The sequence below is a fragment of the Lampris incognitus genome, chromosome 13 (genome assembly GCF_029633865.1).
Source record: "Lampris incognitus isolate fLamInc1 chromosome 13, fLamInc1.hap2, whole genome shotgun sequence".
In the NCBI taxonomy this organism is placed as follows: domain Eukaryota; kingdom Metazoa; phylum Chordata; class Actinopteri; order Lampriformes; family Lampridae; genus Lampris; species Lampris incognitus.
In genome coordinates, this window is record NC_079223.1 from 32,510,861 (window position 1) to 32,799,218 (window position 288,358).

Below are 288,358 nucleotides of genomic sequence, written 5' to 3' on the forward strand. Positions count from 1 at the left end.
GCTTTGACCTGCTTTGTTTCCGACCTGGGCCGGTTCACTCCTCCTTAGACGATCTGGTGGTTTCAGACTCCCCCAAGATCACCATATTGATACCAAACTTAGAAAGGACACCTGCTCAACATAGTCCATTACAGCACAGAGCTCCCTAGCTCATTCGAGCCACCAACCTCAACCTCCCTGTAACTTGGATTACAGGCACGCACCACAGTGCCCGACAACAGTTACAACAGACAGCCGAGCATATCACTATGCTTTTATCTCATTGTTAAACTATGTGAAGCCTAGTAAATACTATATTCTAAGAGTAAGGTCAATACTCCTAGTGGAAATTATGAATGAATTGTATAATTTTGCCTTTTAATAGATGGAAACTAATCCATGTCTCACTGATAACATGAGGAACTTTATCAATCCATTCTGGGTTTTGATGGGGGGGCATTTGTGGTTCCTGCTCTATTGAAGCTGACAGTAGACTGCTCAAAATCCATGGTTTGTCTCTGTGCCAGCAAACCATCATTAGCAGAGATAACCACAGTCTCCCTACCATGGTTAACCTTCATGAGAGAGGTACAAGTGCTCCACCTCCAGTAGGAGTCACCGGTTCCATCAGTGAGACAGGTTTTCCATGTTAACACCAAGCAGACTAAAATTCACAGTTACTTGTATTTTTTTTCCTAATAGTCGTACTCCAGATATTTTGTCCCAACCTGACAGTGTTGTTGGTCTCACTCCCTACGATAACTGACTAAGACAACATCAGGATTCAAACTATCAACATCAGCATTGAAACATGAAGTGTTTTAGTCCACTGTACAACCTGAGCATCTATTTTTGTTGCAAGTTGGCAGATACAGATAGCATTCAGGATTTACACCACAGAAGGTGCAATTCACATCAGTATACCATTTATATTTTCTCATACATAGCTTGACAGGATAAATCTTGTGAATCATTTTAAATATACTTCTCTAATAGCATTGCTCACGAGATATTCATGAGGCAGCAATTATACTTATACTTATAATATTACCAATATTGAAGTGAGACAGTGTAACATTGAAACAAGGCTCTAATAGCTCCGTTGTTGTACTTTAAATTATTAGAAAAAACATGTATGTCCAACAAAAGTATACACAAGTTTAGGTACTTAAAACAGGGCACCTACTCACCATAGTCCATTACAACATAGAGCTCCAAAGCTCATTCAAACCATCAACCTGTGACTTGGATTACAGGCACACGCCACAGTGCCCGGCAAGAGTTACAATGGTCATGTGAGATTATCACAATATTTTTGTTTTATAGTAAAACTGTGTAACAAATGCTTTGTTTCAAAGTGCTTGCTTTTATTTTTTTCCTCATAGTCATATTCCCGACATTATTTTCTCCCACCTGACAGTTTTGCCAGTCACACTCCCTATGATGACTGACTGAGAGAAATCCAGGATTTAAACTATGAAATTCAGCATTGAAACACAAGCATTTAAGTCCATTGTACCACCCGAGTGTCCATTTCCTCTATAAGTTGACAAATACAGATGTCATTCTTTAATTTGATACACTATATGTACAAAAATATTGGGACACACCTTTTAATCATTGCATTCAGGTGTTTCTTTCAGACCCATTGCCACGGGTGTATAAATCAGGCAGCTAGCCATGCAGTCTGCATTTACAAACACTTGTGAAAGAATGGGTTTTTCTGAAGAGCTCAGTGAATTCAAGTGTGGTACTGTCATAGGATGCCACCTTTGCAATAAGTCAGTTCGCTTTTATCTCATTCTCAAATTATGTGAAGCCTAGTAGATACTATATTCTAAGAGTAAGTTCAATACTTCTAGTGGAAATAATGAATAAATTGTATAATTCTGTCTTTTGACGGATGGAAACTAATCCATGTCTCACTGATACCATGAGGAACTTTATCAGCCCATTCTGGGTTTTGTTGGGTTGCCATTTGTGGTTCCTGCTCTATTGAAGCCGAAAATAGTCTGCTCAAAATCCATGGTTTGTCTCTCTGCCAGCAAACCATCATCAGCAGAGATAACCATAGTCTCCCTACCATGGTTAACTTTCATTAGAGAAGTACAAGTGCTCCACCCCAGTGGGAGTAACTGTTTCCATCAGTGAGACAGGTTTTCTATGTTAACACCAAGCAGACTAAAATTCACAGTTATTTACACCTTTTTTTTTTCTAATAGTCGTATTCCAGATATTTTGTCCCCAGCTGACGGTGTTGCTGGTCTCATTCCCTATGATAACTGACTGAGACAAAATCAGGACTCAAACTATCAACAGCAGCATTGAAACACAAGTGTTTTAATCCACTATACCACCTGAATATCTGTTTTGGCTGTGAGTTGGCAGATACAGATAGCATTCAGGAATCTACCCCACAGACAGTGCAATTCACATCAGTATACTATTTATATTTTCTCATACATAGCTTGACAGGATAAATCTTGTGAATAATTTTAAATATTCTTCTCTAATAGTGTTGCTCAAAAGATATTCATGAGGCAATATTTTTTTCAGCAAATAACATCAATCAAACAATTCCAATATGGAAGTGAGACAGTGTGACATGAAACAAGGATTAAAAAGCTCCCTTGTTTTTCTTTAAATTATTAGAATAACATGTATGACCAACAAAAGTATACCGAAGTTTGGGTACTTAAAACAGGTCACCTGTTCAACATAGAGCTCCACAGCGCATTCGAACCATCAACCTTTGCCTCCCTGTGACTTGGATTACAGGCGCGCACCACAACGCCCAGCACGGGTAACAATGGTCAAGTGAGATTATCACAATTTTTGTTTTATAGTCAAAATAAGTAAAAAAAAAAAAACAAACAAAAAAACAACTCTGGGAGTTCCGGTGTCATGGCGGGGTAAAGACGCAAACGCAAGTGCTCCTCACGTATTGCTAATTTAACAACTTACATCGTCAACTTACTTTAACCGAACTCTCACGCTTTTTTTCTTTATATAAATTAGGTGTAAAATTTGGCTAACACTTAAAACCGCACGATGAGTGGCAAACCCAGTACGAGAGCAACAAACCCTAGCAAACACGCGGCCTCGGCTAACTTTAACCATACCACACGGCCAGCCACAGGCAAAACTACACAAGCTAATGCTAGCCTGAAAGCTATCGACGCTAATGTCGTAGAGGCTAACCCTCAGCAACGTACCCGTGGCGATCTGAAGGGAATGCTCGACACTATGAGGGACGAAATCCTTTCTGAGCTCCGAAGCACAGTCGCCACCACAGAACAGAGATCCTACGGAAGTACTAATGAGCTGTTCAACGTCACAAAAGACGTATCGACGTATACGACGCGCCGCCATTGCTGTTTACCTGGAGTGGCCGGTGGTCGCGCGCCACGACGAAGATTGACTCGTTTCAATCAATTGATTCAAATCTGTGTTCATTTATCACAAATGCAAAGCTTGGGAGAGTTAATTCGGCCTAATCGAGATAATATTTTGCACTGTGATGCAATAAAAAGACGCAAAATTCCCCGTCAGAGTCATGTGTCATTGCCACATATACAATTATTTCAGTGAAAAATGAGAGAACGTCACACTCAAATTGATGGAAAATTGTGTGCTTTTGAACAACACACAGGTGTCAACGATATAACACTTGCTCGACATTCCACATATCCGACATCCCATTGTCCCAGATCCAGATGATCCAGCGATTGTGTACTATGTGGGGCTCTATAGCACTTAGTTTGGGTAAGTTCGCGTCGGCCGAACTGGCAGGCTGCTCTTCATCAAGACACCATTTCGACTTATATGTAGTCCCCTTCTTTATTAATGGTAAAGCAGATATCACTCTCCACGTTCAAAGGTATTTGAAAGTAAACTGATGACAATTGATCTGTTGACCATAGTGGATTGATCATATTCATTGTAGAGCCAAGATTTTTTATTTATGACTCCCGGATGTAACTTTCCACAAATAGGCCTAGCATATAGTATGTAGCCTATCTAGCTAAATGAAAATCTTTGTGTTGTGTTGCCATCTAGTGATTACACGTGGTATTGCTATGTGAGTTGACCAGAAAAAAAAATTGTGATAATTGTCTAGCTATCTATTAATTTAACCATTGCACAGGTCATCTTAGTCATCATCGCAACAATTGCCTCCCCAGAGAAATTTGTTAGGACCCGCCACTGCATTTCTGGACGGCGGTTCCTGTGCGACACGGGTGCGCAGAGGAGCGTCCTGCCCGCATCGAGAGCAGACATCCTGTCCTGCGGATATGCGCCCCCCCCATGGAAGCCGCTAACGGCAGCCCCATCCGCACTTATGACACTAGGTAGATGGAGCTGTGTTTCGGAGAAAAGCGGTTCGGTTGGGACTTTGTCACAGCAAAAGTAGCCGTCCCCCTCCTCGGCACGGATTTCCTGTGCGCCTCTGCTGGTGGATGTCAAAAATCGCCGCTTGATCGACGCTGTCACTTTCTGCTCTGTTGTGTGTGTGAGTCAATGATCGCACTGACTTGGACATAAACCGTTGGTTTATTAACACCAAATAGCGTGTTCACATGAGACCGGTAATCTTGCTTAGTCTGCCTGGTAAGGACGAACTAATAGATCACAGAGCGCACCAACAAACACACACACACACACAAAAACACTTAGAGGTACTGTGGCTCGTGGTGGACAAACAGTATAATCATTTAGTCAAATGATATACACCCCTTTCCTGTCGTTCATATCCCTTATATAAAACACAATAACACTGGGTAAGTGTAAACATTACAAAACATTTCTATATGGTTTTTTTACGATTTCAGTAAACAACCCAATGAGGATACTCCTGGATGAACTTAAAACGATCCAACTGTAAATCAAGGTGGACGAATATATCACTTTAAGAAGTAGGCATATTCATAAAACATGAAATCAAGTGCATAAGTGCATAAGTGAAACGACTTAATGTAAATATTCAGTTAACAGTACATAACATACTGCACATTGGTAACTATCACATGAACCATGTTATACACAGGAAAGTTTTTTTTCTTTTCATAGCTTCCTTTTCATTGCATATATTTCGGGTTTGGTCTGCAGATGCGGCCTGGACAAGTTGCGTAGTGCGCATTACTGTTCTCAGTGGGTAAGTGTGCGGTGTGTGTTGGCTGGGGAGGGGATGTGTGTTGTGATTGCCTGGTGTTTGGCTCTGGTGTATGTGGTGTGGGAGGTACACTGTTAACTGTAGAGGGGCTGATGTTCTCAGAGTCTGGGTTCTCTGCATGGAACTGTGGCGGTGGTGGCTCTGCAACAGGAAGGATGTGGCAGCGATTCCTCCTGTATGTCTTCCCGTTGGACTGAATGACGTAAGAGTGTGGCTCCTTGCTCCTCTCCTTTACAATCCCAAGTTGGTCCTATCCTTTGGGGGTTTGCATACGAACCACCTGTCCCTCTTTTAAAGACGGTAGTCGATCGTCAATCCATCCAAGTGCCAGATCGGGCTGACCACCATCGACTTCCTCGGACACCGAGACACAAAAGACGGGACGGTACCCCTCCCGTCAAAGGTGGACGCCGTCGTGAACTTCCCGCGACCGCTCACTGTCAAGTCCCTACATGAGTTCCTCGGCATGGTGAACTTTTACCACCGCTTTATCCCCCGAGTTGCTCAACCATGCAACCACTGTATGAGGCCCTGAATGGCAAGGCCACCAAACACACTGTGGACTGGTCCACGGAGAGGGACAAGGCGTTTGTGGACGGCAAGACTGCTCTGGCTGACTCAACAATGCTGGCACACCCATCACCCAAGGCTCCAATCGCCATTACCACAGACGCTTCGGACTACGCAGTCGGAGCGGTGCACGAGCAGTGGGTGAACGGCACTTGGCAGCCGCTCGCTTTCTTCAGCGGACAGCTACGCCCCAGCGAACAGACGTATAGCACCTTCGATCGGGAACCCGCTCTCTACCTCGCCATTCGACACTTCCGCTCCCTGCTGGAGGCCCGCCAGTTCACGGCGTTTGTGGACCACAAACCACTGACGTTCGCCATGGCCAAGGTGGCTGAGCCGTCAATGACAGTGTTGACGTTGTCATCTCTAAGGGCAGAAAAATCACGCGTGCTCTTCATCGGTGTTGCTCATTCTTCATTTTGCACATGCTCTTTTATAGACCACAGGTCAACACAACAGTGCCCTATAGTGGTGACATCAGTATACGAGCACATACCTTGGTTTAGCCAATATTGTAACACCCCCACTTGCTCTATACTGTACACATCAGTCACAAAACATAGACTGTAGTCACAACACAATATGTCTGGTAGTTACATACAGTAGGTTACTTTACACTTTTTTCTCTTTTTTGGCCTTGTAGGTTTCAGAGCTGTCTGCATTGCCTTTGATTGCATAAACCCAATGACCCCCCACTGCAAAACCAACCTCGCCGCTGACTGCCTCTCTTGAGCCATTGCGGGGCCGTCCACTTGAGTCTTGACTATGCCCGCATGGCAGCTGATCAGGCCAACGATCCGGATGTGCAGGCTTTCAGGACGGCTGTCACAGGGCTGCAGTCAGAGGGCGTGGCTTTTGACGACGCTGGCACCATGCCCCTGTGTGGCGTCTCCACGGGTCAGACTCGGCCCGTCATTCCCACTGGCTGGAGGGGGCATGTTTTCGACGCTGTCCATGGCCTCTCCCACCCTGGCAAAAAGCCGTTTCAAAGATGAGTGGCGGCCAAGTTCATCTGGCATGGGCTCAAAAAAGTCGTGAGAGACTGGGCTGACACCTGCGTGGGGTGTCACCGCTCTAAAGTGCACCGCCACACCAGAGCCCCCCTGGCACAGTTCCTGGTGCCTGAAAGGAGGTTCGACCATGTAAACGTGGACCTAGTGAGCCCCTGCCCCTTCCCATGGTTTTACTTAACCTCCTCACCATGGTGGACAGGACCACTCGATGGCCAGAAGCCGTCCCACTGTCATCGACGACGTCCACCGATGTATCCGGGTGTTCATCGGGACCTGGGTAACCCGGTTAGGCACCCCATCTGACCTCTCCTTGGACCGGGGATCACAGTTTACGTCTGAGATCTGGAACGCAGTCGCAGAGAGTATAGGGGTGAAGCTCCACCGCACCACCTGCAGGCCAACTGGTTGTGTAAGCGGTTTCATCGCTCTATGAAGGCCGCTCTTCGGGCCAGCCTCAAGGATAGCAGCTGGGTCGACAGGCTCCCATGGGTCATGCTGGGCATTAGGACCGCCCCTAAGGAGGATCTCCAGTCCTCATCCGCTGAACTGATTTACAGACAGCCACTGCGGGTCCCAGGGGATTTCATCCCCAACACCACAGTTCCCTGATCTGCAACCCATCAACAGACCACGCTCCTGGGTAACACCAGAGCTTTCGCACCAGTCCCCACTTCGCAACACGGCCTCCCAGTCTCACATCCCCGGAAGTCTGCCGGTGGCCGGAATATGTTTTCATCCGCCACGACCCCCACCGTGAACCCTGCAGCTTCCCTACGACGGGCCATTCTGCATCCTGGAGACCGGGAACAAGCACTTTGTCATGGAAGTCGGCAACAAGCCAGAGTATATTTCAGTGGATTGTCTCAAGCTGGCTCACCTGGACTTGGCCCGACCTGTTGGGATTTGCCCTGCCCCCATGGCGGGGGCGCCCTCCTACCCTCCCCCCACCCTCCAACAAGGCCCCTAAAGTTCCTCGACCCCCCACCCTATCCCCACGCCGCCACAGGGTGCCTAAGGCCTCTTCTGTGGGCCCCCCTCAGTGAAGCCATTGCGGCCGGGCCATCTGCTCCCTCCACATTGACTTTTTCTATTATGGTGAATTCTGGGGGGACGAATGTAGCGGACTCTATGGACATAATTCACCATAATAGTTCTGGTCGCTTTAAACAAAAAGTGTTTGTTGACACGATGAGCTATGGCGATGATTGGTTGGAGCAGCACCATGTTGCTCGGGCTGTTGGTTTGTGAATAAAATAAAAGACGTGTTCGTGTAGTCTATGAGAAATTGTCCATCTCTACTTCCCTGCAATTTCTACAATACACATTGTGATTGTTCTCCTTTAATAAATAAGAGCCCAGAAGTCACATTTACCATTCTTTTGATTATACACCATGATTCTGTCAGAACCAAGACATTTAGTTCAGTTTCACGTTCAGATTGAAACTGTGAACACAGATGTACTTTTCACCAAACAGTTTGATTCAAGACTTTGACTAACATCAGATGTCCTTATCTTACATGTCCGCTCACACTCCTACTTTCGTAAGGCATTTTTCTTTTTACATTCAACATTTTTCAGAAATACTATATAACATATTAAATGGTCAAAAAATGTAGGACTGCTGGCCTTAAAAGAGATTTTGGGTTTATTTTGGCAACGGTGTTGTTGGTTGGCAGGCTGGAATTTAAAATTCAACCAAAACTCATTTAGAGAAGTACTTCCGTTTTGATGGATTAGAGATTTTATTACTGTGTAAACTTCCCCAAGCATGTTGTTAGACGTCTCCCTTTTAATTGTCAAAAAAATATAATTCATCATACAAGAAAAGAGTCCTTGCACATTTCTCACACCTGCAGTTTCCAAAGACAACCTTCTCTTTTATAATGGCACACAAAAAGAGAAGGGTGAAATACAGCGTCACAAACGTAACCTCACCATATAAAACATAGTAAACATATGAAGGGTTTTAATGGTTAGATGCACTTTGATAGCATTTATTTACTGCAGGAGCACCGCAGGTTTTCAGTTAAAAACAGGTTTATAAAGTCATTCAGTCAATTCTGATGTGTTCTTCATGACAAGTCATCCTGTCAGAAGTCTGGCTGTTGTGAATAAGACCTTAATTCTCAGAAAGCCTCTTTTTCCTGGTTGATGAACCGGTTAGAAGAAGTTAGGCTGTGATTCATCTTAATATGTGCTGGTGTTTTTGTTGTGCCAACGCCACATGACGCTGCCACATCCATTTCACATTTGTGATCCGATCAGGACCAGCTTCTCTCTCTCTCATTCATTCTCAGTTCATTTTCATTTTCAGTCTCACACCCAGGGCCGCATAGGTGTATTTGATATATATCCCTCACACACAAAGCAAGGTTTTAAGGCAACACAGGCAAAAAAGTTGCCCAAAATTGGCTGTTGTTGAGTTTCATCATGTCTCGTTATCGATGCTCATCTGTACAGACTTGCTCCCATGCTTTATTTCTCCAAACCATTTTCTAAGAGATGAGATGGGTTTGAACTGTGGAGAGCGAATGTTTTAATAACAGAAAAAAAATACTTAACGTGTTAGAAGCTCATATGTCAGTTGTTAAATGTCTCTCATATCTTAATATTGTAGGTCAGATAAGATGTATATTAAAGGCAGACTAAGATTTTCCCCATAATGGTTTGGTCACACCAGCATTTGTAACGGCAATATTTTATAGCGAAAGTAATTAATTCAAATGAAATTGGCATGATTGGAGGATTTGATTCAGCTAGAAGTAAATTCGCTCAATGCCTTCACATAGAGTTCAGCTTTGGTGGACTTTGACGTATGACTTTGTGCTGCCAACCAACAGCAAAACTGCTTTGACTGTATTGACTTCTGATTGGGTGGTTGCTAGGTAGAGTTCAAAATGGAGGAAGCCAACATTTTAGCAGTGTCACTTCATCCAGTTTTATACAATTGTGCTCTGCCAGATTATGAACTAATACACAAAACATATGCAGCATGATTAGCAGTCAGGCTTGAAGCAGGAGTAAATTAAATAATTACGTTTCATTAATTGTGTTTAGTCTTTTTGGTCACCAAGCTTCTTGCAACTCAAGGTCATGAATAAACTTTGCTCAAATGCTGGTTTGAACGGGGAATCAAAGAGGCCATCTATGTGAAGAGGGAACGACCATCCCTGAACCGAGGGGGGGTTAAGAGTACATCTGTCACCATCTTGCAATGCTGTGATTGTAAACATTCCCCAGTCCTCTGTGAATAGTACACATGGCCACTGAAACTCTAGTTAATGTTGTTAATGGTCATGCCTATTTGCATATGAATCTGATCATTGTTTTTGGTCGACGTTATGCCACAGCATTGTTTACAAGGGTGGGGATACCTGCAGTCAGTTTAGACTGAAGAGGTCACTTAGATGAGTGATGAAACGTTTCCGTCAATAAACGTTGTGTCCAGATGAACTAATTCACATTTCTGTGGTTCACACGAGCAATTTCTGGTGTGACCGAGGCCTTACACTGACAATATATGAACATGTAAACATTTGTTTTAGAGGTAACTGTGAATTTCAGGTCAACGTTTGACACCTTACACCGTTTTAATCTCATTCTGTTTTTATGAACTTGGTGACACAGGGAAATGTATGTCCAAAGGAAGCGAAAGGGGGAAAAAAAAGAAACGCTAGAACAAAATAAATAAATAAGAAGCAAAGATGAGGACAGGGGCCTCAACCCAGCAAACAACATTGGCTGAAGAAGATTTTGACAAGCAGTCGACTAAACTTTCCTTTAGTTTCATGAAGCACCGGCCTGCCGACCAGCTGTCTTTCCACATGTAGAAAACTCACAAGACTGACATGGGCCAACACAAGCTGTGTCTAGTCTGGTTTTACTGAACGTTGACAAATTTCACCAACATCTTGAAAATTTAACTAGTGCCATAGTTGTTGGTGCAATGTGGAGATGTTTGTCTACTGGACAAACTAAAATCCTTTTTTCCCAAAATATGCTGTGACTGAAAGCTATTCACCCAACCTTTAATTAGGTTAACCATATATTCAATTTGTGCCTTTTCTGTCCTATTAGTGTCTAATTCTGCTTAAAAACCATTTTTCTAGATCTTTGTGTAAGTCTAGATACTCATCTATTAAAAAGGTCCTTTGACTGAATCCCGAGGTGAAACGCTAATGAATTCCTCTGATATTAAAAATAGACTCACATTGAACAAATGTGATCTGAGCTCAGAATAACAAACCCAGGGTCCAAACTGAGCGAATGGATGTTTTGAATATTTGTCTTAGTGTCTGTGTATGTCCTCTTCATATCTGTGGATACCAGTGAGGACTGATTTCAGGACCCTCTTCAGGTTTCTCATCCCTGAATGTTTATTCTGTAGTAATCCATTCAAGATGCCAATGTTCCTTATAGCAACACAACACGTTCTGGTCTGTGTCAGTGTCTCTCTTGGTCTCGGTTGTGAATGTCTCTCGTCCATTTGATCATTGTCTCTGGCGAGCGGTAGAGGAAGATCAGCTTCGAATAAAGTTCCTCCTCCAACTCCAGCTCTCCTGTCTCACGAACCTGCAACACATGCAAACACAGTTTTTGTCTCCATCTGTGAATATTAGGGTTGCCCCAAATATCTGAATATTCAGATACTCATTTGATAGATTGGCATTCAAACATAATTTCAGTATTAGGATGCTTTATTTTTTTCCTGCACAGCCATGTGAGGAATTTTTATATACAGTATCTTGACTAACTATCCTGCAACATAGTCTAAGATGACATTCTAATGAGCCGAGTCCTTCTGAAAACAGTTTTTATTTCATTGAAATAGAGAGTTTTGAACAGACTATTCAAAGAAAGAAAACTGCAGTTACACAGTGGTGGAGATTCTTAATGTGCGTTCACGCAAAGGGAAAAGGAATTCTAACGGGTAGTGAAATAGACCACCAACCCAAATAATGGATTAGATAGACATTTAGATATAAATAGAAATTTACTTTGTTGTCGCCATGGGGAAATTTGAGTTTGACTCTACAAAGCTAGACCCATCAACACATATGGGCACACAACACCAGCAAACAGAAGACATAGAGACTATACATATAAGGGGTGAAAAAAATACAGAACCTGGGGCATCAATCAGTTTGTGTTTTTGTCCTACAATAAAGCCCCTGTACCCTCTGCTTATTTAGGCTACTGTTTAAAATTCTGAAACAGACACAAAGAAGTTCTTAATTCAATTTGCGCCACTGAGCTGTGTATCATCTGCCTGACACTAAAAGCTCATACTGAGAATACAGAATATGGGATGGCTCAACGAGGATTCTCTTTATCTGTTTAAGTATGCACTGGCCAAAGACAGATTGAAGATTTTAATTATCTTTCTGACTGACGATTTTCATCGCAGTCTAAACTAAATGTGGTAACTTTTATTTTGATGACACAGGAGGGTCCCAAACCATGGAATCATTCCATACCTGATTACACTTTCTAAAATAACCTGAAAAAACTAAAAAATAGTTTTTTGTTCAACTCCATACAGATGCAATCTACGTAAAAAAAAAAAAAAATTCTCTGGAGGAGTCAACATGAATATTTAACAAATGACAGCTGTAACTGCATTAATTTTCCCCCCTTTTCTCCCCAGTTGTATCCGGCCAATTACCCTATTTTCCGAGCCGTCCCGGTTGCTGCTGCACACCTCCTGCTGATCTGAGGAGGGCTGCAGACCACCACATGCCTCCTCTGATACATGTGGAGTCGCCAGCCGCTTCTTTTCACCTGACAGTGAAGAGTTTCACCAGGGGGACGTACTGCATGGGAGGATCACGCTATTCCCCCCAGTTCCCCCTCGCCCCCGAACAGGCAGCCAGACTGACCAGAGGAGGCGCTAGCGCAGCGACCAGGACACATACCCACATCCGGCTTCTCACCTGCAGACACAGCCAATTGTGCCTTTAGGGATGACCGACCAAGCCAAAGGTAACAATAAACGGCAATCCCCGTGTTGATAGGCAATGGAATCGACCGCTACACTACCTGGACGCCTAGTGGGTTGCAACTTTGACAGATACCAAGGATGATTCCTCTACAACAACACCACCACAAGAAACAAGGATATAAAACGGATGAAGAAAACACATCTACAACATCAGTATCAACATCAACACCACAGGACAAGACTATGGAATTACAACAGGCCAGAGAATGTGAGCCAACATTTTTTTGCAGAACCTCAGTACTGCAATTAAAAGTCATTTTGTTTGTTTACCAAATATCAAAATGTGCATGTAGGGGGGCCTGAAAAATACAGCCTAGTGCAATCTATCTATTTTACCTGGCTCTGAGCATCATTGTCAAAATATATGAACAAAGGTAAAGCTATCCACTCAAATAGGATTGTGTCTCAGTGTCGAGTGTGTGCGTCATATCATTTGAAATGTGATGTCTGAAAAACAAAAATAACCGTGTGAACCTTTCCTGTCAATAGTGAGCTGATCTGTAGCCATAGCATTAGCTACTCAGAACTGTAAAGGGAACAAATGACGGCTATAGCTGCATTCATTATCCATGACCTGTCTTAGGCCTTGATTTATTTTTAATTGTCTATATAATTTAAAATGAATATTTGTTCATTTGTTTGAAAAATGTGCTGAAAATCCATAGCTTGAAAAAAAAGTATTCTGCACGGCCCCTAGTGTATAGCATACATGTACAGAATTACAGTATATCTATGTATGACTGTGTGTGTGTGTGTGTGTGTGTGTATGTGTGTGTATGTGTGTGCACTAACCAGGAAAATATCAGTACAGAGCTTTAGGATGCGGTCCACACAGGGAAGCTCCTCAAACATGATGGAGTGGGAGATCTCACTGAAGAATCCTCGCACAAACTTACCGATCACCAACACCACCGACACGTACAGACCCATGATCCTGTTTGGAGTACAGATTCAGAATAAACCAGAACCAGACTAGGAAAAAACTGAACAGAACTGAGTACCATCTGTCACCCTGAATGAACTGAAGATTATGTGAGGGAATATTTTGATTCGCTTAAATTATTGCGGGTCGTCCTTACCCGTATCCAGCCAGGAAGCCCAGGCTCGGCGGGCTTACTTTATCATTGAATATGACCATGGGTAAAACGCCGCATCTCCCCGTGGAGGTGGGGCAGTCCGCTATTGCGATGTCCCACCATTCCTGGTTTCCACTGCCATTCAACGACCTGTCGCTCTTCAAGGCCAACGTCACATCCTGGTACCCCTCCTCATTACCTGGGATAGACAGATGGATGGTGGAAATGACTGTCTGAGTCTGGTCAACACATTGAACAGCCAGTCCTAAAAGGCGTTAGCGCCTCTTAAACCTGCTGTGGTAGTTATGGTTATGAACATACCATAGTTGTCATTAATACTGGTCAGTAAAGACAACAAAGTCTCAATTTAATGATTTAAAAATGGACACTTTTTGTATTTGATGTATATTTTCATCCTCTTCTCTGATTAGGCAGGTGGTATTTGGCTCAAAGGTACTTGGATCGGCATGGTTTTTGCATTTTTCATATGCATTTTTTAAAATCCGTCACTGTGGTCGAAACAAGTCTAGAAAATATCTGCAAGTGTATCGACAAATGTGGAGAAACAGAAAATTGAAACTGTTTGAACTGTTCACTATTTGTGATGGCTGACTTTGTTGGAGTTGGTATGTTAACATAATGGACGATTTTTGTCGTCATATTTATTTTTTTCAACATGCAAAATTATTGGACAAAAAAATTGGGACTTGGTTTGTAAAGGTATTAAAAGCTGTCCAACAACATGAAAATAACATTCATCAACAACAGTTAAAATGAAAGTGTCACAATAAAAACCATTTACTCCGTGCCAGGTCCTTATTTTTTTTTAAATTTCAGCAAAATACTTGATAAACTTTATTTCGTCACAAATTGTTACAAATCCCAGTTTTCCATGTTTTTTCCGTGTGCTTTTCCTTCTGTTTTCCACTTCACTGTGGTGCCATGCCACCTTAAAAACTGAATAGCATAATTTCTAGCCAATTAAATCCTATTTCCAAATCCCCATTAACTTGTCAAGCTTCAGGAAGTTGTTTCAACTGAACTTAAAGCTCTTAAGATAAAAGATGGACTGCATTTCTTATCTTTGGGGTCACTTTCTAATAAGAGGATGTAAATAATGATTAATAAATTAGTAATAGGATACTTATAACCTTCAAACCCTGAAAGTGTTTGTGTTATTCCTCTGGTCTGTGAGGGCAAATACATTATAGGAATGTTCATTTGAAAACAATGAGGTGAACTCTGACCTTCATACAGCTGACTAACTGGTTTGGCTTCCGCTCCATTAGGGGCTCGGATGTAGTTGGGAAACATGTTGGTAACACGCCTAAAGAGGAGATGACACACAACGTTAAGACACATCTCCATTCAACATGAATGAAACACTAATCCACACACACACGCACACACACACATATGCCCCAGAGTGTGTGTGTACCTACACAGGTTTGGTGCGGTTGCCAACCAGAAGCGAGGCCAGGTCGGCTCTGACAGTGTTTCCTGGTTCCAGATCAATAGAGTGTCTGTCAAAGGTGTGTTCAACAGTCCCTCCTTTACCCAAATCCCTGATGGACAGATGGAGAAAAGAGAGAGAGGGAACAATGGAAAAGAGAAAGATAAGAGAAAACATGGACAGGGAGAAAGAGAATGACAGAGAGAAGGATGAGCGAAAACGGAGAAATAATACCACAGAAAAGAGAATGAGACAAAGAACAGAGAAAACAATGACAGATAAAAAGAGAGACAAATGGCAGAGAAATCAGGCAGAGTAGTAGTTAGGTCTGAATGTGTTTTCTATAATATTGTTTACATGCAGACTCATAATGAGATCCTAACTGACATTATTCTAATATCAAAACTGGATTTTAATTGTATCCAGATTAAGGAATAGTGTGAATATTTACTTTAGTGTAATAAAACTTTCACTTTTCAAGGCATAATTCCCATCATCAATAAGTTATGACTTCTAGAAAATTATTTTGGTGCATTCTCGGAAAAAAGCGAAAAAGGACAGAACTCGCTGTGCATACATACAACTGACAGTAAAAACTGACAGAATTAAAAGGACAGATTAAGACTTTGGCATACGACAACTGGGACACCAGTTTTACTATTCTATAATAAACTAGACTGATGATGTGAAATGACGCCATCTTGGTTTTCCCCACATCGGTGTTGTGGTAGTGGACACAGATCAGATCAGGTCTCAAAACAAGGAGCTAACAATTATTAACATTAAAAATAGCATTACAACCACAAACATGATAAATTACTATTAGCCTGAGCATTACTGGCACCTGTGCATAGTTTTACCACATTCCTTTTTTTAAAAATGTAGTTTAATGTAGTATGCCGCAAATCCAGTCACAGTGACAAGAAAACAGAAACAACAGACAGTGTTCACTCCTTAAGGCTTCGTAGCGGGCGTTTCTATCTTTACATCACCAATGCAGAGTTAGCTGGTATTAGTTAGTCGGTTAGTTAGCATTATCAAAACAGGATATCAGAAAGCATGCTCATATTCATTGTTTTCATTTATTTACCGCCAGTGCTTAATAGTCTCACACTGGAACATCGTTATGTTGTGCCGGCAAAACAAAAAGTTGGATCAGCTGCCTCCCACACTGACTTAGACAAAAGCAGTTGGTTTACATGATTATGATATGACCGCAATGCTATCAATGACTTTATCATACTTTCTCACGCCTCCTCTGGTCAGCCGGGGCGCCTGTTCAGGGGGGAGGGGGAACTGGGCGGAATAGTGTGATCCTCCGACATGCTACGTTACCCCTGGCAAAACCCCTCACTGTCAGGTGAAAAGAAGTGGCTGGTGACTGCTCATGTATCGGAAGAAGCATGTGGTAGTCCGCAGCCCTCCCCTGATTGGCAGAGGGGGTGGAGCAGAGACCGGGACAGTGGGAAGAGTGGGGTAATTGGCCAAATACAATTGGGGGGGAAAAATCCCCCCCCTCCAAAAAAAAGCCAGTGAATTGTGTTTCGTGGGTTAATTCATGTGTGGCTCTGAGACTGTCTCAATTAAAATTCAATTGACTTAAACAGTGGGAGTCAGGAGTCGGAGTCGACTTCAGAAGAGTAGAACACCACTACATACTTACCTGTGTGTGAGATGATTTCAGTAGTATACGTGAGAGCTTTTCAGTAGTATGTGTAAGAGATTTACAGTAAAGTATGTGAAAGGTTTTCAGTTGTTAATATGAGAGGATTTGATTTTCAGTTGTACTTGTGAGAAGTTTGATTTATGTCCCGTACAACCCCTCATGAGGTCAAAGGTCACAGTCATCAGTTTACCTCTGGAAGTTCCATGCCAATCTCAGGGTCAGGTCCACTGGACTTCCCAGTAGTTCCTTTATGAGTTCTTGTCGGCTCGGTGGGCTGATTCTCCACACCGACCCCGAGCTGCCCTCGATCTGAGCCGTCACGATGTCCTCACAACTGTACAGCGTTATGAATTGCATGGCCACCTACACAACCCCCCCCACACACACACACACACACACACAACCACAGACCAACATTTAGTAGGAAGGAAGTTTGAGTTTAACTGCACAGGTGAAATAAACTGCAGGGCAGGTTAGAGAGGGACAGTTGGACAGAAAAACCACACTCACAAACAAACACACACACTCTGAAGTAAAAGATTGCTGTCACCTTGTTAAGGTGACATGAGGCAAATAACGCCATGTTGACAGGAGAAGGATGGACGGACAGACAGACAGACACAGGTTGACAGACAGTACATCTGTATGACAGACTGCATACCTTTCAGACAGAAAGTCCTACACAGTGATATCATTAAGTAGGAGGAGTAACAGACTAAGTGGCAACACAAAGACACACAATGACCAGACTAAAACCAGTACGTACTGCATTTTCTCCAAACTGGGTGGTGAGTTTGTCATAGTCCTCTTCTGTGAAGGGCTGAATGGACTGCTGCTGAACACTCATCGTGAACAGGGGCTGGAAATGCAAGCAGACACACGCATGCACATACGCACGCACGCACAAACACACGCACAAACACACACACACACACACAAAGTAAGACTGTTCATTTCAGATACATTTATGACTCAGAGAATCAGACTTCTGTCATGTCCATCTTTGTGAGGTCACTTCCTGTTGATTACCTCATATCCTCCCAGCTTGACAGTTACTGTGACATCAACAGGGTGGTTGACCACACCCACCACCGATCTGACCAATGAAATGAAGAGTAGCGGGAACCAGATGATGCAGATCAGGAAGAAGATGATCAATCCACCCATCCCATATTTTACTATCTTTTTCTTCTTCTGTCCTTTAGGCTGCGGGTATTTCTAGAAACGGAAGATGTTATTTGTAAAGACATTTACTGGTCCACTGTGAATCTCGGAAGAGAGATGGTTCCACAGATCTGTTACCTTCTCTGTTTCACGGCTACACTTAATAATGAAGATGTTGGCGTAGATGTCCTCCACACACATCCAATTGGATAGAGACAGAGTGGTGTCAGTCCAAACCCAGTCCATCACTGCACGCAGCTCCACCAGGAATGGTACCAGACGGAACCTGGACACACACACACACACACACACACACACACACACACACACATCTGAAAACTCATGAACTTATATCAATAGTTACACGTAATAAGATATACTTTCCACATACTTTTAATGCACTTTTTAAAGATCTCAGGGCTAAGAGAGAAATCTTAAACCTGGGGAAGACAACGCATTTCAATGTGTAAGTAGCACAATTTCTTTTCCATCCAACCATCATCCATCCATACTTACACCATCCATCCATAAATACTCCTTCCATTATCCATCCATCTGTCCATCCATACATATACACATACATAAATACTCCATCCATCATCCATATATTCACCATCCATCCATCTATCCATTTGTATGTACATATTATGTCCATCATCCATACATACGAGAGTCGGCGTGGTGCTAGTATGACGAAGATGTGGATGCAGCCCTTGAAGCAACAGCCAAGGGTGGTGCAGACCAGAGGCTACAGACAATGAGCACCTTAATAATGAGCATTGCTTCAGAGAGGTTCGGCGTCAACGAAAAACGGGCCATCAAGACTACTGCAAATCCAAACCAAAAGGAAGTTAAGATCGCCCAACTTAGACAAGAGCTGAGGACACTCAAGAACCAGTACAGGAAGGCAAATGAGGAAAAGAAGGCAGCCTTGTCAGAACTTCGAGGCATGGTAAGGGAAAGGCTAATCACCCTTCGGCATGCTGAGTGGCACAGGAAGAGGAGCAAGGAAAAGGCCCACAAGCACAGTGCCTTTATTGCACATCTATTTTGATTTACGAAGAAGCTGTTGGGGCAGAAACACAGTGGTCACCTGTCATGCCCTAAGGAAGAGATCAACTGCCACATAGCAACACCTACAGTGACAGCATGAGGGAGCAAGACCTTGGTCACTGCACAGCCCTTATATCCCCACCCAAACCCAGCAACCTGTTCAACATCAACAAACCTACAATGAAAGAGATCGAGGAGGTCATCAAGTCGGCCAGAACATCTTTAGCCCCAGGCCCAAGTGGAGTGCCGTACAAGGTCTTGAAAAGGTCCCCCAGGCTTCTGCAATGCCATTGGAAGGTGTACAAGGTGATCTGGAGGAGGGGAAAGGTGCTGCAGCAGTGGAAATATGCAGAAGGCGTGTGGATTCCTAAGGAGGAGAACGCAAGCAACACCGAGCAATTTAGGACGATCTCACTCCTCAGTGTGGAATGTAAGATCTTTTTCAAGATTGTTGCCAATCGCCTCACAGGGTTTCTCCTGAAGAACTCCTACATAGACACATCAGTGCAGAAGGGAGGAGTCCCTGGTGTTTCAGGATGCATATAGCACACAGGTGTGATAACCAAACTGATCAGAGTCGCGAGAAAGCAGGGGACACCTGGCAGTGCTGTGGCTGGCCTACGGATCAATCCTACACAAGCTGGTAGAACTGGCCCTGATCAGATACCTAGTCCCAGAGAAGATCCAAAAACTCATCCTTGACTAATACAACAACTTTAGCCTGAGGTCATCCTCTGGGACCTCGACATCAGCATGTCATTGGCTAGAAAAGGGTATCATCACTGACTGCACAATTTCTGTGTCCCTGTTTGTGGTGGCCATGAATATGCTTGTGAAGTCTGTGGAAGTGGAGTGCAGAGGTCCTCGGTCCAAATATGGCACCTGACAACCCCCAATCAGAGCATTCATGGATGAATTGTTACCGAATGGTAACAATTACATCAGTGTCCAGAAGCAGGTGGCTCCTTCATGGACTTGAACGGCTCATTACATGGGCAAGAATGAGCTTCAAGCCCACAAAATCCAGGTCTCTGGTCCTCAGGAAAGGAAGAGTAACTGATAAGTTCAGCTTCTCTTTGGGACTCACCCAAATTCCATCTGTGACTGAAAAGCCAGTCAAGAGCCTGGGTAAGATCTTCACCAACAATCTGAAGGACACAGCGGCACGCCAGGCAAGCAGTGATGACCTCAACATTTGGCTCTCCACAGTGGACAAGTCAGGGCTTCCTGGAAAATTCAAGGCCTGGATATATAAACATGGAATCCTGCCTCAACTCCTCTGGCCACTGCTAATCTATGAAGTCTCAATCACAATCATGAAGGGCTTCGAAAGGAAGATCAGCCAGTTCCTGCGCAGATGGATGGGCCTGCTGCGGAGCCTAAGCATCATCGCCCTTTATGGGCATAACACAAAGCTACAGCTCCCTTTCTACAGTCTGGCAGAGAAGTCCAAGATCATCTGAGCCAGAGAAGTCCTGCTCTACCAAGATTCCGCTGAGACCATGGTCTCCTCTGCAGGTATTGAGGTCAGAACAGGAGGTGGTTGAGGTAGCTGAGGCAAGGTTGGCAGCACAGCATCCTCATGGGCACTGTGGCAACTGGTTGGAACGGGCTCGGGAGCAACTCAAGACCTTGTTGCTATGGTAAAGCCCGAGGACAGGAGAGGTAAAAACTGATCCAGGAGGAGGTACGCGCAGTGGTGAAGGAAGCTCGCTACAGCAGAATTGTGGGTATGTATAAGCAGGGGGCCTGCTTATACATACCGCCGGCCTAAGGATCACCTGGGCAGAACTCTGGAGGGCGAAATCACACCGGTTCAAGTTTTTGGTCACGTCAGTGTATGATATCTTCCTGAGCCCTTCCAATCTGTTCAGCTGGGGTCTGGTGGACTCACCTGCTTGCCAACTCTGCAAGAAAAGGGGAACCTTGGAGCACATCCTGCTGCTATCCAAAGGCCTTGAGAGAGGGGCAGTATCATTGGCGCCATATCCAAGTTCTGCAGGTAGCAGCAGACACCATCTGCACTGGGATCAGCTACAGCAAGCAGCAACACCCAAAAAACCGCACTATCGCCTTTGTTCGAGCAGGGGAGAAGCCCCAGCCAAAGTCCCAGGACAGGCTGTCTGCAACAGCAAGGGACTGGCAGTTCCTGGCCGACCTAGGGAGACAATTGAGGTTCATGGACACCATCGCAGCTGCCACACTCAGGCCAGACATGGTCCTAATGTCTGTGACAACCAAGTAAATGGTTTTGCTAGAGCTAACTGTCCCCTGGGAAGATTGGATGGAGGAGGCGCAAGAAAGGAAGAGAGCCGGGTATGTAGATCTGGAATGTCGGATGAATGGGTGGAAGGCCCACTCTGAGCCGGTTGAAGTGGGCTGTCGGGACTTTGCAGGCCAGTCTCTACACCGGGTCCTGAGACTCTTGGGGATTTGTGGGCTGCAAAGAAGAGGCACCATTAGGAACATCTTGGAAGCCGTGGAAAAGGCTTCCCGTTGGCCCTGGGTGAAGAGGGGTGACGCATGGCATAATGCGCTACCTGGACACAAGTCGGGGCTTGATCACTCGGCTGATGTTAAAATCCAAAACACCTGTTCATTGCTGACGATGTGTCCAGGTTGCACCATATGGTGTATCAAAGAACTAACATATATATCTATATACACTACCGTTCAAAAGTTTGGGATCACCCAAACAATTTTGTGTTTTCCATGAAAAGTCACACTTATTCACCACCATATGTTGTGAAATGAATAGAAAATAGAGTCAAGACATTGACAAGGTTAGAAATAATGATTTGTATGTGAAATAAGATTTTTTTTACATCAAACTTTGCTTTCGTCAAAGAATCCTCCATTTGCAGCAATTACAGCATTGCAGACCTTTGGCATTCTAGCTGTTAATTTGTTGAGGTAATCTGGAGAAATTGCACCCCACGCTTCCAGAAGCAGCTCCCACAAGTTGGATTGGTTGGATGGGCACTTCTTTGAGCAGATTGAGTTTCTGGAGCATCACATTTGTGGGGTCAATTAAACGCTCAAAATGGCCAGAAAAAGAGAACTTTCATCTGAAACTCGACAGTCTATTCTTGTTCTTAGAAATGAAGGCTATTCCATGCGAGAAATTGCTAAGAAATTGAAGATTTCCTACACCGGTGTGTACTACTCCCTTCAGAGGACAGCACAAACAGGCTCTAACCAGAGTAGAAAAAGAAGTGGGAGGCCGCGTTGCACAACTGAACAAGAAGATAAGTACATTAGAGTCTCTAGTTTGAGAAACAGACGCCTCACAGGTCCCCAACTGGCATCTTCATTAAATAGTACCTGTTAAAGCCTGTTTGTGCTGTCCTCTGAAGGGAGTAGTACACACCGGTGTAGGAAATCTTCAATTTCTTAGCAATTTCTCGCATGGAATAGCCTTCATTTCTAAGAACAAGAATAGACTGTCGAGTTTCAGATGAAAGTTCTCTTTTTCTGGCCATTTTGAGCGTTTAATTGACCCCACAAATGTGATGCTCCAGAAACTCAATCTGCTCAAAGAAGTGCCCATCCAACCAATCCAACTTGTGGGAGCTGCTTCTGGAAGCGTGGGGTGCAATTTCTCCAGATTACCTCAACAAATTAACAGCTAGAATGCCAAAGGTCTGCAATGCTGTAATTGCTGCAAATGGAGGATTCTTTGACGAAAGCAAAGTTTGATGTAAAAAAAATCTTATTTCAAATACAAATCATTATTTCTAACCTTGTCAATGTCTTGACTCTATTTTCTATTCATTTCACAACATATGGTGGTGAATAAGTGTGACTTTTCATGGAAAACACGAAATTGTTTGGGTGATCCCAAACTTTTGAACGGTAGTGTATATATATAGATATATATCTATATCTATATATATATCTATATATATAGATATATATATACATCACACACACATATATACATATACACACACACACACATACTCCATCCTCTCCATCCTTTGTCTATACATACATACATTTTTACTACATCCACCATCCATCCATCCATCTTCCATCCATTCTTTATCCCTCCATCCCTACCCTTGGAAGAGGAACAGGTTGAGGTGGTTGTATTTCTTGGTGAGGAAGTTGCCCAGGATGCGGGTTGGGTATCCACATCTGATCTGATAGGCTGACAAGCCAAAGTAGATACACTTGACAAAGTACCAGAGTTGTGCCACAAAGTTCTGATTGAACATCCTGAGAGACAGACAGGGAAACAGAGACAGAGAGACATAGAGACAGAAAGAGACAGAGAGAGAGAGAGACACACAGACAGAGCAAAAGAGAGAGACAAACAGAGAAAAGAAAGCAAATCTGTATTAGACTATACAGTGTTACTACAAACAGAATGCTCATTATCATTATGCTCATTATCAGATATGATGGTTCATTGTGTCTCTGAATTGAAAGGTTAATCTCAAAACCTTCACCTCTCTGTGACAGCAGGCAGGATGAAGAACATCCACAGATGGATCCCAAACACCAGGATAACCTGGATAGACAGAAGGAAGGAAGGATAGATGAACAAAAGAAGGAGAAGGAATTATATAAATACTTCTAGCTTTTAATTCCCAAAGTACTTTTCAATGTTTTGGATTTTTTTGGGATCCCCCCCCCTTTTTTTCTCCCAGTTGTATCCAGCCAATTACCCTACTCTTCCAAGCTGTCCCGATCTCTGCCCCACCCCCTCTGCCAATCTGGGGAGGGCTGCAGACTACAATGTGCCTCCTCTGATACATGTGGAGTCACCAGCCGCTTCTTTTCACCTGACGGTGAGGAGTTTTGCCTGGGGGACGTAGCGCATGGAAGGATCACACTATTCCCCCCAGTTCCCCCTTCCCCCCGAACAGGCGTCCCGACCGACCAGAGGAGGCACTAGTAAACCGACCAGGACACATACCCACATTTGGCTTCCCACCCGCAGACACGACCAATGGCATCTGTAGGGACGCCCGACCAAGCCGGAGGTAACACAGGGATTCGAACCGGCGATTGGTGGGCAACGGTATAGACTGCCATGCTACCTGGATGCTCCCTTTTGATTTTTTTTGTTTTTTCTTTACTTATTTTACCTTTATTCTTCATATTTTTCTTAAGTCTAATGGTCACACTGAACAATGCACTCAGTCAAATTCCTGATATTTTAAAGTCTCACTGCAAATAAAACAGAATCCAGATTCTGATTCTTTACATTATCACCTGTTTATTACGTTTATCCAGCCTTGACAAGATTCTGTAACTGGCAACTGTAAAGTGTTATCCTAGTGGATGTATTACTGTAAGTATTAAAAGGAAATACATCACATTTCCTATTGGCATTTATCAGGCAAGGCAGGTAATCATATCATATTAGTATTATATGAAGTAGTACACGTACATTTTCTACACAGTAAACATGTTATAAATGTACTATGTGAAATAGTATTAGAAATTGTAATCATATCATTCATGTCATGTTGAGTACATTTAGTGTAAGAGTGTCTTAGATCATCTATAGGAGGTGAATAGGAGAATTAAAGTACCAAATACATTTAGATTGACACAAGTCAGAAAACAGACAAATGAACATGTTAAGTGCAAGTATAAAAAAGTTTCAATAGTAGACACCAATAGTAACAGTGTTTAAGAAAGGAAGGGTACAATGGTAACACCAACTAGTGCCATTTCAAATTAATAGCATAATGTCAAAAGGGACCACTAAAAGGATTTGACTCACACTCGCCCCCTTAAAGACTTGATCTGGACTTGGGGGGTCTTAATTTCAAGGTTAACCTTAACATACATCTAGAATTTGAGAGTTTGTGAGTTATGGTAACCAAGTCAACACAGAGGAAATAGAATCCCCCAAAAAAGAAAAGCTCATATGAAGCCATGTGTTTTGTCTCTAAAGAATGATGGAAATGTTAAAAAGATTCATGGCCGGGTCGATGAGTCCGTACCTGGAAGATGAGTTTTCCTAACACAGTCTTGCGGAGGTAGAGTGCTCTGTCGATGATCATAGTACTGAACTGGATCAGAAGCATCACCAAGAAAGCTTCAGGAACTTGATCCTCTGACAGGGACGACGCGATGTCTGCCGCGGCACTGTGTTTCTGAAGACAAAACATAGAGATTTAAAGGATAATTCTGGGGTTTTTAGAACCCAGCTTTTTTGTTTTTTTTTTGTAGTTTTTGCTGTTGTGTAAATTGGTTATATAATTTTACTCACTAGCTTCATTTAGTAGATTTAGGACATGGGACAACTGCTGGACTCAGTTTTACAGTGTCTTAGATAATATCGTAGATAAAGTCATAAAGTCATAAATAATGATTTGAGAGACTGGTTCTGGCTTACATCAAAAACACTATCCCCACCTCCCACACATTTGACCCACATCAGTTCGCCTACCATCCGAAAAGGTCTACGGAGGATGCCATTGCCACTAGCCTGTACTTTGCTCTGACCCACCTTGAACTTAACAACACATACATACATCTGGATGCTGTTCATAAATTACAGCTCTGCCTTCAACACTATCATCCCCGCCAAACTAACCAAAAAACTCCTCTCCCTCAACCCCTCCCTCTGTAACTAGACCCTGGACTTCCTGCCCAACAGACCTCCATCTGTTAGGTTAGGTAACCACACCTCCTCCACCCTGACCCTCCGCATCGGTGTCCCTCAAGGCTGTGTTCTGAGCTCCCTCCTTTTCTCCCTCTTTACCCACAACTGCCTGCCAACTCATCCTTCAAATGTAGTAGTTAAGTTTGCAGATGACACCACAGTCATTGACCGTATCACCAACAATGACAAGACGGCCTACAGGGACGAGATTCAGCACCACACATCATGGTGCACTACCAACAATTTTGCTCTCAATGTGCAAAAGACGAAGGAGCTGATTGTGATATGTTGCTGAGAGATTAACCGGGCAGGATACGGACCATGGAAAAGACTGAGTTGGTGCTTGCTGACAGGGGTGGACTGAAACAATTCAAGCAGGAACTTGACTCCATCCCAGGCCATGCTGTTCATGTGAACCACCAGACCCCTAATTTTGTAGGCTAACCCTATTTGTTGGTGTTATGGGTATCAGACTAGTTATAAGTTTGGCTACTATGTCATCTGGGAGGAAAGTTATCCAGATTACAAAATACAAATTTTTGGGACTGACCAACAGGTAGACTATCTGAACACTGAGTTTTCAAGGTATGCTATGGCTATGGGTGCATCCTCAAACTCACTAAGAATACACCAATCATAGTACATACAAATGTACAAGGCTAGACAAGCAAAACAATTAGCCTACACTTTTTTTAAAAAGAGAATGATATAGAGTTAGCTCAAATGTTCAAATGATTATCTTGATGGTCAAGCATCAGCAAATCAGAGTATCAAAAAAAAGCCGTGTGTGCATTTTAGCTAGTTTTTTGACTGGTCCCTTACTGGTGAACATGTTGCTATTTTGCAGTATTTAGCTTCATCTGTGACAAGGCTTCTCTCTTTTTTAATCCCTGCCTCTGCTTCATTTCGCCAGGTGACTTGTCTAAAATGTTTTTGGTAGAGAAGCAACTAGACGGTTGCTATGTGCCGAGAGACATGATGACCTAATTTTTTGGCATGCGCACCCTCACAGCAGGGATACTGCTGCAAGAGAGAGACACACCGCCTGATGGGTGGACTCTGAGAGGTCCGTCAACTCATTTCTGCTTGCAATATTATCGCTAGTCAAGTTGACTGTTGACGACAGGCCAAGACGACCCTCAGGCTACTGGGAAATGTCCCAGTGCTCCTGACGGGCTATCCGCGGGTAGTTTCTAGACTCACTCTCTTCCTGGACAGCTTTTGGACTACAGAAAGCAGGGTCTCAGGCACAGAGGCAGCAGAGAAGTTTTCCGCTTCTGTTGCTGTCTGTTGGCATGGGCCGGGGGGAACTTTTGTATGTGACTGTCCTGAATTCATCCAGATAGATTATTGTCCAATGGGGATAGTGACACGAAGTCCATACTCAAGATGAGGTGAGTAGATGGATGATGTTGCTCGTATGATGAAGTAGTAGCTCAATTGGCTTGAGTGTGATTGAGGTGATGTTGCATGATCTTGGTTCTGGAGCAGAATACGGGGTTGGAAGAGGAGGAGAGGGTTAGGTGGGTATTTATAGGGACGCCGGAAGTAGTGCGGTTGAGGTGTGTTCCCACTCTTGAAATTTCGCTCGATAAGCTTCAATTCTCTATTGTGCCAGCTGGGTAGTTTATGGATGGTTACTACTACCTATGGTAAGTATAGGCTGTTCATTCCTGCAAGTTGAACCAGGAAGTAGATCTGTAATTTCAACCACCATCGACAATATTAGACATTTCAGATAATAACTTAACTTTCACTTTGATTTTCACTTCCAAATACGTGGTTTAGATAATTGGGTTAAATTGGACTTGTTGAAACGTGTGACACTCCTGTTAAGTTCTCCCATAAGACACCACTGTAAAACTGAATCCAGCAGTGGTCCCATGTCCAAAATCTACAAAGCCGGTGAATAAAATTATATCAAAACTGATACGAATGATGGTAAAAACTGTGAAAATAAGACCCAGGTTGTGCAAAACTCTCTTTTGCATGTATTTATCTCTATGTATGAGCTATATATGACAGCTTAAACAAGGAGACAGTATTTGTATTACTTAAATATCCTATCCAAACCACCTATCCTTACTCAGGGTTGCGGGGATGCTGGAACCTATCCCAGCAGTCACTGGGCGGCAGGTGGGGAGACACCCTGGACAGCCCACCAGACCATCACAAAAACTATTGTAACTGAGCATTTTTTTGCCCACTGCGGGATTTGATCCAGGGTTGTACTGCACCACGAGGTGACATCGCTAACTGCTTGACTAAAGGGTGGCAACCCCCTTTACTTTAATTTGTTTTGACTTATTTGTTTTACAATATTTCGTATCTTTTTGATTAAAGAAAGCCCTTAATGTAAATTCTGTACTATTGCAATCTGTGGTTCATGTGTTAGAATTGATCATTAATGAACGTTGACCTTATTTAACCAAGCATGTTAAATAAGAACAGAACACAGTTTACACACTGGACTTCTGAAAAGGGAGGAAGGAAAGAGGAGAGAAAGTTTTCTAGTACTATATCTCTGAAAAAGAGGAGATAAGTCTTTCCCTTCATCCATCCATGCCTTTATCCATTCATACTGTCATGCCTTTATCAATTCGTCCATTCACCTCTTCATCCCTTTCTTACCCCAAAGGCCCAGAAGCCAAAGATGATGATGATGAAGTCAACGACATCTGTCAGGAACATGAGAGCATAGACGTCTGTAGCAGCGCGATACTCTGGACTGAGAATATTACTGAAGAACCTATGGGCTGGTCTGTAAAAACTCTGAATACTAGAGAGAGAGAAAGAGAGAGAGAGAGAGAGAGAGAGAGAGAGAGAGAGAGAGAGAGAGAGAGAGAGAGAGAGAGAGAGAGAGAGAGAGAGAGAGAGAGAGAGAGAGAGAAACGTAACATTTGGGTTTCATTCAGTAATAGTAATATATATTACTATATTATTATACATAACAGTGATGCTATTTCACTCAGAGTAAGTCCACACAAACTTGGATTAATTCGAAAACGCATCTTTTTCTCTTCATTTTGATCTTCCATCCAGACTAAGCCAACATGTTCAACCATCGAAAACAGAGCTCTATGAAAATGCTCCCTAAAGAGGATCAAAACGTCATTTGGCATTGTGTGAATGGCAAAAATGGACCTGACGCATGATTGTGGTGTGATCAGCTAGATGCTGGCAGCTCAAGCTGTGTGCGAATGCCCAATAGAAGAGACTTCATCGTTTCGATGTGGATGGCGAACTTTTCAAAAATGATCGGAAAACACTTGTGTGGGTGGAAAACTTTCTACCCATTTTCAACATGAAATCAGCACTTTCAAATCGATCTGGATTGATATGGACATAGTCTGAGTCACTGACATACAGCTCATATCAAGCTGCAGTTTAATCAGAGTGAATGGTACCAGAACAACAGACAGCAAAACAGAGAGTGAAGGAAAGTTCCTCACCCAGAAATAAAGGTGTGTTTTATTTTTCTTCCCATGTTGAGTAGTCTGTTTTTGGCTGCTTCTCGTTTCCTTCCTTTCTTTTTCATTTTCAAAGGGTCTTTACTGGATTTAGCCTCAGCCAGAGACTCTGTCAGACATGACACAATGACAAACAGGACCAGAACTACTGTCAGAATTAGGATATCACAAATATATCAAAATGAACATTAAAGTACAAACTTGGACAATTTCACCTGGCCTGATTTAAAAATGTTTGTTAGGTTCTGTTATGGTGAGATCTGTGGACCCAAATGCCAGACTCAGACACAGAAATATGGTAAATAAAAAGGACGGGGAATTTATTGAGGCAGGCCAGACAAGTGGTGGAGAGGGAACGGTGAAGGCAAAGCCAGACCGGCCGGACTAACGGACAAGGGAGGGGCGGGGCCAGATGAAGACAAGCATGTGGATGCGCCGGAGAGACAGCGAGGCAGGCAGGCTGGCAGGTCAGCGAGCCAGCAAATAGGTGAGGCAGGCTAGCAGGCAAGTTGCCAGATGAGGTGGGCAGGAGGGCAAGTGAGCCAGGAAGTAGGCAAGGCAGCCAGACAGCTGGAGGAGACAGAGGGATGGTGGAGACAGGCTTGAGCTTGAGCTGGGAGACAGAACATTGGGGTGATCTCTGGGGGACATAGGCAGTTTGAGTTTGACTACAGATGGATTGATGATGTTCTCAATTTTGTATGGGCCAATTTAACAGGGTGATCACTTTCTTGATTCAGTCTGGAGTGGGAGATCTTTTGAGGAAAGCCAAACCCTTTGACCGGGCTGGTAGTCTGGAGCAGGGGCCCGACAGTGGTCAGCAAGGCGGCAATTGCAATCAGTGGAGCAGAGCAGGGTGAGACAAGCATCCTTCCACACTCGGCGGGAGTGACAGAGATTGGCCTTGACAGAGGAAACGGCGATGTCCCCTTCCTGGGCAGGGAACAGAAGAAGTTAGTGGCAAAGGGAACATTCGAATGGAGACACAGCTGTGGCTGAGTTGGAGAGGGAGTTGTGTGCATATTTGATCCAGTGAAGTTGAGCACTCCGAGCGGTGGGGTTTCTGGACATGATACAGCGGAGGGCAGGCTCCAGGTCCTGTTTGTCCCATTCTGTTTGTTCATTAGTTTGAGGTTGATAGCCTGAGGAGAGACTGATGGTAGCATTGAGGGCCTAGCAGAAAGCCTTCCAAACTTGGGAGGGAAATCGGGGCCCCTGGTCGAAGACGATATCCAGAGGGGTGCAATGCAGTCAAAACACCCGTTGAAAGGGCATCCGGGTAGCGTAGCAGTCTATTCCGTTGTCTACCAACACAGGGATTGCCGGTTTGAATCCAAGTGTTACCTCTGGCTTGGTCGAGCATCCCTATAGACACAATTGGCCATGTCTGCGGGTGGGAGGCCAGATGTGGGTGTGTGTCCTGGTCGCTGGAGTGGCACCTCCTCTGGTTGGTCAGGGCGCCTGTTCAGGGCGGAGGGGGAACTGGGGGGAATAGCATGATCCTCCCACACACTACGTCCCCCTAGCAAATATCCTCACTGTCGGGTGGGGGGAGGCAGCTGGCAACTCCACATGTATCAGAGGAGGCATGTGGTGGTCTGCAGCCCTCCCCACATCAGCGAAGGGGGTGGAACAGCGACCAGGATTGTTCGGAAGAGTAGGATAATTGGCCGGGTACAACTGGGGATAAAAAGGAAAAAAAACCCAAAAAAAACAACAAAAAAACACATGTTGAATGAGGTGGTATTCTGACTCTGAGGAAGAAGGTAATTTGAGGAGAGCCACAAAATCAGAATCAGAATCTTGTTTACTGGCCATGTGGGTTTGCACATAATGGAATTTGACTCTGGTTTCGTGGCTCTCTCAGTGTAATCAACATAGAATAACAGCACTACAACACAACAATTCTTCAGATTTAAACACAAGGACTGACTGATATAGGCAAAATAAGCAGTGATAAAGTGCGATAGTGCAGAGAATATATCAGAGATGCTGAAATAGATGTTAGCAGGTTACTTACATACATGCCTGAGGTAGATGGACATGACAGAGCATACCAGTATACGTACAATGTACAGTACAGTATATACAAAATGGTTGGATTATTTGACAGTGTTAAGCATTCATTTGAATGACAGCCGGCATAAATAAACTGTTTTTATATCTGGTTGTTTTGGGGTACAATGTTCTGTAGCGCCTTCCAGAGGGGAGGAGTTGGAACAGGATGTGATGAGTCTGCAGTGATGTTGCCTGCCTGTTTCCTGAGTCTGGAGGTGTATAAGTCCTGAATGGAGGGCGGGTTGGCACCAATGGTTTTCTCTGCAGACCTAACTGTCCATTGTAGTCTGTCCCTGTCCTGTTTGGTTGCCGAACCAAACTAGACGGTGATGGATGTGTATAGGAAAGGCTGGATTATTACAGTGTAGAACTGAATCAACAGCTCCTGAGGCAGGTTGAACTTCTTGAGCTGGTGGAGAAAGTACATCCTCTGCTAGGCCTTTTTGATGATTGTGTCTATGTTGGATGCCCACCTTAGGTCCTGGGAGATTGTGGAACCCGGAAATCTGTAGGTTTTCACCGTAGACACCGTTCTGTTGAGTATGGTGAGGTGGGGCAGTGTTGGGGAACTCCTCCCGAAGTCCACCGTCATCTCCACTGTTTTGAGCATGTTCAGCTCCAGGTTGTTTTGGCTGCACCAGAGGGCCAGCTGATCAACCTCTTGTCCACATGCAGACTCGTCACCATCCTTGATAAGGCTCATGATGGTTGTGTCATCCGCAAACTTCAGGAGTTTAACAGACGGGTCACCTGAGGAGCAGTCATTTGTGTAGAGGGAGAAGAGTAGAGGGGAGAGCACACATCGCTGGGGCGGGGAGCTCCAGTGCTGATTGTCCGGGTGTTGGATGTGATTTTCCCCAGCCTCACCAGCTGCCTCCTGTCTGTCAGAAAGTTTTTTTTCCCTTTTTCTCCCAATTTTACTTGGCCAGTTACCCCACTCTTCCAACAAGTTCCCCTCTGCCAAGCAGGGGAGGGCTACAGACATGCCTCTTCCGATACATGTGGAGTCGTCAACTGCTTTTCTTTCAGCTGACAGTGAGGCGTTTCACCAGGGGGACATTCCCCCCAGTTCCCCCTCCCCCCGAACAGGTGCCCCGACCGACCAGAGCAGGCACTAGTGCAGCGACCAGGACACATACCCACATCCGGCTTCCCATCCGCAGACACGGCCAATTGTGTCTGTAGGGACACCCGACCAAGCCGGAAGTAACACGGGGATTCAAACCAGCGATCCACATGTTGGTAGTCAACAGAATAGACCACCACGCCACCCAGATGCCCTGTCAGGAAGTTTTTAATTCACTGGCAGATGGGAGCTCGTGCAGTGAGCTGGGTTAGTTTGGATTGGAGGATATCTGGGACGATGGTGTTGGACGCTGAGCTCTATTCCACAAACAGGACACTTGCATATCTCCCTGGGGAGTCGAGGTGTTGGAAGATATAGGGCAATCCCATGTTGACTGCATCATCCACTGACCTGTTTGCTCGGTAGGCAAACTGCAGGGGGTCAAGCAGGGGGCCTGTGATTTCCTTCAAGTGGGCCAACACCAGTCTCTCAAAGGATTACATGACCACAGACGTCAGGGCAATGGGCCTGTAGTTATTTTATCCTTTGATATGGGGTTTCTCGAAGGCCGGGATGATAGTGGAGCTCTTGAAGCAGGAGGGGACGTCCCACAGCTCCAGTCATCTGTTGAAGATCAGTGTGAAAATGGGGGCCAGCTGGTCAGCACAGACTTTTAAGACAGGAGTGTAACATGCCATCCGGGCCTAGTGCCTTCCTGGTCTTCTGTCTCTGGAAGAGTTGGTGATGTCTTCAACACAAAATTTAGGTCATCAGCCAGTTGATAGTTCCCTGCAGTGTGTGGGGATGGTCTCCTGTGTTTGGTAAAATGCACCACCTTGCAAAACCTGTCCACTATGGTAAGTATAATTGTGTTGCCCTGGGCTTCTCCTGGATCACCACCTTTCTGTGGTGGAGAAACTTACATGTACAAACGTTTCTACTAATGAGCCCCATGAGTTATGCCATCCGGAGCTTGGCTCGTGGTAGGGTCACCCAAGGCGGATAGGTCAAGGGGGAGGTTCCAGACAAAGGGTGATCCAACCAAGACCTCAGTGGTGGAAGATGTCTCCAGGTCACAATGGCAGTGAAGGCAGATGAAGGCTGCAACAGAGAGTGGTCCCCAATCATCTTGATTCTCCATGCCATTGGACTCCGGCCACCCCCTGCCAAGAATTGTGTGGTGGTTGCAGGCACATCAGCCACTCCATGTAAGAAGCTGTCCTGCGCAGGCGACCTCTCATTATGCAGCTCCAGGTTCAGCCTCTATGCCCACCTGAAGACCCAGAAGGACCCAGAGGAAGGACAGTCATACTCGACCCCAAGTGACCACCGATGATGATGATAATTACCCTGGGAAGGTGGGAGGCAGGTAACAAAATCCAAGGTGATGTCGGACCATGGACGACAGGGAACTGTGAGCAGACAGCGCAGACCAGTTGGGGGCTGGTGGGAAGCCTTGCTGCGGGCACACACTGTGCAGGCTGTGATGAAGGCATGGGTATCAGTTTCCAAGGAGGGCCACCTGAAGTGACGATGGAGGAAGGATATGGTGTGGTTGATTCCTGGGTGGCTGGTAAGTTGAGAGGCGTGGGCCCACTGGAGGACCTGGGACCCTGAAGAATCTGACATGAAGAGACAGTTAGGTGGCTCATTACCTGGGTCAGATTGAGTGCGTAGTGCCTCTTTAATCACGGACTCGATTTCTCAGGTAACGGCTCCTACCACATTAGACGAACAGAGAATGGTGTCAGGGGTTCCAGGGGCTTCTTTGGAGGTGTGCTGGCGGGAAAGCATATCCAGCTTCATGTTGCAAGATCCAGGGTGGTAAGTGAGGGGGTAGTTGAACCTGCTGAAGAACACACCCCACTGGGCCTGGCAGATTAAGACATTTGGCAGACTGAATTTAAGAAAGGTTTTTGTGGTCAGTCCATATCACAAATGGCTGCTCAGCACCTTCTAACTAATGCCTCCTTTCATCGAAGGCCACTTTAACAACTAGTAACTCACAGTTGCTGATGTCATAGTTGCACTCAGCTGGGGAGAGCTTGAGGGCAAAGAAGGTGCAGGAATGAAGTTTCTGGTCGCTGGCTGAGCATTGAAAGAGGATGGCTCCAACTACAGGGTCTGAGGCATCAACCTCCACAATGAACTGCCTCAAGGGGTCAGGATAGACCAGGACAGGGGCTGAGGTGAATCACATCTTCAGTTCTGTAAAGGCGATTTCAGCTTTGGGAGTCCAGGTAAAGGGTGAGGCTGTGGAGGTGAACTTGATGAGCGGGGCAGCTACACACATGGCTGAAGTCCCTGATGAAACGCCAGTAAAAATTTGCAAAACCCAGGAAATGTTGGAGCTGCTTGAGGATTGTGAGTTTGGGCCATTTTGCTACTGCCTAGATAAACAGGATCCGTCTTCACCTGCTCACCTTCAATGATGTAGCCAAGGAAGCCAACTGAGGATGCATGGAATTCGCACTTCTTCACTTTCCTAAATAGTCTGTTTTCCAGCAGCCTTTTTAAGATGAGGTGGCCCTGCTGCACCTGCTCCTCGGGGTTTCTGGAGAATATGAAGATGTCATCCAAGTAGACCAACACAAGCTGGTTGAGCATATCATGGAGGATATCGCTGATGAGAGCTTGGAATGATCCAAGCTCTCATCAATGATGTTTTGATGGGGCATTGGTGAGACTGAAGGGCATCACAAGGTATTCAAAATTACCAAGGGGGATGATGAAGGCAGTCTTCCACTTGTCTCCCTCACGGATTCTGACCAGGTGGTAAGCATTTCTAAGGTCTAACTTGAAGAAGATGGTGGCACCATGGAAAGGCTCGAAGGCTGAACTGATGACTGGGAGTGGATACTTTTTCTTCATGGTGATGTTGTTCAGACCCTGATGCAGTCGATGCAGGGACGAAGAGAGTGGTCCTTCTTTTCAACAAAAAGAAACCCACTTTGAAGGGGGAAGAGCCTTATGGCCTGATGATGCCAGCAACAAGAGACTCATTTATGTACTTCTCCATGGACTCCCTTTTGGGCCAGGATAGGTTATACAAATGACGGGAGGGCAGTGGCCCTCCAGGGAAGAGGTCAATAGCGCAGCTGTAGGGGCGATGTGGCAGCAAGGACAGGGCCTGGTGTTTACTAAAGACCTCACCCAAGTCATGGTAAACAGATGGGACTGAAGACAGGTCAAGTGGTTCAGGGGTTGGTGTGGGAGGAGCGGCCCCAACAGGCACCCAAACAGACTGCAGACAGAATGACAAAACACACTCCAATTGATGACACAATCAGCCACTCAGTCGCTGTGAAGGTTATGGAGCTCTAGCCAAGGCCGACTCAAGAGGGAGCATTGGAAGTCTGAATGACATAGAACTGAACAGTTTCATGATAGTTGCCGGAGAGGATGAGTGATGAGTCATGCGAGCAGAGAATCGAGGGCCTCTGTGGGAATTTCGGCCGGAGAGACAAGATTGGAGTTGATGAAGCTTTCATCAGCCCCAGAGTCCACGAGAACACACACAGGGACAGGTTGACTGTTCCAAAGCAGGAAGGTGTCGAGTTGTTTACTAGGGTGTAAGGAGGATGAGATGGCGGTTCATCTCATCAGGACCGCCACATCTACTGATGAGCCAGCTCTTTTGACCGAAGGGGGCAAGAGGAGATGAAGTGCTCAGCTTGGCCATAGTATAAACATGCTCCAGCCCTCATCCAACACTGGCACTCGGAAGGAAGACAGGCAAGCCCGACCCAACTGCATGGGCTCATTCTCTGCAGCAGGTGGAGAATGACGGGTGGCTAAATGAGGGGCTTCCCGCTGGAGGGGAGGCTCTCGTGGCCAAGACGGAGGGATAGCACAGCAGGAAGAGACTAAAGGGGCAGGTAGCCTTCTCTCTGTGATGCTCACGTAGGCGGTAATCTAGCTTGGTTGCCAGGCTAATAAGACTAGCAAGGTTGGAGGTCTCATCTCTCACAGCTAACTTGTCCTTAACTGTCTCATTGAGCCCTCTCTGAAAAGCACACTGCAACAAATCATCATTTCACCCACTGCCTGCTGCTAGGGTTCTGAACTCTATGGCGTACTCTGCTATGCTACAAGAGTCCTGTTGGGGAGTTAAAAGCCATCTAGTGGTGTCTTTGCCTCAAACTGGGGGATCAAACAACTTACTCATTTCTTGAGTAGCATAGGATGAGAAAATGGCTGACTGCTTTTCCCAATTAGCTCAAGCCCACGCTAAAGCATTTTCCTTTAACAAGCCCATAACAAATGCTATCCTAGCTCACATAAAAATCCAAGTGTAAACAAACCCAAGACAATTGATGAAGGATTTATATGAGATTGCTCAAACCAAATCCTCTCTTCAATGCCAAGTGTGCATTTTTACGCTAAGTGTAAACAGGGGTTAGAGAGTACAGTATGGGAAATGGGTCAAAATACACAAATTAGCAGTGTAACTTTGGCATAAGAAACACAGGTAAACAGGAAACTCACATTAGTAACAGCATAATTTTACAGTTAAATCTCCGAAACAGTCATGTACTCCAGTCTTAAAGCCCACCATTGAAATGTATGGACCAGTAGGATAGCTCTCTCACCCTTGCTGGTTTGTTTCTTTTTGCGGAAACGAATGATGCCGCTTTTCTTTTTCACTCCCACTGTCTCCTTCTCTCTTTCTCCCACCTCGCTCGCCCCGGACACTGTCGGTTGTTCGGGCATGTCACTTGGTCCAATTGACTGCCGTTCAGCTGCAGAGCTGTCACCAGGCCCAGCAGAGTCCTGGTCAACCTGGGTGGATGAACAACAAATGGTTTAATAAAGTTGATAAAAACGGGATTTAATGAAGTGATTAATTTTTCTTGATTTCCACGTCTTCTGTGTGTCTGCATGTCGGTATTTTGGGTTTGTACTTAGTTACCAATACACCATCACTAGGTACATTTATCTCTACTTAGCTTGATAAATACGTATCATATATGTTGACATATATCAATAACTCCTTGACTTAATGAAGTGATTGATTTTTCTTGCTTTTTCTCATTTTTTTATATTCATTTCAATGTGTCTTATGCCTGCATGAACCCATATGTTGGGTTTGTGCTTATATAGTTACAAATAAACTATCATTAGGTACAACATATTTTTGTATTTGTATTTCATTTAGATAAACAGATACATAGACAGATTGAAAGAGGGACAGATATATACACTACTACTACTACTACTACTACTATTACTACTTTCAACTGTTCCCGTTAGGGGTCGCCACAGCGGATCATCCGTTTCCATTTCTTCCTGTCTTCTGCATCTTCCTCTGTCACACCAGCCACCTGCATGTCTTCGCTCACCACATCGCACTGATGATAATATATTTAGTGATATTTGTGTATTTTCTTATTCTTATATTTTCGAATCCTGTATTTTTTTTACATTTCTGACAGCACCACTTGTTCTTTCACTACCTGTTACCGTCACATGCATGCTGTATATTTAATGAGTAAAGCTTCCAGTATATTTAACCATGATGAAGAGCTTCTTTGCTGAAACATGTTAAGTGCCTGCCAGTAAATTATTAGAATAAAGTATTTTATTTAAGCAAGTTTTTTCTTTAACTTTTGGTTTGGTGTAGTTTTATTTTGTTTGTACTGGTGGTTGCTTTCCTCGGTCCTGGAGTGCCCTACTTAGCTTGCTACCACTGCAGCCCAACCCCACAGAAGCGGCTGGTGATGAGATGAGATGCGATGAGATGAGATAGTGGTTGCTTCCCTCAGTCTATCAGAACCTGCATATGTTCTGTTTCTTATAATCTCCACTTTTTTAGAATCTGATTTCTAGTTTTTTCCTGGTTTGATAAAGTTTGTTTGGAATTTAGCCATCCATTATCCAAGCCGCTTATTCAAATTCGGGTCGTGGGATGCTGGAGCCTATCCCAGCAGTCATTGAGCAGCAGGTGGGGGGACACCCTGGACTATCCAATTAAATAACTGAAATAACCGTGTACAGTGTAAATAACTACCAGTATGTCTCATTATCCATAGCTGTTAACCAGGATAAAAACCAAAGAACCTTTTTAAAAATATTTCTAGTTCTTTCTCCAGATGTCACAGCTGGGTTGTTATATCATTTTGTAAGGAAAATATGTGAAGCGATATTTGTACAAACCTTTTCCAAATGAACCAGTTCTGGATCGTCCATGTTCACTAGGCTGGAGGACGGACTGGTTCTGCTTTCCTCTTTTTGCCCGACCTCCTCCTCCTCCTCCTCCTCCTCTTCCCCTTTCTTCCTCCTCTTCCCCTCCTTCTCCTTGCTCTTCTTTTCTTCCAACTTTAAGCTCTCTAGTGTGGAGCTTTTTTCCTCTATCGGGCTTTCATGGTCCCATAGACCATAACGCTGCATGTACGCATGCGCACGGACACACACACACACACACACACACACACACACACACACACACACACACACACACACACACACACAGAATATAGTTGTCCAGCTGCAGTTATTTATCTATACTATTCATTGATTTATTCGACTATGTTTTCTTATGCGTCCAGCACACTTCATGTTTTTGGAGAAATGTCTTGAGTGGCTGGAGTTGACAAAAGTTCAACCCTAAGCAGAAAAAAGTCTTATGTCCACACCCTTTTTCCTCTGCTGTCCAATCAGAGGAGTGCAGGGATGGACCTTCTCAACTGAACTGTTCACAACAAAGTTTGAGGAGAAAGCTAAAGATAGTGCTCATTACCTCCCACGTTTTAGAAAAATAAATAGTAGTCAAGGTAATAAAAAGAGAGGTTGTTTAACAATAAAAAGTAAGTAATGACACGTCGGATGGGTAGTGTCATGTAAACTAATTCACTTCGCTAACGTCGGCACACAGGTTATTGACAGGTGACTGTGGCTGCCTAGCAACAGCAAATGTCTCACTGCCGAAAACACCTCCAATGTGATCATAGCCTTTAAGTTCTTCGTCTAATGCAGGGTTGCCAACTCTCATGCATCTGGCATGAGTCTCACTCTTTCAGGCTCTGTCTGTCTCACACTCTCACGCCACCAAGGCAGATCTCACGCCAAAACACTGCGACAGCAACAGAGATGAACATGAGAACATAAAAGTATTTCTAGTATAGAAATGGTCTCAAAATCTTTCTGGTATTATATGGTTAATGGTTAATTGGGTCTTTTATGGTGGTGTTTCCATGGAGACGCATCTTAAATTATACTCTGATAGGTGTGAGATGCTTGTCTCAGCAGCCAGCTAGCTTACATTAGCTATCTAACATTAAGTGCACGACAGAGAGAAGAATGAAACCAATGAAGGAAAATCTCTCTCTGGCCAGTTTACCAAAGTGGGCAACTCTGGTCTAACATACCATCAGCAGCGACCGGTGGAAGAAGAGAGCCAGCAGTTGCAGCAGATCGTATCTGATATAGTTGTCGGTCTTCTCCACGCCCAAGATCCGTGGCGGGAAGTAAGGCTTGTCCTCATTCAGAGCAGTCTCGTAACTGCTGTTCCATGGAAAAAAGCCAAACTGGAACAGGTACTTCACCATAACCATCACCTATGGAACGACAGCAGAGTCAAATCAGTTAAAAAGAGAAAATAAAACAAAACTGAAGTGTTTCATCAGACATTTAGAGAAGCTGAATGTAAAATGGAGCACTCCATCTGCGGATTTGAGGTCATCCAAGTTTCAGATCAAAAGGGAAATCCTTTTTATTTAGATTTACTTTAGCAGTTTTATGAATGTTTGTCTTAGATCTGTTGTTAATCTGTATATCTGAGTGTTACAGTTGTACCTGCTGGATCGTTGTTATTTATTTTGTAAACAAATTAACATGAATGTGGTATGTAATGGGCTTTGTGAAAGATAAAGGACAGTGCTCCTCTCAACTACAGTTTAGAAACAACCATCCAAACCATGATGAGAGTCCTGCAACGCATATCACAAGAAACTTTTAGATAAAAACACAATCTAATGTAGAAATACAACAGCAATAGAACATAGTCAACACTTTTCATTGCTGTTATTTTCATAATATAGAGGTCTGCTGTTAAACTGAGCAGATCACAGCGGGGAAAAGGTTCAACAATTCAGATTTTCTGCTCGTTGGGGAAAATCAAGGTAGTAGTCTGTGTGTCATCCATTCATTCAATTATCAAATTCTGTGTAGATGCTGGAAATGAAGGAGAAAAAAAATCAGATAACTGTGTCTTTTTTAAGTTTTAGCCTGGTATTAAAAAAATTGAATATGCTGTTTTTTTTTGTTTTTTTTTTTGTTTTTTTTTAGATCAACAAGAAAATCAAAACAAGAAAAATACTTGTTACTGTTTTTCACCATAAGTCTTTGGGATTTTTTTTCCAAGTCTTAAGGATTTGTTGTTCCTCATGGGCAGTACAGGTAATGCACCATTGGCTGTAAGAGAACATCCCAATCTGGCAGGAGGAAGGAGTGCCAGCAACAAAAATGCACTGGACGTCTAATTTGTGTTGTTCAACTCAGAGTCATATTAAGAGAGGATGAAATGACAGTGGGGTAGATTTCAAAGATATTTCAGGTCATTCATAGGTTATATACCTTTGCTAAAGTTAGCTAGCTAATGCTAGTGTCTTTATGCATGCTCAATAATGCAGATAAGAAAATCAAAGAAGGTTGAATCAGTTCATCTGGACACAACGTTTATTGACAGAAACGTTTCATCACTCATCTAAGTGACCTCGTCATTCTCAACTGACTGCAGGTATCCCCACCCTTATAAACATAAACAATGGCATAACGACCGAAACCAATGATCAGTATCATATGCAAATAGGTGTGACCATTAACTAGAGGCAATGGCCATGTGGACTATTCACAGAGGATTTGGGAATAGCTGCAATCACAGCATTGTAAGATGGCGACAGATGTACTCTTAGCCCCCCTCCCTCGCCCCCCCCCCCTCGGTTCAGGGATGGTCTTTCCCTCTTAGCATAGATGGCCTCTTTGACTCCTGTTCAAACCAGCATTCCTCCCTATCAAGGATGTGCACACCCTCATCCTTGAAAGTGTGGCCACTGGCCTGTAGATGGCCAGGTCATGGTCAGGCCAGGACTCCGCAGTCTACACCCATGGTTGTGGTGATTCAAAGCCTTCGAAAAACATTTGTTTTCGCTATTACCACTCCCTCTCTCCATTCACTCTAGCTTGCTCGACCAATGCTGCTTTCTTTTTTTTGGGGGGGGGGTATTTCCCTCTTTTTCTCCCGGCTTTTGTACCCGGCCAATTCTTCCGTCATCCTGATCGCTGCTCCACCCCATCTGCCAATCCGGGAAGGGCTGCAAACTACCACATGCCTCCTCCAATACATGTGGAGTCACCAGCCGCTTCTTTTCACCTGACAGTGAGGCGTTTTGCCAGGGGAACGTAGCGCATGAGAGGATCAGGATGGATCGAGATCATCGATCGAGATGGCGGCGTGGACTCACGTTTACAGCAGCCTCACCCAGTACCAGAGTGGGAAGATGGCAGCATGAACTTAATGTTTGCGGCAGCCTCACTCAGTGCCATCCATGCAGTGTCTTTGGCCGCGTCTGGGTTTGCGTCTTCGTCTGATCACTGGGAGAGCTGGTGCTGGATTGGCTGGTGGAGCTTGGTCTGCGGCGTCCTGTGGGCCTGGGGACCGCTGCCCTGCCCGATGAGGAAACAACGAGCACAGTCTGACAGGATGCGGAAGTGGGGCAGGCTAAGCTAACTGCTAGCCCATGCAGACCAGCAGTTCCGATAACACCAAGGGCGGTCTGGCAGCGGTCCCGCCTGGCGTTAACTGTGTTTTTGGTGACAGCGTGTGGAGTGCAAGGTGTGTTGAAGGTGTCTGGCTGGGAGAGCTGGCATTGGATCAGCTGGGGGAGCCTGGTCTGCTGTCTCCAGTGGGCCCAAGGACCACGGCCCTGCCTGGAGTTACACCCAAAGAGGAAATACTGAGGGCAGTCTGACAGCACGTGGAAGCGGGGCAGGCTAAGCTGGCATTCGCTCTCTTGGTAAGTGATTTTTTTTTTTTTTTTGGTTGACATTTTGGATATATGTATTTTTGTAGTTTTTTGTTTTTTGTAGTTTGGATATATATGTGTTCTTGTAGGTTTTGGATATGTCTTCGCATTTGTGTTACACTGCTGTGGGCTGGGGAAACGATATTTCATTTCATTTCAATGTTCCTGATCCTGTTCCTGTTCCCCCTCCACCTCACCTGACAGTGAGGAGTTTTGCCAGGGGGATGTAGCATGTGGGAGGATCGCACTATTCCCCCCAGTTCCCCCTCCCCCTGAACAGGTACCCCGACCGACCAGAGCAGGCACTAGTGCAGCGACCAGGACACATACCCACATCCGGCGTCCCACCCGCAGACATGGCCAATTGTGTCTGTAGGGATGCCCGACCAAGCCGGAGGCAACACGGGGCTTTGAACCGGTGATCCCCGTGTTGGTAGGCAACGGAATAGACCACCACGGTACCCAGATGACCCTTCACCGTTGTTTTATGAATGAAAGTCAATCAGCAGAGCAGCCATTCGCCTTCATTCATTTTATATCATGAAAACTGCAATGGTTAAACACATTTGATGTCTTTTAATAAGGACTTTGAAATTATGATAGCCGGATCTCTGTCATTAAATGTCAGACTTGGTCACTTTCGTGTGAGTGTCCACCTAGGGGGCTTCACATCCACAGACTGACAGGCAAAACGTTTTTATTAGGTAGATTTTTTTAGCTTGATTATTAGGTATTATTTTTAGCCTGAGTGCTGCATACTAAAAATGTTATATTTTTCGGATAAATTTTTTTCCCATATTTCCCATTCAATCAACATAGGCACTACACAGAAGTCTTATGATGGCAGGAAAAACACAGTTTTTCTGTCTATGTGTGTGTGTGTATGGAGAAGGGAGGTACGTACACTTGGAGGAGATCTCCAGTCATGGTAGTTTTATTTATTTTTTGTTTTCCAGCTTGAATTGAATGAATGAATGATACACGGACCACAGGAGAGCCACCCATTGTAAAAGAAATGAGATTTATTAGACCAAGTAAGGTTAATAAGGGTTAGAGTGTGTTATATTGTGTTAGTGTACATATGCATTCATGTACTGAGTCTGTTCACATACCTCTGTGTAGACTATGGCTGTCATCCAAAACATCTTAGTGGGTCTAGGAGTCGCCAACATCGCCCATAAGAAGACCAGGATGGGCAGGACCAGCGATATGACAGAGGCGGTGACAACGTTATTTAAAACGATGATGAAATAGCAAACCAGCTCTGAGTTGGCAGCCAGCAGACTGTACATGGCAAACAGCAGCTTCAGCAGCCGGTTCTGAGATGAATAAAATTCACAGCTCTGTTCCAACTCCTCTATGGAGAACTGTCTGCAAAAAGAGGAGAGGACAACATCAGGACAAATCCCCCTTTCAATATTTCTGAACTTATTTATTTATCACTTCATGATGTTCAATCGTGTGCAATTTTTTTTTTGTCATGTATAACTTTTATCTTATTCCTTTTTTAAACACACAACTACACAAAGCTCAGTACAAGGAAATGGCAGAAAAGGAAAATCAATGTGCTAATAACACTCACGTGGTAGTTAACTCAGAAAAAAATCTCCTTATCTAACCATCCATCCATCAATTCATCAGACAATATTCCCATTAGGGCTGAGTGATAATCAAGTGTAAAATCAATAAAAATCAAATCAAAACCAAATATCACAATATTTTTGCCTGAATGCTTCCATATATATATATGATATGATGATATTTAATGATGACTTGGTGCTTTCATAAGACATTTACACACCAGAAAATGTTGATAAATGATCATTAGTAATGCGGATATGATGAACAAGCAGGTAGACACTCATTGCTCATTTCACTAAAACAGTGGAATAAGTTCAGAAAACTGTTACTACTGTAATGCAGCCTTTAAGACCAGCGAATGACAACATTCAAGCTATAGCACCATATTACCAGGACGACAATCCCACAACACATCTAGTCTCACATCACATTATACACACATCATATCCAAATATTGGACCAGAGTTAATTTCCATGCAGTCTATTATATCCTTTTATTCATTCATCACATCACTGAGGCGTTCACTCGTCCATCCCATCATAAAATCGTATCTACCCGTCTGTCAGCATCTCGCTGGCCGTCCTGGAGTGTCTCTGATTTTGTTTCGGTGTCTCCGGCGTCGGTTGGACAGTGACCCTGAGGAGCGACTGTGGACTCTGAGCAGCTCCATCAGCGCCGCCCTTCAGCAGGAGGGAGGACTGATCCACCACCGCCTCCCATTCAACCTCGTTATAACTGACCAAGACACAAACAACCCAACACACACACACACACACACACACACCTCAGAATGTATCATGAAAAGTAGAGTTGGTTTTTAACTAACACAGGTGTAAGCTAACATTTTGTGCACCATTTATGTACATTATTGTGTTTAAAGAATATCTTTGGATAGGAGTGACACTCACTATTGTCCAAAAACAGTTTAAAGGACATTTTCTCAGTTAACATCTGATGGATTCTTATCGGATATTATGCATGGAATCATTTACCACTTACCAGGCTGAATCAAAACCACTCAGTAGTTTTAATCATTTTCCATCCAACTTTCAAAGAAATGTCAAGGAATAATTTAAAAGTTGTTAAAAAACCATGTGAATTAGGTGCATTTCTACCAGAGCTGTTAAAGTGAACAAAACTCTTTAAGTAGGCCACACAGGGGGCATCCGGGTGGTGTAGCGGTTTATTCCATTGCAAACCAACACAGGGGTCGCCTGTTCAAATCCCTGTGTTACCTCCAGCTTGGTCAGCTGTCCCTACAGACACAATTAGCCATGTCTGCGGGTGGGAAGCCGGATGTGGGTATGTGTCCTGGTCGCTGCACTAGCACCTCCTCTGGTCAGTCAGGGCGCCTGTTCGGGGGGGAGGGGGAATTGGGGGGGAATAGCATGATCGTTCCACGCACTATGTCCCCCCTGGTGAAACTCTTCACTGTCAGGTGAAAAGAAGTGGCTGGTGACTCCACATGTATCAGAGGAGACATGTGGTAGTCTGCAGCCCTCCCCGGATCGGCAAAGGGGGTGGAGCAGTGACCGGGACGGCTCGGAAAATAGGGTAATTGGCCAAGTACAATTAGGGGGAAAAAGAGGGGAGTAGGCCACAGTGTCCTACGTCATTTGTTTCCATCCACCATTGCCAATGTGAAGTAAAGATGAGCTTTTTATCAAAGAAAAAGTTCACCCACCTCAAGCTGGTGTAAAACTTTTGGTAACAGTTTACATTAAATACATCACACGACACACTCATTACACAGCTGTAGACAGTCTGCAGATATGCCATACCTGATCCAGTAGGAGTCCTGATAACTCCTGTGTTAGGCCTACTTCTCATCATGTATGAGTATGCAGCCGTCCAGAAGTGGTATGGTATAATCATGACACACACAGCAACAGACACATTAGTGGAGTAAAGAACCAGTCAGTAGGCCTAACGCAGGAGTTATCAGCCTGCCAGCCGGACTCATAACATGAATAAAACCTCTAGGACTCATACTGGATCAGTTATGGCATATCTACAGACCGTCTATAGCTGTGTAATGACTGTGTCGTGTGATGTAGTTAATGCAAATTGTTACCAAAGTTTTGGGGAGTTTATTTGATATTTGTCATTTCCGTTCAGTTTTTTTTTTTTTTTTTATTCAAAATGACAAAATTCACATAAAACACTGGCTGTAAAGGTAGTTAATGTTGAAATCGATCTTTGGTGCAAAGACTCATTGTTAGCTAGACAGACACACACACACACACACACACGCACACACACACGCACACACACACACACACACACACACACACACACACACACACACACACACACACTAACCTGTATCCATTACTGTTTTCTCTGTCTGTCTCTTCCAAACAGGTTTCCACTGTGGGACCCTCACTGCCTTGGGACAGACGGTCCTCCATGGACTCTGTTAACGTGTAATGCTGCTAGGACACACACACACACACACACGCGCGCGCGCACACACGCGCGCGCACACACATATACAATGTTACACAATGTTAGAATTTCATTTAGCAGATGCTTTTATCCAAAGTGACATACATCTGAGAGTTAAACGTACACACACACACACACACAAAGAGAAACAGAAAGAAAAACGGAAAGAAAAACAGTGTGTGCGAAGTCTAAGATGCTCTGAAGACTGGATCAATACACTCAGGTTGTGTGTGTGTGTGTGTGTGTGTGTGTGTGTGTGTGTGTGTGTGTGTGTGTGTGTGTGTTACCTGTCCTATCTTGTGTACGTGCAGGTAGCGTTCATTGCAGAGAACAGTGGAAGTGTCTCTGTACTGTTTGGTCACCAAATTGAGCCACTGAGTCAGTCCATCCACCATGGCTATGACTATGGTCCATAAGAACTGCAGTATATCCAGAATCCTCTGAACCATCTCTCCATGACCTAGAGAGAGAGAGAGAGACAGAGAGAGACAGATTATTTCTATTAAATCCATAAGTCTGGTATTTAGTTCAGCCATGTCTTAATGCGGTGTATTGAGAATTCTGAGGCTATCAATCAGTCATTCAAAATGAGAATGCTGCAGTGAAAATGTCTGCTGCTTTTCCAGGACTATTTAGGAAGTTATTTCAGTCTTTCCAACACAGCCATGGATCAACACCTTCCTCAGAAGACATTTATGATGATATAGATTGTTTGATTGAGAAAACGTAAAGCATACCAGACTCCTCCTCTTCATCATTGTCTTCATCCTTCCCCTGGGTCAGAGGCTCGCACACATCATCATCTCCACAGTCACAATAGCCCCACCAATACACACACACACACACACACACACACACACACACACACACACACACACACACACACACACACACACACACACACACACACACACACACACACACAATTAGTCTGTATGCCAATATGATCTGTGCTTTAAGAATCATCTAAAGTTCAAAGTGACCCCAAAAGACCAGTAAACCTGGAATATTGTGTGTGTGTGTGTGTGTGTGTGTGTGTGTGTGCGTGCACGTGCAATACAGGTATTCCCATCTCAGAATATTTCCTCCGGATTTAGTATTTTGGCATTTTATCGACTGCAGATAAAGAGAACTTGAAATTATAACTCACGTCTTTATTTTATTTAGTATTTTTATTTTCTACCTATCTATTTTTTTTCTTTTGTTTCCTTTTTCGTGTTTATATTTAACCTACTGTAATGTGGTTTAATTCTGTTCTGAGAAGGGAACTGCGGGACGGGTAGGAGTAGACAGAGGGGAGCAGGATGTGGGTAAATGGGATTTGGGGATGTTACAATTTTAAAAGACATCATAGAGTCGTTCAACTGTAATTGTTCAGTTTGATTTGTTTTCCTTGGAAAAAATCTAATAAAAAAAGAACAAGAACAAAATAAAAAGAAATTATAAGTCCTATACAAGATGACCTATCACATTATAATGATATTGTGAGCTGTTAAATCGTTGATCTGAAAGATAAAGTTTGTCTGACTGGGATGATATTCACACAAGTTGGACGAAATAACTTAAACACCACATGAAAAAAATGACTAACATCATCTGCATTTACACAACTACAATGACAAGTCACACTGAAGGTTCAGTGTGTAATATTTCTGCCTTTCTATAGCACAGCCTGACTAGTAAATATCATTAGATGACTAATAAATATAAAATGGCAAGTAAATATCATAATATGCCAAATAAATATCCATCCATCCATTATCCAAACGGCTTATCCTGCTCTCAGGGTCGCGGGGATGCTGGAGCCTATCCCAGCAATCATTGGGCGGCAGGCGGGGAGACACCCTGGACAGGCCGCCAGGCCATCACAGGGCCCAGGCCATCACAGGGTGATATGACATAATATGCCTATGAAATATATTCATACTAATATAAAATACCTGATAAATATCATATAACTAGTTATTAAAATCAAGTCACCAGTAAATAATGTAATAAGATGACTAAATATATTTTCTGGCACATATAATCATAGTATAGTATAATAATATCATTGCAAACATAATAATTTGCCTAATGTATAATAACTTGACCAGTAAATATTAGCTGAGGTGACCTAATGGTACTAAGGGAAAAAAAAGGGAAAAAAAAAAAGGCAAAAGACCTGACCTGCTCATCAAATCAGATCAGAATCAGAATCATGTTTATTGGCCATGTAGGTTTGCACTACATGGAATATGACTCCGGTTTCGTGACTCTCTCGGTGTACTTAACATAGACTAACAACACTACAACACAACAATCTTCAGATACTATATACACAAGGATTGACTTATACAGGCGAAGTAAGAGGTGAGATGGTCATATTTGTATACAAGAACACTACAGACTGGTACCTACCTGGTCTGGCACAAGGCTGCTCTTGTCTGATGGATGTCCTCTCTCCCTCTGTCACCTCCGTCACCTCCTCCTCTCCTCCCTCCAGCCAGTTCAGCTCATCTCTCTTCTTCCTTCCCGCCTCCTCTCGCTGACGTCTCTGACGCTCTTTCAACGCCGCCTTCACACTGGTCACCCATGCCTGGTAAACTAGCTGAAAGGTTTGTTTCACTTTATACATGTAGTCACATATCATCCATAATCTAAATGTTGTTATCCACATATGAGGACTGATATCTTAAATATCTATTAACTTAATTGACGTTATATACATTTCATATATACTATACACACACACACACACACACACACACACACACACACACACACACACACACACACACACACACACACACACACACACACACACACACACACACACACAACGTCTTCTTCTTTCGGCTTGCTCTCTGTTTCTCAGGGGTCGCCACAGCGGATTTTACAGTTTCCATCGGTACCCCGTGGGGGCACAGTGCCAATGGCAGCTGTTGTTAACCCAGGCCTCAACCAATCCAGTATGGTCTTGTCAATCCACATAATGATTTGGCAAAATTTTACATCAGATGCCCTTCCTGACACAACCACTAACCCTATGGATGGGGGCACAGGTAAACCGCTGGATGCCATCCCAGTATTCATGGACTTGCATCCATGCCTGTTGCCAAAAAAAAAAAAATGGAATGTACCATCGACAGATAGAGGACATGGCTGATAGAGAAACCTTACCATTGGCTAGATTAGGCTGGACTGAAGGACAGCGCTGGTCATAGCAGCACAAGAACATTCACTCAGGACCAGATCAATTGAGGCAGCGGTCTACCACACCAGACAAGACCCAAGATGCAGACTGGGCAAAGATACCCCTGAGTCAGTCCAGCACTTAGTAGCAGGGTGTAAGATGGTAGGTAGCTGGGGAAGCGTACACTGAAAGGCATAACCAAGTGGCTGGGACAGTGTACAGGAATATCTGTACTGAAAACAGACTGAAATTCCCCAAATCCAAATGGGAGACACCCCCAAAGGTGGTTGAGAATGGCAGAGCTAAGATCCTATGTGTTACGGACTAATTGGGTCTAGGGGCTAAGGGTTAAGCATGCAATACTAGTCTTAACCTGGAGTGCGTAGAAAAGATGAAAAACAAGGGAAGAAACAGAAAGGAGGACTGATTTCCAACACTAGAGAAATAGCTGGGAGGTGCTTACTGAGGTAGCAGGCCAGCAGTTAGCAGGTCCCTCTGACAAGGCCTCGGCCATATGGGTCTCAGCTCCCATAAGTGGCGGACTCTGTCTTGGTAGGTTAGTTCAGTTTTGGTTGATGGTGTTGAGCTGGAAAGGTCTTAACTTGTAGTGTCCTGGACAGCGTGTTCAAAATGGCATATCCTGAGGCATATATATGCAAACTGCCGGCATTAATTTACTCCAGGGAATGCGTGCTGGCACCTCACAGTGACGTCCTCTTATAAACATTGCTTAACTATGCCTTCAGTCATTTCTCAATGAATACCAGTCCAAGTATGTAAGAAAAGGAAGAAGGGAAAAAGGCAAATATAACCCCCATATCACTTCTAACACTATGGGATTTCAAGTTCCAGACTAACAAGCAGGTGCTGGCTAACCCACCAGACATTGCGGTGGTCCACAAGGAACAGAAGACAGCAGTAGTGATTGATGTAGCAATCCCGAGCAACGGCAACATCAGGAAGAAAGCGAATGAGAAACTAGAGAGATACCAAAGGCTGAGGGAAGACCTCGATCAGATGAGGAAGGTGAAATCCACAGTAGTCCCAGTGGTAGAAGGAGCATTAGGGGCTGTGATCCCCCCCCCCCCCAAACTGAGAGAGTGGCTCCAGCAGATTCCAGAAACAACATCTGAGGTCTCTGTCCAGAAGAGTGCGGTCCTAGGAACAGCTAAGATACTACGCAGAACCCTCAAACTCCAAGGCCTCTGGTAGAGGACCTGAGCTTGAGGAAGACACATACCACCCCGAAAAAAAAGTGAGAGGGAGAGTTTCTCTTTTATCAATAACACTTTCATCCACAACATTTTTAATATATTGCACACATGCATAGACCTTCATGTCTTACTGACCTGGGAGGCATTTTGTTTGAGCGGTCTCTGATCTTCTGACTGTAGCTCCTCTTCATCTTCACTGTCTGATTCAAACAGGTAATATTCACCTGAATGAAGTACTGTGGGAACAAAACATGACAGAAAACCTTAGCAAGCCTATATCTATAAAATGTGTCGTTATAGCACACTATAAACATGTTTATAATGTGTTATGACACTATTGTTGTATTTTCAAATAAAATATATGCACATGAAACAAACTGTGAGCTAAATATGGAACTTTATTAACTTCCGCTCTGCCGGCACACATTGACTCCTCCCGCCCAGCCTCATTCCTCTTGGTCCAATAACAATAATACCACATCTCCCCTTTCTAGAGAACAAAGGGTAAACTACCTTTGTCTCACCAGACCTTAGAAGATTATTCTGCCTCTTTTGTAGAAAGGTCTGTTCCTATCTAATTCCTGTGAAGAACAATGTTAACACGGTTACTTAAAGTGCTCAAAACTACTCCCCTTAACAACTAACATTGGCTCTGTTTAACTTAACATAAAAGGGCTTTTTTCCCACATGTTCTTATTTCAGTTGTCGTGTTCTCTCTTTTTTTTCCCAGTTCACAGGTTACTATGGCTCTACAACTATGGCTCTCCCAAATCTGGTTCTGAGTGTGGAAGTCTCTGCAGGTGACTCTTGGGGTACCACAGCTGGTGACATGGGAGCCTGCTCAGAAGTTGGCTCTGGCATTTGTTGCTGGGGTGGAGAATCTCTGAGTTGTACAGGTGTATGTAGAGGTATCAGGTGCTGGCAGTTGCGTCTTCACTACCCCCTGAGGTAGAGCCACCAAGTTAGACCTCAGAGTGGAATGATTCTGGAAAACCATTCCAGACACCTGGGAGTCAGTTACCCATACCCATTCTCCCAGTGACAAGTCACTAAGAGCTTTAGCACGGTGACGCCTGTTATAGTTTTCAGCATCTGATGCCCCCTTCTCCTTTTCCTTCCAGGCAAACGTGATGTTGTCAGGCAGTGCAGAGTCCAGCTGAGAGGGGAGAGTTGGCACCATGGTGCAAAGACGTCAGCCTATGAGGAGCTGAGCTGGGCTGTAACCAGTCTGGAGAGGTGTGGCTCTATAGGCAAGTAGAGCCATATAGGGGTCTCCAGCCTTTTTCAGGAGCTTTTTCATGGTCTGGACTGCCCGTTCTGCTTCACTGTTACTCTGCGGAAACTTGGGCTGCTGGTGATGTGTTTGAACCCATATGAAGCTGCAAAGGAAGTGAAGGCTTATCCAGAAAACTGTGGCCCATTATCAGGACCTTCGAGATGCCATGACGGGCAAAAATCGACCTCAAATGAATAATGACGTCGGTGGACCTGGTGTGAGATAATTGTGCAATCTCAACATACCTGAAGAAGTAATCAATGACAAGCAGGTAAGTTTTGCTCCCCAGGACAAACAGATCCGCCCCCAATTTTTGCCATGGTCTTTCAGAGCGTTCTGATAGCATGAGTGACTCTTTGTGATTATGTCGTTCTTGTATGTATATCCTGCAGTTGATCACCATTTCGTTCACTTGCTGGCTGAGTCCTGGCCACCACACAGACTGACGAGCACGTGCTTTACACTTCACCACACCTTGGTGTCCTTCATGTAGTTTAGCTTGCACATCGTTCCACATTGCTGAAGGTATTACAAGCTTTGTGTTTTTCAGCAGTAAGCCGTCTTTCACTGTGCGTGTAGCTTGCTCTGGCTAGTAGCTTTTCAGCCCCGGTTCCTCTTTTGCATGCACTGGCCATCCGTCTGTGCACAGCATCATGACACATGAGCAGACAATGTCGGCTTTCAGCTGTTCTTTCAGGTTTTCCATGTACGTGGGACTGACAGGTAGGCTTTGCATGACACAGTCCACATACATGTTGGTGCTTTCCATCAACTCCTGATCCTCTGTGGACATGCATGCCTTCACAGATAAATGTAATAGTGTGTCCGCTGTCCAAAGTGACTTTCCTGGCATGTGCATGATGGAGTATGAGTAGTGCATCAGCCTCATCCTGAAGCGCTGGATTCTCAGTGGCAGAGGATCCAGTGGTTGGGCTCCAAGTAGGCTGAGGAGTGGTTTATGGTCAGTCTCCAGGAAGAAATGTTTCCTTATGAGGAAATCCCAGAACAGTTCACAGGCCCATGTGAGGCCCAGGGGCTCTTTCTCTACTTACACGTACCGTTGTTCGGTTGGAGTGAGCAATCACGTGCATAAACCACAGGTTTCCATTTGCCCTCGCATCCCTGGAAAAGCCATACGATGATGCATCGGCTGACATTTTGGTGTCTCTGTTTGGGTCATACATGGCCAGCACAGGAGGAGAAGACAGTGCTTTCTTCAGTGCTTTAAATGCTGTCACCTGGTCCATGTCCTAGACCCAGCACTTTTTCTTTGAGAGGAGGTCAAAGAACGACTGAAAGCCATCCCTCACTTTGGTGTATTGGTGCTGGTCTGCATCACTGAGCTTCAAGCCTCTCAAAACGCCACCAGCTTCATCTCCCATACATTAAATCAAAGTATTCACCTGGTTCTCTCTGGAGCTTGCTGTTAAATTGCTGTTAAATTGCTTGCCTGACGGAATCTCTCGAAACTCTGTATCCATTTTTTCCACTCATGCAACTTGGAAAAATCAAAAGGCTTCAGTGGCTGAATGCTAAACGTAGCGCTGGGTGTTAGCCATTCTGCTAGCTCCTTCCTCACTCTGCTCGTCTTCACTGTAACTCGTTTAACTAGCTCACCAGTCTCTTTTTTTTCCTTCCAGGTGGACCTTCTCCATTCCAATTTAGTTTCACAGCACTTCTGACACCATGTTGTGTTTGCAAAGAAAATATATGCATGTGAGACAAACTGTGAGCCCAATGTGGAACTCTTTATTAACTTCCGCTCTGCTGGAACACATTGACTCCTCCCTCCCAGACTCATTCCTATCTTTCTGATAACAATAATACCACATCTATCAGACACTATACTGACATAAACTCTTTCTATTAGTTTCTTATAAATCTGGGGTTGTAAAGACATGGTCAGAGTTTATAAAACTGTCTTGTAGTGATGGTCAACCTGTGGGTTGTTGGTCGACCTGCGCATCACTACTGTCTTGTAACACTTTTGAAACTTGCAGGTTATAAATGTACTCATTATGGTTTTAAACGGAACACCTGCAACCAACCCTCCACCACCTCCTCATTGACTTTAACGGGAAATATTCTATTCTGCTAGTGTAGCTGGTAATACTATTGTACTATACAGTAATACTATGATGGATAGAAATGAGACAAATTGTGATTTTCTCATGTCTTAATGTGGAGTTAACTCTTTGTGTGCCAGTCAGGAGATGACAGAAGATGTGAAAGAATGAACTGAGGTTTGTATTTGTATTTGTATTTGTCAGACCTGTAGCATGATCCAACCATGGCTGATGCCATTTTTTCTTCCTGGATTTCTTTTTGTCTTTCTGTGGTTCTAGAAGAGAGAAGAAAAGAAAACAAGACCAAGTTTGGTACAATCAAAGGGACCATCGAGCCTCTATGCCAGAAACACACCATCTTCTGATGGTCACTGTCTACTGGTTGAAAAACATTTTAAGTAGTGAATAATCCCATGAGAGAGTTATTTGTTTGTGTGTGTGTGTGTGTGTGTGTGTGTGTGTGTGTGTGTGTGTGTGTGTGTGTGTGTGTGTGTGTGTGTGTGTGTGTGTGCGTGTGCGTGTGTGTGCGTGTGTGTGTGTGTGTGTGGGGGGAGTCTGGTCACTGCCATGGAGCTGAGGAGGGAGGAGGAAGGAGGAGGTCTACAGTCCTATCTGTAGACCCCACCAACTTCCCTTCAAACAGTTAAAGACAACGTCAAATGAAAACTGGATTGTTTACCTTGTTAGCTAATTTCTCCAGTCAACAACACATTGATACATTTCCATGTTTAGCTTATTTCACAACAAAATCTAATCAGCTTAACTTTCTCTAAAACAGCCAAATTTTAGTGATTGTATCACCAAGTCCGAGCAGGCAGCCGAGCAACATTCCAACCAATCATATTACAGAACATTTGCAAAGTCCAATTAAATCACATCACATCCATCCCTAATGTCCTGTTTTACTTGGTAAAATGTCACATTTTCTATTTCATTATATATCAAACACTAAGAGAAACTTCTGAATTGTAAGAGAGAGAATAAGAGACATAATCACAAACTGTTAAAAGTTATGTGAGATTTAAATAATGAAGAAATCAACACACTCAGCTGTTTCCAATACTTTTTTTTTTCCTTTGGATTTTTCTCCCCAGTTGCACTTGGCCAATTACCCCACTCTTCCGAGCCATCCCGGTTGCTGCTCCACCCCCTCTGCTGAGCCAGGGAGGGATGCAGATTACCACATGCCTCGACCACGTCTCCTCTGATACATGTGGAGTCACCAGCCACTTCTTTTCACCTGACAGTGAGGAGTTTCGGCAGGGGGATGTAGCGTGTGGGAGGATCACACTATTCCCCCGTGTTCCCCCTCCCCCCCGAACAGGCGCCCCAACTGACCAGAGGAGGCGCTAGTGCAGTGACCAGGACACATACCCACATTCGGCTTCCCAAGCCCAAGCCGGCTTCCCGACTTGGTCGGGCGTCCCTACATCATGAAATACTCATCTGAGTTTATTCGGTTTTCTCAATAGTTGGGGAATTGAATCATCCATCAGTTTTTCAGGCATCCTACCTGCAGCCTGTTTCTCTTTGTCTCCGTCAGATGAAGTGCATCCATCTCTATACTTCTGCTGCTTGGAGCGAATCCTCTTCATTCTGAGAAGAAAGGAGAGGAAATGATGTTGGATGAAAATTATTTTGCTGTACTCGCTGCTGACTGGAAGTTAAGGGATGTGAAACTGCCCCTTTACATTAATGCATGTATTGTAAACCTGCTCTGAAAAACAATATGTGTGTGGTCTGACATTCTTGTGTAAGAAGTGGGGTTGTTGTGAAGCGTCTAGTGTGCTGGTGTAGTGTTCTGTGCCTGTCTCACTCTCAGCCTTCACCGTTGGCTAGCAGAAATGCGAACAGGAGAGCTGAGCACGTAAGTCTCTCCCTGCCAGTACATAGCCTTCCCAACAGCAAGCCCTATGTAGCGCCTCCTCGTGGTGACACACAGTAACTGGGTACACCTTGGACCCTGGCTGAACTACAAGGGACTCAGAAGAGGTCTGGCCCCTAGACATGCGGTACACAGGCCCACTGGTATGTGGATATTCCCTGATGCCCACGAACCATCCCCCAGCTATGGGTTAAATAGTGCCACTGCCTAGTGGACACCTCGGGAGAGGAATAGGCTATGGGAGTAAACCCCTACACAAATCAATGTCTACAGTGCTGTTTTTTTTTCTTACCCTTTTGTATCTGTTTAAGTAAGAGAGTACTGCTGGCATCGTGTGCAGCTGCCGCTTCTCCCTCTCGTAGCCCCCCTTCCCATCCACCCCTGTGTGTCTGTGTTATGTTTATCTGTTGTCTTGTTTCACCCCGTTTATTGTAAAGCAACTTTGAGTGTTAGAAAAGCGTTATGTAAGTTTGATTTATTATTATTATTATTATTATTATAATTATAATATGTGTATATATCTTGTGTATATATCTGAAGATTGATGTGTTTTTGTGTTGTTATTCTATGTTAAGTACACTGAGAGTCACAAAACCAGAGTCAAATTCCATTCCATGTGTGTGCAAACCTACATGGCCAATAAATCTGATTCTGAAAGCTGGAGAATAAGACCAAAAAAAAAAAATCCATCCATCCATTATCCAAATTGCTTATCCTGCTCTTAGGGTCGCGGGGATGCTGGAGCCTATCCCAGCAGTCATTGGGCGACAGGTGGGGAAACACCCTGGACAAGCTATCAGGCCATCACACAGGGCCCACACACACACACACACACACACACACACACACACACACTCATACCTAGGGGGAATTAAGTATGGCCGATTCACCTGACCAACATGTCTTTGGACTGTGGGAGGAAACCGGAGCAACTGAAGGAAACCCATGCAGACATGGCGAGAATATGCAAACTCCACACAGAGGATGACCTGGGATGACCCCCGCCAAGGTTGGACTAGCCCGGGGCTCAAACCCAGAACCTTCTTGCTCTGAGGCAACCACGCCAACCACATTGGGCCAAATCAAATGTAATGTAATACTTACGATCTCTTGAGTTGTGTGAGAGATTTCTCCTCGGCCTGCTGATGGAACTTCATGTTCTTCACAATACTCGTTCTGAAGAGCTCAAAACCTCTGGAACCAGGAAAAATGTTCTTAAAAATACATTCATGTTGTTCCAACACCCTGAACCTGAATGCTTGTTGATGGATAATTCTGTTTTTGAACAACCTGAGTCTTATTTTGTAGTTTTTTTCCATCATTCATGTCATTATGATCTCATTTTCCTCATCGGCTTCATTCAGTATACAGTATACATGGGACCACTGCTGGACTCAGCTTTACAACTGAGTCCTAATAATGGGACAACTGAACAGTGTCAGACACATGTCAACAAATCCAGTTTAACCCAATTATCTAAACCAGGCATTTGGAAGTGAAAGTTAAAAGTTATGATGTGAAATGTCCAATATGATCAATGGTGGATGACATTGCCGATCTACTTCCTGGTTCAACCTGCAGGAATGAGCAGCCTATACTTACCGTAGGTGAGTACAGGTTATGAAAACTATGTTTTCACTCCAACCCTGATTTAACACACCGGATTCTACTGATTACGTACTGACCAAGACCTTGATTAATTGAGTCAGGTGTGTTAAATCAGGGTTGGAGTGAAAACCAGCAGTACGGTAGCTCTCCAGGAGCAGGGTTTAGATTTAAGCTAAGAGTAGAGAAAACCCCTCCTTTTTCTTTCTTTCTTTTTTTTTTATTAACTGAAAATATTAATGAATAGCATGATTAAAATTAATGAACTTAGAGTCAATAAAAAATAAAGTTCACCCATCCATCCATCCATCCATCCATCCCAGCCTGTCTTACCTGGACGCCTGCTTAGCAGAAGCCAGGAGTTCTGCTCTGACATGCAGGAAGTAGAAACTCAGGAAGACCCGCCGCTGCAGCAACAGGAAGAGGAAACAGATACTGTCCCAGATGATTCCTGCCTCTTCCACCGGGAGCGTGCAGGTTTTGTCACTCACAGAGTTAGCTGATTGAATGGATGAACACACATTATGGGATGTTAGCACAAGTATGAATATATGTAGAAAAGAAAGTCACTAACTTGGATGCTTCCAAACACACATCCACACAGATGTTTCACAGAGGACCTCATATGATTATATTTAATGGTACTTACGGTCATAGTAGCCTTTGACTGTACAAACTAGACTGAAGAGCTGAATTACCCAACAGAAATTCTTCTGCATCTCCACGACAAACACACATGCCAGGATCTGAAACACACACACACAAACACACTATACTGTATTTGGGGTCAGTGCTATTACAGTTGTCCGTTAAACGATCTTATGGATCTTTAATTCTACACAAATTAAACAATTATCTGACTTTAATTCAACACTGATTAAATATCTGACTAACTCTACACTAATTAACAAATCTGAATCTAAGTACTGAATCTAAACTGGTGTTTGTTGTTTAACAGGTGTTTAACACATTTACCACTTGAAGAAGATTTACAGATTAACTGTTTGGGGAAAACATCTGTTGAGATTTGACTGTTGTTCAAGAGGAGACCATCTCACGTTATATTACTGGCTTACTGACTACAGCATACATATACTATGTCAGTGTGTGTGTGTGTGTGTGTGTGGGGGGGGTTCTTGATGAGTTTCAAGGGCAGCCGTTTTTATCTGTAGGTGTTTTAACATCTGTGTTTCACGTACAGACAAGACATTTTTAGAGATGATAACAGCCACATTGTAGATGATGAGGCAGTCCCAGAGTGTCATGCGGGTCTTGGACGGTTTCACCAGAAGTTTGGTACCAAGCAGCAGGAAGTAGAAACAGGCCAATAGGTAACCCAACCCAAACACAGAGATCCTGGTGGCTCCGGTCACAAAGACCACCGACAGCACAAACCAGAAAAGATGACGAAACACCAGAACCTTTGCCATGTCTAGATAACACCTGAAAGAGAGAGAGAGCGAGGGAGGGAGGGTGAATGGAGAAATTAAAGGGTTATGAAAAACAGAAATAAAAGCAGAGATTTTAAAAGAAGATGTCCAATTATTGTGAGATTGAAATAAAAAATTTAAGGGAATGATTTAAAAAGAAGCAGTTGTCTCACTGAAGATCTACAATTCAAATCATCAAATCATATCGCTGGTAAACAAAAACTGTTAGTGAACAAAGATGTTTAACAATGATGCGAGTACATTTCTTGCATTCTACTTTAAATTAGCTGCCTTTAACTGCAAAACACACACAGATAGTTTACTGGCTAGGTCTGAGATGATAGAACTTAGAAAAGAGGTAAAAATTGACAAATGTAAAGTGACAGACAGGAGACTGATATTTGACAGGAATACCTGCAGTTGATGAAATTGGGTGCAGGGTTGAAAGGTCGTCCCTCCATCGGTTCGGGGTTGTCTGTGTTTTCTCCGGCCAGAACCATCCACTCTTCCGTCCGCTCACATTCAAACACCTTCCACTGCTGAGACGCACACATCAGCAGGACAAAGTCCGCTGCACACGCGCACACACACATACACACACACCACCATTCAGCATCATATCATCATCATCAAACTCTTACTAGAGCTGGTAAAAGAGGAAGTTTGAGGAGGGGGAAGTTACTGAATGATGATTTGAGCTTTTTAAAAAATCAATTTTTGAAAAACTAATGAATGCAGTCAATACACACTGATTTGAGAAAGACATATTGATGTGGGTTGACTACTACTACTACTACTACTTTTGGCTACTCCCGTTAGGGGTCGCCACAGCGGATCATCCATGTCCATTTCTTCCTGTCCTCTGCATCTTCCTCTGTCACACCAGCCACCTGCATGTCCTCCCTCACTACACCCATAAACCTCCTCTTTGGCCTTCATCTTTTCCTCTCCCCTGGCAGCTCCATATTCAGCATCCTTCTCCCAATATACCCAATTATATATTGGGTATACTCCCAATATAATATTGATGTGGGTTGACTAATTTAAATTCAAATTTAAAATTGAATGACCCACAGCTGAATGAATGAAGAAATGGATGAATGTTCTAAAAACACATCAATGTCAACATATAAACACACACACGCACCTATAAGGTTTTTGGAGTTGGGCAGGGTGTAGAAGTCAGGCAGATAGATCCATTTAATAAGAGCCGAGTTGATCAACACTGGTGTGTTCCATCGCCATGGATAGTCTGGAGAGAGACAGACAGACAGAGAGACAAGTAGAAGTTATGGGTGGTAGATATATGATTAGTAGATATCTCAACAGCTTCCATCTACACTTCATCCTATAAAACAAAAAAGTCACTGGTCCCCTGTTAAAGTCTCATTCTGTCTTTTTCAATAATGGCATTTGGACGTTTTTGTCTAAAAATGTTTGAGTCTGTGCGTTCAGTTCACTGCAACGCTACAAAAATCATTTCTAGTGCAGCCTGTTCACCTCAACTGTCGGTGGGCAAGATGGGACAGGAGATGGCACAGGATGGCACTGTTTACATTAAACAGAAAGTCAACGTTCAATGAGGAAATAAACTTTTCACATAATATTTTGGAGACAGCAGGTTTGACTAATTATGCTAAATTCTAAATCCTACAGAAAATCCAGTTTTCTTTGTCTGTGTAATATGGACTCATTGACACACATAAGGCACTCTTCTGACAAACAGTTGCCCTGAATTGTAACATCCCACTAAACATTGCCAGTGGTGTTTCCTGTCCCCATATATATATATATGGGTAACTATATATATATAAATATACATACATACACACACACACACACACACACACACACACACATATATATATATATATATATATATATATATATATATATATATATAGAGCTAGCTGGCTGAGAGAGCACGCACTGAAAGGCATAACGAAGTGGCTGGGATACTGTACATGAGTATCTGTACTGAATACAGACTGCAAGTCCCCAAGTCCAAATGAGAGACATTGCCAAAGGTGGTTGAGAATGGCAGAGCTAAGATCCTGTGGGTCTTCAAGTACCAGACTGACAAGTAGGTGAGAGCTAACCAACCAGACATGGTGGTTGTTGACAAGGAACAGAAGACAGCAGCAGTGATTAATGTAGCAATCCCAAGCGATGGCAACAGCAGGAAGAAAGCACATCAGAAGCTAGAGAAATACCAAGTGCTGAAGGAAGAACTAGATCGGATGTGGAAGGTGAAATCCACAGTAGTCCCAGTGGTAATAAGACCACTAAAGGCTGTGACCCCATACTGGGAGAGTGACTCCAGCAGAGTCCAGGAAGAACATCTGAGGTCTCTGTCCAGAAGAGTGTGGTCCTAGGAACAGCTAAGATACTGCACAGAACCCTCAAACTCCCAGGCCTCTGGTAGAGGACCTGAGTTTGAAGAAGACACACACCACCTGCCCTGTTACACTGCCAGATTGTCCTACCTGTAAAAACATTACAGTTTTCCCTACTTAACAAACCATGGGTTACTAAAGATCTAAAAATATGTCATAAACAAGAAGAAAAGCATTTTTATACAGGGAACAGCCAGGAAAAGAAGGAACTTACCAAAGAAGTAAGGAATGAGATAAGAAAAGCTAAAAGGATGTATACGGATAGGATGGAACATAAGTACAGCAGCGGTGATCTTCAGGTAATTTGGAGGGGAATTAAATCTATGTCCTCAATCACTCAGAAAAACAGTGACAGGAAACCTTTTAAAACTGAGGGAATAAACTATACCAATCTTCCAAACATCTTTAACGAAGCTATTCCAATATTGCCATATTAGTTATTCCCACTTTGAAAAACATGATTTCTCTGGAAACATCTCTCTCCTTAGAGAGTCTCTCTCTTCTGACTGTGATATTGTCATCGGTCAGGAATGTGTGAGAGATCTTTTGAAATGGGTAAACATCAGGAAGGCCCCTGGTCCGGATCACATTTGTGGACGCATCAGGGAGGGAGCAGTCTGCATGAGGGAGGGAGCAGTCTGCATCAGGGAGGGAGGTGAATGGAAGACTGCTTTCAACACTCCTAGCGGCCATTATGAGTACCTGGTTATGTATTTTGGTCTCACTAATGCTCCAGCTGTGTTTCAGTCCCTGGTAAATGACGTGCTGTGGGACATGTTTATGTGTACCTGGATGATATTCTCATTTTTTCCAAGGATGAGAAAGAATATGTGCAGCATGTCCGGCAAGTTCTCCAGCAGCAGTTGGAGAATTAGCCATTTTTCAAAGTTGAGAACTGCATGTTCTACCAGCAATCCATTTCCTTCTTAGGATTCATTGTGTCACAAGGAAAAGTCCAGATGTTTCCCGCCAAGGTTAGTGCTGTCACAGACTGGCCTGTTCCCTCAGATTGCAAAACAATTACAAAGATTTCTTGGATTTGTTAACTTCTACAGGCATTTTATCAGGAATTATAGCTCTGTGGATGCCCTTTTACACACCCTCACTTCCCTAGGCGCCAAGATCTTGTGGCGCTCTCAAGCCAATGAGGCTTTCTACCCCGAGACATTGATTCGCTTCTGCACCTGTCCTCCCCTTGCCACAAGCTCCAGTGCATCATCAAGGCACTCTATTAAAGACAAGAGTTCACCTGTGTGCTTTCTTTTCCAGGAATTTGTCTCCGACAGAGAAGAACTATGACGTGGGCAACCAGGAGTTGCTGGCCATTAAGCTAGCATCGGAGGAGTGGAGGCACTGGTTGGAGGGGGCCAAACAGCTGTTCTTTGTATGGACTGGTCACAAGAACTCAGAATACATCAGAACTGCCAAGAGTTTAAACTCCTGACACGCCAGGGGGGGCATTGTTCTTTAACTGTTTAAACTTCACTTTGTCTTATCGCCCTGGCTCTAGAAATGTCAAGCTGGATGCCCTTGGACACCCCCAGGGCCCCCACTACCATCCTGCCTCTGACCTGTGTAATTGGTGTTGCGACCTGGGGCATCGAGAGTGAGATCAGGTAGGCACTGGAGGGAATGCAGGTTCCAGAAGGCTGCCCTCCATACCACCTCTTCGTTCTGGCCACCCTTCATTCATGGGTCATGCAGTGGGGACACTCCACCAATCTGAGTTGCCACCTGGGGGTGCATTGAACTGTCAGCCTCCTCAGACAGCATTTCTGATGGCCATTTCTGGAACGGGACACTGGGGAGTTCATCCCTGCCTGTCCAGTTTGCCCCCATAACAAGACCTCTGTCAGCATCCTTCCGGGTTGCTCCATCCTGTTCCCATGTCACGACTGCCTTGGTCCCACATCTCCCTGGACTTTATCACTGGTTTGCCCCCTTCCAAAGGTAACACAGTGATTCTCACCATCACTGACCATTTTTCCAAGGAGCCAAGGAGCCAGAAGAGGGCATGCTCTTTCATGTTTTTCGTTTACATGTCCTACCCTAGGATGTGGTTTCGTTTTTGGAAGGAGTACTGCAGACTGATCGATGCCACAGCTAGCCTCTCTTCCAGCTTCCAACCCCAGTCAAACAGAGTGTTACAACCAGGAACTGCAGACAGGACCCTGTTGTCTGGTATCTCAGAACCCATCCCTCTGGAGTCGTCAGCTGACTTGGATTGAGTATGCTCATAACTTTCTCCCTGTTTTGGCCACAGGTCTGTCTCCTTTCCAATGTGTCTACAATTACCAACCACCACTGTTTCCTGAACAAGAGGGTGAGGTTACGATGCTATCCACTCAGGTGCTGGAGCGCCAGTGCCACCTCACCTGGAATAAGGCCCGGGCTGTGCTACTCCGCACGTCTGGCAGCCAGACATGCGGTGTTTTTCAGACGTAACCGACAAGCACCGCACTCCAGCCCCTCACTACCGAGTGGGACAGAAGGTCTGGCTGTCCACTCAGGACCTTACCTTCCATGTGTATCTATCTATTTATATACCATTTGATGGAAATCAAGTGTAAGAGAGATTTAATCTTTTTGTGGTGGTAGCAGCTCATTATGCTGTCACTCACTGACAGCAAATTTAGGACAACCTGGGACTCATTTTCACGGCAGGCCTGCATGCCCAAACATTCATGGGTTGTGTATTTATATCTAAACTTCTTATAATATTTTCAGATCATAATCTTTTTAGAAACCTATCTACATAGTTTGTTGTACTACTCACCGATACAGAGCGCAGGTGGCATGCCCACACACAGTATGTACTGGTAGATCATGAAGACGGTCAGGAACAGACAGTATTTGGGCCAGATTTTAGCAATGGCTACCCGCCGACGTCTCACCAAGATGGCCACCAACCAGCAGCTGTGGATGATGACCAGGAAGTTCATCCGCTGACCAATCACATTCACCGTCATCAGGAAGCAGATCTTTGAGTGACAAGAGGACAGATGAATTTATTTGAGAAATGTATGAAAAGATGGAACGAAGGAAAATAGTGAACAGATAGAAACTATTCAATATAAAGAACCTATAGATAAATATCTGAATGGAATTGTTTATAGATGAGACTTTCACTATTAACACAATAGCTTTATGTCTCTGACTACTTACTGGAGGACATAACAGATGAATAAACATTGATTATTAGTCATTTCTTTTAGTGTTATTAGTGCTTTTTTCACCTGTCCTAAACCTTTAGGATATTAATCTCATTCTTTTTATTGAACATTGTTTCGGTCTCATCCAGGAATGTGTCCATTTCCTGCTGCTTGTCATGTTGTTCTTTGATTGACTATCATTTCCAGGCAAGAAGCCGGCATTAGTTGGTGCGATGCTTCTTTTAAAACACACTACTTCAGACAGATTATGGCATTTAGATACGGTAAATTTGTGGCAGAATGTTAGAAATGGTTAAATTTAGGCTCCAGGTGGGAAACAGTTAAATTTAGATGTGGGTGTGTTGTTGTTAAGATTAGGATTAGCATCTGGGAGGGTAAATAGTGTGCTTGAAAGGCAGGGCCACCGATTTTGGTACAACACCGGTCACTTTGTGGTGCATGTACACAACCAATTCTCTGATTTAGACCTTTATTTGATAAAAAATAGTTGGATTAAGGTGTTTACATGGCAGATGCAATCATCAAATTATTTCCGTAATCTGATTAAAATCAAATTCTGGTAATACTATAATAACGTTCATTACTAAGTCATTTATAAGACATTAGTTAATAATACACAAATCATGCCAAAACCAAGATACCTTTGTAAATGATTAGTTAATACTATGTTAACAGTACAGTTATAACAACAGATGTTTATCTGGTCACATCACTGTGTGTTTGTTCAAAGAAGCTAAACCACAAAGAAGTGCCCCATATGGCACAAAAACACGACGAATCACGCAGTGTTGTTGACCAATTGCAGGCGACTGTTTATAGAGCAAATGGAACTACGCTGTGGGAAACTTAAATAAATTTCCCAAAATAGAAACAGCCAACACAGATGATTAAGATTAATGATCGATCTCCCAGATCTTTACCCTAATCTTAACCACACCGAACCAGACTAGCTTGGTCTAGTCAGAAAGGCACAAACTGAGGAAGCCTCTTGGATGAGAGGCGAAACGTCTTCACGGATATATACCAAGTCCAGTTGCACTTGATTCAACTCATTTGGATAACCATGACCTGGATGAATGAGAACATTCACAAACCACACCAAACCAAAGCCAAAATGTAACCATCTCAAACCCAATACCTAACCTTAACCATTCATAAATAGTAGCCAACTGTCTGTTAACATAGTATTAACTAATCATTTACACAGGTATATTAATGTTTTGTTCATGAATTTTTCATCATTAGCTTATTTTATAAATGACTTATTAATGATTGTTATCATAAAGTGTTACCCAAATTCTTAACTTGCATGAAAACACACTGAGTGGTGTCATGAGTGATGTCATGGTCCCCCACCTCAAGTCCAAATTTATAGAAGGTGTAGTTGAGGAGGTATTTGATGCAGGAGACGAGGCCATGGTCCAGCGTGTCTCTGCTGGCGGCGGGGAAGAGCGTTGGGATGCTGGGAGGAGAACGCTGCTGCTGCCGATTGTGATGAGCCTGATGACGGTAAACTGTTGCCTCAAACACCAATAACATCAACACTAACAGATGGTTCTGGAAAGGGAAAGATGGCAGATTCATTCAACTGCAGTTTAACACATTGTGTATTCTTTATCAGGGGTACCCAAACATTCTCATGTTGTGACCCAGACACTTTTTAACCTGGGAACCAACACATATTTTGTCCAGTAAAATGGGCAATAAATTCTCATTACTTGTTGAGAAGTGAAATAACTTAACAATCCTCTCTATATTATTACTTTTTCTGTCTTCACTCATGGTCTACAAATATTCAACTGAAACAGACAAGACAACATTTATTACTAGTATTTGGAATACAATTAAATCATTGCATTGTTTTCACTGACATAAGTATAAAAATAACTTTTTTCTCTTCTTTTTCATGATTCAAATAAAAAACAACAGAAATTTGGTCACAAAAAATAAATAAATCTGCATTTTCTTTTCTCTGTGTTTTTTGTATCTTTTGTGGATGTCCCGCGACTCATCTGACCCATTCTGCAACCTTCTCGTGGGTCACCACCCATAGACTGATAACCATTGGTTTAAACTCAACTATTTTGTTTTTGTTTATTTCAATAAAACGTTTATTTTCTAAAATATACATATAGATACAAAAAACACAATAATTTAATTGTATTTTAACTTTTCCCCAAAATACTGTTTAATGCTGACATGTCTTGTCCGTTTCATTTGAACATTCGTAGAAAGTGAAGACTGAAAATTAGAGGATTGTTAATAGAGAGGATCTTTCTTTCTGTTCACTGTGTGAAGGTTTGTCCAAATCTAAAACATGTCAGCTGAGTTTTTGGAGAATTACAATTTCATCTCGTATAGGCAGCATCTACTAATAGATAGCCAAGTTCTGTGGATTACATTAAAATGTAAAAAGAAAACGTCTATTAAAACTTAAACATGGCTGAACCCTTAACAGTGGATCAAGGTATTTTAAATTATTTTAGTAGCTGGGTTTGATGAGAATAGACAGAAATTATTTTCTGGGACTTCGTATATACAAGCATAAACTTGGACTTGCAGATACATAAAGAAGTGGTTTGGTATGATGAAGACTCATCGTTCAAAGGACAAAAAAAAAACACCACTAACCATAAGTCTTAAAAGTCAGTTTAGACTTTTTTCCAGAGATACATCTGATGAAGACTGTAAGACTTGTTAGTGGATTGAGCTGTTGCTGCTTCAACCTCTCTTTAAAAAGTTAATAGATAAAGTACGTGACTCGCAAGGCGACAGGCACTGCTTATAGAGTGGCATTACTCGTCTCTAGAGTCATTTTAAAGTGGTAGTGTTAGAGCAACTGCCCCTCAGTAGATCAGAAAGCTCTGCAGCGGGTCGTCAAGGTAGCCCAGCATATCACCAGTACCCAGCTCCAAGCCATAAAAGACATTTATTACAAACGCTCCCTTCGAAGGGGTCTCAGCATCAGCAGAGATCCGACCCACTCCAACCATGGACTGTTCTCCCCCCTGCACTCTGGGAGGCGCTACAGGAGCCTCGGAGTCTGCACCACCAGGCTCCAAAACAGCTTCTTTCCCCAAGCTGTTGCCCCCCTGAATCTGGCTACCCACTGAATGTCTGTGGATATGTTTAACCATTTTGGTACTCGTGCTCTTTTTTAACTTATTTTTAGCTTCTGGTCTTCATCTGTTTATATCTTATACTGTGTTTCCCATGTTTGTCTAGGTCTGTCTTGCACTGTTTGGCAAAGCCGCAGCGCTTATTTCATTTTTTACCATGTGCCTGCACATTGTTTTTAATGACAATAAATTGAACTGAATTGAAATATTGAGGGTTTTTTTTAATATATCTCAAATTTATTTTCATGTCACATCTTGTGTCAATAAAAGCAGACATGGCGTGTAGGTGTTTGAAATACACTGTAAAGTGAATATATATTGACTGTACCTGACTGTATCCCAGGACTGAGGACTCTTTCTTGAAACCAAACCAGTTTGCCGGATCCACCGGCTCCCTGTACAGAGTGGATTCCCTCAGCTCCTCTGGTGACAGGTTGGTCTCGTTACCCAGCGGCTAGAGACAGAAATGGACAGGGGAAATGTCAAGGGGTTGGAAAACAAACAGGAACACATTCAGGGTCTTCCCAATTAATTTCCAATTTTATTCAAAATGAACAATGTTTATCTCTGTCTATCAGGTCCTACTGCAATTTTTCACCTTGGTCAGATGAAGACCTAAAAAGGTGGCCTGGCTCAGGAAGGTTAAAGGGAAACAGTCATGATTTTCTATATATTTCTACATCCAGTGCCATGAAAAAGTATTTGCCCTCTTCCCGATTTTCTCTATTTTTACATATTCGTCACACTTACTTGTATCATATCTTCATGCAAAATGTAAGACGAAGAGACTTAGAATAAGACGAAGATGAAGAATAAAACCAAGAGAACTAGAGTTAACTAAAAATTAAAATTTTAAATGATAATTTTATTTAGCTCGGGAAAAAAGTTATTAAACACTAACTGACCCTGTGTGAAAAAGTAATTGCCCCCTTAGTTGCTCAATCAACCAATTAAGCAAATTTAATGGATCTTTGGATTCAATTAGAGCAGACACACCCAGGCTTGATTACTGCCAGCCCTGTTGAATCTAAAGATGACTTATAAAGAATCTTACCATGTGTAATGAATGAAAGGTCACGTGTTTAACTTGACCTACTCACGGGTGTACGTGCAGTGCGTGTGACGTATACAGGAAGTTAGAAGCGCATGTTATGAAGGTTGTATGTTGGATGAACGCTAGTAAAAGCTACACAGTTAAGAACCTACGAAGTCGGCTCGTTCTTGAATTATTCTTATGTCAGTAAGACAAGGCGTCTTACATGGTGTCAGAATAGTCTGTGTATCGGAACACGAGCGGTCATGCCGAAGTTTAATCCGCCGAGTGAATTCAAGTTTGACTGCCCCGTTGAATGGCCGGAGTGGAAACAACGGTTTTCGCGCTTCAGGCTCGCGACAAAGCTGGATAAAGACGACGGGGAGATTCAAGTGTGTTCGCTGATTTATGCAATGGGAAGCGAGGCTGAAAAGATATTCAGCTCGTTTGACTTCGCGGCGGAGGATGATAAAGTGGACTATGATATCGTACTGAAAAAGTTCGACGGCTACTTTATTCCCCGCCGTAACATCATACATGAGAGGGCGTGCTTCTATCAACGTAGCCAGCAGCCAGGAGAGACAGCGGAGATGTACATCCGGACATTGTATGAGCTGTCTGAACACTGTGAGTTTGGGGACAAGAGGGATGAACATATCAGAGACCGTCTGGTAGTGGGCATAAAAGATAAGGTGCTCTCCCGTCAGTTCCAGCTCACAGCGGACCTTACTCTGGTGAAAGTCATTGAACAAGTGCGCCAGGCGGAGGCAATAACAAAGCAGCTCAGCCTCCAAGCTAACCAACCAGAGGCCCAGCTGGCTAACGTCGATGTTGTCCGACGGCGGGACGGACGCCAAAACAAAAAGGGCGGACAGCGTCATGGTGGCAGCAGACCTGCAACCAACAAAGTAGATGAATGCGGGAGGTGCGGCAAGACGCAGCACACCGATGAGCGGAAGTGTCCTGCAACGAACAGTAAGTGCAACAAGTGTCATAAAAAGGGACATTGGGAGCGTGTATGTCACTCTAAAGCGGTGAGAGAAGTCACTGAAGAGGTTAAACAGCTGTACTTTCTGGGAGAAGTTGGCAAAGAGAGCAGTCAGGAAGATTGGACTGTTAGTTTAACAATAAGTGATGTACCAATAACCTTTAAAATTGACACGGGGGCTGACGCTACTGTTATCAACCAAGGGACATTTAAAAAGCTGAAGCCAAACATAAAACTGGGACCTCCTGACACATGCTTCATAAGCCCAGGTGGAAACATCAGCTGCATAGGACAGTTTCAAGCCACAACCAACTACAAGGAGAAACAATACTCCTTTCCAGTGTATGTGATCAAAGGGAGAGGCAGCGGTCTGCTGAGTCGTCCAGAGGCAGTGGAGATGGGTCTAGTGAAGCGGATGAATGAGGTCAGTGGAGTTTTCGGTTCAAGTGGACTGCTGAAAACAGACCCAGTGAAAATGGCTCTGGTGGAGGGTGCCCAGCCATACGCGGTGCATACAGCCAGACGGATACCGCTGCCACTTGTACCACTGGTTAAGAAAGAACTGCAGCGCATGGAAAATGAGGGCATTATTGAAAAAGTGACTCAGCCCACAGAATGGTGCGCCGCTATGGTGCCGGTGCTGAAACCGAACAAGAAAGAGGTTCGCTGCTGCGCTGACCTCAGGAGGCTGAATCGAGTGGTGAAACGTGAGAAATACGTGCTGCCCACTATGGAGGAAATAATGCCAAGGCTCGCAGGGTCAAAGTTCTTCACAACGTTGGATGCAGCAAGTGGGTTTTACCAGATCCCCTTGCATGAAGACAGCAGGGGGCTCACCACTTTCATCACCCCATTTGGGAGGTATGCTTTCTGCCGCCTTCCATTTGGTATAACGCGTGCTCCAGAGATTTTCCAGAGAAAGATGGCGGAAACTCTGACCGGGCTAGAGGGCACAGAGGTGTACATGGATGACATCCTTATACATGGAGAGACTGAGGAAATCCATGACCGGCGCCTAGCAGAGGCGCTGGGGGTCATTGAAACAGCAGGTCTCAAACTGAACCAAGCGAAATGCAAGTTCAAACAGAAACAAGTCCACTTCCTTGGTCACGTCATCGACGAGGCAGGCATCAGACCTGACCCGGACAAAGTGGCCGGAATAGAGAACTTTCCTCAGCCCCAGAACGTGACGGAACTCAAGAGGTTCCTCGGGATGGTGAACTATTTGGCAAAATACGTCCCAGAGCTGTCCACTGTAGGTCAGCCGCTTTATGGACTGCTTAAAGCAACGACAGAGTGGCTGTGGGGACCTGCACAGAACACAGCATTCCAAGACCTTAAAGCAGCACTCGCCACCGCCCCGGTACTCACCTTTTATGACGTCACTAAGGCTACGGTGGTGTCAGCAGATGCCAGCAGCTACGGGCTGGGAGGCGTTCTGCTCCAGCAGCACGGGGAACACTGGAAGCCCGTGGCCTACTGCTCCCGACGGCTGAGTGACGCAGAGACAAGGTACGCACAGATCGAGAAAGAGTGCTTAGCCAGCGTCTGGGCATGTGAAAGGTTCGAGAAGTACTTGTTTGGGCTTGACAATTTCAGACTTGTCACCGATCATAAACCACTAGTGCCTCTCATGAACAGCAAAGACTTGGATAATGTGCCCATTAGGTGCCAGAGACTGTTAATGAGGCTGATGCGTTTCAATGCAGTGGCTGAATACGCACCAGGCAAAACTTTAGCTGTGGCTGATGCACTCTCCAGAGGCCCAGAGCAGTGCTACGGAGATGGTGCTTCTCATGATGATGTTGCAGCGCACATTGATGCCATCGTGTGCCAGGTGCCTGCCACACCTCAAAGGATGCAGGAGATAAAACAGAGCACGGATGGGGATCTGCAGCTCCAGACAGTGTTGGGCTTCATCAGACACGGCTGGCCTGAGTATGTCGATAAAGTGCCGGAGACAGTCAGAGACTTTTATCAGGTGAGAGGGGAGTTATCTGCGGTAGATGGTTTAGTCATCAGAGGCAGTCGTATCGTCATTCCCACAGAGATGAGGGAGGTGATCTTAGACAGAATACACGACGGGCACCAGGGGATAGTTAAGTGCAGAGAGAGAGCTAGCCAGTCAGTGTGGTGGCCCAAAATGACAGCGCACATTACAACAAAGATACAGCAATGTCAATTCTGCAGAGAACACAAGAACACACAGAGAAAAGAGCCTTTAATGTCAAGTGAGCTCCCATCCAGACCATGGCAGAAAGTTGGCATAGACCTGTGTGAGTACAAAAAGCAAAACTACTTGATAGTGTCTGACTATTATTCCAGGTTTTTGGAGATCCTAAATCTACCAACAACTACTAGCAGTCAGGTTGTAGCTAGGCTGAAGGCTACATTTGCACGTTTTGGTATCCCTGAAATTGTAGTTAGCGATAATGGGCCACAGCTAGTTTCAGAAGAGATGAGGTTCAGTGAGGATTATGATTTCATCCATGTGACTTCAAGCCCACACTACCCCCAGAGTAATGGACAGGCAGAGAGGGCTGTTCAGATAGCCAAAAGCATATTAAGGCAGGAAGACCCTCTCCTCGCCCTGTTGACATACAGAGCTACACCCTCTTCTTCCACTGGAGCCAGTCCAGCGGAATTGCTCATGGGTAGGAGACTCAGAACCACCTTACCCACATTGCAGCATAACCTGAAACCGGCCTGGCCTAAAGAGGAACTGATCAAAACCGCTGACGCCGCTGCCAAATCGAGGCAGGCGTTCTACTACGACCGCAGGAACGGCGTGCGGACACTGCGTCCACTGAACTCGGGTGACGCAGTACTCACCAAACCTGATGGACAGAAAACATGGACAATGCCAGCAGTTGTTCACAGTCAGAGCTCCACTCCCAGATCCTACATAGTGGAGACAGCTCAAGGTGAACATTACAGAAGGAACAGGCGCCACCTGTTGGCCACACCTAAAACACTCACCTTTGTCAGCAGGGATCCTGACCATGTCACTCCAGGGGAGAGTGGAAACACGGATGAGTCCCGAGCAGCAGAAATGCCAACTTCCACACCATATGTTACTCGCTCTGGCAGGGTGAGCAAGCCTGCAATCCGGCTGGATTGCAGGGTGAGCAAGCCTGCAATCCGGCTGGATTTGTGAGGCGTATGGACTTGTGTACTGTGGGGGATTTTTTATTTTTTTTTGTGAAAAGGGGGGTGATATACAGGTTAGAAAATCATCTTAGAGGGGGAGATGTAATGAATGAAAGGTCACTTGTTTAACTTGACCTACTCACGGGTTTACGTGCAGTGCGTGTGACGTATACAGGAAGTTAGAAGCGCATGTTATGAAGGTTGTATGTTGGATGAACGCTAGTAAAAGCTACACAGTTAAGAACCTACGTAGTCGGCTCGTTCTTGAATTATTCTTATGTCAGTAAGACAAGGCGTCTACGGACATTACACCATGTAGTTCAATTATGTCCTCTCCTTAAAACACAAGTTCAGTGTGTGTAAGTGAGGTCTTACCTGCCCGGGTTACTAAATCAAACACTGTCTCACACTTTACTCTTTGTCACTCCAGTTGTACCTCTGTGTAACTATATGAGATTCCAGACTCAGGCTGTGATCATTTTTCACAACACAGTTTGGATGTAGTTGAACTGCTTTTTCAAAATAGTTTTCGTTTGATAAGCTACAGTTCTTTGAGAGTAGTTAAGAAGTAGTTGAAATTCTTTTCATTGTGAAGTAGCTAGTAATTAATCCATCAGTAGTCCATCAGTACTTCTTGCTTTCACTTAGGAGGGTTTCTAGGGATTTATGCCGGGCAGCATTCCTTCCCTAGATGCAGCAGCCATCAGTACTTCTTTGTCTTCACTTGGCTTCACATGATCCTAGTGGCCTAGAAAATCTCACAATTTGCCTCTCTGACACTAAATCCTGGATGTCTGAAAATTTTCTTAAATTTAATGATGATACGTCTGGGGTCCCCTCGTTCCCCTCATTCTTTATGGCAGACCAAGCACTAAATGTGGTGAACAAAATGAGATATCTGGGTCACATCATCAGGAATGATTTATGTGATGATGATGATGTGCAGCGCCAGTGCTGCAAACTGTATGCACAAGCCAATATGCTGGCACACGAATTTCATGTGTGTACAGATGATTTTAAAACTGCTCTTTTTAGGGCCTACTGTACTCCACTCTATACAGCCCACTTGTGGTGCAATTATAGCAAAGCAAAAATGAAAAACCTGCAGGTAGCATATAATGATGCATTCGGGATCTTGCTCAAGCTTCCAAGATAGATAAGGGCAAGTCATATGTTTGTGACTAGTAATGTTCCCACTTTTCATGCTGTGTTGAGGAATTTTATGTACAAATTTATGTGTTGATTAATTGATTCCAAGAATGTAATTATAATGCTCTTAATTTAGCCTACACAAAGTGACACCAGGTACTCCTCTTGTTTCTGGAAACATTGGAACAAATGTCTGTATAGCTTTTAATCATTGTAGACTGCTGTTTTTAGCTACATTTTTGTGTTCTTGTCTTGTGTTGTATTTCTTTGTTGTTGTCTTTAATATGGACCTACCTTTGTGTCTGAATAAAGTAAGATTTGTTTGATTGTTTGATTGATTGATTGATTGATTGATTGGTTGATTTATTGATTGATTGATTTATTGATTGAGGTCATTCTGTTCGGGTCCCCAAATTCCATCAGGCATTTTGGTACTAATCTTGGTGGTCTGTCAAATAGTGTTAAACAGGCTGCTAGGAATCTTGGGGGTAATATTTGATGCTAACCTCTGTTTTGATAATCAAATCAAACATGTTGTTCAGTCATGCTTTCTCCAGCTCAAGATAATCTCTGTGGAGCACTTTGTAATCTTGTTTAGAAAAATAGTATATCAATAAAGTTTATTATTATTATTATTATTATTATTACATCTAGCAGCATTCATTTGCTTGGCTGCATGTCTCAGCCGTGTTTCTTTCCCTTTTTCCTGTGCAGTCTGCTCTGATACGGAGTACAATAACGTAAGCTAAAAAGATACAACATATATATAACCTACAGGGCTAATGATGTTAAAAGTCAAAAACATATAAAATAGTCAACCATGTGAAAAAAGGAACTCATCTTACTAGTTAAGTTGATTAGGAATATCATTTTGGATTTAACGTGATACAATGATTACTGTTTAATATTATGTTCTCTTGGTGTTTTATGCAATACATTGTATTTTAGCTAGGCATATATTTGCATGTGTAGCCTAAATTAAATAATCCTCTCCTAAAATCATGGTATGAATATCAGCAAAGAGGTGGATCTGGACACCGCCTCTGAAATGCCCCGGTCAGGTATAGATATATAGAGGCAAGTCAACCTTTTTTCTAAGTTCATGTGGCCACTTCTTCAAAGTTTTGAGTTTATGTGCAGTTCACAAATTGTTCTTCTTCAAAGTTAATGCGTGTTCACACATTTCTTCTTCAGTTCGAGTTCACACTTTCAAATCTCTTGACTGTTTTGTTCACGACTCTTAAGACTCATGACCTTTTCTTGCGCACTTCCAAAGTCTTCTCCTTTCTCTTGCTATTCCTTTGGCTACTGAGACTCCTGCCTGATCTCGTCCATCAACCTGTCTGTCACCATTGCAAACAAGAAAGGGCTCAGAGCTGATCCTTGATGTAATCCCACCTCCACCTTGAACCCATCCGTCACTCATACCACACACCTCATCACTGTCACACTGCCCTCATACATATCTTACATACTTCTCTGCCCTCACACAATACCACACCTCCTCTCTCGGCACCCTGTCCTATGCTTTCTCTAAATCCTCAAAGACATAATGTAACTCACTTAACCTTCTCTATACTTCTCCATCAACACTCTCAAAGCAAACATCACATCTGTAGTGCTCCTTTGTGGCATGAAACCATACTGCTGCACTCTAATCATCACCTCTCCTCTTAACCTAGCTTTCCCTACTCTTTCCCATATCTTCATGCTGTGGCTGATCAAATTTATACCTCTGTATAAAGTCTTCTCATTTCTAAACAGTTTTTTTTAGTCGAGTCTTTTCCTTTTTCAAGTTTTTCATTTCCTAATTTTCTATTTCACTTATTAGTATTTTTGCATTTTTCCTTTGCCAAGGTGCATGTGTGTCAATTTTATTTTTGAAACAAATCTCAGTCTAGTATCTCTTTGCACATGAGTAAACCAAGCTTTGATAATTTTCATATCACAAGGAAAGCCTCTCGTGTGACAATTTTTGTAAGTTTTATCGTCTGGCCAGCGAAATTATTTTCAGATTATTTCCGCCGAGTCGGGTTAGTTAAATTCAGTGTAGTAAATTATCCGACTGAGAATCGACTGGTGACCAGACGGACCAACGCAGCAAAGATCCAATTGTCTACCAATGTCTGACTGTTTGTTAAGAATCCAGGCAGTTTGCCCAGGAATCAGCAAGGACTTCATCGACTTCCATCATCTGACTTTTGTCAAGTCTAGCTCAGGCAGTTTCTGCCCAGGGAACGCTACATACACCACGTAGCAAGATATCAGCGAAGGACTGACCAGACCACACCGTTGCCTGGTAATCTCATCTCCTCTGCGGGAGTTGGGCGTAAATAAGCCTTAGCAGACCACTACTCGTCTGCTAGCTGAGCTGGACCATCTCTGCTTCGACGCATTCTCCAAGTAGACTCAAATCACATCTGCTGCCTTTGATAAGAGTTGATGTCAGGTAGTAATCTAGACATTTAGCTATTAATAAATATCTCTTCTGTTGAAAATCAATGCCTGTGTGTTTCTCTGAAGCAAAGACAGAAATCCCTGAAATTGAGAATTTTCAACTTAGATCTGAAACTGATTAATTTAGTTTATCAAGTTCCTACAAAAGTAGGTGGTGCCCCGAAGTTTATAACAAGAATATTGATAGCATTGTAGCCATCTAATGATACACGCGGCTTCTTGGTGAAGTCTGGGTATTGTCCGCCAGTGATATTACTGGCAGACAATCTGTGGATCCCCATCTTTACATGGCACGGCATTTGATACAACAGCTGTATGTAGTATTGTTATTCACATTTTCTTACACAGTGTAGCCTATCTCCATGTAGCACACCAATGGTAGTGGCAAACCAGGAAGTAAATGTAGTTTTTGCATTCACAAATTTGTCTGTCAGTGATGTCACCAGCGAACACAATTTTAGCGGTATTTCAGAAACACAGAAAACTGCTCACTGGCTGAATTCTGTACATCGCCCTTGTTCTTGAAAATCGGTACCGGTACACTTCTTCTTTGCTCCTCAGGCATCCCCTCACTTTCCAAGATCGTGTTAAACAATCTAGTTAAAAACTCCACTGCCGACCTTCCGGTTATGGCGAGGGACTAGGGGGTCGCACATCTCAAGCTCTGCAGCTACCGTGTAAATTAATCCTACAATACTCATCCGAATCTTGTCTAAAGTCACGCAATACGTGTATAAGAGTACCCAGAACTAAAATGTCAGGGAAAAACCCGAAAGAAAAGGCAAAGAGAGAAAAAGAGAAGGAGAAAAGGAAATCGCGACACGAGGAAGAGGCTGAGAAGGTTAGCGACGCCATGCAGGTTGAAAATATGGCTAACGAAGGAGACGACCACGAGGAAGAAGATGACGAAATGTTAGACACAGATAAGAATAGCAACCTAGATATCATGAAAGCCATACAGTCTTTGAAAAGTGGACTTTACAAGAAAATTGATGGAGTGCAAGCGACAATTGCAGATGTAAAGAAACAAATACAGGAATGCATGGGTCGCATGGAACAGGCCGAACAACGGATTTCTGACGTGGAGGACGACGTTAAGAAGCTAACACCCCGAGTTAGCACGCTGGAAAACACCGTCAAAAGCCTTACTGACAAAGTGGATGACTTGGAATGCAGGAGTCGGCGAAATAACGTAAGGTTGGTGGGCCTACCGGAGAAAGAAGAGGGCCAGGATGCACCTGCATTTTTGGAGAAGTGGTTGCCGGAGGCTCTGAACATGGATCCGCGGGAGGGCTTGGTAGTGGAGCGGGCTCATAGAATCGGCGCTCCGGTAGACTCTCGCACGGGTCGTCCAAGGACATTGATCATGAGGTTCATGAACTTTAAGGACAGGGAGCGAGTCCTAAAGGCAGCCAAAACCAAGGGACAGGTCCTTTACAAGAACACGCCGGTCCGTTTTCACATCGACCTCTCTGCTGGGGTGCACAAGATGCAGCGCGACTACGACCAGGTCCGGAAGAAGCTGAGAGACCGGGGGATCCACAAGCACAGAATCATCTTTCCAGCCCGGCTCCTGGTAACACACGACGAGAGACCCCACACCTTTCAAACCCCAGCAGAAGTGGAGCGGTTTATTCAATCCCTCGGATAAGGACTGATGCAGTAGGCTATTAAGCTCACTTTATTTTATTATATTTCCATTTACACTAAAGATGTAGCTACGTGTTCGGGCTGTCGCCATTTTGTTTTTGTTTAGGCTTTATTTTTCTACCTGGACAGGACGGATCTGGTTTATAGCTAGACTATTCAGCTTTTGTGGAATGCACTTAACCCTGAATGAGAGACAATGTCCAAGCACCAGCCGAAGTGACATGGGCACATCCAAGTAGGCCTAGACCTAAGGGACAGAGAGAGTCATCATCGGTTTGTGCGCCTGTCGGAGGAAGGAAGGCCCAATGCATCGCGGACTCTTGTGACCAGGCTACAGACTTTTCCCTCTCCTCGCCTTCCAGTCTGCATGCACGGGTTCCAGGTTTGTGTATGTGTTCGGATGGTTAATTTTATATATGCCTACATGTTGTTGGCGTTGAACAGTTCATTAATGATGTTATGTGTGATTAGTATTTAGAAAAAGTAAGATAGCGAGCTAGAGCGAGAAGAAAAGAAAAGTTAGAGAAACTCGTTTTAGCGATAGTTAAACGTGGGATGGGAGGGGATGTCCAGAGTTCCTGGACTTCAGGTTCGTATGGGGTTGAGGGTGGGTTTTTGTGGTTTCATTTTATTATTTATTCTTTCATCAGTGGGTGTGGTTTGTCAAAGTACTTCTTCACTACGGTTCCTAATATAACATACCGGAATCAATGTCAGAGAGTTGCAAGGTAAAATTTACTTCGTGGAATTGTAGGGGTTTGATCAAACTCACAAAAGTGAAGCAGGTAATGAGCAGGATAAAATCCTTGAAATCAAAAATCGTTTTTTTACAAGAAACACACATGGTGGATGAGGACGTTCCCAAAATAGCAAGACGATGGCAGGGTCAAGTGTTGTCTGCTCCTTACACCACTCATGCTAGAGGGGTTATGATACTAATTCATAAATCGGTTCCATTACGGGTACAGCATGTAGTTAAGGACCCTGCAGGGAGGTATATTGTAGTCCAGGGTAGGTTATTATCTGAAACCTTAACTTTGATAAATGTTTACAGCCCCAATGAAGATGACTCTAAATTCTATAATAGTCTGTTTTTGACTGCTTCAAATCATCCTGGGAAATACATAATAGCTGGTGACTTTAACTGTACGTTAGATCCTTCAAAAGACAGGTCAACTGGTTTAGATGATACCCACAGTAAGTCCAGAAAGACGATACACCATTTTATGAAGGAATTGAATCTGTTGATGTTTGGAGGCATGGTAAACCGAACGCAGTAGAATATTCCTGCTATTCCGGTACTCATAGAACTCACTCACGCATAGACTGCTTTTTGGTTTCAGCGCTACTTGTCTCCAAAATAGATGAATGTCATTATAGTAGTATAGTTCTGTCTGACCACGCTGCAGTATCCTTGACCTATGAAGATAATAACTTAGTGTGCGACCCCCCGAGATGCCGTTTTCAACCCGGGTGGCTTGCGGATCCTACATTCATAGATTTCTTAGATAAGCAGATTGACCTGTATTTTGAATGTAACAAGTCCCAGACTTCTGCTAGCACAAGGTGGGAGGCTTTCAAAGCCTTTATCAGGGGCCAAATCATTTCCTTCACTAGTTCCAAGAAAAAGGCTACACGACTTGAAATGAAGACATTAGATGAGGAAATTAAAAAACTGGAAACAGAAATATATAATAATAGAAATATACCTACAGATGTTCATACAAGACTGCTACTGTTTAGAGCACAGTACAATGAACTGGCAGCTAATAAAGCGGCTGCTGATTTAATGAGACTCAAACAGTCCTACTATGATCAGGGGGAAAAGCCCGGAAAACTTCTAGCATGGCGCATTAAACAACAACAAACAGAAAGGTCTATTAATTGTATTGAAGTCCCAAGTGGTAGAACTATAGTGGACCCGACAGAGATTAATGAAGCCTTTAGAGACTTCTACGGGAAATTATACAGCTCTGAGTGCTCTCCTAATCTGGACACGCAAACACAATTCCTAGACAATCTTAATATTCCTAAAATTTCGGAAGAGGAAAGTAGAGTATTAGATCAAGATGTAACTGCATTGGAAATTGCAGAAGCAATTGGGTGTATGTAGGCTGGAAAATCAGCGGGTCCAGATGGCATCCCTATAGACATTTATAAAAAATTTCAAACCAAATTAATACCACCCCTCTTGGAGATGTTTCAGGAATCATTTGAGAATGGTCTTCTCCCTACATCTATGAGGGGCGCCCTAATCACTTTACTCCCAAAACCGGGGAAACCAAATACAAAATGTGAAAATATGCGTCCAATTAGTCTCCTAAATTCTGATACAAAAATACTCTGTAAAATTCTTGCAAGAAGATTGGAGGATCTTCTACCTAGAGTAGTGGGAGAAGACCAGAACGGATTCATTCAAGGGAGACAGGGTTTTCATAACGTTAGACGAGTGCTCAATATTTTATACAGTCAGAGGGAGGCGCCTGACACGGCCTTACTTTCACTTGATGCAGAGAAGGCCTTCGACCGTGTTGAATGGCCTTATCTGTTTGAGGTGTTAACACGATTTGGCCTTGGGGATACATTTATCAAATGGGTAAAATTGCTTTGTACAGGGCTCACTGCAGAAGTTCTGACGAATAGTAAGGTTTCTAAACCTTTTAACATTTGTAGAAGTTGCCCTCAAGGGAGCCCTTTATCGCCTTTACTTTTTATCCTAGCGATAGAACCATTTGCTATAGCGGTGAGGACACACAGCGATATTTATGGAATTCGAGAGGGACATCTGGAGCACAGGGTAGCACTCTTCGCCGATGGTGTGATATTAATGCTTAAAAATCTGCATAAATCTATCCCAGCGCTCCTAAGCCTTATTGAATCATTTGGGAAAATATCTGGTTATAAAGTTAATTACTCCAAATCATCTATAATGTTACTGAATGAAACAGAGAGGAAGAATGGTCTTGTTTATGCTTCTACCTTCAACCCAACAGACACATTTACATATCTGGGAATAAAAATTGTCCCTGAGGTGAATAAGATTGCTCAGTCAAATTATGAGCCCATCCTGGACGCTAGTATTGCTTCGATAGAGCGTTGGACATCCTTACCTATTTCAATGATCGGCAGGATTAATATCCTAAAGATGAATATACTTCCCAAATTTCTTTATTTGTTCCAGAATATCCCCCTACCCCCTCCTTCATCTTTGTTCACGAAAATCAAGAAACTGTTTACCAACTTTATTTGGCAAAATAAACGTCCTAGATTACGTCTATCTTTACTTTATCTACCATATGATCGAGGAGGCCTGAAATGTCCAAATATCCAATGGTATTACTGGGCAGTACAATTAAGGTCGATTATGTTTTACTTCTCATCTGGAAGTCCCCCAGCTTGGATTGATCTGGAAGCCTGCTCTGTTAAACCAGGCTTACCATTGCACCTGTATTTGTATTCAGCAGACCGTAAATATCTGAAGAAAAATACAGACAGCCCTATAATATTGAATATGATTGATGTTTGGTTCGATGCTTGTAAGTATTTGAATATAAATATGTCCCGGTCACGCTTCAGTCCTATTTGGGGTAATGCCAATTTCAAACCAGGGCAAAATGATAGGGGATTTAAATTATGGGCTGAAAAGGGGTTAAGGAAAGTGCAAGACATGTACAGGGAGGAGGATGAAGTATTCATGTCCTTTGAGGAAATATCTACCAAGTATGACATTCCAAGGAATCATTTTTTCAAATATCTTCAGCTAAGGAGTTTTATATCATCCTGTCAAAGCCATTCATTAGACATTCCTACCATTTCTATATTAGAAGTTGCAGTCACAAAACACTGTTATGATAAAGGTTTAATTTCAACTATGTATGACTTATTTGTATCTGGATCTAATGAATCATCAGAGACAAAACTGAGATTATGGGAGGGAGATATAGAGGAGGAAATATCTTTAGAAGAATGGAGTGAGGCATGTAAAGAGGCCCAGAGACAGACACTTAGCAGCAACCTAAAGCTTCAACAGTATAAATGGCTGATGCGTACATATATAACTCCTGTTAAATTGCACAAGTTTAATGACAATATTCCTGATACCTGTATTAAGTGTAGTGAGGCAAGGGGGACGCTGTTTGACTGTATATGGGAATGTGTGGAAGTGAAAACCTTCTGGCAAGATGTTGTTGATATGATTGATCAAATTTTGTCAAAGAAATTACCATTGAGTCCAAAGCTTTTTATTCTTGGTTTATATCCTACCACCCCACATTTACATAGCAATGAGTTCAGATTTATAGATATGTGTATATTACAAGCAAAACGTGTAATTGCTCTTAATTGGAAAAGTGTTGATGGACCAAGAATTGGTATGTGGGTTAAAGAAATGGTTTCAAACATGTCAATGGAAAAGATAATGTATATTGTTAGATGTAAACAAAGTGTTTTTGATAAAATCTGGGGATTGTTTCTGTACTTCCTAAGACGTAATACTAATGTTGGTAACTTGCTTCATCAAGAACAAGCTCTGGGGGAGTAGAACAACTCTATCTGACTGTTTATATGCGTAAAAGCAACTGGAAAAAAACACACCCTCTAATCAGTCTGTGAAAGAAATTATTGTTATTATTATTTTATTTTATTATTTTTATTAATTGAATTTTTATCTTTATTATCTTCTTTAACCCTGCTTTGAATTGTATTACTTGTTATAGGGACAGGGTTATGGGAGGGGGGGTAGGGTGAAAATGTTTGCTGCACTGTGCTATTACTTGTTTTGATGTAATTTGCAAACAAAATTCAATAAATATATTGCTTAAAAAAAAAGAAGAAAAAAAAAAACTCCACTGCCATCTGTCTTAAACATCTCCATGCCTCCACAGGTATATCTGGACCAAATGCCTTTCCACTCTTCATCCTCTTTATAGCTGCTCTCACTTCCTCCTTGCTAATCCACCGCACTTCCTGATTCACTATCCCTACATCATCCAACCTTCTCTCTCTCTCTCTCGTTTTCTTCATTCATCAGCCCCTCAAAGTACTCCTTCCACCTTCTCAACACACTCTCCTCACTTGTCAGCACATTTCCATCTCTATCCTTGATCGCCCTAACCTGCTGCACATCCTTCCCAGCTAGGTCCCTTTGTCTAACCAATCAGTACAAGTCCTTTTCTCCTTCCTTAGAGTCCAACCTCTCATACATATCACCATACGCCTTTTCCTTTGCCTTTGCCACCTCTCTCTTCGCTTTCTGCTGCATCTCCTTGTACTCCTGTCTACTTTCTTCATCTCTCTGACTATCCCACTTCTTCGCCAACCTCTTCCTCTTCCTCTTCACTACCATCCAGTGCCTGTTTTAACTCCTCCCTGAACTCCACACAACAGTCTTCCTTCTTCAACTTCCACCATTTGATCCTTGGCTCTGCCTTTACTCTCTTCCACTTCTTGGTCTCCAAAGTCATCCTACAGACCACCATCTGATGCTGCCTAGCTATGTTCTCCCCTGTCACCACCTTGCACTCTGCAATCCCTTTCAGATCGTGCCTTCTACATAAGATATAGTACACCTGTGTGCACTTTCCTCCACTCTTATATGTCACCCTGTGTTCCTCCCTCTTCTTGAAATATGTATTCACCACAGCCATTTCCATCCTTTTCACAAAATCCACCATCATCTGTCCTTCCACATTTCTCTCCTTGACACCATACCCGCCCATCACCTCCTCATCACCTCTGTTTCCTGTACCAACATGCCCATTGAAGTCCACTCCAATCACCACTCGCTCCCCCTTGGGTACACTCTCCACGACTTCATCCAACTCACTCCAGAATTCCCACACACATGTACATGCATAATGTTGACACTCATGACTGTTTCCAGTTTAACAGTTAAATTCAAACCTTTTATCCTGCCAATGAGAAGATCTGCCACCTTATTAGTGTGGAAAGTGGAAAGATCTCATTCTCCTTCACTAAAAACAGGTGGTTTTCCATTATAAACATACTGTCGCACATACAACCATTCTTACCAGACTGCAGTTGTTGGAGTACTCCGCTGGGTTGACAACGCTGAGCTGGTACAACATTTTACAGACGATGATGACGCACACCCAGACAGTAGACAGACAGGATGCCATGGGCCTGAAGCGGCCGTACGGCATGGCCAACGACCACAAGATCACCAAGATCAAATTCATCACTGATGGCTGGAAAGACAGAGCGAGACAGAGAGAGTGAGCAAGAGAGAGAGAGAGAGAGAGAGAGAGAGAAAGAGAGAGAGAGAGAGAGAGAGAGAGAGAGAGAGAGAGAGAGAGAGAGAGAGAGAGAGAGAGAGAGAGAGAGAGGTGGTTACCAACATTATATCTCTTTAGTGGTGTTCCGATGCTAAACCTGACAAGGCCCGAAAACAAAGTGAAACTGACTCACATTACAGAAAAAAGGCACCAAAAAACAGCATTTTGTCTTTAAAGGGACATACCAGTGTTTATGCAAGTTTTTGCCCATTTACTACAAATGTCACACATGTTACACTACCCCTGACCATTTTCCAAAGCATACCATCATGTTTTAGATGTTTTGAATACATTTTTCCTACTTTCCAACTTTTGGTTTCTGTGCATTTCAGTTGAGTCTGAAAATCAACTTTCAGAGATTTGAAAATTGTTTGAAATAGTTTAACCATGACAGTCAATATTTTGTCCATGTTACTTTTTTTTTTGTCAAAGGTACGTTATGGTTGCAGGATAATACAGTTGACAGCAGGAATGGTTGTGAACAGTGACGGATGGTGCATTTCAGTTCGCTCAGACATTTAAACATTATTTTTATTGATTTCGTTTCAACAAGAAAACAACATTAACAACAACGCAGTAGCATATGCAAAATGTTGGCATAAAAGTGGCAGGAAAGCACACGCCACATTCATCTAGTCACCAGAGCACAGAACTATTAAACATTGGTGTTGTATATAAACAGAACAATCCTCCAGTTCAGTCAATTATCTTCATGCCAAACTGCACTTAATTCCTAAGAGATTCAGTGGTTTCTCCCATTTTTTTTTTACAAAAAGAAGACTTCTCCCACCAATACAGTATCTCAACTGCTCTAAAGTGACAACATCAGAGATCAAAGATTTCCACAGACGAACAGAAGGAGACTCATCCCCAACCCACTTTGTCATTATTGCCTTTCTAGCCACCATGAAGAGAAATTGAGCTGTTTCTTTGTGTACCTTCAAAGAATCCAGTATGCTTCCTAGTAGCATAAAAGTGGGCTGGGTAGCAGTTGTTGCCCTGTCACCGTACTTATTTCTTTACATAATTGAAATTTTTTTTAATTTGAATTTTTTTTACACTCCCAAAGACAATGTAGTCTGGTTCCAGTAATTGTTTTGCATGATTTGAGAGTCAGCTGCTGAACACCAACTTTTCAAAGCTACCAAATTAACACAGTCCTATTCATAACATCCACGTTTGCTTGATGTTCATCTTCCATATTTGATTTTATTACAACATAGTTTGTGAATACAATGCTGTTGAGCAATGAAATGAAAGGAAATCAATAGCAGCCTGGAAGGTTGGAAAACCACATTCAAACTATCTAAAACATTATGGTATGCTTGGGAAAATGGATGTAAGGTATATGCCATTAGTAGTAAATATGATAATCGGTATGTCCCTTTAATCTTCTCAGATAATTGGAGGTGTGGAAGATATTTATGTACTGTAAGCTAAATTTTAGCTAGTGACATTTTCTCTTGATGATTTCTGTAATTTTCCACTGAACACTAAGCCTCAATGTTTTCAATGTTAAAACGAATGTGGCCATCTGAAGATAACAGTTAAAGACACACACACACACGCTGTCCTTACCTCTCCTAATGCGACCCAGACATTAAAAAAGGCGACCATCTTGAGGATGTGGAGCTCCAGAATCCTCCAGATAAACACCTGAACCCGGGTCAGGATGTCTGAGAACCTCCGGGACAGAACCAGCAGCCGGTCCATCACCAGATCCCATTTACTGGGAACAAACCCTATGAGAGAGCAAGAGAGCGAGAGAGAGGATGTCAGTCTATAAAAACAAGAGGACAACCATCATAGACGATATCCTAGTGTTGGGGAATCTCACATACAGGTTACAGATGTAGGAAGGACATTTTGAAAAAAAGACTGTGAAAAATGGTTAACATACAAATCAAAAAGAAAGGGACATAAACAATAATGCTGTCTAGATAGAATATGGACCTGCTCACCCTGCAGGCTCTGCTCACCTTTAGTTTATTTTCTTTGAGGAGAACTGAATGTTGACCATTAATACAACCTTTTAACAACTTTTTGAAATAAATGTTGACACTATTATCCATAAGAAGTGTTTTATTTTATTTGTGTTTATCCCTCTTTGAATAACAGTGACAATCATAATTTATTAATTATTCATAATTAATTATTTCAAAGTGAAAGTCTTCAGTTTAATAAAATGTTTGTTCATTCATTTGCCGATGGAGCGACAACAGGTTTACGCCACAGCGCCGATGGTCAGCTCGAGCTTCGTATTGATGTAACGTTATAAACTGACCAAGTCAAAAAACAAAACATGGGGTTTAAAAGAATGAAATCACTTTTCTGGTCTTTTTACCTTCATCCTCAGATTCATCATCTCCTAGTCCAGTGTCGAGCTCTTCCTCCTCCGATCCCTCCGGCTGAGGAATGCTCTTCCTCCTGGGGGAAAAAAAATCTCTTTTTCAGTCACGTTACTGTGTAAGACAAACGGCGAGCTGCTAATTCAGCATGTTACTAGTGTTATGGTGGATGACACTAGAATGGAGATTAAACGACACATGCACAAAACAGTTTTAACACACACCCTCCAGCCAGTCAGAAACAAGTATTCTTCATGGCCATGGTATGACAGGATAATGCATAACAAATTGAAAATCAAATTTAAGTAAAGAACTGGAGTAAAGACGTTTGAGCAGTAATGATGAAACACACGGCGGGTGTAATGATGACTGCACCATATTGCAGGGGGTTTCTTTAAACACGGACTGGAACTAAAGCTACAACCAGCTGTTTTATGTGTGGACGTGTTGTTACCTGTGTACAGGTGTGACATGTTCCAGGTCAGTGATCCTCATGAAGGGTTTGTGGAAATAGTGCAGCTGTAGTATGCAGGCCAACAGGAAGAAACCAGGGATCAGTATACTGGTGAAGAGCTCCGACAGAGCGAAGGTCTCCAGACCGATGTCTGCCAACCTGCCGACCACAGTAACACACCACATTAAGCAACCATACAATTTTTTACAAAACAATTTTTTACAAAGTTTAATATATATTGGCATGAAACAGGCTTGTACTGTCTCATAAAGAATTTACTTGACTCACTGGATTATTTTGCTCTTTATTTGTTAAGCACTTTCCCTACCGTTGAGTGTTTCTTTTAACAAAATTATATAGCATTTTTTTCTGAAACCGTCAATGGTGTTATAAGTGCTCAAATAATGAGGAGCGGAATATAAACAATTATTTTACAACATTAGCAGCTGCTGAGAGCAAGACGCACGAAAGAGGCCTGTACTGCAATGCATTAAAACTTTTTTCCTGTATATATGTGTTTATACATACATACATACATACATACATACATACATACATACATACATACATACATACATACATATACACACACACACACACACACACACACACACACACACACACACACACACACACACACACACACACACATATATATATACAATAATTACAATTATATTTTTTCATGTGGATGCAGATGTTTTTGATGCTGCATTTGAGAAGTTAGGTTGTAATCATGACCTGCCATTGCCATTGACAGGGTTGTAAAAAATCCATGATAGTTTACTTTTTCCGTCTGATGTCATGTTTACTGATGTTATATTTTGTGCTGCATTCGTGTGGATTACAATGCTTAATAACAACACTACAATAAGCCTTACTACAGATGTACTTACAAATGTTTAAAGGTTTGGAAAGACTTGACATATTAATTCATACTGGAACCTTGTGCACATCAGCAATACTTAATGCACTTTTCAAACACTAGTAGGAGCGTTTTACCAGCATTTAGCTGTATAACTGTCCACCATGTAGGCCATGTTCTGATGCTTTAGTAAAGATGTCCACACCTCTATTAAGCCGCAAATAGGAATTTCTCTGTACGTTTTTTATCCTTTCTGGTGTATCCACACCGAAACTGACGGGAATACAAAGTCAGAGTTTTCTCAAAAAAAGCAAACAAAGCCGATTCATTATGTCGATTCTCTCCAAATGATAGCCAGCATTTGAAAATATCTGTCAACCAAAATTCAGCAAATGACAGAAAATTCTCCATTTTCCCATACAACCACTATCACCCCCATTCTAAATCATCTAAATCATGTTTAAGTCAAGTTAAAGGTTAAATTCAGCGTTATCTTAATTTTATCTTCAGATAACCGATGACATACTGTTCCTCGGTGAATCCAGTGAGGTTCCTCCAGTATCCAGGGAAGTCTTCAAACTGGTAGGTGTAGATGGAGATTAAGACCAACATGGTGTACGCCACAACCAGCCACCAAAACGCCTTCAACAGCCTCCTCCATAGAGAGTAATACACCTGCAACACACAGGTCATGTTACCTGTGGTCTTCATTCATGTCTCCTCGATTTTGAAATAACTTGACTTTGGAAATACACATAACACCAATACTTATTATTGTGCAAATAGACATGCATTTCCTTTATTTCTCTCTTTACAATAACTGAAGTCTCTCGGTCTGATTTATCTTTACACCCCTTTCCTTGCTTGCCTGTGATAGGTACATTATTAACGAATGCATATATAAAGAGCTCAGTGTGTATTTTCCAACCTGATAGACACAGAGGCAGAGGAGGAACAGCAGCATGTAGACTATCTTATATCCGACCAGCTTGCCAGCAAAGGAGACCATGATGAACATCCCTCCACAGACGTAGATCCAGTACTTAGCATAAGAACCCATCACCATGCCTCCCAAAACCTTCAGCACGGATGCGTTACCACCACCTCCATCTACAGAGAGACAGACAGACAGACAGACAGACAGACAGACAGACAGACAGATAGACAAACAGACAGACAGATGGATTATGTCGTTCCTTTGGGCTTTCACACAACAAGCTTGAATTCACTTGTGACTCTGTAATCACTTGAATTGACAAAGCAGCAAACAGGAAGTCATTCATCATTTCATCCATTTGTTTGCCATTTCACCCTGGAGTTAACATTAGATTAAGATAAGGATCAAGTTCAGGGTTAAAGGTTATGGCCAGGGTCAGAGTAAGATTAAGGCTAAAAATGATATGGTTGAGAATGGATAAGGAGGTGCCATCAAGGTGAAATGGCGTACAAATAGGAAGTCCCTTTTATTTTATTTTATTTATTTATTTATCCCCCCCCCATTTTTCTCCCCAATTGTACCCATCCAATTACCCCACTCTTCCAAGCCGTCCCAGTTGCTGCTCCACCCCCTCTGCTGATCCGGGGAGGGCTGCAGACTACTAAATGCCTCCTCCCATACACGTGGAGTCGCCAGCCGCTTCTTTTCACCTGACAGTGAGGAGTTTTGCCAGGGGGACGTACTGTGTGGGAGGATCACGCTATTCCCCCCAGTTCCCCCTCCCCCCCCGAACAGGTGCCCCGACTGACGAGAGGAGGCGCTAGTGCAGCGACCAGGACACATACCCACATTCGGCTTCCCACCCACAGACACGGCCAATTGTGTCTATAGGGATGCCCAACCAAGCTGGAGGTAACATGGGGATTTGAATAGACAGCTACGCTACCCAGATGCCCCAAGAAAGTCCCTTTTATAAACATGGATGCCTCATGGTCCAAGCTCCTGGGACCATGACCATGGATCCAACACTCTTTTCTAAACAGCAAGGTTGAGATTATTGTTCTTGTTCTAAATGTTTCCACTACTCGTTAGTGCCCATGTAGATAAAACACTGTGGGTGAAGGAGGGATCCTCCATACTGAACAATGTTTTTAGTAAGACAGACTGGCTGAAAAACTTCAGGAGGTGTCAGACTACTTTTAAATGTCACTGCAACACATTGGGACTGAATACTAAAAAGGTTTCATAGGTGAGAAAGTGAAGTTGTAGTCACGTATTCTCCAGTCTGGGTTGATATTAAAACACCACACCACTGTCTAACCCTAAACTACAAAAATGATCAAATAAACTGCTATAAAAGACTGTGTGTGTGTGTGTGTGTGTGTGTGTGTGTGTGTGTGTGTGTGTGTGTGTGTGTGTGTGTGTGTGTGTGTGTGTGTGTGTGTGTGTGTGTACTGACCTCCTGTCGTGACTTCCTGTAATGGAGCAGCCATTTTCTTCTTCTTACTGAAATTATCTTTGACCGACTGACGTAACAACAGCCAGAAGGTTACAGTGAACAAGAGCTGGAGAGAGAGAGAATGGACGACAAACAGCACAGACACCAGTAGATTAACATCATAATTTACTTTAAATGTAATCAGTGGAACATGGCTGATCTTGGCTATTAAATAAATCATATAATATATTTAAGGTCTAGTTGAAGTATTCATTACTTCTAGACATTCATTAAGACACTGGTGTGTTCATCCCATATGAACATCATGCATGCCCTACACTCAGCTCCAATATAACAAAAATAATGTGGTGATTTTTAAAAAGCCAAAAAAAATGTGGGAGGTTTAAATTGGGATTTGTTTTTCAGCAAAGGTGTTTTTGGTGTTTTTCTTTCAGTATGCCAGGCAAGTCTTTCAACCCCTGGGGATTTGAAACTCACTGGCGATTGGTGCATGTTTGGCCCATATGTGTCGTCATTTTAGTTTATAAAGTTATTTACAATTCAACCACAATGGACAAGAAAGCTCAAGAAAATAAAGCGGTTTAAGTGTTTTTAAGTGGTTTAAAAGACAAATATGGGAAGAACACAAAGAAATAATTAGAAAATTTTTAAACACACTGCACTGCTCACAGTGATTGATCTAGAATACACACCTGTAATGCACATCTCTATTACACACCTGTATCACACACCTGTAACACACACCTCTACTACACACCTCTATCACACACTTGTATTACACACTTATATCCCACACCTCTATTACACACCTGTATCACACACCTCTATTACACACCTGTAATGCACACCTCTATAACACACCTGTATCACACACCTGTAACACACACCTCTATTACACACCTGTATCACACACCTGTAACACACACCTCTATTACACACCTGTATCACACACCTATATCACACACCTGTAACGCACATCTCTATTACACACCTGAATCACACACCTCTATTACACACCTGTATAACACACCTGTATCACACACACACCTGTAACGCACACCTCTATTACACACCTGAATCACACACCTCTATTACACACTGGTATAACACACCTGTATCACACACACACCTGTAATGCACATCTCTATAACACATCTGAATCACACACCTGTAATGCACACCTCTATTACACACCGGTATTACACATCTGTAGCAAACTAACTAACTAGATTGTTTAACACAATCTTGGAAATTGAGAGGATGCATGAGGAGTGGAGAAGAAGCATACTGGTACTGATTTTCACGAATAAGGGCGGTGTGCAGAACTGTAGATACTACAGAGGTATAAAGTTGATCAGCCACAGCAAGAAGATATGGGAAAGAGTAATAGAAGCTGGGTTAAGAGGAGAGGTGACAATTAGCGAGCAGCAGTATGGTTTCATGCCCCGAAAGAGCACCACAGATATGATGTTTGCTTTGAGAAAGTTGATGGAGAAGTATAGAGAAGGCCAGAAGGAGTTATATTGTGTCTTTGTAGATTTAGAGAAAGCATATGACAGGGTGTTAACAGAGGAGGTGTGGTATTGTATGAGGAAGTCGGGAGTTACAGAGATGTAGGAGTGGTGCAGGATATGTATGAGGGCAGTGTGACAGTGGTGAGGTGTGCGGTTGGAATGACAGATGGGTTCAAGATGGAGGTGGGATTACATCAAGGATTGGCTCTGAGCCCTTTCTTGTTTGCAATGGTGATGGACAGGTTGACGGACAAGATCAGGCAGGAGTCTCTGTGGACTATGATGTTTGCAGATGACATTGTGATCTGTAGCGAGAGTAGGTTGCAGGTGGAGGAGAGCCTGGAGAGGTGGAGGTATGCACTGGAGAGAAGAGGAATGAAAGTCAGTAGGAGCAAGATGGAATACCTATGCGTGAATGAGAGGGAGGACAGTGGAATGGTGAGGATACAAGGAGTAGAGGTGACGAAGGCGTATGAGTTTAAATACTTGGGGTCAACTGTCCAAAGGAACAGGGAGTGCAGAAGAGAGATGAAGAAGAGAGGGCAGGCAGGGTGGAGTGGGTGGAGAAGAGTGTCAGGAGTGATTTGCGACAGAAGGGTAGCAGCAAGAGTTAAAGGGAAGGTTTTTTACAAGATGGTTGTGAGATCAGCTATGTTATATGGTTTGGAGACAGTGGCACTGACGAAAAGACAGGAGATGGAGCTGGAAGTGGCAGAGCTGAAGATGTTAAGATTTTAATTGGGAATGACGAAGAAGGACAGGATTAGGAATGAGTGTATCAGAGGGACAGCTCAGGTTGGACGGTTTGGAGACAAAGCAAGAGAGGCAAGATTGAGATGGCTTGGACATATGTGGAGGAGAGATGCTGGGTATATTGGGAGAAGGATGCTGAATATGGAGCTGCCAGGGAAGAGGAAAAGAGGAAAAGAGGCCAAAGAGGAGGTTTATGGATGTGGTGAGGGAGGACATGCAGGTGGCTGGTGTGACAGAGGAAGATGCAGAGGACAGGAAGAGATGGAAATGGATGATCCACTGTGGCGACCCATAACGGGAGCTAACGAAAGTAGTAGTAGATTACACATCTGTAGCAAACACCTCTATTAGACACCAGTATTACACACCTGTATCACCCACCTGTAATGCACACCTCTATTACACACCTGTAACACATGTCCCTATTACACCTGTAACGCACACCTCTATTACACACCTGTATCAAACACCTGCATTACACATCTGTAGCAAATACCACTATTACACACCAGTATCACACATCTGTATCACCCACCTGTAATGCACACCTGTATCACACACCTATATTACAAACCTGTATCACAAATCTGTATCTCACACACCTGTAACACACACCTCTATTACACATCTGTAGCAAATATCTGTATGAACACCTGCATCACGCACCTGTATCACACACAGACAACCAGGCTTGCTTCCACCCTCACCAATAGTTGCAGTCATTGACAGGAAGGAGTACTGGCCCGAGTTTCATTCATTCATCCACATCTACTCCTCCCCCCACCACAGACACATACACATCTCTGACCCTCCCCTCTCTCCTCACCATTGCCCCGAGCCTGAGGCAGGGGTAGCGAGCTCTGTCCAGCCCCATCTGTCTGAGGCTCATGGCTCCTATGGTGGTGGGTAGTTCAGGCTGAAGGTCCATGGCCCACACATACTGCAGACAGCACAGGGCCAGACCATAAAGCAGGATGAACGGAGAGCACAGCGTGGCCACATGGCGTCTGAGAAAGATGGACAGGAGGGTTAATGTCCGATTACTTAAAATCAGATTACTTGGCAAATTTCAAAATAATTTAATGTCTTTCATAAATGAATAACTTTTGGGCAAAGACAAAGAAGTTATGAGTTTCATCTGTGTGTCTATTATGGTGCATGGAAACAATTTGTTGATGGTACAAGCTAACTTTGTGTGACCACAAAGACACCTTAAATGTTGAACATGAGCAAACCTGTCTGTACTTCCTGTTGATATAGTGACCACTTGGATATGGCAACATATATTGGCCAGTTATGACGAAGCAAGTGTTGGTAATATAATGGGCTCTAAAGATATAAAATACAAGAATATTTAAGTGGCTGTAGATCCTGGATGCTGGTGCAATACCTGGCTCGTAGTATCCAAATGAGACAAGCCCACAACAGCAGCACAAACGTCAGCCAGCTGTGGTACGTGATACTCCAAACCTGGAGAATAGAAAAAATGTAATATAGAGAAATAAACTTTGTAATAATCAAAGAACCAAACATTAGCCCCACCTTACCGATACTAGGCTGTGCTATCTTTTACACAGTGCCTACAACGAATCGCACCAATGGCAGATGATATTTGGGCAGGCGGTTTGGGTGAATTTACAGCCCGGCATATTTATGGTTTCCGATTCTTTCGAGTTCTGAGCCAAAACTCAAAGCTTCTCTTCAAGAGAATGAAAGAAAACAGTCATGGGATATGTGATACGCCAACCATTAGCCCAACTGCTATTATAAGAACGTTGGCATTACTACTATTACAACATTTAAAATAAGATAAAAGTATAATAGTTATCAAAGTTACCCTTATTAACCAAATGTTAGCCTTGTTAACTCATAATGTATTGAAACCTCGTGTGTGAGGGAAATGACAGTTGACTTAATACAATATTGGCAAAATGTTGGCGTATTTCACCCGCTGAGCCAACAAAAAGTGTATGAAAAATAAAACACTGATTAAATCATATCTAAAATAAATGATAGACAGCAGAGTCCATCATTACCTGAACAAAACAGTAAATGAGTAAATTCTACATGTTATAATAGATGTGTTACGTTCTGGTGCTGACAGCCTGCCATCATGGCTCCCAGTCAACCCACAGGTACCAACCAGACTAAATTACCAGCTATAGAAAACCCTGTACAGTGTCTTACATCATCAATATTCACATAAATTCATGATACTAAAGGTACACTTGATCAATACACACTAGAATAAGTTGATCATAACAGTAATCATACTTACCATCATAGCAATGAGAGCACAGACATAGCTCTGTTGCATGACCACTCTGCCCAGCAGGAAAAAGGGATTTTCACTCTGTTGACCACTAGGGGCGCCGCCGACACCTGCAGCTAAAGGTTATTAATGTCAATAAAAAGTCTAAACCGGTGGTGTCCAACCCTGCTCCTGATTTAATACACGTGATTCTCCTGATTACCTACTGACCAGGACCTTGATTAAAAACCTGTCAGAAGGGTAGCTCTCCAGTAGGCTGGAAACCACTGCTCTAAAGCTTATCTATCATGTTTATTAGGAGACCAAATGTAGAACGTGGATTAAATGTATTTCATTAAACAATAACTCCCTTTTTTACAACCTGGGTTTTATTATCATTGTTTTTTTTCCATCATTCTTATCTGTGATAATCTAATTTTACACACCAGCTTCATTTAGCAGATTTTGGACACAGGACCATCGCTGGATTCAGCTGTACAACGGTGTCTTATACAATCCCCCCCCCCTTTTCTCCCCAACTGTATCCGGCCAATTACCCCACTCTTCCAAGCTGTCCTGTTCGCTGCTCCACCCCCTCTGCCGATCCGGGGAGGGCTGCAGATTACCACATCTCCTCTGATACACGTGGAGCCGCCAGCCACATCTTTTCACCTGACAGTGAGGAGTTTCACCAGGGGGACGTAGCACGTGGGAGGATCGCGATATTCCCCCCAGTTCCCCCTCCCCCTAACAGGCACCCTGACCGACCAGAGGAGGCACTAGTGCAGCAACCAGGACACATACCCACATCTGGCTTCCCACCCGCAGACACAGCCAATTGTGTCTGTAGGGATGCCCAACCAAGCCGGAGGTAACACAGGGATTTGATCTGATGATCCCGTGTTGGTAGGCAATGGAATAGACCACTACGCTACCTGGCCGTTTTATACAATTTTCAATGCAATTTTTTTAGTTTTGTGCTTTGGTTTTTGGGTTTAAATGTATCTGCAGATCTGAGCACTGAACTTTGGTTTTCATTTCCAAATACCTGGGTTAGATAATTGGGTTAAATTGGACTTGTTGAGACATGTCTGACACTCCTGTTCACTTGTCCCACAAGACACCGTTGTAAAGCTGAGTGCAGCGGTGGTCCATGTTCACAATATACTAAATGAAGTTGGTGAGTAACATAATAAAATAACTGATATGAATGATGGAAAAACTATGAAAATAAGACCCAGGTTGTCAAATAAATTTTTTTTTTAAAAATCCTTTAAAAATAAAGCCACTTTATTTTGTCATTGTACGGGTTACAATGAATGTGTTCTCTGCATTTAACCCATCCTATTGTATAGGAGCAGCGGGCAGCTGCAGCACCCGGGGACCAACTCCAGTTCTTCCTTCCACTGCCTTGGTCAGGGACACAGAGAGGAGTATTAATCCAAACAGGAGTATTAATCCAAATCTTGTTGATGGTGGAAGGAAACCAGAGCACCCGCAGGAAACCCACACAGACACGGGGAGAACATGCAAACTCCACATAGAAAGGACCTGGGATAGCCTGGGGTTCGAACCCAGGACCTTCTTGTTGTGAGACAACAGTGCTAACCACTGGGACACCGTGCTGCCATGAACCACATATTAATTTTGAAATGACTGACCTATTACTCATCAGTGGCAGATGTTAGAGCAGCTTTTGTAGAGTAATGACCAGTAATGGGAGTTTTAAAGTGGAAGCAGGTAATTTTTTGCTTTAACGTATTATCATTATATTCATTTTGGTGTCATAGTAAGATGTCTATGGGAGAATGACAAACGCACCATTCAGAACTGGTGGTTTAAGTTCATTATATCCACCTGTTGTTCCACATGTAAAACCTCCCTAATTGGAGGCTGAATAACTGGGACAGGTAAATGAAATGAACTTAAAACACTAGTAGAGGTGTTATCTGAGGACCTAATTGAGAACCACTGGTGTAGAGACTGGATTTTGGTCCTACCAGCATCCGGCTTGCTGGCTTCATCCTCACTCCATTCTGCTCTGGAACTTTCTGACTTTCCGATAGACAGCAGCATGACCTTGAATACACACACACACACATACACACACACACATGCATGCATGCATGCATGCACGCCCACACACAACAGCAAATTGAGAAACACATAAACACACTGACAAACTGCTGGTCCATATCAATAAACAGGATATATTTGTTAGTTTTTTCCTGCATACCTCGGTGTCGTCCTCACATTGTTCTGGTGAGCTCCATGGATGAAGCTCCACCTCCTCTCGTGACTCGCCCTCAGTCTTCTGCTGTCTCTCCTCCACAACCTGCCATCACAGATTGAACATCAACAACTATTCTGTGAAAGAACTTTCCCTCCACACAAGGAATCGTTTTCAGGGATTTAGAAGAACTGTATGACTGAGCCCAAGAAGTTTCACCATTCAATCTAGAAAGGTTTTAACTTGGTCTCATTTGCATTTAACTTTTCCATCTCTTCCATAGAAGTGATGATGATAATGATGGTTGATTAGTTGATTAGCACTTTTATCACCACTTGTCAAAAAAAAGGTAATCTGTGAATTTCAGTCTCCACGGCATACCTTTTGCTGCTGAAAAATATGAATATACTCACTATGGTTTTATTACATACTTGTATTTTTACTTTTATACTTATTACTTGTTCACTTTTTATTTTTATTACACTCAGACTTCGATATCTACCCTCGTACTTGCTTTACAATCCTCTTATCTTTTTGTGTACAGGTGAATATGCTAATTGAGACCAATGTACCAAGACAAACTCCTAGTCCTGAGTTTGGTTCATTAAAGGAGACTTGACCTGCAGGAAATAAAGGTTCTGTGTCGCGGTGGCCGTCGGTGTTTATGGAGGAGCTCTCTGTGAGTAAGTGGGTTAGCATGGCCAGTATATCGTACATCAATATCAATTCTTATTGGCTGAGACAGACTTCATGAGGTTTACAGCACACTTTTCTAAATCTATACTTCCCATTTAATTTGTTAAAACTGAGTGAATCTATTAGTTTTTACAACTATTTTCTACAAAATAGCACAATACCACAACAAAATATAATATTGGTTGATTGAATATAAAAATAGGAGAAGGTGTGTGGGAAAGATTAGCTATTTATATCCATCCATCCATTATCCGAACCACTTATCCAACTTAGGGTGGCAGGGATGCTGGAGCCTATCCCAGCAGTCATTGGGTGGCAGGCAGGGAGACACCCTGGACGGGCCACCAGACAACAACAGGGCCCCCCCCCCACACACATTCACACCTAGGGACAATTTAGTATGGCCGATTCACCTGACCTACATGTCTTTGGACAGTGTTAGGAAACCAGAGCACCCGGAGGAAACCCACACAGACACGGGGAGAACATGCAAACTCCACACAGAAGACAACCCGGGACGACCCCCCAAGGTCGGACTACCCCGGGGCTCGATCCCAGGACCTTCTTGCTGTGGGGCAACCGCACTAACCACTGCGACACCAATCTGCCCAGCTATATACATATATATATATATATATATATATATATATATATATATATATATATATATATATATATATATATACATATTGTGAAAATTATACTACAGAGAAAATTATAAGCGTAAATAAAAAGATGCAAAAGCAAATGGGAAAAACATACAGAAATAATTGCAAAGAAAACAAAGAGCACATGTGTGAATGTGAAAGGCCATGGTAAATCTCTGCTCCTTGGATCAGCAGCTGAACCTTCATGACTACCTGTCTTGCAGACTCTGGGTGGGTGGGCACAGCGTGGCTGCTGCTCTTCAGCATGACTGTGATGGTGACGTAGAGGAGGAAGAGGATGCCCGGGTTGACATAGACCGGCCAATCAAAACTGGAGTTGAGGATGAAGTCATGAGGCGCCGAGCAGTTCCACGGTTTGACAATGTCCTTCAGACCAAACAGTCTGCAGAGAAGACGAGTGAACAGCAAAGGTGAAAATGTTTTTTTTTAAGTTTCCATTATTGATTTATTTTAATCAGGTTTATTTATTGATCGTTGTGTTGATCACTTAATGGTGTATGAGCATGAAAAATCCTTTCGAACAATTACATTTACGTTCTCAGATCATCTGTGTAACTGGTATATTAATATATGTTCCTCAAAGCAGAGCTGGGTTTGAAGGACTAGGTTACAACAGGTTGTGTTGAGATGGAGGGGCCCTGCCGGCCTTCAGTTTATCACATATGACATAAGTTCCAGGTTTTCAACTGTCAAATTTATTCTAGTCTGTAGCAACGAGGGTGCACACTGGATTTACAAGTAGTGCTGCACTTGCAAGATAAAAGAAAATCACAAGGAAATAAACAGTACAAAAAGGTAAAACCAGTAAACAACGGAAAGCTCTTATAGTCACCACAATGGATGGATCAATACAAAGATGATTGTGGTCCAGCTGACGGGTGAACTGTGTTAACTGATACACCGACATTACACCACCTGTTCAACAGTCAACCATGTGTATTTACACGCCTCCAGCCCATTTCTACACCATCTGGTTTCTAACCAACGTTCAACCAGACGGCGGCGTGAAATCATAAGGCATTGATGTGAAGACCTGCACATACACGTCTCTATATGGTCATAATTCACCATCACCGGCCTGAAAAACCTTCTGTGATGGTGCCAGAATACTTCACACGTCTCAAATGTCTCCGCCTGATCTCATCATTTTTATCCTTGTAAGGGAGAAAATTCTCCACCAGTAATGTCATGTTACCTTGTTTTTTGTTATCAGCATTTGTTTTAAAATGCATTCCACTGAAAAGAGGCAAGAAAAAGGTGAACAGCTGTCAAAACATTAACTACTAATGGAAATCCATTAGTAGTCAATGAGACGCATTAAGAGAATAAACTAAATACTGTTTTTAGTCACACAACTCCAAAACTGGAAAATGTTCTTTGTCATACGTCACCCTAACTCTTCATAAGAAAACAAAAACACATCTGTTTACAACAAAAGCCACTCATAAAAAACATCTTAATGTGTCTGGATTAGTGCATGTAATATAGGCACCACCGGATCTATCATACAGGCAACCTGGTCACGTGCCCAGGGACCCCCGAGCCTGAAACAGCCCTCTGTGATGGGAGGAAAAAAAATGTATGCTTTTATTGTTTTATTTTTTTATGTCGGGCTCCACAGAAATATGACACAAAGCTTGACCCATTCTCTTGATAATTATCAAATCAGAATAAAATAAAAGTTGTTTTAATGGAAATTAAGTCTCATTATTGATTGTTTTATTGGTGAGATGTCTGAGCAGGTGGTGACTGGTGAGCAAGCAGCACTGCACTGTATAGATTGGCTAATGGTCAAGGTGGGTGGGCATAGAGAGCAGGTGGCTTATGCTGCACAGATTCAACATCAGTTTTCTTAAGCCATGTTAAGGTTAAAAACTGTAATTAATATTTACCTGACCACTATCAGTCAGGCTGTATCAGTGAGAAGTCCATCCATTATCCAAACTGCTTATCCTACTCTCAGGGTCGCGGGGATACTGCAGCCTATCCCAGCAGTCATTGGGCAGCAGGCGGGGAGACACCCTGGACAGGCCACCAGGCCATCACAGGGCATTTCTTTAGCTATTCTTCTCAAGAGCCTAAAAACACCCTGAAGCTGAAGCTAAAAATTTAACCTTCAATCTCAGTCTGTGGAAGATTGAGAGTATGAAGAATGAGCAGAAAATGTCAGATGTCCACTGTACTCAAAACTCACAACACCTGCATCTAACACTTGGACTAAATCATTGGCTTTTTATCCTTCATCAATATTGAATGTTCATCATTCTAACTTCATTATTTAGTGCTAATAAGGAGTTATCAATTCATGTCAGATTGTAACTGACAACTAATGCTCCACATTGTTGGAGACTGCGTCTCGGGTTTGAGAAAGCATCCTAAAACTGAGGGTATGAATTGGGTAACACAAGTTCAATAAATACAAACTACTATATGCTGTAAAACACAACACTAGGGCATCATGAAAACAAGCAGATAGCATGAATCGAAGAGCCGACAGCCTTCATCATCTCTTCCTGTCCTCTGCCTTCATCTCCTCCTCCTGTCCTCTGCCTTCAGTCGTCTTTCTACCAACAGCACAAAGACTCATTCCAGCAGTTACATCTTCTCTGTAGAAGTCAAAGCAATTCCCATTTTCAAAGGAACCAAATTTCACTTGATTGCCCTACAGCTTTCACCACTGATGATTCCATCAAAGCAAATTAAGGTAAGAAAAATCTTTTCATTTCATTTTAATTTAATTAGAGATCGTGGGCAACTATCACATTACACTCATTCATACCATAGCAGCAGGCATCAAATCCTATGCATCTATAGTGTTGAGATTTGCATAAATTGTCATGATTTATTTGCAATAACAAAATTGGTGCTTATATCCGAGCCTTGTGCCTATGTCATACACATTATTAAACATTGTCACTATTTGTTTAACATGCCAACCTAAATCCCGAATGAAAATGAGGATTTTTAAAGCCTTGATCAGTATAGCTGATTACTGGTACAGCCCTCATCTTGTGACTAATAGAAATTTTAATAATAGCTCTGATTTGTCAAACGATGGAACAGTTAGCGCAGTGGCCTCATGTGCATGCAAATATTATCTTCCTCAGATGCCTTGCCCGGCGAACAAAAACTAGATGCGACAAGTTCATTACGTATAAATGAGAAAACATGCGATAATGGATTTAACTTTTATTTTAGCTAATCTACCTTTCAAATTACCATTGCTGTCTGTGTGTGGCAACGTCTCCAGACCTTGAGCTAGTTAGCATGTCTAACCGAACTGACACCAACGTTAATCAATATATCAATGCCTTGGCAGTGGTTATAGCTCGTTTCCTAATTTCAGTGAGAAGTGTGCGAGAGAAATTGACAAGCAGCAGAAAATGGACAGCGTTAACCAAAAGTCCACGGGAATGCCAAAATAAAGAAAAGGAAAGGAAAAGAAAGATAAAGAAGTGGCCACAATAAAAAATGTTCTGCTAATGAGTAGGTTTTTCAAAAAAAGCTAAACCAAGTAGAGAAGAGGGCATTCCGATGGAGGATGTCGAGCGAGCTAGTAGTAGTGATAGCCTGGAAGCATCTACCGTCGGTTGCAGCAATGCACAGCTGGATTTTGAGGACTTGGTCACAGAGCTTACAAAGAAAAAGAAAGAAGAACTTCCAAAGGTAATAACCATTTGATTATTCTGGCTGTGCATTGAGCAGTATTATCTGTTATGATTGTGTGCTTCTGTATATTTTGTGGATGAGTTTATTTAGGATATGCTATTTGCATAACGTGTGTGCTGCATCACTGTGGTGTGATGCTGCTATGTTGTGTTGGAGTCAGTTTGTCAAGTTCATTATAATATGTTGGTTGTATTCATTATAATATGTTGGCTTTTGCAATTCTGTGTGAAGTTGCCTAGCTCACTTAGTGAGCCTTATTTTGAAATCTGCACTCAGCAGCTGTGTGATTACCTTAGGATGGCATTGTTGTAAGCCTATTCCTAGTCAGTCGCATTATTATGAATCAGTTATAACTGGTGTGCTGTCTGCTTGGGTGGTTTTCACTGAACACAAATATTGCCATAGTGTAGAGTCATACACTGTCTTGGGATGATTTAATCCATTGTTTCCTTGTCTTGTAATTCATAAGTGAAATGGCAGTACTTGGCCTATTGAACGGTTATTGGTTTTCTGATTTTGGATTCTAAATCAGATATGGAATGACCGAATGATACACGGATAATACCTGCTCAGCTGGACTGGTGTGATTATGGTCTGGTGGATTTGACATGCTAGCTTGACTGGAAGCTGAAAATAATGAAGGTAGGGTTTAATGGCTGCTGTGGGTGACGTGGGGTGGGCGTGGTGTGTGCACGGGGGGGGGCTTGAATATAGGTTTAATATAAAGTAATGTAGGCTTAATATAACTGATGTAAAATGACAGCATGACTGTTTTTCTTTAAAATGCTGATGAAAAACCTTTAAAGACAAATTATGAGATAGCTGTCTGATGTTAAATATGGTGTACCTCAGGGCTCAGGTCTTGGCCCTCTACTTTTCTCTCTTTATATTTCACCTCTTGGCCAAATTATACACAGTCATGGAATAAATTTCCATTGCTATGCTGATGATACTCTGATGGGACTTCTAGGTACTTCTGCTGACTTATAAAACCCTAAATGGGCTTGTCCCAGCATACCTGTCTGATCTCCTTAAACCATACATTCCATCTCAAGCTCTCTGCTCTCAAAATACAGGGCTCCTGTGTGTACCCAAAGTTAAATAGAAGTCAGCTGGTGGCAGGGCATTTTCCTATCGGGTCTCATTCTTGTGGAATAACCTGCCTGCTGCCGTCAGACAGTCAGAGTCTGTTGAGTCCTTTAAATCCAAAATGAAAACTCATCTTTTTGCCTTAGCCTACAGTTAGCTGCCTTTAAGTTGAGTACTTCAGGACCTGTACTGAATTGCCTTATGGTTTCTGTCTCGGTTAATTTACCAAACTTTGTTCTGCCAACGAGATTATAGTGGGCATAGATTATTGACTATTGGAAACTGTTTTCTTCTCTCTCGTGTCTTTTTTCTCTCTCTCTCTCTGAATAATGTCTTATCCTTTCTCTTCTTCTGTGTGTGTGAATGGTGTGACGTGAGACTCCCTTGTGTGCACGTACAGTCTGTCCCCCTCCCAGGTCTCCATGGTGATAGTGGTCGCCACCTGGACACTGCTTGGCATCCCCCTCATCACATTTTCTTTTTATATATCTTATAAATCCATATAATTTTGTTATGCTGTTTCAATGGTATATCCTTCTCTCACTCAGACATGTGACTAATGTTCTTTTTTTCTTTTTTTGCCTACATGGTGACGGTGGTCACGTGGCTCAGGTCCTGGGCTTTTCCAGTGGTGTCTGGACACTGCTTGGCATCCTTCTCATCATATTCTTCATATAGCTTATAATTCCATTATAATTCTGTTATCCTCTTTCAATGTTGTATTCTGTAAATTGTGTAAACACAACATCCATTGCACACCTGTCCATCTTGGGAGAGAGATGCCTTTTCTGTTGCTCTCCCTGAGGTTTCTTCCTATTTTTTCTTCCTGTTAAAGTTTTTTTTTTTACGGAGTTGTTCCTTATCCAATGTGAAGGTCTAAGGGCAGGATGTTGTATTGCTGTAAAGCTCCCTGAAGCAAATTTGTAATCAATTTGTGATATTGAGCTATACAAATAAAATGGACTTGATAACTGAGAATTTTCCAAAACCAAAACTTCCAAAACCACACACACACACACACACACACACACACACACACACACACACACACACACACACACACACACACACACAAATATGCAGGTCAACACACTTCATGTAATCAAACATTACCTCCCATGTTAAACACACAGAGACACATGCTGTTCTGACAGGAGGGTTTGCTTGACAGCTGGCTTGGTAACATTCATTCTAAGAACTGTCAGCACAACTGCTGATGAGATGTGAGTGAACGTGAGAGAGACAGAGAGAGAGTGAGCGAGAGAGAGAAATGCCTCACGTCACAGAGGAATGCTGTATTACCACCTGATTCTCCATCTCTCGTTCCTCACAGCATATAAATAACTCAACTGCTGAACCAAAACCTCCACAACACCTCAAGGGAGATTCCACACATCTCTTCACTGATCTCTCCATTTCTTTCCTCCAATTAACAGAAGAACTCTCACGACAGTCGCTTTCTTTAATCTCGTTTTCAAATCAGCTCTTCCACAATGATGCAATCCAGGATTTTCTCCATCAGTAAATGTTTATGTTCTCAATGTGTATGATTGAGCCAGGCTCCATAATCCTACCAGTCATCTTTATCATGGTTGGAGACACTCTCCAGTCTCCGTATACCACTGGTGAAATGTTTTGACCGGGTAGGACAAACTGGTGCAGCAAAAAACACGAACGTGTTGGAAAAAAAGACTGAAACGTGATGTTGATGTGTCCATGACAATCAGTATGACTGTACAACAGTGTTCTCATATAGTCTGATGTAGCTTGTAATACATTAGACTGTCTGTGTTAGCTTTGGTCCCAGGATCCGTTTTTACAAGGGCAGGAACTGTTTACTGCTGAGCTGATGACACACCAGCCACAATGGCTGCTACATCTTGTTTGTAGTCCCAGAAAATCAGTGTCAACAGGTCTGTTTTTCTGTGTCTCCTACATCCAACTATATCACAACACCGTTCTACTGGAAGACCGATGTGTGTGTGTGTGTGTGTGTGTGTGTGTGTGTGTGTGTGTGTGTGTGGGTGTGTGTGTGTGTGTTGCCCTTACCTGGCCCACAGACTGTGTGGTGGGAACAGAGACTGGACCAGCAGACTCTGGTACAGGTACAAACACACCAGGTGACCGGCGGTGAAGAAGCCCACCATCACACACAGCGCATTGAAACCAATATGGCTGATGGGAAGGTGACATGCCCACCATGTGCACACACAGATGAAAAGGAGGAAATAGACGGCTGAGAAGGCTGAGGGCAATGTGATGCCTGGAATTAAAATAAATAAATAAATAAAGGGCACAGAAACACCATTGACACAGTTGTAAGTAAGATGTCTTCTATCACCTTCAAGCTGCTCAAATAAATCAATCTTTAGATAAAAGTTTTAAGTGTTTGTGATGTCCCAGCTTGCTTTTCTGGGTTGTCGGTTAGCTAAAAATATGATTTAGACAAGCTAACGTTAGCTCTGCTAACTTGCTGCTAAAGTGTCTGTTTTACAATGTCAAAGTTAAGCATCCAGTCAGAATATGATGTAAATAATATGTAATGTCAGATACTCAGTTGAAAATGTGCAGTCAATACCAGACCTACTTCATATTACAAACTTAAGACAATGACCCTGTATTGTTCTGTTCACAACAAAGTCAAACAACAGCTGTGATTCACATCCATGACTCTGTGCTTTTTTTCACCTGACGATCAACCTACAATAGTGTAGAAATCTTTTCTATTAAATAAACATATTGTGTGTGTGTGATGTTGGGACTTTGACGACGTGGAAGCACAGATGTACTCTGTTAAGTGACTCATGCATGGTCCCATAAACGTAACAGTCATATTTCACAGTGAAGAATGTCCTCCTGTGTATTATAAAGGACACATTTTTGTTAAAACCTGTCCTACCAGCCAAAGCCAGCAGGCTGATGGCCAGGATCCTCCCCAGGTCCCTGAGACATTTCGGGGCTCTGGCTCTCAGATGCTCAGCCAGCTGCTTCGCTCTGGCTGTGGTGGAGAGCTCTTCATCTGGGTCATTGGGGGACGATCTCTCATCCTCATCTTCATCCTCATCCATCTCCTCTTCCTCTTCCTCCTCATCACCCTCTGGTCTTTCTGGCGGCTGTTCTTCAAGCTGAGGTTCAGAAAGAGACGGAGTGAGACAGAGAGATAAAAGATGCAGAAGGCTGCTGACTCACCACATTCTCATCCTTTGGCGTCTTATATTGATTGACACAACTGACAAAGTGCTGATATATTGACATGGAAGGTCTCCTTCAGCATCTGTACAGAAACAGCAGGTGTCCGTTAAACTTCAAGGTCTGATTTTGGAATATCAATTACACAGAGGTTAATGGTTAGTTAGGGTTAAGGTTAGTTAGAAGTTAATTCAGCTCACGCCCACATAACATCTCAACACTTCAGTACACGACACCATTTGATGAAAATGGGCTCAGGGTGTTCAACTACTTTCTTTCTTTTTTTTTTTGCTGTATTTTCCCCCCTTTTTCTCCCCAGTTGTACTTGGCCAACTACCCTACTCTTCCAAGCCGTCCCAGTCACTGCTCCACCCCCTCTGCCGATCCAGGGAGGGCTGCAGACTACCACATGCCTCCTTCGATACGAGTGGAGTTACCAGCAGCTTCTTTTCACCTGACAGTGAGGAGTTTCGCCAGGGGAACATAGCGCGTGGGAGGATCACACTATTCCCCCCAGTTCCCCTTCCCCTCACGAACAGGTGCCCTGACCGACCAGAGGAGGTGCTAGTGCAGCGACCAGAACACATACCCACATCCGGCTTCCTACCCGCAGACATGGCCAATTGTGTCTGTAGGGACGCCCGACCAAGCCGGAGGTAACACAGGGATTCGAACCGGCGATCCCCGTGTTGGTAGGCAATGGAATAGTCCGCTATGCTACCAAGACACCCCATATTTATTCCAAATGCTTATAAGAAATACAAAACCTAAATATCATTTTGGGAGAACTGAACGGTATCACAGCTAATGATGTGGTCGTTCCCATCAGATGTTCTATTGAACATGAAAGCATCCACATCTAGTTCCTAGGTAGATTTAAAACATTTATTTATACAGCATGCTGGGCCCATGTGAGACACCTGTGTGTCTAAACATCTACTTAGCAAATCCAAAATCAAGTAAGCAAAGTAATGTCCTCATAATTAAAGATGCGTACTCAGTCGGTATCTGCAGTGAAAAAGTGTTATTGGTGCAACACTAATAAATACTGTGTATAATAATGCTAACTACCAGGATTTACAGGTCTAATATTTGCTAACCTTGCCTTGTTTCTTAATAGGATCATTTGCTTGATGCTCCATGAAATATTTTTTTTCAATGTTAAACGGCTCCTCCATTTTACCAGGACCATGGGCATGCACTTTTTGTTCTGCTAAAAGATTCAAGTTTTCATAATGCTTTTCCCAAAAATACAAATAAGAAACAACTAACTTCATGCATGTTGCATTTCTGTCTATTTACCAAGTATAGGATCCATCCATCCATTCATTATCCAAATAGCTTAGCCAGCCCAGGGTCGTGGGGATGCAGGAGCCTATCCCAGCAGTCACTGGGCAGCAGGCAGGGAGACACCCAAGACAGGCCACCAGTCCATCACAAGGCCCACACAGACACACACACACACACACAGACACACACACACACACACACACACACACACACACACACACACACACCTAGGGACAATGTAGTATGGCTGATTTACCTGACCTTCATGTCTTTGGACTGTGGGAGGAAACCGGAGCACCCGGAGGAAACCCACGCAGACACGGAGAGAACATACAAACTCCACACAGAGGACGAACCGGGACGGCCCCCAAAGTTGGACTCCCCCAGGGCTCAAATCCAGGACCTTCTCGCTGAGGCAACCATGCTAACCACTGCACGCATGTGTTAGCTTTTACAAGCAAATTCTATCCAAAGGACAGAACTGTTAAGTGCTCATGACTTATGAGCATATTTATATACTGCAAGGAAATAAGCAGGCTACTTTAACTAAGCTGGTGATCAGTACAAGTACAGGATGAGGTTGGAAAGATAGACAGTATAAAAAAAGATGGCCGCAGCGTCTGTGACGTCACCCCTTGGTTTCTAAGGGGCATTTAGAAACCTTAAGTTTGCCATGCTTGCCATCTTGTCAGTCGCTGGAACCAGAAAATCCAAATTTGGGCAATGGGGTGGAGCAGGGGTGGGGCCTCGCTGGCTGACAGCTTAACAGACCTGTCAATCAAGGCAGACACTTCCCCAACATGCTGTTTTTTCATTCTTAATGTCTTCTTAACGAAACAAAAATGTTCCAAATAACCAGCCTCACACTGTGTGCCAGAGTCGAAATTACCGATTGAGACCCAAACTACCTGCAGAAACAAAATTACTGACTTTGTATTTGAAGGTAGAAGTTGAGAACTTTTGGAGCCAGCCACCTTGGTGGAACTGCAAGTTGAGACAGCTCTGCAGTGGCTTCATCTTCCAGCCCTGGTGGACTAGTGTCTCAGCATGCTGCTCATGTACACTGATTTGATGGCAATGTTCGGTCAAAAAGGCAAAATCATTTTGGTTTAACGTATTTCTTACTAGACTATAAAAGACTAGACATGATCTGGAAATACTAGGTTGGCAAGTTGGGCTCCAACAATGAAAAGTCAGAATACCAAATGTATTTTGTCCCACCCAAACAGCAAGACGCACTAAATTCAGACAGAAATGCACGGCTGTCAACACGCTCTGATCCGTGAAGTTTCCAGGCACACACAAGAGCACGCCAGATGTCTGCAAGTTTTTACTGAAGCTTGTGAAAGTGGGTTAAGTGAAGCAAATAATCCTGATCTCACAATGGAGAACAGGAGGAATTTTAATTCCAAAAGACAAAGTCTGGGCTTGAAAGGCTTTCAAAGTACTGACAAATACGATTTGTCATAAAATGTAGTCATTAAAACAACCGGGGAGAGCTGATGAGAGTACCATCACACCCCAGTAACACAACACCAGTGGGGTAAAGACTGAAGAATAAGAGACCGACAGTACGCCTGAAACCTCATGCCCATCGTGTCTGTGAATGTTCTCATTCCCATCATCTCATTCCCTAGTTCTCATGCCCATCATTTGTCCATCCTTCTACCAAGTAAACTTAAACAAACCTACCAGCATACTGAACATTCTCAGCTATCACATCAGGAGCCCAGTGATGCACACCCCGACCTCATAACACTGCTTTTTAAAGCACCGTATCACTTAATATGACATCATCATTTTCACAGATGGATCAATGATTTTTATCAATAAGCTGAAAATCAGCTTATGACACAGACTAAATGACACGAGCAGCTCTGCCGGGAACTGAGTTGATATAAAAAACTTGATTATATATTTCACACTGCTGTGTTGCTTTACAGCCAGCTGTAAAACTGTTAACTCCTACTTTACCCGACTCGGAGAGTTTGTCTGGACACAGCAGCATTATTCTTAATGTGGTTATGTGGATTTGCATCAATGTGACGGGCCCAGTAGTTTGTTTTCATACCATGAATCCCAGAGTTCCCTTTGGAATGAACGGGATCCTGAACGCCTTCACATGCAGGTCACACTTTTTCCACGATCACAGATTTTGGTGTAACACTGGCAAGATAATCCAGTGGTAGTGTTCACAATCTCATCTGACACAGTCATATTGACCAACATATATCTGTACCAAACATTTAATTAAACCTTGTTAAATGCCGGATAATGTTTAGCTTGTATTTTAGCACTTATCATTTGCTGTTCTGCATTCGACATTTAAGTACCTTCTTCTTCTGCTTTTCCTTTGCAGCAGACTCAACACATTTCCTGTGTGGGCTCCATTACATTTGAACTCTTGGCAGGAATAGCAGACCCCTCCAGCACCAATGGAAAATGGCATATAAAGGAGCAATTACAGATTGCTAATACAATGAATGGCTGTTGCTACAACAATGCCAGTCGGAAAAGGATTAAGTATGATATCTGTAGTTTGAAAAAGTTGTGGGTTACATATGTACCAAGAACAGGATGCATGACGGAGAGCCGTGGCTCTCTTCACCTGTTGCTCTTTTTTTATGTGTGACTCACATGCAAACTCCTCCCAGCTGCAAGTCTTTATGGTTAGATCAGTAAATATAGATGGACTAAGTGCAATGCAGACACACATAAAAACACACACAGACCACACAGGATGGTCTGTTTGCTTAGGATTGATGCTATGTGTCACAGCAGAGCAGACACACACTCCGGCTGGTTTAATAGCCTGGTGATGACAGAGAAACACACAACTTTCGTCTATGACAGGACATCGACAAGTTGAAACAACTCAACTTCATCTGACATGACTGAACTTGTCCAATTAACGTCATCTGACGTGGACATGAATTATCATTTCAAAACAGGGCTAAAGGTCTCAGACTTAGATGAACATGAGAAGATAGTTCAGTACAAGTCAAAAGTGCATTATGAAGGACATGCTTTGTCACAGCCAATTGGTAAAAGCTCACACAAGTCAAATTGACCTCATTGGAAGCCCTCACCTCTCTCTCTCTCTCTCAGAATCAGAATCGGAAACACTTTGTCGTTTCATTTCATGCACTTGTGCACATGAAATGAAATTAAACATCATTTCCCACAGCAGTACAACACAACGACAAGACTCTCTCTCTCTCTCTCTCTCTCTCTCTCTCTCTCTCTCTCTCTCTCTCTCTCTCTCTCTCTCTCTCTCTCTCACACACACACACACACACACACACACACACACACACACACACACACAAACACACGCACACACACACATACGTTAATATAGGAAGTAATCCCTCCTCTCCTATGACCCACATTTCTGTCTGTGTTGATTATTTGGATGGTTGCCGTGGCAATAAGACTGCAGGAAACAGCTCTTTCTTAACAGCCCTTTCCTAACAGATATACAGTCATGGGGGGGGGGGGGACACAGAGAGGGCGAGAGAGCGAGAGAGAGCGGACCATACCAAGCCAACCAGTGATCAAATTGGTCACAGAGGTCTCATGTCTCATTTGGTGGCGTTATGGTTCATTGTGTTCTAACGGGTATTATCTCTGTTCACCACTAGAGGGGGCGATTGGTCTGTTGCAAATCCTTTGCCGTCATGTGGAAAAACGATAACTCCATGTTTGAAAACGCCTCTGTTCACTTGAAGACCTGTTTTGAAACTAAATGTTAACTAATGCAAAACGCGGTTGCAGTATGTTTCCACTGTGATTTTTACGGCTTTGCATCCATTTTTATTTGTATATAAACATTGGATATTTCCATAACTGTAACTGTGTTGATGGTAGTGTTAGTGTTGGATTTACTGATCTGATATGCTGTATTTCACTACAGTGTTGTGCTACTAAAAACACTGTCAAAGGCCATGTTATCTAAAACCAAATGCTAATCTGCAGATGTCTGGCGACTTTGATTTCATAGATCCTCAATCTCCTCCTTACCATCTGAAGGCCATAAATCCACTTCTGTAAACTTTTGACAGGCTTTTCTAGAGCTGCTGGAACTGATTCCTCATCTATGCAAACCCCTTCCTCATTTGTTTGGCTTCACTTTGATTCCAGTCCAGTTTGGGTTATTATTTGATTTGGGTAAAAGCTGAAGGATGAAGGGGCATTTCTGGACACAGTCGTCATTCTGTCAATATTTACAGTCATGGAAGGGAGGATTAGCCTCTCCCTGCTACCCATCCCTCATTCTCTACACCTTCATCCACTGTTGAGACAGACTCTGTCTTTCTTCTGCCTTTTCTAAGACTTTCTGCTAGAGACAGACAGACAGACAGACAGACAGAGATAGATAGATAGATAGATAGATAGATAGATAGATAGATAGATAGATAGATAGATAGATAGATAGATAGATAGATAGATAGATAGATAGATAGATAGATAGATAGATAGATAGATAGATAGATAGATAGATAGATAGATAGATAGATAGATAGATAGATAGATAGATAACATCATTATAATGATGCCTTTAGTTTCATGTGTCCCCTTCAGTTTTATCCCACATGAATAGTGGCCGCTGCAATCCTCTTTAACCGCTTTAAAATTTCTCTTTATTTCAGTAACACACACACACACACACACACACACACACACACACACACACACACACACACACACACACACACACACACACACACACGCGCGCGCAAACAGGAACTTACTGAGGTGATGTTAGCACAAGCCACCATCTCGCTGTTCTTCATCAGTCGGCTGCACAGGATCATAAGGACCAAAGCAACCAAACACACTCCGACATCCGGACAGAAGAAACGCAGCACACTCCACAGATCATCCAGCGAAAGCCTGAGGAACACACACACAGAGTCAGTCACACACACACACACACACACACACACACACACACACACACACACACCTCTACATACCTGGACAGGCCTATATGCCTGGTTATTAGTATGTCCCACTGTGAACAGTTGTCTGCGAGCACGGCGTCCAGAGGTGGGTATGTGTAAAGGACAGTCTTGAAGCAGATATGAGCCAACACAAACAGCAGACTGGTGCAGAATAGTGCTCTGATAAACCGACCTGTGTGACCTGAGAGAGAGACGAGGGAAGAATCATTCAATTTAAACTGTTGTAAGTTAATTTCTTTGACAAATTCAGTTCATCCTGTTTTTACTAAACTACCGATTCACAATCTGCTTATTTTAACCAGCTGAGACTCATTGACTTCCAAATTTCAAAGTAAAGTTTTTAATACTTATCTCTAGCTCCTAGCTTCTCTAACTCAGTTTGTGGTTCCAGCAAAGTCTCTTAAATCATACGTGTTGTCTTACACAAATGACAGAGCTGAGGTGGGTCTATGGTTTTGACACATTAGTGACCTGTCAATCACTCCAGAGAGAGACCTGTCAATCAAGACAACCACATCCCCAAACATTCCCATGTTTGAGCCTTTATATCCTCTGAATGGAACAATAAGCTTCTAAATCCCCACCAAGGCACACGTTAGGAGAAGTGACATTGGCTATCGAGACCCAAACTTCTTGTTTACAAAATGGATTGACTTTGTATTTCTACAGAGAAGTTTAAGTTTATCCCATTGACTTCCACACAACCGGAGTCTTTTTGGAGCCAGAAGACATTTCCATATCGGCTTCATAATTAGACGTGATGGCTGTAGCTTGGTCAGGAAACGGACGGATCAGCCGACGCTGTGTGGTATAAACCTGGTCTGAAATAGACTCGAGTCATTTTAGGGATGGACACAGACACTGTGTTACTGAGTACTCCCATAAGGGAAACAACATCCCTGAAATAATTATGTGTCGTTTTCCCATAACAAGCATTGGACAAATTTCCTCTATGCTGAAAAGAAGATTTGACACGACGGAAGGGGGGGAAAGTCAGAGAAGACACAACATGTACAGAGTAAAAACAGTTTAAATGTCAGCAGGATGATGGAGGGATGTCTGGGGAAGACAGACAGATGGGTGATGAGGAGTTAAAGGGGACCATGAGAATTCTTCACAGGGTTGAAATTACCCAGCTATGGGTTTAGATGACAGCTAGATTACATTGGATTTAGACTAACATGAACCACAGCGCCGACTTCAGTCGAATGGACTCAGTAAAGAGACATGAGTATTTATAACTTGAGTTTCACAAGCTGAACACTGGAAAACTCAATTATCTCATGTAGTTATGTATCTGTAACTTTTTCATACTAAACAAATGTCACATTTGATGCTTTTTCCTGCTGGCATTTTCAGAGAAGCGGCCATTCATTGTGTTAGCGCTCTTGAACTGCTCCTCTACAAGCTACTTTTCATTGGTCATCAGGTATTCCCATGTAATGGAGCCCACACACGGGATGCACCGAGTCTGCCACACAAGAAGAGGAAGAGGAAGGAGAAGAAAAAGAAAATGATGAAAAGGAGAAGAAAGAGAAGACGAAAGAGAAGGAGAAGAACTCTTTCATATCATACATAGAAGAGAAAGTGACAGCTGCTAAAATACAAAGCTAAACATGATCCAACTTTAATCACATGTTGGATATGTACTGACATGTTGTTCAGTATTACCATGTTGGATGACACAACAGTGTCAACAGTCTTCATGGAAACCTGGCAGTCACAGAATGACTTTCTACAGCTAAATCTGGCAACTCCACCACGATTTGTTTACATATAGTCCATGGGCCAGACGATATTTCGGTACACTCAAGGTGGCAAAACTTACTTATAATTTTTGAAAGGATCCATGTCTGTAGATGATATTTTGGTATGATAACCATTCCTGAGTGGCAGCTGTATCACAGTTATCAGCTCATGAAGTTAACCACCCGCTAAACTAAATTGCATTTTAGACGCTGGTGCATATCCTGGTTTAGCCTCATGGTCAGGACATTTTTCAATGTTCTATAATATTGTCTTTGGTATCATTTTAAAGGGGACCTTCTTAGCTTTCATTCAAGCCCTGTTGTGGATATTTCTCACAAATATAGAGGTCACTTGAGCTCTTCAACCCGTCAATAACACACATCTTTCTGCAATGTTCGCCTAAACTATATACTTTCTTTTAGCCCTGTGGCATCTAGGAATATCAGGGACACAAAACACAAAAACTGGAATACTCACAGGACTGTAAAGATTCAGGAAATGTATAATATACCCATACTATTTCATTGTGTGAGGTGATTGTGAGCCTTAAATGAGAACTAGACCAAAGCCAGTTAGGTCACAAACTGGTCTCTATACATTTGTTTAAATACACAATCAAAATACATGATAAAAAGGAATACCATAGTGAGGTAATGAACTATTTTAATATTTTAAACAACATTGACATTTACATATACTTAGTCAATGATACATGTAATCCCATATCATTAGTGGGTATATGTAATGGTAATGGGTAGGGTAATGGGTATATGTGAATATGGTTACATTATTGTTATCAAGCTCTGGGTAACCAAGTCCAGAATCAACATCCTGTGCATCAATAGACTACTACCACAGTAATACCATCAGAATCATCACACTGTCATTCATCAAACTGCTCGTTTCTCTCATCATCTGACTCCCCAAGTTCAAAGTCCAGTTCTGGACCATCCTGCTGTTTTTGGTTACTGCAGGTCTGTCACCTGCACATGTCTGTGCATGGAAGTCCATTTGACAGGCACATGCAGCTTGGCATTTTGCATGAATGCACACACTTGCATGTTAGCATTTCCAAGACCACATCTGGTGCAGGTGGGGAGCGCATCCAGTAAATGGCCAGCTTGCCTTCATCATCTGTCCATCCATACTCAGTAAGGCTTGGCACCACAGGGTTAGCCTGCAGACAGCACTTCCATATTGCTGCCTGATAGTTGGCTCGTTGAACATGCATAAAGAGACAGTCTCTACATGGTGGCAGCTGGCTGGACTCAACCTCTCCCCTTTTGGTGCAGAAGAGCTGGTAACGCAGTTTGTTCACCTCAGCAGTGCTGCTATTAGCAACATACACTCACTGGCCACTTTATTAGGTACACCTTGCTAGTACCGGGTTGGACTCCCTTTTGCCTTCAGAACTGCCTTAATCCTTCGTGGCATAGATTCAACAAGGTACTGGAAACATTCCTCAGAGAGTTTGGTCCATATTGACATGATAGCATCACGCAGTTGCTGCAGATTTGTCGGCTGCACATCCATGCCAAGTGAGAGCCACGGGTTCGCCACATCCCAAAGGTGCTCTATTGGATTGAGATCTGGTGACTGTGGAGGCCATTTGAGTACAGTGAACTCATTGTCATGTTCAAGAAACCAGTGTGAGATGATTCGAACTTTATGACATGGCGCGTTATCCTGCTGGAAGTAGCCATCAGAAGATGGGAACACTGTGGTAATAAAGGGATGGACATGGTCAGCAACAATACTCAGGTAGGCTGTGGCGTTGACACGATGCTCAATTGGTACTAAGGGGCCCAAAGTGTGCCAAGAAAATATCCCCCACACCATTACACCACCACCACCAGCCTGAACCGTTGATACAAGGCAGGATGGGTCCATGCTTTCATGTTGTTGACGCCAAATTCTGACCCTACCATCCGAATGTCGCAGCAGAAATCGAGACTCATCAGACCAGGCAACGTTTTTCCAATCTTCTATTGTCCAATTTTGGTGAGCCTGTGCGAATTGTAGCCTCAGTTTCCTGTTCTTAGCTGACAGGAGTGGCACCCGGTGTGGTCTTCTGCTGCTGTAGCCCATCTGCCTCAAGGTTCGACGTGTTGTGCGTTCAGAGATGCTCTTCTGCATACCTCGGTTGTAATGAGTGGTTATTTGATTTATTGTTGCCTTTCTATCAGCTCGAACCAGTCTGGCCATTCTCCTCTGACCTCTGGCATCAACAAGGCATTTTAGCCCACAGAACTGCCGCTCACTGGACATTTTCTCTTTTTCGGCCCATTCTCTGTAAACCCTAGAGATGGTTGTGCGTGAAAATCCCAGTAGATCAGCAGTTTCTGAAATACTCAGACCAGCCCGTCTGGCACCAACAACCATGCCACGTTCAAAGTCACTTAAATCACCTTTCTTCCCCATTCTGATGCTCGGTTTGAACTGCAGCAGATCGTCATGACCATGTCTACATGCCTAAATGCATTGAGTTGCTGCCATGTGATTGGCTGATTAGAAATTTGCGTTAATGAGCAGTTGGACAGGTGTGCCTAATAAAGTGGCCGGTGAGTGTACATCCGACAGGTGAACTGCTCAATTTTCTGGAACAGCTCATCACTCACATTCCATGTCTGTCCCAGTTGGCTAAAAGTCTCTTGGCAGGAAGTGTGCTTTCTCACTATCTTCAGGGCATTCAGCTTCCCTCGACCAGCGAATGCACTGACAGTGTCGCAGCCTGTGAAGGCATGTAAGCCAAATAGGCTGTCACAGATGCTGTCTCCAAGTGAACTTGCCAGTTTGGTGATGTCGACAAACCGTGTGCGGTTCTGAGTCCCACACTTCTGGTAGATGGGACAGGTGATGTCCTTCTGGAAGCCAAGACAAAGCACCATGACATCAGTGTCCTCAGCTGTGATGATAACTGACTCTGAGCCCGCATTTGCTGCATGCAATGCATGCAGGAGCAGACGGGTGTCAGCTTCTTCATGTGTGGAGTGCAGTTCTGCTGCTTCCTCACACCCATCTTCTGTCAACTTGTAGCAGGTTTCCTCACAGGTCATGTACAACACCTTGCCATGCAGCATAGCTCTGTATCGTGGGAGTTTCCGCTCTTCCACCAGAAACTTGATGAGACTGGTCTTGTTGGAGGAACTGCACAGAAATTTTCTCCACTGCTGGACGTGGTGTCCCCCTGCAAGATTCTTGTACTGGAGAGTGATGTCTCCACCCCGGTTCAGTCGTTCAGCATCTTTGATCGAAGTCTGGTGATAGACATCAAAAACAACATCAATCCTCCCACTCTGTGCTCCCTCATGGAGGACCTGGGTCAAGGCTGACTCTGCCACCTGTGCAAAGGTTTTGTTGTTGCCATTCATTTTTTGGACCAGGCTCATCCCATCAATGATGGAAGTAGATGGGATTGGGATGTCTTCTGCAGGAGATACATTCTTTTCAAGCTCTCTGGCAAGTGCAGCCTTGTTTGTTTTTCGTAAGGACCCATCAGCATTTGCCAGTGCCCATGGTAGTGGGCCCAATGGGTAGGCAAGGACATCCTTCAGATTCACCTTCCTGCTTTCAGCCACCAGGATCATGTGACTGAAAAGGTTTCTATCTGCCTTCAGAACCACATCCTGTGCTTTCTTTCCATGAGCTTGTTTTGTGCTGACATTGGAGAATGTTTTCAGACTTTGCTTGGTCATCTTGTCGTGGAATTTCACAGGTGGTGGGTCTGCATCTAACCTTGTTTGCTGGAATGCTTGGTAGGCCTCTTCTCCTTTCTCAAGAGCTCTCAAGAGATCTATGGTCACATCAGGTGGAGCCATGTTGCCAGTGGAGAGGCTAACCAAATCAATCTCATCAGGGGACATAGGATTGAGCCAGTTATTTTCCATAAGGTCCATGAGAGACTGGACATCTGCTTCATCTCTCTTGATCCTTGGACTCTGTAGATCTGGATGAGACCATTTGCACCTGCCTTGACCTGTCAGGTCTCTCAGCTGTCTGAGGTACATGCTTCTATACTCAGCTGTGAGATAATATTTGGTCACAGCTCCTGGCTTCAAGCTGAATCCCTTTGTCCCTCCAGCTGTTTGGGTGTCTTTGTTCACCGTTTCTTCTATAGCTTGGTCAACGGGGATTCGGCCAAAGGGATTGGTGGAGCCCAGTTGGACTGAGAAGCCTCCTTCCATGAATTCTGTGTACACATCTGGGTGTGTGATGGGCAGCTCAGACATCTGGGCGTAGTAGTAGGGGAGGTAGCGTGCATAATTCATCCTGTCATAAGCAAAGCACCATGGGATCATTGCTCGAATGCTAGCCAAGTGTAGCATCCAGTCTCCCTCTCTGGATGCTCGGATGAGCCCCAACAAGATTTCAACCATGTCCAAATAGGACATCCAGAAGTTCGAGAGGCTGCCGTTTCCACCTCTAAGGAACTCACGGTAGACTTCAAATAGATCCATGATGCGTGTACAAGAGCTGTTCTCGAGGACCTCCTTCAAAGCATGTTGTGAGACTTCTTTCTCAAGGCTGTCAATGGTCTTCAGTGTCTCATTCAGGTGAACCATGTCATTCCTGTGAGTTTCTTCCAACCAGGACAGGAAACCATTCAAGGTCAGTCACATGAGAGCCTCATACAGGAGCTTGTGTAGTCGCACTGCCCTGTTGTACTTGCGGCCATCCATAACACCAGCAATTGAGCCTTCTGCAATCATGCCAGACTCAATGCAGAGGTCTTTGAGTCCAGCATCTTGGAAACGCTTTCCTATTATTGCCAGCAGTGTGCAGATGGTGTGGAATACCCCAAGCCTAACGATGATATCATGGAACTTGTCATGGTGTTTCCATGTGATCTCGACAGCCTTCGCATACAGGGCTTGGTCAAAGACACAGACAATCTTCCTCAGGCCTAAGCACTGCATGATGCTCAGTGACTGGTTAAGCACCTCGTTGACAGTAGACATTTGTGTCGCTGGAGCATTGATGGTAGGCAGATAGCCTATATTGTCGGGGATGACCGTCATCTCTCCTTGAGTCAGGATGTTGAAGCCTGTCCAGCTGCTGACTGACTGTTCTTCTTGTTGTGACATGCGTGCTAGGACCCAAAGAAGGTTTTTCTCTCTGGCAAGCTTAGTATTGGCTGCAGTATCGGCATCTGACTTTTTGCTTTGTGGTGGCCCTACCCGTTGTCCAGCATTGTAAGTTGGTAACATTGGTGGGGGTCCATCAATGCTTCTCTTCTTTGTTTTGGGAACAGTGGGCATGGGTTGGACAGGAAGTGGGTTGACTGGCTTTGCTTGCACAGCAATCCCATTGACTCTGTGAGATGTTCCCTCACCACTGACAGTTTCTTCAAGACGGTCGATATTGTCCCAGGCTAAAGTTGTGAATATGCCAGGATGGATGTTAGCTGGAAGGGCAATGCCACTCCCTGATGATGAGAGTTTCTGGAGACACAGGGCAGTGTTGATCTCTTCCATCTGTGAATAGGACACACTGTGACCAAGTCGGTTGAGGATGTTTATCAACTCTACATTTCCTGTCAACGATTTGACACTGAATGGCAGAACAATGTGCTTGGAAGGCTTGGTATTTCCACATGTCACTGCATATACTATGTCATGGCCAAATGACTGCAGAAGGCACTGCACTCTCTGGGATGCATGATCAGGATCATTTGAGCCTGTGAGTAGAGAGTACAGGAAGATAATGAGCGACTCTGGAATGGTAGGACATTCTGCTTCTGGTTTGACTTCAGGTGGCCAGGTTTGAGGAACATCTTGACTTTTAATGTCTGCTCTCAATTTGATGGCTGCTTTGGCTATAACATCTTGTGCACTGACACTTTTCAGGGTCTGCAGCTCCCTTTTGAGAGACTGATTTTCTTTGGCAAGTTCCCTCATGGACAAGTTATCGGGATAGAGGAGGAATTTTCCTTTCTCATCAGGGAATATCTGCAAGGCTCCAGCAAACTCACTCTCCAGGTTTCGCCTTATGTGCTTCTTGGTTGATTCCTTGACTTGGGCAATGCCTTGGGAGTTCATTGAAGCTACCAGTCTAGAAGAGAGATCAGTCATTGTCATCACTTGAGGATTGCCAAAAAGCTCCATCCTGATGAAGAGGAACAGCTCATTGTATGCCTTATTCACAGCAGCTTCATACTGGGCTGCAGCATCATCATCTTCATTGCTGGCAACCTCTCCTTTGGAAACCTCTTCTTTGGTGTAAAGTCTATAGCATGACCTGTGGTAGTGCCCTTCAGCTGCTACAAGGTCTCTACTCACAATGGCAAGGATTCTGCTGTCCCTTTTCTTTGTGGCTGCACTCCTGATCTTTGCATCAGCTCGCAGTTCTCGACACTGCACCAGTACTTCTCTCGTATTCTGTCTCTTGGAATATTTGCTGTTTTTCTGACAAAATATGCACTCTGCATCATAAGTCCTAGATGTACTTGGAGCATGTCGAGCTACTCTCTTAGATTGTTTCTCTTCAGCAGAGACACAACTTTTCTTTTCTTTTGCAAGGAGGCCATCAAGAATTTGCTTCATAGTGAAGATACTGCGACACTTTCTGTGGTAGTAGATTGCTGGAATCTGTCCCTTAGGAATGTCTTTTGCCAGTTTCAAAACTGGTGCATGATTTCGTATCTGAGCTGCCCTGAGCAGAGTTCTCCATGAGTCGACACTTTGTAGTGAAACCAGCTTATCTGTATCATCAGAACAGTGGATAATGCACTCCACCCGTGGGCGCTTTGGTATTGGGTAAAAACTTGCTTGTTCACCAGTGGCCATATTCAGTCAGTTTTCACCTGCCACATACAAACAAATACATGTAACTTAGGTGTATGAACACTACTAAAACAAAGTTTACTTTGCTTCACCAGCGTCATATTACCATTATTCATCTTACATAGCCACAAATAGATACATTACCTAGTTGCTATGCAACAGCTGTATTTTGTCCACATGAGGCCGCTAAAATCAACACAAGATGAAAGTTCCTCGTAGCCACTTTAACTAATCATATTAACATATACATTAAAAGAACATGCTAACATTATGGGAAATTAGCTTACAATCTTCTCCAGAGTGAGACAAGAAGATAGATACCAGTTTCCTCTATATGTGTTTAGTAGAAAGCTATCTGGCTGCACGTTAGCCTAGCTTAGCACAATGAATGGAAGTACACAGTACTGGTTATCCTTGGTTGTTGGCCAACTAAGAACTGTCCCAGAGTTTAAGCTAGGCTAATCAGTACCAGGGGTGTTGAAATGCTATATTTGTAAAAATCTGGGCAAATACACAATCGTGAGAGGCACAGAAACAGGTTTCCTGAAAGAAAAATGAAATAGGTGCTCATTTGGAAAGGTTATCATGTATTATTTTACTTTTGTTAGTGTACCAAATAAAATGGCACCAGTGAAGTTGTGTCAGCTTGGGTGATATCGATATCTGGTCTGACCCATGGACTAACTGGCTTTGGTCTAGTTAGTTTCTTAGTAATAATGCCCTTCTAATTTAAGGTTCACAATCACCTCACACAATGATATAGTATGGGTATATTATACATTTCCTGAATCTTTACAGTCCCGTGAGTATTCCAGTTTTTGTGTTTTGTGTCCCTGATATTCCTAGATGCCACAGGGCTAAAAGAAAGTATATAGTTTAGGCGAACATTGCAGAAAGATGTGTGTTGTTACCTGCAGTAACCAAAAACAGCAGGATGGTCCAGAACTGGACTTTGAACTTGGGGAGTCAGATGATGAGAGAAACGAGCAGTTTGATGAATGACAGTGTGATGATTCTGATGGTATTACTGTGGTAGTAGTCTATTGATGCACAGGATGTTGATTCTGGACTTGGTTACCCAGAGCTTGATAACAATAATGTAACCATATTCACATATACCCATTACCCTACCCATTACCATTACATATACCCACTAATGATATGGGATTACATGTATCATTGACTAAGTATATGTAAATGTCAATGTTGTTTAAAATATTAAAATAGTTCATTACCTCACTATGGTATTCCTTTTTATCATGTATTTTGATTGTGTATTTAAACAAATGTATAGAGACCAGTTTGTGACCTAACTGGCTTTGGTCTAGTTCTCATTTAAGGCTCACAATCACCTCACACAATGAAATAGTATGGGTATATTATACATTTCCTGAATCTTTACAGTCCTGTGAGTATTCCAGTTTTTGTGTTTTGTGTCCCTGATATTCCTAGATGCCACGGGGCTAAAAGAAAGTATATAGTTTAGGCGAACATTGCAGAAAGATGTGTGTTATTGACGGGTTGAAGAGCTCAAGTGACCTCTATATTTGTGAGAAATATCCACAACAGGGCTTGAATGAAAGCTAAGAAGGTCCCCTTTAAAATGATACCAAAGACAATATTATAGAACATTGAAAAATGTCCTGACCATGAGGCTAAACCAGGATATGCACCAGCGTCTAAAATGCAATTTAGTTTAGCGGGTGGTTAACTTCATGAGCTGATAACTGTGATACAGCTGCCACTCAGGAATGGTTATCATACCAAAATATCATCTACAGACATGGATCCTTTCAAAAATTATAAGTAAGTTTTGCCACCTTGAGTGTACCGAATTAGGAAATTTTGGGCTCTGGCCCATGGACTAATATGCAAACCTCGGTCTTCAGGCAGAGGAGGCGGCCTCATGTTGATCCATCATGATAATATGAAACTAACACCACTCTCTCTACCTGATCAATCTTCCTTTTAATGGCTGGCTCTTAAGCTCTATGGAACTATACCCATCATTGTTGCTGAACTCTGAACTATCACTGAACTCTCGGCAGTTTTAACCACCCTTATTGCAATGTCTCCTAATATAATCCTAATGGGGGAATTTAAATGTTCATGTTGGTAACACTGACAATATATCCACTAAAGATTTTTTTTGGGGGGGGGGATTTCCCCCCCCCTTTTCTCCCCAATTGTACCTGTCCAATATTACCCAACTCTTTCGAGCCATCCCTGTCTCTGCTCCACCTCCTCGGCTGATCTGGGGAGGGATGCAGACTACTACATCCTTCCTCAGATACATGTGGAGTCACCAGCCGCTTCTTTTCACCTGACAGTGAGAGGTTTTGCCAGGGGGATGTAGCATGTGGGAGGATCACGCTATTCCCCCCAGTTCCCCCTGGGGAGGGGGAAGCCAACTGACTAGAAAAGGTGCTAGTGCAACGACCAGGACGCATACCCACATCCGGCGTCCCACCCGCAGCCAACTGTGTCTGTAGGGATGCCAAACCAAGCCAGAGGTAACGGTAACGCCAGAGGATTTGAACCGACGATCCCTGCGTTGGTAGGCAACAGAATAGACTGCCACGCCACCCAGATGCCTCATATTCACTAAAGATTTTAAAGCAATGTTAGATTGCTTTGATCCAACACCATATGTCAACTTTACAACCCATACCAATGGCCATATCCTTGACTTAGTCTGCTGTACAAGCTGGCATCGCACCATATAATATCATCTCTGCTGAACTACCCGTCTCTGACCATAAAGCTACGTTATTCAACACCAACCTACTGCTCAGTAAATCAAGCGTGCATCGTACCATATCATACTGCAACATTAGACGTGTTAATCCAGATGATTGCAGCAGTTTAATTACCTCGAACCCCATTCCTGCTCCCACCTCCTCACTCCCTGATCTTATGGACTACTACAATGATAGTTTATCTTCTGCACTTGATACTTTAACCCCCCTGAAAACACGAGTTGTCTCATTTGCCCATACTGCTCCCTGGTACACACCTGGACTACACTCACCGGCCACTTTATTAGGCACACCTGTCCAACTGCTCGTTAACGCAAATTTCTAATCAGCCAATCACATGGCAGCAACTCAATGCATTTAGGCATGTAGACATGGTCAAGACGATCTGCTGCAGTTCAAACCGAGCATCAGAATGGGGAAGAAAGGTGATTTAAGTGACTTTGAACGTGGCATGGTTGTTGGTGCCAGACGGGCTGGTCTGAGTATTTCAGAAACTGCTGATCTACTGGGATTTTCACGCACAACCATCTCTAGGGTTTACAGAGAATGGTCCGAAAAAGAGAAAATTTCCAGTGAGCAGCAGTTCTGTGGGCGAAAATGCCTTGTTGATGCCAGAGGTCAGAGGAGAATGGCCAGACTGGTTCGAGCTGATAGAAAGGCAACAGTAACTCAGATAACCACTCATTACAACCGAGGTATGCAGACGAGCATCTCTGAACGCACAACACGTCGAACCTTGAGGCAGATGGGCTACAGCAGCAGAAGACCACACCGGGTGCCACTCCTGTCAGCTAAGAACAGGAAACTGAGGCTACAATTCGCACAGGCTCACCAAAATTGGAAAATAGAAGATTGGAAAAACGTTGCCTGGTCTGATGAGTCTAGATTTCTGCTGCGACATTCGGATGGTAGGGTCAGAATTTGGCGTCAACAACACGAAAGCATGGATCCATCCTGCCTTGTATCAACGGTTCAGGCTGGTGGTGGTGGTGTAATGGTGTGGGGGATATTTTCTTGGCACACTTTGGGCCCCTTAGTACCAATTGAGCATCGTGTCAATGCCACAGCCTACCTGAGTATTGTTGCTGACCATGTCCATCCCTTTATGACCACAGTGTTCCCATCTTCTGATGGCTACTTCCAGCAGGATAACACGCCATGTCATAAAGCTCGAATCATCTCAGACTGGTTTCTTGAACATGACAATGAGTTCACTGTACTCAAATGGCCTCCACAGTCACCAGATCTCAATCCAATAGAGCACCTTTGGGATGTGGTGAACCGGGAGATTCGCATCATGGATGTGCAGCCGACAAATCTGCAGCAACTGCATGATGCTATCATGTCAATATGGACCAAACTCTCTGAGGAATGTTTCCAGTACCTTGTTGAATCTATGCCACAAAGGATTAAGGCAGTTCTGAAGGCAAAAGGGAGTCCAACCCGGTACTAGCAAGGTGTACCTAATAAAGTGGCCAGTGAGTGTATGTCAGCTCAAAGCTATAGGTCGGAGGCTTTCCACCAAGACTGGACTTGCTGTTCATAAACAAATGTATTCTGATCATATACTCAATTACAAAAATGCTCTTTTAACAGCTAAAACATTTTATTATAAGACTGTCATCTGTACAGTTGAAGGGAATACTTGTACTCTCTTCTCAACAGTGAAAAGCTTACTAAACCCACCTGAAACCAACATAACAGTAACCTTTCTAATGAACAATGCTTTGGGTTTTTTTTCCAACTCCAAAATTGTTACTATTCACGAGCAGCTAGCCTCTGCTAACATCATACATAGTGACTTGCCATCAGCAAGCACCATTAAACTGTCCCCATCCACTGTCCTATGTGACTTCAGTCTTCCAAATGTAAATCACATTTTGGAACTTATTACTAAGTCTAGCACCTCCACATGTCACCCGGATTGAATTCCCACAACCCTAATTAAAACATGCCTGCCTGCTCTCATCTCTCTGATAACCTCCATCATCAACTCCTCTCTGTCCACTGGTACAGTTCCCCCTTCACCGAAGGTTGCCATAATCAGACTAATTCTGAAAAAACCTAATTTAGATTCTAATGACCAAAACAAATACCGGCCTATTTCCAATTTATCATTCATCTCCAAAATCCTTCAGAGGGTATCACAGAAGGTTGAATCAGTTCCTCTGGAGACAACGTCTATTGACAGATACATTTCATCACTCAACTAAGTGACATCTTCAGTCTAAACTGACTGCAGGTATCTCCACCCTTATAAACAATACAGTACAATATAGTGCCTAACAATCGAAACCAACGACCAGTTTCATATGCACATATGGGTGTGACCATTGATCATGTGTAATAGTCACAGAGGATTAGGGATTGTTGCAATCACAGCATTGTAAAATGGCAGCAGATGTAATCTTAGCCCCCCCCCCCCCCCCCCTTGGTTCAGGGGTGGTCTTTCCCTCTTAACATAGATGGCATCTTTACTCTACATCTGTCACCATCTTACAATGCTGTGATTGCAACTATTCCCAACCCTCTGTGAATAGTACACACAGCCATCGAAACTTTAGTTAATGGGCACACCCATATTTGATCATGAAACTAGTCACTAGTCGGTCGTTATAAATCTGTCCTCCATTTTACAATGCTGTGATTGCAACAATCCCTAATCTTCTGTGAATAATACACGTGATCAATGGTCACACCCACATTTGCATATGAAACTGGTCGTTGGTTTCTGTATGTCGTTAGGTACTGTACTGTACTGTAATGACGGCACGGTGGCACAGTGGTTAGTGTGGTCCCCTCACAGCAAGAAGGCCATGGGTTCAAGCCCCGGCGTAGTCCGACTTTGGGGTCGTCTCGGGTCGTCCTCTGTGTGGAGTTTGCATGTCCTCCCCATGTCTGCATAGGTTTCCTTCGGGTGCTCTGGTTTCCTCCCATAGTCCAAAGATATCTAGGTCGCGTGAACTGGCCATACTAAATTGTCCGTAGGTGTGAATGTGTGTGTTGGCCCTGTGATGGCCTAGCGGCCTGTCCAGGGTGTCTCCCCGCCTGCCACCCAATGACTGCTGGGATAGGCTCCAGCATCCCTGCAACCCTGAGAGCAGGATAAGAGGTTTGGATAATGGATGGAAGGTTGTTTATAAGGGGTGGGGATACCTGCAGAGGTCACTTAGTTGAGTGGTGAAACGTATCTGTCAATAAACATTGCATCCAGACGAATGGATTCAGCCTTCTTTGATTTTCTCACCTGGATTGTTGAGCATGCATCAAGACCTTGAGAGGCTAGTTGCATCTCAACTTCAGATCTACCTTGACAACAATAATCTCTACAAACAATTCCAATCTGGCTTTTGCCCCAAACATAGCACAGAAACAGCCCTGGTTAAGATCACTAATGGCCTCTTTCATGCAGCTGACTCCAGTCCACTCTCTATCCTCATCCTCCTTGACCTCAGTGCCGCATTTGACACTATATCCCATCAGCTCGTCACGGATCGTCTGGCTAGCACTGGAGTTGGGGGCACTGTGTATCAGTGGTTTACTTCCTACCTTACAGACAGGACACATTTTGTGCAGATTCACTGTCACTGCCCAAGTATAGTGTTGTTGAGCAAGACACTGCACCCCTAACTACTCACATGTACTAGGCTTTATGTATGGCAGTATGCTTTCTGTGTGTGTGTGTGTGTGTGTGTGTGTGTGTGTGTGTGTGTGTGTGTGTGTGTGTGTGTGTGTGTGTGTGTGTGTGTGTGTGTGTGTGTGTGTGTGCGTGCGTGCGTGTGTGTGTGTGTGTGTGTGTGTTGTAAATAGGTGGCAACAGAGAAATCCAAAGTGCCGTGTGTACCAGTAATGTGTAAAGCTGTGTTGACATCCTACAGACAGACTAGACAGGGTGCTGCACCATCACAGGACACACACACGCACGCACGTGCATGCGCACACACATACACACACACACACACACACATGCTTGCTTGCTTGCTTGCTGGTAGTCCATCGAGTCCGATGATGACATCCCTCCTCATTAACGGGGTGTACTTGGATGACTGTAGAGTCCAATTCTTGATCCACAAGTTTTATTGCACATTGGGCATATGAAGTCTGAGTTAGTGGGGCAGGCATGATTGTGTCTCACCTTGGTCTTTTCTGTTGTTTTTTCACATTCATCTCCATTTCCAGCTTTTCTATACCTCTATGGCAGATCTCCCGCCAGTTGAAACGGTTGATGGCAGCTTGCTCCAGTCTCAAGGGGTCGATACAACATTCTTCTGACCACCTGTGGACCAGCGGCCCAGACGAAGCCGTCCATACAGGACTTGACGTGGCAGGCATTCTCTACCCCCCTTTTCTCCCCAATTGTACCTGGTCAATTACCCCACTCCAAGCCATCCTTGTTGCTGCTCTACCCCCTCTGCTGGTCCGGGGAGGGCTGCAGACTATCACAAGCCTCCTCTAATACATGTGGAGTCGCCAGCTGCTTCTTTTCCCCTGACAGTGAGGAGTTTCACCAGGGGGACGTAGCACGTGGGAGGATCATGTTATTCCCCCCAGTTCCCCGTCTACCCCGAACAGGCGTCCCAACCGACCAGAGGAGGCGCTAGTGCCGTGACCAGGACACAAAGCCATTTCCGGCTTCCCACCCACAGACACGGCCAATTGTCTCTGTAGGGATGCCTGACCAAGCTGGATGTAACACGGGGATTCGAACCGCCGATCCCCATGTTGGTAGACAATGGAATAGACCACCACACTACCTGGACAGCCACGTGGCAGGCATTGTTGAGGCATCCTGATGACATGCCCAAGCCAGTGCAGTTGGTGTTCAACAACCATGGCTTCTATGCTCTTGTAGTTTGTCCTAGCAAGAATCTCTGCATGGGGAACATGGTCACACCACGTGATCCCCATGATTCGCTGCAGACACCTTATGTGGAACCGCTCCAGCAACCTTAGGTGGCAGCTGTATGTGACCCAGGCTTCACAGCTGTATAGGAGAGTTGTGATGCAGACGGCTTTGTGAATGGCGATTTTGGTGTGTAGGAGGAGGTGTTTGTTTGGAAGACCTTATGTCGAAGTTTGCTGAAGGCTACAGAGGCTTGTTTGATTCTATTGTGAATTTCATGATCAGCGTTGCAGCCCTCAGATAGGATGCTGCCCTGGTATTTGAACGAAGGAACAAGTGAGAGTGGTTGGTGTTCTATAGTGAAGACAGGCATTGTGGGTGGGGGGCTGAACCTCCATTGGCATACCACCTCAGTCTTGGTGGTGTTGACTGATAGACTCGGCCTGCTGTAGGCATTCACAACTGTTTCAGCACACACACACACACACACACACACACACACACACACACACACACACACACACACACACACACACACACACACACACACACACACACACACACACACACACACGTTGTGACTGTTGGGAATTGAAACTGACATAATGTTTTCCAGACCTGAGTTTGGCCGGTCAAACCAGATGAATTATGAGATTTTTCCCAAATCCAGATTCTTGTCTGGATTCGGCGATATTTGCTTGCTCTTCAGTTTCTATGAAAGACATGAGGTGTTTGCTTTCTTCGATCAGCCTGATAAGAATGAACAGACTGTCCAGTATCGCTGTAGAGGAACTGTACGGCAGCTTTTTTCTGTTTGGGTTCAATTTCAGTAGAAAGAAAATGTTTAATTACTGCAAATTTAAAGTAAGAAATGAGAAGGTTGTAAAGACAGAAACCAATGTCAGAACCAGAGGTGGGTGAGGAAGATCATTAAGTAGTAGAACTAATAAAATAATTGATTAATTTAACAAACCACTAATTTTTGACAGTCCAACTTCGATTTGACTGCTTCTCTATTTTGGAAAAAAAACAAAACACAACGTGTCAGTTTTCCACCGAGCAGCACTGGTTCCCATTATGATGAAATCCCCTGTCAGGCTTTCACACAGCTGGATATGTGTGTGTGTGTGTGTGTGTGTGTGTGTGTGTGTGTGTGTGTGTGTGTGTGTGTGTGTGTGTGTGTGTGTGTGTGTGTGTGTGTTGTCAGGCTGAGAGGTTTTCCGTTTGGGGAACTCACTCTCGCCTCCAGCTAAATACCATAAGTTTTCACTTTTACTCTTTCGTGGACTATTACACTAGTTTTATTTCACAGTTTTTGCTTGGTTTGACTTTCGGCGTTCTTAACTGCAGATGTACTGAGTTGTTGAAAGTATTAATCATGTTCAAAACATCTAACCAGAATAAAAAAGGCTTTTTCCTTGACAACGTTAAAAAACATGTCAGACAACAGGAGTGTGAAAAGACGGCGGAGGAGGAAAAGCTTCGGCGAGTCCGTGTGCCTTACTGGACAAACTGTCCGTGTCAAACCACACCAGCCCTGCAACAGCACTGTCAGATTTATTATGCAAGCCCTTACAGTATTACTGCAGACACGATGTCTGCTCATAGGGAAATAAAGGAAGCCGAATAAGTGCCTTTTTTTAAAATTAAATGCCAATTGATAAGACAAATCAGGAGGCGCCATGGTAAAATACCAACCAGATTAACCTTTATTGCAATTAATTATTCATCAACACGTATGCCATTTCACACAAAAAACAGATGTCATATTTGTATAACAATATATAAGTTGTGTGGACTATTCAATTTACAATTGTCATTAACATTTGACTTAATGTTATTTTTGATTTTGAATTAATTCAAATAGTTATCTTTTATCACAATGTTGCACCTTCCTGTTGAAATATAAAAGTAGATACTAATTTGATAACAAGGTGTTTAATATGAGAAACCAGCCAGCAGTTATGGTGTCTGGTTTAACTGATCTAACAGACAGGAAGTGACAGAGATAACAGCCCAGCAAAACACAGCACACATGATAAGACCCTAGAGAGGTGTGTGTGTGTGTGTGTGTGTGTGTGTGTGTGTGTGTGTGTGTGTGTGTGTGTGTGTCCATTTCTCTGTAACTGTTTTCCATTCTATCAGTTTGTCTAATCAAAATCAAAATCATATTTGAATGGAAAAAGGATAACAAATAGATACTGTATAAATACTAATGTTATACATTATATCCATCCATTATCCAAGCCGCTTTATCCAAATCTGGGTCATGGGGATGCTGGAGCCTATCCCAGCAGTCATTGGGCGGCAGGTGGGGAGACACCCTGGACAGGCCACCAGTCTTTGTTAAACTAATGTGAAATGAAACTGTCCACCTGTTCTTTCTGTTATTACAATACACCTCTTAATACAAGGAAGATCTGATTTACAAAAAAGTGCTGCCACAGGTGTGTACAAATAAAAACTACCCCTTAATAGTAGATATAAACATTGTGATTTCATTTCAAATCGTATGATTTTTAAATCAGTTTATTTTTGCAAAATGTCACTTTAATCAATAGACTGTGTTACATGTAAACCACTGGTCAATGACTGACCATGCTAACATTCACACAATATACCATATACATCTCAAGTCAGACAGACAGACACAGACAGACAGACAGTCAGACAGACACACACACACACACACACACACACACACACACACACACACACACACACACACACACACACACACACACACAAACACACACTCAGACAAATAGATAGACAGACAGACAGTCTCTCACCTCTGATGGTGTGCTTGTTGGGCCAGACAAACCAGGGCAGCAGCAGCAGGTAGACCAGGTAGACCAGAGAAAGGCCGTTGTATCGAAACAGACATGCTGAAAAACAGAGACACGTCATGTAGCTACAGAACAGATGGAGGATCTATGGACCAACATCACGAATACCACAGATCTGGATCTGACTGCAGGGTCAGACATACATCATGGACAAGAACAAAATAACATATTTTGGTCAGATTATTTCTTTGATCAAATTACTGTTGTGTAACGCGACAGCAGGAAGATTTGGTTATGAATATTTTAGTTGTTAGCATGCTAACGTTTAACAACACAATCTCAAATTTACCATTTCTTCCTAAAACACTTGAAAGAACAGTCGCATCTCAGGTACGTGCTCACTTGACTCACAACAATGGGTTTGAACAATTCAAGTCTAGTTTTCGCTCCATGCACAGTACGGAGACAGCCTTGGTGAAAATCAATAATGATCTGTCTATAGCAGCTGACTCTGGGCTCTTAACCATACTTGTTCTTCTTGATCTGAGTGCAGCCTTTGATACCATCTCACATAACATCCCCCTAGAGAGATAAGCTTCCATTGGGATCACTGGTACCCCCCTTGACTGGTTTAGATCATATCTCTCTGGCCACACTCAGTTTGTCTAACTTAAAAAAAAATTGAGATTATAATCCTTTCCTGTTACTACCGGTGTTCCACAGGGCTCTGTATTGCCCCCCCTTATTTATTATTTACCTATTACCTCTTGGCCACATTTTCAGGAAATCTGGGATTCAATTTCACTGCTACATGGATGACACCCAGCTCTATCTATCAATCAAATCTACCTCTCCACTCTTCCACCCACTTCCCTGACTACTTACTAGAAATTAAATCCTGGTTTTCATACCACTTCCTCAAACTTGATAGTGATAAAACCAAGGTCCTCCTGTTAGGTACCAAATCTACTTTGGCTAAACCTGATAGTTTTTCCCTGACTATTAATAATTCTCTAGTTCCTCCATCACCTCATGTTAAGAGTCTAGGTGTCATCTTGGACAGCACATTATCTTTTGAAGCTCACATCAACAATGTTACTCAGGTTGCATGCTTCCACTTATGCAATATTAATCATCTTCACCCGTCACTTCCACCTAACAGCACTGCCATACTCATTCACACCCTGGTTACATCCCGTATTGACTACTGCAGTTCTATCCTCTTTGGTCTTCCCCTCAAGTTAAACAGCAATTGGTCCAGAATTCAGCTGCCCGTATCATTACCAGAACTCCTTCCATAGATCATATCACTCCTGTTCTTCAGTAACTCCATTGGCTCCCTGTTAAATAGTGTATTGACTTCAACATCCTGCTTCTCAACTTTAAGACCCTTAATAACCTAGCTCCTCCGTATCTTTCTGAACTCCTTCATATCCACATGCCCTCCCGCACTCTCAGATCTTCTTCTGCTCTCCAACTCACTACACCATCAGTCTGCTTGACTACCATGGGGTCTAGAGCCCTCAGTCATTCTGCCCCATCTATGGAACTCTCTCCCACAAGACATCCGCAACATTGGCTCTCTTTCAACCTTCAAATCCTATCTCAAAACGCACCTTTCAAACTGGCATATTCAGACTGATCTAAACTTCATTGAGTTTTGTGTAGATGGTGATTTTATATTTATTTGTTGTATTAACTTTTTATTGTCTACCCTGCTTTGTCTTGATTTTATGCTGTCTGATACAATGCTGCTTGTTTTTAACTATGTTCTGTAAGGAGTCCTTGAGTGCTCTAAAAGGCGGCCACAAATAAAATGTATTATTATTATTATTATTACTAACATGTACTATCATATGTCCAGTAAACAGCATGAACTGAATAAAGCTCATTGTAAAAGAATCAGAATAAGCATCAGTGGACAAGCAGATGTGGATAAACATGAATGGGACTCTGTATAGCTCATTAAAGATGCATTAATAACTAATGACAAAACAGAATGTTTTCTAAACATCTGCCCTTCCTTTGTGGATTTAGAGGAGAATGGCATTGCACTGGCTACCTTAAAAAACTGGCTCCAGACCAGCAGCCTATTGTAAGTAGAAGACTTTACGATGGAAAAGTAGGTAAGCTTATAAAAAAACAAAATCAGGATATGTCACGTAACACACACACACACACACACACACACACACACACACACACACACACACACACACACACACACACACACACACACACAGAGCGAGAGAAGAATGGCCTCATTTAAATATCATTAAAGCCCTTTCATGACACATGTTGTCATCCATTTCATTGTTAATGTGGGAAGTTCCATATGTAACACATGAGTTGATAGCAGAGGAAGTCAGGACTATTGGTTTATAACAGACTGGTACAACAGACTACTCAGAGATCATATTTTTATCCAAGATTCTTCACTAAAGGAAGAATTAATATGAATGAGTCCCATTTGGGAGCTTTTCCAAACAAAACCAAACATGTGATTATAAAGATGTCTTATGAGAAGAGAAGGTTTTCCCTCCATTCAGGACTTATACACCTCCAGACTCAGGAAACAGGCAGGCAACATCACTGCAGAGCCATCACACCCTGGTCACAGCCTGTTCCAACTCCTCCCCTCTGGCAGGTGCTACAGAGCACTGTACCCCAAAACAACCAGATACAAAAACAGTTTCTTTCTGTGGGCTGTCATTCAGATGAACGCTTAACATTGTCAAATAAATCCAACCATTTTGTATATACTGTACTGTACATTGTATGTATACTGGTACAATCTGTCATGTCCATTTACTTCAGGCATGCATGTAAGTAACTTGCTAACATCTATTTCAGCATATCTGACATATTCTCTGCACCACTGCACTTTATCACCTCTTATTTTGCCTGTATAAGTCAATCCTTGTGTATGTATCTGAAAATTGTTGTTATTCTATGTTAAGTACACTGAGAAGGCCACGAAACTGGAGTCAAATTCCATGCATGTGCAAACCTACATGGCCAATAAACATGATTCTCATTCTGAGAATAGATTTAACAGAAAAACCTCATCCTGTCATTTAGCCAAATGGTTTCAAAGCCATGGGCCAAACAAACCCTGTTGATCTTTAACCTTTGGGCTGAGAACAGGAAGAGCAAAAGTGGCCCTGCCTGGAGATCTGAGGCCACTGGCTGTCTCAGAAGGAGTCACGAGTTCAGAAGAAAAACTGTGGTGTAAAAACTTGATGAAATAAAATGGCTGCATTAAGGAGGAACAAGAGGATCCGCTATTCATGCAGTGATATTTACACTGGGGACTAATATCACATCTTGTTTGAAAGTAAGAATATATGTATAGCAGAAGAAATGAGGAAGTACTATTTAAATGGTCCATCTATGTTCAAACTCATATTGTCATTCAGTCAGAGAGGTCAAAGGTTACACATCACCTAGGGGCCTGTGTGAGAAACAGTCTGCCTCTTTTCAAATGATTTTTGTGTTAAATTCCATTTTGTCCTGTACCATCGTACCATTGTGTTGTATTAGTTTATTATTTGTATTAATGTGATTTTGAGTTAAATAAAGTTGAGCTCGTTCACTGACTCTTCTGGAGAATGGTATTAAATCAATACCAATATCAAAATTAAGCACAAAACATTCAGCTGGACTGTTACTGTAGATTGGAAAATGTTTTTCTATTCATCTAAATAGATTCTTCAGTTCTGATGTCAGGTAGGAAAAACCCAGCATTTATTTCTATGGAGACACACACCTGATGAATGAATTAGAACATGAAGAAGTGACTCAGTTGATGGCAAAACATCCTCAAATGTACAATGGTTGGAATGAAAGCTTAATATTCATATTGACATTTATTGGATATCAGAGATTCCGTTCATTAGTCATTACAATGTGACTCAGTGAACAGACGAGAGAGTGAGTCCTCCATCCGGTCGATCATGTCCTGTGACTAACAAGGTCACCTCCGGTCAAACTGAGTCTGATACAGACTGTGGGTTTCAAAACCCCAGCATTCATTATGCGACATGACGGGAATTAGGTACTTTACATTAGGTGTATGATTCAGTCCTCCTTCAACCGATTCAATATAAATCTTGACAGACCAGTAAGATTTGTTCTGATTTGACTCGATTTAGTGCCACAAACAGCAAAGTTGTAGGTTCCTTAAGTTCTTTATTGTGACTTGGGAGAGAGATCCCTCCTCTGTTGCTCTCCCTGAGGTTTCTTCCTATTTTTTCTCCCTGTTAAAGGTTTTTTTTAGGGAGTTGTTCCTTATCCAATGTGGGGGGTCTAAGGACAGGATCTTGTGTTGCTGTAAAGCCCCTTGAGGCAAATTTGTAATTTGTGATATTGGGCTATACAAATAAAATTGACTTGACTTAAGGTGGCACTCCGATCAACATTATTCACCAATCAAATTGAATTTAAAGTTATCACGACCGTACTAAATTGTCCCTAGGTATGAATGTGTGTGTGCATGTGTGTATGTTGGCCCTGTACGATGGCCTGGCAGCCTGTCCAGGGTGTCTCCCCGCCTGCTGCCAGGGACTGCTGGGATAGGCTCCAGCATCCCCGCAACCCTGAGAGCAGGACAAACAGTTCAGATAATGGCTGGATGGATGGATGATAACATAATTAAATCAATTAAATAGTTAAAAATTTGAGTAACAGTAAACACTTGTGTTGAAAATGTTTATCATAACCGAGTGTTAACAGAGGTAAGGTCAGAGGTGGAAAGTAACGAAATACATTTACTCAAGTTACTGTATTGAATACTTTTTTTGTGTATTTTGTATTTTTTAAGTACAATTTAAAATCGGTATTTTGTATTTTACTTGAGTACGTTTTGACTCAAGTATTGTACTTAGTTACTTTATAAATCCTATCCGTTACTGAGTAAAAATAACAATTCAACCTACAGGGGAAAAATACACGCCAGCACCATAGACAGTAAACCAATGGCCAGAACCAACAGTGACAAATGATGATGTGATTAGCACTGGTGCGTGAACATAGAGGGCACGTGTGGACAAGCTAGGTTAGTGGGCGCGAAGTTTTTAGTGCTAGAATGGAGGTCGACAAAGCAGGCACGGCCAGCGGCCAGCGGTCCAGAAGACCCGGACCTAGAAATAATAGATGAAGCTCAAGCTGAAACATCGAAGTCTGTAGAACTAGATGCAGAAAAAAATCCTTGGCCACATTTGGAAGATTTCTTTTTGTTCAAGCGTAGGAAAGGTAACAGCATCATCATGCAGTGCAAGATGTGCCTCCCAGCAGTGAAGTACCTGTCTGCTTTCAACAACTCCACTTCAAATCTGCAGAAGCATGTTTTGGTAAGTATTTCTGCTGTCTCATTAGTAGTTTTATTTAATATAGCCAACCCAGGCTCACCCCATTTCGTGGGCATTTTTATGCTAGCACCTGCAACCATTGACAGTAGAAGAAACCCACAGCTAGCCAGCACATTCTAATTAGCTGCTATGCTAACATAATCAAACGTGACACATCATTAAGTACCAAATGAACTCGCTCCAGCCGACAATCCGCATGTTTATCGTACTTCAAACAGATACAAAACGCGTAATGTATATTTGCAGTCTGTTTAAGTCTTTAGAACATTGGCTAAATTTGCATAACAGCTAGCCCCTGGTACTTGAGTGTGTAAAGGCTAGCTGTTAGTTGCTAGTAGTCTTGAGTGGACTCGGGGAAATTAGCCTTGGTTAAGAGGGTCCCACACCTTTGATGTCCTTGCAGGGGCACTTGACGACATACACTGTCAGTATAGAATTAGGGGCAAAGTGGTGAGAACCACAACAGATAGTGGCTCAAACTTCGTTAAAGCTTTTAGTGTCTTCGGAGAACAGAGCCAGTCTGAGGATGCAGAATCAGATGCTGAGTCGGACAGAGATTCAATTGATGATGAGCCCACAGCCAACTACCTGGACACATTCAGCATCCTGGAGCAAGATAATGGCCTGGAGTACCAACTTCCTACACACCAAAGGTGTGCATGCCATCTTCTCAACTTAGTTGCCATAACAGATGCTGAGATAGCAGAAAAGAAGATGGACACATACAAGAGACTATCACGTGCAGCCTTTGGGAAATGTCAAGCCATGTGGAACAATACAGGTCGTTCATACATGGCAGCAGAAGTTGTGGAAGATCATTGCCGACTCCAGCTCATCCGACCAAATCAAACGCGGTGGAATTCAACATTCATGGCTGTGGAGAGAATCATACGGATCATACAAGAGAAAGGGGAGGAGGCAATCAGGAATATTTGTGAAGAATTCAAATTGAAAACGTAAGTTTTAATTTGCACTTCAACAGTATGAAAGTGTGAATGTGTGTTTACATACTTGAAACTTAACTTTTCCTGCTTGATTTCCTAACAATTGTTTGTATTCTATTTATGCCAGGCTGACTCAAGCAGAAATTGCTTTCCTGACTGATTACTGCTCGGTGATGAAACCTCTGGTAAAGGCCTTGAACATACTTCAGTCAGAGACCAACACACACTTAGGGTGGCTTCTTCCAGTGATATGTCAGCTACAAGCAAAACTCAAAAGGCAGGAGACCTCATCCAAGATGTGTCTACCACTCATCAAAGCCATTCAGGATGGTGTCCAAAAGCGTTTTGGTGAGATGATGATGGACCCAGAACTGATTGCGGCAGCAATACTTCTACCGAAGTTCAAGACCACCTGGACAGAGAGGCCTGATGTCATAGAAACAGGTATGATTGCATCTTATAATAAACTGCTTTTCAACAGTTTATTGGAGATCTACTTTGTTTTATACTCAATACAATGCGGTCAGTGCTATAAGGCATTATGCATTATGGTGCACTCTTGGTAAATTAATCAAGTCTTAATTGTCAGAAATGTGTTGTTTGTCACTCGACACCTTGACCAGATGGCAGAGGTAGAAGTGGAGCAAGTTGGACAACATTCCTCAGATGAAGATGATTTCTTCTCCTCAATAAAGTCCAGAAGGTACAGGGGAGTTGGAAGGGTACCTAGCCTGTATCCCAAACGATATGGATCTGCTAAACTCCTTTCCAAATTTAAAAAAACTCTCTCTGAAACTCAACACTGGCCTGCCTGCTTCAGCTGCCTGCGAGCGGCTTTTCAGTTGTGCTGGATTACTGTTCACTGCAAAGCGAGCAAGGATGAGCTCAACTAACTTTGAAAATCAGCTGCTGCTTAAACTGAACAAGAAGTTTGTAGACTAGGTTATAGGTGATTTAGGGTGTCACAAAACTAGTGGCCTTGATTTGCAATATTCCTCTCTGGAATATTGCTGCTCTTTTATGTTAGTTCCTTTAATTTTGTAACACTTGTGAGCATCATCATGTGGACATTACTTTGTAGTTTGTACCTCTCTGAGAGAGAGAGACAGAGAGAGAAAGTAGGCGTGCACAAGCCTGTTTAATGTTTTTACCACTAAATGGATGAGCTCAATTAACTTTGAAAATCAGCAGCTGCTTAAACTGAACAAGAAGTTTGTAGACTAGGTTACAGGTGATTCAGGGTGTCACAAAACTAGCGGCCTTGATTTGCAGTATAACAGCTGTTGCTGTTGGTGTTGACATGTATGTTGTTGTAATTACACTTACATTTGTGTAGGTATTCTTTGTTGTTATCGCACTTACACACACATGCCCTCTATAGCGCTCTTGCAGCTGTGGAGATGGCATTACCACATTCTCATTCTTTGACGGTTAACAAACACACACACACACACACACACACACACAAGCATGTCTCCTCTGGAATATTGCTGCTCCTTTACGTCAGTTTGACTTTGTAGCAACACTTATGAGCGTCATCATGTGGGCATTACTTTGTACTTTTTACCTGTGTGTGTGTGAGAGAGAGAGAGGGTGAGAGGGAGAGAGAGGGAGAGTGTGTGCATGTGAGAGAGAGCGTGAGAGAGAGAAAACGTGAGAGTAAGCATGTTTAATGTTGTACCACTAAATGGATGAGCTCAACTAACTTGAAGATGCTACTTAAACTGAACAAGAAGTTCAGTTGTTGTGAAGTTATTGTTATTGCGCTTACATTTGTTACACTTGTTCTTTAATTTAAAACAAAATAGTTATGGATTTCTGACCCCTTGTCCTATTTTTACTACCCTCACACCCCACACAAAGAAAGTAACTAAGTAACTTTTACTTAAAGTACATTTCAAATGAACTACTTTTTACTTTTACTTGAGTACATTTTCAGATGAGTACTTTTACTTCTACTTGAGTAATATTTCATCAAAGTATTGGTACTTTTACTTGAGTACAATATTTTTGTACTTTTTCCACCTCTGGGTAAGGTATGTTAGCTAGCTCAGTCGCTCACTATGCCCGTCGCTGGAAAGTTAGCTTCAGCTCAAACATGTCCTTTGGAGTAACCCCAAAATGTTGTTTGGTTTCGTTAATAAATAATAGTGTAGCGAACCAGTACTGTTGGAAGTTCTGATTAGTGGACTCAGTCTATCATCCCCCTGCTCTCTGCCAATCACGGGAATGAATGTTATGTTGCTCAGTGTGCGTGCCTGTGGTTGGTGGAACGGGGGGGGGGGGCTGGCCCGGGGCTGGCCCGGCCCGATGGTTACTGTTTGGTTTTGTTGTTTTCGTTTTGGGAGGGAGACGTTGTTGCACCTCTTAGTGTTTTTTTGACGCGGTTTCGAATGGCTTAATAAACCCAAAGAATTTGAGAATTCAGCTCTTGTCTCCAACTCATAATTGACATTACAATACTGCAATGTGCATGGATAAGTAGACACGTTGGCCCTTGGCTAACGGGTCGGACCTTTTAGTCGACTGGTTGACGTTGTCGCCCGCGGTGCAAGAGATAACGGGTTTGCGTCCCGGCTGTGGCGGTTTCCGGGCTGCCCCTCTAATTCGCTACATTGGTGTCAGAAGTGGGATGGTGAGACCGTAAGGCCATTGAAAGCGTATGCGCCCAGAGGCGTGAAGGAGCTGATATGCTTAAGCATGGGGACGCGCTTCCCAAAGGAGGGGGGGTAGTGTAACGTCCATGGATAAGTAGACACGTTGGCCCTTGGCTAAAGGGTCGACTGGTTAACATTATCGCCCGCGGTGCAAGAGATAACGGGTTCGCGTCCCCACTGTGGCGGTTCCCGGGCTGCCCCTCTAATTCGCTACAATACATTTCCATGTGACACAGAAAAAGCCTGAATTAATTCATTTTCATCGCACATACAGCCAGGCAACAAATAAAAACATTTCAAAAGGGAGTTTTGGACTTTTAAAATTCACTCCACATCTGCAATTATTGCAGTTATTAAAATTTGTGTTCCCTTGTCTGAGCTGTCGTATAGCCACGATGATGATGGTGTGTGTGTGTGTGTGTGTGTGTGTGTGTGTGTGTGTGTGTGTGTGTGTGTGTGTGTGTGTGTGTGTGTGTGTGTGTGTTCCTGTAGTGGGATGAGACGGGGACTTTAACCCTCGTTAAATGTGCTGATCTGTTAACACACACTGTTTCTCAACTAAAACACCTCAAACACACGACTTTGTCTCAGCGAGATTTTCTGTCACTTTATGTGACCGTTCAGTGATGGTGTTACAGTGAATAAAATCGTCAGTATTCTGTCAATAAAGCCCAAATGATTGTTCATTTTTGGGTAAATGGTTTCAGGGCGGCAGACGGCTCCACTGAGTCTCTTTGTATGCAGAGAAACAGGACGCTCTCCTCTTTATACCACCGAAGCCATGCGTGCATATTCACACCCAGTCTCGTAAAAACCCGTTTGGCATGGACCATTAAATTTATGGAGGCGTAGCTTGACGTCCTCGCTGAGAACACTTATGAGTCATTAGATTTTTTTTAGCCTGGTGGGCTTCTGTGTGAACAGAGGGATTTGTTTAGTTTGTTTTTTTTTTGTTTTTTTTTTGGTACATCTGGCCACGTGCATTAGTTAAATGTGCCTTTAGCCTCACAGTCGGTTCAGTTTGTTCAGCTCTCTGATGAAAAGCCACGTCTGCACATCCCACTAGCGGACCGTCGCTTTTAAATGGATGAACCTGAACTACAGGATCTCCACAATGTTTATTCTTATATAATTCTATCATGGTCATTTGGTTACCACAAAAACTTGAGCGAGTTTAATGTGCCATTTTCTTTTTTCATTAAAAACATGGTGGGAAAATCAAAACCTGTCATTCAAACCTAAAAAGAAAAACAAACCACAGGAGGTAGAATTCCTCCCTTCACAATACAACTTTATTCTGCCTTTCTCTACTTGACGCCTCTGGAAAGAGTGCTGAAAACTACTGACGTAAAAGTACTGATGAAGACAATGAGTCAAGTCAGAGTAAACGAGTTTCTTAGTGAAAAACTTTTGACTTACTTTTGTTCTTCTCGTGTCTACCAACTAAACATATGGAATAGTCTCCAGTTGCCTGCCCATATCATTAGAAACAAGCTGGACCAACACACTGGATGAACAAAGCACGTTTAAATTGACGATGGAAATCTGCAGGAACACCTAGTGTCACTAACACGTGTCACTTTTTCACGGAGTGAAGATGAACAGAGATGATGAACGGGGAAATGTGGTTGCTAAAATGAGGAGTGCTAATATTGTTGCTGAAATGCTGCTGAAACATGCTTCACATTTAACCCCGCTAAATGGCCTGGCGGCCTGTCCAGGGTGTGTCCTCGCCTGCCGCCCAATGACTGCTGGAATAGGCTCCAGCATCCCCGTGACCCAGAGAGCAGGATAAGCGGATCAGATAATGGATGGAATAAATATTAAACGTCTAAAAAAGGCTAATTTAGCAACTAACAACAGGCCGGTTGTAGTGTATGGAGATACACACGAAAGCAAATGTTTTTATTTGCAGTAATATGTATTTTATGTTTGTTTTTATGTTATGTCTATTGGTTGTGTATGTTGTATAAGAAGAAGACAGAGCAAGAGGGTCACTCATGTGTTTTCATACCTGCTTAACGCAGTCATTTTGTAATGTTACTACAGTCTAGCAAATAAAAGAGGAAGACCAAAATACACCTTGATCGTTGTATAATTCAGTTATCCTGTAGATACATGACACCGGTCTTAGCTGAGACACGTTTTGACCTGCAAATCACCTGGGAAATATTCAGTGGGGTCCCATTAAGTGACCTAAAGGTAACCAATGTAGTTTTGACTCTGGTGGTGCTACAAAGCAGCGGCTCCATCTTGTTTGTGTCACTGGGTAATGCATTACACACATCTGCAGGAAAAACATGAAGAAGATGAACTACCAAACCGGAAATCGAGCCTCATCAATATGCATCCAAGTAAGAAGAAGAAATAGAAGAACACCAACCAGAGAATTAGGTAGAACACCAAGAGCAAAGCCGCTGTAATGTAGAACGAAGAAAACAAAAGAATGGTGTAGGTAGAGGAGATCCTGGCTGACAATATGCTGGTCAGGAAAATAAGGGAATGAACAAATGTCAAATAATGTGTAAGGAAAAGTAAAATTAAATTTTATAGAATAAATTTGTAAGACTCACCTAAACTGATAATCTGTGTTAATGATGAACATCTTTTTTATCTTCCATTTGTTATGCAAGGGCATAGCCTTGGTAAATGCTGTATTTACATTTTGTTGAGCACTATAAAGCCAACATAGAATAACGTCACATACACATTTTGGTCATGAAAATAATTAGCTGTACCACTAAATAGACTAATTCACATACTCTGAACCGTAAACAGTAGCTATCGTTTGCCGGGCACATGATCACTGACTTTTTACAACTGCCCAATAGCCAACCAAGAAAATGCGTTTTTCTCAGACTTGATGATGTCAGTCAGACGAAAGGTGAATGAGGCTTTACTCTCATTACGACAGTAGTTGGCAGTAGCGTGCCAATGTAACGTTACGATCCGACAATAAAGAGAACAGAAGGAGAACACTGGCCTTCATAAATAATGCCACTCTAAAAACAGGACAAAATAAGGCTTTGCAAACAACGTATGAGGCAGGCGACCTATGGAACATGTTTAGTAGGCTTCAACAACACACACAATGTGTTTTGGTGAAACATGTTGAATGTAAACAAAACCAAGTGTGTTTACGGGGAAAACTACGATGTGTGCCTTTGTGTAGTCAACTTTGTTCCAGTGTATTTTCTGTGGTCACTAATGTTTTTCCACACCTCTAAAAGTGAAACTGCATGGTTTCTGATAGCCGAATAACTTTCTACCGACCTGCAGGGGAGCGTCAGAAACACAGCAGGAGATTTACAGATGGCTCCACCCTGCAGCCTCCGCTTTATCAGCACACACCCAACATGACGTACATGGCCAAACATGATAGCAGAGCACATAGTCATAACTCTCTCTCTCTCTCTCTCTCTCTCTCTCTCTCACACACACACACACACACTTTCTGGCGTCGTTTCAGCATTTTTCCATCAGCACAGCCCACTCAAATCACTTTCAGCTTTCTAATTTTATTAACACAAATTTTACACTGAATTTGTGCTTCTTTACATTTGTGTGTTTATTTGGTGAAACGGCTGTGCTGTCAAACACCACAACATGTAATCCTGACACTCAGTTATTCAGCACACACACACACACACACACACACACACACACACACACACACACACACACACACACACACACACACACACACACACACACACACCTCTGAAAACATTTTCCAAAGGCTCTATGAGACGCACCTTTCTGTTATAGAGCCTTCAGCTTAGCCTCCATAAATTCTCACAGACAGACAGACAGACAGACAGACATTTAGATAGATAGATAGATAGATAGATAGATAGATAGATAGATAGATAGATAGATAGATAGATAGATAGATAGATAGATAGATAGATAGATAGATAGAGCTTCATTTTCTATGCAATTCAGAAACAGATAACTTTACTGCTTTCCAACTTCACTAAGATACTACATTCCATATTTGACATATTACCTTTTACTAATGTCTTGATAATACTAATATAAAAATAATATTAACCTCTTTATACACATTACACACACACACACACACACACACACACACACACACACACACACATTTCTTGCTTTGGCAGAAGAGTTTAAAAACCTTCAAATCAATAAAACTCTTCTTCTGAGGAAGAAGGAGAGGGGGGAGGCATATCAATAATATATCAATAAAGCTCACTGAACGGAAATGAATCAGATTGAGAGAGAGACAGGGAGGAGTATCAGAGTGTGTTTGGGGATACAGAAAAAAGAAAAAAGAAATGTGTTAGTGTGTGTAGGTGAGTGTTTGGGAGAAATGGACACACACATTCACACGCACATAAACATGAGAGCGAGAGAGAGAGAGAGAGAGAGAGAGAGAGAGAGAGAGAGAGAGAGAGAGAGAGAGAGAGAGAGAGAGAGAGAGAGAGAGAGAGAGAGAGAGAGAGAGAAGAACTTGATTAAGTGAGAGGCAAATTCTGGCAAAGTAGATTCAGATTAGACTCAGGTGTGTGTGCGTGCGTGCGTGCGTGCGTGCGTGTGTGTGTGCTGCTGGTTGCCAGGAGGAATAAACACTCAGATGAAATGACTTGTCGGGACAGGACAAAGAGAGGAATGTTTCTCTGGAAAAACATCAAGACAAGAGTCGCCTCCTATTGGAAATGACTGGGAGTTGGACTTTTACAAGGTTCTGCAAAAATGTAACTTCTCTGTTGGTTTGTTCACTTTGTGATCTCTGTGCCAAACATTGTTAGAAACAATGTCAGCCTTTGTCCCAGTTTCCCCACTGCAAGGCCAAAGGCTTCCAGCCGGCTCTCATTACTCATACGACCGTCTCTTAAGGCCAGAGGGAAAGATATGTATGAAACACATATGACGCAATTCACTTGGAGTTGGAATTAAACTGAATTCAGATAAACATTGTTGGTTCCCAAAATTTGGATTTCAAATCTGGTAACTACAACACTCTTGTTTTATAGAATCTCACTTGTGTGCAAATAACCATAGAAAATCACTATGGAGCCTTGCCTACATACAGCGTCTATCTATCATCTATCTATCCATATACATCTATCTCAAGACAGTGTATGGATGAGACTCCATTAGTAGCCATTATACTGAAATGTCTTCTGTGTCTTTGAAACGCTGCCAAAAATGTATCTGCCGGTGACGTCACCAGAAGACAATCAGTGAATTGAAAACTACAACAACAACAAAAAAAAGTTTTTCAATGTATTTTATCTTGCGCATCCGGGTGGCATGGCATTCTATTCCGTTGCCTACCAACACAGGGATCGCCGGTTTGAATTCCTGTGTTACCTCCAGCTTGGTCGGGCGTCCCTACAGACACAATTGTGGGTATGTGTCCTGGTTGCTGCACTAGCGCCTCCTCCGGTCGGTTGGGGTGCCTGTTCAGGAAGGAGGGGGAACTGGGGGGAATAGCGTGATGCTACATACCCCTGGTGAAACGCCAGGGGTGAAAAGGTGAAAAGAAGCAGCTGGTGACTCCACATGTATTATAGGAGGCATGTGGTAGTCTGCAGCCCTCCCCGGATTGGCAGAGAGCGTGGAGCAGCGACCGGGATGGCTCGGAGGAGTGGGGTAATTGGCCAAGTACAACTGGGGAGAAAAAGGGGGGAAATTTTAAAAAAAGGGGGGTATTTTATCTTGTGTTAACTCTCGAGTCTTATTTTAAAGGTACTGCCAGTAAAATTGTCTTATCCCAATGACAGATATTATTGTTTGCTTCGGGAAAGTGCCTGTATGATAACGGGACTTGTTTAAAGACATTCACTCTAAAAAAAAAGAAAGATTACCTCAAATCAAGTTTTTTGTTTTAAGATTTCTTTGGTGGAAATTTCTTATAACAAGTCTTATAACCATGAAACACTTTCTTGAAACAAGCAGTTTTATTTGCAGCAATATCTTGAAATAAGCATTATTTGATTTTTTTGAGATACTTTATGGATCTCCGTAGAGAAATTACACTCTGCATTTAACCCATCCTAGCTGTGTAGCTAGGAGCAGTGGGCAGCCGCCGTGCAGCACCCGGGGGACGAACTCTTACCATGCCTCGGTCAGGGGCCCAGACAGGAGTACTAACCCTAACATGCATGTCTTTCTTGATGGTGGGGGAAACCGGAGCACCTGGAGAAACCCCACCGCAGAAACAGGGAGAACATGCAAACTGCACACAGAGGACGACCTGGGATGACCCCCAAGGTTGGACAACCCCGGGGTTCGAACCCAGGACCTTGCTGTGGGGCGACAGCACTAACCACTGGGCCACCGTGCCACCCAAATGAGACTTATGAGACTTAAAAAAACTTACACTTAAACAACTTGAACGTCTTGAACATCTTTCCAGTGCACTTCCTGGTTTGCCAATGAGCTGCACTGTACAAGAAAATGCAAATCATGATGCTACATAATACAGCTGTATGAACCGTTGACATTTGGATTTTTTGAGAGATTATATATAATGTTGTAAATCCTGACTGTTTATCTTTAAAGACAAAGGCCAGACGTGAACACAGTGAGGAGCTTCACAAAATGCTACTACCCAAATCCCGAGTCCTACCTCCAGGCTAGACGGTGTGTGTCCCTGTATTGAAGATTATCACCTCTTTAACTGTAAACTTGGACGTCATCTTCAGCTCAGATGCCTACCATCTCTGGAAACGGTGTCATATTACTGCTGACCTGCTAACACAGTTTAATGATACTGTGGCATTGGTTTGCATTGGGAGCTTGATCTCCGTCCCCATATTAGCCTCAGAGACCTCCCACCCCGACCCTCAGTCATCTGTCACTGCAGCCGGCTGGAAAGGGAGCTTAGCTAGCTTGTGGAGTTAGCCCAGTCTTTTCTATAGACCTCCATCCACAGGACAGCTGCAGGGCTGTAGCTTTGTGAACCGTTTGCACCAGGAACCTTCATGGTGAAAGCAAGACATTCTGGTTCTGATTCCACTGTGCTTAAATAACCGCGACCATGAGGTGAATGAAGGAGGCTGACAATTCAAAGTACGACGGTTAAGCAACTTGCTTCATTACACACAAAACTGTACATTATAAACACTACAACACTGTGCTGCTGTACATTATAAACACTACGACAATGTGACGCTGTACATTATAAACACTACAACACTTCTGCTTTACATTATAAACACAACAACACTGTGACACTGTACATTAAACACTACAACGCTGTGACACTATACATTATAAACACTACGACAATGTGACACTGTACATTATATGTACATTATAAACACTACAACACTGTGACACTACACATTATAAACACTACGACAATGTGACGCTGTATATTATGAACATTACGACACTGATGCTTTACATTATAAACACTACAACACTGTGACGCTGTACACTATAAACACTAAAACACTGATGCTGTACATTATAAACACTACAACACTGTGATGCTGTACATTATAAACACTACAACACTGTGGAGAGAGAGAGCGAGAGCAAGCGAGCGAGAGAGAGAGAACGGATGTATTAGAAGAATTATGGCTGTAGCAGCTTGTCTAGATAGTTGTGTCCTTGGACAATGCTTGCTGTCATGTGTGGTAATTGTGGGATAAGCTCTCTGAACAGGGAAAGACTGTTTTCTCTGTAGAGTAACACCAATGTAGTTCAAGTTTTAATAGCCAATATAGACCATCGGGGCTTCCCTGGTGTGCATATTATCAGCGGTGAAATCTCTCTTCAAGCCAACGAGTAGCTGTGGTGGCGGCAAACACTAAAAATGGGTTAAGCGCCGTAAGAAGCATTAGCCATATTTCCATCCTAAAGTGAACTGACTGAATGCCACAGGAGTCTTGACACCTTAGCTTTCAGGCAGTTCTCCCACTGACAGTTCAACCACTGGTAAGGTCTTGGTTCAGACCTCTGGGTGGTGGGGTTTTAGTTCCCTTGGGGTCAAATCTGCTATTCCAATCCTGCCTCTCTGATTTCAGTGGGTTCATGAGCCAAAGACCCTGAAGTAAGGAGATATCCACCCAGCTAACAGAGAGAACCAACACAGACAAAAACCAACTGACAGAGAAATTGATTTAATAGTTGTTCTTATCCAAATGCTCGATTTCAGAGGGCCAAGCCAGTTTCTGAAAGCTCAGCCCTAAAACATGGAAACAGCAGATGATTTGCAGACTGCCACATTGCAGTTTAGGATGGCACCAACAGGAGCATGTATTTATGTTAGGCTCCTGAAGGGAAACTTCTCTGATTTCCAACCTTATTTCCATGTGTTAATCAGCGGTGACACCTCTATAATGTACACAACACTTGTCAATGTTGTGTGTTTCACCGTAGCCCCCTATGGAAAACTCGTTTACTTCTGTCATCCACTGAACTACAACACAAGTTTCTCATTGGTAGAGATTAGAAAATGAACATCACAGCCTATCAGACTTATAGTTCTTCTGTCATCCACTGAAGTCAGTGGGTGATGGAAGTAAACCAGTATGCCATAGTGGGCTATGGTGATACAGACAACACTAACAGGTATTATGTATTTTATAGAGACACCACCGCTATAAGTAATGCATGGAAATAAGGCTGAAAATCAGTAAAGTCTTTTAATCCAGCAAGTCTCGTGATATCTCCCATATACTATATCATGACTTCAGAGATCTTTCCAAGGATGAAATGGAGGCGGAGGAGGGCACACTCTGTTTATCTGTGCTACTGTCATGTATTTCCTGTTCTCAGCAAGAAGTCCTTGTACAAAGTGTTACTTAACCTTTGACCTCTTTCTATCCACCTTATTTCTATTTTGCTTTCACTCGCTCTCTCGGAACACTGTGTGTGTGTGTGTGTGTGTGTGTGTGTGTGTGTGTGTGTGTGTGTGTGTGTGTGTGTGTGTGTGTGTGTGTGTGTGTGTGTGTGTGAGTGAGTGATTGAGTGAGTGAGTGAGTGAGAGAGAGAGATACAGACAGACAGACAGACAGACAGACAGACAGACAGATGGCGGGTGAATCAAAGAAATGGATATGCTGGAGTGATGGAGAGGTAAAGAGAGGGGAGACATGTTGGATTTGCTTAAAAACGTGTCAAGCAGTTCCATGCAACTGTTTCCAGTAACCTCTCTTCTTTTATCAAATGCGTGCTCACTTCTCCAGCCCATGTTAATAAATCACATTTCTCAGAAGTTACTTTAGAGAGTTGTATGGAACCGCTTGACAAAATGTGTTGAAGTAAAGCCAACATTTAATTTGTTGGAGCATCACATAAAATAAATCAGCCGCTTTCTTTTAATGCCTGTCTGTGACAGAGGTTATGGACCTTCACCAACTCGACCACTAAATTACTCACCATGTAGAGTCATTACATTACACTATCTGGTTTTTTCTGACTAGTCCTTCTACCTGGCTGAAGGCTATTCATCAGTAAAATCAGACAGCGTAGTGTTGTAATGAAAACGTGTGTACACACGACTTCATATGACCCAATAATGAAACTTATCTGGACTCCATCTACCTCAACCAGGAGGCTCCTGACTCATAAAGAGACCTTACTTTAATGAAAAGAGCTTCTCTCATTAAGGGTACAATCTGTAAATGTATCTACTTAAACAAACAAATAAAATAAATAATAACATTAATACAGCAGCCAATTACATTTCTTTGTTTGAATGGATCCAAATTTGATTGGCTGCTGAGGCGTCCATTCCCACGATGGAGCCACGGTTGTGTTTGAATTCAGACCATCACAGATTTTGTGGGGATGTCAGTTTTTTAAAACATAAAAATAGTCTGTGTCATCCAAAGCTGTACGCCGTAAGTAGACTGGTCTAAACCATTGCTTTTCATGCAGGAGACCGGGTGGATCCCAGGACGTCACATTTTGTACGGAGACAGAAAAATAAAAAACACAACCGTAATACCTCAAAAATACATTTGCGATAGTGCTATGATTTAACTGTATTATAAAATATCACTAAAATAATGTTCAGTGCTGACATGTCTTGTGTGTTTCATTTGATTGTTCGTAGAACATGACTGAAGAATGTAAACGAGAACACTACATCGATGTAACAATACAGACAGGATTATTGAATATCTCACTTTTTAATGTAATGAGAATGCATTTTTTCGGGGTATCTGCACACTTTTAAAATACTTTAAGGACTTCTAAGACCTACTTAATACCTCTAAATAGAAAAAATACCATTTCCACAGCAAGAAAAAAAATGGACAAACTGGGGATATTACACTGTTGCTGAATTGTATTGAATATGAATATAAAAGCCATTTTCTGTGCAAATTAGCTGGCAACAGCCTTCTTGTTAATTAATGAAAATAAAACTATGGCGGTCAACGCAGTCAAATGGAAAACCATAGCATCAAATACACATAAGAGGGAAGTGTAGAGAAAGGGGAAAAGTTGACAATATAAATCAAATGTAAGTGTTTTTTCAGACCCTCTCTGGCACAAAAAAAAACAAAACTGAAGTTTCTTTGACCCCGTTTGTCAATGGACGCCATATCTCTCATGACGTGTCGCAGCTCATCTGCGTCTTATCAATTTCGCCATCTGACACGTGCACCAGCTCTCTCATGTACTTTGCTCGTCTCCTCAGTGTGTTGGATTTTGTTATCAGCAGCGCCATTTTTGTCCCTGCAGTATTCTCTGCTCGTTCTGTGAACTTGTCAGTTTTCTTCTGGAGACTCAGTACCCACCGTATTTCTGCCTTCAACGTTGCTGTCGGTAGACAAACAAACTGAATGCTGTCTGCTGGCCGCTCAGCTGAGCCGTGGTAGTTATGGAGTGTGTAGCTCTGGCAGACGCATTTGCAGTGGACAAATTAGTTCTAACGTTACCACGAGCCGCCAAGCTAGCGACAGGCTCAACGTATGACTCGATGGCCACGGTGCTCTCTCCAGTGCTAGCACAGCATAGGACTTTTTCGGATTTCATATGAGAATCTAATGCTTTACAGCCCATTGTCACCAGTTTGAATGCCTTGTGACAAAGTTCACATCGTGCCTTGTATAAATTGCTGGATTGTTTAAGCCACCCATGATATTTGTCGTCCTCCAACAATTTCAGATGGAATTTACCCATTTACTTTTTTGGGGGGGATCCCCCCCCTTTTTCTCCCCAGTTGTACTTGGCCAATTACCCCGCTCTTCCTAGCCGTCCCGGTTGTGGCCCCACCCCGTCTGCCAAGCCGCGGAGGGCTGCAGACTACCACATATCTCCTCCGATACATGTGGAGTCGCCAGCCGCTTCTTTTCACCTGACAATGAGGATTTTCACCAGGGGGACGTACCACGTGGGAGAATCACGCTATTCCCCCCAGTTACCCCTCCCCCCGAACAGGTGTCCCGACCAACCAGAGGAGGCGCTAGTGCAGCGACCAGGACACATACCCCCATCTGACTTCACACCCGCAGACATCGTCAATTCTGTCTGTAGGGAACGCCCGACCAAGCCGGAGGTAACACGGGGATTCAAACCGGCGATCCCCGTGTTGGTACTCAACGGAATAGACCGGCACACTATCCGGATGCACCCATTTTCTTTTTGCTTGTCGCCTCATCTGTCACCCGCTAGCTTCTGCCTCCTAGTCCCATTGCTTAATGAGGTCTAGCATATGCTATTCAGTGCAAATACATTGAGCATTGCTTCAACCGCGTAGACAGATAACACAGTGTGGGTGGGCACAGAGAAAATCAGGTGGGCCTAGCCCGTCTGAGACCAATCATATTTAATAGGTTCTGAAACAAATATGTTTACCAAAAGAGACCATCACAACTATACTTGCTAAATGCACCACAGTTTAATCATACAAGCCTAATACATCAGCAGAGGTAATGTTAGAATTCAGGGGGCCGCCGGGAATCGAACCTGGGTTCCTCGCACCACAGGCGACTGCGCTAACCAGTCAACTAAAGGGTCCGACCCTACACATTCATGGTCGTTACACTGTTACACTACCCCCTCCTTCGCGAAGTGCATCCCCGCGCTTCAGGACACCAGCTCCCTCACGCCTCTGAGCGCACATGCATCCCACCACTGCCACCAATGTAGCGAAAATTCAGGGAGCAGCCAGGAACCGAACCTGGGTTCCCCGCACCACGGGCGACTGCGCTAACCAGTCAACTAAAGGGTCCAACCCGTTAGCCAAGGGCTAGCGAGTCTACACATCCGTGGTCGTTACACTGTTATAACAGCATCACATAGCCTGGCATGGTGGCCACATAAACCACACACACACACACACACACACACACACACACACACACACACACACACACACACACACACACACACATACAAGACGCAGCAAAAACTATACCCAATAAACAGCAACACTGAAATAGGCAATAGGATACTACCGTCCGAAATGGTAAATTAGTTTACTTTTGATGATTACAGCAGGAGACACAGTTGATGTTGAACACTGAAATTACATACTTGTCATTACGACTTGGCACTTGAGAAACTGGAGCAGGAAGAGGTGTTTTTGTTGAGAAGGATTCCTGAACTGGAGCTGAATTCTTTTCCTCCTGCTCCTTAAGTCTTTTTGTGACAAACTTAAGCAAACTGTTTGGTTTAGCCATGAATTTTATTTTATTTTATTTGTGGATTTTTCCCCCCAATTGTTCTTGGCCAGGCCCTGTTATGACCTGTGATGGCCTCGTGGCCTGTCCAGGGTGTCTCCCCCCCTGCCACCCAATGATGCTGGGATAGGCTGCAGCATCCCCGCGAGCCTGAGAGCAGGGGATGTATTTGGCCAATTACCCCACTCTTCCGCGCCGTCCCGGTCGCTGCTCCACCACCTCTGCCGATTCGGGGAGGGCTGCGTACTACCACATGCCTCATCCAACCACATGCCTCCTCCAATACACGTGGAGTCGCCAGCCGCTTCTTTTCACCCGACAGTGAGGAGTTTCAACAGGGGGACGTAGCGCGTGGGAGGATCACGCTATTACCCCCAGTCCCCCCCCCCCGAACAGGCGCCCCCACCGAGGAGGCGCTAGTGCAGCGACCAGGACACATACCCACATCCGGCTTCCCACCTGCAGACACATTCAATTGTGTCTGTAGGGACGCCCGACCAAGCCGAAGGTAACAGGGGGATTCGAACCTGAAACTCCCATGTTGATACTCCGCTACGCTACCGGGAAGCCCCATGATTTTTATCTTAACCTACATTACAAGTAGCTAGCTAGCGGAAAGTAGGCTTCTGTTCCTCCGTGCAGTGGGTGGGCTGTACACAGAGGCAGGGGCGTAACCACGGGTGGGCCTGGCCTGTCACAGGACCACCCATTTCAAGCCCAGGCCCACCCAATCACGCTGGCTTACAAGCACGTAGGCCGGCCCCTTTTACGTACGTAGAACTGCAAAATCTGAGCGCGCATACCATCACGCTCTGTATTTTTCACTGCTGCTAACTAGCCAATAGCCAACAGTTAGCCATAACTTATGGAATGGCGAAACAAAGTTCAATCTTCCGCTTTTTTAAAAAACCACGGATGGAGGAGGAGGAAAGCACACCTGCTCCAGCACCGACTGAGCCGCCCAATGAGAGTGAGATACCGCCGGAGAGAACGACAGAGGAGGCTACAGCTTCTCCGTTGCAGGCAGCTTCTCCTCCCCCCTCTGACGACGGTGAGACGATTCCCTTGACCATGCCACCACCAGATTTGTCTGCTGTGGATGAGCCACCCTCGCAGCCTAAATTAGTGTTCCCCGCAACCAACATTTCAGGAAAATTACGTTCTTTTTCCCATAAGTGGTATGAAGAATTTAAGTGGCTTGAATACAGCTCAGCAAGGAACGCTGTTTTCTGTAAAATGTGTAGGCATTTCCCCGAGCCCCATATGGAAAACACGTTTTTTCGAAGCGGGTTTGTAGATTGGAAGCACCTCCGCCAGGCATGCTCGAAACATCAGGCTAGCAAACCCCATTGTATTGCACTTGGTAAATTTGAGGGTTACAGAGCAAGCCTGCAAGGTAGGGGACTGTTCTAGACCAACTAAACCCTGAGGCAATGGACCGCTCATTTGTGGAAAGAAATCGTGATCACGTAAAGGTGGTTCTGGACATTGTTATGTTCTGTGCAAAACAAGAACTGTCATTACGTGGACAGCGAGGAAGCATAAGCACTAAACAAGGGAATTTTTTTTAAATTGTTTAAATTCATTTGCAAATACGACCCAGAAATTCAAAGTCGCCCTCAACAAATGCCTAAAAATGCAACGCTCATGAGTGCAAAAATTCAGAAGGAATTGCTGGAATCTGCTGCCTCATTACTGTTGCGCAAGATAAAAGCAGAGCTGCGTGAATCACCCGCCACCTACTATGCCATATTAGCGGACGAATATAAGGATATGTCAAAGCGTGAACTGGTCGCTGTGTGTATTAGGTACGTTCATGCAGGGACAATAAAAGAAAGAGCTATTGGATTTGTAGACACCGGTGATATGAGTGCAAACGCGATATCTGAGAAGATTTTAGAAGTGCTGCAACCACTGGAACTTGATCCCTATCTGTGCGTGGGTTTAAGCTTTGACGGGGCTTCCGTAATGTCAGGGAACAGAGGGGGTGTGCATGTTATTTTAAAACGCACTTTTCCAGACGCGGTATACATCCACTGTAATTCCCACCGTCTTAATTTAGTTCTTTGCACCGCATGGAAAGTGTCGGGACACGTCAGCACTTTTTTCGAGACACTGAACTCTCTATACAGTTTCATGACAGGTGCGCACAGACACGCTAAACTCCTCGACATACAGAAAGAGCTTCATCCTAACGGACGATGCCTGGAGTTAGAGCGCTCAACAGACACCAGGTGGCGCTCGAAGTCAGGATCAGTGAGCAAGGTTTTGGTGTTACTTGACGTTATCTTGGAAAGGCTAGCACAATTTTCCGAAACTAGTGGTCACACTAAAGTTGAAGCCGAATCACTTTTGCAACAAATTCAGACGAAGAAATTTTTTGCTTTTGCTGGTTACATTCGGAAAATTATTCGAGAGCAGGTTTACAGAGTGGCTCATTGACTGTCTGTCACTGACTGCATAGATCTAATTCAAGGCCTCAAAGACAGTTTTGCACAGTTTAGAGATAATTCACAAGGTGATTTCAGCAAAGTGTTAAAACTAACAGAGGAACTGATGGAAAAGAATGACGTCTCCAGCGGGGATATCACCGGCGCTCGGGAGAGAAAGCTGCCCGCGAGATTCAATGAGTCGGTGGTTACCACTAGTTTGGGCAAAGCTACAAACGTGAGGAACAACGCTGACCTGAAGCAGCTATGGATTAACATTCTGGACAGGCAGATTACTGAGCTGGACAGTCGCTTTCAGCAAGATCAGTATGGCATCATGCGAGCAGCCGCTGCTTGTTTACCAGGATCAGTTACGTTTGCCCAGAAAGAATCATTGCAGCATTCGTGTGATCATTACCGGATATCTATTGAGGACGCGGAATGGACCGTTTTCATTCAGGCACTGCGTCGTAAAGTGGAGAGGGGTCAGTGTTACCCATCCCTCATTGAAGTGCTGGACAGCTGCAACTCTGACGTTTTCCCAAACATTAACAGACTGTTAAGGGCAATGATCACCATTCCCCTGACTTCATGTACTGTTCAAAGACTCTTCTCCACTACAGGCCGTATCAAAACATGTCTAAGATCTTCCATGCTAACTGCACGCCTCAACAATCTATCCCTGTTGTCCTTTGAAAGGGAATTTACTGACTCTTTGGACTATGATGAAATAATCTCGATCTTCAACGCTCGCCCTCGGCGTCTACACATTGTGCTGTAAAACGTGTACTATAGGCCTATAGCTTACATGTTGTATCATGATCTTTTAGACTGTTTTCCTCAGTGATGTTTAAATGGTTGTGTAGAGCCTGGCGAGAATGACTGGGGTGGTATTTGTTTAAGTGGGTTTTTATTAAAGTTTTAGTATGTTTCTTGGTCACATACTAAAAACCTGTGTTATGTGTTTACTGCTGTAATGTGTTCGAATTTGCATCTTGTTTGAAGGATTATTACTGGAAAATGTTGGTCCATTTTCACTCAGGCCCACCTAAAAAAACATTCCTGGTTACGCCACTGCACAGAGGGAAAGAGGAGGGGCTGATCACAATCTGGCATTAGGGAAGCACACTGCCACTCCAACAATCAGACCTGTTATCATCACATGGTAAACAAGAAGCAAGGAACAAGATTTTTTTTTTATTGGTTATGTCGTGGTTTTGTTTTGGTTTTTTTTTTTTTTTTTACAATTAATTTCAATAGTGTAAGAAATAATATTACCTTTTTAATTTGCAGCTAACTCATACATTTTTTATAATTATGCTGGATTTAGATAGCATAGGCACACCCGTGGCTATGCAGTTGCATTGCTTGAAATAACTGTTGGGCTGTTGTGGAAAATAAAACACAAAAACCGAACAAACTATAGATATACACTCACTTGTTCTGGGCCAGAATAAATGTAATGCCTTCCTTCCTAAAATTCCAGACATCTTTAGACCTTGAATAAAAAAAGAAATTCAGGAAGTTTTAAGATTTTTTAAGGATCCTCAGGGATTACGTAGGTCCTGGGTCAGAAGGTTTGGGGACCCCTAGTATGAATGATATTATAATACTATGTTTTAATATATAATATTTAATATAACACTAAGTGTGGCTACTGAACAGGTGTTCTTTCGATTTTCTCTGACGACAAGACCAAACTAGATGTGTGCTGGACGGTTTCTCCCTCTCCTACCAGGAAAATAACGAATGGGTAAAGGCAGCCCGAATGAAAAGTAAATCAAGTAGGGAGCTAACTGTCGAGTGTTTTGACAAATTCAGAGTTGACTTGATAAAAACTATTGATTTATAAAAAGAAAATAACCATTTTTTATTGTTTTCCACCACTTTCTGTCTGTCGTCAACTTTCATTTACCAGCCATTATTGTGCTTTCATGAGATCCATAAAAGAGAGGAAAACAAAACAAACGACGGATAAATGTTCTGAGAACGGATGCTGATGTAAATGCATATTAGAGGACAGAGAACTGCACATTTAAACAAGAGCAACACAACACAACACACACTAAACACAACACACACAACACATACTAAACACAACACAAACTAAACACAACACATACACATCACAACACAATACACACTAAACACAACATAACAAACTAAACACAACACATACTAAACACAACACATACAAAACACAACACAACACACAAAACACGACAAAACATATACTAAACACAACACAACACATACTAAACACAACACAGCACACAACAAAACATACTATAGCGAATTCGGGGGGCAGCCCGGCCAGACCATCACAGCCGGGATGCCCCCCGAATTCGCTACAATACACTAAACAACACAACACAATACACAATAAACACAATACAATACACACAAAACAATAGACACACAACACAACACACACTAAACACAACACAAACTAAACACAACACAACAGATCCTAAACACAACACACACAAAACACAACACAACACATACTAAACACAACACAACACACACAAAACACAACACAACATACACTTAACACAACACAGCACACACTAAACACAACACATACTAAACACAACACAACACACACAAAACACAACACAACAACATATACTAAACACAACAAAGCACACAAAACACAACAAAACATACACTAAACAACACAACACAATACACACTAAACACAACACACACAAAACACAACACACACTAAACACAACACCACAAAAAACATACACTAAACAACACAACACAATACATACTAAACACAACACAATACAACACATACTAAACACAACACACACAAAACACAACACATACTAAACGCAACACAAACTAAACACAACACACAACACACAACACATACTAAACACAACACAACAGTACACACCAATACACACGAAACACAACACACACTAAACAACACAATATACACTATGCAGAAATCTGCATCATGTCTCAATTATGACCGACAGACAGATAGATAGATAGATAGATAGCAGTAATATGACACAGTTCACTCGTCTAATGTATTTGGGCATCTCTCTTCCTATTCCCTTTTCTCTGAATAAAGGAAAGTCTGTTACTCTTCTGACCTCTTTATTCAAATCCGCCTCCATACAAGTCTGAACTATTTCTGATTCATAGACCAGCAACTACACAATACCCTGATGTTGTCCATTTGATATGAAATCTCAGTGAGGTTACAGATACGAATTAAGATTTCCATCGATATGGAGAAACACAAAGTTGAAATAATTAGTTTTTCTCGATTGTTTACATACTATACCGCGGCCTAAACATCCCAAACCATGCATCTGGGTAGCATAGCGGCCTATTCCATTGTCTACCAGCATGGGGATCGCTGGTTCAAATCCCCATGTTGCCACCAGCTTCGTCAGGCATCCCTACAGACACAATAAGGAATATCTTATCAACACATCCTAAGGGCCACTCATAACGTTTAGTCTGACAATCTTTCATGAAGACTATGCCACCTTCTGTAACATTCTGCTTGTTAGACTGCCACTTTGATCTTGGTTGGAGTGTAGGCACATACTGTTTAGGCCACTTGTCCAAAAAGGTGCTGATCAGACTTTGCGCTTGTTTCCACTGACGTTTAAGACCCTCAGACAGGCAACAGCAGCAATGGCCTTTATGGAAGTGTCAGAGAAGATGCAACGCTCTCTGCATTGTGCAGTCGGTAGAGAAGGTTGGGTATAGGGCCTAGAGATTCGGAGGTGTTGGAGTTCTTTGAGAAAATCACTCCATTGTTCCCACTCTTCCACTTTCTCTGGGGGCAATGGTGTGTCCCAGTCACAAGCATCAGCTGTGAAGTCTCGAAGCAGGTTCTGCCCTTGTATGATGACTGGTGCTGCAAAGCCGGGGGGGGGGGGGGTCACACAAACTGTTCACCGTTGATAGGATCCCACAACGTGTGAATATTTTTTTTCTCACTGGACACTTTAAATGTGAATGTGTCACTCTTGAGGTCCCAGCTGATCCCAAGATGCACTGCATAGGTAAAGGGTCGACGCCAAGATCCAGGTCCTTGAGATCACTGGCATGATCCTCAAGAGGAAATGTTCTCATTACTTCTTCACTGTTTGAGGCAATTTTATGCAGCCTCATGTTAGAACAAGCTAACATTCTTTGTGTCCTTTGCAGGAGATCAGTGGCAGCTGTTGCAGTCGGTAGTGACTTTAACCCATCATCGACATAGAAATCTCTTTCTACATATTCCCGAGCATCCGTTCCATACTGCGACTCTCCTTCTCATGTTCAAGTCAAGTCAATTTTATTTGTATAGCCCAATATCGCAAATTACAAATTTGCCTCAAGGGGCTTTACATAAGAGTTTTTAACTACAGGGAAATAAATTACTGATGCCTGCACTAACAAAATGAAAACTGTCATTCTAGCTATTCATTCCAGGTTGTTATGGAAGGTATTATTTCTAAGGTTTTGTTTCCTGGACAGAGTCTGACGTTGTTGCCCATTTGAGACCAGATGTTGCCCATTGAGAAATGTTGCCCATTTGAGACCAGAAACTGCCACAGCCGGTGAGGGGCTATTGCTGAAGATGTGGACCTTCATTCTGTACTTTATAACTTCCTTATTGGGGTCATTATCTCTGTACTGGAAGAAGTGAAGGAAGTTTCTGTCTTCAGATCAAGCAAGAAAGCAGTGGAACATCTGTTGTCCATCTGCGGTAATAGCAACAGCTTCCTTCCTGAAATGGAGGAGTACTTCGAGGAGGCTGTTGTTTAGGTCAGGGCCAGTTAAGAGGACATCATTAAGAGAGACCCCAGCGTACTGACAGCTTGAGTTGAAGACCCCAAAAAGAGGCAAATACCAACATTCTTCATCCTTCTCAAGGAGCTACCTCTGTATGGCCTTTCTCTAGTATCTTCTCCATGAACCCAAAGAAATGGTCTTCCATTTCAGGCTTTCTACTGAAATAGCATTGTAATGACCCAAAGCACTGCAGTCTCTGAGCTTTGTTGTTGGGCAAACGGCATCTTTGTGGTTTGAAGGGAAGAAGAGCTACCCAGTTGTTCTCTTCATTCTTGTAGACACTCTTCTCCACGATATCGAGGAAGATGGTATCCTCAACAGAAGGAGCCAACTTGTCATCATCCTTTGTCCTCTTGAACACATCGGATCCAACATGATCTCCCTTTTCCTCTTCAGGTGACTTCTCCATGTGAACACCTGTGTGGAAACCTGTCATGTTGCTGTTATTGAATTTCTATTTCAAATTGTAGAGGTTGGGAGATGGTTTGAAAAGAGACGGCCGACCATTCTCCTGAGTATTTGTAAAGAAGACATTGGCTTTGTCTGGCTTATGAACCTTGCCGATGCAGACATTACCCACTATAACCCACCCTAAGTCTAGCTTCTGTGCATAGGGGGTGTCATGTGGTCCACTGATCTGCTAACGCACTTTATGTATCCTAATGATGTCCCTTCCGAGCAGAAGCAAGATTGATGCTTCAGGATCCAGTTCCAGGATCTGACTGGCAATAGTCTGCAGGTGTGGATGACCAAGGGCAGCTTGCAGTGCGGAAATCTCTGAACGGTTATTTGGAATCTGGTTGCACTCTACCAGAGTTGGTAGTGGAAGAGTGACCTGTCCATCCATGGCCTGAGTGACCTGAGTGACCTGTCCACCTTAAAGCCATACACTCTTCTCCCCGCCGTCTCAACTACAACAGCACAAGTTCTAAGTGAGTAGGGGGAACTGTCACCTTTAATGTCAAAAAGGGTAAAGATGTCTGACTTCACCAGTGATCTGTTGTTTTGTTCATCAACAATCACATGGACTTTGATTGCTTTCTCTCATTGACCACTGGGAAAGATTTTGATGAGGCAAACCTTAGAACAAGATTTTCCAAAGAGATCACTGCCACAAACCTCAGTACACCTGGATGACACTGCGTCTGTGAGGAGGTCAATTTTCTCCTCCCTTCCATGCTCCTCTGGAGGGGTGGGAGCCTTTGTGCACTCTTTGGCAGGCCCAGGGTATGGTGCTGAATGATGTTGTTCACTGCTGCATTCAATGCATTGGACACTCTTTTCACAGTGCTTTGCTTGATGTGTTGTCGATGCTACACACTTAAAGCAGATACCGTTTTGTTTCAGAAAGGACTTCCTATCTTCGAGGAACTTCTCTCCAAACACATGGCATTTGTAGAGTGTGGCTTCTTATGTAGTATAGGACAGAGCTTGGCGGGATCAGTCTTTGTCTTAATGCTTATCATCTGTTGGGGAGATGTCCGGAGAAACTTCCATCTTGTGGACTGAGATGGGCACTCAATTAGTGGGCTTGAAAGTGTGTCTTTCTGGCTTACTGTTATCAGCACTGGATAAGAAGAAACTTGGGTCGTTACCCATCTTTGCTTGCTGACGGATGAAGTCAACAAGCAAAATGAATGGTGGGAAAGCAACCTTAAGTTGCGTTTTGTATGTGTAACCCAGTGTCATCCACTTTTCTTGTAAGCTTAAATGGTAGCTTTTGCACAATGCCACTTATACCTTGTGCCGTGTCTAGGTATGCTAGGCCTGAAAGGTGTCCCTCCGATTTTGCTGCTTGGAGTTCCATCAGTAAGTCTCCTAGCTGTCTGAGCTTCTTGTAGTCTTTACTATAAATCTTCAGGAAGCTGTCAACTCTTTCTAGTAGCGAGTTCTCAATGACCTCAGGAGCTCCATAACATTTATTGAGATGTTCCCAAATCATCTGGAGGCCATATACTGGGTCGTTCACATTCACAGCTCTTATGCATTTCACTTGTGCTGCTGACTCTGAGCCTAACCACTTAACTAAGTGGTCCATTTCTTCATGTGCTGTCAGGCTGAGGTCTCTGGTTGCATTTAAGAATGACGCTCTCCATGTTCTGTAATTTTCAGAGTGCTCGTCGAACTGCAGTAGACCCATAGCAACGATTTCATGTTGAGCCATGAATTTGACTAATTCTGACCTACTCTGTTGCTCACCTCTGTTTGCCTGTTTTGCTGTTACATGGTGGTAAGCATGCTAGTGAGCATGGTACTGGTCAGCTGACAGCTGTGGATCTGCACACTGGTGAGTATGAGAATATGGGTAATCATAATCATCTGGTTGCTGACTATAGCTATAGAATGGGTTATAAGACACTTCTCTTTTGGGTGAATGCTGCCTGCTGGGGGTTAACTTAGCAGTGTTTGCACTGATGTCAGTTACTTCTCTCTTAACTCTATGCGTGTGTTGATGAGAGCGATTCACTTTGACACTAGGAATGTTGTCCATGGACACCCTGCTTTGCAAAGGGATGTCTTCAGGTATAAGGTCCCTGTGCTGTAGCTCTGGTGTTAAATGCTTAGCCTGTGCTTGTTCTTGAACCTACTCTTTAACACGTTGTGACGGGTCAAAAGACTGATCTCTACGCACACTGTGGTACTTACAGCTTGACTCATTATCATTCACAAGTGTTGCTGCAAAGGCGCCTGCTTTGGCTGTTGCTACTGCTGCTTCTCTTTGAAAATCTAGTACATCTAAAAGTGCATCCAAGCATGCCTTTTCTGCATCCAAACAGGCTTTTGCCATTATCATCTCCATCTCTTTTTCAGCAAACTGGATTTTAGCTGTAGCGACCTCAGCTTCAGCTCTAGCTTTAACCCCAGCTGCGCTACTAAAAGAGCGGAGAGTGTTTAGATAACAAGGAAACCTTTGATCTGGTACCAAAGGAACGGTGAGATAGTGTTTTGCGTTCTTCCATTATGTATTGTAGACCTGTCCATAGACTGCTGTACTGTCGTTAGCTTGCTCTATGCTGTGACGATGTAGCAGTGGTGCTGGTCTGGTCCACTGTAGCTCAGTCTGCCTGGTCTGGTCCGCTGTAGCTCAGTCTGCTTGGGAGCTGATGTCTTCTTCTCGACTTCTGACAGCACATCTGAAGAAGAGCAACCTTGGTGCAACAGCTATTACCAACTACAAGCCCATCTCCAACTTACCATTCCTCAGCAAAATACTTGGAAAAACAGTTTATTCACAAGTTAATAACTATTTAACATCAAACAACCTTCTAGCCATTATCAATCAGGCTTTCGATCTGACCATAGCACAGAAACAGCACTTATCAAAGTTGTGAATGATCTGCATATGAACCTGGATTCTAAAAATTATCTGTTCTTGTGCTCCTGGATCTCAGTGCCAGCTTCAACACTGTTGATCATAATATCTTGCTAGAGAGATTAGAAAAATGGTCAGCCTCTCTGGCCCGGTTCTCAACTGGATTAGAACATACCTACAGGATAAGCAGTTCTTTGTGTCTATTAGAGACTTTTCCTCGGACAAAGTGGGTATAGTATGTGGGGTACCCCAAGGTTCGATTCTTGGACCATTGCTGTTCAATCTCTATATGCTCCCACTCGCACATGTTATACAGAAACACAAAGTGAATTACCATAATTATGCAGATGATTCACAGCTGTACATATCCCTATCTCCTGATGAACTAGATCCCATACATTCCCTAACTCAGTGTATTGTGGGGCGTCCGGGTAATGTAGCGGTCTATTCCGCTGCCTACCAACATGGGGATCAACGGTTCGAATCCCTATGTTACCTCGGGCTTAGTCAGGCATCTCTACAGACACAACTGGCTGTGTCTACGAGTAGGAAGCTGGATGTGGGTATGTGTCCTGGTCGCTGCCCTAGCACCTCCTCTGTTCAGTCAGGTGCCTCTTTTGGGGGGGGGGACTGGGGAGAATAGCGTGATCCTCCCATGCGCTATGTCCCCCTGGCGAAACTCCTCACTGTCAGATGAAAAGAAGCAGCTGGCGACTCCACATGTATCAGAAGAGACATGTGATAGTCTGCAGCCCTCCCCATATCGGCAGAGGGGGTGGAGCAGTGACCGGGATAGCTCAGAAGAGTAGGGTAATTGGCCGAATACAATTGGGGAGCAAACAAAAAACAAAAAAACTCAAGTGTATTGACGATATTAATCTATGGATGTCGGAGAACTTTTTACAATTGAACAAAGACAAGACAGAAATACTTATTTTTGGTGCAAAGACTCAGAGACAGAGAATTGCAGCTCATCTCAGCTCTGTCTCTGGAGTGCAAAAGCAAAGCTAGAAATCTCGGTGTAATCATAGACAGTGATCTGAATTTTAAGAGCCACATCAATCAATTCCACAGTCCAAAGACATGTAAGTCAGGTGAATCGGCCATACTAAATTGTCCCTAGGTGTGTGTGTGTGTGTGTGTGTGTGTGTGTGTGTGTGTGTGTGTGTGTGTGTTGGCCCTGTGATGACCTGGCAGCCTGTCCAGGGTGTCTCCCCGCCTGCTGCCCAATGACTGCTGGGATAGGCTCCAGCATCCCGAGATCCCAATTGGGATAAGCGGCTTGGATAATGGACATCAATCATCTCACAAGATCAGTGTTCTACCATGTTAAAAACATTTCAAAAGTAAGGGGTTTTCTATCAAAATCAGACTGTGAGAAATTAATTCATCCATCCATCCAACCATTATCCAAACCATTTATCCTGCTCTCGGGGTCACAGGGGATGCTGGAGCCTATCCCAAGTCATCGGGCGGCAGGCGGGGAGACACCCTGGACAGGCCGCCAGGCCATCACAGGGCCCACACACACACACACACACACACACACACACACACACACACACACACACACACACACACACACATTCACACCTAGGGACAATTTAGTATGGCCGATTCACATGTCTTTGGACTGTGGAAGGAAACCGGAGCACCAGGAGGAACCCCACGCAGACATGGGGAGAACATGCAAACTCCACACAGAGGACGACCTCCAAGGTTGAACTATCCCAGGGCTCGAACCCAGGACCTTCTTAGGCAACCGCGCTAACCACTGCGCCACCGTGCCACCGAGAAATTAATCCTAGCATTTATAACAAGTACACTAGACTACTGTAATGGACTATTCACCGGCCTCCCAAAATCAGTTGTGCACCAAAGTTAATTCAAAATGCGGCAGCATGTGTTCTCACCGGAACTAAAAAGTATGAACACATTACACCTTAGATCTCTGCACTGGCTCCCCGTCAAAACTAGAATCGATTTTAAAATTTTGTTAATTGTATACAAAGCGTTAAATGGCCTTGCATCACGCTATATAAAAGACATGGTAATTATTTACAAACCAGCAAGAGCTCTCAGGTCCAATGGCAATGGTCTTTTAACCATCCCTTGTGCTAGGTCTAGAGCAGGGGAAGTTGCATTTTGTATTTACGCCCCAAGTAGATGGAACACCCTGCCTGAGGACCTGAGAGAGGCCCCCACACTGGACACATTTAAAAGTAGGTTAAAACCTTACTTTTTAAAACAGCCTATGGCTAAGTTCTTGGTGTGTGTGTGTGTGTGTGTGTGTGTGTGTGTGTGTGTGTGTGTGTGTGTGTGTGTGTGTGTGTGTGTTTTGTATATTTTCCTATTTTTATATATTGTACTCCAATTGTTGTTACTTTCAATTAATCCGTTTTTGTGGCATTTTTATCTATTTTACTAACTCAGTTTTAAACGTGTCTGTACTTTTATTTAAAAAAAATTGTCTGTACTTTTATCTACCTTATTTTATGCTTTTATAATGCTTTTTTTTCCTCTTATCTTTTGCCTGTAAAGCACTTTGAATGACCTCTGTGATAAGGTGCTATACAAGTAAACTTGCCTTGCCTACAGATGGAGAGTACACTGTCACTTCACAGGGCAATGCGTTCTGCCACTTTTTGCTTTGCATATTTCCTTAGCTCTGACATGTGCCTCTTCCCATCGCTGCTGATGAACCGCAAGTCAGTCAAGTTTCCTATCTCCAGGAAGTTCATTTGCAAGAAAGTGCATCAACTGGAAGATGTGGTTCCACCCCATTGAGTAAATAACATGGGGAGTTGTTGCCTCCTGACTAGATTGCTTGTGTTGTACACGGTGCCAGTGTGTGCGGCGAGCCGTCTGTCAGGTTTGTTTGGCGTAGGTTGTTATTGTTCTGTTTTGCCACATATGCTGTCATGATGTCTTTGCTCTACTCGTATATGATCGCCAAGCGCTTCTCAATATCTGAGCGTCCCATGAGTTGCTGTTAAAGCACAATTTGGGAGATCCATCTTCAAACCTTCCTCCATTGCTATCGGCTATACCGGCATACCTGTGCCGCCCACCTTGTGTCATTCCCCGTAGGAAGCACCCTAGAAGACAGGGAAAGTGGGGTGGTGTTCGGGTGAAAATCGAGGCTTACCTAACATCCTCCCATGGAAATGATCCTCACCTCCTTCACAGTGGATATCACTTTTTTCCGATTTGATTGATCCTGCCTGTTGTTCTAGGCCAACATCAATTGCCGGTGGAGGCTCCTCTTCCCAGACAGACGCGAGCCCGCAGAGGTGGCGTGGATTACAGGAACCTTCGCCCACTGGATTGTGCACCAGCATCGGACAAAGATGAGATTACTGTCCGTCTGCCCCTCATCAATGCTAGATCGCTAGCTAATAAGACATCCCTGCTTAATGACTTCTTTACCTCTCAGGAATTGGATTTTATGTTTCTGATGGAGACCTGGCTTCACGTTGGTGAGTTCACCCCATTTTCTTAACTCCTTCCCCCTGACTGTTTATTCATCAGCTCGCCTCGGACCACTGGCAAAGGTGGAGGTCTAACTTCTGTATTTAAATCCAGCTTCCACTGCCAACAGACTGTCTGTCAGCTTCTCCAGCTTCGAGCTGCAACTTTTTGAAATAAAGTGTAATTGTCCCGTGCTGTGCACAGTGGTCCCGTGCTGTGCAGTGGTCTGCCGCCCACCACACTTCATTCAGGAATTTACAGACTTTGTGGCGGGGACTATAGTGAACTACGACAGTTTCTTAATTGTCGGTGATTTTAATATCCATGTCTGTTGTGAATCTCACTCAATTGGTGACTGGCCCGACGCATGAGAAGGGTCACACACTGGAACTTGTGTTGGCCTTTGGTTTAAGTGTATGCATCAGTGAAATATGTGATATACGTATATCGGACCATTTGCCTGTGTTATTTAATGTGACGCTGCCTCATGGCCGGATTAACCCAACAGGGGGCCCCAGGGCACGCACGTCCATTGCCCCCCCCCACCCCATCAGATAGGCTACGCAAATAATACTAAACATTGTTAAATGAAAACGAATGCAAATAGCCAACATGGTAGTCGACGCTATGCCAATCTGCATCAATAGAGACTTTGTAGCTTGGGGCTCTGCATCAGTAGAGACTGTAGCTTGGGGCCCCCGCATCAATAGAGACAAGCTTGGGCCCTGCATTGCAACACAAGGTTGGAACAAACGTCCCTTGTAGGATATGATTGGGGATCCCTACTATACGTGAACACAATACCCCTGACCTTTTGGGGCCCCTCGTGGTCCGGGGCCCCGGGGCACTCGCCCGGCATACCCGGTCTATAATCCAGCCTTGCGCTGCCTTGTTCTCAGGTTAAATCGTGCGCCCCGGCACGCTCCCTGTGCACAATTAACCCTTTGATGGCGTCTCAGTTTTCTGTTGCTCTTAAAGATTCTATGCTTCACACCCTAGATGACTCTTGTAATCTCAGTGCTGATGACATTACCACTCTTTTTAGCTCTACCTGCACTGACATACTGGACTTGGTTGCTCCTGTTGCAACCAAATGCCCTAAACCAGTGACAGAACCATGGCTCAATGATACCACCCACGTTCTTAGATACACATGTAGACGCGCTGAGAGAAAGTGGAAGAAAGACAAACTTCATGTTTCCTTAGGAATTCTAAGAGACTGTTTATCAGAGTAACAGAGAGCCATTAAATCTGCAAAAACACAGTTTCTATCAAACCTTGTGTCCAAGAATTGTCATAGGCTCAGGTTCTTTTTAATACTTTTAACTCTTATAAATCCATGCGATTCTCCTTGCATTGTGCCAACACCCACACTCTGTGAAGAATTTCTTAAATTTTTTTACAGATAAGATCTCTGCTATTAGGACCTCACCATCTTCTTTGGCCTCAGATCCTGTTTATTCTATGTGCCCAACTGTCTTAGAGCAGTTTGAGCTCATGTCCCTCTCCTTTATATCTGAGGTAGTTAACCATTTGAGGCCTTCACATTGCCCCCTTGACAGTATTCCATCCAGACTGTTAAAGGATGTTTTCACTACTGTTGGGTCTTGTATTGTATATTTGATAAACACCCCTCTTCTCTCAAGGTGTGTTCCAGCTGCTTTCAAACATGCTGTAGTACAACCCCTCATCAAAAACAGCAACGTTGATCCCTCTGTTCTTTCTAATTTTAGGCCAATTTCTAAGCTGCCTTTTCTTTCAAAAGTCTTAGAGAACACAGTTTATGTACAATTACAAACGCACCTAGAAATTAATAGCATTTCTGAAAAGTTCCAGTCTGGTTTCAAATCATGTCACAGCACTGAAACAGCCCTTTTAAGAGTTTTTAATTATCTTCTTTTAACTATGGACTCTGGGAACTCTGCTCTTCCAGGGCTTTTGGACCTGACTGCTGGCTTCAACACGGTTGCCCATAATATTCTTTTATCATGTCTTGAACTGTGTGTAGGCATTAAAGGCACTGCCCTAGAATGGTTCAAGTCTTATCTGTCAAATAGAAGCGTTTCTGTCCATATAGACCAATTCTCTCCAGCTGCAGCCCCACTTAACTGTGGGGTCCCTCAAGGCTCCATTTTGGGCCCCATTCTCTTCTCATTGTACATACTGCCCTTAGGGTCAATTTTTAAAAAAAAAAACATAAGTCTTTTCATTGTTTTGCTGATGATTTGCAAATCTATCTGCCTATAAAACAAACAGCAGAGATTCTATACAGGCTTTGCTTAGTTGTTTCAAGGATGTCAACACATGGATGGAGTTAAACTTCCTGAAACTAAATCAAAATAAGACTGAAATTATTGTATATGGACAACCTGATCTTTTGGATGGTTATGATAGCGCTCTTGGCCCTTTAGCTTCCTACAATCACTCTTCTGTTAGGAATCTTGGTGTGCGTTTGGACAGCTCTTTTAACTTTGAAATAAGCTAAGTAGTTAAAACAATTTTTTTCAATTGCAACTTCTGGGGAAAAGTACAGGCCTACCTCCCTGCAAATGATCTTGAAAGGGTAATCCATGCATTTATTACCTCTAGTTTGGATTATTGTAATTCATTGTATGTTGGTGTAGCTCAGTCGTCACTTCATCACCTGCAGCTTGTACAAAAATGCAGCTGCTCGCCTTCTGACAGGAAAGAAACAACGTGACCACATAATGTCTGTACTGGCCTCCCTTCATTGGCTTCCTGTCTATTTTAGGATCCAGTTTAAGATTGTATTACTTGTTTTTACATCTTTAAATGGGCTGGCACCATCTTATTTATCTAAGCTAATACATCATCATACACCAGTCAGAGCACTCAGGTCAACAAACAAGATGCTCTTACATGTTCTGAGATCTAGGCTTAAGAATAGGGGCGGCAGAACCTTTGCATTGGCTGCCCCTGATCTCTGGAACAACTTACCAGTACACATAAGATCTGCTCAGACCCTAGAGACTTTTAAATCTTTGTTAAAGACCTACACTACCGTTCAAAAGTTTGGGATCACCCAAACAATTTTGTGTTTTCCATGAAAAGTCACACTTATTCACCACCATATGTTGTGAAATGAATAGAAAATAGAGTCAAGACATTGACAAGGTTAGAAATAATGATTTGTATTTGAAATAAGATTTTTTTTACATCAAACTTTGCTTTCGTCAAAGAATCCTCCATTTGCAGCAATTACAGCATTGCAGACCTTTGGCATTCTAGCTGTTAATTTGTTGAGGTAATCTGGAGAAATTGCACCCCACGCTTCCAGAAGCAGCTCCCACAAGTTGGATTGGTTGGATGGGCACTTCTTTGAGCAGATTGAGTTTCTGGAGCATCACATTTGTGGGGTCAATTAAACGCTCAAAATGGCCAGAAAAAGAGAACTTTCATCTGAAACTCGACAGTCTATTCTTGTTCTTAGAAATGAAGGCTATTCCATGCGAGAAATTGCTAAGAAATTGAAGATTTCCTACACCGGTGTGTACTACTCCCTTCAGAGGACAGCACAAACAGGCTCTAACCAGAGTAGAAAAAGAAGTGGGAGGCCGCGTTGCACAACTGAGCAAGAAGATAAGTACATTAGAGTCTCTAGTTTGAGAAACAGACGCCTCACAGGTCCCCAACTGGCATCTTCATTAAATAGTACCTGTTAGAGCCTGTTTGTGCTGTCCTCTGAAGGGAGTAGTACACACTGGTGTAGGAAATCTTCAATTTCTTAGCAATTTCTCGCATGGAATAGCCTTCATTTCTAAGAACAAGAATAGACTATCGAGTTTCAGATGAAAGTTCTCTTTTTCTGGCCATTTTGAGCGTTTAATTGACCCCACAAATGTGATGCTCCAGAAACTCAATCTGCTCAAAGAAGTGCCCATCCAACCAATCCAACTTGTGGGAGCTGCTTCTGGAAGCGTGGGGTGCAATTTCTCCAGATTACCTCAACAAATTAACAGCTAGAATGCCAAAGGTCTGCAATGCTGTAATTGCTGCAAATGGAGGATTCTTTGACGAAAGCAAAGTTTGATGTAAAAAAAATCTTATTTCAAATACAAATCATTATTTCTAACCTTGTCAATGTCTTGACTCTATTTTCTATTCATTTCACAACATATGGTGGTGAATAAGTGTGACTTTTCATGGAAAACACGAAATTGTTTGGGTGATCCCAAACTTTTGAACGGTAGTGTACCTCTTCTCACTGGCATTCAATTTAAGTTGAGCTTGACACCGTAATTTTATTGGGCAAATATACTCGTATGTTTTATTGTTTACATTTTATACTCTTTATTTTATTATGTCTTCTTTACATCTATTTTTATATTCATATGTGTCACTTATTTTATATTGTATTTTACGCTTGTGCAGCACTTTGGTTCAACTGTGATTGTTTTAAATGTGCTATATAAATAAACTTGACTTGACTTGTAATAACTCTCAGATGTATGTCGCTTTGGGTAAAAGCGTCTGCTAGATGAAAGTGTAAATTTCTCAGTACTCGCATAAGCTGAATTGAAATTTGTCCTCTGGGGTGTCAGCTCTCGGCAGTTCAACAGCAACCAGAGTGGTGAGCCTCCTCAAAAATCCTCCGCAGCAGGATAAATACGAGACACTCGAGGCTCACCTGTTGAAAACGTTTTAACTTTCTGACGCTGAGCGGGTCAGCCGGCTTTTCTCTCTACAAAGCCTCGGTGACAGTAAGCCGTCTGAACGTATGGACAGGATGCTGGATCTCCTTGGGGAGCACAAGCCCGACCTCCTCTTCATCTAACTGTTTCTGCGACAGCTGCCTTCTCAGGTACGGGCTGCTTTAGCCAACACCGCCATCACTGACTGTCGTGCTCTGGCCGAGGAGGATGATAAATTTTTCCTGGCTGGTCGTTTTTTCCTGCCCAAACATTTCCACCACTGCCTGGAGACACAAAAGTTGCGGCCGCAGCTGCAGCTCCTCAACGGCGACAGGACCACGGCCTGTGTTTTTACCACGCAAAGTTTGGACCCAAGGCCAAGTGGTGCCGATCTCCACGCAGTTTCAGCGCGGGCGGGAAACGCCAGATTTTGTGGCGTCGGCGGTGATTTCCCGCAATACGAACTGCGCTTCTGTCTAGGCGAACCAAGCCGAGGCGGACGACTCTCAGAACTGCTTGCAGAACTGCTGCAGCTTGAGAGAAACTGCATTAGTCGTCATGTTCAGAAAGAGTTGTCTCTGGAAACGTCCAGCAGACAAACGTCGGGGTCACTGTTATGTCTGCACACATCGACAGTGCCGCATTTGAGTTGGCGCTGTTCTATTGTGCTGGGATCGATTGGTGATGCCTGCGGGCTCTGGGTTGTTTGATCGGGTCTGCCTGTGACGCTGTGTCAGTAAGAATAAAGAATGCAACGCATAGATTGTGTCGAGCGACAGCGCTGTGTCCTGATTTCTAAACACAATAGTCACCATTGTAAAAATTGCAGGAAATTACAGTCGGCCAATTTCTCTCATTGACTACACGAACACGTGTCTCTCTTTTTTTTTTTGTATCAACCAACAGCGAGAGCAACATGGCGCTGCTCCAACAACCATCGTCGTCGCTCCACCCTCAATCCGGAAACACTCTCTTAAAGCGATCGTGGCTACCTACCTACCGCAGAACAGATTATGGTGAATTATGGTGAATTATGTCCATAGAGTCCGCTACACCTCCACATTTAGCCCTTCTTATACACTAGCAAAAAGACGTGAAAGTCAGTCTACTTAAAGCAGTCGACTGGCCAGTGTTGTCATATGGAGCTGAAAGTTGGACATCGAAGAAAGCGACGGTAAACAGGATTGAGACTGCAGAGATGCTTTACCGTAGGATGCTTCGAATAAATTGAACAGAGAAACGAATGAATGCGGGCATCCTTAATGAATTAGAAACAAAAATGGGACTAATTGCACATACAACGAAAAGAAGGCTATTATTCTTTGGCGTACCTGTCGTCCAGGTGGAAGTAAATTAACGAAGACCGCGATTTTGGGAACGACACCAGCAAAGCGCAAAAGAGACCGACCAAAAAAGCAGTATCATGATGACATCAAAGAATGGCTTAGTCTGTAAATATAGGAGGCAACAAGATCAGCTCAGGACAGAAAGAACTGGGGGAGACTTGTTTGGCAAACATGTCATCCTGATGGTGCTGGTGTGACCGGCGTACTTTTTCATTTGCGTTGTGTAGGAAAGACAGGACAACTTCTCTCATGCATGGGATCTGTATTGTAGCGAATTCGGGGGGCAGTCCGAGATACCGTCGCCACAACCGGGACGGGAACCCGTATCTCCTGCACCGCAAGCGACAACGTTAACCAGTCGACTAAAGGGTCCGACCCGTTAGTCAAGGACCAACGTGTCTACTTATCCATGCACGTTACACTACCCCCTCCTTCGGGAAGCGCGTCCCCGCGCCTAAGCATATCAGCTCCTTCACGCCTCAGGGCGCATACGCTTCCGATGGCCTTACGGTCGCTCCATCCCACTTCTGACACCAATGTAGCGAATTCGGGGGACAACGCAACCACAGGAACTGCCGCGGCCGGAAAGCGAACCCGTATCGCCCGCACCGCAGGAGACATCGCTAACCGCTCGACTAAAGGGTCAGACCCGTTAGTCAAGGACCAACGTGTCTACTTATCCATGCACGTTACAGTATTCTGTCGCTGTCGCCTGTCGCATATAAACAAAACAGGACAGGTTTCAGGAAACTCCAGATCAGCTCCTGCTGTAGCCTACGCAAGAACTGGGACCCACATTAGACATAAGACACATTAGGAATGGATAAAATAAATGACAGGGGCAGACAAAAATGAACACATACCGCTTTCTACATGTCCATAGCGGGAAAGAGGCAGAGGTCAGGGGGCACATACGTTTTGGGGCCACTAACAGGAAATGAGGTCACAACAGGGCGGGCTACTATAAGCGTTTCCTGATGATATAATAAAATAATAATGTTAGCAATGAAAATAATAATAGTAATCATGTGGTGATACTTTGTGTAATTATACAACATATTTTGGTTATGACATTTTTAACCATGCTACACTGGCAACCCTCGCTAACGAGGAAGCCCTGAATAAGAAGATACACTAGCAGCAGTGGGCGGGGTCAAAACCAGTTCCAGGTTCCGTTAGCTATTAGCCATAGGGTGTTTTAGACTTATAGATTTATAAAATGTTATAGACTGGAAAGGGAGACCGTTTCCTATAATAATAATAATAAATTAAACTTATATAGCACTTTTCTAACACTCAAAGTCGGTTTACAATAAACGGCGGTGAAACAAGACAACAGACAAATATAGCAAAAACATACAGGGGTGGATGGGAAGGGGGGGCTACAGGAGGGAGAAGCGGCAGCCACACGACGCCAGCAGCATTCTCCGACTTAAACAGATACAAAAGGGCAAGAAAATCAAAAAACAGCAGTACATCACAGGAAACAGCACAAAGACGTGATGCTGAGGCACAATGAGTCTTTCCTCGACTTTGATTTTGCAGTTGCACAACATTTTACAGTGTACAATAATATGTTTTTCATTTAAATTTCTATCTTTGTCCTTTTGTAGTACTGTATTTTTATGCAAGTGCTGAATACCGCAGACATCCAGTACTGTATTACTTGCAGTGTTTACAGTACACAATATTTTCAGTATACTAAGTTGAGAATATACCTTTAAGAAAATGCTAAATGCATTTATTATACCAAATAAACATTTTTTTCTGTAGCTCCATGCCCTGAACTCTGTTTTCATGTTCTGATGTGGAGTATGAGGAATGTGTATATATATATCGACCGGCTGTGTCTGATCTGAAAGCACTGTTTGATTTTGCCAGAAGAGTCAGAAGTTTTGTGACTGTAGTTTGAAAAGTGGGTTCAGTGTTTACAGTTTTGAGAAAAGGGTGGACGGTTTCAAGAAGCAATTATGAAAAGCTGCAGAGTCTGCAAGCTGTTTACAAATACTTGGACTCATGTCAAAAAATTTCAGTATTTCAAGTCCATCCATTATCTGAACCGCTTATCCTGCTCCCAGGGTCATGGGGATGCTGGAGCCTATTAGGCGGCAGATGGGGAGACACCCTGGACAGGCCACCAGGCCATCACAGGGCCCACACACACACACACACATACACACACACACTCATACCTAGGGCCAATTTAGTATGGCTGAGTCACCTGACCTACATGTCTCTGGACTGTGGGAGGAAACCAGATCCCCCGGAGGAAACCCACGCAGACATGGGGAGAACATGCAAACTCGACACAGAGGACGACCCGGAATGACCCACCAAGGTTGGACTACCCCGGGGCTCAAATCCAGGACCTTCTTGCTGTGAGGCGACCATGCTAACCACTGCGCCACCGTGCCACCAGTATTTCAAGTCCTCACCTGTATTTTGATTCCATTTATACTGTTTATAATATGAAGGCATCTTAAGAAAAATTACACACACTTTGTGGCTTTACCGTTTTGCAATTGACTATGTAAGCATGGCTCCAACAGATATGAGGGAAAAGCTTTCCCACGCAAGCTTTCCCACGCCAAGTTGGCTTTCAGATTTTGCTGAATGTGCAAGTGATGTCTTCATCCTGACACGTCCAACGTTTATGCTTCTGTAATTGCATTTTAAAAGCTGTTTGGATCAATGACTTTCATTTCTGATGACCCATGAAGACATTTTATTTCCCACGTTACCGTGTGACACCATAGAACTAACCTGGTCTGAATGGGCTGAGGATGGTGTTTCACCAACATGGGGAGGAGGTTTTCTTGAATACCTGAGCCCTGAATAACAACACGTCCCGACTATTTTAACAGTTTCACTTTTTCTGGGCTGATAAAAGCATCCAAAGTCTTTTTATTTCATTCCAATTAGTTTTAAAAATACTAAATTAATGTTCATTTAAATGTTATCCATCCATCCATCCATTGTCTTAACCGCTTATCCTGCTCTCAGGGTCACGGGGATGCTGGAGCCTATTCCAGCAGTCATTGGGCAGCAGGCGAGGAAACACCCTGGACAGGCCGCCAGGCCATCACAGGACCCATTTAAATGTTATAAGAACTAAAATAAAAAACACATTCAAAACTCGGCCTATTGTGTGTGTGTGTGTGTGTGTGTGTGTGTTGTGTGCAGGGGCATGCATGTGTGTGCATTTATTGTAGCGACAGGAAAGAAAATAATACTGCGGATCTGGAATATTCATCTGAGAGGAGTTGGACTGAAACTACCAAGAACGAGTCACACAAAATTCTTTCCATTGTTGCCGCAATGAGTGTGTGTGTTGTGTGTGGGGGGTGACTTGCTGAGTCCAAACTGACCTGGTTTCCTGTTTTTGTTCACCCACACTAACACACACACACACACACACACACACACACACACACACACACACACACACACACACACACACACACACACACACACACACACACACAGAGTTGTGTCCAGTTAAACAACCCACTGCCGAGAGAATGGCCAGTCTCATGTGTCTCACCGTATTTCTGACTGAATATCGCCATATTGATAAAGGGATGATATTTAGAGGATGTCTACTTGTTCTTCCATGAACATGTTGATAAATGATCATTAGTAATGTGGATATGATGACCAAGCAGGTAGAGACATTCATTGCTCATTTCAATAAAACAGTGGAATAGGTTCAGAAACTGTCTCCCTTTACTGTAATGCAGCCTTTAAGACCAGGGAATGACAACATTTAAGTTCTATCACCATATTAGCAGAACCACAATCCCACAACACATCTAGTCACACCACCATATATACACATTCTAATGATATATAGACCAGCTCTAGTCCCACTACACTACCAACCCCAGCCATCATGGTCGCTGTTTTTCAGAGAAAAACATCACTTCATCCTTCATCTGGCTGTGTGACTCTGTAGAAACTCATTTTGATGCGTTGAGATTTTCTCTTTAATTTCTGTCTGTCTGTCTGTCTGTCTGTAAACAAACACTAAAGGTATTTCTTACTGAGATATGAAACCCCATAAACACACCTACAATGGAGTCAACTCAACAGCCTCGCAGTGCTATGAAACACGCGCACACACACACACACACACACACACACACACACACACACACACACACACACACACACACACACACACACACACACACACACACAAATCAAACGATCACACCCAGAAAGATGGAGACAAATTTTTATTAATCTCAGATTTACACTAACAAATACTCCATCTTATTCTTCACCTCTCTCTCTCTCTCTCTCTCTCTCTCTCTCTCTCTCTCTCTCTCTCTCTCTCTCTCTCTCTCTCTCTCTCTCTCTCTCTCTCTCTCTCTCTCTCTCTCTCTCTCTCTCTCTCTCTCTCTCTCTCTCTCTCTCTCTCCACATTTCATCTGAGCTGAGAATGATCACACATCTGTGTTACTGCTATTCTAGCCAGTGTGCTCTGACATCTATATGTAAACTACAGCTACATTACCAGACACACACACACACTTGTTTTGCTATGCTTAAAAAATGAATAAGGGAACTGGTTGAAATGGAAATGTGTACATTGGACGCGTTTTGCTTTGCTTTCCACTCCTACCAGTGCCCCTCTCCAGTTAACTGTTTTAATATCAGTCAGCTTTTGATTGAATCGTGCAGATTAAAGTCTAAAATTGAGATCCAGAAACTTTTACAATCCAACTGTTTTCTCAGAAACTCTGGAAGCAAAAAAAAACCCAGATGTGTCAAGCATCAGGATGACCTACCAACAAAAATCAACCAGCTAACAGCATGACAGTTACATTTACACCACAGGGGTCTTAATCACCAGAAGACAGTGAACAAGAGAATTATAGCAGATTTACATTGACACATTTCAGTGTAACAGACATCTAATCAATTGTTAGGCCTGCCATGCTCTATGGTATAGAAGCATTGACAACAACAGAGAGGCTAGAATCTACATTCCAGGTAGCAGAGATGAACATGCTGCACTGGTCCTTGGGAATGACTCGAAAAGACAGGAAGAAGTGAGAGCTGCGTTCAAGATCAAAGGAATGGATGAGAAGTTGAGAGAGACAAGATTGAGATGGTTTGGACATGTACAGAGAGGAGGCATAGACTATATAGGAAAGAAGGTATTGGACCTGGAAATACCTTGCAAAAGAAAAAGAGGAAGACCAAGGAAAAGATGGAGAGACCAGATAGAGGAGGACATGAGGAGGGTTGGACTGCGAAAGAGGAATGCATCAGACAGAAAGCTATAGAGGGCAAAAATCCACTGTGGCAACCCCTAAAGAAACAGAGAACATGCCAAAAGAAGAAGAAGAAGAAGACATATAATCACCATAAGAATATAAAATGGAAGGAGGACACTGACAATAATGGTGCTTAAGTCAATGGGGGGATAATAGTAACAGCACACAACAGTCATATTAGTTGATTGGTATTAGTTGGATAGTGCCAATAGAAACCATATGAGGATGAATTGGCCTGGTGCAACTGACCAGTGACTACCATCTCAACTGGTTGGCTCAGCATGTTTGAAGATTTTTAATTATTCATCAGAATCGAGTTTCTATAAGTTTCTACCAGAGGTTCCTAAAGTTTGTCACGCCTTGTTTAGGGACACTTCCAAGTACTAACCAGGTGCAGGCCTGGTTAATACTTGGATGGGAGACCCATAAGCTATCAAGTATTTTGTGCAGTAAAATAAGCGATGAATTCTCATTATCGGTCAAAAAGACAGATAATTTACAAAATAAAGAAAAAACTGTTCATCAGCCACACTTTGTATCATAAAGTATAATTACAAAACAGAATTAAATGTTTTCTATACCGTGGATTCCCAAATTTGTTTTATGTCTTCTTTGCCTCCTTCATCAACGTGTTTTTTTTTTCTCTTGCCAGGCAGAGTTTCCACTGTCACTTCGGTTGTTCCACACTCTCCCATTTCCACTACTGGGGATAGCTACCAAATCCTACTGGGGAAAACAAAAGCACTATCTTTTCGTCCGCGGTGGCGTAGCGGTCTAAGCATCGGCTTTGTGTCAATGCAGTTGCCCACTGGGGACTGGGGTTCGCGCCCGGGTCTCGTCAGATCCGACTATGGCCGGACTCGATGAAGCAGCGATCATTGGCAACGCTGTCTTCGGGAGGGGGGCGGAGTCGGCTTGTGTTCGTCACGTGAATGCGTCTCTGTGTGTGTCGGAAAAAGCAGTGGTTCGGCCTGGATTCGCCTTGTCACGAAAGTGGGGAGGCGTCTCCTTCGAGACTGCCGGCCAGAGAGATGCAGTTGGAGAACGCATGCAGTACGAGGGTGGGTGTCTGAATTAAAATAGAGATCGATTGGCGACTAAATTGGGAGAAAAAAGGGAAAAATCAAAAATAAATTTAGAAAAAGTGCTATCTTTTTCCTATTTTGTTGGCACGACGGTTGATGCACTTCCTTTGTGCCGTAAATCGAGCCTTCATTTTCCTGCGAGATCGTACCCGGTGGCAGACAGAATTGCATAGTGAAAGCAAGTGAAAGCGAGGATTATAGGGAACCAATATAAATGCTGATGGTGTCATTATTCTCTAGCCTTTATATTGTGCAATCAACATTTACTTCAGGCTGTGACGTCTTATATCAGCTTCTGTGAGACAGCTATGTACCATCAAGCACCAGGGATAGTTAAAATAATGACAAACCCTGGTTTACAGCTAAACTCTTACAGCTTAGGTTGGAAAAGGAGGAAGCGTTTAGGGGTGGGGACAAGGTCCGATTTAAAGAGCCTAAATACAGGTTTAGCAAGGCAGTGAGAGATGCAAAATGACTGTACTCTGAGATAATTCAGCAGCAGTTCTCAGAAAACAACTCGGTCTCTGTCTGGAAGGGCCTCAGATAGATCACCAACTACAAACCGAAAGCCCCCCCCCCTCCACAAATGACTTGCACCTGGCTAACAATCTGAATGAGCTTTACTGCCAATCTGAAAGAGTCAATTGAATAGTCCAGACACCATGTCACTCATGTCTCCTGACCACCAGGTCCTCCTCCCCCCCTCAGCAGAGGGCCCAGGCCTCTCCACAACTGCCCACCTTAGAGGCCCCCTCCTACCACAAAGACAACTCTCTCCATCCTGGAGAGGTATGTTAAAAGGCTGTTCAAGAGACAGATCCCCAAAAAAAGCTGCTGGACAAGACTCTGTCTCTCTCTCCACCCTGAAGCACTTTGCTGATCAGCTGTCTCTGGTGTTCACAGACATTTTGAACATCTCACTGGAGACATGCCACGTACCAGCCTGCTTCAAGACCTCTACCATCATCCCCATCCCCAAAAAAACAAAGCCCACAGGACTCAGTGACTACAGATCCATCGTCCTGACCTCTGTGGTAATGAAGTCTTTGAGTGCCTTGTTCTGTCCCACCTTAAAACTGTCACTGACCCACACCTGGACTCCCTGCAGTTCACCTACAGAACCAACAGGTCTGTGGACGATGCAGTAAACATGGGCTCCACTTCATTCTCCAGCACCTGGACTCTGCAGGACCCTACACCAGGAATATGTTTGTGGATTTCACCTCCTCCTTCAACACCAGCATCTCGAATCTGCTGCAGGACAAGCTCTCACAGCTGCACGTGCCTGTCTCCACCTACAGGTGGATCACCAACTTCCTATCTGACAGGAAATAGCATATGAAGCTGATGAAACATATCTCTGACTCCCAGACCATCAGCACCGGTCCCCCTCAAGGCTACTCTTCTCCCTGTATACAAACAGTCACCAGTCAGTCAAGCTCCTGAAGTTTGCTGGTGACACCACCCTTATTGGGCTCATCTCTGGTGGGAGATTGACCACCTGGTGTCCTGGTGTGGCCAAAACAACTAGGAGCTCAATACTGTAAGGACAGTTGAGATAATTGTGGACTTCAAAAAGTACCCTGCCCCATCTCCAGTTGACACAGTGGAAACCCTACGCTTCCTGGGCACCATAACCACCCAGGAACTTAAGTGGGAGCTGAACACTGAACATCAGCTCCCTCACCAAGAAGGCACAGCAGAGGATGTACTAGACTAATGCCATGCACTTCTTACTGGTTTACCCCAAAAAAGTATCGATAGGCTGCAACTAATACAGAACGCGGCAGCAAGGGTCTTAACAAAAACCAGGATCACATTACTCCAATTTTAGCATCTTTGCACTGGCTTCCTGTAGCATTGAGGATTGATTTTTAAATTATTTTACTTGTGTTTAAAGCTCTACATGGTTTAGCACCCTCATACCTATCTGACTGCTTATCTGATTATGCTCCGAGCCGCTCTCTTAGATCCTCTGGTGCTGGCCTGCTTAATGTCCCTAGAATGAACTACAAAAAGTATGGCAAAGCAGCGTTTTGTTTTTATGCACCGATGGCTTGGAATAGACTCCCCAATCAAATAAGACAAGCAACGTCCATAGATAGTTTTAAGAATCAGCTCAAGACCCATTTTTATGCTCTTGCTTTTAATTAATTCCACTTTATATTTCTTTTTATTCTTATTTTTTATCTTGTACTGTGGTTTTATTTTTTGCCTTTTTTATGCTTTTTTTATTGTTTTTAACTTATTTTATCTGTATTGTTGAGTTTAATTGTTTCCCCTGTTTTTAATGTAAAGCACATTGAGCTGCATTTTATGTATGAAAGGTGCTATATAAATAAAGTTTATTATTATTATTATTGTTATTATTACTTCCTGCCACAGCTGAGAAAGCTCAAACTGCCAAAGCCAATGATGGTGCACTTTTACACTGCCATCATTGAGTCCACCTCACCTTCTCCATTACTATCCGGTATGCTGCTGCCACTGCTGCCACTGCCAAGGGTAGTGGAAAAAGACAAGGACAAGGACAAAATACACTGGGCAAGGGCAGACTGCAGTACATCATTCACTCTGCTGAGAGGGTGATTGGCTGCAATCTCCCGTCCTGCAGGACCTGTATGTCTCCAGGACACTGAGGCAAGCAGGAAAGATCATGGTCCACCCTTCCCACCCAGGTCATGGTCTCTTCAAAACACTCCCCTCTGTCAAGAGGCTAAGGTCTATAAAAACCAGAACATCGCGCCACAAGAACAGATTCTTCCCTACAGCAGTAGGCCTTTCTAACAAATCCCCAGATATCCACAGATCCTGATATTACCATCCCCTTTTATCTCCCATACTGTGCTCTCTGTATATGGACACCCTCCATAAAAGCTGCACTACCTTGTAAATAACTCTTATTCTGTAATGAATTAGGGGCTGCCACGTGGTCTCATGTTCAACTGAACCATTACATTACATTAAATTACATTACAGTCATTTACCCTACGCTTTTATCCAAAGCAACTTACAATAAGTGCATTTAACATAGGAAATCAGGAGAACTACTTGTCATCAGAGGTCATAAGTGCATCTTCTCTCTAAACAAGCATCTAAGAGCAAAACCAGTGCTAAAGTAAAAGTGCAAGAAAGCGATTTTTTTTTCTATGAGTGAATACAATAAGTGCTAAGAGCAAGTAACAGGGTAGTAGTTCTTGAAGAGGTGAGTGGTCAACCTGCGCCGAAAGATGGGCAGCGACTCCGCTGTCCTGACATCAGTGGGGAGTTCACTCCACCACTGTGGGGCCAGGACAGAAAAGAGCCGTGACCGGGTCGATCGGCAGCAAGGGCCTCTGAGCGACGGGGCAACCAGGCGTCCCGAGGCAGCAGAGCAAAGTGGTCAGGCAGGGGTGTAGGGCTTGACCATGGCCTGGAGATAAGAAGGAGCTTTTCCTTTCACTGCGCTGTAGCAGGGGCGGATCTACAGGGTGGCAAGGGGTGGCAGCTGCCACCTCTGGGACACAGTCTTGCCACCCCTGTTGCCACCCCATTTATAAATCAGATAATATGTTTTTAAAGTACATTTTATGTACATGCATGGTGAAGGTCAATGAGACCCGCGCCAAACTCATCTCAAACAGAAGTTGCTGATTTAGAATCCCCCTCCCCCTCACAGGCGCGGATCTACAGGGTGGAAAGGGGTGGCAGCTGCCACCTCTGGGACACAGTCTTGCCACCCCTTTGCCACCCAGGAAAAAATCTCTAGATCAACCACTGCCCTGTAGGCTAGCGCCTGAGTCTTAAACTGGATGTGAGCGGCTACTGGGAGCCAGTGTAGGGACATGAGAAGGGGAGTTGTATGGGAGAATTTAGGGCAGTTGAACATCAGACGAGCTGCAGCTTTCTGAACAAGCTCCAGAGGTCTGATGGCCGATGCCGGGGCACCAGCAAGGAGGGAGTTGCCGTAGTCCAGCTGGGAGATGACCAGTGTTGATTGTACCTTATTGCACCTTACTTTTTTATTTTATTTTATCTTGTATATTTTATCTATTCTTTTTAACTTTTAACTTTACTATTTACTGTTAGTTTTCCCTCTTGCACCAGCAAAATGTCCTTGTATGTTCTTGCACTTGGCAAAAAATATGACTCTGATTCTGATTCTGATAAGTTAAAACAATACAGTTGCCTACTGCCACTTTAATTATGTTTGAGAACACAGTTAAATCATTGCAGCGTTCACACTAACCCAAAAGCATTTTTGAGACAACATAGTTGTATTTTCTTCTCTGTCTCCAAACAAAATGTGTTTATTGTGACGTCCCGCAACCCACACGTAAGTCACAACCCACAGTTTATACCCAGTGGTTTAAACAGTAATACATATGTGATACAAAAGCAACCATATAAAAAACAGTATTATATTGCATCGTTTCTAAAGTGAGTTTTACAAGTGTTAGAAAATGTTTAGGCTTCACATTATAGCCAAACATCCGTCCGTCCAGTCCATCCATGTCTAAATCCAGTTCAGAGCCACATGGTACTACACATGCAGTATTCTGGTACACATCTCTTCCTTTTCCATTCCTCATTTGTATTTCATGTCTGATGAAGGTGTGGATGACTGAAATGTATCATGCTTTCTAAAACTAAACTATATTTTTATATGTTTTTATATATGGACACAGTATTGCGCTTCATCTTTTATGGATGTTTACACTTATCTAAGCAACACCTTTAGTCTGGTTCTTTGACCATGAATCCACCGACCATTTCAAATTCACTCATCTATGAAATTCCCATTAAAAACATTACAAGCATTGAATCATGATGTTAAAATTCAAAATGAGCCATGTGGGTGATCGATTTATGGCTTACAAAGCTGAAGAGTGGGAGCTTTGTATGTGTGTGTGTGTGTGTGTGTGTGTGTGTGTGTGTGTGAGTGAGAGAGAGAGAGAGAGAGAGCGAGAGCGAGAGCGAGAGAGAGAGAGAGAGAGAGAGAGAGATTGTCTTGGCAGTGAAATGTGGCACCCTCCATTTCCTGTTAGTCACCAGACAGTCATGTAATGTGATGTAAGAGACACTGAACGCTCTGTTGTCGTACTGTCAGCAGATTTACCCAACACGACCTGAAGACATCACTGGTTTCACCCTAATTATCCGGAGTAACGTCAAGACCTAAACCCAACATGTCTCTTGACGGTCCTGACACACGACCAGTTTGTTTTCTTTGTTGTTTTGTCAATTCATCTCATTCATTCTGATGACACAACATAGGTCACAGAGAACCATCAGACCACCCACCAGAAACATGACGACTTGGGACAGTCTGACATGAACAAACAAGATGCACAGAAAAAAAGGTAGAGAGAGAGATGGGGGGGGGGGTCACACATCGCTACTGTTTAACTGTTTGATGGAAACTTCCAATCAGAAAAGAGGAAAACAGAGCTTGAACTCTGTATGTGTATGTGTGTGTGTGATATGTATATATATATATATATATATGAGAGAGACAGACAGAGAGCGAGAGAGCGAGAGAGAGCGAGCAGTAGACAGAGAAACAGATGTGTGTTGTGTGTAATGTGACTGTTGACTCTTTCATTTACCGTTAGTTAAGCTGTCCTGTACAAAGCCATAAGAGTATTGCAGTTTGGGCAGAGGTTCGTAGATGAACTGCTTTAAAGCAACATGTCTGCCAAACAGGAAAACCAACAAGTTCAGGTGAACTTGCAAAAGGTGGATGAAACTTAAAACCAAGTGAAGGGTGGAGGATTGTCTGTCCATCATGTGGTTAATTCAAGATCATCTTTTGCATATTGTCCCTCCTATGAGTGTGGAGCTGCAGCCACCTTAGAGACTGCAGTGAGCATGCCGTCCATCCTACATGGAGGGAACTTACACAGGCAAAGGCAGGAAACTCATTTGGATTTCTTTTCTTTCTTTTACTTTTTTTCTTTTTTCTTTCTTTCTTTCTTTCTTTTTTTTTGCAGAAAAATCTGACAGCCCATTTTATTTTCCTGGAAACGCGCTGTGGGTCCCGGAGCCAAACTTCAAACTGACAAGTTCTTTTTTTTCCATATGTTTTACTTGAATACCAGTCGCATGCCAGTGACTTCTGCTATCCAGGCCTCCGTTTTTCCACCAAACCAGCCAGCAGAGTTCAACCAAACGCTGCCTTTCACCTTGTCTGCCAAATAAACCTGCATGCTAAGAAAGGAAAGCGTTTTGCTGTTGTGGTCCCTGGATTTAAAAAAACCTTCATCATGTCAACCACTGATTTCATCTTTAGAGCACCTCTTACTTTTATTTATTACGTCTTCATCCGTTGACCTATCACGGTTCTAATTTAATCATCTTGCTGTGATTCAAGTCATTTTAATTTATCATTCTTCCATAACTCGTTTTACATATGTTCTCTTTATCGTTTTTGCCTGCATACTTTCCCTTCCTCCCAAACCTGGAAGCTAAGCTCTGGCGGTCAGGACGGGTTGGACCACTGCTCCACTCTGGACCTCCACTCTGGACCTGTCTGTGCCTCAAGTTTGGACCTGTCTGGGCCTCCACTCTGGACCTCCACTCTACCTATCTGTACCTCCACTCTGGACCACCACTCTGGACCAGTGTCGCTGGTGGACTGGGCTCTTACCTGCCAGCAGCGCGGCGGGAAGCAGGACGCAGTGCAGCAGCACGAGCGCCACCTGCAGGTCCATCTGCGCCTCCCAGCGACCAGAAGCCGAACTGGACTGAAGCGAAGCAAACCGTATTCCTCAAGAAAATAAAACTCCTTTTCGATAAATCCAAACAGAAGAGGCACTCGGGTATCCTACATTTCTATGTCAGGAAAAGTTGGTGAAACATCTGGAGTGAATGGAAAAGTGTTTTGATCCGAGTCGCGGTCATGATCCAAAACCACCAGGAAAAAAAAAACTGAAGGTGGAAAAGTTGGAAAAAGTTTGAGCGTCGATTCTCCGCCAACACGTGTCCCTCTCACGCCATCATATCGACCGAGGCGCTGATCACTCTGCTGATCGTTATATTGATCACAAACAACGAGTTTCTGAAACCGGGGGGGCGCATTTCGTCGATGTGTCCCGGTCAGAGAGGCTCCTCGGCGGATCCGTTCCCCTCCAGAGGCGGTGCATGAGTTGGATGTTCCGTGTGGAGAACCGGAGAGAAGTTTGTTGATGGAAAATGTGATTCAAAGGCGACCAGTCGCTCCGTTCACTCCCATGTGTTGGACCGCTGCTATGTCACTTCCACGTGCCCGCCGACGTGCACGTCACACACTGACGCGATGTTCACTGTTGCCTTCAAACACCAACCCAGCGTGCGCGTCACAGCAGCACCGACAGCCTCCACCTATTCCCCCTGCACAGCTGCACCATGTTGTTATTCTCACTGCCGAGCTCAGAAGGTGGGATACATAAACGAGCAAGGCAAGTTTATTTGTAAAGCACATTTCATAACACGAAGGCAGTGCATAAGACATGATAAAGACATTAACAAGAAATATAAAAGAAACTTGAAATGAAAGTAAAAGACGAAAAGGTAGAGCAGGAAAGTATCCAGAGCAGGTTATAAAGTGCTGATGTTCTGTGTTATGAGTTTAATGTGAATCTTTCATCCTGAAAACACATAAAAATGTAAAACTGAATCAAGCTGAAAGTTCACTGTCTTGTAGACAAGAAATGCTGAGAAATAATAAAAATCCATGTACCTACGACAGCCTATCGGTGTCTTTTAATCCGGAAAAATAATTGTTAATTTCAAGGTTTTTTCTATTATAACATTTCTTCTTTTATGTTAAACTTTGACATCCATGATAGCACATTCAAACATTCTGTCATGTTTATCTCAGAGATATGAAGACTCTATGTGTGTGTGTGTGTGTGAGAGAGAGAGAGAGAGAGAGAGAGAGAGAGAGAGAGAGAGAGAGAGAGAGAGAGAGAGAGAGAGAGAGAGAGAGAGAGAGAGAGAGAGAGAGAGAGAGAGAAAGAGAACAAGACAGAGGGAGAGAGAGATTTAAAAAATACCTTTATTCAGATTACATTACAGTCCAACCGCTGATATTCAGACATACTCACCTCTTTATAATCCAGCTCATACAAAGAAAACAGTCAGGGGAAAAAGACAATCGAGTAGTCTAAACAAGCATTTGTAACGACAAACAGAATTTCAAACTTAAATAGCCCAACATAACAAACACAAAATTCGTCTCAGGGGGGGTTGCGGCAACACAACATCCTGTCCTTAGAGCCTCGCATCGGACGAGGAATAACTCCCTAAAAAACCCCTTTAACAGGGAGAAAAATAGGAAGAAACCTCAAACCAACAGAGGACGGATCTCTCTCCCCACACTCCCAAGACGGACCACGTGCAATGGATGTTGTGTTTACACAATTTACATAACAAAATAAATAAAACAAAGCCAATGATACAGCCAGGACTTTCCCTTGTTACACAAATTAGAAAAAAATAAAAGAAAACCAGATCTTCATCAACTACCGCTAAGCACAATACTACCCCAAGTAATGGGGGGGGGGGGTCATTCCCGTGTGGATGCTCTGCTCCCGTCGCAGGCCCCTCATCATCTTCAGCTCCTCTTCAGACAGTTTTTTAATCCGTTACTTTAAAAAGTCTCTTTTGCGGCATGTAGACCTCGTGTTGAGCAGCTGAGCTACTGCCTCGGTGTAGTCAAGTCTCGATCCTGCTGCAGCCACTATGCACTGTAGGGTGATGTTCCTGGTGGAAACCAGTTTCTGGGGAAGTCCTGGAGAGAGCACCAATGGTAGACATCCAGCCTGGCTCCATCAGTGGCTCCTCCAGCAGCAGTAAGAGGGAGATCACCCAGTGCAACACACTCATCATGACCTAATTTACTGAGCCTTTAACCTTTAACAACCCTTTTCTTTTATTGGCCTTATGCAACTTTCTAAGAGCTGTTATGCGTTTTCTCATCCAACAAATCGAACCCAACTAATTTCTGCACAGTCAACACGCTTTCAATAAAGTTTTCACTATCTGGAAAATACTTAGATACCTTCACAGATTTTCCAAAGGTGTCATCTAGAAAACCTTTCATTTCCTCAAGTGAATACCGATCTCCAATTTGTGACTGTGAGTCTGTAACAGAGATAGTCAGAGTCAGTGTCCTACCCCAGCAATACTCTCCATAACGCAAGACTCACCCTTTCTCCCCTTTGCACCACCAGCCTGACTATGGTCAGGTCCAGCTGCTGGCCCTTTTCCGCTGCTTTACCCTGGTGCCGGTTTCTCCTCTACTTTCCTTTCGTCTGTTTTGACACTCGGGACAGCCGAGCTGTAATCAGTTACATCCTTACTCGCCGTTTCCCTTCCTGATTATCTGCCTGCCCGCTGTATCCCTCTCCTGCCTCGGGCTCAGTCGGCAGGGCGCCATCCCCCCGCGGAGCAGCGGCGTCCGATGGCTCCTCAGCCAGCGGAGCACCGATGTTAGTGTGCCCCTCGGCCGGTCCGGCCCCCGGTTCAGGCCGCCCCTCGGCCGGCCTATGAGGGCAAGCGTTCCGCTTGCGCCCCACATCCCCACACTCAAAACATGTAATGCCTCCTGTGCTGGCGTACACCATATAATGTCTCTCCCCATGTTTCACTCTGAAGGAAACCCCCAGCGTATGTGACGGACAATTCAGATGCATAAAAACCTAGTCTCCGGAGGGATTGGACATGTTTAACTTTATCGTCCGTACAGCCCAACCCCAAAGTTCCCGAAACGCCGAAGCTCCCGCTCCAACGCCTCATTGGGAATGAATGGGGGAACAGTGGGCTACCCCCTGCACTGCAAAAGTTCTATGTTGGCCAGCTGCACCAAGGCCATCCCGGCATCGACGCCACCAAACGCAGAGCTCGGGAGACAATGTACTGGCCCTCAGTGTACACAGACATTGAGAGGGAAGTGTCTCGCTGTGCGGCCTGCAATGCTCTCTCTGTACCTTATTAGTTACACATGTCATCTCATCTTTTTCTAGCGGGTGAGTTTGTCAGGTTCCTGTTATATGCTGTTGTGTTCAGGGATCTGTGCCATTCAAGTTGTAACCTGAGTGAGAGAATATTGTTGCGAATTCAGGGGAACCCGGATCTCCCGCACCACGGACGACTACGTTAACCAGTCGACGAGAGAGAGAGAGAGAGAGAGAGAGAGAGAGAGAGAGAGAGAGAGAGAGAGAGAGAGAGAGAGAGAGAGAGAGAGAGAGAGAGAGAGAGAGCGAGAGAGAGAGAGAGAGAAATAGAAATTTAGTGGATACACAGTACATTTACTGATATGTTTTATTTTTAAACCCCGTCAGTAGAAATCCCCTCACTATGATGGCTCTATAGTTTAACGAGGATAAGTCGTTTTCTATTCGTGTGTGCGTGTGCGTGTGTGTGTGTGTGTGTGGTTTGTTCTCTTTAGAAATAAGTTATTGTATTTTGATGACTGGATAGAAACCAATCTATGGTCTGTTGTGCCTTATGCCTGATGTGGCATGAAATGCTTTCCTTCCATGAACTGCTTTCCACAAATTTGACTTATTGTAAATCAAATAAAAGTGAACAGATTTGTGAAGAAAAAAAAGTTATTTAAATTAGAGATAACTTCATCGGGGAATCAAAGTAATGTTTGTTTCTGTCCTCTGTCCTGGCTCCTCGGTGACTCCTGCACTGTATCAATTACACCAAAAGGCGGCAGCAGAATGGTGGAAGAAAGAGGAGGCGGGAAAGGACGTGAAGTCATCAATCGGGGGCGTGGTTTGTTTAGATTTCGCGCCAAAGGTTCATCTTCCGGAACGCGTCGGGTGGCGTATTGATACACTTACGAATCCTCGCTGAAGTTCATTTTGCTTTTGTTGTTCTCCGTTTAAGGCAGTTTGAGTTTGTGATTATTGTAATTATGGCTCAGTCTCGAGTCACAGATTATTTCTCTCAGAGGAAACACAGCGGCATCGAAACAGAGACGAAGGGTAAAGGACCGAAAACTACGGCGCGACACAGAAGCGTGTTCGTGGACGAACCGAGAACAAGAACACGGTCTAAAAACACCGATAAACCCGCGTCTTCCAACTCCGTCCACGAAGAGTTCTTGCGGGTCATCGAGGAGGCGTCTGGAACTCACGGAGGACAGACGAAGAATGCCGCAGCCACCCCTTCCAGGCTCCGGACACAGAAGCGCCCCTCGGCCGACGCCGGCTGCGAAGCAATTGATCTCGGCGCCACGATGTTAAGCACCACCACCGAGCACAGCACGCCGAAGAGACGGCGGCTGGAGGTCAAAACCAACACAACGAGGATTGCCGAGAAGAAACTGAACTTCTGCAGAGACAGTGGGGCGGTAGAACAGGTCAGCTTGTCTTCATCTGAACCGGGGGTGGGGAGATGGGGGGCTGTCTGACATTGAGCTAACGTTATACGACTGTAAAGTCCCCTGGGACTGAAGTGTGATATATTTTTTGAGTTTTATTTGTCCTTAGAAATATGAAGAGAAAAAAAACATAAATATGAGATCAGGTGATTTATTAACAGCGCTGAGCTGCTGCTTCAGCAGTATGTATAGAGGTGGTATGCATAGCCGTTGTTTTGAGATATTTAGGCTATAAGTCTACATTATACAACTTTACCTCCAAAAGTTTACTTTTTGAACTCACGACAGAAGTTGTCTTATAAAATACTGCGGCTGTGTTATTTAACAAACGATATTTCCATAGCATAATAGGGTTTAAGGTTAAAGGTTGTTAGTTATGGTTAATTTGAATATTTACTAACAGCACTACATTAAGGTGTATGGTAGTAGTAGTAGACAGGATATGAGTGATTGATCATCTCAGATTAACAAACGTAAACTGAACATTTCTAACCCTGTAATTGTGAACAATAGGGACTGATAGGATTGCAGACTAAAGAGGTTACCATCTGAATTGCCCTCGACAAAAAAAGGGTACGGTAACACACAGACTGGGCATGAGTAGGTTAATCAAATGGCACGTAATCAATTCCTGTAACTGCATAAATATGTTATTCAAATAGCTAAAAGTGTACAAAAACTTAGATTTATAGCTATTGTTGTCTTGATGCATGCTCAATAATCCAGGTAAGGAAATCACAGAAAGTTGAATCAGTTGATCCGATTTCCTATCCAGGGACACTCCCTAGCCACTGGTTCAGATTTGTGGATGACACCTGGGTTAAAATTAAAGCTCAGGATGTACCACATTTCACTGACCACGTCAATGCTGGAAAACCACATCAAGTTTCCAGGGAGGATGTGAAAAATGACAGGTTGGCCTTCTTAGACTGAAATTGCATTTAATGATGGGGGACGTTTAATTGTGTATGTTTACTGTAAACCAACATTTATTGATCAATACTAAAGATTTGACTCTCAGCCACTGGAGCACAAACTAGGAGTCATCAGAACACCGTACCACTGAGCTGACAACGTCCCCACTGACACATCGGCCTGGGAAGGGGAGAAATCCTACATTAAACAGGCCCTGGTTAAGTGTGTTTATCCTAACTGGGCATTTTTCAAAGCCAGGAAGATGCTCAAAACAGCGCACCAGGCAATCGAAGCGAGGAGAAGGAAAACAGCTGCCTAAGCATAAACCAGTTGTGATTCCATATGTGGCGGGAGTTTCAGAACAGTTCAGACGTGTATTTTCCAAACACCGTGTCTCAGTTGCGTTCAATCCCCAAAACACGCTGTGCCAGAAATTGGTCCACTCCGAGGATCGGGTCCCCTAGCACAAACAGTGCTGGGAGGATTGCTGTGACTTGTACATGGCGAGAAACCAAACATGCTGGCGAGCTGTCAAAACACAGAAGAGCTACCTCGTCAGACCAAGACTCTGCAGTCTACACCCATCTACAGAACAGTGGCCACTCTTTCAATGATGAGGATGTGCACATCCTTGATAGGGAGGAACACTGGTGTGAACAGGGAGGCAAAGACGCCATCTATGTGAAGAGGGAATGACCATCACTGAACCTAGGGGGTGGGGGCTAAGAGCACATCTGTTGCCATCTTACAATGCTGTGATTGCAACTATTCTCCAGTCCTCTGTGCCATTGTAACCCTATTCAATGGTCACGGCAATTTGCATATGAAACCCATCGTTGGGTTCAGTCATTATGCAACTGTGCTGTTTATAAGGGTGGGGATGCCTGCTGTCAGTTGAGACTGACGAAGTTACTTAGATGAGTGATGAAACATTTCTCCCAATAAACGTGTCCAGATGAACTGGTTCAACTTTCTGTGATTGCTACTATTGTTATTAAAGAAATAGCTACTTGTTATTGTCTTCCTGTGTTTTTACCCAATTTGTTTTCTTTTCCTCTTCCTCCTGTCTCCAGACTGCAGAGTTGAGTGGTGTGGCTAAGCCTGCTGTACATCTCCCTGCTAATCCTGGGACACAGGGCAGCATCTCGCCACATGGAAGCCAAAACACCCTGCATTCAGCTAAAGGGACTGGCAAAACAACGGTGTGTTGTAATTCAGAGTGGATTGGTATATTGCACCACATACTGATCTAGGACAGCAAGATTCAATCAGTTTTTAAAGATATGTGAATCTGACATGCTGACCTACATTAGGCCCTGGTTGATTTTAATGTTTATAAAATGGTTTTAACCTGCATTGAGATTTTAACATGATGCTATTTTCTCCTCCTCTCTCAGGCCTTGTCTAAAAATGATGTTGCAGCACTCAGGTCACGTCTTCATAAGATCAAGAAACAAGCAGAGAAACTGTCTAGTGCTGCACCTCCTTCCTCTTCCTGCTCCACTGTCTCCATACCAGAGAAAAAGCCCCTGTCCAGAACCCCAGACTCCACCACAGCTGAAGCTGTCGGCCTGAAGGCCACCATAGCACGGGCTAAGGAGCTAGCCGTCATCCAAAAGAAGAAGAAAACTGAGAAAGAGGACAGAAATCAGACAGACTCACATCCACAGGACAGGTGAGATGTGTGTTGGTTCGTTTATCAGGGAGTAAATGAATCACTTTCCCAGAGCAAAAGAGCATCAGCTTTCACTGTAACTGACTTAGTTGTGCTGTTATGCTAACTCCCTTTTCCCTCCACTGTTCTCTACTAGTGATCAAGTTCCAGCCTACCAGCGCTACCATACTTTAGCCCAGCCGGCGGCACCAGGCCTGACCTTACCTTACCAGTACAAGCTGCTGGCGGAGATGTTCAGGTGTCTGGACACGATCGTTGGCATGCTTTACAACCGGTCAGAGATCATTACATTCGCCAAGGTCAAACAAGGAGTTCAAGACATGATGCGCAAGTATGTGAAATGCTTTTTAACCTTCAAATTCTGTTACTTACATTATTGAAATATCAAATCTATTTGTGTATGCTGTACAGAAGGATGATGGTTGCAGGTGTGGTGCTGTAGCTGGAAGGGCTCATTCCACTTATATTTAACTAATGTCATGTTCACATTTTTCCAGGCGTTTTGAGGAGAGTCATCTGGGCCAGATAAAGACAGTGTTTCCTGATGCCTACACTTTTAGACAAGAGAAGAACATTCCCAACTTCAGCTGCAACATTAAGAAGGGCAGCTACCAGCTTACACTGGATCCTGTCATCCATTCAGGTACCAACCAGCTCCTGGATCATAGTAATAGTTTGACTGTCAGGTCTACATGGTGGTGGTGGTCACGTGGCTCAGGTCCTAGGCTGTTCTGGTGCCATCTGGACACTGCTTGGCATTCTCAACAAATTCTTCATACATATATCTTATAGTTCTGTTAAATTAAATGATTAATTCTGGGCAGCATGTTGGCCCAGTGGTTAGCGCTGTTGCCTCACAGCAAGAAGGTCATGGGTTCAAACCTCAGGCCGTCCCAGGTCCTTTATGTGTGGAGTTTGTATGTTTTCCCCATGTCTACATGGGTTTCCTCCGGGTGCTCTGGCTTCCTCCCACCATCAAAAAGACATGCATGTTAGGGTTAATACTCCTGTCTGTACCCCTGACCAAGACAATGATAATGAAAAAAAGAACTGGCGTTGGTCCCCGGGCGCTGGGTTGGGTTAAATGAAGAAGATAAATTCACTGGGCATCCGGGTAGCAATTTGTGTGGTGCTGTCTATTTCATTGCCTACCAACATGGGGATCGCCTGTTTGAATCCCCGTGTTACCTCCAGCTTGGTCAGGTGTCTGTACAGACACAATACGCCGTGTCTGCAGGTGGGAAGCCGGATGTGGGTATATGTCCTGGTCGCTGCACTAGCTCCTCTGGTCAGTCTGTTTGGGGGGAGGGGGAACTGGGGGGAATAGCATGATCCTCCCACGCGCTACGTCCCCCTGAAGAAACTCCTCGCTGTCAGGTGAAAAGTAGCGCCTGGTGACTACATGTATCGGAGGAGGTAGTCTGCAGCCCTCCCCTGATCAGCAGAGGGGGTTGAGCAGTGACCGGGACGGCTCGAAAGATTGGGGTAATTGGCCAGGTACAATTGGGGAGGGGGATTTTTTTTTTTTTTAAATAAAAGAACATTGTAACCTGTACAATGACAAAAATAAAGTAGCTTTTTTTCTGCTTTATCCTCTTTCAGTGTTGCGTTCTATAAATTTTGTTTTATTCTGTACACACAACATCCATTGCACGTCTGTCCATCTTGGGAGCGATCCTTCCTCTGTTGCTCTGCCTGAGGTTTTTTCCTATTTTTTCCGTGTTAAAGGGTTTTTTTAGGGAGTTGTTCCTTATCCGATGCGAGGGTCAAAGGACAGGATGTTGTATTGCTGTAAAGCCCCCTGAAGCAAATTTTTTATTTGTGATATTGGGCTATATAATTAGAATTGACTTGACTATCTGATGGATTGAGGTTTCATCTTGTTATGTTGGGTATCACTTAAGTTATAGTCTTTAGTTGGGACATAATGCTTCATATATGCAAAAAATAAGGCCTACTATTACAAGATGATTCATAGCATAAATTATGTTGGAAAGATATGTTTTTGAAGTATTTGCCTGAAGTAATAATAGTAATAATCATTACATTTATATAGCGGTTTTTAGACACCCAAACTTGGTTAAGACATTGTAACGTCTTTTCTAACGATCCTCTAAATATTTACAGGTGTTTTTAATGTTGAATTTCAGTGTTTTTCTTATCCAACCATCAGTACTGTAATGGAGATGCAGTATTTTCACCTCTACTTCGTGCTCACAGTGTTGGGCTTAATTGAACCCTGTAAAGAGTCCTCTACTTTGTTTTTTTTTTCTTGTTTCCAGACCAGAATGAAGCTCGTCCTCTCCTGTTAGCCTCTCGACTCGTGGGGAGAAGATGCATCTTCCACCAGAATCTGGTCTCTATCGTCAAACAGCACCACAAGGTTAGGGGCCAGTGGATCTCCAGTATGACATCTAACAGTCTACCTTAGTCGGGATTGTAGCTGAGGAAAGAGTGAACCCTGTGGATGTGGGTTGATGGGACATTTCAGTGGAGTTTCCTGATTTAGCTGGTACTCAATTAGTAATTACACATATGACTATCAAAAGACCATTTAGGCTGTGGTAACATACACATCTCAATGGCAAACGGCTAAAAGATTCTATGTGTATATCAACTTTCCTAGAGCATAACAACTAGCAATCAATACCAAGTGGCACTAATTGAAACAAAGCAAACGGCTCACACGTTGTTAATGTTCACACCTCTTAACAATGGATGTCAGGTTTCAGGAAGAATTGCACACGGCACCTTTTTTGAAGAAGGAAATTGAGTGTTGTAATGGGGCAAATAGTAAATCTATAAACTATGATCAAGAAAAATCTTTAAACTGTGTCTCTCATACCTATATTATTTCTTTTGATTTGTGTCTCCAGAATTTCCTGTCCTCACTGGTTCCTCCAATGTTTGTACCAGAAGACAAGCTGACCCGCTGGCATCCTCGCTTCAATGTGGACACGGTGCCGGCGGTCCAGATCAGTCCACTGCCTCAGCCGCCACATGCTGGGAAACTCTCCACGGCACAGGAGGTCCTAGACAAGGCCCGTTCCCTCATGACACCCAAGGTACGAGATTGAATAAGGGGATTTTTACTTTTGCTCCCAGAATCTAAATTACTTAGAGACAAACTTAGTTTCACAACAGCGCTGTTCTATTTCACAACTGTTTCAAATGTCAGCAAAAAACATGGAAGTTTTGCTGTTTCCTCAATGCTCTTGTTCTGCTTTTCTATCTTTTAGATGGAGAAGGCCCTCGCTCAAATGGCTTTAAAAATGGAGGAAGCAGTAGCCAGTAAAGAGTCAGACCTGGATTCTACCCTGACCTCCTCAACTGTTACCCCTACAGCTGCCCCCCCTGAGGTTCAGGTCCCAAGTGCTCTTAAAGGAGTGTCCCAGTCTCTGCTGGACAGGGTAGATACCGTAATAAACCTATACAAAGTAGAGCACACACATCCAGACCAATGATAATATCCAGGAAAGACGCCGCATCGAAATGACATCACAAATTGGACCAAACCATTTAGTAAATAGGAATGGTTTCTGTCCATATAACGCTTCTGAGTAATATGATTGGTTCGCTAAATGCTGTGGCATTGAGACTGTCTGGTTGTGACTGATTGGTTCATGTTCTATTGTCAGATTCGGGCAAAAGAGGCCCAGAAGCTGCAGGTGGCCATGACTCGGGATCCCGCCAAAGAGGAGCGTCTCCTGATGATGTCACGGCTTGGCGACCTGGCCAGGTTTCTGCGCAACCTCTTTGTTTCAGAGAAGAAACCAGCTCTGGTGATAGAACTGGTCTGTACCAGGATGGTGGCTAGCTACGGGCCTGCTCTAAGCACAGGTTGGTAGAAAATATTTTTAGGAATGTAAGATAATGACTGAATGCTCAGTCACTGTCACTGCCTTAACCTGCTTATGATCGAAGAGACGGTCTGTTAAGATGTGAAAGTTGATTTGTTTTAGCTTATTTCCCCAGTCACATTATGCACTTACTCAAAAACCTTTGCCAAAAAAAATCAAATTGTTTAGATTTTGATGGGAAAAAAAGTCAGCTTAACTTCCTCTAAAACAAACAGATTTTTGTGATTGTCACCAAGTCTGAGCAATATTCCAACCAATAATATCAAATGTTTTGCACCATCAAATCACATCCCTCCCTGTTGTCCCATTCTAATATCCTGTTTTACTTGGAAATATGTCAACATTACTGAAGAGAGATGCTGTCTTTAAGGTTACAGGTTGCGGCTTGTTTCTATTCTGATGTATGCCTTTTTTTATCTTCCTGATCAGGTGAGATGGAGAAGCACATCCATATGCTGGCAGAGCTGGCTCCTGATTGGTTGACAATTCATAAAATCAGGAAGGATTTCTACCTGAAGCTGGATAAGAACATGGAGCTGAACGATGTTGTGAACAAACTGAACACCCGACTCAGAGAAGCGGAGCGAGTCTGAGGACGTTTTTACTGTTCCTTCTTAAAATGAATAGCAGAAGTACAATGGAGATACCTTTAACATCAATACTAGGTACCAATGAGAATTTAACAAGATTTTTAGCGCTCAGTTTGGGGGACAACAGAGACTTGACCACCTGAGCCAAATTTTAGTTTTAAATCCATTTTTGGGATTGACTGGTCTTGTCTGATGTAACTGAAAAGATTGGATTTTCTCCTGTGTTGCACTCTGTACCGACAAGAAAGCTTTCAAGTAAACTTTCAAGTAAAGAGGGAGGTTTTCAAATGTCATCTATTTTGGGGTTTTTTTTTTTTTACATCAGATGTTGTTCAGTTTAGTATTTTTTAAACAAATTTGACACTTTGCTCTACAGTCCAGAAATAATGTTTGATGGCGATCAATCTTTCTAGTAAAAATGAATGTCTGAAACTACTTTCATCTTCAATTTTAAATTCCTCAGTTCAAAATGCTGTTCAGTAATTCTAATGCCTACACTGAAAGGTAACATTAAAATCTCGGAATAGATTTTTTTTTTTTTCCTTGATGGGAAGGCAGACATATTTGGTCTTGGCACACAGTTCCTAGTTCAGTCATAAATCAAATTAGAAGGAATGGTAAAGACTTATCCGGTGTAAAATAGCCACACATCAGCCAAATCATTTCGTTCCCTGAAGACGACCTTTAAGATCTAATTTTGTATAAGCAGAAAATTGATCAGTGGCACAGATAGGACTTTATTTCGGTTTCATTAGACATCATATCATATGATCCACAACAGAAAATTAACGTACTGTTTAAATGAAAACTGCTTTTAGTTTATTACTTTCTCATTTCAACATGAAATGCATATTTCAGCACTACCATACCATGAACCTCGTTTACTGTCATTTAAAGAAATTTGAACACGAGTAAGTCATTGAATCTTAACTCAGACAAAAACCTTAGTCCTATATTGAATGAACAATTCCTGAACACGCATAAAAAAATCCTGAAGCTTATTAGCAATGTTGATTCCAGAGAATCAACTTGAATCAACGTAAGACAAAGACATACAACTGACACGACTTATAAACTGGTAGTCATGGTAAAAATGCATTCAGTAATTTGAAAACCGTTAATAATTACTCATGTTTCCATTATACAGCGTCATGCAGACAAATGAACCTTAGCTGAAAAAATAAATTTGCTTCCATTATTTTTTTTTTACATTAAAAACATTTCATAATTTGAACCCATTTTAAGGTTTACTCCAGCCTTTTATAAAGCTGCAGGAAAATTAAAATTAGTAATAGTTTTCGTTTTTATCAGAGCTTGCTGCTAAACCTTTGTAGCACAGTTCAAGCTTTTATTTCAAGCTAAACATGAGCCACTTGTTAACATGAGGACTTATAAAATGAAAGGTACCAGTGGCTCATTCAGCTGCATTGTACTGCCTTCACAGGAGCCTCATTTAAAAGACATGGAGGTTTATAATTTAGACAAGCCCAGAGGAGCTTATGAGATCCGTTAAAGCAGACCACTGCATTTAGAAAACTCAGTTTAGGAATTAAAATGATGACAGTGAATTTACTGACTTGAATTAACATTTGAAAGGTTTTTCATTGCCCCTCAAAGTGGAGAAATTCAGTGAGCTAATAATAAACCAAGTAGACTTGACGCAAAAGCTAGAAAAGCCCTCAGATGACGGCAATGGTTGCTTGTGTCTGTTGAGTTGGTCAGTACTGCACCAGAGAGAAGACGGTGTGCGGTTTGACTTTTTCTGCTCCATTTAAATCTTTGAGTTCGACGAGGACCAAACACCCGAGAATCTCCGCCTGCTGCCTCGTCATCAACTCACAGGCTGCATTTAAAGTCCCTGGAAAAGAAATGAACACACACAGTTACATCTAATAGATGATATCAAGAGAACTGCGTCATCAATAATTAGCATGACCTTTGATCTCCTTTACTCCAAGTCAAGTCCATATCACAAATTGCAAATTTGCCTCAAGGGGCTTTACAGCAACACAACTCCCACAAATAGCGAAATTGCGAAAGCAGAGCCCCAACATCACGACTACTTGTAAGATCATCTTTTTTTAATAAGTGTAAAACTGTCAGAGGATTTCATCTTGACAGATTTTAGCTGGATGCTCTGAGTTTAGCCACAGAAAACAATGCAAGCATGGATTCATTGATCTCTTAAGGAATCCAGGAGAAATACGGGGATCGGCGGTTCGAATCCCCGTGTTACCTCCGGCTTGGTCGGGCATCCCTACAGACACAGTTGGCCGTGTCTGCGGGTGGGAAGCCGGATGTCGCAATGTGTACTGGTTGCTGCACTAGCGCCTCCTCTGGTCAGTCAGGGCACCTGTTCAGGGGGGAGGGGGAACTGGGGGGAATAGCGTGATCCTCCCCCATGCTACGTCCCCCTGGCTAAACTCCTCACTGTCAGGTGGAAAGAAGCGGCTGGCGACTCCACATGTATCGGAGGAGGCATTTGGTAGTATGCAGCCCTCCCTGGATTAGCAGAGGGGGTGGAGTAGTGACCAAAACGGCTCGGAAAATAGGGTAATTGGCCGGATGCAATTGGTGAGAAAAGGGGGGGGGGTGTAAAAAAAAATCCAGAAGATGAAATTTAAACCCAACTTTTAACAGCAGTAGTGAATCTCGTATCATTTGAGACCAGACTCAAATTCTGGGTTTTTACTGGGATGGCTACTTTAATCTAAACAAGTCTACAGATAAAAGTCCCGGATTATTGGTCCAAAATAAGGAGCATCAATCTTTCCAGATACAGTTACAGACAGAATCTTCCTGGAACTGTGAACGGGTTGACAAAATCCAAGGATTCTGATATTTGAACATATTTTTGACAGCATAGCATTAAAGGTACAATCCGTAACGTCACGCTCCGTCATGGCTATGTGGAGTTGTGTGACAACACCAACGCTGTGCTGATGAGAAACATGATGCATCTCTCCACCAGGTCCACATTGAGTGTTTGTTTGAGAAACGGATGACTGAAAGCCTCAAAAGGAAGTGAAAGCGATGAGAGATCAGCTGGTTTTCTCATTCACAAGTAATTAAGTGAACATTTACAAAGTGGGGCAGACAGACACTGTATGCATTATTTGTGGACTCTGCCTTTGACCAATAAAAATGCACATCCATATTCTGTCAGCATAAAGACAAGATAGCACGTGGATTTTTTTTTTGTCATCAATCGTATTTTTTTAAATCATCAATCTTATGATATAAAATCCAGGAAAATTCCAGGATTTGGTCTGAATGAGGTTCACCATTAAAAATTACATTTCTTACCTCCAGTTGCCAACAGGTCATCGATGAGCAGGACCTTCTGTCCAGGACTGACTGAATCCTCTTGGACCTCGACTTCAGCCTGGGGAGGACAGATGCCATTAAAATAATTTGAAATGTCTTACAAATGGAGATTGAGCAAGGAAAAGGTCGTTTAAATGTCTTTTCTACATCACATCACATATTTACAGGTTTGACCACATATCTTGGTTTGACTGTGGTTTAGGAGGTAAAGCTGGTCGTCTGGTAACTGGAGGTTGCCGGTTCAGTCCTCGGCTCCTCCTTAAATATGGAGGTGTCCTTGAGAAAAACCCCCAATTGCTCCCGATGAACTAGTTGTGTTGCATGGCAGACACTGCCGTCGGTGTAATAGTGTGTGTGTAAGTGAATGAATGTGAGGCATTCATTGATTGTAAAGCGCTTTTTGAGTGGCTGTTGCAGCTAGAAAAGCGCTATATAAATGCAGTCCATTTACCATCTTTATATCTGTATGTATGTGTGCGTGTGTCCTACCTGGCCATATTCCAAATTGTATACCACAGAAACGGTTGGTCCCGGCAGTTTGCCCTTCTTCCTGACCAGGACAAATCCTGCTCCTAACCTCTGGGCCAGAAGAGGACCAAACAGAAAACCACGAGCATCTAGACCTGCACGTGAAAACACACACACACACACACACACACACACGGATATAAAAATCAAAGACTGATCAAATTTGGAAATTGTCTAAGCTAATAAACGTAGCAGTTTAATAGTTGGATAAGAATGAGAGCCACCATTTTAGGATGAGTTAAGGTCAAGCAAAGGCCTTTTTCTGTCTGTTGACAGCAGTAAAACCCTCAAAGCTGGAGGTGACATCGTATCTTCTAACACGTCATAAACATTGTTAATGGGCAGCCCTGCGTGTGGTTAAAAGTCTTTTATCCAGTATACCATATGGAAAACCAGTTTACATTTGCAGTTAACATTCCATTACAACCTACCGACAATCAGATCAACCTGAGGGTGCATCTGTCTCACGTGTTCTTCAAAAAGGTCCATCACTGCTGTCAGAGCGGCTGGATCCTTCATGATGGGACAGATGTCTCTGCACACAATAGAATCAGAATCAGATTTATTGCCAGGTAAAAGAAAATACAAGGACTTTATCTTGGTATGTTGGTGCAAGAGGGAAAAAATAACATTAAATAGTAAAGATAAAATTCAAAAAGAATGATAAATTAAAATATATATATATATATATACACAAGATAAAATAAAAATGAAAGTAAGGTGCAATAATCATCGGTTCAGAGTTGAAAATGAGACCACGTGGTAGCCCATGATGCCTGGCACTGGCTGAGAGCTGTATTTACAAAGTTAAATGAAAATTTTAAGAAGTCATTTATATAACTTCTTAAAATTCTCATTTGACTTCAATATAATAAGAGTTATTTACAGGTTACTGAAGGTTTTATGCAGGGTGTCCATATACAGAGAGCACTGTAGGGAAGATAAAAGAGGGGGAGGCGGTGGCAATATCAGGATCTGTGGGTGTCTGGGGATTTGTTAGAAAGGCCTACTGCTGTAGGGAAGAATCTGTTCTTGTGGCATGAGGTTCTGGTTTTTATAGACCTTAGCCTCTTGGCAGAGGGGGGAATTTTGAAGAGACCATGACCTGAGTGGGAAGGCTGGACCATGATCTTTCCTGCTCGCCTCAAGTGTCCTCGAGGCGTACAGGTCCTGCAGGGATGGCAGGTTCCAGCCAATCACCCTCTCGTTAGAGCGAATAATACGCTGCACTCTGCCCTTGTCCTTGACAGTGGTAGCAGTGTACCAGATAGTGATAGAGGAGGTGAGGATGAACTCAATGATGGCAATGTAAAAGTGCACTATCATTGGCTTTGGCAGGTTGAACTTTTTCAGCTGCGGCAGGAAGTACACTTAATTTCATTGTACAGCTGTGCAATGACAAATAAAGGCATTAATTAATTAATTAATTCACCCATTCATTCGTTCATTCATTCATTCATCCATCCATCCATTCATACATCCACTGCTGTGCCTTCTTGATGAGGGAGAAAATAAAGAAAGAAAAGAAGAAAGCCACTTTATTTTTGTCAGTGTACAGTTTACAACTAAATTTGTTCTCTGCAATTACCCCTTCCTATTGTATAGGAGCAGTGAGCAGCTGCAGCATCCGGGGACCAACTCAGTTCTTCTTTCCATTGCCTTGGTCAGGGGCACAGACAGGAGTATTAACCCTAACGTGCCTGTCTTTTTGATGGTGGGAGGAAACCAGAGCACCCAGAGGAAACCCATGCAGACACGAAGAGAATATGTAAACTCCACCCAGTAAGGACATGGGATGGCCTGGGGTTCGAACCCAGGACCTTCTTGTTGTGAAGCAACAGTGATAACCACTGGGCCCCCATACTACCCTACAGTTGATGTTCAGTGGGTTCAGATCCCACTTGAGGTCCTAGGAGATTATGCTACCCAGGAAGTGGAAGGATTCCTCAGTGTCGACTGGGGAGCCACACAGGGTGATGGGGGCGGGTGGGGCTGGGTACAAGTCCACAACCATCTCCACCGTCTTCAGAGCATTGAGCTCCAAGTTGTTTTGGCCACACCAAGACACCAGATAGTCAATCTGGTGTCTTATCATCCCCACCAGAGATAAGGGTGGTGATCAGCAAACTTATGGGCCTTGACTGATTGGTGACTGGAGGTGCAGCTGTTCGTATACAGGGAGAAGAGTAAAGGGTAAAGGACACATCCTTATGGGGAACCGGTGCTGATAGTCCAGGAGTCATAGACATGTTTCCTCAGCTTCACGTGCTGCTTCCTGTCAGATAGGAAGTCGTGATCCACCTGCAGGTGGAGACAGACAGGCACATTCAGCTGGGAGAGCTTGTCCTGCAGCAGATCCAGTATGATGGTGTTAAAAGCAAAGCCAACATCCACAAACAGGATCCTGGTATAGGTTCCTGTAGAGTCCAGGTGCTGGAGGATGACGTGCAGCGTCATGTTTACTGCATCGTCCACAGACCTGTTGGTTCTGTAGGTGAACTGCAGGGAGGCCAGGTGTGGGACAGTGATAGTTTTAAGGTGGGACAAAACAAGGCACTCAAAAAACTTAATTACCAGAGGCGAGGGCAACAGGTCTGTAGTCATTGTGTCCTGTGGGCCTTGGTTTTTTTGGGGGATGAGGATGATGGTAGAGGTCTTGAAGCAGGCTGGTATGTGGCATGTCTCCAGTGAGGTGTTAAAAATGTCTGTGAACACCGGAGACAGCTGATCAGCAAACTGCTTCAACCATACAACATAGCTGGTCTCACAATCATCTTGTAAACCTTCCCTTTAACTCTTGCTGGTACCCTTTTCTCGCAAATCACTCCTGACATGCTTCTCCACCCACTCCACCCTGCCTGCACTCTCTTCTTCACCTCTCTTCTGCACTCCCCATTACTTTGAGCAGTTGACCCCAAGTATTTAAACTCATCCACCTTCGTCACCTCTATTCCTTGCATCTTCACCATGTATTCTATCTTGCGCCTGCTGACTTTCATTCCTCTTCTCTCCAGTGCATATCTCCACCTCTCCAGGCTCTCCTCGACCTGCTCCCTATTCTCACTACAGATCACAATGACATCTGTGAACATCATAGTCCACGGAGACTCCTGTCTGATCTTGTCCATCAATCGGTCTACCACCATTGCTAACAAGGGCTCAGAGCCAATCCTTGATGTAATCCCGCCTCAAACCCATTAGTCATTCCTACCACACACCTCACCACTGTCACACTGCCCTCATACATATCCTCATACATACTTCTCTGCCACTCCCGACTTCCTCATACAATAGCACACCTCTTTTCTCGGCACTCTGTCATATGTTTTCTCTAACTCCACAAAGACAATGTAACTCCTTCTGACCTTCTCTATACTTCTCCATCAACATTCTCAAAGCAAACATCACATCTGTAGTGCTCTTTCATGAAATGAAACCATATTGCTGCTTGATAATCATCACCTCTCCTCTTAAACTAGCTCTTTACCATATCTTCATGCTGTGGATGATCAACTTTATACCTCTATAGTTACTACAGTTCTGCACATCACCCTTATTGCACCATAAACATTGATGTACTTTAAATGACTCGGTCAGCAGAGCAGAATGTGTCTAACCCTAACCAAACAATGAGGTATAAAGCATGGCTGATCGGATCCACTTATTGTGAAAACGAACCATGACAGTTTTGCGGGACCAGGCCAAAATGTCAACCAACTTGAACGTTTTCCTACAGCCTCCCACCAGAACCTCAAAGCTGAAAGCTGTTATACTCATCTTTACAGATGTTCAGTTCATAAATGTACGAATCAGCAATGAAAACAGCAATAATGCACATTTAGCAACTGCACACAGAAGTCATGAACAGCTTTTCTTTGATTTCCAGTCCATCGTAGTGGTCACCTCATAATGGTCACCTGAATCTGATGCGTTAACTACATAGTCGTTTGTAATATAAATTGAAATTATTTTTAATTGTAGTGGTTGGATAGCTCCAACCGTGGACTATGGTGTTTGCAGATGACATTGTGATCTGTAGTGAGAGTAGGGTGCAGGTTGAGGAGAGCCTGGAGAAGTGGAGGTATGCAATGAAGAGAAGAGGAATGAAAGTCAGTATGAGCAAGACGGAATACATATGCATGAATGAGAGGGAGGACAGTGGAATGGTGAGGATGCAAGGAGTAGAGGTGACGAAGGCGTATGAGTTTAGATATTTGGGGTCAACTGTCCAAAGTAACGGGGAGTGCAGAAGAGAGGTGAAGAAGTGAGTGCAGGCAGGGTGGAGTGAGTGGAGAAGTGTCAGGAGTGATTTGCGACAGAAGGGTACCAGCAAGAGTTAAAGGGAAGGTTTACAAGATGGCTGTGAGACCAGCTATGTTATATTGTTTGGAGACAGTGGCACTGACGAAAAGACAGGAGGCAGAGCTGGAGGTGGCAGAGCTGAAGATGCTAAGATTTTCATTGGGAGTGATGAAGGGCAGGGTAGGATTAGGAAAAAGTATATTAGAGGGACAGCTCAGCTTGGATGGTTCAGAGACAAAGCAAGAGAGGCAAAATTGAGATGGTTTGGACATGTGTGGGGGAGAGATGCTGGGAATATTGGGAGAAGGATGTTTCTTTTCCTCTTGCCAGACAAGAGGAAAAGAGGAAGGCCAAAGAGGAGGTTTATGGATGTGGTGAGAGAGGACATGCAGGTGGCTTGTGTGACATAGGAAAATGCAGAGAACAGGAAGAAAGGGACATGGATGATCTGCTGTGGCAACCCCTAACAGGAGCAGCCAAAAGTAGTAGTAGTAGTAGCAGTTGGATAGCTCATTAGATAAAAATGACGGCTTTCCTGCTGAAGATCACGGGTTGCAACCCCGGTTTGGACAAGTCTCCTAGTAAGAATCCGTGGCTTAAACTCTGATGCTATACAAGCCAACTACCTTTCAGATGTACGTCGTTTTGGATAAAAGCGTCTGCTGAATGAAATTGTAAATCGTAGTTTTGCAACCCAAGAACATCAGCATATAGTTCATATCTTAATGTTAAGATTCTTATTTCAGCTTTTTTTTTCTGTCACACCACACTAACTTTCTACCTCATGTACAATAATGTAGTGACCGGGGGAGGCGGTCGCTCTGACTCTTGCCGGCTCCGCTCTAGTGGAGCACAGGGGCTCATGGGACTGTTGATGTTAGTTGAAACTGTTGATTTATGTGTTTAAATGTTGTGTTCATGTTTTGGTTATTGTGTTGATTGTTTGGGGGTTAGATTCGGACTGGGTAGAGGACTGTTACTGACTGACTGACCTTAGGACCGTGAATTATACTGATGTCGCCAATTATGACATTGGGGGGAAGTCATTGTGTGTTGTCAGTTCTGGTCCGTTCTGGCCAGTGTGAAAATAAAAGAGCACTCCTGGGGTCGTGCAGTATATGGGACATAGGACCTGCCATTGAAATGAGATCTCTGCCTCTCAACTCATTCTTCCACCCTAGCTCGCCACAATCTCTTGAAAGTCAAAAATTAAAAAAATTGCAAATGAAATCAGGGATACTACTTCTTGTTTATTCTATAATATTTCATCTATTCATACCTCATCTCATCATCAGCCGCTTCTCCGGGGTCGGGTCGCGGTGGCAGCAAGCTAAGTAGGGCACTCCAGACGTCCTTCTCCCCAGCAACACCCTCCAGCTCCTCCTGGGGGATCCCAAGGCATTCCCAGGCCAGATGGGACATGTAGTCCCTCCAGTGAGTTCTGGGTCTACCCCGGGGTCTCCTCCCAGTTGGATGTGCCTGGAAAACCTCCAAAGGAAGGCACCCAGGGGGCATCCTAATCAGATGCCCGAACTACCTCAACTGGCTCCTTTCCACACAAAAGCAGTGGTTCGGCCTGGATTCGCCTTGTCACAGAAGTGGCAAGACGTCTCCTTCGAGACTGCCGGCCAGAGAGATGCAGTTGGCGAACGCATGCAGTACGAGGGTGGGTATTTGAACTAGAATAGGGATCAATTGGCCACTAAATTGGGAGAAATCAGGGGGGGGGACGTTTGTTTCTTTAAATTGTAAAAGTCTGGACTGTTGTATTGTTTCTGCTACACAACATTCCCTTCATTGTTAGACGTAATTTTCTATGAGAATCCAGTTGTGACTGTTTATCACTTCTTGAGGTACTGTCGGTAAGGCGAGTGTTGTCTGAGCTCCACCCCTTTTCCTTAATCAAAGAGGAATATAGTCCATCCATCCATTATCTGAACCTCTTAGCCTACTGTCAGGGTCGCAGGAGCCTATTCCAGCAGTCATTGGCAGGTGGGGAGTCACCCTGGACAGGCCGCCATGCCATCACAGCCCCCCCCCCCCACACACACACACACACACACACACCGATTCATACCTAGGGACAATTTAGTATGGCCAATTCACCTGACCTACATGTCTTTGGACTGTGGGAGGAAACCGGAGCCCCCGGAGGAAACCCACGCAAACACGGGGAGAACATGCAAACTCCAAACAGAGGACGACCCGGGATGACCCACCGAGGTTGGACTACCCCGGGTCTTGAAACCATGTCTTCTTGCTGTGAGGTGACCGCACTTACCACTGCACCACCCGTTTCATCTATCGTATATCCCAATTCATAGATCATATATCAATTCATATATTCTGGTGACTACAAAACGAATATCAATAAACAAACGAAAGAAACTAACATAAAACAAACAAACAATAAGGAATTGATAATGGTATAGGACTTGTTGGTTTTACTTATTTATTTCGTTTTATTATTATTTTATTTTTTGTAGCCTAATTAAATCTCGTTTGACCCACGTGGGTTTTAAGGTACCGTCGGTGCGCACCGTCCGGCAGAAGCACAACACTCCGGTTCCGCGAGGCGGTGGACTTACATTCAAAAGAGGACCCGATAAGCGGCCAGGATCACAGGACCAGGTTTGACCGCCATGCCCCAACTCCAACCGGTCTCATTTTTAACATCCACTGATTTAGACTACTGACAGTGTCAAATCCAAACGTGGAATATTGGACACGTTTTCCGTCTTTACCGGACACGATAACGTCACGCACTACTTCCTTATGCCACTTAGCTAGCTTAACCCTGACAAATACATTCAGCCACATACCTGAAAAGAATTCCTTTACATGGGAAGTCTGGAAACGCTCTTATGTGTCTGGTCACCAGTTGTAGTTTAGAGTCTCTACTTGTCTGTGCCATCGTTAAAACAGCAAGTCTTCGGTAAGGTGGCGTCGGCTAGCTCTTCTGCTGCGTTCCTTTCAACTATGGAAGTCGGCGGTTTCAACGAACTCACTGAAGACGTAGAGCGCTCCCCTTAGACGGGAACTCCTGTGAAGACGCGCCATATTATACATCTAATTTCCGTTTCCACCATTACACGATAGTTACTTACACGACAAGTCACCGTTTATGAAGTCCTGCCCTGCTCCCATGCTCCTCGGTTACTGTTGCTAAGTTTGACGATCTATAACATTAGACTCCGTTTCCATTGAAAACCCCTGTTGGTTTACATAACATATTTCTGTTGATTTCCTTCAAAAATATTTCTCTGTGATAAGAAACGATGTGGACACAATACATTGAGCGTTATGTGAATTGTCTTAAAACTGGTGAAAAACCACAGATAGTTTTTCTGACGTCTATCTGTCATGACTGCCCCTGGGGTAACTGCTGACACTGTCTCTCCTCCACAGACTTATCTTTTCAATCTATCCGTGACCAAATTTAGAGCCAAGGGTCTCTAACATATTCTAAATGTCGGCAACGGGACCATCAGAATGCCATGCGGCGTTATATGCATGATTAAACATTAGCCACGCCTGTAAACTAAATGTATAAACAGACTAACGGACATTAGTAATCCATCCATCCAGCCATTCATCCATTATCTGACCCGCGTATCCTGCTCTCTGGGCCGCGGGGGTCCCCGCGACATTAGTAATGTATACATCAAATTGAGCCCTCAAGCTGGTGGGTCAGCAATCCAATCAAATGACAAAGAGAGAGTCAGTTGGTTAATCCTAATTATTTTGAATATTGTTGCTCTGTGTTTGCTAATTTGCTGATTCAATTTAAAAGGGCTTTTGGATTATCCACTGTCCCAGTTTCTCTATGAAATATTGCACTGGAGCACGTCTAACGGGGGGGGGGGGGTGAACTGATGAAAAATCCTGACTTTCCAAATTGAACGGAACGCAGCATTCTCTTCATACTGGGCGGGGCGAGCGCTGTGGCCCGCTCCCCCCGCCCAGTACCGTAGCGCAACACCAGCAAATCTAAAACATGCGCGTCTTACAACATGGCTCCATACTTGGAACAGTTTTGTTTTCTTTATACATTAATGATCTGCCAAATGTATGTCAAAACATAAATATCCACATGTATGCGGATGATACAGTAATCTTTCCATCCAGCCATTATCTGAACCGTTCATCGTTCATCCTGCGCTCATGGGTCGCGGGGATGGTGGGGCCTATCCCAGCAGTCATTGGGCGGCAGGCGGGGAGACACCCTGGACAGGCCGCCTGGACAGGCCGCCAGGCCATCACAGGGCAGTAATCTTTACACATGCAAAAACTGCCCAAGAAGCCTCACAAAATCTTACATCTGCACTGACCCATGTACAGAAACGGCTTACCAATTCAGGCCTGTTATTGAATCTAAATTAAAAAACAAAAAAAACGTATGCATGATGTTCTCTAAACAACCAATAGAAAGGACACATTCTAACATATTTATGGAAGGGGAAGAGCTCGAAACTGTTCAAGAATTCAAATATCTTGGGTTTTACATTGGACTCCTCATTATCGTTTAAGAATCATGTAAAAAAGATATCAAAAACGATTAAATTCAATCTTTATAATGTTAGGCAAATTAGATCATCATTATCAGAAAACGCAGCTAGGATGTTTCTTCACTCGATGATTTTTTCTCATTAAATACCGTTTTACAAACTGGTCATTTACAAGTGCAACAACACTCAAACCAACAGTATCAACTCTTTAAAAAAATACATACAAATCTTCGACAGAAAACCTTCTTTTTTTCACCACTGCAATATTCTAGAGAAACACAATCTTCTAAATTTCGAGGAATTTTAAAACATTCAAATATGGCTGCTCTGTATACAAGTCACTGCATGGTCTTGCCCCACCTCGATTAAATGAATACATTAAAATAAGAACAAGCAGTACTAGAATAACTACAAGGGCCTCCATTAGAGGGGGCTGTGAGGTACCCTTCAGACGCATCACTTCCAGTCAAACAGTGTTATCAGTTAAGGGCACTAAGATCTGGAATAACATACCATCTGCAATAAGGGAATGCCCCACATTCCCAACTTTTAAAGCCCATTTTAAAAAATGGCTCGAATTACACCAAGTTGATCATTTTTAATCGGTGCGAGCTCAGTCCAGCTTTGTCCTTCTGATTATATCAGTCACTTGTGTGTTATGAGTTCCATTGTATTATGTTGTATTGTATGGTTTTGTGGGGTGTATAATGTTACATTGTATGTATTGTTGTGTGTTTTAGTGTTACTGTATTGTGTTGTGGTGTACCACATCGGTTTTTATTGTTTGCTTTGACCTGCCTAGGGACAACAGATGTAAATTAGCAGTATTGCTACAATCCGGCATGTTTACATGTTTATCTGCGATACCAATGTTCATTAATATGCACTGTCCCTATTCAAATAAAAAAAAATGAATACAAAAATGATAAATACTGTCCAGAAAGGATCACAACCACAGAAGTGCAAAAATATGAAACAAGTTCCTAAGTGTGGGACAATTTTCTTCTCAACACACTGTGGATCAAAGTCAGTTAATCAAGGTTCAAGAGTCAATCAATAAATGTCCAATAATTACAAGTCTGATGTGAGTAGGTTTATTGTTAATAGTCCACAAAAGGACACAACAGTATACCGAGCTGATCCATGGAGCAACCTGTCCAAAGCACTCTCCTATATACTGTATCTTGACCGCCACCTATTTGTGGAGCTTAACTTTAGACCACACCTTTGATTCTAAATCATGACTCACTATACACCATTATTTTCTTGTTAAGACATTGTTCTGGGTTTCCAAAATCTACTGGCGTCTCAACCTTCTAGGTCTAGGCAATGTGGTCTAATGTGGCCTATTACACGGACTGCCATCCAGTGGTCTTGTCAGTATACTACAATTCTTAGCCTGCTACACCTTACACCATTATTTCCACAATTCTCCTTTAGTTAATAAAAAAATTGATTACCTATAATTATAATCCAACATTTGATTCTTGGGTAATAAAAAGAGTCACACATTGTATAAAATAAGCCTATTGATTGAAGATGCTTAAATTATCTCCCACACAAGACACGAAGAAGGCAATGTGAAAGGCTTAGCGACTGCAAATCATAAGGCAAATGTACAGGTGTAAAAAGATCGTCTCTACATTAAACTAATGTTGGAATGGTTTGCTTTCATTTATACCATAATAAGCCTTTGCATTTCATGTGATTTGATAAATGAAATAATATTTTTAACCAAAAACTTCTTTCCCTCCACAAAAGTGGTTTAATTATTAGCATTTGATAATAGTACAGGACAGATTATGAGGACAGTGGATGAGGTCAGAGTCGGTAGAGACACGTGTGTCATTTTTTTAGGACTTTTTTTCTTTTATTGCAACTTCAGAGCCGTGAGACGTGACAGGCACAGAACACTACACCAACACACTAGACGCTTCACAACAACCCCACTTCTTACACCAGAATGTCACACAATGGTATAACCAATGGGATTCCCTGTGACTAAAAATGTCCAAATATGCTTCAGAACAGTACGCAGCTTGTCACGTTTGCATCACGTCACACAATATTGCATTATATTATGCTATCACATGAACCTATCTTAGCTAGCTAGCTGGCTAACATATACAGTGCATCCGGAAAGTATTCACACCCCTTCACTTTCCCCACATTTTGTTATATTACAGCCTTATTCCAAAATGGATTAAATTCCTTTTTTTCTCATCAGTCTACATACAATACCCCATAATGACAAAGTGAAAAAGGTTTTGTAGAAATTTTTGCAAATTTATTAAAAATAAAAAACTGAAATATTGCATGCACATAAGTATTCACACCCTTTACTCAGTACTTGGTTGAGGCACCCTTGGCAGCAATTAGAGCCTCAAGTCTTCTTGGGTATGAAGCTACAAGCTTGGCACACCAATATTTGGGGTATTTCTCCCATTCTTCTCAGCAGATCCTCTCGAGCTCTGTAAGGTTAGATGGGGAGCATCGCTGCACAGCTATTTTCAGGTCTTTCCAGAGATGTTCAATGGGGTTCAAGTCTGGGCTCTGGCTGTGCCACTCAAGGACATTCACAGATTTGTCCCGAAGCCACTCCTTCGTTGTCTTGGCTGTGTGCTTAGAGTTGTTGTTGTGTTGAAAAGTAAACCTTCGCCCCAGTCTGAGGTCCTGAGCGCTCTGGAGCAGGTTAACATCAAGGATCTCTCTGTACTTTGCTCCATTCATCTTTCCCTCGATCCTGACTAGTCTCCCAGTTCCTGCCGCTGAAAAGTATCCCCACAGCATGATGCTGCCACCACCATGCTTCACTGTAGGGATGGTATTAGCAAGGTGATGAGAGGTGCCTGGTTTCCTCCAGACGTGACGTTTGGCATTCAGGCCAAAGAGTTCAATCTTGGTTTCATCAGACCAGAGAATCTTGTTTGTCATGGTCTGAGAGTCCTTTAGGTGCTTTCTGGCAAACTCCAAGCGGGCTGTCATGTGCCTTTTACTGAGCAGAGGCTTCCGTCTGGCCACTCTACCATAAAGGCCTGATTGGTGGAGTGCTGCAGAGATGGTTGTCCTTCTGGAAGGTTCTCCCATCTCCACAGAGGAATGCTGGAGCTCTGTCAGAGTGACCATCGGATTCTTGGTCACCTCCCTGACCAAGGCCCTTCTCCCCCGATTGCTCAGTTTGGCTGGGCGGCCAGCTCTGGGAAGAGTCCGTGTGGATCCAAATTTCTTCCATTTACGAATGATGGAGACCACTGTGCTCTTCGGGACCTTCAAAGCTGCAGAGATTTTTTTGTACCCTTCCCCAGATCTGTGCCTCGATACAATCCTGTCTCGGAGGTCCACAGACAATTCCTTTGACTTCATGGCTTGGTTTCTGCTCTGACATGTACTGTCAACAGTGGGACCTTATATAGACAGGTGTGTGCCTTTCCAAATCATGTCCGATCAGTTGAATTTACTACAGGTGGACTCCAATCAAGATGTAGAAACATCTCAAGGATGATCAGTGGAAACAGGATGAACCTGAGCTCAATTTTGAGTGTCATAGCAAAGGGTGTGAATATTTACGTACATGCAATATTTCAGTTTTTTATTTTTAATAAATTTGCAAAAATTTCTACAAAACCTTTTTTCGCTGTGTCATTATGGGGTATTGTATTGTAACGTGCATGGATTAGTAGACACGCTGGCCGCTGGCTGGCGGGTCTGACCCTTTAGTCTAGCGGTTAACGATGTCTCCTGCGGTGCGGGCGATACGGGTTCGCTTCCCGGCCGCGACAATTACTGTGGTTGCGTTGTCCCTCGAATTCGCTACAGTATGTAGATTGAAAAAAAAAAAGGAATTTAATCCACTTTGGAATAAGGCTGTAACTTAACAAAACGCGGTGAAGGGGTGTGGATACTTTCCGGATGCACTGTATATAGGGAGCAGGCTACATGCAAGATAACGCCTCAGTTACGACCATTACATCAAGTGTCCGTTCTGTAGCGCTACGGGGATCTGATGGTTTTGACTGTTGACTCATGCTAGATTAGATATTGTTTACAGTCAGTATGAAACTACATGTGTGCGAACCAGAACAATCTATTATCATTTGTATGCTTTTACATCGTATTATTTTACACAAAGCAAAGTTGATGTATGTTTTGTTCAAATAGCAATATGTTCCTGAAGGTTAACTTCTTGGCTGCTATCACCTACAGTTGTAGTTATGCTCTTTTCACACAGAAGAACCAAATGTTTTTTATAAGGCTGATTTCAGTTGTGAAACATTAAGGACGATGCACAGTCATTTGCAACATGAAATGATTCATAGTTGTGTGGGTTGGGGGTTTGCAGGCTGGAATAGTTGGAGATGGTAGGAAGGCACGCACAAAACCTCATAATTTGTCATACACAAGTCATATGAACAGGCCTTGTTGTTATAGTCTTGCTATTGTTGGGGCTAATGTGTTGATACCCCCAAACTTCAACAGATGCCTTAATTTCTTTTTCTATAAAATGTATGTATGTCTGTGGAGTGTCTTTGTGACAAACACTTTGTTAAAGTGCAATAAAAAAAATCGAATTGGATTAAAAAGAATGATAGCATTTTTCCTGGCACTATCTTTTATCATATTGTCTCTGGAAATGTCACTGACAGACATCTTTATTATTGTAGTTGTAACGGGGGCAGTTTAACCTGGTTACATAGTCCAGACATTCCGTGGTATTCATTCATAGAGATATAAGTACAATGAATTACTTGGTTTTGGATGACACGGTTAATTTAAACTGTACTGTACATTGTACGTATACTGGTGCACTCTGTCATGTCCTTCTACCTCAGGCATGTGTATGCAAGTAACCTGCTAGCATCTATTTCAGCATTTCTGATATATTCTCTGCACTATATCACCTCTTATTTTGCCTGTATAAGTCAATCCTTGTGAAGATTGTTGTGTTGTTGTTCTATGTTAAGCACACAGAGAGCCACGAAACGAGAGTCAAATTCTATGTGCAAACCTACATGGCCAATAAACATGAATCTGATTCTAAAGTATATTAAATTTCCAGTGACTCGAACTTGTAAGAGCTACTTTTACATTTTTACTTTACATGATGTATACAATATCAACTCATAATCATGTGAGTTCAAAGAGTTTATGTTTTAAGTTTGAATATGTAGTTTTCACTTTTTTGGTTTCGCAAATGTTTCCTCAAAGTTTGAATGCTTTACATAACTTCTGCTGTCTATAACAAGTAATAAAATAAAGGATAATTTGTGCCATGTTGAAACAGTGTGATCTCCATCCAGGTACACATATTTTACGATCAAATTGATGGATGGCAATGTTAAGCTCAAGACGCAAGACGCTGCCTAAACTAGTTTACAAGAAACTATATCTTAATATGTTAACTTACACTAACCGTATGCAGTTTTTTTTAATTTCAAAGTTGAATGAGTTCATCTGGACACAACGTTTATTGACAGAAACGTTTCATCACTCATCTAAGTGACCTCTTCAGTCTCAGCTGACTGCAGTATCCCCGCCCTTACAAACAGTACAGGGCGGGGATACCTGCAATCAGCTGAGACTGAAGAGGTCACTTAGATGAGTGATGAAACGTTTCTGTCAATAAACGTTGTGTCCAGATGAACTAATTCAACTTTGTGATTTTATCTGAATTATTGAGCATGCATAAAGACACCTTTTTTTAAATGTCATTAATCTTTAAAATTTAAAACAATTTGTGGTTAGTTAAATGACAAATTTTTTCACCATTCAGCTACATGCTAATGAGTGATACCTAAAATCGGGGAGCGGGCGTTCAGGTTGGAGCAACAGCCCTTCTGTCTGTGCACGTCCTTGCCATTTCCCCATGTACTACACACCAGATACGTTCAGTGAATTATTTAGTTTGTGTGTTCCTGTTGTATTATATTTAATTCTGTGTATAACCTTCATTTGAGGGAAAAAAGGTCTGTAAACAAAAGGCTCAACGATACGTCCGGCTGGGCAGCCACTAAGTGAAGACAGAAGAACATAAATTTGAGTTTGAGATGCGGCCCTAGAACTGGTCAAGACCCGCCCTCTTCTGTTTCTGATTGGTCAAACGTACTGATTGTCAAACCCAAGCTGTCGTGGCGTATCTCACCCAGCTATAGGTCGGGGTCCTCAGCCGTCACTTCCTCTCCCAGTCGAAAACGAAAACAAATGACGACGATCTCTTTCGGCCTAGTTTGGTTGCTGTAGAAGTGATCAGATATTTGAGACATGTTCGTTTCTTGTACGTACCTGAAGTCATTATGGAGATCTTTGAATCACGTTTCCTCCCGGTTCTGTAAATTAACAGCAGAGCACCCGACGTGCACCGGAAGACTCGTGCACACTAAAACCAACAGCAGGACCGGTCCATTCAACACAAGTAAGTGCACACCTGGCTCAGGTTTAGGAAGTGCCGACATAGCGCTACATCCGTGGTTCTCAACTGCTAGTTTTAGTGATGCATATTTGCAGTCAGGTACTCAAAAAAAAAAGTTAAATTGAGGTTCGCTGCCAGGGAGTCTCGTGTCATGAGAGGCGGATATATTTAACATAATACATGTACAACTATACAGGTACATTGTCATTTACCATATAATAATGATGACAGGCTCTGCGTTTGAGAATGGGTCACTGGAAAATCTAACATGTCTTCACATGCAAGTACTGCTCCGTTCAGCTGCACCTGTTAGGAGCTCAGGTTTAGGAGGTGTTGGTTCCTGCTGCACCCCGAGCAGCTACCGCACCACGCCAGCGTAGTGCTGCATCCGTGGTTCTCAATCAGGTCCTCGGGAACCTGCAGTAATGCTAGATTAGTTCGTTACTACCTTCACCTGTTGTTCCACGTGTAAAACCTCCCAGATTGGAGGCTGAATATCTGGAACAGCAGGTGAATGTAATGAACTAAAACCAGTAGTACTAGTGGTACCTGAGGACCCGATTGAAAACTACTGCTTTGCAATATTACTGTATAGTGCCAGAGATGCTTTCAATATTCAAATGCATTCAACGTTTAACATTTGTACAGAGGAAGACGCAGAAGACAGGAAGAGATGGAAACTGATGATCCGCTGTGGCGACCCCTAACGGGAGCAGCCGAAAGTAGCAGTAGTAATAGTAGTAGTAGTAGTAGTAGTAGTAGCAGTAGTTACATGTTAAGACAAGTTAGATTTTCCAGTGACTCGTTCTGAAAGGCAGAGCCTCATCATTCTAATATGGTAAATATACATGTATGATGTTAAATGCATTGGGCTGTCACGACATGAGACTCCCTGGCAGCGAAGCTGAATTTAATTTTTCATGAGTACCTGACTGCAAATGTGCATATCTAATATTAAAAGCGTGACAAACTGGGACATTCCGCTTTATCAGCCTTCCACCTTTAATATGGAATTTGCAACTCAAGAATCGATGAAGACTAGAAGACTCATGAATACGTGAAATAAACAGCCAGCACACACACTATAAATGTTCAATAGTTTACTAACGGCCATCCATGAGAAAGTGGGTGCGGTTTGGATGCATGACTACACATTTTGACCCCAAGTTGGGTCATTTGGTGCCAAATGTTGGCTGTTAGCATCCCACAGTACAGATCTCTCAAGTCATGCTTCACGTTGGGATTGCATTTCCATCGATGTGTCAGCTCAATGGGAAAAAGTCATGAAAATGTGAAAAGATGTCTGTTCAGGGGTGCTGTTAAGACTGTTGTATTTTTTGCTGTTGTTTGAAACCAATTTGCCTGCCGAGTCTGTAAACCTCCATTATTACCCTGGACCCTTTCTGCACCTCTCTGACCCGAGTCTCTCCTCATTTTATTGTCTTACTGTTTTCTTTCCAAGGGAAGCTGATGCGAAATGGGGAAGAAAAGAAACCAGTGGTAAGTCTTCACCCGTTTCACTGGTGATTGATTCATGAACGCACCCCGTCCATTCGTTTCTGTGGGGGATTTTCCCTTTTCAGTCACTGATTTATGTGTTATTCTGGTCGACCACTATATACACCTGAGACTGCTACGCTGAGATCACAGTATTTTGTTTCTGTAATTCTAATCCCAAATCTACAATAGATTATCCTACATTGTAAGCACACAGAAAACACCAACAGTTCATGAAAGCATTCATCTGTAAATGTCTAAGAGCCAACACGTCAGATGCTGTTCAGTTTTAAGTAACTGTCAATGAGAATTAATTTTCTGCTTTAGCCACAATTGCTTTTTTTTAAACACTCAAAATCTGTTACAACAAATTCATTAAAACCCGTTAATCTTTTTCTGTTTCCATTTGGAGATCTGTGTTGAAGGGAACATTGCCAGTGGAAAGTCAACATGTCTGGAGTATTTCAATAAAACCAGTAACATGGAGGTAAAACAAAGCTAAGTTGTTTTTTTTGTTTTTTTTTTTCCAATTGTGGTTGGTGGTCAGGAACTAGGGGTGGGATGATTTACAAATCTCACGATTCAGGGCTCATAATTTCGATTCAGTACGATACAGTGGATGCCTTGGTAAGCAAGAGACAAAACACCATTGCAGTTGTCTATTTTTCATTTATTTTAAGAATTAGGCCCAACAATTTGGCATTATCAAGGCACGTATTCAAACGTAATGCAAGTGCAAAAGGTCTAACAAAATTTTGTGCAATCTTTTCTTGTAACACAATTGCTTTATTTTAAAACTTTAAACACTACTAGAATGACCAAAGCGGTCATTTTCACCATTCTGGATTTTCAAACTTTAATTACTTTGTGGGGGAAAAAAAAAGAAAAAGATACAGACCTGCTGCTCCCTGAATGCTCCTAAAATTGCATATATTTGCATTAAAATGAGTTTTAGATCAATTGCACAAAAAAGTTAAGATATACCTAAAACGACCACAAGTGGTCAAAAGGATCGTGCGTAATTTGCGCGTCATCATGCGCGTCATGTCACTATTTATGATGTGTCTTGGTCACATTTCCTTCACAACGTTCAGTTCTTTTTTTTTTTACATTTCACGTTTTATAGGCCTTGTTATGTTTGTTAGATTAGCAGTATATGTTTTCCGTTTTGTTTTTCAGGTATTATTTCCAGCATGTATGGGTACAGCCGCCGTTTCAGACGCACCATGATTACCATCGAGGCATTGCAGTATTTACAGGCGTTGGACAGCTGCGATTTTGAATTGTTTGAAAAATAGTATTGTAAAGATCACGGATGTGTAGACTTGCTAGCCCTTTGGCTAATGGGTCAGACCCTTTAGTCAACTGCTTAACGTAGTCGCCTGTGGTGTGGGAGACCCAGGTTCACATCCTGTCTGCAGCGGTTCCCGGCTGCCCCCTGAATTCGCTACAGTATTAAAGTTGTTAAAATGGTAATTTTGGTGTCAGTCGTTTCTTAACCGACATACTAACACATGTAATGCATTAATATCTCAGTTGGGTATTTATCTTGACAGAATACAGAGTTTAAACACCAGCGGTCAATTTAGACAGGAGTGAAGTCCCTGTCGTTCTAGTGTTAATAACACACGGTCTCGCGAAATGGGCAGCATCTCGAACCGTGAAGACTGTATCGAATGATTTGGAATTCGATCCAGTATCATCCCACCCCTATCAGCAACTATTATTTACTTCTTGGGAAGTAAGAAGTTTTGCTGCAAAGACATTTGACCGAATCTTTGCTCAGTAGCTTGTTCTCAGTCTGCACGCTGCAGAAAACAGAAACTGAATTTGATGAAGGCGTTCAGAATTTATTTTTTTATTTTATTTTTTTTGCTTGAAATCAGAATTAGAAGTTGAATGGAATGAAAAAATTCAATTAAAAACAATATATTCAATTAGTTCGATAAAATTTTAAATAATGTTATTCAAATCCACTTTGAGCACAACAATTCAGTTTTAAGAATAATAAATTCATTTTACTCAGTCTGTGTGCACTGATACCCGGCCATAGAAATGGCCATCTTTATACTGAACTGGTCCATTCCAGGTCATTCCAGCCTTCTTTAATCAGAAACGTTACATTAGATGAGGAAAACAAAACTTTCTATATTGCTTGTTCTCTTTTCTTTCATGTCGTTTCAGGTCCTGATAGAACCCGTTTCCAAATGGAGGAACGTCCATGGCCACAACCCTCTGGTACCGCATATGACCTTACTGACTGCATATTAGTGGTCCCTGCCTTCACTTTATATTTGTTTCCATCTCAGTTTTGTTTTAAATCACAGGTCAGTTCTGAAAATGGATGCCAGTAGGTCAACAAATGGCAAAACTAATATTAATTTAAATGAACCAGTACTTCAGAAAAAGAGAGACACATTTGTCAGTTATAGTCCAGCCAACTGGGCATCAAAATTAATTGGACTATTGTAGAAAAATACATTCATGGTAGCCGAGGTGGAAGCATCATTGGCAGTCAATTCTTTACAGTAACACAAAATGCCTCAACATTAATCCAGAAGCCATAGTCTCAGTCTGACCCTCCCTTCACCTGCAGCCATTGTGTTTTGGGTGTGTTAGTTTTGTGTCTACGTGTCTCCCTGCAGGGTCTGATGTATCAGGATCCTTCACGTTGGGGGATCACACTGCAGACGTACATACAACTCACAATGCTGGACGGACACCTGTCCACCATAGTAGGTAGACTCAACCACCTCAACACACAATCACTTATCACAGAAATTCAACGCTTCAACACCTGAGGAACAGCATTCAAGCTGTCTCTCATAAACCACTTCTGAACCGACACGGGGCCGGTGCTGACTGTTGAACCAAATCTGGACTGTTACAAAAAACAACTTGGTTCTTGGCCGGCGAAGTTGGCTTCGTTCAGGCACAGTTTGCCGTTCGATCTGGACAGTAGGAACCCGTGACGTCGAGGTTGGGTAACTTCACCACCTCAGAATACATCCACACTAACATGTACTAATTGGGAAAACACATTTTCCCCTGTAATTCGGCCTTCCATCCACATTAATCCACCGTACGTGACCACTAAAATGGAAACGCCGATCTGGTGTTGTGTGGACGGTGTGAACAGCTCTTTGAAGATGCTGATGTGTTGTCATGTGATCAGTGTAAAGCTGCTGGCTCATGTGACATGTGCTTGGCAAATAAAAGACTTCAGCATTTGTTTTCTGTTTCGGTGTTTCAGTGTGGATGACCATCTTTTCAAAAATGATCCCAAAAGCAAGTGTGGACGGAAAATTCTTATCTGTGTTCGTGTGGACGTACTCTAAACCAATGTCGCCACAATCTCACCAACATACCGTCACCACTTGACTGATTTCATATGCTGTCAGTAGTGAAAAGTACAAACACATTAGTGATTTCTGATGGTGTTGATATAAAAATTAAAGTCTCGGCAAATGGAAGCAGTGATTACAGGTCAGTCTTCGCTCGAAGTAAAAACCAAAAGTCATTGCGACTGACCACCAGATGTAAATATTGCTGGTGGCAGTGGTGACAAGTAACCATGAACTGACTTTTTTTTTTTTTAATTTTCTCCCCTTTTCTCCCCAATTGTATCCGGCCAATTACCCCACTCTTGCTCCACCCCCTCTGCCGATCTGGGGAGGGCTGCAGACTACCACATGCCTCCTCCGATACACATGGAGTCGCCAGCCGCTTCTTTTCACCTGACAGTGAGGCGTTTCGCCAGGGGGATGTAGTGCATGGGAGGATCGTGCTATTCCCCCCAGTCCCCCCCCCCGAACAGGCACCCCGACTGACCAGAGGAGGCACTAGTGAAGCGACCAGGACACATACTCGCATCTGGCTTCTCATCTACAGTCACAGCCAATCGTGTCGGCAGGGACACCCGACCAAGCTGGAGGCAGCACAGGGACCCGAACCGGGATCCCGTGTTGGTAGGCAATGGAATAGACCGCTACGCTACCCGGATGCCCCCTGCCCCATGAACTGACCTTTAACGTGAGCAGCAGAAATGACGAAATAAAGAAAAACGTTATGGCTAACTTAAGGCCAGTTCATACGCACTTGGGTTTTGCATTTGTACAGTAAGACATCTGGTTAACACTGTCATCTGGTTATGTAATCATTCACCCATCAAAATGGTGGAGCTGTGGGCTGGTTGGTGAAAAGGTATGTGGGGTCTCTGGAGGACCACCAGCTCTGCGCTGGCCCCGTGTCGGTGGAAAAGGGTATTTGTGTTAGTAGGTGGATCTTAGCCTCAAATAAAGGTGAAAAGCTCCATGAGTCTTTTCCTGTTGTTTCTGAATCACGTTGTGTTTCTCTCTCTGGTTCCAGTCAGCTCCAGTCAGGATGATGGAGAGATCCATTTACAGCAGCAAGTACATCTTTGTGGAGAACCTTTACAGAAGGTTTGTAAACCAGCTGGAAGACCAACGGGAGAAGATCCAGGGACTGCTCTCAAATTCAGAGCACAGATAATTGTGGCAGAATGTGTTGCTCTGATTTTTAGTTCAACCCAGACAGGAAACGACAGCCATTATTGTAGCTCTATTGTAGACTGTGATGCTAAAGTGGTTTACTGTTGATTATGATAAAACTTCATATAGAATCCACTGCTAAATGAAGCCACTGTTCAGATGAATGTTAGAAAAACAAAACCTTCCCTATATCGGATGACGGACTAGATCGGGACCTTCCATACAAACATGCTGCTTTTCAGATTAACATGCAGCACAGATCCTGTCCAGCATCTTCTCCTGCAGTCATATTTCTCCAGACTTCTGTTTCCTGAGAATGTGAGTCTGGCTTCCTGGTTGATGGAGGTTTATGTCTGTTGTTTTTCAGCGGGAAGATGCCAGAGGTGGACTACATCATTCTGACCAAGTGGTTTGATTGGATTATTGATAATATCTCTATTACTGTTGATCTGATTGGTAAGGAAACATAAATCAGGACATGTACACACAGAATCAACTTTGAATTATTTGTTTAAAATGTTTGAAATTATTATAGTAATTAAAGTAATTTTATTATTTATGATTATAATTATTAGAAAAAGCAAGGCTCTATGGTATCAATTTTCCCCCAAATTCTGGGTTCCCCACCCCCCCCAATTTTTGTTTTCTGGGAGGGGTTTTTTTTCACCCCTTTTGCTCTCCAATTGCACCTGGCCAATCACCCCACTCTCCAAGCCGTCCAAGTCACAGCCCCACCCCCTCCGCCGATCCGGGAAGGGCTGCTCCGATACATGTGGAGTCGCCAGCTGCTTCTTTTCACCTGATAGTAAGGAGTTCCACCAAGGGGACATAGCACGTGGGAGGATAACGCTATTCACCCCAGTTCCCCCTCCCCCCTGAACTGGCACCTTGACCAACCAGAGGAGGCGCTAGTGCAGCGACCAGGACACATGCCCACATCCGGCTTCCCACACACAGACACAGTCAATTGTGTCTGTAGGGACACTCAACCAAGCTGGAGGTAACACGGGGATTCGAACCAGCGATCCCCGTGTTGGTAGGCAACAGAATAGACTGCTACACTACCCAGGCACCTTCTGTTATTTTTTTTCATTCAGATTCTTGTCTCTTTTTTTATGCCTTTTATCACACAGCGACAGTGAAGAGGCAGACAAAAAATGTGTGTGGGGGGGGGCTGGATGACATGAAACAGGTCACTGGCTAGAACTGAACCGGCGACTGTGGTCATGTGGTCTGAGATGTAACCATCCAGCTATAGAGGCATTCCAGATTTCTGTCTTTTTACCCATTTTCACTATAGGAAAATTTATTTTAATCATCAAATACAAAACAAATCCAAATGGCCATGTTTCTTTGTTTGTTCTTTTGACGTCTTCTGTGATGTTGGTCATGTCAACATTTTTTGCGTTAAGTGACGTGCATGCTGTGAAGGGCACACTCACATGCACAAAGACAAAAGCGGGACAGATGATCCGACGACAAATTACTTTAAATTCCTAAGAAGTTAACAAATTTGTGTCATACTCTTCCTCAATTTTCTAAATTCTGCACACTAACGTGTTTATATCGAAAATCCATTCTCAGTGTCTTTTATTCCATTCCGTGTTTTTGGCATCGCGTAACTCTTAGGGACCTAAAATGGGTTTGACTGTGACCACCCGTGATGGCGGTCTGATGCTTTAGGAAAGGAAAAACAAAAATCTGATCTGACCTGTTCATCATGATGGATGATGTTGAGTTAGATTGTTATTCTTCCTCTCGTTCTCTTTTTTTTTTCCTGCTGTCTCGCCACTCATCTTCTTGCCTCCTCCTCTTTTCTCCTCCAGTGTACCTCCAGACCTCCCCGCTGACCTGCTATCAGAGACTGAAAGAAAGATGCAGAGAAGAAGAAAAAGTCATTCCTGTGGTGAGTCTGCACCATGCCAACCTTTAAGACATCTATTAGGTGGAGTCTGATCAGAGTACTACAATACAATTACCTACATATACTACACTGATATGTACTGCTTTTAAACAAGTGATGAATATATTGTGATTCTGAATTCGGAGTAAGATGTTAACAATTCAGTACTTATTAATGAATGCTTAAGCTGTCTGTCTGTCTGTCAGGAGTACTTGCAGTCCATCCACCAGCTGTATGAGGACTGGCTCATTAACAAAGCTAAATTCTCTTGTCCTGCTCCTGTTCTGGTGAGTTATCAGTAACAACTCTGCAAAATAACATAAAAAAAGATGCTAGCGGGGTGTCCATGCAGTGTAGTAGTCTATTTTGTTGCCTACCAACACGGGGATCGCCAGTTCGAATCCCCGTGTTACCCCTGGCTTGGTTGGGCGTCCCTACAGACACAATTGGCCATGCCTACGGGTATATGTCCTGGTCGCTGCACTAGCGCCTCCTCTGGACAGTTGGGGCGCCTGTGCAGGGGGAGGGGGAACTGGGGGGAATAGCGTGATCCTCCCACACGCTACGTCCCCCTGGCAAAACTCCTCACTGTCAGGTGAGAAGAAGCGGCTGGTGGCTCCACATGTATCGGAGGAGGCATGTGATATTCTGCAGCCCTCCCCGGATCAGCAGAGGGGGTGGAGCAGCGACTGGGACAGCTCAGAAGAGGGGTAATTAGCCGGGGGGGGGGGGTTTAAAAAAAAAAGATGCTAGCTATAAATACACCTATGTATGTATGTGTGTGTGTGTGTGTGTGTCTGTGTCTGTGTGTCTGTGTGTGCATGTGTATGTCCAGGTGATCCCAGCTGACCATGACCTTGAAGAGATGCTGCGCCTGTATGAAGAGAATAGACACAAGATTTTAACGACAACCAGCCACTGATATTACACACTCATACACACGCCATGATTAAGACGTCAAACTCCAAGTAAACTTTAAAACAATAATAATAATTTTGTCACAAAGCTTTTAGGTTACCGGATTTTACTTTCTGCTGTTACTGGTATGTTCTTTTTGTTTCACTGCAGGGCACGTACACCGATTTGTCCCGTTTAATTTCCAGAGATAATTTATTTCCATTGTTTTGAGGCCCAGTTGTGTTCCAGTGTCAACCATGTTACATCAACTAATGATATGCATTTGCTGACCTAATTCTTATAAGTCTTTCTCTGTGTGATGTACAGTTTAATGTTTGAGGTTAACATTCTTTATGATCTTGTAATATTTTTATCATCTTTATCTGTGGTGCACTTCTCTTAATAATGTCTGACCAAAGAAGTCACGTCTTTTTCTGGACCATTAAAGGTAGAGCAAGTGGGATTTGCTAAAAATCAATCTATAGACTCTTACAAAAGTAACAGCTCTCAATCATCACTTATGACCCACTAGACGTGTGTGGCGGTGTCTGTATCTGCAGAGACCCTGTCCTCTGTCTGTGTTTTCTTATTTGTGTACGGGACGTTTCTGGGCGTTAACCTTTGGGCAGCGGGACTCTACGTAGCGACCAGGGGCCAGATCGAGATCGTAAGCACGCATTCAAGAGGAAGCTATGACAATGGTGGACACAATGCCGAAAAGATGCAAAGAGAGCGAGACGAAACACCAAGCGGACAAAGCGCATTCCAAAATGAGAGTGAATCTGGTGTTGGCTTTCGCCCGCTGGCGAGCACTGAAGGAGAGGATGGGAATGAAGAGCGATGCGGAGTTGGCCCGTACACAGGGATGTGTTCTGGTACCTGCGGTCAGGGGGTGTGCCCTACTGGTGACATTAAACTGGGGGAGGGGCCAACTTTTAATGCGTTTACAAACTGCAACCGACAAATCCTACTCGTTCTACCTTTAAGGTTTCTACCACAGGGTCTATTATCACATTATTTCTCAGCTGGTCTGATAGTTATTTTTTTTCTTTCTAAATAAAACTATTTTACCCTAAAGCCAGATACCTCCTAATGAATATTTGAATGATTTGTCAGTTTGGTCCAGATATAAATTCCTATCGGTCTCATGTCAGCCGATGGTGTCTTACTGAAAAGCATTACAGAAGTTATTTAATGGCAATAGTCCTTTGTTCATTCAAGTTATTTGGTTTGCTGTATAATCTTTGGAAATTACTCTAAATACTTTTTACTGTTTGCTGATTTTGTTCTGGACAAAGTTCAACATTTTTAGATAGTTTAAAGCTAGTTATTTATGTAAAGCTTTTGCTCTGCTTAGTAAAGGTCAAATTGAGCCGAATGCTTTCATATTCTGCACAAACCATAACCCCGAGTCTGGTCTAAAAAAGGTTAAAAATGTAATTTGCCATTGTTTGAATAAAATAAATGAAGTATAAATAAGATGGTCTCATTTCCAGGAGGAGGAGGATCATTGCATGTTATAGCTTTACATAAAGGACAAACAAATCTATTCTCCTACTTAAACCTATGTAAAGAATACTTTTAATATTCAAATACAAGATTTCACTACATCAAATTCAACTACATTACAGTCATTCAGCCAACGCTTTTATCCAAAGCCACTTACAATAAGTGCATTTAACGTAGGAAATCAGGAGAACTACTAGTCATCAGAGGTCATAAGTGCATCTAAACAAGCATAAACTATAAATCTTAAATCACAAACTAGATATATAAAACACTATATTCATACATTTTATAAATCTATAATCTTGGATGGAGCGCTGCATTGACGCCGTCTAAGGAACTAATTTAGCTTTTAATGAAGCCACTCAGTAAGCAAACTTAAAGGCTTGTTCCTAAAACATTATTTCTTACTTTCAGATCAAGCTACTGCTCATTTCTATCATTATTAAACTTACAGCTTAAAACGTAACTCATATAAAAGAAAGATACCACCAGCTCCTGTTTAACAGAAATTAATGACTTTAATGAGTTTGACCTTTGGGCTGAAGGGCAATGTGATAGTCAATGTGACGTCCATGATAAGAGTGTGTGTGTGTGTGTGTTTCGCACAGGGCGATGTATTTGCATCTAGTGCAGTAGGTGGAGGGAAGATTCATGCTTGCTTACCGCCTGCTTTTCTAATCTCTCGCTTACAGCTTGCTGCTGCTGAATAGCCCTTGTGGTGAACAAGGAAGCAGCCCAGTGTGTAAGCCTTCACCCGTCAGTACATAGCCTCTCCTTCACCAAGACCTCCGCCAGGCCTCCTCGTGGTCACACACAGTAACTGGGCACCTCACGACCTCAGACTAACTTAGTCGGGGATCTCGGAGCTGCAGTGGTCCCCAGATGCTGTTTATGGCCAATCACTACCCCGCTGCCTTGTGGGAAGTCTACTGAGACAAAGGCTAGAGGAGCTTATCCTGAGAGAAAAGCAATGTGTTTGGCGGCACACATTAGGCAGTTCTTCGACAGCCTGGAGTTTTTGGCAGCCTCCTGCAGTCATGATGGGTGACTGATCGTCCTGGGTATAAACCCTTGCCACCAGGACCAACCTGTCATTGCAAAGATACTGCTACTGAGGACTGCGCACCTCCTGTCGCACTCTAAAAACCTCCTTGCGTAGGTCTCCACCGCTGACCTTGGTGTACAATATTTGGCCTTACATCCGGTTGAAGTCTGGTGGCACTGGAGTGTCGACAGCAGCAGGGTAGAATGGCCTGGGAGCTCCTAGCCAGAGCCCTGCACATGAGCGGCACGGGGTATATGGTCTCTAGCAGTGGGGATTGAGTGGCAGCTGCTTTTGGCAGACCCCCATGTGACTGAGCAGCACTATTTAGGGACCACACTGCACCCCAATTGGGGAGGGGCCTAGAAAAGGTGGCCTAAAAATTGTCCATTCAACCAACCACCTCCTTGATAGGTTACCGCACTTACCGGGAATTTGATCCTGCAGTAAAAACAAAAAAATGATTCCATTCAAATTGGAAACATGGAATATTAATAATAATAATAATAATAATAATAATAATAATAAATCGATCTTATATAGCGCTTTTCTAGTACTCAAAGTTGCTTTACAATAAATGGAGTGAATCAAGATGACAGATGAACATAACACAGACATACAGGGGTGGATGGGATGGGGAACTACGAAAGGGAGAAGCGGCAACCACACACGACACCAGCAGTACTCTCCCTGATAATGATGGCAGCAGACCCCATCAAAGGACCGCGCTGATTGCTGAGGAACCAAGATGCTACAACGTGGACATCGCTGCTCTCAGCAAAACCAGACTCCTGGGTGAAGGTTCCCTGAGAGAGGAAGGAGGTGGGTACAACTTTTTCTGGAGAGGCTCTCCCCCTGGCGGACAACATCAGCATGGTGTTGGACTAGTAATCAAGAATAGCATTCTACCCAGCCTCACTGAAACACCTAATGGACTAAGTGAGAGGCTAGTGACCCTCCGTATCCCCCTAGCAAAGGCAGGCTATGCAACTATGTTAAATGCATATGTGCCAACACTACCATCTGACAATGGTGTGACAGACAGTTTCTGCCAGCAGCTAAATGAGGCCCTTCATCATATCCCAAAATAGGACAAGAACCTTCTTCTAAGAGACTTTAATGTTAGGGTAGGAAAGAACAAATGTACATGGAGTGGAGTATTGGTTGGGCATGGGGTTAGTTAGGTTAATGCAAATGGTCTGAAGCTACTAACACTCTGTGCATAGCATGACCTCACCATTAAAAACATACTCTTTCAACAGAAAACCATATTCAAAACATCCTGGATGCAATCACGATCTAAACACTGGCACCAGATTGATTATATCATAACAATATGTATTGACACTAGTGATGTCTTGCTGACCCAGGCCATGAGAGGTGCAGAATGCTGGACAGATCACCTCCTGATCATCACCAAACTCCACATCAAAGCGCGCCCCCCACAGCTTCTCAAGAAACCCATAAAAAAGCAATTGAACTCTGCTAAACTGAAGTCAGCCCCAGCACATAATGAGTTCTGTCGCTCTGTAGGCACGATGGCACTAGAGTTTGAGGCCATTCTGAATTCTGACAATTCCATGGATCAGAAATGGACCTTCTTAACCTCACTGTTACATGAAGTTGCAGTCAACGCTATAGGCTACAGAGCCAGAAAATATCAAGACTGGTTCGACGAAAACTCTGACACCATCACATCCCTGCTGGAAACCATGCATAGGGCAAACAAGGCTACTCTCAAATGACCTGCATCTGCCATCTTTCGGCAGCAGTGGCAAACAACACGTAAGGAGGTACAAACAACCTTGCGCATTCTGCAAAATACATGGTGGATGAACAAAGCTCACGAAATTCAATCATATGCTGACAGAAATTATATGCACAACTTCTACAACTCTACAAAGACTATATATATGGCCCTAAGAACTGCTCTATCACACCCAAAAAAAACCAGCGGATGGACTGACAACCCTGAAAGACCAAAAGCGGATCCTGGCAAAGTGGGCTGAACATTTTGAAGCCTTAATTAACCAGCACTCACCAACTGACCAATCCATGCCATCCCAAATCTTGACCACTCGCCAACTTTTCAAGAAGTACTTGCAGCCATCAACTCCCTCAAGTACAATAAGTCCCCAGGCAGTGATTGTATATCAGCAGAACTCCTAAAACAAGTAGGATACTTGTGCACCAGAATGATCTATCAGTACATCCTGCAGGTCTGGGACAAGGAGAGTGTCCCTCAACAACTGAAGGATGCTAAAATTGTCACCCTGTACAAAAACAGGGGTGAATCGAGAGCTACTTTGAAAAATCCTGAGAAAGTTTAGCTGTCCGAGCACAATTGTGAACATTGTCACAGTTCCATAATGGGATGATGGCACGGGTGGCCATAGGACAGGAATTGGCATCCTTTAATGTCTGCACTGGGGTGATGCACCGATACGATTCAACATTTACCTCCCTATGTTTTACAAAGCTTTTTCATAAAGATTTGGAAGGCAGTAGTGGGATCAGAATAGACTTCAGGCTAGATGGAAACCTCATCAACGTTCGAAGGTTCCAGGCAACCACCAAGTTGTCAGCAGTGCAGGTCCTTGAGCTGCAGTACGCTGATGACTGCGCTCTTGTAGCTCACACACCAGAAGACCTATAAACCATCCTTGCCACAGTTTTGAATGCCTACAGTAGGCTGGGTCTATCAGCCAACACCACCAAGGCTGAGGTGGTATGCCATTAGAGGTCCAGCCTCCCACCCACTATGCCTGTCTTCACTATAGAACACCAACCACTCTCAGTAGTTCCATCTTTCAAATACCTGGGCAGCATCCTGTCTGAGAGCTGCAACACTGATCATGAAATTCACAATAGAATCAAATGAGCCTCTGTAGCCTTCAGCAAACTCCGACGTCAGGTCTTCCAAAACAAACACCTCCACCTGCACACCAAAATTGCCATTTACAAAGCCGTCTACATCACAAGTCTCCTATACAGCTGAAAAGCTTGGGTCACATACAGCTGCCACCTAAGGTTGCTGGAGTGGTTCCAAATAAGGTGTCTGCAGTGAATCATGGGTATCACGTGGGGTGACCGTGTTTCCCATGCAGAGATTCTTGCAAGGACAAACTGCAAGAGCATAGAAGCCATGGTCACTGAACACCAACTGCGCTGGCTTGGGCATGCCATCAGGATGCCTCAAGAACGCCTGCCACGTCAAGTCCTGTATGGACAGCTTCATCTGGGTCACCGGGCCGCAGGTGGTCAGAGGAAGCAATACAAAGACCAGCTGAAAACATTGCTGAAGAAATGTTGTATCGACACCTTCAGACTGGAGCAGGCTGCCATCAACCACTCCAACTGGCAGGAGATAAACAGCTGGAAATGGAGAGGAATGTGAAAAAACAACAGAAAAGACTAAGGAGACACACAACCATGCCTGCCCCCACTAACTCAGACTTCATATGCCCAACGTGCAATAAAACTTGTGGCTCAGGAATTGGACTGTACAGTCATCAAAGAACACACCATTAACAAGGAGGGATGTCATCATTGAACTTGATAGACTACGAGCAAGCAAGCGTGTGTGTATGTGTGTGTATGTGTGTGTGTGTGTGCGCGCGCGCATTATATATATACACACACACACACACACACACACACAGGAGGTTAATGATATTTTCTGAATTTGGTTTATCATTGTGTATCACTCAGCCCTGTGATGGCCTGACGGCCTGTCCAGGGTATCTCCCCTCCTGCCGCCCAATGCCAGGTCTTTGTGATAAAACCAGCCCAATGGCCAATCAAAACTAGCCCAAAACCAGCCAAATGTCAACTAAAACTAGCCCAAAACTAGCCCAATGGCAACTAAAAGTAGTCCAAAAACAGCCCAATACCATAACTCTAAATACGGCCCTGCCAAACAATATACACTGCTTTTTAAAGTCCAACAGCATTACTACCATTGCCAAATATATTGCAAAGCTGTAAATTAGTAGAGTAAAATCAAAAACGTACACACTATGCCCCATGTCCGGCAAATACATTTAAATACATCTGTTTCTTGACAAGTTTTAGAGACTGCTTTGTATTATCAGATATATTATAAATAACTGGAAATGTTAGACCAATTCATTGATGCACAACTAACATGTTGCTGCTTTGTCTGTCGCTTGCTCTCTCTTTATCTGTCTTTCAGTCTGTCTTTTATCCTATTGCGCAGTTTGGGCTTGATCAAATGCATCTCGGAGAAGGTGCGTCCCACAGCTACGTTGCTGAAAGGCAATGCCAGCAGCGAGAGGGCAAAAGATCCGAGTTCTGCAAAGTCCTGGTTACCAGCAGCACCCCTATGGTTTTTCACTTCAATCCAGAACTGTTCGATTTTGCAGTCTTCTGTATTCTCCCACTGAAGCGTGTCCAGCACTCTCCACTGTTGATCGATCTTGCCGAGGTCTCCGTTGTACAGTCGTAGAAAATGACAGCGATGCTACCTGTGGTTTTCTCTGACCACTGAGCACCATGGACGGACTCAAGGCCCCGAGAGACTGAAGTTGCTGCATGTCGGGAGGCAGTCGTTGTTTCATTTGTTTCGCAAATTCCTGCAGCGCTGTTTGATGCCCTCTGCTGCTGGTGCGGGAAGGTTCGCGTTCTCCGATTCCAGCTGGAACTGAATGGCAATAATCAACCGCGGAGAGCGGCAGCTGGTTGGTTTCGATGGCCCCGTGAACCAACAGTTCTTCATCTATATCCTTAATGAGCTCCTGCTGCATGTCTGGGCCGATTACATGTTTAATGAGTGCAGAGCATTTTGTCCTATGCAGTTTGATATCCTTCCGTGCAATTTCACTAACAAGCTCTCCCAAATGGTCCAGGGTCAAAATGCTCGAATGGCAAGCAATGTGCGCTGCCATTTTTAGCTCGGCTATCTTGACCGACCGGTCAATTTTCACCACACGTAGGCCACTGTCAAACAAACTCCGCATCCGAGAGCTAGAGTATGGAGCAGCATTTCCAATGTGGTTCTCCGTTTTGCTGTGGGTTTGGAGATCACCATGATGCGCTCGAATCTCGGTTCTGCAGTACCGACAGAAAGCTGCGGTTTCATTCCCGGCCACACGTTCTAGCCAATCCTTCCGGCCGTTCTCACTTTCCCACTCCTTATTATATCTCTTTCCATATTTTGCCCACTTACCGGATGTCATCTCTTTCTTCCCGGATTGCTAGCTAGGTAGCGTAGCTTCCGTTAGCTCAACAAGTCATTGCCACAGCGGGAGTCCGGCAGGCGTGCAGGCTCACTCTATGTGCCAACCAGTGAGGGGCGTGTCCCATGGCCATGTGCGTAAGTGCTGATCTGGAGTCAGTTTGGCTTTGTTTCTCACTAATGGTTAAGATTGGGGTTTGAGTACGATCGTATTGGTGCTACAGTTGTGTAAATTGCTGGATTTGAAATGTGTTTAAATTAAAATATAGCACACTTTTAAAGTATTTTACTTAAATATACAATTAATGTAATTTGCATGCAAAACCTCAACCCGCGGACAAAAAAACAAAACAACCTGCGGCAACATCTTGAAAGTAGCCCAATATTCCAACACTGGAATAGGCTCCAGCATCCCCACGACCCCGAGAGCAGGATAAGCGGTTCAGATAATGGATGGATGGATGGATGGATGGATTGTGTATCACTACTACTACTTTCGGCTGCTCCCATTAGGGGTCGCCACAGCGGATCATCCGTTTCCATTTCTTCCTTTCCTCTGCATCTTCCTCTGTTACACCAGCCACCGTATTATTATTATTATTGGGTTATTGTGTATCACTGTTAGACTAAATATAAGACATTACAATCAACTGTAGAACTCAAAAATAAGACACGTTGTAAAAGAATGAAGATGTGCACACAAGTTGGAAAAGTCCATCCTTCCATCCATTATCTGAACCGCTTATCCTGCTCTCAGGGTCGCGAGGATGCTGGAGCCTATCAGCATCATAGGGCAGCAGGTGGGGAGACACCCTGGACAGGCCGCCAGGCCATCACAGGGCCGACACACACGCGCGCGCGCGCGCGCACACACACACACATTCTTACCTGGGGATAATTTAGCATGGCCGAGTCACCTGACCTACATGTCTTTGGACTGTGGGAGGAAACCCACGCAGACTGTTTTATAAATTTAATTTCACATGATGCTGTGAACGAAGTGTAAAGTGAGCAATGGTGGTTTGATGACACAAACGTTTGTCCTGTCACTTATGACAGTTTGGTAGTTTTGCACTAGGTACCACCATCATGTTCATTTTTATTTATTTACATTTTCCCTTTTTTTTCCCTCTGGAGGTTGTCTCAACATATTTTCAAGTGTACAGATCCTCTTTTACAAAATGGATTTGGATGACTCATGTTTATAGGGATTGTACAATTATATCCACCCCTACACGCACGCACACATACAGCCATACACAGACACAGACACAGACGTACATACACACATACACACACAAACATGCACAGTCTCTCTCTCTCTCTCTCTCTCTCTCTCTCTCTCTCTCTCTCTCTCTCTCTCTCTCTCTTTCTCACACACACACACACACACACACACACACACACACACACACACACACACACACACACACACACACACACACACACACACAGTCCAGGGTCACCGGGTTGTCTGGGTTCATCTGGCCGTCCTCAGCGCGTCCCAGTGGAGCTCCAATCAGTCCATTGGTCCCCTCGCTGGACTCTGCATCTTTCTGCTGTCCGTGTAAAATAAAAAATATGGATAAAAGATAAAACAAAACAAATGAATGAATGAATGAAACGCAATGAAAGGTGAAAAATAAAGCCTGATAAAGGTTAGAATTTAGAACAGGTTGAGTTTGAGTCTGAGCTCAGACCACTATATGAGATGAACTGATGATGTCACAACAATAAGAATCACAGTAGCAACAAGTCTTTAAATCCCAGTGAAACACAAACCGTGGCCTCATCTGACACGAATGTGAACGGATACTGTATCAGAGCACATGACGGAGAAAAAGCAGATGTGGGAATTTGTTTTCTCAAAATGAAAGTAGCGGCGGAGAAAAGGAGGAGAGACGTGGCTGTCAGGAGATTTTAATCAACGTTTAGATCCTTTTTCTGTTTATTTCAGAAAGTTAACATTTTCACATGGCAATTCAGTTTTTCTTCAACTGTTTGACGATACAAGGAGAAAAATGAAAGAATTCTTTATGCAGGCTGGAAAAGGAGAAGTAGGACTATCTAAAACTACCGAGTATTGTAAGGAGCAAAACAGTCAAGAATCACGCTGAGAGAGGGAGAGACGGAGAGCGAGGGGGCGGGAGGGAGAGAGAAAGACAGAGGGAGGGAGAGAGACAGCGGGAGAGCGAGGGGGAGGGCGAGAGAGAGAGACGGAGGAGAGCAAGAGAGACAGAGAGAGAGAGCGAGAGGGGGAGGGGGGGGGAGAGAGAGGGAGAGAGAGGGCGGAGGGAGCTGCTGGGTTCGGAACAGCAGAACTCTGCGTAACGGCGTTCTGTGTATTTCTCGTGGTTTTTTAAATAGTGTGAAAGGTGGAACAACCGGTCGGAACCTGATCTTCAGGACCATCTTTTTGGGGATTTCGCCTACTTTCGAGGTTTTCAGCGGCGTTTCAAATCTGGGCGACCTGAGGAGTCCAGTTGTGTCTCTGGAGCCACATGACGTCACGTTTTCTTGTGCAGCTCGTCGCTTTGTGAGACTTTTCTGTTTTGAGTTTGTTTCTCTTCGTGTGTGTGTGTGTGTGTGTGTGTGTGTGTGTGTGTGACCGGATGGCCTCCTCAGCAGGAAGTAGGAGTGGAAAGTTGGAGGAGGCGCAGGCGTCGGCACGGAGCTGCGCGAGGCGGCCGGACTTTCTGCCCTGCGACGGCGGACAGTCCGCGTGCACGACGCACAGTCACGGGAAGTGTTTCAAGCTGCACTGGTGTTGTCATCTGGACTGGTGTCACTGTAAGTATGAACTATAGAATAGAGACATCTGGACTGGTGTCATTATAATAATAATAAACTCTATTTATGCAACACTTTTCTCAACGATGTTACAAAGTTACAAAGTGCTTTAAAAAGAAATAAAACCAGACAACGCAAAAATGAGAATAAGATCAAAGGACATGAGCACAGAGGAGGCAATAAGACAATGAATGAATAGGACCAAATAAATAGGAATAAAAATAAAGGCAGTTCTTCTTCATCTTCTTTTTTCAGCTGCTCCCGTTAGGGGTCGCCACAGTGGATCATCCTTTTCCATCTCTTCGTGTCCTCTGCATCTTCTTCTGTTAGGCCAGCCACCTGCATGTCCTCCCTCACCACATCCATAAACCTCCCCTTTGGCCTTCCTCTTTTCCTCTTGCCTGGCAGCTCCATGTTCAGCATCCTTCTCCCAATATACCCAATCTGAGCTGTCCCTCTAATATACTCACTCCTAATCCTGTCCATCTTCGTCACTCTCGCCAAAAATTTTAGCATCTTCAGCTCTGCCACCTCCAGCTTCACCTCCTATCTTTTCATCGGTGCCACTGTCTCCAAACCATACAAAATAGCTGGTCTCACAACCATCTTGTAAACCTTCCCTTTAACTCATCCTGGTACCCTTCTGTCTCAAATCACTCCTGATACTCTTCTCCAACCACTCCACCCTGCCTGCACTCTCTTCTTTACCTCTCTTCTGCACTCCCCGTTACTCTGGACAGTTGACCCCAAGTATTTAAACTCGTCCACTGTCACCACCTCTACTCCTTGCATCCTTACCATTCCGCTGTCTTCCCTCTCATTCATGTATAGGTATTCTGTCTTGCTCCTACTGACTTTCATTCCTCTTCTCTCCAGTGCATACCTCCACCTCTCCAAGCTCACCTCAACCAGCACCCTACTCTTGCTACAGATCACAATGTCATTCGCAAACATCATAGTCCATGGAGACTCCTGCGTGATCTCGTCTGTCAACCTGTCCATCACCATTGCAAACAAGAAAGGGCTCAAAGCCGATCCTTGATGTAATCCCACCTCCACCTTGAACCCATCTGTCATTCCAACCACACATCTCACCACTGTCACACTGCCCTCATATATGTCCTGCACCACTCTTACATACTTCTCTGCCACCCCCAACTTCCTCATACAATACCACACCTCCTCTCTTGGCACCTTTTCATATGCTTTCTCTAAATCCACAGACACAATATAACTCCCTCTGGCCTTCTCTATACTTCTCCATCAATATTCTCAAAGCAAACATCGCATCTGTGGTGCTCTTTTGTGAAATGAAACCATACTGCTGCTCGCTAATCATCACCTCTCCTCGTAACCTAGCTACCACTACTCTTTCCCATATCTTCATGCTGTGGCTGAACATTATACCTCTGTAGTTGCTACAGCTCTGCACACCACCCTTATTCTTGAAAATCGGTACCAGTATGCTTCTTCTCCATTCCTCAGGCATCCTCTCACTTTCCAAGATTGTGTTAAACAATCTAGTTAAAAACTCCACTGCCATCTCTTCTAAACATCTCCATGCCTCCACAGGTATGTCATCAGGACCAACTGCCTTTCCACTCTTCATTCTCTTCATAGCTGCCCTCACTTCCTCCTAGCTTATTCACCACACTTCCTGATTCACTATCCCTACATCATCCAACCTTCTCTCGCTCTCATTTTCTTCATTTGTCAGCTCCTAAAATTACTCCTTCCACCTCAACACACTCTCCTCACTTGTCAGCACATTTCCGTCTCTATCCTTCATCGTCCTAACCTGCTGCACAGCCTTCCCAGCTCAGTCCCTCTGTCTAGCCAATCGGTACAAGTCCTTTTCGCCTTCCTTAATGTCCAACCTCTCATAAAACTTGCCATACACTTTTTTCTTTACCTTTGCTGCCTCTCTTCACTTTACGCCACAACTCCTTATACTCTTGTCTACTTTCTACATTTCTCTGACTATCCCACTTCTTCTTTGTCAACCTCTTCCTCTGTATACTTTTCTGTACTTCCTCATTCTACCACCAAGTCTCCTTGTCTTCCTTCCTCTGTCCTGATGACACACCAAGTACCTTCCTAGCTGTCTCCCTCACTTTTTCTGCAGTAGTTGCCCAGACATCCGGCAACTCTTCACTACCACCCAGTGCCTGTCTTAACTCCTCCCTGAACTCCACACAACAGTCTTCCTTCTTCAATTTCCACCATTTGATCCTTGGCTATCCCTTCACTCTCTTCCTCTTCTTGGTCTCCAAAGTCATCATACAGACCACCATCCAATACTGCCTAGCTATGTTCTCCCGTCACCACCTTGCAGTCTCCAATCCCTTTCAGATCGTGTCTCCTACATAAGACATAGTCCACCTGTGTTCACTTTTCTCCACTCTTATACATCACCATGTGTTCCTCCCTCTTCTTGAAATATGTGTTCAACACAGCCATTTCCATCCTTTTCGCAAAATCCACCATCTGTCCTTCCACATTCCTCTCCTTGACACCATACCTGCCCATCACCTCCTCATAACCTCTGTTCTCTCCTCCAACATGTCCATTGAAGTCCGCTCCAATCACCACTCTCTCCTCCTTGGGTACCCTCTCCACCACTTCATCCAACTCACTCCAGAATTCTTCTTTCTCTTCCATCTCACACCCAACTTGTGGGGCATATGTACTGATAACATTCATCATCACACCTTCTATTTTCAGCTTCATACTCATCACTCTGTCCGACACTCCCTTCATCTCCAACACACTCTTGACATACTCTTCCTTCAGAATTACCCCTACCCCATTTCTCCTCCCATCGACACCATGGTAGAACAGTTTGAATACCTGCGATGCTCCTGGCCTTACTCCCCTTCCACCTGGTCTCGTGCACACACAGTATGCCTACCTTCCCTCTCTCCATCATATCAACCAGCTCTCTCCCTTTACCTGTCATAGTGCCAACATTCAAAGTTCTGACTCTCACCTGTACACTCCTATCCTTCCTCTTCTCCCACTGCCTCTGGACATGCCTTCCTCCTCTCCTTCTCCTTCATCCAACAGTAGCATAGTTTCCACCGGCACCCTGCTGGCCAACAGTACCGGTGGCGGTCATTGCTAACCCACGCCTTGACCGATCCGGTATGGGAATCGGATTTATGGTCCACATATTTGATTTGGCAAAGGGCCGATGCCCTTCCTGACAGTGGCACCCCCAGAAATCTTTCATAGGGGTGGCCAAATGGGGCCACTGAAAATCTTGGGGTGGCACACCAAAACCAAAAGCCATGACGGAATTTCGGGAATTCTATGATGCTGTTGTAGTATACTGTGTAGGCTAGTTGAAAACTGTCAATATGAGAGTTAAGAAAAATATACATTATTGATTTAAATGAACAGCACCTAATATAAAATATCAGATAGAAGCATATTATGCATAAACAGAATCATATTCTGCATATGCGACTCATGGCTGGGGGGGCCAGCGGGGGGGCCAGGGATAGTATCAGGGTGGCCGTGGCCACCCCTGGCCACCCCTTGGGGGTGCCATTGCTTCCTGATGCAACCCTCCCCATTTGTCTGGGCTTGGGACTGGCACTAAGAATGCACTAGCTTGTGCATCCTCAGTGGCTGGGTTAATGGGAAGGACAACATACCTGAATATTAAAATCACCAAGAATAACCACCCTGTCATATTTAATTAATTATGAAATATAGATAGAATAGAATCTTCTGGACTGGTGTCACTGTAGTATGAAACATAGAATAGAATAGAGACATCTGGACTGATGTCACTGTAAGTATGAGACTTTGATAGAATAGAACAGGATAGTCTTGTTCATTTCAGTGGGTAGAACATATATGTTTAGGATGGTACGGATACTATCTGAAGTTAGTGGTTTGAATCCCTGTGGGCTGCTCATACTGTAAAGTGAAGCAGTCGTTTCAATGTGAAGTCACAGCAGAGAAGTGAAATGTAGTTGTTTCATTAAGAATATAGCCTGGTTTAGAAGCATAGAGAACAGTTTTTACCACACAGAGATTCAAAGGGTGGATGAACATATTAACATCTAAGGCTTCTTTCTGGATTTCATCTTCGTGCTATCTTTGTAAATGTCAGTGTCTGTAAAGATAGAGAGAAATAAATGTACAGATAAAAATACAGGTAGACATTTCTTGGTCATTTATGATATGATAATATACAGGGAATATGACTTGGTACATTGCTCTCTGTAACACATTACACATTTACACAGCAAGATAAGGGAATTAATAAGATTAGATAGATAGATAGATAGATAGATAGATAGATAGATAGATAGATAGATAGATAGATAGATAGATAGATAGATAGATAGATAGATAGATAGATACGGACCACTGTAGCGTCATGCTAGCTTTGTCTGAACCATAACGTGTTTTACACTGAAGGAGGATTGTGGATTCATCCTCCATTAATCACATTGAAGTGTAGATGACAAGCTGGAGCTGTGTCCAGTATGAAGAAAAGGATAGGTAACTCAAAATAAACCCTACCTATGGACTACATGAGAGATAGATTTAAAAAATTCTGATCCATTCCCTTAACTTCAGATAATTTGTCTTGAACTGAGTCAAGCTTATTCTTGTTCCTCCTGATGAGAGTTAACCAGAACCGGATTTCAGAAGTCAATGAATCAAAATGAATAGCTGTTGAATTTCTCTAAGATAATGAAGATTATCATGAGCTGGATGTTTTCATGACTACATAAATTCCTGTTCATATATATATATATATATATATATATATATATATATATATATATATATATATATGACCATTTCTCTCTCCATAGGTAAATATGTGTACCAGCCGATGACCAGTGTGTGTTTGCTTCCCAGTTCCTCTGTTCCCTCCTGCCCCTCCGACTACACCTCCTCCTACAATCTCTCCATCTTATTATCTGAACGATTCCTCAGAACTGCCCCCTACCTCATTGCCCCACTCAGGAAACCCTCGCCAACACTCTGCAACATGTTTGGGGATGATGATGAGAATGATGATGATTCCATCAGGAGGAAGGATGGACAGAGATGCTGTCCTCAGAGATGGCTCCTGTCTTCACCCTCCAAGTCGATGACATCCAGCATGCCGAATAAAGCTGAACCTCCGCCGGTGCCAAAACACCTTCAACCAATCCAGACTGAGCAACAGTGTCTGGACCGACAGACGAGAGGACAGGAGACACACCACCTTGCATCCCCCTCCAGCTCTGAGGATTCAGGAATAAATATGAGAATATCTACAAAGTCATGTGACAAAGAAGAGGAAGTGGAAGAGGAAGAAGATGAAGAAGAGTTGGGTCGTCATTACCATGAAGAGGAGTTTTCTCTGTTGGCGCCTTCCAGGAGCCTGATGGAGATTATAGAACAGATAAAGACTACTATCTGACACACACACACACACACACACAAACACATGCATGCATACATACATGCATGCATGCACACACCTCCAGAGAGCAGATACACAGTGATGTATGTGAAGCCTCATTAACACATGATGTAAAGCAGAAAAATGTTTGTGTATGATGACTTTGTGCCATGACAATCATAGATCAGACTAAATAATACAACAAAATGTAACTCCTTGGCAAAGTATAACACTAATGATAATACTAATAATAATTCTTTCGGTGTGCTACATCACTTTCTGACAATCCTATCAGTGTTACAGGAGCATTCTGCAGCTAACCTGTCCAGGTTCACATATATGCAACGTTTTTTTAAGCTTAAAAGAGGACATTAATGACAACTATATTTACAAATCATGTTATTTATTTTTCATCTATATATTCTACATTGACGTTCTCGCTAGTCTGGAGTTTTAATGTGGCTACAGTGGGAACGTATGTGACGTTTATGAAATTTATAATAAAAATATACATATTAAGTTTTATTAAACTTTGTATCTCTTTTGAAAACTTGTCTACCCCAGTGAGTTTGGCATTAGAATTTAGCAAAAGGCTGAACCAGACACAAGACCAAGAACCACGGGCCTTGCCTCCATCTGCTGAAGCTGACAGGAAGGAGTTTCAACTGGGAGAGATGTACAAACTGAACAAGCTGCACTTTATTTAAACTTTCACTAGCAAAGAGATGACTTTAAAGTCTTGATTTTAAAATGTTGACCGAGTCCTCCTCTTTAACACAAGAAGAGCGATTCAAGGGCAAGGAAGCACTGTACAGAACGAAGCTCATCTGGCCCAAATGAATTTTACCCTTCAAATGCTGGTCTATTGGAGCGCAGAGCCAACTTTGACCTCCATTTTGAATATGAAAAGTAGTTTGTACCAGGCCACCCTCCATGTTGGAGCAGAGTAAGTCAGATGCTGTTTGGAGCAAAACCATGAGTACGGGTGGCCTGAAGTGAAGAAAGGCTCCAAATTCCCTCCTAGACTTGCTGATCAATACCCCATAGAGAAGGATTTGCCTCCTACCGATTATTTAGGGGACTGATAAGAAAACGACATGTTGTGAGTGAAGGCTGAATGCTGGGAAGTGAACTTTAATAAGATCAGAAAAATAAGGGTGTGAGTCCATTCAGAGAATTGTGTCAAGAACAAAGTCAGCTCTCCATCAGTAGACGGAGAACAGAATGGTAGTCATATAATTATAGTAATATAATCACATTTTGTAGATTTTGCATTCTGGCTGTTGCACTGGCAGTGGAGCTGGAAAAAGTACTGAAAACGCCCTACTACTCCTACTACTACTATTACTACTACTTTCGGCTGCTCCCGTTAAGGGGCGCCACAGTGGTTCATCCTTTTCCATCTCTCCCTAACCTGCTGCACATTCTTCTCAGCTTGGTCCCTCTGTCTCGCCAATCGGTACAAGTCCTTTTCTCCTTCCTTAGTGTCTAACCTCTCATACAACTCACCATATGCCTTTTCCTCTGCCACCTCTCTCTTTACTTTATGCTGCATCTCCTTGTACCCCTGTCTACTTTCTTCAGCTCCTGACTATCCAACTTCTTCATTGCCAACCTCTCCCTCTGTATACTTTGCTGTACTTCCTCATTCCACCACCAAGTCTCCTTGTCTTCCTTCCTCTGTCCTGATGACACACCAAGAACCTTCCTAGCAGTCTCCCTCACTATTTCTGCAGTGATTGGCCAGCCATCCGGCAACTCTTCACTACCACCCAGTGCCTGTCTTAACTCCTGCCTGAACTCCACACAACAGTCTTCCTTCTTCAATTTCACCCATTTGATCTTTGGCTCTGCCTTCACTCGCTTCCTCTTCTTGGTCTCCCAAAGTCATCCTACAGACCACCATCTGATGCTGCTTATCATAATGAGATGAGCGATAACAGTGAGGGAGTCTGTGTGTCGATATACTTTAGAAAAGAAAATACACACTCATAAAATGCAAGAAATTTTTACTTTATTAGGATTTGATAGGTACATGCAAAACGACAGGCCATGAAAACATCTGCACCCTTCCAACCAAAGCAGACACAGATATGTTTTATACACCTGAAAACAGCATCGACACAAAAATGATAAATCCAAATTTGGATCAAGATATTCCAACAGCATCAGGACGTGGTTTCCAACAAGATGTTTAGTTCCTGGACTTGAATATGAAATCACCAGAAACCTTTCTGACCGGCTCGGCTTTCCTTCTTTTGGCTTCAGAACGATGGATGGACTGATGTGCAACGTTGAAGCACTGGAAGCTTTTAGTGTTTAGTGTTAGACTTTTAGGTTTTCAATGACAAGATCTTCCGCTGTCTGCTGTCCTGTTAAAGAGGAGTAAAGAGGAGTCCGGTATCCACAACAGGTTGGATGGAAAACTAATAACGAAGACTGGTGCGCCCAGACAGAAGAGCTCCTTTAAATGTCCCAGCAGGCCTCACAACGTTCAGCTTCATGATGTGAATTCATTAGTAACTTAGTGATTCCATCAGTAATCACACCCATTAACGGCATAATGACCTATTCAGCCCTGACCTTGGCCTTTGCTGTGGATTGAAGCAAGTATTGTAAGAGTTATTACGAGTTTTCAGTTTCACCGGCTGGTCCAGAGCTTTTGGTATGAAAGCAGAGCTGGTTAACTTTCCAGAACAACAAAAAGAGAAGATGTTCATGTTTGTTTCAGATGGCCTTAATGTCCAGACCCAGACTGAGGCTTTGAATAAGAATCCATTCAAAATTGTTTGGAGCACCCAGCCTCTCCCATTGGCTGAACCAGGCAGCAAAAATGGGAAACTGAGAAGTTGTCTCTTTTTTTTGACCAAATAAAATGTATATGTAGGTTTCAAAGTTCACTTTTGAGTCTTTCTACCGTGTTGTTATTCTTCAACCAGCGGTGGAGGAGAAAGTTTGAGCTGAAAGTTCTCACTGTGAAAAATACTTCCTGTTCCTGGTTGGGTGGGGTTTAAAAGCCCTGCCTTCTCGCTGCTATGACAACCAGAGAGTTCAGAGAGGATGGTCAACTGAAGGAAAGACAGAACAAAAAGACCAGAATAAATTAATAAACGAATATGAAAAATGAGTGAAATCACCTCAAATGTTCATTATTTCTCCCTCTATTCTCCCATCCATCCATCATCATCCATCCATCATCATCTTTTGCCCTTTCCGCTCTCTCGTCTGCTGCAGATAATTTTTTATCAAACAAAAATCAATCAATCACACCATGACAGTATTTTCCTCAGTGAGACGGCAAACAAACAGAACAGTGATGGGAAAAAAAGTAAAGGAAGAGAAAAGGAGGTTGAGAAAAAGGTTCTGCAATAAAAAAGGTCATTCTCTGTGTGTATATGAGTGAGAGTGTGTTTGTGTATATGAATGAGTGTGTGTGTGTATATGAGTGTGTGTGTATGAATTTGTGTGTGTGTGTCTATGGGTGAGTGTTTATACAAGTGTGTGTTTGAATGTGTGTGTGTGTATGAGTGAGAGTGTGTGTTTGTGTGTATGAATGAGTGTGTGTGTATGAGTGAGTGTGTGTATGTGTGAAAAAGTGAATGCTACAGTAAAATCTCATCTACATTTCTGTTCTCAAAGTTAAGAGTACTGAACATGTGCGCGCACACACACACACACACACACATACACACACACACACGGAGTTTCTACCCTGGAAGGTCCTCGATATAAAGAGCGCAGCTGGTCCCAGGACTGCGTCTGCTGGGCGTCCAAAGCCACGTCCACAAACACCTACAGCACCAAGCAGAAGGAGACAGAAGCTGAAATGCAGCCAGAGACTCTGTTAAAACACACACGAGTTGTGTGGAAAACCAATCCCACTCATTTGGATGAAAACGCAAAAGAAAACCTCAAAACCTGAGAAAATAAACCAAGTGTGAATGTTGCAGACAGAACTGCTTTTTGGATGAACTTCTAAAAGTTTTATGAAACTAAATTATCCTTCTTTTTCTTCATAATTTAATTAAATGGTAAAAGTGGGGATGACTGTTAATTTTTGTTTGAAAAAACAAGATTTCATGCAAAAATAAATACCAACGTTTGGTTTCACTTTTAGCAAAACACAACATTTGTGATTGGAAGGAAAGGCATTTATTCCATATTTTGTATTTTACAGTGTGGGGTGATGTTCAGGTTATTCTGACATTGCTTTGTCATCAGCATCCAGAACAAATCACAAAGGACATGAAGAAACTGGCTCAGGGTTAAAAGGAGCTTGGCCGTTGTCAGCCTGACAACAGTAAATGACCCCCTCGTCACAAACAGATGAAGACAAACATTTGACAGAATACAATAAAATTAAAATAAGAGCCTTTACAGGAATTATTTGGATTACCTGTGGCTCCAGTTGGGATGAACATGGACTTGTCCATCATGATAAAACAGGTGCTGTATTATATTACATGTACATGCTGACATGCTGTACATGCTGACAGGATGCCTCATGTTTTCCAGTGAAATACTAGATTCAGACTACAGACTCCCCTACAATGAAGACTCATGTGTACGTAACAGCATATAGCTCCCCCTTTTGGTCTATAGAAGTAATTCTTCTATTATTCAACAAGTTTCATAATTAAAGATGATCACATAAAGAAAAGTGCACTGATAGGATGAGGATTGAATATTCAACATCCTCTGCATCATCAACACAAACCAAATGCTGACGTCACTGATAAAAAATAAATCAGGCCCTTGCTGGTTCTTCTTCTTTCAGCTTGTTCCCTGTTTCCCAGGGGTCGCCACAGCGGATTTGATAGTTTCCATCGGTACCCTGTGAGGGCACAGCACTGATGGCAGTCATTGTTAACCCGAGCCTTGACCAATCTGGTATGGTCCTGTCAATCCGCATAATGATTTGGCAAAATTTTATGTTGGATGCCCTTCCTGGCACAACCACTAACCCTATGGACGGGTCCTTGCTGGATAGCTTGTTAAAAGACTACAGATGGAAACTAGTCCAGACCCACAGCATATCTTACCTTTTTCCCATGAGCCTCTGCTCCAGTCTCACGATGCACTGATGACACATGTGTCTGAAACAAGGGGGAAAAAAAATGCTTTATTCTAAAAAAAAAAAAGAAAAAGGTTTTCACTCAGTGTCTTCATGCATGCTCAATAATCCAGGTAAGAAAATCAAAGAAGGTTGAATCAGTTCATCTGGATACAATATTTATTGACGGATACGTTTCATAACTCAACCAAGTGACCTCTTTAGTCTAAACTGATCTAGTCTAAACTATCCCCACCCTTATAAACAACACAGTTGCATAACGACCGAAACCAACGACCAGTTTCATATGCAAACATGGGTGTGACCATAAACTAGAGTTTCAATGGCCATGTGTACTATTCACAGAGGATCCTCTGTGAATAGTACACACATGGCCATTGAAACGTTTTTCCTCCCTTTTTTTTTCTCAGCAAGCTTCAATGACTTCATGACATAGATGGCACTTGATCAACCGTGGCCGTCTCTAGTGTGCCAGGGTGTGTGCCAACACTTCTTAAGGGTGACCTTTAGCTGGTCATTGAACCTCTTTTTGGGTCCACCGGCTGAGTGGTGTCCTAGTCTCATCAAGGTCAACTGTTCATCTGAAAACACACATGCACACATGCAAACACACACACACACACACACACACACACACACACACACACACACACACACACACACACACACACACACACACACACACACACACACCTGTGCCAAAGAGGTGCTGCGGATCCTGGCTGCCTCAGTGCTGACTCCGCCCCTCCCTCCCTGATTGGAGGAACACTTGAAGCAGCTCCAGCCTTGTTGGTTGGAGGTTAGGCCACTCCCACAGTCCTTCCTCTGAAGACACTGACAGTGGTACAGGTGACCACAACTGAAACCCCCGCCCACACACACACACACACACATTAACATTTAGTGGAAATTTTTTTGCCACTGCAGTTGATCAGTTTATTGGTCCGCTTCATTCAAACATCAAACCTACCGCTAAAAATCTTGGTATCACCTTTGACCAGAATATGTCTTTTGATCACCATGATACTAAGCTTGTCCAATCCTGTTTTCTTCAGCAAAGAAATATTGCAAAAATCAGAAATATTTTGTCTTTTAAGGATATCGAAATATTAATTCACACTTGTATTTTCTCTTGTCTATCCATCCATCCATTATCCAAACTGCTTATCCTGCTCTCAGGGTCGCAGGAATGTGACCCTACTCTGGCCTCAACAAAGCTACTTTAAATCGTCTACAATTGGTTCAGAATGCAGCTGCTAAACTACTAACTAGAACTAGCCGTAGGTCCCATATTACCTCTATTCTTGCATCCCTCCATTGGCTTCCTGTAAAATTCAGAATAATCTATAAGATCTTATTGATTACATTTAAAGCACTGCATGATCTTGCCCCCAGTTACATTTCTGATCTTCCCATTCCTTGTTCCACTTCCTGACCACTCCGATCCTCAAACCTCGGTCTTTTATCCAACCCCACTCCAGCTGCAAAACAAAAGGTGACCGGGCCTTTGCAGTTTTAGCCCCAAGCTTCTGGAATAATCTTCCCAAATCCATTAGATTCGCTGAATCTTTGGACTGTTTTAAGCAGCTTCTAAAAACCCATCTTTTCAGACAAGCCTTTTTATAGATCCCCAACCCTGCCTTCTGTTTTGTTTCACCTTTAGCTTGGTCTCTTACTCCCTATGCCATGTCTTATATTCATTCAATTTATTTTATGTATTTACTCGTATTTTCTGTATTGAATGTAAAGCACTTTGTAGCTGTGTGTTTTTAAAAGTGCTATATAAATAACATTTTACTTATATTATCCGGTGAAGGATTACCTTGCAGCTTTGTGGGCAGCAATCGGCTAACATTAGCTTGTTCAATACTGAATCAATTTTAAAGATTCGGCTACCCATTGGTTGCTCCTAACAACAAGAAAATTGAGCTTAGGTTGAAAGATGCCAGAGCTTCCCATTAAGATATATTCTAGGGAGAGACTTATTCAATTCATTGAGTCATCAGACTCTGCAAGTCAGAAAATATCTGGGGAGGGCTGCAGACTACCGTGCCTTTCTGACTAGACCAAGCTAGTCAAACTAGCTTGGTCTAGTCAGAAAGGCACGAACTGATGAAGCCTCTTGGATGAAAGGTGAAACGCCTTCACGGATTATAACCAAGTCCAGTTGCACTTGATGATGATGATGATGATGATGATGATGTGTGTGTGTGTGTGTGTGTGTGTGTGTGTGTGTGTGTGTGTGTGTGTGTGTGTTAAATGCTGCAGGGCTCCTGTTGGCGCTACCTGAATATGATTATCTCCTCCGGGGAGTCCTGCCTCCTCTTGTACTGCTGCAGACAGATGTTGCAGTGGTCCTGTCGTGGGTGGAGCCCCCTGCTGACAACAGCATGGAGGTGAGCCAGGGACCAGTGAAGGTCATGGTTCAGCAGACTGGTGGTTGTCTCTAGTAATGTCTAGGAGCCAAGGAAGCAGGAATATAGAAAAACAAGAATGAGAGAATTACTAGATTGTTAAAGAGGAAAACCTCCAAGCCTCTAGTGAGAGGAGATAACTGTCTGTCTGTCTGTCTGTCTGTCTGTCTGTCTGTCTGTCTGTCTGTCTGTCTGTCTGTCTGGCAGACGTGATTTGTGTCCAACCGGGAAAAAAGAAAGACTACTGACAAAAGAAGGGAAGCACTTAAAAGCAGTTAAAAAAGCGGTTGAAAAAACATAATTCATTGGGATTCCAACTGGGACTTCAGTTGAAGAATTTGTCTGTGTAATACTGTGTAAATGAGAGAATTAATAAAGCATATGCCTTGACAGCACAACATAACTGGCAAACAAAATAGTGTGCATTAGCCTCTGGCAAGCAAGCAAGCAAACGCAACCGGGAACAAACACACACAGAAACACATTGCAGTACCTGTTCATAATTAAATGTCTCCAGCATGCCCAGAATGAGGCCTTGGATCTCTGCCAGCTTTCCTTTTCCATAAACTGGATCCTGATACACACACACACACACACACTTCAGGAATTGTATTTAAAGCAATATGCTGACACACTAGAGTTAACTCCTGACGATGTGCCAGGGTATTCATGTTGATTGAAGGAGTCAGCTACCACAGTATCAATAAATCCTTTAAATGTGCTGAATTTAACAGACATCAACCATAATCAGTATTGACAGCAGGACAGAATCTTGCTTGTTTGGATTTTGTAAATTTGCCATTTCTTTTTGAAGAATCAGTTTAACACATGAGCTCTTTCATTTGAACATTCGGCCTCATTCATCAATCGTTTGGACGTACAAATTTTTTTAGCTCTCGTGATTGTCTGGGTCTGAAGCAAAGCCTGGTGGTTATTTTTAATTCCTTACCAATAACATCTATTGTCTACCTCTTGCAACAAGCAATCACCCAGGCTTGCAAAGACATAAGTGTTAGCCAACTGGTGTCTAAATTCCAGAGGTGTAAAAACCAGGTCCAGAAAATAAAACTCCAAACCATACATTTGCTCCACTCATGCACTACACCAGCAGATTCTAGTCCACACCACTCCTCAACTAGGTAGGGAAAACTAGCTAATGAAATCAGCTGGTTTAGTAACATGGTTGGAGCAAATACATGGTTTGGACATTTACTTTCTGGACCTGGTTTTTACAACTCTGCTAAATTCAGGGGTTACCCAAGATCTACACTGGTGTCTGAGAAAAAACTCAGGGCTATGGGGCATCTGGGTGGCGTGGCAGTCTATTCCATTGTCTACCAATGCAGGGATCGCTGGTTCAAATCCCTGTGTTATCTCTGGTTTGGTCAGGTGTCCCATCCCTTCTCATCTCATCATCAGCCACTTCTCCGGGGTCGGGTCGCAGTGGCAGCAAGCTACGTAGGGCACTCCAGACGTCCCTCTCCCCAGCAATGTCCTCCAGCTCCTCCTGGGGGATCCCAAGGTGTTCCCAGGCCAGATTGGACATGTAGTCCCTCCAGCTAGTTCTGGGTCTACCTCAGGGTCTCCTCCTAGTTGGACATGCCCCGAAAACCTCCAAAGGAAGTCGCCCAGGAGGCATCCTAATCAGATGCCCGAAACCCCTCAACTGGCTTCTTTTGATGCGAAGAGCAGCAGCTCTACTCTGAGCTCCTCACCCTATCCCTAAGGCTGAGCCCAGATACCCTATGGAGGAAACCCATTTCAGCCGCTTGTATCCGTGATCTCACCCTTTCAGTCAATACCCAAAGCTCATGACCATAGGTGAGGGTTGAAATAAAAATTGACTGATAAATTGAGAGCTTTGCCTACCAGCTCAGCTCCCTAGTTTCAACACAACGGTCTGGTTCAACGTCCGCATTACTGCTGATGCTGCACCAATCCGCCTGTCAATCTTCTGCTCCATCCTACCCTCACTCATGAACAAGACCCCAAGATACTTGAACTCCTTCACTTGAGGCAACAGCTCATTCCCAACCCAGAGGGAGCAGTCCAATATTTTCTGGTAGAGAACCATGGCCTCAGACTTGGAGGTGCTGACTCTCATCCCAGCCATTTCACACTCAGCTGCAAACCGCCCCAGTGCGCGCCGGAGGTCGTGTTCTGATGAAGCCAACAAAACCACATCATCTGCGAAGAGCAGAGATACAATTCTGAGGTTCCCAAAACGGACACACTCCTCACCTTGGCTGCGCCTTGAGATCCTGTCCATGAATATCACAAATAGAATCAGAGACACAGGACAACCTTGGCGGAGTCTGACACTTTGTGCTGAGAACGTGGACACAGCTCTCACTTTAGTTATACAAGGACCGGATAGTTTGTAGCAACTGCCCCGGTATCCAGTGCTCCCACTGTACCCCCCACAGAGTGCCCTGGGGTACACGGTTGTAAGCCTTCTCCAAATCCTCAAAACACATGTAGACTGGCTGGTCAAACTCCCATGCCTCCCTCAGCACTTCTGCAAGGGTAAAGAGTTGGTCTGTTGTTCCAAGGCCAGAACAGAATCTGCATTGTTCCTCCTGGATCTGAGGTTCGACAATTGGTCGGGGCCTCCTTTCCAGCACCCTAGAGTGGACTTTCCCAGGGAGGCTGAGCAGTGTGATGCCCCGATAATTGGAGCACACCCTCCAGTCGGAAGGTCAGGCCTTTGCTACAGACACAATTGGCCGTGTCTGCGGGTATGAAGTCGGATGTGTGTATGTGCCCTGGTCGCTGCACTAGCGCCTCCTCTGGTCGGTTGGGGCACCTGTTTTGGTGTGTGTGTGTGTGTGTGTGTGTGGGGGGGGGGGATAGCATGATCCTCCCAAGCGCCTATGTCCCCCTGGCGAAACTCCTCACTGTCAGGTGCAAAGAAGCGGCTGGCGACTCCACATGTATCGGAGGAGGCATGCAGTAGTCTGCAGCCCTCCCCGGACTGGCAGAGGAGGTGGAGCAGAGATCAGGACAGCTCGGAAGAGTGAGGTAATTGGCCGGACACAACTGGGAGAAAAACAGGGGGGAATCCGAAAAAAAGGAAACAAAACAAAAACAAACAAAACTCAGGGCTAAAAATTCCATGGGTGTTAAAGAGCAAGTTTGTACATACAAATGATTGATGAATGAGGCCCAATGTCTGTAGGTTAGTCAAACAGGCTAGAAAGAGATTTCTGCAGAGGAGATCATGGCATGTCATAGGAGTATCAGACTCCTCCACTCACCTAACAGTGAATCTAGATGGCAATGAGCAGGAGAACTAACAGCAACACACACACACACACAGGTCACACCTGTAGTATTCGCTGGATGATGGCAGGCAGAGGGATGAAGCTGCTCATACTGTTCAGGACCTTCATAGTCAATTCTTTCAATGCTGAGACAGACAGACAGGCAGACAGACAGGCAGACAGACAGACAGACACATTATTATCACTGAGCCTTCAGAACCAGTTACCACTCAGAGAACATGGGTGTATCCATGAATTCTGGTTTCCTCCTGGCTTCATTTTGTAGATTTTGGACAGGGGACCATCGCTGGACTCAGCTTTACAATGGTGTCTTATGGGACAAGTGAACAGGAGTCTTTAACTGTGTCCTTTAAACAATAAACCCCCCAAGTGTCTCAGTCAGACTGTGTCCATGACTGTCCATTATCTATTACATCTCTATTATACTGGCTGGCTAGTTTATGGATGGTTTCTACTACCTACGGTAAGTATAGGCTACTACTTCCTGCAGGTTGAACCAAGAAGTAGATCAGCATTGTCATCCACCATTGATCATATTGGACACTTCACATCATAACTTTTAGCTTTCACTTCCAAATACCTGTTTTGGTAATTGGGTTAAATTGGACTTGTTGAAACATGTCTAACACTCCTGTTCACTTGTCCCATAAGACACCATTGTAAAGCTGAGTCCAATGGTGGGCCCCTGTCCAAAATCTACTAAATGAAGGCAGTGAGTAAAATGAGATCATAACTGATATGTTTGATGGTAAAGCTATGAAAATAAGACCCAGGTTGTGAAAATGGAAATATTATTTAATGTAATCAACAGTTACAACTGTTACTGTCTCAACTGAGGCTGGAGGAGCAGGTGATTCATGTGAATTAAGCTGTGGAGCTCCTCGGCCCTCAGAAAGACTCATCTGGAGGAGGTGGAGGAGCAGATGAGTCCTCTACCTCACAGAGAGGATAAAATATTGAGGGAATATGTGTCTTATTAGGAGGACTAGTGCGATATGCAGCAACCTCCACCTCCTCCACACAACATCTCCAAATCACAACTCCACCTATCCACAACCTTTAAAAACTATGGAGAGGACAGATTGGCCTCAATGTGTTTGTGTAAGCTTACCATCAGATGTTTGTTTGGCCTTTGGTCCTTTTAGTAATTTCTGTGGAGCCATCATGGCCTCCAAAAGGGGAAACCAGAGGACCTAGAGAGAGAGAGACATTTTTACTGTTGAAAATACGAAGTATTGTTGTTTGTTTGTTTTGGGGGTTTTTTTTTGTTGGAATTTTCCGCCTTTTTCTCCCCAATTGTATCTGGCCAACCCCACTCTCCAAGCTGTCCCAGTCGCTGTTCCACCCCTTCTGCCGATCCGGGGAGGGCTGCAGACTACCACATGTTTCCTCCGTTACATGTGGAGTCGCCAGCTGCTTCTTTTCACCTGACAGTGAGGAGTTTCGCCAGGGGGATGTAGCACGTAGGAGGATCACGCTATTCCCCCCATACCCCCCCCCCCCGAACAGGCGGCCCGACCAACCAGAGCAGAGTGCAGCAACCAGGACACATACCCACATCTGACTTCCCACCTGCAGATTGTGTTTGTAGGGACACCCGACCAAGCCAGAGCAGCGCTTCCCACAGGTCTGAAATATTGACCATTTTTGTGCTGGCATTACCTGCCAGCACAAAAATGGTCTACTACATGTGACGAACAACAAATACGTGTGACCTTTAACACAATATTTTGATTTATCTCAATACTCATATCTGCTGAGTAAATGCATGAAAAATTAGTAGTTTAACCTTAGCTAAAGTTTAACTGTGTCTTTCTAACTGCCATAGCCCGAAGAGAAAACAGTAGTCCCCCTTATCCGCGGGGGATATGTTCCAAGACCCCCAACGGATGCCTGAAACCGTGGATAGTACCGAACCCTATACATACACAGTACTAAGTGACTAACGGGTGGGTAGCGTATACAGCGTGGATACGCTGGACAAAGGGATGATTCACGTCCCGGGCGGGATGGCGTTGATTTCGTCACGCTACTCAGAACGGCGCGCAATTTAAAACTTATGAATTGTTTATTTCTGGAATTTCCAATTTCATATTTTCGGACCAAGGTAACTGAAACCACAGACCACTGGTATCTTAGCCAGGACAACTTTACTGCATGTTGTGCAATAGTCAAGTTACGTGTGCTGAATACACTCTTGAGTCTTGTAGCTACCAACGCAGCATAGTTGCCATTTTCTATCATAGAATTCGAAGCTACTACCAAAGTTAGAGAACAATTACAAAATAAGGGGAAAAGCAGTTGCTTTACCTGTCCATGCTTGGAAAATATCCATGTCCGCCTTTTGTAACGACGTAATACCAGAGAATGTCTCTCTTTCTCGCTCTCTCTCTGCAGATTTTGTGCAATTGTCAGTAGACCCTTCTCACGATAGCAGGATGAACAGGTATGGGAGGGGCAGAGCGAGGGGAGATTGTTCACTAGTTACTCGATCGCGGATGGCGTCGTTCTCTCGGAGGTATAAAAAAAAAAAAATGCTAAAATGGGTCAAATATACAAACCCCAATTCCAATGAAGTTGGGACGTTGTGTAAAACGTAAATAAAAACAGAATACAATGATGCAAATCCTTTTCGACCTATATTCAATTGAATACACTACAAAGACAAGATATTTAATGTTCAAACTGATCAACTTTATTGTTTTTTTGCAAATATTCACTCATTTTGAGTTTAATGCCTGCAACATGTTCCAAAAAAGCTGGGACAGGGGCATGTGTACCACTGTATTACATCACCTTTCCTTTTAACAACACTCAATAAGCGTTTGGGAACTGAGGACACTAATTGTTGAAGCTTTGTAGGTGGAATTCTTTCCCATTCTTGCTTGATGTACGACTTCAGTTGCTCAACAGTCCGGGGTCTCCGTTGCCGTATTTTGCGCTTCATAATGCGCCACACATTTTCAATGGGAGACAGGTCTGGACTGCAGGCAGGCCAGTCTAGTACCCGCACTCTTTTACTACGAAGCCACGCTGTTGTAACACGTGCAGAATGTGGCTTGGCATTGTCTTGCAGAAATAAACAGGGACGTCCCTGAAAAAGACGTCACTTGGATGGCAGCATATGTTGCTCCAAAACCTGTATGTACCTTTCAGCATTAATGGTACCTTCACAGATGTGCAAGTTACCCATGATGCCATGGGCACTAACACACCCCCATACCATCACAGATGCTGGCTTTTGATCTTTGCGCTGATAACAATCTGGATGGTCCTTTTCCTCTTTAGCCTGGAAGACACGACATCCATGATTTCCAAAAACAATTTGAAATGTGGACTCGTCAGACCACAGCACACTTTTCTACTTTGCGTCAGTCCATCTCAAATGAGCTCGGGCACAGAGAAGCCGGCGGCGTTTCTGGGTGTTGTTGATAAATGGCTTTCGCTTTGCATGGTAGAGTTTTAACTTGCACTTGTAGATGTAGCGACGAACTGTGTTAACTGACGATGGTTTTCCGAAGTGTTCCTGAGCCCACGTGGTAATATCCTTTACAGAATGATGTCGGCGTTTAATGCACTGCCGCCTGAGGGATCAAAGGTCACGGGCATTCAATGTTGGTTTTAGGCCTTGCCGCTTACGTGCAGAGATTTCTCCGGGTTCTCTGAATCTTTTGATGATATTATGGACTGTAGACGATGAAATCCCTAAATTCCTTGCAATTGTGTGTTGAGAAACGTTGTTCTTAACCTGTTGGACTATTTGCTCACGCAGTTGTTCACAAAGTGATGAACCTCGCCCCATCCTTGCTTGTGAATGACTGAGCCTTTCAGGGATGCTCCTTTTATACCCAGTCATGACACTCACCTGTTTCCAGTTAACCTGTTCACCTGTGGAATGTTCCAAACAGGTGTTTTTTGAGCATTCCTCAACTTTCTCAGTCTTTTGTTGCCCCTGCCCCAGCTTTTTTTGGAACGTGTTGCAGGCATCAAATTCAAAATGAGTTAATATTTGCAAAAAACAATAAAGTTTATCAGTTTGAACATTAAATATATTGTCTTTGTGGTGTATTCAATTGAATATAGGTCAAAAAGGATTTGGAAATCATTATATTCTGTTTTTATTCACGTTTTACAAACGTCCCAACTTCATTGGAATTGGGGTTTGTACTTTGGCAGCCATGAAGATACCTGGGGAGCCCGCCCAAGTAAAGTCTATGTGTGGGAAACACTGCAGAGGTACCACGGGGATTCGAACCGGAGATCCCCGTGTTGGTAGGCAAGGGAATAGGCCGCTACGCTACCCGGACGCCCTAAAGGTATTTTTTTTGTCATGCCAATATAGTGAATTGGTGAAAGAGAGAGAGAGCGAGAGAGCGCACCACAGGGTACCATAGCAGTGATCTGTGTATTTGCTGTTGCTTATCAAATGACATTGAATAATATAAAAAAATATGAAATAATATTGAAGATGGGCAATGACTGTTTACACACACACACACACACACACACACACACACACACACACACACACACACACACACACACACACTCTCTCTCTCCAGGCTCCTACCTCTCTCTGTTGCTGGTCAAGGTTCTGAGAGCTGCGATGACATAAGGCGATGATGTCATCCAGTGAAGTTACTACCTTCCTCAGTGAAGACTCTCCCTCCTCCTCTCGCAATTTTCCTTCATCATCTCCTTCACACTCTTCGTCGCTCTCAGAGGTGAGCAAGGTCAGCTTCTCCTTCAGCGTCTCCAGGAGGACCGAGAGACAACAGTGTTGACTGTGAGCAATGAACATGGTGTGTGTGTGTAGTATGTATGTTTATGTCTTTGTGAGGTGTTTGTAGGTATGTGGGTCATGCATGTGTGCAGTATGTGTGGGTGTCTGTGCATGTGCGTGTGTGTGTGTGTGTGTGTGCGTGCGTGTGTTATAATGTAGCTACCTTGAGCAGGACAGTGAATGCTCCCTGTGCATCTCCTTTCCTCTCCAGTAAAAAGGCTGTAGCCTCAGAATGGTCAAACTGTTGAGTTATCTAAAAAAAAAAAACACACAGTAAGACATCTGAAACAACTGAGAAAGAGAAAGAGAGATCAACTCTTGACCCCCTATTAAAAAGGGATCCTTTTAAATGTAAACTTTTCTTTAAGACTTTTTCTCAAGTCGCCTACCTCATTTTAACATGGATTAACCTTCACACACACACACACACACACACACACACACACACACACACACGGCAGGAGGGGAGATACCCTGGACAGGCTGCCAGGCCATCACAGGGCCGAGTGATACACAATGATGAATCAAATTCAGAAAATATCATTAACCTCCTGTATTAATATATACATACATACACACACACACACACAATTGCTTGCTTGCTGGTAGTACATTGAGTCCGATGATGACATCCCTCCTTGTTAACGGTGTGTTCTTTGATAACTGTAGAGTCCAATTCTTGATCCACGAGTTTTATTGCACATTGGGTATATGAAGTCTGAGTTAGTGGGGGCAGGCATGGTTGTGTGTCTCCTTAGTTTTTTTTCTGTTGTTTTTTTTTCACATTCTTCTCCATTTCCAGCTGTTCTATACATCTGTGGTAGATATCCCGCCAGTTGGAACGATTGATGGCAGCTTGCTCCAGTCCCAAGGGGTCGATAAAAGATTTCTTCAGCAAAGTTTTTGGCTGGTCTTCGTTTTGCTTCTTCTGACCACCTGCGGCCCAGCAGCCCAGATGAAGCTGTCCATACAGGACTTGACGTGGCAGGCATTCTTGAGGCATCCTGATGACATGCCCAAGCCAGCGCAGTTGGTGTTCAGTGACCATGGCTTCTATGCTCTTGCAGTTTGTCCTAGCAAGAATCTCTGCATGGGGAACGTGGTCATGCCATGCGATCACCATGATTTGCTGCAGACACCTTATGTGGAACCGCTCCAGCAACCTTAGGTGGCAGCTGTATGTGACCCAGGCTTCACAGCTGTATAGGAGAGTTGTGATGCAGATAGCTTTGTAAATGGCAATTTTGGTGTGCAGGTGGAGGTGTTTGTTTTGGAAGACCTGACGTCAGAGTTTGCTGAAGGCTACAGAGGCTTGTTTGATTCTACTGTGGATTTTGTGATCAGTGTTGCAGGCCTCAGAAAAGTATGCTGCCCAGATATTTGAAATGTGGAACAACCAAGAGTGGTTGGTGTTCTATAATGAAGACAGGCATAATGGAAAGAGGGCTGGACCTCCATTGGCATACCACCTCAGTCTTGGTGGTGTTGACTGATAGACTCAGCCTGCTGTAGGCATTTACAACTGCAGCAAGGATGGTTTGCAGGTCTTCTGGTGTGTGAGTTACAAGACCGCAGTCATCAGCGTACTGCAGCTCAAGGACCTGCATTGCTGACAACTTGGTAGTTGCCTGGAACCTTCGAATGTTGAAGAGGTTTCCATCTAGCCTAAGGTCTATATGGATCCCACAACTGCCTTCCAGATCTTTATGAAAAAGCTTTGTGATACATAGCAGGAAAATGTTGAAGAGTACAGGTGCCAGCACACACCCCTACCTCACTCCAGTGCATACATTAAAGGCTGTCGATTCCTGTCCTCTTACGGCCACCCATGCCACCATCCCATGGTGGAACTGTGACAGAATGTTCACAAATTTGCTCAGACAGCTAAACTTTCTTAGGATTTTCCAAAGTAGCTCTTGATTCACAGTGTCAGAAGCTTTGGCGAGATTGACAAAAGCCATGAAAAGGTCTTCATGTCGTTTGTTTCTTAATATGAAAACAATATCCACAGTACTCCTGTTCTTCCTGACACTGCACTGTGACTGTGGTAGCAGATGTTCTGTCAAATGCTTCACCATCCTGCATAGTATGACCTTTGATAGGACCTTGCCTGCAACAGCTAGCAGGGATATGCCACAACTGTTGCTGCAGATGGGCTATTGCTGCAGATGGACTTGTCACCCCTGTTTTTGTACAGGGTGACAATTTTAGTATCCATTGTTGAGGGACACTCTCCTGGTTCCAGACCTGCCTGATATACTGATAGATTATTATGGTGAACAAGTATCCTCCTTTTGTTAAGAGTTCTGCTGAGATACCATCACTGCCAAGGGACTTATTGTTCTTCAGGGAGCTGATGGCTGCAAGTACTTCTTGAAAAATTGGCAAGTGATAAAGGTGTGGGATGGGTGGACAAATTGGCAGCTCTTCCGGGATGGATTGGTTGTTGGCGAGTGCTGGTTAAGTAGGGCCTTAAAACGTTCAGTTGCCAGGATCTGCTTTTGGTCTTTCAGGGTTGACAGTCCGTCTGCTGATTTTAAGGATGTGATAGAGCAGTTCCTAGGGCCATATATAGTCTTGATATAGTTGTAGAAGTTGTACACTCATCCACCATGTATTTTGCAGAGTGCGCAAGGTTGTTTGTACCTCCTTATGTGCTGTCTGCCACTGCTGCCGAAAGATGGAGGATGCAGGACAGTTGAGAGTAGCCCTGTGTGCCCTATGCATGGTTTCCAGCAGGGATGTGATGGTGTCAGCGTTCTCATCGAACCAGTCTTGATGCTTTCTGGCTCTGCAGCCTATAGAGTCGACTGAAGCTTGATGTAGCAATGCGGTTAAGAAGGTCCATTTCTGATCTATAGAACTGTCAAAACTCAGAATGGCCTCAAACTCTAGTGCCATCGTGCCTACAGAGCAAAGGCACTCATTCCATGCTGGGGTTGACTTAAATTTAGCACAGTTCAATTGCTTTCTTACGGGTTTCTTGAGATGCTGTGGGGGGCGCACTTTGATGTGGAGTTTGGTCATGATCAGGCAGTGATCTGTCCAGTATTCTGCACCTTTCATGGCCCAGGTCAGACATTACTAGTGTCAATACATCCTGTTATGATATAATCAATCAGGTGCCAGTGTTTAGATCGTGGGGTGCATCCAGGAGGTTTTGTATTTGGTCTTCTGCTGAAAGAGTGGGTTCATAATGGTGAGGTCATGCTCTGCACAAAGTGTTAGCAGCCTCAGACCATTTGAATTAACCTGACTGCTTTAACCTGCTTTAACCTTACCATCCCCATGCCTACCCAATACTCCACTCCATATACCATTGTGCTTTCCTACCTTAGTATTAAAGTTTCCCAGAAGAAGGATCTTGTCCTTTTTTGGGATACGATGAAGAGCCTCATTTAGTTGCTGGTAAAAACTGTCCTTCACACCATTGTCAGATGGTAGCGTTGGTGCTATATGCACCTTTGCTAGGGGGATAAGAAGGCTCATTAGCCTCTCACTTAGTCGAGTGGGTGTTTCAATGAGGCTGGGTAGAACACCGTTCTTGATTGCCAGTCCAACACCATGCTGATGTTGTCCACCAGGGGGATAGCCTCTTCAGAAAAAGGTGTATCCACCTCCTTCCTCTCTCAGGGAGCCTTCACCCAGGAGCCTGGTTTTGCTGAGAGCAGCAATGTCCACGTTGTAGTGTTTTAGTTCCTCAGCAATCAGTGTGGTCCTTCAATGTGGTCTGTTGCCATCATTATCAAAGAGAGTCCTAACATTCCATGTTGCCAATTTGAAAGGAATCATTTTCTTTTTTTACTACAGGATGAAATTCCCAGTAGGTGCGGTAACCTACCAAGGAAGTTGATTGACGGAACAATTTTTATGCTACCTTTTCTAGGGCCTTCCCCAATTGGGGTGCAGTGTAGTCCCTAAATAGGGCTGCTCAGCCACACAGGGCACTACCAAAAGCAGCTGCCACTTAATCCCAGCTGCTAGCGACCATATACCCCATCCCGCTGATGTGCAGGACTCTGGCTAGGAGCTCCTAGGACTTTCTACCCTGCTCCCGTCACTAGACATTCCAATGCTACCAGACTTCAACCGGATGTAAGGCCAGATAATGTACACCAAGGTCAGAGGTGGAGACCTATGCAAGGAGATTTTTAGATGATCACAGAGAGTGTCTTTGCCATGACGGGTTGATCCTGGTGGCAAGGGCTTATACCCAGGATGACCAGTCACCCATCATGCCCGCAGAGGCTGTCAGAAACTCCAGACTGTCGACAAACAGCCTAATGTGTGCTGCCAAACACATTGCTTTTCTCTCAGGGAGTGCTCCCCTAGCCTTTGTCTCAAGAGACTTCCCACAAGGCAGCGGGCAGTGGTACAGCCCCCGGAGGACCCCTGCATGCAGGCGCACGCACGCACGCAACCACCCACGCACGCACGCACACACACACACACACACACCCACACACACACACACACACACACACACACACACACACACACACACAGTCAGTACCTGGATGGCCTCCTCCAGTCTGTAGTGCTGGGATGTGTGGAGGAAGGAGAGGAGCTCCTGGGGGGCAAAGCGGCAGATTAACCCCACCTGCAGCTCATGGAGATCGGGATCAAGAGTCAGGGCAGTCCCCGCATGATCTCCTTCCCTAGAGGGAGGAGAGGAAGAAGAGAGAGTCTGATGAGATTATGGAGGTGTGCACGTCTATCTTCCCCAGTGATTTAGATCATAATTTATTAAAGATATGTCTTGATCTTAAAGAGACAAACACACACACACACACACACACACACACACACACACACACACACACACACACAGTAAGTACCTTGGCTCCAGGAGACACCCAAGAAACTGGAAAAGTAGCTCATCATCCTAAAGAGAGAGAGGAGAGAATGGAGATAGAGAAAAGGAGCTGTGAGTAATAGATAGGGAGAAGATGGTGGTGGTGGTGGTGACAATGATGATGACAATGTTGATGATGATGCTGATGATGAAGATAAATTATGCGTTTTACTGACAGAGTGGAAGGAAGATAAAGAAAAGAGGAATGAAGTGGATGGTGTTCCTGTGGGAAGATGGCTAAATTCCCATCTGTCCTACTAGATATACCAAAATAATCATCCATCCACCCATCAGTCAATCAATCCATTGATCTATCCATCCATCAATCAATCTATCTAAAATGAGAGCACTATAGATAACTTCATATATCTAAAGATAAGCAAGGCAAGGCAAATTTATTTGTATAGCACATTTCAGTGACAAGGCAATTCAAGGTGATTTACTTAAAAGGCATTAAGACAAAATGTAAAAGCAACATAAGGCAAGAAAAATACATTTAAAAACATAAAAAGAGAGTAAAAGTTACAGTACAGTGTAAAAGGATAATCAAAAGCTTCAAATTTGATTTAATAAAAGGCAGCACCAAACAGGAGTCTTCAGCCTTGACTTAAAAGAACTGAGAGTTGCAGCAGACCTGCAGTTTTCAGGGAATTTGTTCCAGATATATGGTGCATAAATACGGAAAGCTGCCTCTCCATGTTTAGTTTTGACTCTGGGGACAGAAACCAGACCTGTCCCCGATGATCTGAGAGGTCTGGATGATTCATAGCATAGCAGACGCTCAGAAATGTATTTTGGCCCTAAACCATTCAGTCCTTTATAAACCAAGAACAGTACTTTAAAATCAATTCTTTGACGGAGAGGAAGCCAATGTAAAGACCTCAGAACTGGAGTAATGTGATCCACTTATATGGTCATAGTAAGGACTCGAGCAGTAGCGTTCTAAATCGGCTGCAGTTGTTTGATCGATTATTTAGAGACCTGTCAAGATGTCGTTACAGTAGTCGAGTCGACAGAAGATTCAATGCATGGGCAAGTTTTTCTAAATCCTGCTGAGACATAAATCCTTTAAGTCTCGATATATTCTTCAGGTGATAGTAGGCTGACTTTATAATTGTCTTAATGTGGTTATTGGAGTTACTGTACTGTCATAATATACACTAAATAGGATCACTGTTTGCTGTTATTTCAGGTCTCTCCTACTGTAGTCAAAACTTTCTTCAACTTGTTTCTGTCAAGTCGTCTCCTGACATTCAACTGACATTATTCATTATTTCATTTGTCAGTGGGTCTTCATCCCTAAGTGAATGTCACTACCTTCAGACGTCTTTCCATCAGATGTCTTTTGAAGCCTCAGTTTAGGTTTTTTTTTTTTTTAAATTCACCCTTTTTCTCTCTAGTTGTATCCGGCCAATTACCCCATTCTTCTGAGCTGTCCCGGTTGCTGCTCCACCCCTCTGCCAATCCGGGGAGGGCTGCAGACTACCACATGCTTCCTCCGATACATGAGTCGCCAGCCACTTCTTTCCACCTGACAGTGAGGAGTTTCGCTGGGAGGACGTAGCGTGTGGGAGGATCATGCTATTCCCCCCAGTTCCCCCTCCCCCTGAACAGCCAGAGGAGACGCTAGTGCAGCAACCAGGATACATACCCAGATCTGGCTTCCCACACGCAGATATGGCTAATTGTCTGTAGGGACACCCGACTAAGCTGAAGGGAACACGGGTACCCAGATCTGGCTTCCCACCTGCAGATATGGCTAATTGTGTGTAGGGACGCCCAACCAAGCCGAAGGGAACACGGGGACTAAATTCGGTGATCCCCATGTTGGCAGGCAATGGAATAGATCGCCACGCTACCCGGACGCCCCCCAGTCTAGTTAATATATTCCAGTGCCTCAAATGACATTTTACCCACATTAATTCCTCACATTCCATGACCCAAAGAGAGAACAATCTCCACAAAGAAAAACCACAAAGAAAAGCTAGTCTAGTTCCCAAGGGCAGTGGGACTCATTGTGTTTCAGCCTCACAGCTGTAGACAGATAGTCTTTTCACTTCAAAGAGATGAAATCTGAGAACTTCTTGAAAACCATCATCACTTTTACAAATAATCTAGTTGTACGGTTGAGTACTGCTTGTGGAGAAGTAACAAAATGAAAAAAAAATAGGAAAACTTGGAAAATCAAAGAGCAAAGTGGAGAGCAAGAGCAAAAGCATCTGCAATGTATTGTGGGCGGAAGCTAGGCCACAAACTGACAATCATAAACTTCCAGATGACCTTACCCTGAGCTGGGAAATGATTGGCCGCACCTCCTCATGAAAGTGAAATGACACCAGGTCAGCTGACTTGCTGGGGTCAAGGGTCACCAGCTCCTAAAACATAGAGACATAAAGAAAATCCATCCCATTCAGTCCAATGTGTACTGCTCTACATCTTCACATCTATCAGAACAAACCTTGTAAAACAAAATAAAAACTAGAGGAGTGCATTCAGTAGACTGCAGATCTCTGCCAGGCATATGTATCTCCCCTCCTCCTCCGATGTTCGAACTTGGCGACAAACCACCCCTTTTTTTTTTGCCTACTGAGGGAAGGGAAATACACACCCACACACGCACGCACATGCATACACCAGTGTTTTTCCTGCCATTATAAGACTTTTGCACAGTGCCCAAGTTGATTGAATGGGAAATATGGAAAGAAAGTAGTTTTTAATATGCAGCACTCAAGCTAAAAAAAATCTACCTAATAAAAACGTTTTGCCTTTCAGTCTGTGGATGTGCAGCCTCCTAGGCAGACCCTTGCACAAATGCGACCATGTTTAATATAAAATGAAAGAGATCAGGCTATCTCAAAGTCCTTATTAAAAGACTTCAAATGTGTTTAACCATCTCGATTTTCATGATATAAAATGAATGAAGGTGAATGAAAGTCAATCAGCCGAGCAGCCACTCATAAAACAATGATAAGAAAATATAGCTCAGCCATGAGAAATATTTTAGTGTAGTTACTGAGATGATTTCCAGCAGGGACTGTGATTAATCCTACTCTTGAAATTGTATTTTTATAGCGGCGTTTTAACATCGGAGGCTATGGCACTTCCACGTGGCGGCGAGGTGAATAAGGCAAATTATTTTTGGTTCATCCAGTGTTCCTCCAGTTCTCCTGTGCTGAGATCAGCAGTCAATGGTTTGCAAAATATGGTTTACTGGTTTGCAAAATATGACTTCTCGTATACATTCAAGACTCATACCCGAATACATAATGTTTTGGTTTTGACACTGTCACTGTCTGATCTGACTCAATCATAGATGTGAGTCTTGCATGCGCATGGTTGACTCAGATTGGGCAGTGACATAAAGCAGCGTTGGTCGACCGAGCTAGAGAGTGAATGAAGAGAAGGGGTGGCAATAGTGAGTAGTGAGAACAATCCTTTTTCAAAGGTTTTAAATCACTGCAACCATGACAGATTCTTTATCATACAGTCATAACTGTGCACAAATTTTTTTTGGCTGATAGGTCCAGTAGTTTGCGAGATTAGCCCAATATCCACTCCAGGCTACCGCCTGGCTGAGATAACAATTCCCTCTGCTTCACAAACGCATATGATCTTCTGGAATAAGAATAAAACTACAGGTCGTGGGAGATCACTAGATGCTTACACCCCAAGCAGTCGACTGTCGCTGAGCTCCCCCTACTATTAAGCTACATGTGACTATTTACTTAATTTAAAAAAAGTTACAGCCATGCAAAAGTTTAACAACATCCAAATAGGATTTTTCATCGGGAGACGGGGTGGAGGGGGGGCTGGGGTTACTTTTGTTGGGAGTTAGCTGGGATTCCTTTGTTTGGGGATGGTTGTTTCTGTTGTTCTGTCAGTATTTTTTATTCATGCCCTCATACATTTGAAGCTATCCATATTGTATTTCACAGAGTTATCTATCTATCTGCTGATGGTAAACACCGAGTCTCTCTGCTGTGCTGCAAGGCTTTCCCTGCTAGATCACATCAATCACAAACTTCTTTTTATCCTGTTATGAGTGATCTCAAAATAGTCTCCCTTAATGATAAGGGATTTAAAAATGTAATAAAAAGTCAAAAGATCCTTGCTTTTCTGAAAAAGGAGAAAACAGATAGCTTTACTGTCTGAAACCCACTTAAATGACTTGGAGTATTTGAAATTAAGAAGGAGCTGGGTGGGTCAGGGGTTCTACTCTAATTTAGTCTCCCATTTACCTTAGACACAACCATTAGGGATGGCAATGTCCTTGTCTCAGGTTATCTTTATGGGGAACAGATACTCATAGGTTGCATATATGGCCCTAATTTATATGAAGCTGTCTTTTCCCCTAAGCTTTTATCTCATGTCTAATCAGTAGTCACCCCATATTGTGTGTTGGGGTTAACTTAAACTGTGTGCCTGACCCAAGTGTTGACAAGTCCCCACCTAAGTCTAATGGAAGAGTCTCCGGCTGAAAAAGTTCTGCAATGACTTAGAGCTGCTTGACCCTTGACGAATAAACAATCCCAGGGGAGAGACTACACCTTCTTCTCCCAACCCCATTAGATATTTTCAAGAACTGATTTCTTCCCCTCATCCAAAATGGTTTTTGATAGGATGAGGGTGTGTTCAATTTGCAAATGCTTATGCTCTGACCACTCTCATGTAAGTTTGAGCATCAACCCTCCTTAAACTGACCCCTCTATCCCTTCATTTATTGACTATATTACTATACAGCAGAATGTTTTATGGCTGCTAATAAGACCCATGGCATCAGCTCATCTTTGCTATGGGAAACAGCTAAAGCTCATCTTAGAGAGAGTATTATAGTATCATACACCACAGCGCAGAAAAAGGCTGCTATTAAAGAGCAACTCAACCTAGAGAATACAACAGCTGGAGGTACAATTTAAAAATACACTTTCAAGAACCTGATTTAAGGCAAACCGTCAGCCTTAAATCAGTTGTTAACTAAAAAGGCAGAGTCAACTATCTTTACTAAACATAGGCTCTATGAGTCAGGAAACAAACCTGGCTGACTTTTAGTGAGGTTGGCAAGAGGCAGAATGGAGGCAAATACTGGATGACAATCTGGTCAGGCACATTAAAACCAAGGACATCAATAGGATGATGAGGCAGTTTGATCAGAAACTGTACTCATCTGAATATGATTCCTCTGCTGGGAGGAGAAAGAAGTTTCTCAATAGCGTGCCTTTCCCATCCCTGTCAGAGGAACAAAGGGAATAATTAACCATACCAGTGACTGAGGAGGAGGTCCGTGGAGCCATAACCTCCCTTAGAGACTGCTCTTGTTAAGGTCTTTAATGAGATCTGCTTAAACAGACAGTGGCAGAATCTCAGTCCTGGTATTATTGGATCTCACTGCTGCATTTGACACAGCCAACCACAACATATAACTAGACCGACTGGAAAACTGGGTGGGACTTTATGGCACAGCACTAAACTGGTTTGAATCCTACTTAAAGGAAAATGACTACTTTGTGTCTATAGGTAATTACAAATCTGAGCTGACAAAAAAAAAATTACCTGTGGAGTTCCCCAAGGCTCCATTCTGGGTTCACTTCTGTTTAACATCTATATGCTTCCACTAGTTCAGGTTATGGAAAACAACAAAATATGTTACCATAATTATGCAGACGACACACAGATTTACATAACCATATCACTGGGAGACTATAATCCCACACAAGCGCTGAGTTAAATCCATTGAACAAATCAACAATTGGATGTTTCAAAATTTTCTTCAATTAAATAAAGATAAAACTGAAGTAATTTTCTTTGGAGCCAAGGGAGGACGATTAAAAGTCAGCACTCAGCTACAATCGGTAATGTTGGTGTAGTCATGGACTAAGACCTGAACTTCAATAACTAGGTTAAGATAATTAGAAAGTAAGCCTACTATCACCTGAAGAATATATCAAGAATTAAAGGATTTATGTCTCAGCAGGATTTGGAAAAACTTGTCCATGCATTTATCTTCAGTCGGCTCAACTACTGTAATGACGTCTTTACAGGTCTCTCTAAATAATTGATCAAACAGCTGAAGCTGATTCAAAACGCTGCTGCTCAAGTCCTTACTAAGACCAAACGAGTGGATCACATCACTCCAGTTCTGAGGTCTTTACATTGGCTTCCTATCCGTCAAAGAATTGATTTTAAAACTCTGCTCTTGGTTTATAAAGCACTGAATGGTTTAGGGCCAAAATACATTTCTGAGCTTCTGCTATGCTATGAACTATCCAGATCTCTCTGATTGTCTGGGATTCATGGCCCTCTCTGCCTTCCTCGTTATGAAGCTTGGTCATGGGTGATAGTAAGAAGTTATCTAGGGATATCAACAATAATCCGAATATATACAACACAATCAATGTGTGGCAGAAAATCTGTACACATTGGGGTAGAGGAAGTGGTGCATCATTCCTGACCCCTCTCATAAGGAACCAGGATTTTCCCCCAGACCTCCCTCCCAATATTTTTGACTTGTGGCATGACAATGGGGCACATATGATTGGAGACATATACCATAATTCCAACAACTAGTCACAATTCAGTATCCCTAACGAACACTTTTATGGTTTCCTCCAGAGCTGCCATTTTATTAGATCTAAGAATTTACCTCCTCCAGGCCCAGTCATGTACAATGACATAGATGTTCCTTACTGACCGAAAAGGTATCACTCATTTTATTTCCACCTTCTATGCACTGCTATACTCACTCAGCCCAGGTGATATCACAAGCATTGCGTGGATATGGGAGAGAGATCTTGACAATGAGTATATTGAGAATGATTGGCAGGGGGCCACTGAAGTGTTTAGGTCCACCTTTACATGTAATAGACTGAGAGACACGGTGTAAAATACTACACCATCCACATATTACTCCTTACATACAAAACAAGATGGCCAGTCAGGCCCCGCCTCTATGTAAAAAGTGCCAACGAGAGATTGAAACAAATTATCATTATTTTGGCAATGTAAATTAATTAAAAGATCTTGGGGCACAATTTCTCAGTAACATAGTAGCATCTTTCGGGTAGAGGTTAAGAGCGACTCAGGCCTTCCCTCAAAGGGGGTGACTTTATGTGACAAATTACTATTATGGCCAGAAAATATATACCTGATTAACTGGACCAAGGATAAGCCATCTAATGTCACATTGTAGTACAGGGAGATATTAAGGGTCCTCCCTCATGAAAGAATCAGTGCAGTTCTGAGAGGTAATGAGAGGTCCTTTGCTTAAATGTGGTCTCCTTTGCTTGACTACTTACCTGGGGAATTGACTCAGTTAGTGTTGAGGGGCCAATACTCCCTACAATGGCCATAACCATCCAGAATAAACTCATAAGTGTCTTCCTCTTCTATCTTGTTGCTTAAATACTGCTGTTTTAGTGTTTTAACTCAACTTAATTGTACTTCATGCACCACTGTGTATTACTGTAAAATGTTAAAGGTGATGTGACTATTATATATGGATACACTAATTAATAATGTATCTTTATGCAGGACAATATGGGGGAAAGCGTCTATGTATACTGTCAAGGTGAGGGAGGGGGCAGTCAACTGGGAGATCCTCTGAGATGGTACTCTTCTATTTATTTAATTTTTTCTCCAATCCCATGTGAATGTTACTGATATGATGGCAAAATGTACAAGTCTTGTTTCTGTTGAATACCAACAACATTCTATTTAAAAAAAAAAACACTACAGGTTCTGTATTTGGGGCATAAAGCACTATTGTAAAGCTGAGTCCAGTGGTGGCCCCATGTCAATAATCTATAAATCTACGTGCACACTGACCTGTGTGTGTTGCAGTGTTTTGTCCCACACCATGCGTTTCTCCTCAGGGCTGTAGCCAGGCATGGAGAGCAGATTGTGGATGTAACTGAAAACCTCCCCCTGAGTCAAACACACACATGCACACGCACAAGTAAATACACATTTGTTTAAGTGCACACCTGTAAACATATGACACTGATCAACTTCCATGTGGAGATCGAGAAATCTCAAATACAACCATCTCTTCATTTTGTGTGTATGTGTGTGTGTTTTACCTTCCTCAGAGGGTCTCTGAGGTAACAGTCGATGATTCGGTCATACAGATGTTTCTTTTCATAGAGGAACTCACAGATTTGGTAGCTAGAGGAGGGAGAGAGAAAGAGAGTGAGATGGAGTGATGGTATGCGAGGAAACAGTACATATAGACTGTAAGTTACTGTCTGTAAAATGGAGCCTGATGTATTTGAAATACAAAGAATGCCCACAGAATAGCAGTAATGTATTATTTATTACCCTGCATCAGTACACTAAATGAACATTCATCTCATAATGAGCATGGAGCGGTTTTAACATGATCCATGATACAGATGTCAACATGTTAATCAGCATCAGCGTGCACAACTATCATGCACGGCAGCAACAAGCAGTCATCAAAATGAAATGAGCTTTTCTGAAACAATAAACACTAGATACACTAAAAATAATATACTACTTTATTTTGTACTTCGTAAGTCCCTCAGTTTTCCATTTAAAAGAAGTTATGGTTAGAACATTTTAGTTTATGTGGCACCAAATAAAATAGCAGAGGACCGGCTCTAATATAGGAAACTATTTCTAACAGCCATACAAAAGGGCAAATATAAACTCTTTTTAGTTTTAGTCGAAGACATTTTATTGATTTTTTCCCCTATATTTTGTTCCCCATCATTAAAAGAAAGAAGAAAGAAAGCCACTTTATTTTGTCATTATATTTTCTTACAACAAATTTGTTCTCTGCATTCAACCCATCCTATTGTATAGGAGCAGTGGGCAGCTGCAGCGCCCAGGGACCAACTCCAGTTCTTCTTTCCATTGCCTTGGTCAGGGGCACAGGCAGAAGTAATAACCCTGACATGCATGTCTTTTTGATGGTGGGAGGAAACAGGAGCACCTGGAGGAAAACCATGCAGACGCGGGGAGAACATGCAAACTCCATACAAAAAGGACCTGGGACAGCCTGGGGTTCGAACCCAGGACCTTCTTGGTATGAGGCAACAGTGCTAACCACTGGGCCACCGTGCTGCATTCCTTCTTGCATTCCTTTTTCCAGTTGCTGACATTATCAACTCACAACTCGGCCTTCTCTGCCAGCACCAACAGCCGTCCTTCATCAAACTGGACAACACCGCCGACCTGCAGCAGCTCCAACAGCACCTCCATTATAAATCAGAAACCACATCAGCCACCAAAAGAGAATACAGGCAGGTACATCCACGTGTGTGTGTGTGTGTGTGTGTGTGTGTGTGTGTGTGTGTGTGTGTGTGTGTGTGTGTGTGTGTGTGTGTGTGTGTGTGTGTGTGTGTGTGTGTGTGTGTGTGCGTGTGTGTGTGTGTATGTTACCAACCTGCTGTCTTTCAGTGTGACGAGAGTCATCATCGAGGCTACAAAGGAATTCAAGAACCTGAAGAGCCAATCAGAACAAAGAGCAGGAGGAACTGAAATGGAGGTATATAATAATAATCATATTTGATAGAATAATTACTGTGTCAAGGTTAATATGGTTTAAAACAGGACAGAGAGAGAGAGACAGAGAGACAGAGAGAGAGGGACAGAGAACGAGCACGCGCGCAAGAAAGAGAGAGAAAGAGAGAAGAGCGTTCTGATGTGTCATATGTATAAAATCACTCCTTGAGAAAATCTGTTGGCAGGCTGCTTTCTAGCTACTGACTCGACCATTATATTGCTTAATACATTTTCTAAAGTAACTGAAAGTAAAGTTTGGAGTTTCTACATTAAAGTGGCTTGGATTACTTAAAGTCTCAGTGTGGGTGTCCTGGGGAAAAAATGTATTGTATTGTAGCTCATAGTGTTGTGAAGGTGGTTCCAATGTTTTAAGCTGGTTTTCTGAACTGAAACATGACATCAGCCTTCTCCTCACAGAGATATATATGCCTCTGTTCTTGAAGGTTTCCAATCATTCTGCGTTCACTTTAATGGTAACATTTTTTATGAAAAACTTTCTTTAATGTTAATGAAGAGAAACACAGAGAGAATAGTCATATCAACATGAGGGGGGTAGCTTTCAGCTAGCCCGCCAACTATCAAGCTAACTGAGTAATAGACAGCTGTCAAACAGCTCCATTAACACTGGGTTACTTGTTCACATTACAGATGACAGCAGGTGAAATAAAGGAATCAGAAACAGTTCCTTTACTATTGTGGATAGCCCTTACAGATCCAGTGGTGCTGTTAGGAGTCTATTCAAACAGGCAGGAGCCAACAGGGAACATACTGAAAGGTCAGTTCCGATTGGTTACCTGGTCAAAGAGCTTCCTGTTGACAAACAGCGTGTTGTCTGGCTTTGCCAGTTGCCGTGCCAGAAATGTGAAGAGTCCGCCAACCTGAGAAGGAGTAAAGTCAGGGTTGTCCACCATGACCTATATGACCAGGGAAAGAGACATTAAAACAACATCAGTCCTCCAGATAGAGAGCGTCAATAAAAGAACAGAGTGAACGTGACCTAGTGTCACTGGTCCCATCTTTGATAGATTTGATAAGAGAAAGACTGAAAACTGATTGGGAAAGTAGAAAAGATCAAAACACAATCTTTGGCTATGTTTACATCACCTGATACAAGTGACCCAATTCTGATTTTTTTTTTACTCATGTGGCACAGATATGTATTATAACCGTGTAAGCAGGAAAAAAAAACCCCACATGTAATCAGATATTTCTAGATCTGATTTTGACCACAGTCATGTGTGAAAATAAATCACCAGATAGGAATCTGATATCTGCCAATGCAATTCTCATGTAACCACTGAGACTGAATGTTTCCGGTCATTGCGAATTGCACATCATTCAAAAGTTTTGTAGCATTTTGAATGATCTGTTTACATGTGATTGTTTACTTCCTCACCGGTGACCAAAATCTGGTGTCGGCCGACACATGCAGGTTGTTCCAAGTGTAAATCAAAGACTTATGGTGGAAGCACAGGCATCAGATATGGGTCACTTTTAAAAGTAGATGTAAACAGTCAAAAAGTCGATCTGATATGTTTTAGAACCTGGTGGCTAAAATAAAAAGTAGTAGTTGATCAGCTGTTGAGGTTTTCCTCTGATCAAACGAATTTAACCACAGCAACTGGACGAGATAGACAGGGAATATGAGGTCTGGATGGTTTTTACAGAACCCCCACAAGGCAGCTGGACCCGATGCTGTCTCCCAATCAACTCTTAAACACTGTGCAGACCAGCTGTCGCCATTGTTCACAGACATTTTAAACACCTCTCTGGAGGACTTCAGGTTGCCAGTGTGCCTTAAAACCTCCACCATTGTCCCTGTCCCCAACACTAAGGATCACAGCCCTAAATGACAACAGACCCATCACACTGACCTCTGTGGTGATGAAGACTTTTGAACGCCTTGTGCTGTCCCACCTCAAGTCCATCAACAACCCCATGTATCTGCTACAGTTCGCATACAGAGAGCCAACAGGTCCACAGATGATGCTGTCAATGTGGCTCTCTGCTCCATCCTCCTTCACCTGGACTCTTCTGGCCCCTACGCCAGGATCCTGTTTGTGGACTTTAGCTCCACATTCAACGTAATCAGCCCTGCTCTCTTCCAGGACAGACTCTTCTAGCTCCACGTGCCCCACTCCACCTACAGGTGGATCACTGACTTCCTGACCAACAGGAGTCAGCATGTGAAGACGGGGAAGCATGTCTCGGACCCTCAGTCCATCAGCACCACTGCCCTCTAAGGCCGCATCCTGTCCCCACTGCTCTTCTCACTCTACACCAATGGCTGCACCTCCAGACAACAATCTGTCAAGCTCCTGAAGTTTGCGGATAACACCACCATCATCAGACTCATCTCTGAGGGGGACAAGTCTGCTTATAGATGGGAGGTGGACTACCTGACTTCCTGGTGCAACCAGAGCAATCTGGGGTTAAAGCCCCTGAAGACAGTGGAGATGTTGGTGGACTTCAGGAGTAGCCAAGCCCTGTATTTATATATACATGTGAGTGTATACGTATGTCTATATGACACACTTTATTTTAATTTAGTTAAAACTGTGCCGCCCAGTGACTGCTGGGATAGGCTCCAGCATCCCCGTGACCCTGAGAGCAGGGTAAGCAGTTTGGATAATGGATGGACGGATGGATGTACTTTTCTTGTATTCTTAATCACACCAACAGCGCCAAGTAAAATTCCTAGTGTATGTAATGCACATGACAATAAAAGTCTTTCTGATTCTGATTCTTCATACCTGTATTTACTGTACATCCACAGGAAGTTGGGTGACTTTTAGCTTCATTGTTCAGTAACAAACAATCTGGGCTGAAGACTAAAATATACTTGCCACCATTTTCTTTATTTCACTAGTGGATGGACCTCTGATCTGAAGACAGCTGGCCCAAACACAATTTATAAAATTCGAAATGTAGACGTGAAGGAAAAAAGAAATCCATGTGAGAAGAAATTAACATAAACAGGAACCACTTCGAGTCTGAGTCAAACCAAACCAAACAGCTAACAGTCGTAGCCTGTGGTGTTCATAGATCAAGATCTCTGCTTTGAAAAGATACAGAAGAGTTTGTGTATTTGTGAAAAATAAGGTGCAACTCCTTCAGATGTCCTTGGATGAATACATACCAGGATAAATGGGATCTGAATGGTTTCTGACCTTCAGTAAAATGTCCACGATCCTCTGCTGGTACTCCAGGGCCTGCTTGTCATTCTTAAAGTCTTCAAATGTCTATGATGGATGGACAAAATACAGAATGAAAAACAAATTTAATCAAAAAGGAAAAATCAAATCAAATCAATTTTATTTGTATAGCCAAATATCACAAATTATAAATTTGCTTCAGTGGGCTTAACAGCAACACAACATCCTGTCCTTAGACCCTCTCATCAGATAAGGGACAACTCCCTAAAAAAACAACAACAACCCTTTAACAGGGAGAAAAAATAGGAAGAAACCTCAGGGAGAGCAACAGAAGAGAGATCTCTCTGCATAGACGGACAACGTGCAATGGATGTGTTTACAAAATTTACACAATACAACATTGAAAGAGGATAAACAGAATTATAATGGACTAAAAAAATTTATGAAGAACATGATGGAAGAAAATGATGGAAAGATGGCAGAAAACAGTTTAATAATTGTCTGCATTTTTTTTTAAGATGAAAAATAACAATGACCAAAAGCAGGAAATTTATCAAGGGTTGTAAGTTATTACAGTTTCACTTTTTTGTTGTTGTTGATTCCCCCCCCTTTTCTCCCCAGTTGTGCTTGGCCAATTACCCTATTTTCCGAGCTGTCTCGGTCACTGCTCCACCCCCTCTGCCGATCCGGGGAGGGCTGCAGACTGCCACATGCCTGCTCCGATACATGTGGAGTTGCCACACGCTTCCTTTCACCTGACAGTGAGGAGTTTCACCTGGGGGATGTAGCACATGGGAGGATCATGCTATTCCCCCCAGTTCCCCCTCCCCCCTGAACAGGCGCCCCGACCGATCAGAGGAAGTGCTAGTGCAACGACCAGGACACATACCCACATCCGGCTTTCCACCTGCAGACACAGCCAATTGCGTCTGTAGGGATGCCCGACCAAGCCGGAGGTAACACGGGGATTCAAACCAGCGATCCTTGCATTGGCAGGCAACAGAATAGACCGCTATGCTACCCGGACGCTCCCTTACAGTTTCAGTCTTATGAAGCATGACAGCGGTTGATTACAGTAGCATGCAAGTACATCGTCAAGATCACAAGATGAAAAATTCTTGAGTGGGTTCAATCAACATACAACTGGTTACTTAGATTTGGAATTGATTCGTCCTAATGCGACCCTCGCTCTGCAGACAAACAGTTTACATTCCATTGGTTCAGATAAACATCTTTACAGATGGCTGCTATTGAAAAGCTACTCATCCGCGTTGTTGTGCCATTAAGATTTAATCGATCAAATCCCAAATCTGGACCGAGGAGTAACGAGGCTAACCAATCAAAGGTCTTCAATCAGTTGTTTGGTTTGACTGGCGGTCCGGCGGGCTTATCGGAGGCGGGCTTTATACCTGTGTGTTGGGTTGTGTTTCCTGGTTGGTGTTGTAGCTCACCAGGGCGAGTACGTTGAGGAACTCCCTGGTGTCAAAGTGGAGCAGTGTCCGGATGAAAGGAAACACCTCCTCTTCAGAAGAGTCAGTGGAGTGGAGACGAACCAGGAAGTCAAACACCTGAGATACACACACACACACACACACACAAAATACTACACTTAACATCTTATTTGAACATAATTTTGTTACAGAGGAGAGAATCTTTGTAGTACTGGTTTGCAAAGCTACTTTATATATCCTGTGTTTTGGTTATCTGGTTATGTGAGGGTTGTGTGTGTGTGTGTGTGTGTGTGAGAGTGAGTGAGTGAGTGAGTGAGTGAGTGAGTGAGTGAGTGAGTGAGTGAGTGAGTGAGTGAGTGAGTGAGTGAGTGAGTGAGTGAGTGAGTGAGAGAGAGAGAGAGAGAGAGAGAGAGAGAGAGAGAGAGAGAGAGAGAGAGAGAGAGAGACACATTTGATGAAGACAGTCATGAATTTGCATGCTAACACAGAACATCTGTCCTTACACATATAATACCAGTCATATGTCTATCACCCCCACATGCATCCGCACAAACCCATTGCGCTGCATTTGTTTGCTGACCACCTGCTACCGATGGAAGATTCAGAAAACCGAGGGACCCTCGTGGACAATAAAGACTGGAAGTCATGTATGAATACCAATGCACATGCACACTCGTGTGTACACACACACACACACACACACACACACACACACACACACGCACACACCCACACACACAAACCTGGTTCTTGACTTGGGGAACCAGATCTTCAGGGATGTCTCCTCTGGGATATGCTCGACCTGCCAGACAACAGCTAGACAGACAGACAGTCAAAGAGGCCATCTATGTGAAGAGGGAACAATGTCCATCCTTGAATTGGGGGGGGGGGGGGGGGGGCTAAGAGTACATCTGTCACCATCTTACAATACTGTGATTGCAACCATTCCCCAATCCTCTTTGAATAGTACACATGACCATTGAAACTCTAGTTAATGGTCACAGCAATTTGCATATGAAACCGATCGTTGTCAGTCGTTATGCCACTGTATTGTTTATAAGGGTGGGGATACCAGCAGTCAGTTGAGACTGAAGAGTTCACTTAGATGAGTGATGAAACGTTTCTGTCAATAAATGTTGTGTCCAGATGAACTAATTCAACTTTCTTTGATGGGCCTTTAATGTTTAAGTGAAGACATTTATACTTTTGTATGTACTTCTCTCAGGATGTGAGAAGCAAGACAAAGGGTCAAATTGATGTGCAATACAACGTAAAGCGGGACGCGTGGTCACCGCAATTTGTGTGTTTGTGTTTGTCTGTCTCTTTGTGTATGTGTGTGTTTTACCTTATATACACCAACAGCTTATTTCCCATAACCACTTGCTCATCTGTGAAATGAGAAAACAAGAATGTTCAGCCACCATGATGTCAAAGCAACTTGTTAATGCCGAGAATTGTGGGAGTTTTAGGTCCAACCTGTCAAGCTCCTCCCCTTTCTCAGAGGTGGGCCAATCACTGCAAAGAGTTTCTGAAATACAATAAGGAAGTGCATCACTGGTTGTTTTTAATATCTATTAGCACAGTACTGTTATCTGTCAGAATTCTGTTTCTTAATACTGAAGTAAATAAGAATGTTAGATCAGAAAAATTAGATTTGGCTTTATAATGCTGTGGATTTGTGAATCGTCAAAGAAAAAAAAAGATTAAGAAAGTACAAGTGTTGCTTTATAAACTACAGTTTCGAATGTTCATTATATACTATTTTTAACTACAGAAATGATTGAATTCTGAAATTATGTAAAAATTAGCTAATCAAATTAACTTTTCAAAGTAGTTCTTAGTCTATTTTCTGGACTCTTATTACTGGACAGTGTGCTCTGAGACAACAGGTGAAAGTCTTTTCTCAGAACAACACCAAATTCCAACAAAACAATATTGAAAAACAAAAATTAGAATATCGTCTGAAGTAACAAGACACAGTGAGATTGAATGAGATAAAATCACTGGCAGATGTTGGTCAGCTGGTATGAGGTCAGTTGAATGTGAAAGTCAATGTTTGTGTGTTTACCTCCATAGGTGTAATATAGTCATTCATGCCACTGTTGAAAACGTAAATCATGGCATCATAGAGCTGGTTCTCCCAACACAGCCGAACCACCTGAAATGTGCACACATGCAGACACAATACAGGATGGAGAAATACTGGGGTCAGGAAGAATGACATTAATAGAGCTGAGGAAACTAATTTGAGTTTGTTATCACCAAAGAAGTCAATTTCACACCCATCACATCATGATATCCATATGAACATTCCCATAGGTTTACAGGCACTGTTTACATAGTAGATAAAGAGATACATAAAGGGAAAGACAGGTATACAGACGGAGAGACAGGCAGACAGACCTGCATATGCATATGTACGTATGTACATACAATAACCTTAGTTTCAGATAAAAGAAAGCTTTAAACAATTATAAAAACATAACTAAAAAATTGGATAGTACACAGTATAAACTGCAGCAACATTGTGGACATACTTGTGAACACACACACACACACACACACACACACACACACACACACACACACACACACACACACACACACACCTGCTGTATGTCCAGACTTGTTACGTCCAGATGCACGATGCAGCTCTCCAGGCTCTCCATCATCCCATTACCATGGTAATGAGCAAGCAGGTCCCTCATGACGGGGGTGGTCAGGTGACCCAGACGCTCGGTGACGATGTAAGACTCCAGTGACTCCAGAAAAACGCCTTTAGCCACCACATTCTCCACCAGGTGAGTGTAGAGCTGGTTGAACAGGAGGTCACTGGAGGATAGGAGCACACACGCACACAGGCAGGCAGGCATACACATACACACACACACACACACATACACACACAAATCAAATCAAATCAATTTTATTTGTATAGTCCTATATCACAAATTACAAATTTGCCTCAGTGGGCTTAACAGCAACACAACATCCAGAAACACACACCAGAAACATGACCAACCATCAGAAACTTGGCTTTGTTCGTGTTTAACCTTAATCCCTTCTTTTTTGTTTATTGAGTTTCACCATGCGTTGTAACAAAGGACATGAAATGTGGGGTGAAATATGTCCAATGAAACATTTTATTTTCCAGTGTTTAGGTGAAATTAAAGTCTGCTAGTGCAAATCGCTATATGTACCGGTTTTGCTTTATGAAAGATGTCCTATGTGCTGGAAGCTTGTCATTAAGGGTGCTGTAGATGGCTGAAGTCCTTCCCTTTGGTGTAGTACAAACCTTATTCATAATCCCTCTGCATCCTACATCCACCTTTATCACAACACTGTTCTACTGTAATATTACTGTCTGTCCAACACAATCATCACATCACCATCATGTTCCAAATGGATAAATATTAATGGAGAAAAGGTGTGGGCTGCAGCTTTGAGAAGTTTATTTCTAAATCTGTTACCACATTGTTTATTCTGTCCACTTGGTAGCTATTTACAATTTCATTTATCAGAAATTGTACCTATCACACCTCTCTCTGTTCTGGAAGAGGGTTCCCTCCTCTGATGTTGTCTTGAGCTTTCTCCCATTTTTTACCTGATGAGTTTTTTTCCCCATGGACTTTTTCATCATCTGAATTGACAGTCTAAAGACAGAGGATGTCTCTACTGTGGTTTACTGTATCTCTCCGTTTCTAATTGTGTGAATATAAAACACATTGGGACTGCAACTGTGATCCAGATGTGTACTAAAAAACGAACAGGTCAATACAGCTCCAGGAAAACTAAAGGAACATGTGTATCCACACAGCTCTCTCAAGCCCGTGTGTGTGTGTGTGTTTGTGTGTGTGTGTGTGTGTGTGTTCTGTCTCTGTCTTTACGTGCATTTGACTTACGTCCTGCATAGCAACAGGGAGTAATCGACCATCACAGGCACCACATCCTAGATAGATAGATAGACAGACAGATAGATAGATAGAGAGAGAGAGAGAGAGAGAGAGAGAGAGAGAGAACACGGACAATGATGGTCCACACACACACACACACACACCTGTTTATTAATCTGTATGAAGTCATTTATACATTAGAAGCAAGACATTAACTCTTTAAAGACAACCGCCATGTGTTCACTTACCTTAAAGTGTTGCTCCATGACTTGGATCTTTCCTTGTTCCGGACACTTCTTTAATGAGCGGTCAGCAAACTGGAACAGGATTTCTACCATCTGGACACACACACACACACGCAGACACAAACAGAAAACATTTTTCATTCAGATTTTCATTTCGAATGCCATCCTGATTCAGTACCATTGAAAAATGACAATAATAATAATAATAATAATATTGAATTACTGCCCGGGTGAGTGTAGAAAAACTAGTTCATCAACAAAAGGAAAACCTTCATGGCATGAACATGAATCTCTCTGAAGAGAAAAGGAGGGAAAAGAAAGAATTCAGTTTTCTTTTCTCACCTTGTCAGCGACCACAGCTTTCCTCTTGACGGGATCGCCAAACAGACCTAGAAAATACCAAAACCGGCTGATTTTTCATTTGATTTCAATGACTCACATACATGAAATTTGACTCAGGTTTATTCCTCCGTTATCTTCATGATGCTACAGAACTGGTCGCTAGGGGCTGCTTGAATAAGAGTAGAATCCATGAAGCATGAAACTCTCCATCCATGTATAAAAATACACTTTAATGCAAAAAATCCAGATGAGCCCATTTGACATCCCAGTCATTCAGACCTTTGTCAGACATGAAATGACAATGTTGGAAGCAGAGTCGCACACAACATAACTTCGAGTATCCATCAAGTCTTGTAAACTCAGATAATTGAGATCATATTCAATATGCTTTTATTCATATGCTTTTCCATTTTTGGTGTGTGGGAAGATGTTGGCGCAAATTCACGTTTGCAGAAGCCTCACCCAGTAGTGGTGTTGGAAGATGGCGGCGCGATTTCACGTTTGCGGTGGCCTCATCCAGTACCGTCCATGCAGTGTCTTTGTCTACATCTAAGTTTGTCTTCATTTGAAGGCTGAGAGAGTTGGTGCTGGATCGGCTGGAAGAGCTTGGTCTGCTGCATCCTGTGGGCCCAGGGACCACGGCCCTGCCTGGAGCTGTGCCCGAACAGGTAACACCGAGGGCGGTCTGACAGGACGTGGAAGTGGGGCAGGCTAAGCTAACTGCTAGCCCATGCAGACCGGCAGTTCCGATAACACCAAGGGCGGTCTGGCAGCGGCTTCGCCTAGCCTTGACTGTGTTGTCGTGTGAAGTGCGGGGGGGTCGAAGGTGTCTGGGAGAGCTAGTGTTTAATCGGCTAAGGGAGCTTGATCTGTTGTGTCCAGTGGGCCCCAAGGACCACGGCCCTGCCTGGAGTTGTACCCGAACAGGTAACACCGAGGGCGGTCTGACAGGAAGTGGAAGTGGTGCAGGCTAAGCTAACTGCTAACCCATGCAGCCCGGCAGTTCTGACAGTCATCTTGGCTGGCGTTCATTCTCCTGGACAGCGATTTTTTTGTTTAGTTTGGATATATGTGTTCTTGTAATTCTTGGTGGCATGGTGGCACAGTGGTTAGCGCGGTTGTCTCACAGCAACAAGGTCCTGGGTTCAAGCCCCGGGGTAGTCCAACCTTAGTGGGTCATCCTGGGTCGTCCTCTGTGTGGAGTTTGCATGTTGTCCCCATGTCTGCGTGGGTTTCCTCTGGGGGATCTGGTTTCCTCCCACAGTCCAAAGACATGTAGGTCAGGTGAATTGGCTGTACTAAATTGTCCCTAGGAATGAATGAATGTGTGTGTGTGTGTGTGTGTGTGTGTGTGTGGGCCCTGTGATGGCCTGGCGGCCTGTCCAGGGTGTCTCCTCGCCTGCCGCCCAATGACTGCTGGAATAGGCTCCAGCATCCCCGCGACCCTGAGAGCAGGATCAGCGGTAAAGATAATGCATGGATGGATGGTGTTCGTGTAATTCTTGTAGTTTTTGGATGGGTGCTTTTGTCTTTGTGTTGCACTGCTGTGGGCTGGGGGAAATGATGTTTCGTTTCATTTCGTGTGCACCTTATTCCTGATTAAAGACATGAAGACATCGTGACCAAACCATCACCTTCATTCAGTTATTCACATTAACGACATGACTGACTATGTAAACAGTCACTGCTGCAAGTGAACAGAAAGCTGCTGCACAGGAAACAGAGGAGAAGCAGTGAAACCCATTTCCTTTTTCAAAAAGGAACAGGCGGACAGACAGACAGACAGAACAGAGATAGATAGATAGATAGACAGACAGACAGATTGATGGATGGTTTCAGGTCACACTCACCAACCACAGCTTTGGCGGTGCCTTCATGGAAGGACCAGGCGAGATTGAGTGCCTCCACAAAGTGTTCCTGTTTCAACAGCCAGTCTACACGCTGGACAGAGAGAGACAGAGAGAGAGAGGGACACGGATGAAAAAAGAAAAAACAGAAAGAAGAGGACAGATACAGACAAATTGAGAGGAAAGAAAAAAACAATCAGATTTGGATTACTTAGGTGTAACACAGGAAAAAGAAGGTTGTCTAATCCAGTGGTTCTCAATCAGGTCCTCAGGTACCAGCAGTGCCGCTGTTTGTGTATTCATTACATTCACCTGTTGTTCCAGGTGTAAAACCTCCCTGACTGGATGGCTGGATTACTTTCTGTAATCTAGCTACACACGTCAGTTTTAAGACGATATGTACCTATATAATTTAGTTAATACTTAATAATTAACTTGGTTGAAAAGATGTCTGCTGTGTGCAGATGCTGGACATACCTCTCTCCAGTTCCTCAGAGTCATGATGTGAGCAGACTGTTGGTGAGAGAGAGCGAGAGACACAGAGTGAAAGAGAGAGAGAACGATAACCAACACAGGAGGACTTCAGGAAATGCAGTGGTTAAATGTGTGATGTCACTTCCTCACTGAATGCTTTGCTACACACAATCACATTGGTGCGTGTTCAGTGGTGGGATGTCGACATCTCCATCTTCATTTTACCTCTTCGTCATTTTCAGGCTCTTATCAAAAAGCAGTTTGGTGGACACACGTAACAGAGGTCATACAGTGCCTTGCTAAAGTATTCAACCCCCTTGACAGTCATCACTAATTTCTGGATTATAAAAGACACTCACACATCTGTTCCTGAGCAATATTATTTTTGTGAACCCATAAGCTCTAACAGCATGTTCCCAAAGACAAAATAAGTTGTGTTTCGCTGACTTTTTATAAATAAATTAAAAGCTAAAATCCTGGGTTTTTACTGGGATCATGTTTGACCTGAAATGCTCTGTGAAATTCTAGAAATATCCCAGTAAATCACTCCAGGGTCTGGTAGATCAAATTTCTAAGACATATAGCCACAGTATCTTCCTTGAACTGTCTCGCTATGAAAATGTCCCACAGAATCCCTCCATCAGATGTTTTGACATGTTCAGTTTGCCATACTAAATACACAACCAATGAAAAGTACATCCATGTTTGCATGCAAACCAATGAAAAGACAGCGGTAATTCTACTGTACTGTAGCTGCTCATGTGACGTCAGGAAAAAGCAACTACAGGTTGTGTAAATACTGGCAGGCCATGAACAATAACACACATTTCAATAATCTGGTCCAACTGCCACTTTATCAAAGTTAATGTACACAGGAGGGGATGATGGGACAGAATGAGGTCCAATGTAACTGAGATGCAGGGATTTGCTGAGTGTGTGTATGTGCGTGTATGTGTGTGTGTGTGTGTGTGTGTGTGTGTGTGTGTGTGTGTGTGTGAGTGAGTGAGTCAGAGAGAGAAATGGGAGAGAAACAAAGCACTGTAATTGACAGGCAACACACACGCACACGCACACGCACACGCACACGCACACACACACACACACACACATAATGAAATACCTTGGTGCCCAAATAGACGATCTGTCCTGCGTAGCTTGAGACTGACTGGTAACAGGCCTTTTCTCCCACTAAAGCCTGGAGAATGTCAATACTGTTAGACACACATGAGCCCATGACGGAGCAATACACCACATACATACATACACACACAGGCACGCACGCGCGCACACACACACACACAGGGAGAGGACTGGATAAATCAGTGATAGTGTCTCGATTAATGCGTGTTTGAAGCAACAGTCTCCACGCTTGCTGCAGAATTCGTACGATCCAACCTGTTTCATTAATGTGAATGAACTGGGTGCCTCTTTAAATCAAGAGGCGTACGTTGGAGACTGTACCTTCATGAAGCCAAATCAAAGGTCATAATCTGTTGCTGGTTGGTGACGTGCAAGCCTAGCTGTATTTCCCTCTGCCATCGACAAACTCCTTTCATGAAAATCTCTAAATATTTAACAATTAGATAGTCGCTAAAGAGTCACTACGCACTAAAACAATGAAACTAAACTGTGTTTGGAAATGTGTTCCAAACACAGTTTAGTTTAAAATCAGTTTGAAACCAATCAGTTTAAAACCAATTGAAACCTGCAATGGTTTCAATTGGTTTTCATGGCCTCCAGTTTAGTCCTGTTCCAAACACTTTCCTCCTCATGCCATAATCCTAAATTATTTTTATATTTTCTTTTACAACCCATGAAACTTATAATTCTCCTCTTGTATTTTCCCTTGAAACAACAAGCACAATTTTCTTCTTAAAAGTAAAGTTGATGTCTGAATTATAATATGTACAGGTTATTGTAATGTCATATATATGGAGGAAATATTTTCCACATTTGGCATTTCAAATAAATACCCCTTATTATATCAATTTAAAAACAGAAGAAGAGCTGGGCCATAGCCACACTACCAGATACCGTGAGTCTTTTTTTTACCACAAAAGTTTCCTTTATATTCAGATTAAATGACATTTTCTGCATTTGAACTGAGAAACACATCTGACTTGTCACAAACCAACAGCATCATTTAACGCTCGCTGCAATAAGGACCGCTAAGAATGCTAACAAGTCATTTGTCTGATTATTTAACCAGCAGGAAAGAAACTTTTTCCTTGCAAGAGTTTTGTAACAAATGCCAATCATCCAATGTCATTCCCCAAACATAACATCTAATCTTTCTTTTCATTTCTGTCTAATTTCTTTTCTTTTAATTGTAATTCTTTATTAATGTATTCTTAAGTATTTCTCAATTATTTAATTGTTATTAATTTATTCTTTAATTTATGCTTTATTAGTTTATACTTAATGATTGATTATTCTTGTTAATTATTAATTTATTCTTCTTAATTTATAAATTATTTATTAATTATTGATTGATTAATTTACTCTTTATTAATTTTAATTCTTTTAACTTTTCTTTTAATTTTTCTTAAAAATAATTTCTTCTTAATTTCTTTTGGTTTTGATCCAAGTTCGATCCTTCCATCTTGAACTCCTTTCCACCAGTGATTAAAAGTGGTTACCCTTAATTTCTTCTAATGGTTTAATTTCAAACTTCAAATCCTAGATTCCCTTTTGAGATGAACATGATCCTGAACATGCAGAAAACATTCATGTGCAGGTCAAAATTTTCTATTGTGCCATATTTTGGCATAACACCTGCAAAATAATCCAGCATTAGCTTGCGTATTTTGGAGAAAGAAGACTGATCAACAATATCATAATCCATCCATCCATCCATTATCCAAACCGCTTATCCTGCTCTCAGGGTCGCGGGGATGCTGGAACCTATGCCAACAGTCAAACATTAAATTAAACATATTAAAACATTAAATTTAACCTAATTAAACATGAGATAATGTTTAACTTTGTATTTTAGCACCTGATGCTTTATTTCTACATTCGACATGCAAATTCTTTCTTCCACTTTTGCTTTTGTGGCAGACTCAACACATTTCCTGTGCGGGCTCCATTACACTTGAATACTTGGTGGGAATAGCGGATCCAAACAGGCACCGATGGAAAATGGCATGTAGAGAAACAATTACTGTACGCTAATACATCAGCTGCTGTTCCAAAAAAATGCCGGTGAGTAAAGGCATCGTACATGGCATTTTTTTAACATGAAAAATGGCGGATAACCAGTTTAAGTGATGTCAGGAAACAAACCTAAACACTGAACCCTGAACCTGACTTTGAGAATCCTGGTTTAACCATAATCTATAATCCCAGAGTCTCTACCTTTTCAAACCTGCCTCTAATCCCTCACCAGTGCCTGTGAGACGTTGCCACCAGTGGCCAGCGATTTAAAGTGTCGGCTGTTATAGACCAGTTGCACCTGGTCCAAGTCCATCGTCTCAAGAACCTCCTGACTCGGTCGGTCCACAACCTGCAGCTTCTCATGGCTGTCCACCAGGACCAAGGTCCGACTGTTGATCCACTAGAGAAAGAGAGAAGGTTGTCAAGACACAGACGAACAGACAGAAAGAGGAGTAAAATTTGCTGAATTTGTTTTGGAAAACAGAAATTTAGATTTAGAAATGTCTTTGGGTGAGGTTAACAACATGTTCATATGGTGATAGCGACATTTCTGACTTGTCAATAACACAACTGGTCACTTCAGTCCCACACCAAAATGGACTAAATTAAAACAATAAAAACTATCATGTTCTTCTGGTCTTTTCAGCACATTACTGTACAAATACTATTGTATTTCTGTAGTGTAGAAAGTGAGCCTTAAGTGTTGCTGTAGTCTTACTATAGAAATGCTTTAGTACATGCTTTTTTTTTTACATGGTGATGCTGGTCATGTGGCTCAGGTCCTGAGCTGTTTCGGTGGCATCTGGGTATTGCTTGGCAACCTCCTCATCATATTCTTCATATATTTTATAATTCCACTATAATTCTGTTATCCTCTTTCAATGTGGTATTCTGCAAATTGTGTACATACAACATCCATTGCATGTTGTCCATCTTGGGAAAGAGATCCCTCCTCTGTTGCTCTCCCTGAGGTTTCTTCCTATTTTTTCTCCTTGTTAAAGGTTTTTTTTAGGTTTTTTTTAGGGAGTTGTTCCTTATCTGATGCGAGGGTCTAAGGGCAGGATGTTGTGTTGCTGTAAAGCCCCCTGAGGCAAATTTGTAATTTGTGATATTTGGCTATACAAATAAAATTGACTTGACATAGGTTTAGCTAGCTAGCTAGCTATTTAGCTAACATTGGAAATGAAAGGGTGCGCTGTCGGCTAGCTAACGTTAGTTAGCTAATATTAATATAACAAGACATACCTGGATCAATCATCCCTGATCAAGCGTTAACCCCCCGGCTTCACTATCTTCACAGCCGACAGGTCAGTCAAACTATCTCACAAGTCAAAAGGTGGGGGTATTTGTGTGGTGTGACAACTCAACAATTCTTCATCACTACTGCTCTTATGATCTTGAATTTATCAGTTTGAAACTTGACTAGTACAAGGCTGTAGCACTGTAGCGAAAAACAAAATAAACACTGGAAATACAACTGCAACCTTCTTTTATGGTTTCAATATAATCCATTTTCTATGGGTATCATCAATGGCACCCAGTAACAGTTCCCCTTAGAAACCTTAGGCGAGCCTGGTTTATGGAACATGTATATACTATGTGTAAGTGTATGTGTGCACGTGCATGTGCACATGAGCAGCGTACTCACGCTCAGGCTGATGATGTCACAGTTCAAATGAAGCTGTCTCTGTTTGATGACATGGATGGTCCCCGTCTCCTCTTTCTTCACCTGCAATAAGGAAAAGGTTTCCAGTTACACTTTAACACCCAGAGGAAACCACAAAACATGCCATAAGATTAACAAATAGGTAAAATGCACTTTTACACAAAGACATGTGCTTTGAAAATGCACAGTTTTCACAGA

The 288,358-nt window shown here is 43.3% G+C and overlaps 6 protein-coding genes across 13 annotated transcripts in view; 3 read left to right on the forward strand and 3 right to left on the reverse strand.

Moving 5' to 3' along the window:
* Positions 1-8,460: 8,460 nt before the first annotated feature.
* Positions 8,461-187,458, reverse strand: piezo1 (piezo-type mechanosensitive ion channel component 1). 4 transcript variants are annotated; one of them, XM_056292213.1, is made up of 54 exons: positions 186,399-187,458; positions 131,788-131,883; positions 112,875-113,043; positions 112,650-112,791; positions 106,316-106,541; positions 105,466-105,679; positions 98,851-99,040; positions 97,301-97,399; positions 97,065-97,143; positions 95,092-95,201; positions 94,204-94,283; positions 93,640-93,820; positions 90,547-90,652; positions 89,079-89,260; positions 88,677-88,825; positions 87,286-87,444; positions 86,828-86,910; positions 86,062-86,225; positions 84,220-84,396; positions 68,092-68,217; positions 66,001-66,201; positions 64,248-64,452; positions 60,223-60,327; positions 59,490-59,646; positions 58,845-59,088; positions 58,295-58,391; positions 57,979-58,144; positions 57,145-57,234; positions 55,669-55,751; positions 54,362-54,430; positions 50,949-51,049; positions 48,825-49,014; positions 47,162-47,227; positions 46,712-46,884; positions 46,299-46,408; positions 44,532-44,711; positions 43,507-43,765; positions 39,740-39,928; positions 38,529-38,756; positions 36,965-37,154; positions 29,231-29,357; positions 28,410-28,557; positions 25,114-25,266; positions 23,605-23,666; positions 23,213-23,371; positions 18,236-18,383; positions 17,963-18,151; positions 17,700-17,792; positions 17,124-17,296; positions 15,257-15,379; positions 15,062-15,141; positions 13,818-14,013; positions 13,531-13,672; positions 8,461-11,309 (listed from the first exon to the last, which is right to left on the reverse strand). In XM_056292213.1, the coding sequence occupies exons 1-54, from the start codon at positions 186,460-186,462 to the stop codon at positions 11,181-11,183; spliced, it is 7,821 nt and encodes a 2,606-aa protein (XP_056148188.1). In that variant the 5' UTR covers positions 186,463-187,458; the 3' UTR covers positions 8,461-11,180. The 4 variants fall into 4 exon arrangements, 3 of the variants coding, with proteins under 3 accessions (XP_056148188.1, XP_056148187.1, XP_056148189.1); XM_056292212.1 differs by having other exon boundaries at positions 46,299-46,411; XM_056292214.1 differs by lacking the exon at positions 131,788-131,883 and having other exon boundaries at positions 46,299-46,411.
* Positions 187,459-190,566: 3,108 nt separating this feature from the next.
* cdt1 (chromatin licensing and DNA replication factor 1) lies at positions 190,567-198,756 on the forward strand. Its single transcript, XM_056291634.1, has 10 exons — positions 190,567-191,105; positions 193,115-193,243; positions 193,439-193,716; positions 193,853-194,047; positions 194,214-194,359; positions 195,999-196,099; positions 196,593-196,781; positions 196,956-197,126; positions 197,355-197,556; positions 198,006-198,756. The coding sequence occupies exons 1-10, from the start codon at positions 190,659-190,661 to the stop codon at positions 198,167-198,169; spliced, it is 2,022 nt and encodes a 673-aa protein (XP_056147609.1). The 5' UTR covers positions 190,567-190,658; the 3' UTR covers positions 198,170-198,756.
* A 126-nt stretch (positions 198,757-198,882) lies between these two features.
* aprt (adenine phosphoribosyltransferase) lies at positions 198,883-209,392 on the reverse strand. Of its 3 annotated transcripts, XM_056291636.1 has the most exons (6): positions 209,146-209,392; positions 204,596-204,726; positions 202,453-202,556; positions 201,983-202,116; positions 201,473-201,551; positions 198,883-200,024 (listed from the first exon to the last, which is right to left on the reverse strand). In XM_056291636.1, the coding sequence occupies exons 3-6, from the start codon at positions 202,538-202,540 to the stop codon at positions 199,885-199,887; spliced, it is 441 nt and encodes a 146-aa protein (XP_056147611.1). In that variant the 5' UTR covers positions 202,541-202,556; positions 204,596-204,726; positions 209,146-209,392; the 3' UTR covers positions 198,883-199,884. The 3 variants fall into 3 exon arrangements, with proteins under 3 accessions (XP_056147611.1, XP_056147612.1, XP_056147610.1); XM_056291637.1 differs by lacking the exons at positions 204,596-204,726; positions 209,146-209,392 and adding an exon at positions 208,912-209,061; XM_056291635.1 differs by lacking the exon at positions 204,596-204,726 and having other exon boundaries at positions 198,884-200,024; positions 209,146-209,390.
* Positions 209,393-217,014: 7,622 nt separating this feature from the next.
* Positions 217,015-227,518, forward strand: tk2 (thymidine kinase 2). Of its 2 annotated transcripts, XM_056291721.1 has the most exons (10): positions 217,015-217,240; positions 218,700-218,737; positions 219,147-219,221; positions 220,919-220,972; positions 221,380-221,469; positions 223,103-223,176; positions 223,613-223,701; positions 225,072-225,151; positions 225,355-225,435; positions 225,984-227,518. In XM_056291721.1, the coding sequence occupies exons 1-10, from the start codon at positions 217,090-217,092 to the stop codon at positions 226,068-226,070; spliced, it is 819 nt and encodes a 272-aa protein (XP_056147696.1). In that variant the 5' UTR covers positions 217,015-217,089; the 3' UTR covers positions 226,071-227,518. The 2 variants fall into 2 exon arrangements, with proteins under 2 accessions (XP_056147696.1, XP_056147697.1); XM_056291722.1 differs by lacking the exons at positions 225,072-225,151; positions 225,355-225,435; positions 225,984-227,518 and adding an exon at positions 223,960-225,065.
* Positions 227,519-236,086: 8,568 nt separating this feature from the next.
* On the forward strand, positions 236,087-242,465 carry LOC130123082 (UPF0524 protein C3orf70 homolog A-like). Its single transcript, XM_056292203.1, has 2 exons — positions 236,087-236,583; positions 241,422-242,465. Exons 1-2 carry the CDS (start codon positions 236,406-236,408, stop codon positions 242,015-242,017), a joined length of 774 nt encoding a protein of 257 aa, XP_056148178.1. The 5' UTR covers positions 236,087-236,405; the 3' UTR covers positions 242,018-242,465.
* Positions 242,466-244,002: 1,537 nt separating this feature from the next.
* Positions 244,003-288,358, reverse strand: part of vps8 (VPS8 subunit of CORVET complex) — a 61,000-nt gene continuing 16,644 nt past the window's right edge. The window contains exons 13-45 of one of the 2 annotated variants that reach the window (XM_056291347.1): positions 288,143-288,223; positions 286,724-286,894; positions 284,459-284,533; positions 283,342-283,377; positions 282,868-282,958; positions 281,018-281,064; positions 280,679-280,768; positions 280,440-280,486; positions 279,147-279,369; positions 278,606-278,695; positions 278,014-278,065; positions 277,883-277,925; positions 277,281-277,353; positions 276,538-276,654; positions 275,102-275,173; positions 272,726-272,845; positions 271,813-271,869; positions 271,540-271,622; positions 270,485-270,569; positions 270,231-270,329; positions 264,695-264,784; positions 262,393-262,439; positions 262,068-262,212; positions 257,718-257,807; positions 257,342-257,524; positions 253,883-253,964; positions 252,814-252,896; positions 249,981-250,061; positions 249,360-249,529; positions 247,767-247,932; positions 247,042-247,095; positions 245,711-245,791; positions 244,003-245,067 (exon numbers count right to left, since the gene is read on the reverse strand). In XM_056291347.1, the coding sequence (XP_056147322.1) occupies positions 244,924-245,067; positions 245,711-245,791; positions 247,042-247,095; positions 247,767-247,932; positions 249,360-249,529; positions 249,981-250,061; positions 252,814-252,896; positions 253,883-253,964; positions 257,342-257,524; positions 257,718-257,807; positions 262,068-262,212; positions 262,393-262,439; positions 264,695-264,784; positions 270,231-270,329; positions 270,485-270,569; positions 271,540-271,622; positions 271,813-271,869; positions 272,726-272,845; positions 275,102-275,173; positions 276,538-276,654; positions 277,281-277,353; positions 277,883-277,925; positions 278,014-278,065; positions 278,606-278,695; positions 279,147-279,369; positions 280,440-280,486; positions 280,679-280,768; positions 281,018-281,064; positions 282,868-282,958; positions 283,342-283,377; positions 284,459-284,533; positions 286,724-286,894; positions 288,143-288,223 (3,168 nt within the window). In that variant the 3' untranslated portion in view covers positions 244,003-244,923. Of the gene's footprint in view, positions 245,068-245,710; positions 245,792-247,041; positions 247,096-247,766; positions 247,933-249,359; positions 249,530-249,980; positions 250,062-252,813; positions 252,897-253,882; positions 253,965-257,341; positions 257,525-257,717; positions 257,808-262,067; positions 262,213-262,392; positions 262,440-264,694; positions 264,785-270,230; positions 270,330-270,484; positions 270,570-271,539; positions 271,623-271,812; positions 271,870-272,725; positions 272,846-275,101; positions 275,174-276,495; positions 276,655-277,280; positions 277,354-277,882; positions 277,926-278,013; positions 278,066-278,605; positions 278,696-279,146; positions 279,370-280,439; positions 280,487-280,678; positions 280,769-281,017; positions 281,065-282,867; positions 282,959-283,341; positions 283,378-284,458; positions 284,534-286,723; positions 286,895-288,142; positions 288,224-288,358 lie in introns of both variants that reach the window. The other variant, XM_056291346.1, reaches the window with a different exon arrangement.

Excerpts from the sequence above, each read along its gene's own strand:
- aprt (XM_056291635.1), bottom strand. The coding sequence starts at position 209,237 with ATGGCACAGACAAGTAGAGACTCTAAACTACAACTGGTGACCAGACAC. Across the intron at positions 202,117-202,452 it reads TCAGGTTGATCTGATTGTCG|GTCTAGATGCTCGTGGTTTT; the intron begins GTAGGTTGTAAT and ends TTTCACGTGCAG. Across the intron at positions 200,025-201,472 it reads TGACCTGTTGGCAACTGGAG|GGACTTTAAATGCAGCCTGT; the intron begins GTAAGAAATGTA and ends TTTCTTTTCCAG.
- tk2 (XM_056291721.1), top strand. The coding sequence starts at position 217,090 with ATGTTCGTTTCTTGTACGTACCTGAAGTCATTATGGAGATCTTTGAAT. Across the intron at positions 220,973-221,379 it reads TCCATGGCCACAACCCTCTG|GGTCTGATGTATCAGGATCC; the intron begins GTACCGCATATG and ends GTCTCCCTGCAG. Across the intron at positions 223,702-225,071 it reads TATTACTGTTGATCTGATTG|TGTACCTCCAGACCTCCCCG; the intron begins GTAAGGAAACAT and ends TTTCTCCTCCAG.
- cdt1 (XM_056291634.1), top strand. The coding sequence starts at position 190,659 with ATGGCTCAGTCTCGAGTCACAGATTATTTCTCTCAGAGGAAACACAGC. Across the intron at positions 191,106-193,114 it reads ACAGTGGGGCGGTAGAACAG|ACTGCAGAGTTGAGTGGTGT; the intron begins GTCAGCTTGTCT and ends TCCTGTCTCCAG. Across the intron at positions 197,557-198,005 it reads CGGGCCTGCTCTAAGCACAG|GTGAGATGGAGAAGCACATC; the intron begins GTTGGTAGAAAA and ends CTTCCTGATCAG.
- piezo1 (XM_056292212.1), bottom strand. The coding sequence starts at position 186,462 with ATGGACCTGCAGGTGGCGCTCGTGCTGCTGCACTGCGTCCTGCTTCCC. Across the intron at positions 64,453-66,000 it reads TCTATAAATTTGGACTTGAG|ATCTGCTTCCTGATGACGGT; the intron begins GTGGGGGACCAT and ends TGTCACTCAAAG. Across the intron at positions 18,384-23,212 it reads AACCTGTTCCTCTTCCAAGG|GTTCCGTCTGGTACCATTCC; the intron begins GTAGGGATGGAG and ends GTGTGTGTCCAG.
- LOC130123082 (XM_056292203.1), top strand. The coding sequence starts at position 236,406 with ATGGCCTCCTCAGCAGGAAGTAGGAGTGGAAAGTTGGAGGAGGCGCAG. Across the intron at positions 236,584-241,421 it reads TCATCTGGACTGGTGTCACT|GTAAATATGTGTACCAGCCG; the intron begins GTAAGTATGAAC and ends CTCTCTCCATAG.